Here is a 259,192-nt window from a genome sequence, read left to right as displayed (position 1 = left end):
CCAAAAACGCAATTAACAACTTCAAGATGTCCAACAAGACGAGTCAGAGTGTGCAGCATTTATCCCAGAAGGAGTTGAGGTCCCTCAAAACACACAGACTCATACTCAAAAGCACATGTGTGCCTGTCAGGCCATGGAGAGGAGCATCAGCCGCGTTTCTCTGCCCCCCTGGGGGAGCTGGTGCTGGCAAAAGCCCAGACTGGGAGGCAGAGGGGGGCTTTGGCATTCAAATGGTGCATAAATAACTTCCATCTGACGCTACATTGGAGGGTGACTTGGGGACTAGAGGTGTCTCAGAGCAATACCTCTTCTGCAGAGAAGTGCTGCATGCTCCAGGCATGGCAGCAGCCCTCTGAGGAAAGCAAGGCTTCGTACAAGCATGGATGCTACCCTATAGCTTATTTATCATTGAATTAGAAGTTGTAAATCACAGCTGCATTTGTCAGCACAGGTTTTAGACTCATGCTGTGATGGTGGCATAAAACAAAAATCTTTCCAGCACAGTATGAACCCTCTGGCAAAGCTTAAACCCAGTCGTTTTGTACAACTCTCCTCCTGATTTTCAGACCTGTCCTCAGATTTAAGTGGCATAATGAGAAGCTCAGTAAATCCCTTCGGCCACTGTATCTGACAACCTGCAAACTGCTGCATTAAGGGCACGGGCAGTTAATGCGGCAACTATGCAATAACAAAGCTCAACTGGACTTTATCGAAGTTTACCCTCAAAAGTAGTCAGTACAGACCTAAATCTGCTCCCAGAAAAGCCAGTTGCAGGACAGGAGCGTTCCCAGAGGACTCTCGGTGTACGTTAGAGATGTGGCCTGTGCCTGGCAGGCGTTTCTCAGCACCAGCTCTTCACAAATAGGTGCACGCTGGTGGGGCAGCAGGTCCCCCCATGCCCGTTCCCCGGGAGGGCCGAGCTGCCCGTGCTGCCTGGCTGCTGTGGCGCTCGCTGGTCTGGGGACCCAGGAAGGTCCCCTCTCCACCAGCGGTGGCACAGCTCTGGGTTGGCCTTCTAGCCAGAGGCCAGGAACTTGGCGCCTCCTTTCTGCGTCAGCAGTCTCTCCTCGGTGCTAAAGTCACCCAACCTATATTGAAATAAGTTAGTTAGTTTTTGAAAAGGGCTGCTTTTTAAAAGTCTTTTCAAGTCTGAAGTGGTAGGCACACCAGAAAGGCGGAGGTGATAAGTGATACTTTGCGTGTTTGGTTTTTTTTTTCCGCACATCTTTCCAGTGACAAGCTGGGACCACCACCCCACCACCCCCCCCCCCCCGTACCCGCACGGGGCTGCAGGGGCTGAGCCCTGTGAAGGACGTGTGGGAGCCTCTCTGCAACCGTGTGTCCCCCGTAGAGCAGGGACCAACCCGTGTGACAAAAATTATAGGTTAAGGCCAACTTCTCTGTCAGCTTTTCATTCAGAGGTCAGAAGGGATGAGAGCAGAGGCACTGTCCTGCTGGATCAGACTAAAGACCGTTTAGCTCAACGGTGTGACACTGATACTGTTCAATACCAGATTATTACAGGGGAAAAGATGTCTTGGTGAATGCTTATGAAATCACTTTGTAATTCATAGGTTTAGTTTTTGCTAAGCTCTGTTGTGTAGTGGCTGACAGATTTCTTGAGGAATAAAGCGTTGCTCTTACTTTTTACCTCCCTTACTGCGCATTTTAAATCTGATTTCCAGAAACAATAAATATATTTGGAAACCGCTCCAGATTGTGTTTTTGTGATGTCAGGAAATAAACCTGGCAATGGAAAAAGTGATAACATCTTCTAGGGTTTTAACCACCCTCCATCTACTGTTATGATTTTGTCATTTTAATCTCTATTTCAGTGAGCACTAAATCTGATTAAACCACTTTGCGCATTAATTTCAAATCCATTGGCCATTTACCCGAAAGCATGTAATAATGCGACTACCTGCCATACCCCAAAAGTAACGTGAGACTGGGGTGTAAGCTAGCTGATTAGTACTTTTTTCTTCTGTGTAGACACCGACACTGCAATGTCAAACAGATAGTCAGATTGCTCCTCTGTCCCAAGGGGTTTTTCACATGACTGTCTGATCCCTTTCAAACAAATAGTGCATGTGCATCACTCCAAAAGGCAATGTAAGGCTGCCCAGGGCCGTATTTCTGCAGGTTCCCTGAAAGGCACAGGCAGGAGATCTCTTCCCCTCTGAGGGTCAGAGATGCTGCAGGAGTTGATTGCCTTTAGGTCGCTGCTGCCGGCTTCCCGTCCATCAGCCCTAAGAATATTTTTTCCAGGAGGGGATGGTGGTGCAGAAGCAGAAATTCCCTGTGAGTAGGGCGGTGCTGGGAAAAGGATTCCTCTCTCTTGTACTCCCTCATCAGTGGCATTTTACATTGTCCTTGTGAGGCTTGGGAGCATCCGCACTCAGCTATGCCTTTTTGTGTGGCTTTTAGCTCTGGGAATTTTTATGGGTGGAAGCAGTGCCCTACCTTTTACAAGAACTGATAATTTTATGATACCAGAGAAGTTTAGTTAGCTCATAACTTTGTAGATAATACATCATGAAAGAGTAAATGCAAACCACTGACTGAGAGTTGCATGTGGTGGTTAACTATACATACAGAGTTAGTTAATGAGGATGTGATCTACAGCCCCAGTTGAACCATGGCCCTGCTTAAACCACGGAAGAATAGGAGTGGAAAAAATCGTATAAAATCATCGATCTTGCCTCTCTGGCCCAAGGGAGGATCAACTGTAACTGAGCTATTCTTGACTGCTGCTCATCCGTCCTGTGTCAAAGACCTCCAGTGACGGAAACATTTCAGCTTCCTAAAATAATCCCTGCCCGCCCCGCGGCGGAGCCTGGTGCCTGCGCAGCACCCGGTCCGCTTCTGTGGGAGGCCGGGGGTCTGCCCTGGAGCCTGCGGAGAGCTTTAGAGAAAGGGAGAAGAAAGGTCTCTGCCACTCTCAGGCTGTGCTTTGAAGCTGCTCTTCTCTGCAGCACCACTCTGGTGCGTAACATCCACTGTCCCCTTTCCCCGACTTCTTCTGCCTGTCCCCCGCATAATGGCTTGCTGCTTCCCCTCAGCTGGTGGAGCCGTCATGTGAAGTGGATCCCTGAGACCCTCTGCATTAGGAAAAAATGTGCAGTTCCCCTGGCCAGTGGCAAATAATACTGATGGGGTGGTGGACTGGAGCACAGGAGGGGAACTGTGTCCAGGCCAGGGAAGGTCAGGGTGCTTTCACTGGGTTTGCTGCCAGAGAAAGTGGTCATGGAAGGGGTCTCTAACCAGTTAACTAACAGCAATTGGTCTTAATATTCCAGAGATACTGTTACGCTTAATCCCAGTCTTCCAAAAAGCACCCTGCACTTAAGCTTCATGGACTTCTTTCTCAAGCACGTGTACGAAGACCAGGCTGAGCCCCAGCCTCAATAGAACCATTTCAGATGCTTTTTACAAAAGATGCTGGTCCATGTCGCGAAGCTACCCATTATTAAACAGACCTTAAATTAACTTTGATCATAACAACTCAAAATCATTGAAGTATTTTTGAGTACCTGAATTTGCTATTCCCCCCCCCCTTTCTATTGTACTTTGCATAACCTTAAAAAGAGCTGAACTGACTTAAACAGCTTTCAGAAAGAGAGGAGTACCGCCCTCAAGCCCTGCCTGTGGTGCTTGTTGGTGACGTTTTGTTCTGCAGCAGCGTTTCACAGCAGAGATCTGATCCTCAGCATCAGTGTTTACAGTGAAAGAGTTGCCAGACCCATAAATACGGAAATTAACAAGTACAGCTATGCTCAAAATGTTTCTTTGTGAATCACACACGCTTTTCTTATCTGAACTGAGAGAACATCGTGTTGCTAATGTGCTACACAAGGTCACATCAAATGGTGAAGTAAAAATTATTTTCTCTTTGCTGGTTTTATTTTCAATGCCATCATGTCCCGGGTCCAAACATTGTTCTGCAATGTCTCCCTTGCCAGTTTTCCAGGTATCCCGTATCGGAGACTTTTGTCTGTCCTTAGCCAGAAAGAAATGGGTTTAGGAGGAGATTTTCGAAAAAATAAAGCTTCTTTGATTTTATTTTTTTTAATACCACAATATTTTCTGTTTGAAAGCGAATACTCCAAGAACCTAACTGTTAGGCATGTCCCTGCTCTTCTGACTAACCACTGCAGTATAGCTAGAGAAATTGCTCAGGTGAGAGAAGCTAATGGATGGGTTAATGTTAACGTTTATTTTTGTATCCCTTCATTCTTCAGCCACTGGATTATATGAGATGGAAAGCAGGGTGGATTCAGCAAATGTTTACTGAGTTTGCGCCAGTTTTCCAGCACGTCTAGACTCAATAGGAGAATCCATGGCTCTGCACTTGAGCACACGAAGCAGATGAATAATTTAGTTATTGGTTATTGAAACTTGATGCAAGATGCAAGTAAAATGGAGAAAGACTAAATGGCTAAGTACCCTGTTTTTCACAGGGCATCCTTAGTTACAGCGTAAAGTCCCAGTGTAATGTCCCGTGGTATCTATTCAGGGAGGAAATACTTTGGAGCATTCCATTAGATAAAAATATGCAGCCAAGAAGAATTCCGGCAAATGATAATGCTCTGCTACAAATATGTAATGTGAGTAAAAGGCATTGTTCAGTAGGGTCTCTGCAAAAGCAATCTTAATCCTCTTAAATTGTCAGGCTCTTGATATTTATTCTCCCTGGTCATTATAAACACCATCTTTTTTTTTTTTTAAGTATTTGCAGTGATGTGGGATGAGATCTCTGGAGACAGTAGAGACATGAGATAATGTGGGGTTACTACAGATGCAGTTAGTCTTCAATGCAAGGATCTGTTTAGTGTCTGGAAGAGCTCTGATTTTATAATGCCACACGCTTTTCAGAGAAAAAGCCTTTCAGGAGCTCTGATCCAATTGTTACAGAAGCCAAAGTGAAAAATTAAACTCTGAATGCAGGGCACAAATATTGCTCTGAATAATTTTTCTTGAGTGACCGTCTGTTTCTGGGGACTTTCATATTAATCGTGCTGTCTTGTGTAAGCAAACGTGGTAAAGAAGTGCTACATAAAATTTAGTGTCAGTATAAGCTTTTGAAAAAAAATATGTGGAAATGTATTTCTTTCCCCCCTTTTTTTGGGCTTGTATTTAATTCTGCTTGTTTAAGTTTTAACAGAATTTGTTGTGCTTGCAAATGCTCACACTGAAATATTGTGTTGGGGCAAGGGAGCCAGAATGGGTAGTGACTGAAAAAAGTTCAGCTACAAATAAAAATTAACCTGATGTCTGTTTACATAACCTAGGCAAAATACAAAAAGTAAACACAAAGTATTACAAAATAGCAATTAAACTATTGGATTCATTCACTTTTAATAGTCCGATATATAAAGTGGTTTTGAAAAGGGACTTTCTAATCTGTCACCTTCTCTACTCAGGAATGTTCTGCTGCAATCCAGAAATGCAGAAAAGCGTTATGTGTGTCAATAGCTTAACCGAAGCAGGGGAGATGGTTGAAGATATCTGAAATATGAATTACATGAGATAAACCTGGCATTCCAGGCAAAGCATGATCATCTTGTGAAGCTGGAAATGTTAAGCTTTATGTCTTGGTTTGAGAGAGTTACCTTTTACACAAACATCAATATAATAATCTGTAGCTAACTAAGAAAAAAATATTAATTCTCTTCAGAAGAGATGAACAGAGTTTGCCTGAAACAGTATGAGAGACCTGGGAGGAAAAAAAAAGACTCCTTTTTAATGCCCGAATCTTGCAGGGAATAGAAATCTGGTACACCGGGACAAAGGGTAAATTGTTTTGTCTGTGTTAGGGTATGCATAATTCAGATCACCAGCACTTAATGACAGTTTTTAACAGCAGGATTTCGCCACTTTTAAAACACGCTCTGAAAGCAAGAAGTTCAGGATGACCTTTCCAAATTAAATGCTGGAAGAATTTTTTCCTCTGAGAAGATCCTCTGGGCTTCCCACCTTCTTCAGGATGTTTGGACCTTCTTGAAAAGCTTGCCTGGTTTTAGGGGGGTGAGGGGTGAGAAAGAGGCCGTCGGGTGGCAAAGCTGATGAGAAAATGTCCCATGGAGGGGCAGCTACAGGGGGAGAAGGGAACATGAGGGTTTCTACAGCTACTTTCAGGCAACACTTTGAGACGTATGAGGAGGATTATCATGTTTTTGAAGATATCCTTCAGCCCTGTCTTTCCAGGTCATAAATATCTGTCTACGGGTCAGTTTAATTTTATTAGCTTGTCCAGATAAATATTAACTCTTATATTATTATTCCACGTACTTTGTTATACTCTCGTGTGCTTTGTAGTAGTTGTTATGCTATAGCCATGACAGTCTTAAGAATGTAAGCAAACCGTGGGTTGTAGGGAGAAAGTACATTTTCATTAGACTAACAAACGTTACTGGAGAAAAAATAAGAAAGTTTTTCATCGTACAAGTTCCTCTTCAGAGCTACATGATTTTTAAATTAAAATACTATTTTCAATGAAATGTTTCTAATAATTATTATACTTTGATAATTCTGTGATTCTGTGATTCTGTGATTTGTAATATAGGTTATCACATGGCCCATTTTATCTAGCTAAAATATTTACTTGTTTCTCACATGTATATGATTATAATATTCTCATGCCTACCTGACATCTTGCGCTGATTTAGCTGTCAGCTTGACCCGAAACCACTTAATTAAACTAGTGCAAAATCATTGTGACCACTCATTTGAACCAGACTTTTTTGATTTGAGCAGATTCAGGCAGGCGTTGGTTTAAGCTGAACTGAAATAGGTCATTCATTGAGGTTCAACAAGGCCAAGTGTCGGGTCCTGCACTTGGGTCACAACAACCCCATGCAGTGCTACAGACTGGGGGCAGAGTGGCTCGAAAGCTGCCTGGCAGAAAAGGACCTGGGGGTGTTGGTGGACAGCTGGCTGAGCATGAGCCAGCAGTGTGCCCAGGCAGCCAAGAAGGCCAACACCATCCTGGCCTGCATCAGGAATAGTGTGGTGAGCCGGACTAGGGAAGTAATCATCCCCCTGTACTCGGCACTGGTGAGGCCTCACCTCGAGTACTGTGTTCAGTTTTGGGCCCCTCACTACAAGAAGGACATTGAGGTGTTGGAGCGTGTCCAGAGAAGGGCTACAAAGCTGGTGAAGGGTCTGGAGGACAAACCTTATGAGGAACGACTGAGGGATCTGGGGTTGTTTAGCCTGGAGAAGAGGAGGCTGAGGGGAGACCTTATCACCCTCTACAACTACCTGAAAGGAGGTTTTAGAGAGATGGGAGCTGACCTCTTCTCCCTGGCGACAAGTGATAGGACGAGAGGAAATGGGTTCAAGTTATGTCAGGGCAGGTTTAGATTGGATATTAGGAAGCATTTTTTCACTGAAAGGGTTATTAAACATTGGAATAAGCTGCCCAGGGAGGTGGTGGATTCACCATCCATGGAGGTGTTTAAGAAAAGGGTAGATGAGGTGCTTAGGGACATGGTTTAGGAGTGGTGGTGTTTTTATCAGGGTAGGTTAATGGTTGGACTTGATGATCTTAAAGGTCCCTTCCAACCTCACTGATTCTATGATTTTATGATTCTATGATTCTCGGCTGATTTCACGTGGCCTTCGTAACAATATAACTGCTTTGGTTAGTTAGGCTTGGAGCTTGATTTCGCTTTTGCTAAAACACCTGTTTTAATACAAGCTTTCTTGCAGCCCTAAGCATACCCATCACGGTACGCTTGTGGTGGTGGCTGTACTAATGAAACCCTCCTCCGCACCTGCAAACTCTGTCCCTGGCGGAGGCATTGCCCCACTCTGGCAGTGCTGGTACAGTGGCCACATCCAAATTTACTGAAGCAAGAAGGGAAGGCTGAGGGAGGTGAGGGATGCGCAGTGCCCTGCCGCTGCCCCCAGCCCTCTTACCACGTGTTGTGTCCCTGTCAAACTGATAAAGGAGCCGTCTCATCCCCAGCGTTGGCATTCAGCTGCGTCTGGCCCTGCGAAAGCTCCGTCTGCCCTCCAGACTTCGAGGGCGATGGCTGTGGCGGCCCGGGCTGTGAGGAGCTGTGAACCCACATCGACGTTGCTGTGTCAGCAGAAGCCTCTCAGATAGGCAAGCCACACTCCCAGTGTTTACCGGGGTAGTTTCTTCACCTTAGGGAGGGGGCGGTTGTTTTACCCACAATGTACTGTATGATTTTAAATAAAAAAAAAAAAAAAAAAAAAAAAAAAACAACAAACCAAAACCAAAGCAGCTTTGGTAGTGAGGCTGCCAAGGATTTAAAATTTTCCTGTGCTGGCAAAGCACTCCTACTGGAAGCATGTCAGTATATAGAGAAGTCCTATGCGTGTGCTTACACAAGTTAGCATCGATCTACTTAGATCGATTTAGTGTACGATTTTAGCTCACTCATAGCTGTGTCACGGCTGAGACACAAGTCCCGCAGTCACTCCCCTCTTAAAAGCATTATTGGCAGCGTGAGCTCTTGGCGAGGAGGAGCCTGATCTCTCTAGGTTGCATGAGGTTCATGCCCAAAGTGGGACGTATTCACGTGTGTTACCCTGTGCCACTATGCATAGCTGCTCCTGTTATTTGCGTGCTGCTTTTGAAACCGTCGCAGGATTGCCCGCAGTGATGCCCAGGAGAAAAGGTGGCCAGAGCTCAGAGGAGCAGTATCTCTCCCAGCAGCAGTAACTGCTTTCCTAGGAGCTTCCCGCTACATTAAAGAAATGAAGTCTCACTGTTTATCCAGCAAATAAGCAAAGTTAATTCTCTACCACAGGCAAAACGTGGAATTCCCGTGTGACATCCCTTTCCCTCCTCCCTTCACACTGCAACCAAGTGATGGAAAAGGACAGTCCGTTTGGTACAGCACTTGAGAGGAGGGGGGAAGGCAGGCGTACCCCTCCTCTCCCATGGTAGCTTTCCCGGGGGCCTGCCCCACTCCCGGCAGCGTCCCAGAGACCCGCAGGAGACCCGGGTGATGCAGCTCAGAGCATCTGCCTTTGATCTCTCCGTCTTGACCTCCGAGCAACCCTGCTGCCACGCCAGCCAATACTCCCCACTGGAAATAAGAAAAAGAAGGAGAAGCTTTATAAAATATTTCTTCAGCTGAATTTTTTTTTCATCCAGAGAAGGGGCGGTGTGGCGTGTCTGCCTCTATGGCCTCTTCAGTCTCCTCTTGTCAGCAGAGCAGGTTCCTGGATCACAGGATAGCGAGACGAGGCGGTAACAGCAAAGTGCCAGAGTCAGCACTCTCCCTAGTAGAGGATGTGGGGATCCCCCCGATTCAGGGATGAAAGTCCAATCTCATGACACAACTCTGTTTTTTACAATTGAAATAGCAGTAACATCCGATTTAAACATAAATCTGCAGTTCAGTAACGAAGGAAGAATTTCAAAATTTCTGAATTCAGAAGGTGATACTCTCATAATGGAGTCACTGTGATCACAACTGTATGAGAATATGGCCCTGGGGAATGCCATCGTTTTCATTATTCATGTAGCCTGGCCTATTTTCTCCTCTGTTCTGGAAAGACAGCCTTTGTGTGTATGTGTGAGTGCATACACACATGTGTGCATGTGCATGTGTGTGAGAGAGACGATATAGATAAGTTACATTTTTCAAATAAAGTAGCTGGGAAATATCGTTCTCCAAAACGTAATTAACTCCATATGTATTTTGCTAGTGCCACTGTGGCCGCCAACATCCCCCAGCAGAGTTACAGCTACGTGACCACCCCCATACACCGCTGAGGCATGAATTTCTGGCAGCTCCGTGATGTCCATGCAGGGATGCCCTTGCCGCCGCGGAGCTGCTGCTGGTGGGAGGATGGCAGATTCCTCCACTGACAGGACAGGAGGGCCACATCTGTGGGTCTCGTGACATTCAGGGACTTCCAGTGACGAAGGCCTGAATCCAGACACCGGTGGGAGCAGCTTCTGGGGCTGGCTGGGCTTGCCTGGGTGGACGCATGGTCCTCTGGCAGGGGGTCCATGCTACCCAAGTAAGTGTGAGGGAGGGCCACCTTTTTTTGGGGGGGGGGCGGGCATGTCGGGGCCCTTGTCAGGACAGCAGTGCTATCACAGCAGGGATCGGCTGCTCAGCGGTGCCATGTGAGAGTGACAAAGCCTGTAAGCAAATAAGTTATTGTATCCTGAGGGAGCGGTGCTAATAAACCTATTTAGCATCTTGTTCACGTCTTCGAAAGGAAAGGTTTCACAAGTGTTAGCTACGCTGAAACATTTTTACCTGCTATGCTATGGGAGACAAGGTGATGTCCTAATCCAAATATCTCCATTTTTTTTTCTCATTTTACGTTCATAAATGGGGCTAAATTAGTACAGATAAATCAGTGTCAAATGCTCCTCTCCTGCCCCCACCCACGCTGTGGCTGTGGCTGGGTGCCAGCAGTCCAGATCACTCATCCCTCCTGACATTTCCAATTTCTCTCTCTTGGCTAAACCATCCGCATGTGCATGAAATGGTGGCACTTAATGTTTTTCCGCACAACCTGCTCGGCTTTGACACGATAGTGCTTTTTAATGTGTGTAGTGAAGATGTCTAACATTTCTACATAAAAGCGCTACACTTCTATAGCATTTTTAAAGTGTCACGTATTTTTGTATTACAAAAAAAAAATCCACATAACTATAGTTCTGAAGGAAAACAATTTAAATTCAAGCCTTAATCACTGTTGTCAGAGGTGGCTTTTGATCCTCAGGGGCAGTGGGCAGGCAGCTGCGGGCTGGTGGCAATGCCAGCGGCTGCGGTGGTTCCGGGGTGCAGCCATCCCTAGGCAGATCCAGAGGGTCAGCCTGTGCTGGCAGCCCCAGTACTAAGGCATGCGTGTGTGAGAAACAGACTGGTAACCGATGTGGGGAGTCACCTTTCTGTTCCTGAATAACGCCTTAACCCTTTGGAGAAAGTAATCATTAGACTAGTTGCAAAGATAGGGGGCACTTAGCATGATGGTGAAACACAAAGCTGGAAAGATAAGAGGTTAAAGATAGCGCTCGCTCATCATTCAGGCCATCTGGATTTGGTTTATGGTACACATTCCTCAGCATCTGTACGGGAGACCAGAGGATTTCCTTGTTTTCCTCGGCTTTCTTTCCCTCAGCCTGTGTCACAGCCACCCACTGCTGTGGACGCAGCATGCTGCGGAAAAACTCTCTTTAAACTCTGTCAAGGGGAGCTACGAGCTCACACCCACTTCCAAAAGCTGGTGGCTGAGAGGTCACCTAAGGGCTGAACATCATCCTGCCTTCGTCCCTGCTGTTACAGTGCCCTTTCTGCCTTTATTCACATGCACATATAGGGGGAATAAAAAGCTAAAATAGAGGATAGGCATCACCCAGCCCATGTCTCCCTCAGCTCCCTCCCGGTGGTGGGAGGCTTCCCGCCTCTGGGCACCCCTCTGGCTGCTTCTGTCAAACCACGCTGGGGTGGCAGAAACCTAATGCCAGGTCAGGTGGCGTTAATGGCTTTGCCAGGTGTCTAATCAAGTTTTAGGACACCTGGTGCCGGGCCAAAAACCCGGCAGGCTCGTGGCGCAGAGCACTGAAGCGGTGCCTGTCAGTGCCGCCAGCGCAGCTTTCTCCAAAAGCTTTCTCCGAGGGGCGGCGGGCGGGCTTTGTGCTGGGTAGCACATCGCCTCCAGAAGCTGACGGAGAGCCAAACCCAGCATAAACACAGTCTGCTCTGACTAATGTGACAGAAACATGATACGAATAAAGTCTGCACTTCCAGGTGACCCGATGGTGCAGGGAGGTAATGACTGAATGACTGCAGATCCATGTTCTGCTTGGCTTCACAAACCCAGGGCATGGATGTCCCTGGTTAGGGACCACACCAAAATCCTGGGGCAGGGAAGAGGAGATCATTTCTTCCTTCACTCAGCTATTGGCGAAGGAGGAATGCGTCCACAGTCTCTTTGGCAACGTTTACCCTGGGTCTGCAATATGCAGATTAAAGAGATGATAGCCATTATACTGAGTCCTTCAGCCCTTGCGAATAGTCTGAAGCGGTGACTGACATACCCACTCCCTCTTACAGCCCGGGGTACTATAGGTCAGCAGCACTCTTACCAGCCGGATCCACGGCTTCTGTCGTTTACAACAATTGGAGGTTTGAAATTGCCCTGTTAAATGAAGTACAAAGCCAAGCTGAGAAAATACTAAATAGATTCCTGTCTTGTAATTGGCTGCATTTCTGTGGAAATATGGATCATTATCCAAACCAAAATCTTTTCAATAACGAGATTAAAAAACATGTTTATTTTGATTTTTTTTTGCATTTAAAAGCAAGCACAAATTAATGTTAAAAGCTATACAAAAAGGATACGAAAGAACATATCTGTATCTCTGGCCAGAGATGAATGGAGGGAAGGCATCACAAAAGGGGCTTTACCACTCCTGCAGTCCTAAGGGCACTGTTACTGTGACCCACATGGACCTACAACACTTCTGCTCATCTTTGTGTCTCCAGCTGCAGCCCTGCCTGCATAAGGGGGGTCAAACTTAAGGAGTCTGAGTGGAGGGAGGCTCTCTAGGAGCTGTAGGCACCAAGCGTGGGGGTGGTTTGTCCCCGTGGAATAGCACAAGGTGCTTAGAATATGGCTCAGGACGAGCAGGTTAAGTGATAATCACATCTACGCTCACTTAAAAATAGCAGCAAAGTCTGAGGTCACTGCAGAAAACGGTGTTAGAAATGCCACAAAGAATAATAAAGAGCTGTGAGACTGGTTATAAAAAGAGCAGTGGGAGGAAAGAAGGCAGCAGAAAGGTGGAGATTTATGAGAACTTTTTGTAAGGCATGACGGAGAGAGCAGGGAGAAGAAATGGAAATATATGTAGAGACACCAGGTGACAGGTTCTAATCTCACATCTGAAGATGCATGTGCGTATAGAGACAAGTGATTACTCCAGTGTATCAGTAAAGGCATATGCAAGCAGGTATATACATATGCAAGCATCCATTTGCATTCACTGGTATGAATTATGCACATACATTTTCTTGTAAATGCAGTGTCCTGTGGCTTTTGTTGGTACAAATCAAGATTCCTGCATTTTGAAAATATGGTCCTTTGTGTCTACTTACACCTATGTATGCCTGTGTTTTATTAGGCTATCGTGTATTTTACAGAGGCTATGTTGCAGAGATCTATACCCCTAACAGCAGTAGATGGGGATGCTGTCAATCTGTACAGATGGCACAGCTACCGCAGGTAACGGAGCACTAACGTAACTGTCTTTTTCATGTCCTGAGATGATGTAGAACAGGCTCATCGCTTCACACGATTCAACAAGCAAGCAAGCACTGCTGGCTTGGGAAGGAAGAAAAGAGCTGACACGGTTGCAGCTTTGCTTTCACTGAAGTGAGTGAGATGGTCACCGAGCTTTGCTGCGTTGAGGCAGGAGATTTGGTTATAAAGCTGAATAAGATGTGGTGATTGATTCCCAGCTGGTGATGGACTTGCCGCACAGCCAAAAGCAAAGCACTCAGCCTTTTGTTCTTGCTTGCTGCCACAGCAAAAAAAAAGGAATATGGGGATATTTTTGGTACTGTTATACAAAACGCTGTTTGTCAGGTGCTCTGTGAGGATAAGATTTAAACTGCTTCAGAAATGCCAGTGTTGTTATAGGATTGCCTAAGGTCAGTGTCCTCCCAGGTAGGAGGATTCAAAACTTGATTGTGAAGGCTTCAGTGGAAATTAAATGCCGTCCCAGCATTTGGGGTTTGCCTCTCTGCTTGCAGGGTGAGTGTGGTCCTGTGGATGTGTAGAGCATCGAAGCTCACTGGGGTTGGCACTGAACGCCCAAACATAGCTGGAGATGGAGCTACTGCCTACTGACAGATCCCGTCCTGCCATTCCTCCTGATGCCAGGGCAAAGTGAAACAGGCGCTCAGTTTGATAGCAAACCCCAGTGGGCTTGGGGAGAAACGGGTGGGGGGGAAACTCTACCCGTTTCTCTCTGATTTGAGACAGGGTGTGAGAGTGCTGCCCTATGCTTTGTTCCCCTCCCGTGACCATGCATCCTCACATGAAATCCCGGTGATCAATACTGATTAACTGCGTTCAGAAGAAAGGTCCTTCCTTCCTTTGTTTCTTGCGAGATAAGAAGGGATCCTGCCAGCCTGCTCTGTGGGAAATGTTAGCTACTTTGCAGCCTGTAAAGCCACATGATAGCTTTTGCCCCGGACAGTGCGTAGCTGAGGTGCCTCAGTCAGGAGCCAGGTTTGTTTTTCCGGCTGATACAGCTGAGGAAGAGGCCAAATTACTGGGCTGAGAATCCTTTTATTTCCAGGTGTTGCAGCTGATCCGGTAAAAAGATACCTGCCCTGCAAGCCTGGCTTTTCTTGTGACTTTAGACTTTGTGTTAAGAACCAGTAGCATCCCTAGGATTAGATAGCAGTATTTAATTTAAGTGGAAAGAGAAATAAAAGGAGAGCCACAAAGAAAGATTTTAGGGCACAAATCTCATTCAATGCCACAGTAACTGTGTGAAAATGAAGCTGCTTACCCAGTCGGCACTGGTTAAAAGGTAAGGGATGGCGCTGGATGAAAATGGATGTATTCCAAACCTTCTTAGGGCAAGAGTTCACTACGGGGCTGAGATTTATCTCACCATCCCACAGAAAGCTAGCCTTGAGGGAAAAAAACCCCAATAAATACTTTTTCTTTCTTCTGGCTGACTGAGTAGCACTGGCTTATGCCAAGTGCAGCAGAAAGACTGCAGCCAGAGATGAAGTGAGGGAAGAGGGGAGACACTGTGTGATGAGGAGCAGGGAAGGAGGAGGAGACAGGACCACCTTTCCCAGCGGCAGCGTGCTGTCGGCTCGGCTCAGCCACCTCGCCCCTGAACAAAATGCCTCCCCTAAAAAAACATGTCTATTCACCCCTTCCCCTACCCCGGTTTATTTGGCTTGTGCGGGAGGGACAAGTCAGTCTGTGCTTCCAGGCGTGGAGCTGGTGGGCAGCCCCGGCACCAGCGCTGCCCGGTGGCCCCTGCCTGCTCTGCCCCTTCCTCCACCTGCGGTCCCGAGTGGGTACCTGTGTTCCTGCGGCTGGGGAAGAACATGGTTTAGGTTAAACACTGCAAAAACATTGCTTCTGTTTGGAGGGCTGCGGGGAAGTAGAGCTGGAATGGGTGATAATTGCCTCCCCATCTCTTCTGCGTGCTGCTGCTCTTACATCCACACAGCTATCGGCACCAGCAAGGTGTTAATCTTCAGCAATTTGATTTGGGAACCCAAATTCTTCCCTATGGACTGTAATAATTTTTCATATGGGCATGTACTTTGTTTTATCTTTAAATGCTGGGTTTATTTGGTTGACCGTAATGGGTCCTCAAGTCAGATTGTTATTTCATATGTTAGTTGTGTTTTTTTTTTTTTTAACATTACGCACACACTGAGTAGCTATAATGGGACCCTTGTGAATCTCATGGACGATGCACGGAAGTGTTCTTTCCCAGTTTAAATGATACTGTAGCATCTGGGCACGTTTGGAGGTCAGGCAGTGTGGCAATTCAGTGAAAACTCCTGTGAAATGAATTGTTTGTCCCTTCGCAGTTGGGCTGCTTGGCACGTCTTGCCGGGGAAGTGAGTGATTTCAGCCCTGCAGAACTCAAGTCTGCAACATTCACTCAAATGTCAAATTAGTACCAGTGCAAAAGGGGAACGAGCATTTGTGATACTAATTCCCTTCTGTCTAGAGAGTCAACTGAGACATCTTTCCTTTTATATGCATTTTTCCTTCCCCTGCAGCAATGTGCTTTCTGTTACCTGAGCAGGGCAGAATGAATGGGTAATAAATCCTAAATCATTACCAAACCTTGCAAAAAAGCTCAAAACACTAAACTGTCTTAATTTATTTGTGAGTCTGTGCACTTTGGAAATTTGGCCCAGATTTAAGGGGACACAATGTGAGAGGTCGCTCAAATGATACTTCTGGCATAAAGAAAAACTAGAAAGTGCTTAGAGCCCTCTGCTTTCAGAAGAGGTTTGCATGGTTATCTAAAATTTCATATACTCAGCCAACTTTCTAGGCCTTTAGAAGCTTGCCAGCACTACAATATGGGCTATCACTCCGTTAGAGGAAATTAAGCTAAAACGTATGTTATTTTCAAAATAGAAATAACTCCATCCCCCAGGATATAACAAATTAAGCGGTGGCTCCATTAGCAACATGACAAGCTCTTTGGGTCTTGTGGAGGCTACGTGCCACCTCGGCTCCTAGGTCAACTCCAAAGGATGCTGTGGCCACAGGTCTCGTATAGCTGCCTCCTTCCTTACATTGTTCTGAACAATATTAAGTGGTAGTAAAAAATGGGCAGGGGAAAAAAGAGAGAGACAATAATTCAGAATGAGTGTTCAATTAGGATATTTACTGCGAGCAAGAATAATGGTCCAGTTACCTTTTTTCCTACTCAGTGATTGGAAAACCAAGTGGTATTTTGGTTGTATTATCAGATTTTTGGAGCCCCTTGCTCAGAAAGATTTCAAGGATTTTGTTTCGTATCATTGGGAACCTCTTAAGGAAATATTTTTGAAATATTAGGCAGGAACGAAAAGGTACCACTCGACATCAGCTAAGGTTTGGCTTACTTATTCATACTTCCATTAGGGTTTTTTTTAGTTACATATGAAAATGGTGACCTTTCTATTCTCTTACACATGACACTATAGCACCTTTCTCTTGCATTTTAGGAAGCCCCAGATTGATCTAAACCTTGGCTTTCATACTGTAGAAATGGCTCATACAGTGTTAGTGCAGCTCATTGGGTAAATAATTATGTGACCATTGTTTCAGACTACATTACAGTAAAGCCATAATTGCTTGTAATTCAATATCACAAAGGAAAGGAAACATCATAGTCAGCAAATTAGGCTTCATATGACGGCATTACTTACGAAATGTACAGTTAGTAAAGGACTTTGAAGGACTATAAATAGCGGAAACTTGTAGATTCAAAGAGTGGATTTTTTACTGACGGAAAGCAGAAGCATTGCAGCTCGCAGCTATTGGCATAACGAGGGAGAAAACCTTTCAGTGGCTGAAGAGCTGAAGAGCAGAATAGGTGGATCACATTCGTGAAACCTCCAAAGGAATGTTTTTTTTTTTTCAAAATTTTCTGTACTTCTGATCAGTGAAGTGCAATGCTTCAGGAGTCGCCGGGATATGCTCTTGAATTAAAGCTCATATAACATCTCTGGGTGAAATCCTGCCTCCCCTGAGAGCAGCGGGAGTTTCAGTATTGATTTGGCTGGGGGTAAGATCACAACATGCGTGGCAGGGGGAGGGAAGATCGACTTGATTCTTCTTTCTATAAACTTTGAGCATGTAGAGAAGACAGAACAGTTCTGCACCGGAACCCTTCCCCAGCCCGCAAAGCTCAGCAAAAAATGCTTTGCCTTCATTGGCGTTGCCCATGTCGAGGGCTCAATGGGTCTCTGGAGGTGGCAACACAGCAGAATTTAGAGTCACCTGGAGTCACCGTCCCGAGCCATGTCCCTCCGAAGAGCCACCCTTGCCCCCACGTCATGCTGTCCACAGCTGTTGATGGCAACCCCCGTCTCGCCTTTTCTGATGGAAAGGATTGGGTTTTGCTACACTCTGGAGTTTTAGTCCTCCCTGGTTCTGATGAAAAAATTAAAATCAAAGTGCTTAAGCCCTGACAGAATACTTGTCTTCATTGTGAATTTTAGTTTTTTCTCTATTTCATTCAATTATTTGTCCATTAATGTCAGGCAGTAAAATGTTTTTAAAGTATTCAAAAAGTGATAGAAATCCAACCATTTCCTATAATTTCCCAGTGGAAATCATAAAAATCAGAGAAAATATATCCTCCCCCGTTCTCAAATGAACATTTGAAGATCTGTTTATTTCCATTTTTCATCTGAAAACCAAATTTCTGAAAGGTTTTGTCTTCTCTGCCAGATGCTTTTGCTTGAGTCACACATTTTCTCTAAATCAAAACTCTTCAAACGTTCGATATTGCCTGTGTAAGCGCGAATGTTTCTTACGTGCCTCTGATAATGAAGACCTTGTACCTACCAGTGGTGACTGAGGTATCTCTTGGGAAGGGATCATTCCCATCTTTCAGCAACAATATCTTTTTATCTTATCCTAGAGCATTGGTTCAATAGGATAAAATCGACATAAGTCTCTTATCAAGTCTATACATTTTATCAAAGCGCTGATCAAGAACTCAAAAGGAGTTTGGGTCAAAACCTAAGCAGAGGGATGAAAGATGAAGAGCTGTTGCCATGTCGATCCCTGCCAACAATATGTTCAAACAAAAGACCTCATTCCGGGTAACCTTGCCTTTGATTTTATCTTTAAGCACCTCCTCTGTAGTCCCACCTTCCTTTCTTCCCCTGCTCCCAGTAGGGCTGGGCGGGTGTCAGGGGAAGGGCTCAAACTGGTCAATAGACTTTGAATCAGGCTATAGGTGATTCCCAAGCAGTAGTAAAAGATTTTAGATAGCATCTAGGGTGTATTCAAGTCAGCTTTTCTTACAGAGACTAGGCAAATAGGGAAAAGATCCACACAATTTACCCTTTAATATTTTTATTTCACTCTGAACATGTCAGCCAAAACTCCAGTTTACCTTCACTTTCCAGTATTTTTTTATGTTGAAATATGACTGTTTTCATCCAAGAGAGTTTTGAAATGCATTATTTTTTCTTTATTTTTTTTTTTTTAAAATGCTTCATTTGAAATTGTCAAGATTTACACACAGAGTCCTTAATTCACCAGAATATTTTAAAATATTTTAAGTGCGTTTGAACCAATCAGAAGTACGGCTTAATTGATTAATTTTTTTAACTGGAAAATCAGATGTGGAAACTTCTGTAATGCTGAATGTCTCTACTTCCATTGACGACAGCGCACATCCCACCGAATGTGTACCCGCTACCTCTTTCCCACTGTCCTCTAGCTGCGCAGTATTGGGTGCAAAACAAAACCCCCCATGTCTGCTGAAGAATTTTGCAAATTTTGTGTCATTATTTTAATTTTTCTCTCGTATCTTAAACCGTTGTCCAACAAACACCCACCAAACCACAAAAAGGTGATTTACAAATTTCTCTTACTCCCAGCAATTTCAACAGGCGAATTAAATAAGCCGTATCTCCACCTGGCGTTGCTTTGTATGCCACCGTACAGAGGGACACACACCTACCTGTGCTGCACCTCTCACTGCTCATAGGACAGAGAATGAAAGCTCCGGCCTCGTCCCCGGCTCCTCCCGAGTGGCTCCGCTGTCCACGGGGACAGACAGACCATTATAACTATATTTAAATTAAAGAAAAAAACCAACCCTGCCCTGCTGGCACCGCTGCTGTTCTGCAGGCAGAGGTGGGAGCGGTGGGAGCAAGTGCCAAGCAGCAAGACCATTGTCGGCAGATGAGGTGTTTGTCAAGCCCCAGCCTTGGCGTTATTAATCAGCTTTCTGGTCTAAAGGTGGGCATGCAGACTGAGCCCTACATGGCGCCAAAGGTCACGGCTAGTGTGAGGGAGCAACTCTCAGGGGTGAGGAAAAAAAAAAAGTCACACTTGAGCCAGTACAACAGTAAAAATATTAGGCCTTTTCACCACATAGAAATAGATGGGTTTTGTCTCCTCCAGCAAATCCCCGGGGCCTAATTCTTTGCTCTTCTGTCTCCTCAATCCCTCAGGCCAGTGAACAGTAAGTGGTTGGCAAGCTGGTTTTCACGGTGACTAAATGCTTCTGCAATAAAGTTCAGGACCGTAATGAAGAGGAAAATATTTTCACTCCCGTGTGTCCTCATTTTAACAGCTAGTAAACTAATGGCAATGCTCTAGCTCAACCTACAGCGACAGAGTACACCCGAAGCAACAACAAACAGTATTTTCCAAGCTTAAAGCTGTGTGATGGATCTGCCTTTTCCTACTCTTCTTTGTGTGTGGCTTGCATATCACAGCACATTTCTGTTGTTGTTGTTGTAGAAGTAGTAGCAGTAACACAGGTCAGGAATGGTTTAAATGAAAGACACGAGTATGCACTTAAGAGCTGGACACATTTGCACGCCCATGGGTGCAGAGGCGAATTGGCCTCTCTTTAAAGAATCAGCATCTGACCCTTTTACAAGAGGCAGGCAAGGCGTTTCTCTCCACTTCAGCTCTTGACATGCCGGGCAGTATTTACCCAGAGCACTAAGAAGCCACTGCATTATGCCCTAAGAGCATCCACGTATTGATCAGGGGCAGAAGATTTCTAATTGCACATACTTCCGTGATTAAAAGTCAGACTGAAATGCTGTTTATAAATTATTTTCTTACACATCAGCAGCCCTCTGCTGTCGTATCGGGCACAAGCGCTCCCCCCCCTAGACGGAGGGCTCCGTGGGTTCCCCCCGCAGCTGCCCCATTGCTTCAGGTGTGTGGGGAATGCCGGGGGAGGCACGTGGCCGGGGGACCAGCGAGCAAAACCACCAGCCTTGCTTTCCCAGACCCCACAGAGCGGATAAGCATGGATGGATCCTCTCCCACGTGCAAAGAGGTAATGTAATTATTAATCTCGTTTCCTCGGAGAGGACAAGGGGTGATTTATTTGGTATTTTACTACTATAATGCCTTCAGCGTGCGAGTTACCCCTTCGATTTCGCTCCTTCCTCACTATAGGTGCGTTGCACCACCTAAATGTCTATTTCTGGCCGTGAAGCAGAAGTGAGCAGTCAGGAGCGAGAGGCTGGGAACTGTTGATCAGCGCTGATTAGTAAAGCAGGTCCCAGGGGCTGGTGCTCCCGAGGTTGGGGAAGAAGCCGGGGCATGCGGGGGGAACGAGCCCCGGGGAAAGCAGAGGGGGTCTGCGGGTCTGGGAAGGCGAGGGGGTCACGTCTCTGCAGCTGGGCTTTGGCAGGCGCCTGCCGGGTGCAGGGAAAATACAGTAACTTGAAAAATGGTGCCAAGATTCGTTGTTCTTATTGGTCCATGAAACCATAGTTTCTTAGTGTCTCTCCAAAGTGTGATGATAAAAGTCCTCAGCTTCTTCTGCCAGTATGGGCAATGAATGGCTGGAAACCGGGACTTTTTCTGTATGATGTTTAAACTTTGACAGAGAACTTTACTTGTTATTGCATCCACTTTCTCAGAAATAAAGTTGATGGGATTTAAGTATCAGAGCGGCTTTGAGGTCCTTGAGCTTAAGCCTCTCCTCTGAACCAAATTTTTGCAGTCTCTCGGTCTGTACAGGCTGAAAAACGATCAATGAAGTCAGTTTGCCCTGTTTTGAGCATTATCTGTTGGTAAGATGCAATAAGGGCCAGCTGGATTATCTCCTGTTCATGGGTTGTGACCCATTTTCAGGGCTGAGTAAAGGCCCTTATATGTGGAATTGTAGCAACTTAGAATTTTAGGAACGTTACCTTGTCTTGCAACAAACTTAAATTGGTAAAATTCCTGGATCTAAAATATAAGAAATGAATTGCAAGCAGAAATACATGATAGTTAAAATATTCCACATAATAAAAGTGTAGCCCAGTGAGAAGCGGAGTTGGGAAGAGCTTGTCCCTTACAAATTTCTGTACCACCATGGAAAGGATCTTGTCTCTCCCCTCTGTCTCCATTTCATTCCTTCCTCTCCCACTGGCTCCCTGCTTTCACAAAATCGATAGTAATTTGCTTGTCTGCCAGTTTACTGTTTAGGGACGGGTTCTATATTAGGGGATGGACAAACATGCAAAAATATCATGGTCACATAAAATCAATTTTCTTGAGAAAGAACAAAAATAAGGCTAACGAGCTCCCTTCCCTTTACTACTTAGTAAGCCTTAGGATAACTTAATATATGCAAACGTCTGCAAAGGGCCATGGGGGGATATAAATTTTACTTAACATTATTTTGGAGGTGGTCTGTGCTGTCATATGTCTTTGGTTTGAGTACGATGGCCACTTCCAGTTCACGTTTATATACGTGAAAGGGGTGTGCGTGCGTGTAGAGATGCACATGCACACGTACGTACACAACCCCCTGGCAGCGACTGACACTCGTGAAGCCAGCCCCGTGCTGCAGCCCACATGTCAAAGGCCAACCAGAAGGTTTTTTTTGTAAACCTGGGGAAATCCTGCCTTGAACAACCAATGAATTGACCTTTGCCAGCTATTAGTCTAGTCGGTAGAAATTATCCAAAGGAGATTAAATTATGAGACTCTCAAGGAGAGGTGTTTTGCATAGTGAATAAGACCAGGGATTAATTGTGAATACTTTCTGAATGCCATGGGAGCTGGCGGTGCGGTAACGGCTTCAGAGGAAAAACGTGCACGACTGTGAGTAAATTGTGGTTTTCTTCCCCGCTCCTTCCTGCCGACCCTGAGCTTGCAAGCCTTGAGCATTCCTCATCACGGGCTGGTGGCCCGGCACCGCTGCCTTATGGATTGGGCTGCAAGTGACACCGAAATAACAGCACAGTGTTTGCACACCGGGCAGGCGGTGTGTACCTCCTGCTACGGGACCACCTTCGTAAACACCTGTATGCCAGGTGATGCTATTCTGAGGTTGGATGACAGATTTCTAAGGCCTGACACCTATTCCCAAAATGCCATCCTGGCTCCCGAGGTACCAGCCATCTCCTCAGGTGCCCGTGAGCCTTTTCCCCAGTGCCACAGCCGTCAGCCTCAGGATAAGCCCAGGCATGTGCGGTACTGTGACCTGTGGCACCACAGTGCTGGTCGGCACCAGTCGGGCTGGCACAGCGGGCAGAGCTGGCTGGAAGTCAGGATGCAGCCGTATCAGCTATTCCCACCAGCCTCCCATGCATCCTGTGCCACAGGACAGGCGATGGAGTGCTTCCCACAGCCGCTGTCCCACCTGCTCCAGGTGGGACCATCTGCATGGCCTGAAACATGCGGAGGTGGTGGCTTAAACTCACCCATCTGCTTTTGCTGGAGGAGGCTGTGGAGGTGCTGGGGCTTTGCTGCCTCCGCCCCAGTGAGGGTAACCAACACCCTAACCCTGACCAACACCTGGGAGACCAAAACCTCTGTCCCACCACCTACTGCTCATCTCACCATGCGGCCCTGCAGCTGGCAACCCACAAACCACATCTGGCCCCACTAAGCCAGCCTGGGGTCCCACCACCAGCCCTCCTCCTCCCACCTGGCCCCAGGCCAGTGGCTGTCGCATCACCCAGTCAGGGCTGCAGGACGCTTTGGTGACCACAGGCTGCTCCAGCACCAGTGTAGTAAGATCCTTCCATGGCTTCAGGTTGGTAATGGCTCCACTCCTCAGGAAGGGGAAGAGGGAAGCAGCAGCAGGCTGAGAAGATGCTGTGTGGTGGGAAGAAGGAAAACTGTGGGCCCAGCAGCCACGAGGATAAAGTAGTATTTCATATAAGAGGCTTGTTGCAAGTGTGACTTGAATCCTGGACTGGCTGGAAATTTGTGGGAGAGGGGAGCAAGCAAGGTAACTAGGTGGGTCCAAGGCCTATGGCAAAAAAAGGAAGAAAAAGAAAAGAAGAAAAACTCTCCGTGCAATGGGAAAGTTTGAGATATTTTAGAAAAAAAGGACAACGCAGAAATCTGTCAGTAAGACGTGTATTTTCAGACAGGAGCAATACTCAGGTAGTGTAAAAAGCTGGCACCGCCACCTTCCTCACCCCTGTGGGGAGCAGATGAGCTCGGGGCACCCCAGCGATTGCCCCCCTCCTTGTCTGGGGTGGGCTCTGCCTCCAGCCCTGTCCCCGGCTAACCCACGGGGGGAAGGGGATGCGGAAGGAGCAGGGACCCATGCCTCTGTCCCAGGCCGGCCACAGGCCCCAAACCGAGCGATTATTTGAACTGTCACAGGGGGACGAACTGCGGCCCGGCACATCACAAAGGGGGGATGCTGGTGTCCCGCTGGCTCTGACCGCCGGTGGGGACTGAAGTGTCAGCATTTGGGTAGATCAGTTGTGCGAGATTTACTGAGAGGCTTACAAAGAAGCAAATCAACCTTTCGTCAGCCCCCTGCAAACCCTCAGGAGCTGTGGGGAGGGCTGAGGACCTGTGTGGGGGTAGGAGGTACCTGCACCTGCCAGACCTGGGTTGTTCTAGAGAAACCTAAAACACCTGAGGGCTCAGGGGGTGGGGTGAGACCTGGCTCATCCAGGTGTTTAGGCTTTTTTCGAGTTGTTTTCCCCTCTGGTGGTTTGAAATAAGAGGCTAGGTCTGGGCTCTTAAAGTCTGCAGGACATTGCTTGGAGTGTAGCAACCCGTTCAAATGAACGAGCAGGTCAGTGGTCTTAATGTCGTCCCTTTGAGAGGCGGTAGGGAAATCGCTGTAATGCTTCTGTGGTCCAGGGGAGCGGCCGGGTCGTTTGCTTGTGTTGATTTTGGCCTTCAAATCTTTGCAGCAAGCCTTTGGTTTTTTGGCATGCCTTCACATGAATGAGCAAGCCCTCCCATTTACAGCTAGTAAGTGACCTTACAATGTGTGACCCAGCTCTGCCACATCTGTCCCTAAATGTGTACGTGAAAGTACAAGTTTACTGGAAGAACTTTTGCTTGCTAATAAGCACAACTTTGGGCATGTGGTGGGACTTGGGGACCTCCAGAGTTCTTTTCCATCCTGAGTGGTTCTGTGTTTAGTGGCAGCATCTATAACAGATCTGAATGAATGGTATATGGGAATATCTCAAATAATTCTAAAATAATTTTATAAGAACAAATACAGGCTTCTAACCTGTTGCCTCCATACTGGAATCCTCACCTATATGGAAAGTAAATTTTAAATGCTGTACATTTTTCTGGAGCTACCTTAATTCTTAACATACTAGAGGATAGATCTGCAGCGTTGCATAGGTGTTCAAAGAAGGAGATGGAGGGTATAGAAAATAACTGGGGTTTGTGTTGCAAGTTGTATTTACTTCAACAGGAACCATATACGGCACAAACATATCTCGGAAAAATGCCTTCTTTATATATATTTTGAAATTTTTTTGTCTATTTTGGGGAAAGTATAAGTGTGTTCAACTTAGTAGTTGTATAACATTTAATTAACTATAATATGGAAAACAATAGGCAAAATATAATGCTTGTTGAATTTATGTCTAGCTGAGGAAGAAAGCAACTAATTCTGTAGTAGTGAAATAGTTGATATTTAGCTTGCTAATGTCTCTTCATTGGGGTTTCCTTAATGCATTAAGTACATCGCGGGGATATGTGCAGTGGTTATACAAACCTTGACTTTATTTACAACTGGTCTATCAGGACACAAAGCCAGGTGGTCCTCGCTGACTGTTAGTGCACAAAGCACCTATGCTCAGGGATCCCCCTGCCCATCCTCCCCACCTGCCAGCTTAACCACTACAAGTTTCTGGCCCGACTTCACAGTTTCTACTCAGACGTGAAGAAAAACCCACGTGTAAATCTGATAATAGCTTGTCTGGGGCTTAACAAAACAAAGCTGCTGAGCTAATTCCTATTGGTACCTGTATGTTATAAATTCTGGTTGTCATCTACTTGCCTGTTGGGCACTGGCATTTAAAAAGCATGCAGAATTTAAAATATGTGCTTGACTTTTTTTTTTTTTTTGAGCTCAACATTATAGCTTATAAATCTTGGGAGAGTTTGGTGGTGGAGTGTTTTTTCGTTTACATGGGGTTTGTTTGTTTGTGGTTTGTTGTATGGGTTTTCTGTTGGTTTGTTGTTGTTTGTTTGTTTGTTTTTTTTTTTTTTTTTAATCTGCTATCTATGTCTTTCCACATACTGAGCATCCTATGTCTTCACCTGGTGGTGGGCCGTGGGGAGCAGGGTTTGCCCTGTTTGTAGGGTGGGATGCTGCAGGGTGGGTACCCTGGCCAGCCCTGGGGCTTGGCGGCACTGTAGCACGACAGTGGGATTCAGCGAACCTCTGCGGTGAGGGAGCTCCTGTCAAACTGGTACCAGTGCGATTGCATCTGAACGGTCCCCAGACATTGGTTACAAGATCCAGGCAAGGCTTTCTCTAATCTTGCTGCAGGGAATGGCTGTAAACATTTCTGTCGCTGTTCAGGCTCAAGTGGAGCTGGTTAAGGCAATGTGAAATTCAAGGTCAAAAGGTGAAATGCTGCTAAATTTAAGATTCGAGTTTATGCACACGAGTAAATGGTTACTTGGATCGTTTCCATTTCAGACGCACTAAGTAAGGTATGGCTCTTCCAGCATCCGTCTCCCCCTGCAGCTGGGTACCGCAGTCATTTCACAGGAGTTATGAACTGAAAAGGTCCTCCCCAAACATGTTTTCCCAAGTATGCAAGCCAAATTGCTCTTGTGCATCCAGGCTTGTATCTATAAATGTTTGGATGTGACTCTGTGGGTTCACTTCATCATCCCTTATACAGGATTAAACAGTGTATTGTCCTGTCAGTTTGTTCCTACCACTTGTCTTCAAACAGTGGAAAAACTTGAGCATTAGAGATGCTTAGGGTAAGAATCCATTCACAGATACACAAATGTATTTGATGGGATCTTCTCAGTGGGAGAGAGTGAGGTTTTGGGGTGTTTTCTTTTCTTTTTTTTTTTTTTTTTTTTTTGTTAGAGCTTAAAGGGACAAAACTAGAGTGCTAGCAGAGAAGTAGTACGTTAGGGAACCTTTTTCTACAAGGGTACTGTACTCTTCTCCCCAGCATGGTGTTGGGATGACAACATTATTGGTCCTTTCTGAAGGACTTGCAAAACAGACCATCTGTCTTTTGAACAGTTTGTGACATTCTGGGTTTGATAATTGCAGGTTGTCTATACAGCTCCCAGACGTGTTTAAATCATATGGTCATACCAGGTATAACTCTTCCATTTCTGCTTCCACGCTGGCGTGTGGTTTGTTTGTTGCTGAGTAAATGCAGTCATGGGATGGAGATGTCCGAATTTAGCAGAGAGTGAGGTTATCTGCTGCAGCAACCCACCGCAGAGGAGGCACGAATGAGGAGGGACTCTATAAATGCAGGAGTCTGAGACCGGTGCCACCTCCTCCCCAGCCCCACGGTAATTGTTGCCACCCTGTTGATAGCCTGCAGTTGCTATAGGTGACGCCAGGAGCAACCTCAACAGAAGATCTCCCTCCAGGCTCTGGGGATCTGGTAGCCTTACGGTGCATGAGGAAGAGTTGATGGGGGAAAAAACGCTGGCTGTGAATTAAAGCATTGGCTCTGGGTCTTCTCCAGTAGAGTTAACTTTCTCTCAGAAAATATTTTGATTGCTTTTTTTTTTTTTTTTTTTTTTTAAAATCTGTGACATCTGTCACTTGCTGCTCATCTCTCTTGGTGCTGTTTCTTAGCACCAGTTGATTACATTGTGCTGATCTAGTGTCTCTCTTTAAAACCAAATTAATATTATAAGTACTCTCACAGAAGCATGAAAGCTTATCTTCTCCCCTTTTCAGGATGAATTTGCAGATAAATGTACTTTTTTTTTTTAAATTGCTTTCTTCAAAATTGTTGGTGGTATGTTATATAGTGTGCAATTTAGAGGAATTTTTCAAGTGATTTAGTGAAATAACTTCTCAGACTCACCTTGATTTACATCTGCTGCTTTCATACAATTCTGTCCCAAAAGGGCAAATTTGACTCCTGTGCTTTGTTCCTTCATTTGCCATCTTCATTTTTTTTTCTCCTTTTATTTATTCTTTTACCGTTTTCCACTCACTGATAAGAATTAAATAACTTGCATACTTGGTTATTATAACAAACCGGGATCTAAAGTCTGTCTGACTTCCAGTAGTTCCAGAAGCGGAATCAGATGCAGGTTTCATCCTGGATGAACAGCAAGCTTTCACCAGGCACTAATATCTGCTACTGAATTACAGTGGTTGAACTTACTAAGTGCATGAAAAAAATAAACAACTGTATGGAACTGAAGCAAAGGCCTTGGCTCATTAAGCTGCTACCTTAGGCTAATGTCATTAAAGAGCAGACTGAAGTTACGAGATGTTGGTTTTGTTGCTCTCCCCCAAAACCTTCCTCGGGGGGGGAAGTTCGCTTACGCCAAACACCTGGAAAAACAGGTTGGCAAATAGACCCAATATTTTCTGCCTGCAATGGAGACCTGGAGGTGATATGTGCTCCAGCTGAGCTGGAGCTAGCTGGGAATACGTGAACCAGCAAATACAGGGATGTTGTCTCCCTGCGGAGACTCTGGCTCTCCCAAAGCTGTGCAGGAGCTGGTCTGCTTACCACAGGTCAGACATGAGGCTTTCTTCTCCCGTCTCAGATTTCCCCTTGAGCCTTTTGGCAAAAATGGAACTGAAAGGAAAACATCCTAGAATTCATACAGCGGCATAGCTACATGTCATGTATATAATGCATGTTTGGTACAAATGCAGCTGTAATTAAACTTTTCTGGAGAATAAATATAAACTGTGCATGTGATGGGAAGATGCAGGTGCTGTGTTATATGGGCAATGAACAGGCTGTGTCCTAAAAAGCTGAAAGTCTTCTCTGGCATTAGGAATCTAACTTTGACCAGATGTTGATGGTAATTGAGTTGCAATATCACGATGGGAATTGCCCAGTGGGAAACAACTTAGCTTTTAAAATGTCATAGCTTAAACCTTGATTTAGTGTATTGCATAAAAGTGAGCACGAGTTGTATCTGGTACATTCTCTTTTTATTTGGACCCTGCAAAGAAAAGTTCTTACGGTCCCTGTAACGTGTGTGTATTTCAGCTCTGTGTGCTTCCCCAGCACTAATTCTGTCCACTAGTGTCGCGGTTCATAGGTGGGCAGAACAGTTTACCTTGGAAGGGACCTGGAGATCACCTAACAGAGGGTTGACTTAAAAAGGTTCTCCAGGGTCTGGTCCAGCTGGGCTTATGCTGGCATGTAGCAGTCTAGCTCTTCCCAGTCATTACTCAAAGGTTTAAATTAAAGTTTACTTGGGAAGCAAATATTGAAGACTTTACATAAAAACTGCATGCACAAATACATACTCTTTTGTGCTTGTGTATATGTAATATATTACACTCAAGTGCATGGAGCAAGGAGCTCTTATTATGACCACGCTTGTGGAAATATTTGAATTCGGCTTACTTTACGTAAACACCCTGGCCTTAAAACCCCAGTGCCGGGTGATGTGTAGAGTGCAGCAGTCCTGTTCTCAGGCCAAACACTTGAAGGGCTTTTCAGTGTTTCCATTTCAACCCTCTCAAGCAGGGGGGTCCTAGCTTGGCCTTAATTTTTTTTTTTTTTTCTTCTGAAATAGGTTCTCAAAAAACAATTTTCCATGCAAAAAATTCATGTTAAAAAGGGGTGAAACTGGTTACCCACCCCAATAACGCAGGGGAGGAGAGTGAGCCTCCCCTGCCGCCAGTGCGCCCCGTGGCTGGTTGGGTGGCCGTCAGCAGGACAGACACAGGTACTGCTGCAGCGCAAACCTAGTACTTGAGATGTGTTACACGTGGGTGAGTTCCCTGCTGAAACGCTGTAGAGAGGCTGAAAAGCTGTTCGGAAATCTAGCCACGAGAAGCATGTTAAAACCCCAGTGCTAATCCAAATTGCATGGTTAAGACTTCGCTTAGTTATTCAGAAAATAGGAGTAATGTCCAGCATGTGCCTGAAATGCTCCATTTCTCCCTCCCTCCTGCTTCCACATTTTATTCATTCCTGCTCCTGGGATGCTGTCTACTGTGTCATGGTCCAGTTAGTGTAACACCCATAGTTCCTGAAGCTTTTGCGTTGCTTGTATTTAAAGCCCACCCCGAGAGGCTCACAGGTTCTTGTACCTGACACTGCTTCACACAAATCCAGCTGCCGACTGAGACGTGGAAAGTGTCCAGCTGACCCCTGTGTCTGATCCAGCCTTTCACGCCAAAGGCACTCGCAAGATATTTTGGGACAAGGACAGGATGTTAGTCTGGTGTGTCCTTCCCTCCACAGACCGACTTCAAAAGGACTGTACTGGTGGAGAAGGTCCTGTGCACGGCCCCTTATGGCAACAGGTAGGGACCAAATGCATCAAGTGGCTCAAGGGAAAAGAATGACCACTAAACAGACAAGATAGTAGAGAAAGAGAGAACAATATTAAATAATGGATGTACTTTATTAATGAAGTCAAACTTGAGACAGGCACTGCTTTTGCAAACTGAACATCAGTACACACGTACACTTTAATGTTCATGGCAACTGAAATTGTGGGATTTTGCATTTAAAAATACAAATGAAGAAACCTGTTGTACGTAGTCTGATGTTTTTCAATGTTACTAGTTTTCTGTAGTTCAGCAGTAGCAATAACAAAGCATTCAGTCACTACAAAACGCGGATCTTCTGATAATAAACAATAGTGTGGTTCTTCACACGCTTTAGCAAAGGCAGGGATGAGCGCTGCAAGCTGCCTTAGACAGCCTCTGCTCTGCCATATGACAAACCTGCTCAGAGCAGAGGCAAAGGCAGGAGTCCCTCACCTGCAGCCGCATCTGTGTAGCAACAAGCAACACACCGAGCAATAACACGTAACTTACAAAGATTTCATTTTAAACCCTTCTTGATGAAGGCGTTTGGCTTCGGAAGTAGGGGCAGCCCAAAGGAATGTACTGTGGCAGTCTCAGCAGCTCAGCTGATGACCAGTAACTCAGTCCATTCGGACCATGAGACAGAATCTGCATGCTAAGGTGAATTATTTTTAACAAGTCTTCTACTAAAAACGAACTGAAAGAACCAAAAATGCAAAATCCCTTGAACTATTGCAGATAGCTAACCAGATGGGAGGCGGGGAAGCTATGACAAAACAAGAGAGGGTCATTCCAGCTTTCCTTGAATTACTGAAGCTATCAAAACAATGTAACAGACCCTGTGCATGTGACGGTAGAAAAAAATTACAGGATGTTTGTCAACTCTCAACTAACTGAGCTGGAATGGTGTTTTGGGGAAAGACTGACGGGTCAGACAAACAGTCCCGGCACGTGTGGCTTGAAGTGACAATACAGAGACTACACCGTAGAAAGCGTGTGGGTATTGTGCAGTAGTTTGAAGTTACTTATAAAACCTGTTGCTCAGACATCCATATCCCATATGGAAGCTTCACCGGCAGACAGCAAGTGCCACATTTGTTATCCCACACTGCATGGAGATAGGTCCAATGCAACTGCATTGACCAAAAATAAGGCACGGTTATGGTATTCCAAATTTCTCCAGGTAAGATGGAGGGAAAACCCCATTTATTTTTCTTGAAAGAATGCTACTAGGAAAACTATGTCTGGAAACCGCACTTACTTCCTTCTGTAGGTCTTTGGGTTTTTCTAGGCTAGATAGCTTAGCGTGTGCTGGACTAAATTACAACACAGTTATGTATATGAATAAGATGGTTGAATTTTGGGGCACAGTTTAATAGAAAATATCAGAACCCTCTCTCCCCAGCAGCTGTGGAAGCCGCACTTGAATCTTGCTTTCTACTGATCATGTTTGTCCCGCCCAGTGTAATTAAAGCGTCCCCAGTCTAGGCCTTTATGAGCTCTATCGTCTAATCAGGCTAAAATATCAACTAGCTCTATTTTTTACGTTTATCTTTGCAGCAATCCTCGCAGTGCTGGAGGACCACACTATGAATAGAACAGTTCTGAAATGCAGTCAACAGACATTTCCGTGCTACTCCAGGGAAGGCACAGATAATTATTTTAATTGCCCCCAGTTTGCTCTTCTGTCCATAATTATAGTTTTGAGTTTATAAATAACAAAGCATGATTTTACAAACCAAAACAAACCCCTCAATTACAACACAGTTCCTGAGATAATTAAGTCTCCAAATGTGGCTGTGTAGAAGGGAACCAAAACTACATCGCAGAAGCCCATAACGTGCAGATGTGCGTAAGCGGAGCAAAGCGACAGGATGGAAAACGTCACCAGGAAAATAAACTCTCTCATCATTATTTCACTGCTTTTTACCTAAAAAAAACAATGGCCTATTGTTTCGATTCAACCTATTGTTCTGTTGCATTTTTTGCTATTGAAGGAACCAACAGTCAGTCAGTGAGAGCTTCCTGAGGAGCAGCAGCTTGAAAAGCTAAATGCAGTACCCTGTACCTAAGGCTTGTTTTGCTGCAGATTTAGGAAAAAATGGACAAGGTAAGTCACTGAGGTAAATTAAAGCACAAGTTTAGGATTCAACTGGTTTGAGTACCCTCTTCAAATAGAAAACACACTCCAGTTTTACCAGTATGGTGGTTAAAACCTGCAAAACGATGCAGAACAAAGCCCTGCCCTGTCACATCCTTGCTTGGTGGACATTCCTCTGTTGTTACCGGGCGTTGCGTATTGCCAGGGACAGGACAAGAAAAGCTCTGTGTCGGGAGCCAGCACAGCAGGAGGCTTCATTAGCCACGAACGGGAGCAAAACAGGGCTTCAGAAGGAACAGTGCCCTTGCCGAACAACCCGCTTCACCACAACAAGCACAAAATCAGCCGGACAGCCTGTAACATACGCTTTGGATAAACAGAGACCTATGGATGTGAGACAGCTATGGCTTAAGTATTTCAAAAGATCTTTGCTCAACAAGGAAACAAATTATATATTAAAAACCTTTTACAAAATACATGCTCTGTTCTTTCTCTGCTTAATATCTTCCTTGCTTGAAGCTTGGCTGTTGCCCAAACGCATCCAGAGCAACGCTTGATGATAACTCAAAAATGTGCAGTTAATCTGTGTGTAGTTTCAGCTCCTGAATGCCAGGAGCGAAAGCGTATTTTTCAGAGAGAAACAGGCTTGATCACACAGTATAATCATGTTAATGCAGGTTTTTAGATGGCCAAGATAAGGGAATTACTTCTGTAAACTCCTTTAAGAAAAGACGAAAACTCCAAGGTGAAAAATTTCTTTTTCAATGCTGTTTTATCCACAAACCAGTATAAGCCCCAGTAGAGAGCTTCCTGCACTACAGCAAGAAAAAACGTAGCTTGCTTCCCCCCCCCTTTTTTTTTTTTTTAAAAAAAAAACCTTACAGCTATATTTCATCATAAAAACTAGTTTGAAGAAAGAGTAAACTTTTGCTCTTTGGTCTGTCTTGACATTCCTCCAGAGACACATAACAGGAATATTTCAGATTCGTTTTTGTCTCCTCCTCGCAGGAAACAGGAAAGTTGCAGTTCTTAACTTCCAGGCTTCTGAAATGAGAAAGATAAAGAATTTATATGTTGAAATGAACCATATTTGCTTTATTCAAAGAAACTAAAAATAAAAATTGAAGTATCACAACCTAAAAGCAGTGTTTTACTGAAATTGGATATTTTTGCCTTAACCACAATAAACAAAAATGTTTAGTTATGCCACATGCACCTCCTATTTATTATCTGTGTAACCCTACTAGGTGAGAAACAAAAATCTGTACTCCTATTCCAGTATGATATGGGCTTTAGACTGCACATTATTGTAGTAACTGCTGCTGAGTGAAACCCACTACTGTGGAATGAGATTAAAAGAAGTCAGGCTTTTTTTTTCCTAAGGACCATTTTTGTGGATTCAAAGGAAAGGTCTTCAAACACCTTCTACCCATATCTGAATGAATTAAGATGAAAACATCTAACAAATAATTTGCAATTTTAGGACATCAGTTTTGGTGTCCTCTCCTCATGGGCTTCGTTACAGCTGTGAAGATGCTCAGTCAGAGCTCTGGGACTCCTCTCACATTCAGAAAAGCTCTGAGGGTGGCAAAATACCCATGCTGTGTATTACAATCATTCTGATGCTCAGCCAGTTTTGAAGAGGAGACGAGTGCAAGGATACATCTGCAACTGTGGACAGCCATGGCTTTACTAAGTCACAACCAACTGAGGAAAACAACCGCCAACCTGATACCCAAAGCCAAACTGGCACAGTAAGAGCAGGCACCTGCACCTGCTGCCGCTGATTAAATTAGAGGGATCCTTAGAGCTCACAAAGGTCCTTAACAGACTTTACTTTTGCAGTGTGGGTCAGGCTCATAAATTTCCCTCATCATGCAACTAATACTTTTTTTTTAATTTTTATTTCTTCCTACTGGCAGACTTGTCTTCATGTAAGTAATTTTTATTCTGACTGGTGCTATCTACAGACTGCTCCTAAGGAAACAATTTCAACTTTCTTAGTGCACAAGTTGCGCAGTATAATTTAAATAAGGTAGGGGCCAGTGATGAAGAACTAGCCAGATTCCTTCAGATTCATTTCCAGATATTAATATGTTTCAGTTTTTTTAATAGAGCACATTGCTCCTACGGAGAGACTGCAATATTGTGTGTTCCATGTCTCAGCTAGCTGTCAACACAAAAAACTAGAGCTGACTATTTGACAAAGTTTTTGCTTGTTTGGCTTTTTAGATTATATTCTAATGACTGGTATCCTGCAAACGTTTGTGAGAACTATCATCTGCTTTATTAATGCAGTGAAGGGGTGGAGAAAAATCAGAGAGGCTAATGACATCCAATGTCTCAGCTCAGTAAGAGCCTCATGCAGCTACCCGAGCGGCAACAACTTTTGCCGGTATCCATTTCACAAGTCTCATGATGCTATGCACTGCACAGGAGAATATCAACTGCAGACTAAAACAACGGCTCTCAGCTCTGCATGGCTCTGCCACAAATCTCTGAATATTTTTCAATTACCACATCTTAAAGATTTGAATCAGTCCTAATGAGTTGGCACAATATCATATTACTAGAAATTTTACATTGTACACTAAAACCCTAAGAAAAAAAGGGAAACCAAGTGGAAACAAAATAAAAATCCCTTGATCTGCCATCACAGAAACAAACCCACAAGTACCTCGTAGTGTAGTATCATCTACAGTGTGGGTTCACTTCAGTGAATGTGTGAAAGCAGAGAGTAATACTAAATTTCTCTACAGCAAGTTGGGAATAAAGATTATATGGGAATATTTTTTCTCTGTGTCCAAAATGAGAAATGTACAAACCTAGCACATGAACTGGATGAATTTTAGAGCTGCTGAATACTGACTACCTTGTGTGGTGCTCACTGGGTATTAAAATACTCTCAAGGCATTTACTTAGATCATTAATGGTAGGAACACAGGTGACTATGTGCCTATACTGACAAAAAATATATATGATCAAGCTGTTTTTTTCTTTAAAAGGCTTAAACTTACTGAATCAGTCATCTGTCTGATGCCACCAATACCTCCATAATGAAATTAAAATAATTTATTAACAGTTGGATATATATACTATTCCCGACTACTATATTTTTGCAACTTTGTTAGCATCTTTTTACATCTGAGAAAAACACCATCACTGACTTAAAGCTAAGTTTAACATTTTCATTTCGCGCACAACTTCAAATGAAAGACCTTCACAGTTGGAATAGAGTATTTAATCTGCTTATTTATCATTGTTCTTCAAAACTCACCAGTCCATGGTTTGGATGGATTTGTGTAAGACAAGGCAGTAAACACACGATTAATCAGGCTATGTGAATCTGCATATAGATTTTACATTAGGATTCTACAGTCATTTCAGATGGTTCAGAAGCAATTACATGACTGACACAGGATGAGTCGATATGTATGCATGAAGCCATCAGACATATAATGCATATCAGTAACAAAAATGGGATATACGCCAAGAAGCAGTACGCCCAACACTACCCAGCAACAGAACAGTCAGTGATGGTTTACATATAAGGTAGTAATTACCTGTGCACGCTGGTTAACTTTCAAGCTAACTGCTTGCTTTTTACTTGTCTTGACTGGTACGCGCGACATGGCAGAATCTGCTCTCACCAGATGTTTTGTGAATGCTGTGACATTCAAGTACGGGCAAGTGAACAGTTAATTTGGTCTGAACGGTAATCTCATTGGGTTGTGTCTCCCCTCCTCCAAACAATCCGTTGAAACACAGAAACAGAAAATGAAAGCCAGTTCTCTCAAAACAGAGTAGGCAAGGATTGCTAGAGCAGGGCTGGAGTGTGTGGGCACATCCACCTCAAAGCTGTGGCTGATCTGGGGTCCCATCACAGTCCTGTTAGCTCATAGTGATGTTGCTGTTCTGTGTAAAAGTAATTGATTTACTCTCCAGACCAATTTTCTGGGGGAAGGGAGAGAGTCTGCCACAGGCGCACGTGGTTTGTTTCAGTCAGGGTAACATCCTCTCTTACTCCACTTATTATGGTACAAGGTTAAAATGGAGTAGCATGGAAAATTTTCATAACAACTTGGATTTTTAGTGAGGAACATGTGCTACACAAAATTAAAACAGGACACCAAGAAGATTTAAGTGCTTAGAGAAGGGGAGAAGGTGGTGGGGGAACTGCAACCTTTGAGGAAAAGGGAGAGAAGCCAGCACAAAAACCAGAAAGGGTTAAGAGGACAGACGTGTGTTCCTGAAATGCTTATTACCACTTGAGAGAGATGACAGTGATCAGGAAAAACAAAACATGGAAAAACAAAGCAAAGCTCATGAACAAGCTGTGAAACATTTCCCCTGATATCTAGGTAATGACAGAAACCCAAGAGAGTAGTATCAAAGATGAACTAGATTATTTCTTTTGAGGTGACTAACATGACATAATTGCTTCAGACCGACTTTTTTCATAGCCAAGAGTGGTACAGTTGCAGAACCAGCTCCTCCTCATGCCAAACTGACAGAGCCAGGAAATCCAAAAGGCACCATCAATGCGCACCATCGGTGTACACCAGCAAAGTGCTGGCCACCATTCAGCTAACGAGAAACCCATGTGAGAAAGTATACATCATGAAATATTCTCCCAAATCCCCCCAAACTGTGGGAAGTCCTTAATGAAACTAGGGCCTAGATAAACTCCTGACAACCTTTTTTATGTATGTACTAGAGACAAACATCCTCCTCCAAGCTGGAACAGGAAAATAAAGGCTGTTGACTGACCTGAATTTGGACATCACTCTCAAAACAATCCTTTCACTTGCTCTGTGACGGGGTCAAGGTCAATGTCATAGAAGCACGGCCTCGTGGGCAGTCCTGGCATGGTGCTCATCTGTGGGAACAATAAAAAGAAGTTATACTCCTGCACCTGTAAGCAGATAATCACTCCACCCATGTAAACATTAGATTAAGAGAAACTCTGGATTGTTCATCATGGACTTAACCGCAGATATGATCTTCACCATATTTTTTGTTCCTGTTAAAAATATGAAGCTTGGTACTTTTTTGATTTTTGTTTTAAGTGTAGCTTCTAAAAGACAGGAGAGAGAAAATAAAAGCTAGAAAATACAGGCTAGAATAGCAACCTAAGAATAAACTCCTTAACAAAACTAAGACACTTTGGGACTTTTTTGTTCTTCAGCATATTTAGCCAGAACATTTATCCATTTATATCTGCTGGGAAAAATCACACAGCAAAGGCCAAGGACATAATTGCCCAAACTCACCTGGTGATATGAATGTGTTGAAGTCAGACCCCTCCCACAGAAAACCAGGATATAGGAGCAGAATTAATTGCAGCACTTTCATGGCTAATTACTTAATGTATGGAACAAATTGGAATAGTTCAAGTAAAGGTACATGGATTACAGTTGAATCCTAATTTAGTAGTTAGAATTAGAAGGTTGAGCTATGAAGCTAAAGCAACCCAATTATCTCAGACTGTGCATAATTAAGATCCTGATCTAGCATAAGACACCAGTATCTGCATACTTTTAAACATGTAAATAGTTTCATGGACTTAAATTACAGTTAACTACAGCTCTGCTCATGTTACTTATACTATTATTTACAATTGGCATTTTAGCAGCAATTAAAGACACATGGGTGATGTGGAAATCTTAAGGTGTTGGTCAATGATAGCTTAAGCTACTTTAAATCAGAGGTACCCCAGCTTCACACCTCCCCCACCTTAGGACTCCCCTATTCCCTCTTGCAAAGGAGATGTCTGCAGAGCAGGTTCAGCAGAATAATGCTATTTTTCGATCTGCTTCATCTTCTCCTGTTTCAGCAACTTGAGCCCGGAGGGGCTTCCCCCAGCACTGGCACAGGGTAAAGGCTGTGACTGTGGGGCAGTTTTAAGGCAGGACCAGTTTCGATCAACTCGAACCACTTTGGATTCACACCCTAAGTCTTCCTAAGATGACAGTTAGAAGCCCTGAATATATCACCATATTTCCACTAATGCAAGGCACTCTAAAAATAGCATTTGGGCTTAAGGACTCCATAAACCCTTTGGATATCTTAACCTCAGAGATGGAGGATGGCCTTGCTATATTAGGCCCTACATTAATACTCGAAGAGATGAAAGACATTACAATCTCTGAAAACAAACCTGGAGTTCAACTTTGCTCAACTAAGTTGAGCTCAACTAAGTTGGATAAGCACCTTTAAGCATTAAAACTTATTTAACAGATGCCAGATTTTGAGGAACAAAATTTTAGCTGATGTATGTTAAGCAGAGCTCATTAAAGTTGATGCTTAATCTGACCCCAGGACGTAACCTTCAAATATGGCTGTGTAGAAAAAAAAAAAAATCACACTGGCTTGAGTACTGGAAACACTACAACCACAATAACCTAAGGAACAGGTCAGATTAGGGTATGTTTTCATGATGTGAGCTGAAACCCATTGATAAAAGGGGACAGTTTCACCCTGCAAGCCCCTGGGATGATTTCCCCTTGGAGTCGGCTCTGGCACTCATCTTACTGCAACCAACCTTATTCAAGACACCGAACTGATGAAAATGCACGTTTTTGTGGTCAGGGTTGATTGGCTGATGAATTAAACCTGCTTACTGCATGACCAGGCCACCACCAGGCCACTGGCTGTGGGGCAGCAGGCCGTCACCTCCCAGCAGGGAGTGCAGGCCTGGGCGGCTTCCTCCCTCCATCTTCCCTAATTCCCCAAGAAGCACAGCTCAGCTACAGTGTTTTCTCTGGCCAAAGGCAAGCTCTAACAGGCTAATTGGCCTCAAAAGAGGAAAACTACATGACCACCATCCTAGCTCCTCCAGAGCGCAGATTTACAGGCCCCCCTCGGGCTGGAGCAGGCTCTATTCCTTTGTAAATCAACCTGTTCCGCTGCAGACTCAGTGACTGAGTTAGCATCTCCCCTATGCTTCAGCTTCGCTCCGAACGCTCGCGTAATGTTTCCATCGTGGGAATACAAGCAAACTGTAAGATGTCTCCACCGCAGTCCCATTTACTCCGGAGAGCTCTGCTGCCATTTCAGAGGTTAGTCCCACATTGGGAAAGGGGGACAGGAGCTCGGTGAGCTCCGCTGCAGCCATCATCTCACGTGAGACCCAGCTCTGGGAAAAAACAATGCCACGAGCTCTGCTAGGGGACTCAGTACATTTCCTCTGTTTTTAAATATAGTCCTTCCTGATCTTTTGTTATTGCACACAGTAGGATTAAAAGACAAACCCGTCAGTTTGCATCGACCAAACCCTGCCACCGATTGCACGACATCATTTTACTGCCTGACATTGTCTTGGCATCTTAGCTAAGTACTAAAACACCTTGTTACTGTTCTTTATCTGTTGGCCACACTAGTTGGACTACTACATCATTAGGGTTACTGAATTATTTTCTGTCTCAGATTCATCCCAGTTTATGAGTTAACGCTTGACAACAAACTGCCTTAATGAATTACATTTTGCTGGGAGGGGAATGAACAAAATTGCCAAAGACAACTTCCTGGTTACTTTGTGTATGGCAGTTCTACATCCGAAAGTAAACTCCCAAATACCAGGTTCACCCCACCCCCTTTTTTTTTTAATAATATATCTACAAGCTTGGCCAGACTTCATTTTCGCTGTATAATAAAAGTAAGAATCAGTTTAGGGGAGTTTTGCCTTATTTTCTTTAAAAGAAATGTTAAAAAGAAATCCTACATGTGTGGTTTGGGTTTGTTTTTTTTCACAGGCCCAGTTCTACACTGGTGTAACTCCGCTGTATTAACTAATGGAAATCTATTACATCTATAAAATGTGAATATCAAACCAATTTATTGCCAGTTCAGGGAATACAACTATTCTCATATTGAAAAATTAAGTCAACAAAAGGGAATGAGTTCATCTGAATTAAAATTACTGCTGCGTAAAATGAAGTATGAGGCAAAAACCCAGTGAGAAAACACTTTGGGACGAATACCTATGTGAATTACGGAGCGAAAATAAAATATGTCCTGTCACTTTCCCCATGGCCCAGACTTCCAAACAGGCAAAGCCATGTAGATTTACGATCATTTCTCTCCATGCTCATTATTCGGACACACAGAGGTAACATGCAGCAGAATCTATCCCTTTTTCATTACCTCAAGGTCAATAGGAGGAGACGGCTGGCTGGCTGAGGAGATTACTACCGATTATTCCATCGCCAGCCCTCCATTTCTTTCCTGCAGCCAAAACCACAGGAGAGAAAAGAGGGCTCAGTTGCTGCGAGGCTGAACTGAGGCTTCAGCTGACTGGCTTTCCACAGGGAAAAGCCAGGGTTCAGAATGATCCTCTTCCCTCTTGCTGTTTTCCACCATGCTGAATGAAGGCATTAACGAGCGAGTTCACAGGCTGGCCTTAACTGCAGCAGGCACGACCCAGAAGCATCCCTTTCTCTGCCCCAAGTAACCAGAGCCCAGATGTTTGCACAGGCGGGGAGGGATGCTAACCTGCCCCCCGGCTGCAGCACAAACCGTACTTGCCCGGTGGCTGGCAGACTACCTCCGCCTCTCCAAGGCTTTCTGAGATAACTGCTTACTAAAATTACTTCATTTCTAAAACTTGAAAAAAACAGGATGAGCAGTGAAAGAGAAAATATGCCTAAAACATAAATCACTTTGGTAATTAGCAGGTAGGTACGGCATGAAAAAAACCCCACAGAAATTTACAGTCATACAGCAACTTGCTAGGCATCTCATACGATATACACCCTCTATATATTGAGTGGAGATCAGAACAATTCTCCACTCTAATATAACAATATTTAGATTATAGACTGGTAGCTACACAACATCACACAGCCTGGCTGTGAGAAAAGAGCAGGGTAAGAAGCAGTGCATGACAACACGTTATCCACTTAAGACCACAAACTGAATTTAGGTAGCTGAAATAATCACTACTTAATTTGACCTAAACTGTTACTATCACATTTCCCCTGGGAGAAGGAATATATAAGGCATAAACTTTGCACCTTAAAACTTAATGCAATTCATATGAATGCTTTGGGGGGGGGGGGGTAGTTTTTACGAAAAATTCATCCAGCTGCTGCCCAAAATATACAATTTAGGAATTAGTAGCAACTAGTTTTGTAGGAACTCATTGGAACGAACCATTTCCTTTGCAAACTGGGCAACTGTCTACACAGCCACGACAGCAAAGCAACTGCAGAAAGACAATGTGAAAAATACAATGCCTGTTTATTGCTATGGCACTCATGTTTAGGAGGCAAAAGCAGCAAGTCTTACAGTCAACTATCCTGAAGATCATTTACGCTCCTGGAAATGCAGAACTGGTAGAAGATAAAATATGATTTTAGCTAAGAAAGCCTGAAGGCTACTGTTATTTATACTAGACATTTATGATCTTCCAGAAGTTGACTTACATGTCTAAACAAAAAAAACCATAACGAGCTTCCTTACAAAAGGAGGATGCTAGTTATTTTTAAGGAAGCCATATAAAAGTGCTGTTCCACACCCTCTCCAAGAACCCATCCACTGTCACTGGAAGAGTGACTAAGGTGAGCGTCCCTGGAGTTTTATTTAAATTACAGTTACGTGTTCACTTGTAATCTTAGCTGGCCGTAAGGTCTACGTAACAGTTGGACAGTCAAGCACTAAGACTCTGCTAGCCACGTTTGTTACAGTCCCAAGAGGAACTATGCTGCTTAGCTTCCTTTTTTATCATACAAATGCCTACCAGTGGTTGACATATCCTGCCTTTTACTTCAAGTGTGTATAAATACATATTTTTTTTTCTCGTTTATCTATATGAAAAATCCTAATAGGACCTGAGATCACCTTAACTGGGTTAGCACAATGGCATGATGTGTAAAACAGACGGTCCTGAGGACTACATCCAACTCATGTTTAGTGTCTTGTTCACCTATAAGACAAGACGTGTCTGTTTTACAGGCATAGCATGGTTTCTAGATAGAAAAAGAAAACCAGAGGAATCCATACTTACACAAAGTAGGGGAAACAGATGATTAGAAGATACCAAAAAAAATCAGCAAACAGCTTATTGAGGAAACCTCCCTATTCTGTGGCTTATGAAGTTAATGTTGCATTTGACAAGAAGTGCAAGTAATTCTCATTATCCAATTGTATCCTTTTGTTAATTAAACAACTTAAGACAACCCACAACCATTTCAAACTTGAAATACAGCAGAAAACAGATGTTGTTTCTCAAGAGAATCTAGCATACACACGACTGCGGAGAACTCCTCAATAAAATCTGATGGGGTGAACTGCACATCCCATACTCCCTCAGCAAGAAACAATACAAGAGGAAACTCAAGAATAGCGCTATAAACCTGCACGCATTATGTTCAACGTGCCAGAATACGTTGGAATCCTGAGGCGCAGCACAAAGGAGCTACGCTTCAGGGTTTCAATAACATTTCCTAGCGTGAGTTAGAGCTCTGAAAGACAGATCCACTACCAGAAATCTGCTCTCCTGCAGTGCATCTGTCAGTCTCAGCACATGCGAAGCTGAAAGGAAAAGCTTTCCTCCCTTCTTCTGAAGAAATCCCACCAGGTGTCCAACTTTGCCTGCCTTTAGGCACTCTTTATCTGCAGTGTCAGATGACTCCCACTGACACCTGTGGTGCCGGCCATGCACTGGAAGCTGGCACCAGGGAAATTGCAATCCATGGGGCGGGAGAGATTAACAGTGCCCTCGCTGCACTGCATGACTGGAGGAGTAAGTGCAGATCTTATGACTGGATGCCTTAAGGTCCCTGCACTCTCCATTTTAAACCTATACCTGGAAATTTTCCATGAGACCATCCATGGAATGAGGGTAGTGAGTAGGACTCCAGCACTCTGAAGCATGCGACTGCAAACATTTCCACTGAGTGGTCACTTATTTCATCTTCAAACTGGCCTGTCCCACACCACGCAGAGGCACTCAGTGTACACTGAAGAGGTAAGCTAGTGCACAAAAATTAGGCAGCATGTCCTAAGCACCTCAAGCATCAGCTTGTAGTTTGTTCCACAGAACCAGCAAATTCCCCCACTCTGTAGAGCTGCAGAGCTCCGTCACTTCAGAGTAGCTCATGTTTTGAACGACAGATGAAAAAATCATTTACATGAAAATGACAGAAAAGAATAATTAAGAGATCAATATTGTTTGTCTTCATGAAAAGAAATACAAGAGAATGAAATGGCAAGAACAAAATATGCACAGTTTAGTCTACACATATCCAACTCCCCCCCAGATATTAGAGAGAACAACACCATGCCAAAGGCTGAACTGATGCTCAAGTGACCTTTCACCACCTCTTAAAAGCAAACAAACCTCATATACTCTCACATTAGGAAAAGCAGATGCACAATGGAGGCAAGTTGGGGCTGCCTTGGAAAAGTATCAACCTTTAAAAACAAACTAATAAATTCAACCTTGGAAATGGCAATAACTTCTAAAAATCTACTATAATAACTACATAATGCTTAAGAAAATATTATCTCATTATTTTTCATTGCCTGAAAATTACAAGGATTTCTAAAAGCAGCTAAGCAATGATCTTTAGTCAGTGTTTAAATAACGGTTTACTTAAAAGTTTTAATGAAAATTTGCCAAACTTGATGCTAGCCAGGGGAGGTAGGGAGAGTAAAGATCGTATTCTCCTTCTCAGTAAATCTTTAACAAAAAAGGATCTTGTTGCAATGTATAAGAATAATCACAGTAAGAAACTCAACACATTAACATCTTTCAAAATGATCAAAATCGTGTTTGAAAAGATGCTGATGCTACCCTGACATACGCTGTAGTATTTCTTGCAATAAATGGCTCCGTTTCACTGGCATGCTGACTGATATCAGGTGCAGAAGTCCATCTGGCATCAATTATTCTATTATCATTGTCTCTTACTTTAATGTTTCCACATTCTTTGGCAATTGTTCGATTTTGTGAAAGGATTCACAACAACACAATGCATGGACATTGCTCGTCTGCTATCAGCACCTGGATGAAATTACAAAAGTACTGAATACCGCTTATACAATCCTAATTGACCTCCCTGCCAGATGCTCCAGTGAGGCAGAAGCAGCTTGTGCCCTGTTACGTTCTCTGAGGGATTTCCAGGACCCTACAATTTACTCATCTTGAGCGGAAATAGTCTGAATCCGAAAGTGATCTCCTGGGCACCTGAAGGAAAAAACCAAAACCCACACAACAGTCCACATCTGTCCAGTGCAGCTTTTGGAGAGATCTGTGGGTGCATATCTCCCAAAGGAAGCAGAGGACGAGAGGAATTGGTCAATGCTTGGTTAGCCAAGTTCTTGCTGAACGTGTCAGCGTAATACCACTGGAACTCAAATGTTGCTGCTACCGATGGGCTGAAGCACTGAAGACCCAGAACCGGCATTTTGCTAGTTATTAAATAAAATATTTAGGCATAGAAGTAATCTGTAATAGAATGAGCAATTTCCCTGATTAAGTAAAACATTTGTGACTTGCATATATGAGTGCAGTCCCTCTCAGCAGAGTTGTCTCAACTCATTTTCATCTTAGAATTTATAAAATCATACTCGAAGCAGAAGAAAACAATCCCCCTAATAACAGCACAATGGGATCAATATTTTAAGTTTTACTTGAAAAATACGTCTCTCTCTCTGAGGTAGCACGTCAGATGGTGACAGTTCAGTATATTATTTTTTCATACCATCCACAACACAGCATGATGTTTCACAGGGTATTCCAAACTGGTTTCTGCCCTAAATAAATTCATTGATAAACAAAATACTACAAAAACGAAAGCTACAAAAACCAAACCCCCCAAATCAAATGCCCCCGCCCCAAAAAAAACCCCAAACAACCAACCAAGGAGGAGATAAAGGGGGAGAGAAAAAACAGGGCTACAAATTCCAGGTGACTTGTTCCAAAACACCTCCCTCCATCCCAGCCCACTCAAATCCATTTCCAGGAGTAATTGCTCCCTTGGCCAGGGCTTACATCCTGATTTTCCTTTCCCCCTTGGGCTTTCAACAGAATCCCTGGCAGAGGATTCTCGCTTGCTGCCTCTTGTACAAAATCACCTCCTCAGCCAGAAAAAATCTTTCCCTCCAGCTCACTCCTGATGTCAGAGGCTCCCAGCGCCGTTCCCATTCTTGATGAGTGTCCAATATATCAGACAGTGCTGGAAACGCGCCTCTGAGGAGAGGATAAAGGCTTTCCTCCCATGTGCTGTTTCAGCAACAGGAATATCTGAAGTATCTGATATTCATGGGTACATAATCCTCCTGCTTTGTCCAGTGCTCAGGTCTCCCGGTGAGCTGGAGGTGTCTAAGCTGCTCCAGCAGCTCAGGTTCTGCTGAAAGCAGAGCAGGTTTTGTGGTATTTGGGGAGGAGAGGTCTTGGGTGGAACCATCCCAACTGCCTTGCATTTGCTAAGGGACTAGGCACGCTTCATTTCCTCTGAAATCTGTTTATTTTTAACTAATTTTTACCCTAGAAGGGCAATTACTCAAGAACTGGGAGCAAGTCCCACTTTGTGCTCTTGGTCTTCACTATGCCTTTTTGTTTGAAAGCTTCATAACTTTCATATAAGACTTGCCTTTCTGGTCAGACGGCCTGAGACGTTAACACAGAGCCTCAATTACAGCCCAGAAACTGGAGATGGTGGCAGCAGCAGACTGTAAAGCAAATATGTGCGCTCAACATGCAACAAACTTTATCCTTCCCAGTAAACCATGCTAGGAAAAGCATCAGGAGCATCATCCAGTCATTACAATGACAAATTACAACGTGGAGAAATTCCAAAAGATTGCATAACAATGGTGAATAAAAACACATTTAACTGCTGCCATACCAGCCTTCTTGGTTACAATTAACTACCTCCACTGACATCTGAGTAAGTAAAGTTCCCCAAGAAACACCATTATCAGGCAAAGATGATGTATATATATGGAAGGAATCACTTCTAGACAAAGTCAAGGCATTAGAGCAGAGGACCACTTAAAATTAGTTCTTTTTAACTGTTAAACCACCAAACTGGCTTGGCCTCATTACATGACTTAATTTAAGTGCCAGTGGTGAGTTTTATAATACCAAAGGGTGTGAGAATTTTGGAAAACACCTGAAACAACAGGAGTTGATAAAAGTAGAAGAAGACGTGACTATACTTGGCTAATCCCATCTGAGTAGATACAATCGGTACTGGGAAACAATAAAATCTAGGATATACATTATACAGGTGCAGTTCAACTTTCCGGTCTGTAGTTATCATGAAAGATGGCAGAAAGAAGAGCCTAGGGGCTTGTCTCCAAAGAATGATTAACTGTGGTGGGCATCAAAAGCATAAATTACTATCACTGTACCATCATCCATGTGTCAACCTTGACCTGTGAGCATCTCTAATCTCGTTAGTTCAAGTTTCTATATCTGCTTTCTCAAGTCACTTGTTGCTTGGATAAACAATTTAAATGATTTGCTCTTTGTAGCCCTTAACACAGGTTATTTTGTGACAAACTGAAGCAAACAGGAAATAGACAATTGCAAACAAGCATCATACATTATCATTCTGGATGCAGCTGCTTTCTAACTATATGCAATTTTGCCCCATCTCTCTCCAGGCAAATTGCTCTTTTGATATGCTAGGTCCATGCTATCTTAGCTTTCCTTTCTATTTGTTCCTAACCCAGAAGATCCAGCATGGATCCAGTTTGGCTAATCATGAGGACATCAAATTGTTGAGCTGTCTCTGTAAATCAGATATTCTCAGTCACAAGTCCATTGCAGACCTCTAGCAGTACATATGTACTGCTAGCATACAATACAGTGTGTCCTCTAAAAGTATATCAGAATGTACTGTGGTTCCTTTTGGCAAGGAAGCAAATAAAAAATGAAGGGTGTTACTTAGATCAGCAATCTTCACCCTATAGTCTATCAACCCACTTTTTTAAGGGCTCTCCAAAAGGCTGCTAAGAAAAGTGAGCCTTGAATAAACTATGCTGGATCTCACACTTTCCCTGGAAGATGGAGGAGCATAGAAATGCTCTGAAAAAGGCCAGAAGCCACTGACTTACGATGCACTAGTGCCTTCAGAAGAGCCACCTTCTTTGCAAGTTGCCTGAACCGCACTAAGAGCTGTAAGGCAAAAGGAAAAAATTCTAGCTATGAATGTAGGACTTCACTCTCTTACAGCAATACTGATTTTCAAAATTTCCCTAAGGAGATATTAAACCCCTAATTTCTGTTCACTGAGAGATACCCATGAGTTAACAAGCTGACAGATAGATTTAGTTGTCAAAAGAAACCAGACAAAATTTTGTTAATTGACAGAGGGCACAGTCTTTATCCTACAAACGTGTATCTTTACATAATATAATAAAGATTTATATTTTTATATTTATAAATAAAGTTCTTTTCAAAGTCCTTGAAAATATGAATTAAATACATTAAATACGTCTGGGAAATACATGAAATAAGATCTCCTTTTTAAAAGGTGAGTGCGATATAAGGCAGAAAAGGTTAAATGATTTGCCAAAAGTTACAAAAGGAGCTGAGGCGATGCCAGGAGAATGGAACTTGAAATTGGTAACTCGGATTCTCATCTTAGTCTCATATAACTGAAACTCAAAAATAACTATGCTAAACAGTTACTTTGCATGAAACATCTTTTTCTATTCCATGATGAGGCCTTTGTATCACTATTTTTAAATAAAATACAGCTTTTTCTATTTCTCACACTTTGCTCAGTATGAACTTGCAGTAAGTCACTTTTATAACCACAGTTTCTGCAATATAACAAAGGATAACAATATATTCATATAAGCAACAAAAATGTTGTTAAACTGCCCAATCAAAATCAACCATATCTGGAAACACTTTTTTTTCAGTCCGAAAAACAAACCAACAGGTGTTTTGGGGGTGGCATTCAGTATTTTTCCCAAACAAAGCATATGAAAGGACACAAAAAGTGGAAGGCAATAACGAATTTCTGCATCCCAACACAAAACAAGTTAACATAACTCTTTTTTGTACTTTGACAAACACCTAGTACAGGAACGATCTATGGGAACTTCTTCTGAACCATTAAAAAATGTGTAAAAAATGCCATAGAAAGTTTATTTGTGCACATACAGGGTAAATAATAAAAAGACTAAAGTAAAATTATAACAGAGAAATTAAAAACCACTTAGACTATAATCTCTTCAATGCCGAAGTGAACAAACTAGCAGACAAAGCCATAAGCTTTATTTATTCTTATGGTACAGCCCTCAGGCTCCTCCTAATCAAAACAAGGCCAGTCTGTAATGAGCTTTCATTTTTGGCAAACAAACAATTTACAACTCCACTGCTCAGCCAAAGGCATAACAAACACAACTCACAACACATCCGCTAATGTTCAGCCTGCCTCCTTCCCTCCCGGTGACCCCAAGAACGAAGACCCCCCATGATGGCACACAGCCCTGCCTGAAGTGCTGCAATGGCCCAGTAGCATGTCACTACCCACCTGCCTGAGCATCTTCCTTGAAGAGAGGCTGCTGGTGAGCAAGAGTGCTCTCCCTTGGACGCAGCCACAGACTGTGCTGCCTCCTCATCACCAGCATCCCGCCCAGGGACTCCGGTAGTTATTCTCATATGAAAATTGCTTGTTGTTTATTTGTGGGAAAACTCTGCTTTATCTTTGCTTCCACATTACATTTCTCCTTTGTCAGACTGCTTAAATACTGACTGTGAAGTTATTTTTAATTTGATTTTTTATGAAAGTTATTAAGAAAATTCGTTTTTTTTCTTTTTCCCAAAGAAAAGTAAAGAGACAAAGACGTTCACAAACTCCGAGGGAGCTTATTCACGCTGTCACAAACATGCTTTCATCCCATTCTGGTCAGATTACCTGCAGAGCACTTGGTTTCCATGTCTACTCACTGCATCACATCTTTACTACAGATGCCAAATACAATGGCATTGATGCTCTTTATTATAAACCAGATCAGAGGTCTACAATCAGCACAGCTCATTCAGGCTCCCAGGCACAAAAGCAAATCTGACATATGCAGTGCCAGCAGCACGATGCTGTTTCTCTCTGGTGCATACGAAAAAGGCTTTACCCTACTCCCTGCGTGCCATTGCCCGTTATCTCTCCCCTGTGGTCCTGCTGCTTTGTTGCAGCTGTCCCTGAGCCTGCAGGACAGTGCAGGGCACGTGCCTGGCCACAACCAAGAAATACAGGAGTGGGAAAAAGTCATCAAAGGCTGAGGAAGGCGGGAATTACCTGTACCTACTTTGTTGCATGTGTTTGTGGAACATCTTCTTTCAGCTTCATTTGATTTAGTCAAGTAACAAAAGCTCCTGGTGCCTTGCTTTCTATATGTATCGAGCAGCAGGGCGTTGTGTACACACGGAAAACTGGTGCAGTGTGATCAATTAATACAAAAGTTATACACTTTAAATCAGGTAGAAGGCAGGCAGGGAGCGTGCCGTATCACATCAAAGCAAATGTGCGCTTTTGTCTCTGACAGTGGCTGGTGCCAGATGCTTCACGGAGAAAAGCTAACACTATGGAGGCTGACAAAGCAATCTCTGTCCGACACTGAGAGCTGATAACTGAAGACTGACCGAACCCTTGAACACCATGCTTAGCACTTTTTCCAAATTACTTACTCATACTAATTACAACCCTGCATATTGTTGATGGGCATAACCTTTTATAAATCTTATAAATCTTGGCCTCAGTGGCTTTCCTGTGTTAATGACTTCCACATTTTAATCACACATGAGAAAGTATTTCCTTCTTTTATAGAGGTATTAATATGGATGCCTGGCAACATCTCTTCACGGACCAAAGAAATATTTCAAAGAAAAACTGGTTTCCAGGCAATCAGGAGACAGCTTCAGATAACCTCTAAATTCTGCATAACAGCACATGGATATAATACAGGTATAACTACGAGTCTATGAAATTCACAAGACTTCAGATGTTACAGATACAAAATTTATATGACTACAGCAACTTGAAAATTCTTGGCTTTCTCAGTATTTCAAGTATTAGAAACACATTAACCAGTCAAGTCCTAAAACTGTTTCTGTGTTAAAAAGAAACTCAGAATCATCCAATAAGCTTTAATTAAACAGAGAGAAACAAAATGGTAAAACTGCTAAAGAATATGAACCTATTACCAAATTGATTTGGTGATAACAGCAGAGCTCTGGTAACAGCAATTAGCTTTGAGCACCCATTTTAAATCAGCAAGCATATAGAAACATATCATATTGTGTGCAAGCTGATGTTTAAAACCAACTTCAGTACTCTCTTTTCAGAGGGGAATGCCTAAACATTAATGTGTGGCTGTTGTACAGACTTTGTAACATTCTTCTGCTTTTTAAGATTCCTCTCTAGTTACTTACCCACTAATTCAAATTTTAGCTGACAAAGATACTTTACATGAATTTTCATTTCTGTGGGATCCAGGTTACAATGCAAAGGTAACCTGGATTGTGTGTGCCTAACAAATGCAATAACCTTCACAACTGAAAACATTTCTTTTTCTTGTGAATAGTATGGCATTACTCCTCCAGTTATGACTTCTGAGTTTCAACAAGCCAGCTGAAGTGGCTACAATGTCACATGAATAAGGATCTTTACTTTTTTGTGGATCTGCTGGGATTACTGGGAAGAGTGATGAGAAGCCTGGCAGAATGCTGAAAAAAAAATAGCACAGGTCAGGAAGTCATTTCTGGCAGCAGATGTGTGTTCTAATTGCATTTACAGACGGATGCCATACAGGGGGAAGCTGGCATTTAACAGGTACTGTACTCAGATCCATTTCACTGTCATTAAGGCTACTACTACTAAAAAAACCCCCAAAAAACTCAGTGAGAGAAAAGGGAAAATAATGACATATCCAGGGCACAACTCCAAATAACCTAGGAGATGCTCTGTGACATTCTTATTACTCATTTCCTCTCATTAGATTTTGACCCTTGCTTAGCTCATTCTGGTATTTAAGGCTTACGGTCTCTTTGCTAGTGAAGACCCCTTAAAAAGCCACAGCAAGCAAAAGGTAGCCCTTCGCACCACTCTCCCCTCAGAGAGGGCTGTGGCAGGCAGGGCATAGGAGCCCGGGCTCCTCCCCAAGGCAGCACAGAGTTACAGCTTCCAGAGCACAGGCACCTGCACCCAAATTGCTGCATGGTTGCAACCCTGCCTGTCTGCCCATGCTCCAATTCACCGAGGGGCTGCATGAGATTTAGGATTCTGATTAACCAGCAAGAACAGTGGGGCTTGGAGCAAGAGACAAGACAGGGACTCCTGCCATCCCTCTCCCTCGGCTCTTGCTGCCCAAATATTTCAGTCGCTGCTCAAGCAGTTTCTGGACCACTACTTTTGTTCTGGAGTGATAAAAGGCCAACCAAAAATAACAGAGGCTTATCTACAAATACTAAATAGTAAACTATAACCCCTGTGGAGCTGATTCACAAGCAAATCAGACATCCCTGCATGCAGGGCACCACCATCCCTCAGAAAGGCAGGGGTTGATATGGCTTCAGCAATATGATTTTCGTTTGCAGACACATGTCTGTCAGAACCCTAAATCTCATACCATATTACCTTTGTGACTGATATTAAACACGTGTCTGGAAAGAATTAAAGGGCAGTCAGTTGTCCTGAATCTGGGAAAATTTAAGAATTTTTCTTACTCATGTGTCAAAAAATATTAATGTAACTTTGTACTTTATAAAGAGGAAAGACTCCAAAACCAGGCAGTGTTCCATGTACCTGCAGTGATAATTAGAAGAATGGTTAGCTATAATATAGCCGTTTAAAAAAAAAAAAAATCCCCTGTAAATTTCTTTCCCATCTGGGAGAATACTGCATTTCCTCATGAAGAATGCCAGCAGCAAACTGTCATGCCAAATTTTCCTCTACAGTATGCATTTGGTTCTGAATCAATCCCAGAGGAGACACCAGACAACATCAAAACAGAAGCCTTTAATTGCCCCATAAAACGAAGATGACTTTATCCCCTTAAAGCTGAACTTTTATGAATATATCCCTGGAAAATGGTACCCCACAAAACTATTACACATAGCACTGTAGTTATCTGGGATTCATCTTGTATACCATTTTTTTTTTTTTTTTAACTGTACTGGAAATAATGTTGAAAGGTCTACAAGAAAGCATATTTTTGGATTATCATGGCTTTAGTACCCGGGAAACAGAATTCAGACCACATCCTTAATGAAATGGTCCATTTGGCCCAAACAACCCAAGGAAAGAAAAAAGTTGCTATCCCTTTAGAAAATGTCATTTTAAAGCGTATCAAATGTTTTCCAGTTGCAAGTTATACATGCGCTTGGCTAACATTTCAGAGCGGTTTACCCAGAAAAAAACACTTTTATCCTGGAATAAGAATGCTCACAGCCAGATGTACTAGAATAGCCATTCTGCTTAAATTTTAACAGCACCTCATTCCAGCATGACACGTGTGCGTGTGTGTGGTGGCCATTTGTGTATACATTCACCAATTTTCCCATCCCAGTTTCTCTCTTTTTGACTGGGGAGTAAAGCGAGTCTCCCAATAGTGCCCATTTTGTAAAGTACACGTAAAGCATTAAGAAAAGGCATTTAAACTATTTGAAATTATTGCTGACATATCCTTTAGAAAATGGTGAAAGAATGCATTCTTACTACAAATTTCTGCAGCAGCATATTTTTCAGCAATAAGGAAGCGTGGTCATTGACTATCACAGCTTGCTACCCGTGTTTCTTGTGCAGATGGCCTTTCTGTATTTAATTCAGGACACCTTGCTGGTAAAATACATTCATATAACACCATTAAAGCTTATCTTTCTGTGAATGGGGTCTGTCTTCAAGAGTTCCCACCCCTTGGCTTATTAGCTCATTCGTTCAAACTGGCAACTCAGGAACAGACACAAAGCTCCAGCTCAGAGGAAATAGAGTTATGGGACTTGATGATCCTTATGCAACATGCGTGTTTTGCATGACTGACCAACCTAAGCTATTAGGAAGCCTTATTTGCTTGTGTGGACTTGTGGTGTGCACGTTTTTATGCCTTGCCACATAGGAAAAACAAACAAGTGCTTCAAAATGAGCTACCTAGGGCTTTTAATCACAGCTTCTCCTTCTACTCCTGAGTGACTTCAATTCAGCTGGTAAAGTGTAGAGCTGGTTGCACAGTGCTTGCGCTTCCGTTCAGCCTCAGCGGTGGAAGGCAAACCTTCACCACCTCTGGGATGCCAGCTTGTGGGCTGTAATGCCACCTTGGCTCCTTCTCCTGAAATGATGGCCAGAGCACAGGCATTAGGATAACTTTTATTTCCCTTTTCACAGTATCACAGTATGCTAGGGATTGGAAGGGACCTCAAAAGATCATCTAGTCCAATCCCCCTGTTGGAGCAGGAACACCTAGATGAGGTTGCACAGGAAGGCGTCCAGGCGAGTTTTGAATGTCTCCAGAGAAGGAGACTCCACAACCTCCCTGGGCAGCCTGTTCCAGTGCTCTGTCACCCTCACTGAGAAGAAGTTTCTTCTCAGATTTAAGTGGAACCTCTTGTGTTCCAGCTTGAATCCATTACCCCTTGTCCTATCATTGGTTGCTACTGAGAAGAGCCTGGCTCCATCCTCATGACATTCCCCCTTTATATATTTATAAACGCTAATAAGATCACCCCTCAGTCTCCTCTTCTCCAAACTAAAGAGACCCAGCTCCCTCAGTCTTTCCTCATAAGGGAGATGCTCCACTCCCTTAATCATCTTAGTTGCCCTACGCTGGACTCTCTCCAGCAGCTCTCTGTCCCTCTTGAACTGAGGGGCCCAGAACTGGACACAATATTCCAGATGCGGTCTCACCAGGGCAGAGTAGAGGGGAAGGAGGACCTCTCTCGATCTACTAACCACCCCCCCTTCTAATACAGCCCAGGATGCCATTGGCCTTCTTCGCCACAAGGGCACAGTGCTGGCTCATGGTCATCCTGCTGTCCACCAGGACCCCCAGGTCCCTTTCCTCTACACTGCTCTCTAACAGGTAGCTCCCCATCCTATACTGGAACCTGGGGTTGTTTCTGCCCAGATGTAGGACCCTACACTTTCCCTTGTTGTATTTCATTAAGTTATTCCCTGCCCGAATCTCCAGCCTGTCCAAGTCTCTCTGGATGGCAGCACAGCCCTCTGGCGTGTCAGCCACTCCTCCTAGCTTAGTGTCATCAGCAAACTTGCTGATAGTACACTCAATTCCCTCATCTAAATCATTGATGAATATATTGAATAATATGGGCCCCAGTACCGACCCTTGAGGCACTCCACTGGTTACCGGCCTCCAACTGGACTCTGCCCCATTGACTACGACTCTCTGGCTTCTCTCCTTCAGCCAGTTCGCAGTCCACCTAATTATCCGATCATCCAGTCCACACTTCCTCAGTTTAGCCATGAGGATGCTGTGGGAGACCGTGTCAAATGCTTTACTGAAGTCAAGGTAGACCACATCTACCGCTCTGCCATCATCCATCCACCTCGTTATTTCCTCATAAAAGGCTATGAGGTTGGTCAAGCATGACTTCCCCTTGGAAAAGCCATGCTGACTGCCCCTAATAACCCTCTTATCCTTGATATGCCTTGAGAGGGCACCAAGGATAAGCTCTTCCATCAGTTTCCCAGGGATGGAGGTGAGGCTGACCGGTCTATAGTTACCCGGGTCCTCCTTCTTGCCCTTTTTGATTGAGTGGCTGGGAGAGGGAAGCCTAGCCACTGCACTTTGGAGGCACTTGTGATTTTACATCTCAGACTTCTTTTTTTTCTCTTTTCTTTTATACTGGCTTTGACCCTTTCAGTAAGTTCCAGCATCTTTTTCCCTTTACATATAATCCTTTACAGATTACATCTCCTGTTCACCAGCAGGGGAATATTTAAAGTAATATATCTATTTTTATAGCTGTGCCAGACATTCCTCCTATGCTCTTCCTGTGCTGTGTTTGTAATTGTATCTGTCTTTCAAAAATTCAATTAAGGGACAGTTAATGAAAATTAATTAATTTAGTCCTCTGACAACACAGAGCAGCCCCACACAGATGACATATTACAAGTTCATGACAGAGCAATGAGAAAGAAGCAGGAAAGTACTGGTAAGACTTCTGCATCCCTCAAAATACTGAGGAAAGATGCTCTCAAGTTACTTGGTAGAAAAGATGGAATGGGATGCGATATACAATGTGAAAGAGCTGCCGATTTCTCAATGAGACAGGAGGAAAGCCGAAAGGAGGAGTGTCGTGGTTTGGCCTCAGCCAGCAACAAAGACCCACGCAGCCGCTCGCTCGACTCCCACAGCCGTGGGAAAAAAAAAATCGGCAGAAAAAGGCAAAACTCGTGGGTTGAAATAGCGTAATTTAACAGACCAGCCAAAGGGAAGAAGAAAGAAAAACAGTGACACCGATAAAGGAGTATAAGGACGCGATTAGAGTACCGCCGCGCAGCGCGCCGACCGGACCCGCACCACCGCAGCCCGCCCCCGAGTGGCGACTGCCCCCCCCCATCCCGGCTAGCGCCTCTTATAGCGGGGCATGGGTCACGTGGTATGGAGTACCTGCCTCCCCTGCCGGCTCCTTGAGGAAATTAACCCCATCCTCGCTGGAACCAGGACATTATCTACCCCTTATTCCATACCATCTATGTCATGCCCAGATCTTTCAGTTCCCATAGTCTATGGGCCATCCCTCCAAAATGTCCACTGAGCTCACTTAGTCCATGACGGTAGGCTCCATCAGTGAGAACAGTCTCTCAGGGCACATAAGATGGTGTGTGGAGCTGGACTTCAAATACGTACTGTATTTGAAGCTCGTGACTGGTGTACCCAGTGCAGTCCATGCCCACGGTCCACAGGTTGAAGATGTCGATCTCAAGGAAATTGCTGGGTGCCAGCTGCTGAGATCAGTTCTTATTACATCATCACTGCACTTTACTCAGTCTCATCAAAAGTCCATCTGTCATTGATTTGGGTGATTGGTGATTCTTCTGTAGTACCATTGATAGCAATAATAATGATAACATATACCAGTAAGGTTATTTAACATTTAACATTATAAAATTTATTCATTGGCTATTCTCACCCAAAATCAAATCCCCATGAGGTACTCATTGGACCTCCCCATCCTCTCACATCACCCACCAAGTGGACCTGGGTCCTTGTGCAAAAGCAATCCCATGGATGGGTTTGCCTTTGCCTGAGGCAGGGCTAACCCAGACTGTCTTCCCTAATTCCCTAACATATTCTTCATATGCACTACAGGGACTTTATCTCCTTCTACTGTACGTGGAAGTTTTGACTGGGAAGGGCCAGCTCGATTGGCAGATCCCCTGGTATTAACTAACCAGGTGGCTTTTGCTAAATGGGCATCCCAATGTTTGAAAGTCTGACCCCTCATGGCTCTCAGCGTAATCTTTAGCAGTCCATTGTATTGTTCTATCTTACCCGAGGCTGGTGCGTGATAGGGGATGTGATATACCCACTCAATGCCATGCTCTTTGGCCCAGGTGTCTATGAGGCTGTTTCGGAAATGAGTCCCATTGTCTGACTCAATTCTTTCTGGGGTGCCATGTTGCCATAAGACTTGCTTTTCAAGGCCCAGGATAGTGTTATGGGCGGTGGCATGGGGCACAGGGTATGTCTCCAGCCACTCAGTGCTTGCTTCCACCATTGTGAGCACGTGGCGCTTGCCTTGGCGAGTTTGTGGGAGTGTGATATAATCAATCTGCCAGGCCTCCCCATATTTATATTTTAGCCATCGTCCTCCATACCAAAGAGGCTTTAACCGCTTGGCTTGCTTAATTGCAGCATACGTTTCACATTCATGAATAATCTGTGCAATAGTGTCCATGGTCAAGTCCACTCCTCGGTCACGAGCCCATCTATATGTCGCATCTCTTCCTTGATGGCCTGAGGCATCGTGGGCCCACCGAGCTATGAATAGTTCACCCTTATGTTGCCAGTCCAGATCCACCTCAGCCACTTCAATTTTAGCAGCCTGATCTACCTGCTGGTTGTTTTGATGTTCCTCAGTGGCCCGATTCTTGGGGACGTGGGCATCTACATGACGTACTTTCACAACCAGATTCTCTATCCGGGCAGCAATCTCTTGCCACAGCTCAGCAGCCCAGATGGGCTTACCTCTGCGCTGCCAGTTGTTCTGCTTCCACTGCTGTAACCACCCCCACAGAGCATTTGCCACCATCCATGAATCAGTATAGAGGTAAAGTACCGGCCATTTCTCTCGCTCAGCAATGTCCAAAACCAGCTGGATGGCTTTTACCTCTGCAAACTGGCTTGACTCACCTTGTCCTTCAGTGGCTTCTGCAACTCGTCGTGTCGGACTCCACACAGCAGCCTTCCACTTTCGATGCTTTCCCACAATACGGCAGGACCCATCAGTGAACAGGGCACGTTTCTTCTCATTTTCTGGCAGTTTATTATATGGTGGGGCCTCTTCCGCATGCGTCACCTCTTCCTCTAGTGATATTCCGAAATCTTTGCCTTCTGGCCAGTCCATGATTACTTCCAGTACTCCTGGGTGACGGGGGTTTCCCATTCGAGTTCGTGTGGCAGGGACCCTTTCTTTGAACATCCGACCCAGCACCGGCAGTCGAGGTGCTAAGAGGAGCTGTGCTTCAGCGCCAACCACTTCCAAAGCAGCTTGAACCCCCTCGTATGCTGCCAATATCTCCTTTTCCGTTGGGGTATAGCAGGCTTCGGATCCTCTGTATCCCCGACTCCAGAACCCCAGGGGTCGACCTCGAGTCTCCCCTGGTGCTTTTTGCCAGAGGCTCCAGGTAGGGCCATTCTCCCCAGCTGCAGTGTAGAGCACATTTTTAACATCTTGTCCCGCCCAGACTGGCCCCAGAGCTACTGCATGAACTATTTCCTGCTTAATTTGTTCGAAAGCTTGTCGTTGCTCAGGACCCCACTTAAAATCATTTTTTTCCACGTCACGATATAGAGGGCTCACAATCAAACTGTAATTTGGAATATGCATCCTCCAAAACCCCACAACACCTAAGAAAGCCTGTGTTTCCTTTTTACTAGTCAGTGGGGACATAGCTGCTATTTTGTTGATCACATCCATTGGGATCTGATGGCGTCCATCTTGCCATTTTATTCCTAAAAATTGGATCTGCTGTGCATGTCCCTTGACCTTACCTTCTGAAAGCAGAAAGGTAAAATGCATCTAAGGGTTGAATTCTGAATGTCTTCTCTGTATTCCTAATGAAAATAACATCTCAGCATTTTTTTTGAGGAAAAAGAGTGTAAAATATGTAATAATTCTACAAATGAGGTTTAAAAAAGACTATGTTCTTTGGATGAAGACAGGCAAGAGAGGGTTCAAATAAATAAATAAATCCATCTGCAACATTTTATCAGAGAAATAATACTCCTACTGTCCAAACTGCTTTGTTTTCCAGCAAAGATGCAAAAATCCTCAAGCACATCACACTGTATATCGGTGCAACATTTGTATTTGATTGTATTCCAGCACATCCACTATATTGGGGTGGGGGAAAAGAGAAGAAAGAAGGAGGTAGGATGAAAGATAGCCTAATGATCAGGAAGGCGGCCACTATGAAGTATGACTAACTTATTTGCCAGTCAAAATGATTGTGTGAATATGCACAGGAATTTTATCCCCTTGAACGCTTACTAGTTGCTTCTTACTGTAGTCAAGCCATACATATTCTTGACAATGTAATCTAGTTGTGAATGTTTCTGAAATCGGATTTAAATGACTTAATTTATCCTGACAATACAAATCTAGAACTGGAAGCATCCTTAATTGTATCTTGCCACTTAGGGTTTGTAGGTGTGCAGGTAGGTAGGTATGCCCACACGTGTGGGTAGGTATTCCTGCTATTCTGAGTGCCTATGAAGGGAATGTTTTCTTGTCAAAAGTAAACTATTTAAAAGTAACTGTCTTGCAGTTTTTATTCAAAATCTCCTGCAAAGTTTTCCCCTCTTGTGCACATAAGCTCTTAGTTTATGATTTGAATTTATATGAGACTTTTACTTTTTTTTTTTTTTCTCTTTCTTTATGGTACCAGCTAGCCCAAAGCCAAATGATGAGTGACAGGCTGAGTTGACAAGGTCGACTGTGTTGAAACACTCCCACCATTTCTGGCTTGCTGTACCTGTGGTTCACAGCACATTAGTCACAGTGTGTGCCGTGGAGTCCATGCATGCCCCACCTCTAGGTTCCAGCGCTATAAATTGAATTTGGGGAAGCAGCCAAGCCGCTTAGAGCTTTCCCTCTAATATACAATGCAGCACTTTGTCTTGCTAGAACAGAAAGCTTGGGTAAGCTTGCTCAGGCACTCTGTACAGAGAGTTAGCACTGAGAACAGAGCACTTGGGCTGAGTTTGCCCCAGCTTGCCTTCCTGAGACTTACAGCACGGCTATTTCAGCAGCCACATTTCCCTTTATGGCAGGGCCTTTCAGAGCATCCAACTGCAGTAATTTAACCTGCCTGCAAAGCATGGCTGTGTCAAACACAGCCTTTCAGGGAAGCTGGGCTGCCCCTCTGGCACTCATCCTCTCAAGAGCTGAAAATGACTGCATTTTACAGAATCAAATCCACACTGCTCTTCATACGTTCTAAACAAACAAGAGGAAATTAATACAAAATATAAATGTGCCAAACGAATTACAGCTGATCACGCTTTCCAGACAAGCTCCATTTAGCATTACCTGCCACCTGAACTGTCAGCCAAGACGGACATGTTCCTGCTTAGCTAGAGAAGAGGGCTGTGCCCAGCACAGCACCCGTTCACACCTAACCCCAAGGGATGTAAAGGTCTGGAAGCAACACTATGCTTTGAGCTAATGCTCTTAAAATGCTTCAGAGCAAGAGGAGCTATGAATATTGGGGGTGGAGAGTGAAAATCTCCTAAGTGGATATTTCAAGGAAATGAGAATCAAATGACGCATTTAAACACGGTCCATTACAGTTATGTTGTAAGCAACCAATTAACTTTCTTTCAAGTATCATAGGATCTAAGGATTCATTAAATCCATTAATAATATGATACTTTATGCTATTTCATCAGGTGCTATTAGTAGCACACTGTGTTCTACCACAGTAACTCTTTTCTCAATTCACTATAAAGCAATGTTGACTACCAACATTTTTGCTGTTTGGGTTAAAAACACTAAGTGAAGTCGTAACTTAAATGTTACTAAAAACGACTAAAATTTACTGAAAGTAATAACTACCAAAAAATTATAAAACTATTATAAACAAAGCAATTGTTACTAAAACTAACTTTTTACAGCTGTTTTTTCCATGAACAGCTTTGGATATAAGCAGGTAAGTTAATCTGAGCTCTAGTTGCACAGTTGCAGCTTGTTGGTTCACTGTGGGTAACCAACAATAAATTTATACGGTCAACCCCACTGAGGCACTACTGAGATCGTTTGGATCCTGTCACCTCCTTCTCTGGTGATATTCCAAAATCTTAGCCTTCTGGCCAGTCCATGATTACTTCCAGAATTCCTGAGCAATAGGGGTTTCCCATTCGAGCTCACTGTGTGATCAGTGCAATCCACTTAATCCACATCGCATCAGTTGCATGATGTGTGTGGCAGGGACCCCTTCTTTGAACATGCAGCCCAGCACCGGCCGGCGAGGTGCTAAGAGGAGCTGTGCTTCCATACCAACCACTTCCAAAGCAGCTTGAACCCCTTCGTATGCTGCCAATATCTTTTTTTTTCAGTTGGAGTATAGCGGGCTTCAGATCCTCTGTATCCCCGACTCCAGAACCCCAGGGGTCGACTTCGAGTCTCCCCTGGTGCTTTCTGGCAGAGGTTGCCATCTTGCCATTTTATTCCTAAAACCTGGATCTCCTGTGCAGGTCCCTTGACTTTACTTTGTTTTATGGCAAAACCAGCTTTCAGAAGGATTCGAACTATTTTATTCCCTTTCTCAAAAACTTCTGATGTGTTGCCCTATGCGATGATGTTGTCAATGTACTGCAAATGTTCCGGAGCTTCACCCTGTTCCAGTGCAGTCTGGATCAGTCCGTGGTGAATGGTGGGGCTGTTTCCACCCCAGGGGCAGTCGATTCCAAGGGTACTGGATGTCCCTTCAAGAGAAAGCAAACTGTGGCCTGCACTCTGTTGCCAAAGGGATTGAGAAGAATGCATTGGCGATACCAATTGTTGCATACCACTTGGCTGCCTTTGACTCTAGTTCGTATTGAAGTCCTAGCATGTCCAGCACGACAACTCTCAGCAGTGGCGTGACTTCATTCAGGCCATGATAGTCCACTGTTAGCCTCCACTCTCCACTAGATTTTCACACTGGCCATATGTGACTATTAAAGGGTGAGTCTTGCTGATCACTCCTTGAGTCTCCAGTTGACGAATCAGCTTATGGATGGGAATCAGAGAGTCTTGGTTGGTGCGATATTGCTGCCAATGCACTGTTGTGGTAGCAATTGGCACCTTTTGTTCTTCAACCCTCAGCAATTGCACAACAGAAGGGTCGTCTGAGAGACCAGGCAAGGTAGACAGCTGTTTAATTTCCTCCATCTCCAAGGCAGCTATGCCAAAAGCCCACTGGTACCCTTTTGGGTCCTTGAAATACCCTCTCCTGAGATAGTCTATGGCAAGGATGCACAGAGCCTCTAGGCCAGTCACAATGGGATGCTTTTGCCACTCATTCCCAGTTAGGCTCACTTCAGCTTCCAATACAGCCTGGGATCACCCTGTCACTTCAGAAATACAGGTGGATTTTGCTCCTTTATAGCTTGATGGTATTAGGGTACACCGCACACCAGTGTCCACTAGAGCCTTATACTCCTGTGGGTCTGATGTGGCAGGCCATCAAATCCACACAGTCCAATAAACCCAGCTGTCCCTTTCTTCCACCTGGCTGGAGGCAGGGGCCCTCTAATCCTAGTCATACTATCCATTACTTACGTCTTGCAAAAATGACGTAAAAGTCCCTTCAAGAGGATCAGAAGTAAGATCAGGCCTTCTACTCTGTCTGGGGAACTGCCCGCTGGAAACTGGAGCAGCGCTTTTCCTGGAGGGATCCCCTTTTGTGATTGTTCTTCCTTGCAACTCATGTACTGCCTGTAGGATCGGGGTAGGTTGTCCATCCCACTTCCTCATGTCCTCTCCATGGTCATGCAGGTAAAACCACAAGGTGCCTCATGGTGCGGACCCTCTATATCCTCTCTCTTGAGTAGAGAAATGCCTACTCCAAATAGCTGAGAGATGCTGGCCTGTACAGGTGGGGAGTAGGACATACTCTCTTTAAGTTGCTGGACCTTGCAGGACAGTTTCTTTGCAGCCGAGACGAGGGAGGAAGAGAGACTTTCTTCAAATCGCCAGAGTTGGCCAGCCCCCCATCCATTGTTGGTCCCTCTTTGCCTTTCCATTCCATCACTGCCAATGAGCTGGCATACGACGATGGTGCAGTCCATACAAACTTTTGCCACATGGACTGTGTGCACTGGACTTCATTGGGATCTGTGGGTAAATGTGTGTTGTCTGGGTCATAATAAACCATCTCCTGCACAGCTAATTCCCTCAGGTACTGGATACCTCTCTCCATGGTGGTCCACTTATTTGGATGACATCATCTTCACTGAAGGGGTACCTTTCCCTCATGCCTGACAGGAGTCACCTCCAGAGGCTGAGGGCTTGCGTCCTTTTCCCAATTGCCTTGTCAATGCCCCCTTCCCTAGACAGGGATCCCAGCTGCTTGGCTTCCCTACCCTCTAATTCCAAGCTACTGGCCCCATTATTCCAGCATCGGAGCAGCCAGGTGACAATGTGCTCACCTGGATGTCTGCTGAAATCTTTTCACATATCTTGCAGCTCACTCAGGGACAGGGATCGGGTGATTATCTCTGGTTCTGCCCCTTCCTCCTGTTCTTGTGATGGCCCTGGTTCATCATCATCCCTTACTAAGCAAACTCATTTCTTAATGTATTTCTTCTTCTGTATAGGGGTGACCGATACTGTCACGGTTTGGTTTTCTGGTTCAGCTGCAGTGCCTGCCTCCAGGGTTTGAGTAGCCACAGTGCCTGTCGCAGGGGTTGGAGTAACTGCAGTGCCTGCTGCAGGGGTTGGGGTAGCCACAGTACCTGTCGTAGGAGTTGGGGTAGCTGCGGTGCTTGTTAGTCTGGTTTCCTTCTCTTTCCCCTGACAGTGCTGCATAGTATCGAGCACTGTTTGGTAGATACTGGCCATGGCCCAGCACAGTGCAATAAGTTGTGCCTCTCTGGAACAGCCACAGCATTTTCCTTACAAATATTGTATCACTTTATCAGGGTCCTGTAGTTGTTTGGGGGTGAAGTCCCAAACCATTGGAGGTGAGAAGTTCTCTAGATACCTGCCTGTATTCTCCCACATTCCATGCCACCCATGACTGTTCAGCCTTAGGGCAGATCTCTGGGTGGTATTCTTAAATAGTTGTTTAACCCTAAACAAGAACTGAAACACATAGCAATAAGAACATGCTGGTTTGAACATCCCGAAGATATTCAAAATTCTCAAAAGCTGTTGTACCTGGCCCGAAGGAGAAAAGGGAGGCGAAAGACCTGGGGAAAGTATCCCCTGCTGTTTCCCCCACAGATTGTGTGTGATTATTAATAAATTCTGAGAGATGGTACAGGGAGGACAGCAAAGCCACATAAGCATACCAACATAACTGCATGAACAGTGATGTTATCATATCGTAAGTTGCTACTACACAGGACAACAAAATGATAATCCCGTTCCCTCTCCCAGAGGTGCTAAACAGAGTTGAGGGGAGTATATAGTGCATATAAGAATTTACATAACACAGCAAAGTGAACAAACAAAGCAACATTGTGATCAGTGACTATCTGACTAATATAATAAATGCATATAACAAATGTGTTTTAACACATAGTGGTCAGATCTGTTGTTATCTCAACCCTTTGTGCCCTACGTTGGGCACCAAAAAGGACTGTCTTGGTTTAGCCCCAGCTGGCAATGAAGAACCACACGGTTGTCACTCCCCACCCCAGCGGCGGGAGCAGGGGAGAATCAGAAGAAAAAAGGCAAAACTCATGGGTTGAGATAAAGGCAGTTTAACAGATCAGCAAAGAAAAGAGGAAAACAACAACAATACTGATATGTATACAAAATACGATTAATGTACCACCGCTCACCAATTGGACCCAGGAAGCCTGCAGCCCGCTCCAAGCAGCTATTCCTGCCCCTTCTGCTTGCCAGTTCCCCACCTACATAAGGAGCATTGCATCACATGGTATTGAATACCTGTTTGGATAGTTTGGGTCAGCCTACCGGGCTGTGTCCCATCCCAGCTCCTTGTGCAAATGAACCCAATCCCTGTTGGAACCAGGACAGTTTCACAGACCAGTCATATGAAACTAATAACTGATGATGAGACTGTTTATTAGGGAAGACCCTTGCCAAAGCAAAGGAAGATCTGGAAGATCTACTAGCTCAAAAAACAATCATGGGGAAAACCCTTCCACTAAATAGCCTGAGAAATAAATAAACTTCATGTTCACATCATGTGTGATGTGAAAGCAGAAATAGCCATTCAGTAATCAGAGTGTGTTAGCTGACTTCTCAGCACCACGGCTAATATTCCCCAAACCAGAGGGAAGACTTGTCCTGGGCTGTATGTGGGTCCAGGACTGCTGTCCTCCATGCTTATTGATTATGTCCCCTCATAAGATACCCACAGTATCTTTGGAAGCAAAAGCTAGCTATATATTCAGATGAATGGGCCATTGAGCCAAAGGGTATTCATTCAAGCACAGTGTTCTGCTATTGGCCATCTTATCAACTTTGAGACCATAGGCAGTCCTTCCCATGTCCACTGTGCCATATGATGTACCATCACAGACCTCCATGCTGCACTGCACAGCGTGTGATGGGCACCTCCCACTCATGCTCCATAGCCTAGAAAAGTGCTACCTTCAATGCTTCTCAAAAGCACCATGGGTGAAAAGAGTTAAGTAAGCATAAACACAGAGCTTTGGAAAAGCTTTTGTTTTAGTGGGAAGATTTTGGCTATCTCCATTCAAAACATTAACATTTTTCACACTGAGTTATCATGATGCTAATTTGACATAATTTTCCTTTAATTCTGCATTTCAAAATCAAGTTAGCTCATAGTGGTGGCTCTAAATCTCTTTTCCACATCATATGCTTGCAGCCTCATTCCATGGGCTGGAAAGCCAAGTAAGAAACAAAACAGAAAACACTGCTTCCTTTCCAGATTGGGAGGTCACTAGTAAAAAAATTCCTGAAACCACCACCTTAAAAACAAATTTTCAAAAGCCTTAAAAGCCTTGGGTCAGTGACTAGACTATAGATGCTAATCCAAAAATTTGAGTTGCCGTCTGAGGCAAGCAAAATATCTCTATCCCGATGCAGACCTGCAGGACCACACTCCTTTCCCCGTTCTCCCCATAAAGACACACATGCCTGCCCACTTTCATGTCTGATACCTTGGCCCCCTTCCCAGATCAGTGTGATATCCCCCCCTTCCTCTCTTTAAAGACACGACACAGAATCCAGCTGCAACTACACTGAGATTTGGCTAGGAATACCATGTGCATCATATCAGTTCCTGGAACTTCCATTTTGACATACAAAGCAGTGTGTTATTATTGCTGAATAAATAAAAGATTACATGATAGCAAAAACAACCCAAGCTTCAAATCAATGCTGCAAAGTATTTTGTAAAGGAGAATGATCGTAGGAGTCGTAAGGAAAGAAAATGGACTGGGGTTGCTGTGATAGGATCGTTTCCTTTGTCAAACTGTCCACAGTTTTAAGAAAGAAGAAATAAAAAGGTCTGTTTTGGGGCAGTGGGGGGAAGTTCAATAATGATAAGATTTTCAAAGCTTTGTGACATTAAGATACCCAGCTGCCCTTCAAAATAATACTACTTTTTCAGTCCTTAATTCCTACCTAGCTTTGTAAAACCTCCCTCTATGCAGCTCATTACTCAAATCAGTTCACCCATATGTTACCAAATCAAACTTCAGCAATTTCTACTTTAACTTTATTAGACATTGAGGCTCCGTGGAAAATATTTTAGCTATGAAGAAGCCAGAAGAAATCTTCCTAACTCTCAATGTCAGTGATATGCCCAAACAAGATGCTAAAAGATCTGCTTCTTGATTGTGCTATGCAATTCCTTCCACTGGCAGCTCTGCCTCCTCCACCGTCATTTCAGCCCAAGAGAAAAATTCCTACTTTTCCTGAATCAATTGTCCCATGGTACTCACTATAGGTTCAGCAGCAGCAGTTTGTGCACAGCTGTAAAACATCTGGTATACAGGTGTATGAAACTGCATTTGCTTGCTGTCTGGCTAGTCACCACACATTTTTTGGAAGGATAACAAACAGTTATCATGTAGAAAGACAGTACTGTTGTGCTCGCTGTTGTAAGTTACATTTATCTTCAAGGCTGTAATCTCCAGAGTGAGGTAGAAGAGTAAATGTTATAACTCATTTATTAAGAAAGAAAACTTTTATGGAAGACAAGCACGGTCCTTCACTTTGATACCAATAGTCTAGCTCAGATCCTGGTTTATTTCCGAGGATGAAGTGGGTGGGGCTGCAAGGCACACTTTAAATAAATCCTCCTACACGCTCTGAAATGGAATGGGAGCAAATACTTTCATTCACCAGCTTGAACTTAAAAGTTAATGCCAGCAACATTACAAACACTAATCTTAAATATAGTACCAAAGACAAAACTCTACAGAAGAAGTATAAAAGCAAAGTTGACATTTAAAAGGCAGCTTACACAGAGCACTGAAGAAAACGTTGCTTTCAGCATAAGACATTCGATATTAGGAAAAAATAAGTAAAAAAATTAAATCAGTATTATATCTGCCAAAGGCTTTGATTAGGCAAAATTGCTAATTCCAAAGCCATACTTAAAATAGTACAAGTCAGACCTACACGGCAAAAAGTATACCTCATGCCCGATGCTCACTTATGGGCAAGTGTAACTCACGCCCAACGCCTACCACGTGCGCGGCAGCCATACCTCTGTGAGCTTTACCACAACAGGTGCAACAGTAGCCATGAAGACTTCAGCATGGACTTGTAAGCCACACACACGTTCAGAGTCCCTCAAGAGCTTGTACTGCAACTGCTAGCTGCATCTGCATCACCACCACCACCACCCGGCTATGCAGTTGCTTACTCACAGTACGAACATCTTAGACTTCTGCACGTGTATCAGCAACGGGCATCGGGTGGCTTGTGTTGTAGGTGAATGGTTCATCCCCAGTAACTCATAGAAGACACTTGATGAGACGCTGGTGGCACTGTGACTCTTGCTACCCAAGCCAAGTTCTCAAAGAGCAGTTTAAGAAACAGATTTTCTGATTTACAGCCCATTAAATATACGTGACTTTGTCCATGTGACAAGCCAACACGACACTTCAGCTTGCAAACTCGACATGCATACCATTGCAAAACTCTGGATTTTCCCCTGTTCTCCCCCTCCTCATTCTGTTGAGAAAGAGCATACTCTACAGCAATACAACACCAAACTCAAAACGTGGGCAGTATACAGGAAAAACAACAACTGTGCAATCCAGTCAAATTATCCAAGCAATGCTGAAACCAGGAAACACTGACTGGTCTTCTCCAGTCACTGATGTACCCAACAAAACGTTTGCTTTTTCTTTCTAAGTTAACTTTCTTCAGAAGGCTTTCTCCCAGAAAGAAATGGCTCGTCATTTTACAGCTCTCAAAAGCCTCCTGTTACTGAAATGAAACTGAACAAGAATGAATGCTAAATAGGTAGTCATGAAGATAGCAAACATGAGACAGGGATTTTAGAAGGAAGAGCAAGTCTTTGCTATACAGCAAAGCTTTCTAAATGTTTCCAGCACTGAAATGGATTGGCAGCATGAGGTGACAGGTGCTTTGGCAGAGAGAAAACTGACAAAATAAAATGAAATACGGGTAGGTTATTAAAACGGCAAGCTTCGCTGGCACCTGCAGTTTGCTGAAATTCTAATCAAGTTTCTAAACAGAATTCCTACTTGGAATTAAAAAGGAATGTCTCACCTTTCGTCAGAGGCTTTAAGGCTCATTCAATTTGTCCTCAAAACAAACGGGAGCAATATTTTCTTTAACTGATTTTATGCAAACACACACATGTTTCAGTTTACCTGCGTTTCTATAGACTTCATACTTCTCTATCTTTGTTGTTAAGGCAGCTGGAGTCAGTTAGCAGATGTCTCTCATTTTGAACTCTTCATACAGGCTCTGTTCTCCATTGAGTCGTCAGTACGGGACCAAGCCCTCTAAGCGTGTTACTCGCAGCTTTTTGATTCAAAAGTAAATGCTAGGAAGGTTTACCAAAAGAAGTGAGTCTACTTCACCTCCTGCAAATACTCTGTAGCTAGTTTGGGAAAGGCGCCACCCCAAACACTCCGAAAACAGATGAAAAATAACAAAAACCTTTCCTTTTGCTCAAGGGATAAGAACAGTAGTCAGAGACATTACATCCATTGCTGAATCAGCAGCTACCTCTACCTTGTGCTCATCCATGAAGAACAATTTCCAAAAGATGAAGTAAAGATCTGATAAAGAGCTAGTTTTCACTAAATGAGTGACGAGGAGTCAGAGGTGATATTCCACCTAAAGTAGCGAGCATCATTATGCCCTAATGCACCATCTTTGCCGTGGTGGTGTTTTATAAATTATAGCAAAAACAGGCTTTGCAGCTGCTTGGCCTGAAGGATGTATCATGGGATCAGTACTGAAAAACAAAAGCAAAACAAATACCTCAGATGCTATTGAAATTTTCTGCCTGGAAATAAAGAGATTTTGCTTTCAGTTTTGTTAAAAGACTGGCAGATCCCTGCAAGGAGTCCCAGAAAAGTAGCTAAACTGCAAATTACAAACAATTTAAGTTTTTTTTGTTTTTTAAGGTTATGGGGTTGCTTGATTCTAGTTATCAGAATTTTTTTATTATTTTATTAAAAATAAGTAAAACAAATAAACAAAAACACCTTACACCATTCCCAGCACTTCAAAATTTAAGACCACGTGAACAGCAGAGAGCAGGGAGGGTTGACCCATGTGTATTAACGTAAACAGGTTGGAAACCAGTATTAAAGAATAGGTATTTGGTGCAAAAATTAACACAACTCTGCATTCCATGCTTTGCTCTCTTTCCTACCCTGTACTTAACTCTCTACTCTGCCCAGGGGCTCCAGGTCCTGTCTCCGCTCTGGAAGGAGAGGACTGCAGCCTGAAGGGGCCGGGCTGCCGCTAGGCGAAGGTACAGGTGCTCACATGCAGTCTGAAGCACCACCATGGAGGCAGCATTTCTCATCCACCGCCCAGCAGCTGGTCCTGCAGGACTGCAGGAGCCTTGTGTTAGCTCTGTGTGAGATCAGCGTAAGCTAACTAGGGACTGGCAAATCTTTCTCTGATGCAATAAGCTTGAATTTGCACACACATTCAGGTCAGTAGCTTTCTAATATCTTCACGTTCACAGCATCTGCCGGTTAACACGCAGGACACTAAGTGGAAGGGATGTGCTAATCTGGCACTATGCTTAAGGAAATGTTTTTGAATAAATACAACAAGCTTCAACATCTGAAACGGATTTCAAGACTCAGGTTGTACTATCATTCAAACCATGCCCCAAGCGGCACATACTGCACATACATCAGTACCAGCCTGATTTCCAGGGAACTCAGCTAATTTCCCAATTCTCTTGCTTATGATGGACAATTTCCTTCTCATCTGAGTACACAGATTGCACCTCACTTGTGACTCCTTTGTGCGACTTCAGAAAGTTACTGATAAAAACTGTTGTGTAAGACATGGTGTGTTACTGCAAATATATTATGTGATATCCTATCAAATGGAAAGAATGGCACTGCAAATTGATTTTGAATAGTACGTTTGGGAGTTGCTAAGTATGACCACAGTGCAGTAAACATCTACTGCCTGCCACCTTGTTTGTCTGCCCACTGACAGCAGATTTTACATCAATTAACGAGTAGCTTCTACAATATACTTTTCACACACTTTATCTAAGGCCATGTGAAGTAACTTATGATACAAGTTAAATAAACTACTCAAAATATGCAAACCTCCCCAATCCAGTCTTCTTTCTGTAAGGTTATTTACAACATACCTTATTTATATTTCATGAATGCCCCAAGGCATAAATAGGCACACTAAGAAATCAACAAGCGCTTTTACAATTAGGTAATTGAGTCTGCAAATTGCAGTAAATATCCACAGTTTCTGGTTATCAGCTAAAGGCATTATTCAGAGGAGACTCTTAATCCAAAGGGAATGCATGAGAAAGACTGAAAAATGGCTAAGTATGTCTGTGCCATTTGAATGAATACAAAAATTTATTTCAGGAGAGAAGTAAGATATTACTTGGAAAACCATATTGATTTAGGGAGACGTAAAGCAACATTATTAAACAGAAGAACCAAAACATTTAACGTCTAGCAGCTGGAAGAAAAAAAAAAAAAGGCATTGAGAAGAATATGGCTTTGAAGACAGGACAGAAAATAATATGCCATATATGAAATGATACACAAAATGGGTAAGTAAGTAAGAGCACCTTCACAGCAAGAGAAAAAACTAGAAGTTGTGAATCCCAGTGATTCTCAGATGCCAGCAGGATGAAGAGGCAAAAGACTATTTGCTGTCAGCTGCCAAACGGTATAAAACAGCACATCCAAAACCAACACATGGTGCCAACTAATGAAAGAGGTGATGAGATTTGTCACTGCAAGGAGGCCCCACCAGATCACTGAACACTCTTGTCTGGATACCTGAACGCTGGAGGCAACCTGCACAGGTGTGTCTTGGTGCTTGGGAGTACGTGGCGTTGACAGCCAATGTGACTGAAAATGATTTTTGTTTCCCTTCCTGATTTTGCGTTAAGATTTACGACGTTGTTGCAACATTACTCCCTAAATATATAAAACCTGTTTCTTCTCTGAAGGACAGACAGGAGAATAAACAAGGGAGAATGAGAGGGACTGGCAAGCTAAGGGGAAAACACAGACAGTATCAAAGCCACTTTTAAAAAAGTAGCTAGCATGAGCAGAGGAAGGACGAGCTGAGCTAACAGAAAAAAGGCAAAAGATTTCATCAGCAAAATGCAAAGAACAGAGGGACATAACTTCAAAAGACAACTGCTAAAAGATGGAAATAATGAAGCAGCAGTAATGATATTACGCAGCACTTATAATCATAGAATCATAGGGTTGGAAGGGACCTCTGGAGATCATCTAGTCCAACCCCCCTGCCAGAGCAGGGTCACCTACAGCAAGTTGCACAGGGCGGCGTCTGGGCGGGTTTTGAATGTCTCCAGAGATGGAGACTCCACCACCTCCCTGGGCAGATAATCACACCTTTCCGAGGCCTGAGAACACGTTTCATCTCTAATGTGGTACAAGCAACATCCATCCCAGTAGCCTTAACTTCAGGGACAATTCTGCCATGGTGCCTCTGAATTAGGTAGCATTTCAATTTTGAAGACCTCGAAGTCTAAATAAAGCAAACAAGGAAACAAGAGAATAGAATAGACTATTGCGTTTGGAAGGGGCCTACAACGATCATCTAGTCCAACTGCCTGACCAATTCAGGACTAAGTTAAAGTATGCTATTAAAGGCATCGTCTAAATGTCTCTTAAACACTGACAGGCTTGGGGTATTGACCACCCCTCTAGGAAGCTTGTTCCAGTTTTTGACCCCCCTCTTGGTAAAGAAATACTTCCTAATGTCCAGTCTAAACCTCCTCTGGTGCAGCTTTGAACCATTCCCATGCGTCCCATCACTGGATCCCAGGAGAAATCAGCTCCTCCCTCTCCACTTCCCCTCCTCAGGAAGCTGTAAAAAACAATGAGGTCATCCCTCAGCCTCCTCTTCTCCAAACTAGAGAAGTCCAAAGTCCTTAGCTGCTCCTCATAGGACATTCCTTCCAGCCCTTTCACCAGCTTTGTTGCCCTCCGCTGGACACATTCCAGGACCTTCACATCCTTCTTTAAATTGTGGGTACCAGAACTGCACACAGAACTAGAGGTGAAGCCACACTAATGCTGAATACAGGGGGATAATCACCTCTTTTGACGGGCTGGTGATGCTGTGTTTGATGCACCCCAGGATGTGGTGTTTGCCCTCTTGGCTGCCAGGGCACACTGCTGACCGGCACCCCCAGATCCCTTTCCGCAGGGCTGCTCTCCAGCCACTCCTCTCCCAATTTATACCTGTGCCTGGCATCACTTCATCTTAGATACAGAATCCGGCATTTAACAATACAACAACTATTAAGATGTTGAGGTCTTCTGAAAAATACATGTTTAAAACAGCACTGTGGAACTACTTATTAAGAATTTGTCATATGCATCTTAAAAACCATTTTCCATGGAATTACAAATCAATATGCCATTGCATAAAAAGCCAGATAATTTAAAAAGTAATTAATCTTTTATTCCATGGATATTATATAAAGCCATTAAAATGGTGCAATGAAAGTAACACTCTTCAGAGGCAGTAAAACAGCAGAAATATTTACACCCAATTTCTTTTTTGCCTTTTTAGGAAATATTTTTTTCCATTATTTCTACAGATTTTAATAACAATTCAGCAGCTGGTTTCCTCTATAAATCTAGTACTACTACAGTTTCTTCTATAGTTGGGCTGAAGTACATAATGAGATGATACACAAACCAGAAAAAGATGGGTCCAAGATGAATTTACATTAAATGAGCATATTCCTCCCCATTTTATCTTTAAACAACAAAAAAGTCAATTAGGTCTTTACTTGTTTTCCATAAAACTACAACAACCATTTGACTTCTGTTATTTTTCTGTTGGATTATAACAGCTCCTGCAATTGCATTCATCATTTCTAAGAAAACTACCCTCCTATATGACCTGCTTTTAATCCCTTCTCAGTAGATTTGTCTTCTGAAATTCTCACTGCAATAAGTTGCATCAGACTTACTTAATACATGGAACGAAGCTAATGCAGAGTACCTGGCAAGGCTTCCCCATGACTTGCATTAGTGCTGAACACATCAACTCATCTATTTAGAAAAGCAGACCTAATCACACCACCGAATGAGAGCCGACTTAGACCGCCTCTCTCTGAATGCCGGGTGTTTTCTCCTCACTTTACAAATCAGTATTCCAGTTTCAGTTTAATATAATCCCGTAGGTAATTTTACCTCACATAAAATGGCATGCTAATTGAACACAACCAACAGGTCACTCACAGCATTGGCCCATATAAGATCTCTGCGCTTCAGTTAGAATGTTTTTAGGTGAAGTTTTGAATGAAGACATTCATTCTACAATTACAGTGAATGTGCTTTATGCACTTGTCAACTTTTTCTCCAAGTTTACCCTTAATTTGTCAACTTTTTCTGTGAATTTACCCATAATAAATTCCTTGAGGGTCCACATGAATTTCCCTCCTTGTTGTTTTTCACAAAACTACAGAATAAAGGAAAAGTACATTTTATAAAAAAAAAAAAAAAAAAAAATTAACAAGTGGAAGCTCATTCTGTGGCAAGGGATAAATTAGGTTTTGCAGGGATCTTGTTTGGCAGGAGTCTAATACTGCAGACTGACATGGTTTCTAGAGATTACGCCCAAAGTTAATACAGAGTCAGCAACGCCAGCCCATAAACAGTAGTACACGATGGGAAGGAGAGCTAGGGCAGAGAGCTGAAGATCAAGAAGAGTTCAGTGATTTTTGAGATCAGATGTAGGATGTCAGAGCTGCTTACTGCTCAAGCAAGTAGCCTTACAAACACACCTTTCATTCAGTACATTCCCTGGCTCGCTCCCTGCTTGGAAGAAGCCAGAAGCCCTCTAATTGACACCCCTCCCCACCCTCTGTCCTTTTTGGCAAGCCTGGAAGAACAAAACACGGTGACCCTAATGCAAAAGGATGTAACACTTCATAGTCAGAAAGTAAAAAGTGGGTTTGAGTGACACAGTGGTGGGGCCAGCGAGTCTCCCCTCTACAACTGCACAGGCACAAGAAAGGAGGCAACTACACGCGTGCTTTGGGGGTATGCGTACTCCTGCGCTTCTGCACGAGCATTGCAGGCACGTGGGAACACCTACATACTTTGAATGAGCTCAGGACAATTCATTGGCATGCTCATTTTGAAATTTTGACCACACAGAAAAAAAAACACATTTGGATGCATATGCCTTTCAGTCCTGGAGTGACTCCCATAAGAGCATATATGTGGTTATTGTTTTTTTTAATATATAACTTCCTCTTGGCTGGATCCCCAAACTTATAAGTTACACATGCTATTTTAAATATACGCCATAATCTGGTTTTCCATTTTGTTTCCATAAAATGTTAAGTTTTATGGTGCCAACAACATAGCTAAATTCTCTCCCTTTAAATAAAAAAAAAAGCCCTTAAATTGCAATTTATTCTGGTGTATATCCTGAGCTGAAACCAAAAACTGTTTCTCCTTGATGGACCAGAAAGCACACTCTTGATGTCTATAATACAATGATGGATTTTTTTTTTTTCCTCCACCAGCTTTTCTGCTTCCCAAACTGGACACATTCCATCCTTTATGTCAAACCTATCAAAATAAAAACTGCCTCCAGCTGCCAAAACAGCTCTGAGGAGGAAAAAGGAGGGGAAAAAAAGGAGGGAGAAAAAAAGGAGGAAAGAGGTTAGTGTTTTGACTGCTATCATGAAGGGCTGATGGTCTTCCATGCAATTATATCAATTTGTTGCAATAAGGTGTAATAAAATTGAACACAACTAAGACAAACAATGCATGCTTTAATGCCATGGGTAAATAAATGCGTGTGTTTTCAATGCAGTTCATAATCCAAACAAAATGGGGATAAGCAACAGCATGATGATTCTTAATACTCTCAACAGTCGGCAGAAATCTCTCTTGTTCAGTTATATTGAAATTTTCCACGAACGCCTGATGATCAAACTAAATGCATCCTTCTATCAATGAACTCATTCTCACAATTTACATTTCTCTGTACTTACAAGGAAATTCTTCTTACATCAAATGATGACTGCTCCATTCATTGCACTCCGCCTCCAGTAATAACATTATGAATTGAGTCAAACATGTACAAACTGATGGGTGGAAAACTGCTCTTTCAACAAAAATACACAGAAATTCTTTAAAACAGCTTCAAAAAGAAAGAGATACCAGTCAGAGTGCTGGTCAGTGGCAAAGCTGAATAGAAACTGAACTGTATAGCACATACATTTCCTCTGGATACCGATATAGTGCATACAAGACCCTGAATACTCTGCAGTAGGGCTGGATTTGCGTGGGCAGTTGCAAAATAGTAAAAAGATAGGAGAGCAGAAGCACTACGAAAGCTCTGCTTTCAAACAGGCACGCATCCCGCAGAGTAGTAACACTCTTGGAAAACAGAAATTGGACCCGGGCCAGAAGCATGGCGAGAAAAATCGGCAGGACAGCCCTCTGAACAGGCACGGGCTGCCCGAAGCCTGGAGCTGCTTGCAAGGGAGCTTCTCTGTGACCAGGGAAACTGGGCATTCAGAATCTTGTAATATGAACAGTACTGCGCTTTTTTTCCAGCACAGTCACTACAGACACCTGTATTTTGGCTTATTTCACGGATCAGAGATGTAAAAGTCACAGCTTTTGTCGTACGGCTTTCTTGAGAAACTCCCAGATTAACACTTCATTTCTGAGGACTGGCAGTTTTGGACAGTAGTGCAAATATAGTAACTTCTGAGGCAAGTGTTACAAATGGAATTGCGGAAAAACAACTCAGTCGTACCACCTATGTGATGTTACTACTTCTTTTATGGTATGTTTGGGAGTGCATTTGCCACATTGTGATATGTATTGTATAGTATTGCCTAAAAGAAAAAAGAACAATATAAGATTTTCTTACACCATTTCTCAAAAATTCTCATAAATTAACACCACTGAGACTCAACACTGTACTTCTGTGAAGCACCTTTTAGGTTACAGTTTGAGTGCAACCATCTCAGTGATGTCCCCGAGGACGGTCCTCCAGCAGCACCCTTGCTTCTGGCGGCAGACTGAAAATAAGGAGCCAAGCATGAGCTTTAAGTGGTGTTGAATTTCATGCGGTTTTGTGGAAAAGATAAATGAAGAGTACAATGAAGTCAGGAGATTTATTTTCACCTATCTAAGAGAGGCTTAAAGAATACCAGAAACAGTACAAGAGGTTTCTATAGGTGACAAACTGTCACTGTTCTTCTGGCCTCAGTCTACTGATTGGTTTTATTAAGTGAAAAAGTAACAAAACCAGATCATCTAAGCATTAGAGTTTACTGATGATTTACTAAAAGGCAAACACATTATCCACATTCTTCTGCTGCTTTCATTCACAGTATGCTGATTTGATTGCAACACTGAAACCAGAAGGCTATCTCAAAACACACCTAATATTCAGTATTGCGGGGTGGTAGCCTGCTGCGTGGCTTACTACCTGAAAAAGGCTTGCCACCTTTGTAAGAGTTGTTGCTGAATATGTTCCCTTCACACGCATCGGTGCAGCTTTCTCATCAACACATATTCAATGCTCCTTTTGATTAGAAAACCAGAATTTAAGGAGAATCAGAAAAAGATTTTCTGAAGATTGCAAGGGATAGGAATGATATTTTTGTGACTACCACAAGCCTGCATACATTTAATAATTGATGTGTTGGTTGCTAAATGGTGATTAAAACAGTATCTTTATGCTATTTTGTATATTTGTGGAAACAAAGAACCAATTGATTTGGACTCAACCGACTTTTTTAAATTGCTGATACAGACACATGGTCTCCAATTAAAAAAAGTTAAGTAAAAGCCTGTAAAAGTGACATAAAGAATAGCCCCTCACGGATTCAGGGCAGCTGTGCAGAAAAGGAAACCATGACCTGATTAACTAATTCTCACTAATTTTCATGAAAGCATACACTCTGAGGTTAAGTTTAGACTCAAAGTCTTCAGAGCATTGCTAAGCTTTAAGTAGGACAGCATGTGCAGATCTTTAACATTTTAAAAATATTTTCTCTCCAATTCTAACATTCCTGTACATGATTGAAGGGTTCATTCTGAAGTTCTTCATGTCTCTAGCTTTTCTCATTAAGCTCAAACCTCAGCTCCTTATGCTGCCTAAAGAAACACGGTTATTAAAGAAAGATGCTGTGGTCAGGTACTCCAGCCTAAAATATCATGCAATTATAGGATTTTATCTTCAGAAAATTCCACGTCCCTGGAGAGAAACTGTTTAACCTACAACTAGCTCCAAACTTTGACATGTTATTAAGAGAACATTATTAAAAATGTGAATCTGGTTAAAGAGGATGTTCCATTTATATTAGGCATTTTTATATGACTTCAAGCAAAAGGCGAATGTCCAGCTGCCAGGCACTAACCTGTAAAGTATCAAGCACTGGTATAGCTAGCACGGTATCATCATCCACTGGATAGTTACAGAGGTAAGAGTTTAAAATATTTAAAATGTGCCAAACTTTGCTGTAAAAGCAAACACCCACGCATCTTGTGCCGCATCTCACTCAGATTTCTTGTGGCTGTGCCAGACTGCACCGCTACCCAGCGCGCCGCGTTTCAGCCCTGGGAACACTCAAATGAAAGGACGGGTCTCACACACAGCCCTGCACATGGCAAACCCAAGATTTCAGCACTGCATCAGATACTGACTTTTAGAGAGTCACCACAGCCAAGCCTGACTTCAAACAGCCCCTCATACTTCAGTTGGGGAATATCTAACTAACATACACCTTCCAAACACAGGAAAAATAGGCAGACTGTGGCTTGGGCTCCCCATCAGCCCAAGCCTTTCCATGCTGAGGGGCTTGCAGCTGCTGTTGAGTTCTGGGAGCAAAATAATGTTGACATCATTTTTCTCTATGACAAAAATACGCCATAATGCAGCTGCTGCATCACAGTTAGCACTCAAGAAGTTTTACTGGTGTTGGTCAGATACCTAATACTGATACATTTTTGCATGTAATTGCAGTAACAAAATGGTGAGGAGAGAGAAAGTTATTTCTTGCCTTACCTGTCCAACTGTTACCTCAGAACTGATCATATTTCTTCTTCACAGGCCTACGGAAAGCTCTGGTTTTAGAAGTCCAGCTCCAGGCCAAGAAATAATGTTCTTGGCTTTTACAACGTAAAAGAGAAGGAAGCATTGAACAGAATTTTCCCCACAGCTGTGTGGAATAGGCATCGAACTGGAGAGGCTTAATCTTGGTGTAAAACTAAATACACTCTTATCCCAAAACATGAGAAGAAAATGGTAGGCAGAAAAGATGGGTCAAGCCGGCAGACATACCCACCACGGAGAAACGGGTGTGAGAGAGGGAAGTCACCATTCTGGACCAGCTGACAGGGTGTCCATAGCAGGGTTTTAGTCCCAGACATAGGAAATGCTGTCAACTACTGCAACACTATTTCTGCTGAGAAATAGAATTTCCTCAAGCATGCAAAGATACACACCTTATTCTTTCTTTCCTTGTATTAAGGAAAAAACAGAACAAAATCCTCTTTTGACAAGTGATGTTCACCAGTGTGCAGGAAGAGCAGACGGGAAGACAGATAACAGTCACAGGTCAGCATCAAGTAGTATCGCCAAGAACCAAAACCGCTGCATCTGTAGAAGGCTGTGGGTCCCTGCTGTACCATGCTGAGAATACTTTTTTTAATGGACTTCTCCACATGGGAGATGTCTCTTGGTCTATAGGCCATCAAGGTGGTTTTATGCAACCCTCTCCTCAGTTATGGTCAAAAGGTAATGCTCCAGACATGACATCTGACAGTTTTAGAAGTGAAGAAAGTTTGGTCTTTTCAAAATAAACGCATCAACACTTACCAACAGCAAAATACAGTATGTCAGCATTTGTACCCTCTTTTTTCTTAAATAAGGACACATGAGGAATACCTCAGGACGTACTTTAGGATTTTTGAGTGGGAGGGTGGCGTAGGGGAGGAGTAGCAGCATAACTTTCTTTCAGTGTTGTCCACAGAAAGTAGGTCAGCCTATTCTGATGGAAACACCCCAATCCGATTCTTCACATTCTTAGACATACACATTTCATGATTTTGCAGGCCAGGAAATCGTGAATTTTATTTGTGGTCCTGCCCTTTATTTGTCAGGGGACCTTACTGTTTGCATCTCTGGATTCTTTATTTTAAAAACTGTGCCAAAATTTTGCTTGTCTTGCAAACTAGTAATACAAAGTGATATTATACAAGCACCGAGTACTGTAATTTCTATAAAGCCTGTGTCACAATGTAATAAATTAGAGAAGCTTAGTTTCTAATTTCTTGATAAATGCTATTTTATGTGCAGGATGTATTTATTTCAATATAAAACAATTTGGAAAACGTTCTTCCTTCCATATATAAGCTATTTTAAAACTAAGACTAGAGGCATACTTTACTATGTAAAAGTATAACCTATTTTTAACCTCACGTTTTCAAGCAAAGCTTATGAAGAAAATACTTTAAAACAGGAAATCAGAGTCCATTTCCTGTTTTAACAAGGATAATCCCTTGACCAGTAGGCACAAATATTCATTCCTCTTTAATGTTAATTAGTGCACCATTTGTCCTATATTTCACAATTTAATGAAAGCAAGCAAGTTGCTGGGGACATTATTAAGTTCAAAACATCTTTCACCTTATTTATCCGGAATTTAATAAAACTGTTCAGTCACAGACTTACAGCCTCCAGCTAGGTTCCTGCTATTAGCCTTAAATCACTTTTAGGGTTGCAATAACAGTAAGTTGCCAAACTCAAATATATAGCTATCTACATCTGCTAGATAGTTTGACTTACCGGACAGTCTGTAAGAATTTCAGTTATTTGACCCAAACTGTAAAGTTTTTTGCTGCTTACTAAGGAATCAACGCTTTTAAAATCTCCAAATTTGCATTTGAAAAACATGTCTGGAAGAATGTTGAAGGGCCAATTCTTTTACTTTAAGTGATCATAAGATAGCCTCTCAGAAAACATTGCACGTAGGCAGGAGTTTTAAAAGAATTTTAAAACCTATGCTTGTAAACGGCCGAATCCCTAGATTTCCAATCTGAACCACGAGGCACCTTTTCAGAAACTGTGATTTCTTCAACTGAAGCAGCTTATTAGGCTGAACAAACAAAAATAGGGAGCATGAAACATCATTTCATTTCATCCCTATATGGAGGAACAGCAGAAAGCTGGAAGTGACAGAGCACGGTGGCTGCTACCAACCTGAACCAAGACAGGCAGCAGCGATAGCCACCCCCCCCAAAAGCCATCAGACTCAGTGACCCCTGGGTCGGGCAGCATCAGCCTCTTCATGCAACAAGTCATCCAAAATATCATGAATGGGAGAAGTAAATACCCGGCTGCCCTCTCTAATGCTCAGGTCTATACATACTTGTTCCATATCGATAGCATAACCAAAATACAAACCCTTAACACCGCTGTTGCAAGAGGTTCCATAGACTGATTTTTGAGCTCTCTGCATTTGATCAAAGTGCACACAGATGAGGCTGATTAATTGAACGAGGTCTTAATCGAGCCCTTTTACTTGCTCGGAACTGGCACAAGCACACAACAGGCACGCTAACCGGCACAGTCAGAGCTGCAGGGGAGGATCAAGGTGGGCAGGCAGCACTGCTGCACCATGGAGAAACTGCCACGAGCTGCACAACTCAGCCACCCGCTTCCCTCTTCGCACCAGGGAACGCCCGGCACGGCATTCGCTAAGTGCTCAAACTCGCACGTGCCTATGGTTCCACTGCAGAGTCCGTATTTCACGTCTGAAGTCATGCGTGAAATCTAAGGGCAGTGGTCCAAAATTGCTGCTGGCTTCTGTCCGAGTTGCACTTCCCACTGTTAACGGGTATGCCGGTCTTTATAGCAAGCCCCATGCAAACAGGCTAATGTACATCATTCAACGAGCCCTTATCTCCACATGGAGTATCAGTCTCCTGATTTTTTCCTTTCTTAACTGATGCAGTTACCCTCATTCTCGCCTGGGATCACAGACCGTAAATCAGAGACAAGGGAACGGAACAGACAGAAAGCATAACCATGCTCATGGTTAGGTCTTACTGGAACGGACAGCGAGGATCTTAATGACTCCCAGGCTCTCTGCAGGCCTTGAGCAAACTACGCTTTCACAGAGGCGCCTCCTTTGGCTACGTGCACGCTACAGGTGATTCTCATTTCATTTGCCTACGCTAACAGCACTTGCAACCCTAAGACAGCTGCACTGAGTTAATTACACACAACTTCACAGGTATGATGAGGGCGAGGCATTAACAACTACACCGAAGAAAACTGTTTCAAAGCATAACGAGTTATCTTTGTTCCAGCATTGCTTAAACTTGTCCACACTGGCCAGGCACTACCCTCGATCAATGAATGTGCCAAGTCAGCTAATCTTAACTGAAAACACGTGCTAAAGCACGCGTGATCTAGGCATGCCAGCTGAAGAAATTCCTCTGCAGCAGCTCTGACCTACCATACCTTCCACAGAGACAGCACGGCCAACCACGTCTTCTGCCCCTTCGCATGCAAAGCAAAGGAGGCTGGGTAAAATTCCCGCTACAAGGGATGGGAGGCTATCCAAATGCATGTTCAGGGTGGCATCGCTTACTGACTAAAGTGAAACACGAAAGTCACTTTTTACACTTGTAAATAAGTATCTGTTTTAAGGGTCCTATTCAGATAAACTATTTGAAGTTAACAGTGGCACATGTTTATTACTGAAGTCTAAGAGCTTGAACATAATGTTATTTTTCTATGGATGTATTTAATAAAATATCTTTGCAAAAGACAACCAAGGAAACCTGACTGATACAAATAATACACTAGGTTAATTTTTGTCATTAAAAGGTTCATTTTCAAGCGTTTAGAGCCACATATAAACATGGGCATAAAAGAACTTTTTCTCTGACAAGGCTTAAATTATGGTAAGATGGGAAAATATATAATATGGACACTGACTACAAAGAACTAATTTTACAATAGTCATACTGAAATTGATTGTAATGGAGGTTGTATTGAGAAAAATCTCACCTAATCTAAACATTAAATAGCTTATCAAACCACAGGGTCTATGTTCTTCTGTGATATGTTGTATAATGGTTTCATCCTGTCCCAAAACAAGTCCTCCTCCAACTATTCAGTTTGCTGAAATAACACACATGCCTACACAACGTCTTTTTTTTCTTCTCAATTGAAAACAAAGCAAAATCATTTCTTTAGTTTTGCTAACCACAAGTGCTGGCCCTTGAAACATAAGGCTAGGTCGAAGGAAGCTGTAATAAACAGCAAATTAATTTTGCCGATATGGCCAGCAACAGGACCTGGTTTTTCATTCAGAAAAGGCAATACGTTATGCCTATAATATAATATTATAATGTAGGTTAAATAATCCTTACTAGCAAACAAACAGAACAGTCAAGAGACACAGCATGAACTACACAGAATTTAAGTGCCTTGCCTCCATTATCTGTCAAGATATTTCTAAATGCTCAAGGAGAAAGAGAGGCTGTTTGGGGTTCATTTTGTTGTTTTTTTTTTTTTTTTTGAGGTTGTAAGAGGACATTTTACCATATGTCTGTATCACTGTTATGGCAGGGAGGTGTGATGATCTGAAGCAAAGTATATTTACTCCAAACCCCAGTTTAAAATAGTTGAAGTAAACAGCAAATGCTCAGAGCATATGGAAATTTCTGAACTATCATTTAAATACATTCTTTTCTATGTACTTTAAAAAGTTACAGAGATAATAATAATTTTTTCAAGCCAACTAAACTCTACTCTTTTTCTCTCCAATTTAAAAAAAATCCTTAGTCATCAGCAAGGCATGTTCTGCTCTCCTGTAACTACATTCATCAGTTACTCCCATGACTACTTCTTGGCCAGACCTTAGATCATGTCATTGTTTCAACTAACGCTTTTGGAACATCTTCAAATCTCTTTTACCCTTGTAGCTTTTAATTCAGTGCCCTCTTCCAGTTCTCCATGTGCATCTTGGATGTGTCTTGGATGTGTCTTCAAATCATTTCACCAGTATCTCTTCCCATTGGCATAACTCTCAATTTAACTTCTTTTCCTTTCCAGCCAACCCCATCTTTCCAATCCTCCCCTCAAACTTCTATTCCCGTCTTCTCACCAAAAATGGCCGTAATCGTGCTTGAATCGTAACTGCCTCATAGTCCACACACCTGAGATGTTTCCAAAGGCTATCGCATACCCCTTTCCATTACAATCTACTTTTTCCTCATCCCTTCAGCTAAATCATTCACTTGTGCCTATTTCTGCCTCATCCACAGTTGGCCTCTCTGGCCAACCCAATGCCACCACAGCCACATCATGCCATCCACCAAAGAACACGGGTGGATTTGCTGTTATTACACTAACCACCCCTCAGCTTCTAGCTTTTAAACACAATGAACTAAAGATGACTGTCCTCACCTTCACTTCCAGCCACTGATCTTACCAGCAGTGCTCACCCCCTGCCCCGACAACCCTACCCTGAATGATTCATCAGCCTTCCACCAAGTGCAACATCATTCAGCATTTCTGCATGTGCACGCCTGGTCACTGTTCAGATACGATGTGCCCTCTGTAATTCAAAAAATTAAAAAAAAAAACCCTCTCCCTCCTCTCTGAGAGGAATTACACCTGCTGCAATAAATGCAAAGGCACATCATCTAACAGAGGAGAGCGTGGGCTTTTCTTTTCCTGTTCGCATTCTTCAATTCAGAACTACACAATTGCTAACCTACATTTCCCATGTGAGTTTAACTTCATAGCTTTCATTTTCTGTTACTTTTTCCACACTTACTGCAGTTATCTCAAAAGCAGCCTGTGGAGTCTATGAGCACCCAGTATTTTTACAGCTAGCTGTTTGCAGACTTCTGAGCACTGCTACGACACAGCAACTATACAACACCAGCGGCAGGCGCCGAATGCCACATCACCGGGGACATTTTTTGGACTGAGAGAGGTCAGAATACTTAGCATAGCACTACTCCTTTGTAAAGGATATAAAATTGCATTGTAAGCTAAATGCTTTGCAAGGCAGATATAAATCACCCTGTGTTACACAGATTGTCAGGATGAGTTGGGCAATCCACCAATAATTATTCAACTGTCCCATAACAGAGCCTGAGAGAAGTGACAAAATGACAGTTTGGAGACAACCTGGGCCTCGTGCACCACCGGGAAACGGCAATTTCATTCCAGGTGGGCCTGGACTCCGGCTTATATTCAAAGGACACCCTCAAAACTCAAACCTTAACCACTATGAATGAAGAAATTCATTCAACAGGGAGCAATATTTTTCTTCCAGAAGTATTCATAAAAATATTTACTTTCAGGGTCTTTTCTCCCTTACATTATTCGGGTAATATTTTAGCAGGACAGCCCTGGCTCTCACCTACAAGTGAATTAGGGCTTTATCGTTTTCATAAACTGGTTTCAAACCACACTGGGTCACCCCAAGAGTTCCTTCCCAGGGGATATAGTTTCAGAACTAGTTCCAGAGACTTGAACTCTGGACTTGACTTTCTCTATGGGGAGAAAAATGATATTGCTGCAATGGACCGACCTTTTTTCAGATATGTCGATACCTGAAGGATGCTGGTTCATTGTGAGAACTTGGGAGCTGGCATGGCTCCAAAGGCTCCATGTATTTTCAAAGGGACCTTGCCTGTAATTTTAACCCATTAAAACAAAAGCGCGTGGCTGGGAAGGGGTAGTACATGTGTAAAAAGCTCACTGTGATTCAAACACAGCGACATTACTTGCACCAGTGATTTGGTAGCATCACTTCACAAAGGCAAGATAACAGGTTTTACCTCTATGAGCAGCCTGCGTTCTTGCACATCACATGAAAGAGAAAGAGTAACGGAAACGTGGCTGAATGTAAGAAAGCACCAAACTGCAATGGCTTTTTGGGTGGGGGTGGAGAGAAACATGCACACTACAAAAATCTAATAATTCTCCACCCAAGCATTGCTAGTGAATGACCTCACTGGTTTCCTACATATACTCCAGCAGCCTTCCTGCCATCACTCTGTTGAGCCAAGCAATGATGTCAACAGTCCACCTGTGTGAGTGATGTAGCCCTCTGGGTCATGGTCGCAGAGAACTTGGATAAAAGCTGTGCCAGTGTTAATTAAATGCACCTCTTGTTTCACTGCTGATTTCCTCCGATAAGGCTCAACTCATTTTTCCTGGAAAGACTTCCATGCTGTAAGGGAACCAGAGCCAACCATAACACAAAACAAATACTGCTTCGAGAATATGAAGACATGTTTAACATTTAGTTGAAAAAAAAAAAAATAATGATTGCCTATCAGTGCTGGTGTAAATACAAATCTCCTTAATTTACATGGGCTAATGACAAGGTTAAACTATAAATGCTATTTACTGCAGATAGTTTATTATCTTTCAGCAGTACTTATCTCTTTCATTTGTAATGCTCTTCCCGATTAAATTGGAGCAGACTTCTAACAACCTGCTTTACTACTGATAAGTTCTGCCAGGTTAGAGCGAGAGGAGCTCATCCAGTAAAAAATATGCTTTGAGAATGAAGTTTGGCATTTAATTAGCATCAAAATTACCACTACAACTTTAATGAATGTGTTGTCCAATAGCATTTATTCTGCCATCACAAAGGTCTTAGCTGTAAGAAGGCTCTAAGCAGCTTAGGTATTAAGGATCCTCTTCCATTAACACAATTAACCAGCAAGTAATGAAAGGAAAAAATATATACTATTCCTTCTTTTTTCTGATATAAAGAAATCTAATCCACCGTCGTGACTGGATGCTTTCACCACATGCTGTCATCAGGATTTCTGTAATCCCTCTACTCACAGCATCTGACCTCCAGCCACTTTAAGCCTTCAGGACATGCCCTTTTATACTTGCTTTGTTCTTGTAGACATTTTCAGATAGCTTTATTAGTAAGAGAACTGTCAAAAGAAGACTCCCAGTTTTGGAACCTGATATCAAATGTATTCCTTCTTGCACAACTTAAAAAGTCCCACTAGCCCTAAGATTTAATTGCTGACAGCAGCGCCCACTAAAAATCTGAAGGTGGCAAAATAGAAAAGTGATCTCAAAAGTAGCGGTCCAACTCTATTATGAGAGTTTGTTTCCTGATGATCACAACTCTCAATTCTGAAAGGCAGCAAGTTGGACCTCGTGCCATAAATTTAGCTCTAGAGAAAGAATCGTGTATGGTAAGGATGTTAGGAATACATTTATATTCATTCATTCATTTTGATTCGTAGCAATTGTGATAGTTCCAAGGAGTGTTCTGTCCCACATTCCTGAGCATTAGCAATATTTTCCAAACAACCAATGATCAATGTCTGTCTATTTAGATTTTTAGCTCTTGGGGATCTTATGTTTATACAGTACTTTGGCCTACAACTCTTTTGGAATACATAACACTAAGAGTATAGTGCCTACCCAGTTCCTGATATGGGAAAAGTTCCATGGCTATACTGCCTCTCACTAAAGCCAGGGTAACTAACTTGGACGTATTTTTACACTCTCCCCCAATAAGAAATGCCATATATAAGATGTCCTTCATAAGAACCATATTTTTTGGTTCTGGGCAGAAACCAAAAATGAGAGGTAATACTTGAACTTGTTTGGTCTATACTGCTCCTATGGACAGTTCCTATAGATTTATGAGGCTGAACTGCAGCTAGTTTGTGTTGAAGCGTGCAGAGTGTGACTCATTCAGAAAGCTCAACCCAAGAACATTTCACTCTGACATCCTACAGGATAGCTCCCTTGTGGATTTGAAGTAGTTGCTGCCCATTCTTCACATTCAGTCCTTCTCACAACTTTATGACACACAACTTCCAGTGTAAACTTGAAGCCAGGCCATGAAGGCAACACTAGAACTTCTGACAAATTTTATTCTGTCACCAGTAATCGGAATTTGGTCTTACACAATTTAAATACACAGCTGTGTTCCACTTCTGGTGGATGAGCATAACGTGGCCATGAGAAGGAAAGCATATCCTCAAGTCCACTGAGTTGAAGTGACATAGTTTCCTGAACTCCAGGAACTCTCCTGGTCAGAAAGTACTTCCTTCCTTGTTTCAAACACTTGATTGTTTCAGAGGGAATTCAAAACAATAGATTAGAAACTTTCAACCTTTCCTAAGTGTACCGCTACACAAGGAAATCAGGCCGTGCTCTGGGAAGATGAGATAACATTGGGAGAGTACTCTTTCCGGAAATGCAATGGCTTTTGCATCCCTTCTCTAGCATCATTCCATGAATCAGCTACATACAAGTAATAATTCATGCTATGAGATGTCAGAGGCAGTTCAACTACTGTTCGGAATAAGATGTGCGTGTTTGGCAAAAGGCATGAGCTAACTAGCTTCTCAGCTACTTTAATGAAGCATGCCAGGGAAGAAAATACCAGGAGCTTCCTAATCTAAGCCTGCACTTTTAAAGACAGGTAGGAAGAAAGGATGACAATTGCCTCTTTTTAGCACCTCATTGTCTAAATCTCTAAAAAGGAGAATGGATGTGCTACTACTTCTGCAGTCAGAAATCCATCCTTTCCCACCATAAGTTAGTTTTACAGAACCAGCAGAGATGTTCACAAGGACTGGGAGTAGATCAGGCTCATCAGCTGAAAAGCAATAATTTTAATCATACAATTTTTCCTAACACAATTCCTTTCATCTAAATACGTTACAGAATGCTTTGTAATGACGGACGAAGGATTTAACATTTAGAATATAATAATGTAACTACAGTTATTTACAGGCTGCAATTTGAATAAGGAAAGGCAACGGACATGTAAATTCATTTTTCTGCAGCATTAGGGTGCCAAAGTATCCTAGACTAACTGAAAAACATCAGAAACCGAACCAGTGCCAAGCGTCATTCTCTCAGATACTGTAGTCAAAGCTCTTATATGATATTACATGTTCCTAATTCTCTTTTCCTATCAACGCACAGCTACAAAAAGTGTGAGGATAAAATTTTTATAAAAAACCAAGAACTCACCTGGTTCTACACATTATTTTTAGAGGCAAACAGGAAATGCACTTCCCTGTCGAGCTGGGTCAAAGGAAGGGGAGTGATCAAGTTGAATACTCTGCACTCACCGTTCCTACCAAAGGGTAGATGAATCCAGCTCCAATACTGGCTCGCACATCACTAATCGGCAAAATGAAACCAGTGGGAACGCCCTTCCTCTCAGGCTGATGGGAGAGGGATAGGTGAGTTTTTGCCATACAAATGGGAAGATTTCCAAACCCCTAACAGAAAAGGGAAAGCAAATAAAAGAAAAATGTTTTTAAGATTACAGTAAAGACAGAATATAATTTCACTTTGCTATCAGTATCTTCTAGAAATCTTAAAATCCATATAGCAATAGTTAACCTCAGTTTCTTAACAGCTAATATTTCAGAAATGGACAGAATACTGTATTATAAAGGCTATTCTCCTGCAGCTCAGGCCTGTATCTTGAGAGACTTGGCTGTAGCAATATGCACTTCTAGAGTGGGTTCTCAATCTAGAGTTTTGTGCAAAAGTTGCCTTTACAATGGCTAAAGCGTGCTATTTTCAGAAAGGTTGCACAATGGGTACCACACTGAACAAGAAACCTACATCAACTCAAACTCCAGTACAGCGCTTCCCTCTGGGCTCTAATGACTGAGTTAGATACCTACTTGAGACCAGGATTCATAGTACAAAACTCTCTAAGGGCACTAATGTCTTTTTTTGGGTAAACACAAATGGTTTACGATACTATGATACTTTGCTTTGTTTTTAAACAAGACAAAAACTGTGTGAGGTGATGGCACCCATTTCACTAATGACAGTGCAGTAGTTACTTAAAAAGTGGGAGAAAATCAGGGAAAGGCCCTCAGCAGCTCCCCACACACTATTTGTCTTCCAGGTTATTGATTAACCTTGAGTCAGGCACCTTCCACTCTTCTGTTCAATTACTTGACAAACTGGGATGCAATCCACAAGGCCAGGAAGAGAGGCGGCACTGCAGGGAATTGCCTCTCCAGCCCAGCACGGACAACAATCCTTTAATGACACTATGAAAATATTTCATAATACTGCTAACGTTTAGACTAAAAAATGGATTAGAGAATCACAGCAGGAAAGGAGAAAGACACGGATTATTTTGCTTCAAGTACACTAAGTAAGCTTCTTTTCCATCTAGAAAATCAAATTAATTCTCAGGAGATTTGCATTATAGAGAAGATGGCTATACTTCTGCCTGTCTGACCAGGCTGCTGAAGTATACTCAGGAATTTTTCCATGGCCATTGTCCACAGTTTCTATTTTCTGACAGAAAGGCTCCAGCCATGTTTATGTGCAGAAGCTGTTCCATTATATAAAATACAGTCACCTCTCTACATGGTTTCAAAACTGTTTTCAAAACGTAACCAAGCCCATTCTTACACGCTTTAGGAATGGTGATCTATTTTACCTTGAAGCATTTATAACGCCTTGAAAATAACATGAACAACAGGAAAATGAAAGATTTTACGAGTATTGGGAGCTTTGTTATTATATAGCTGCACATACATCTTTTTGTGCTTGAAAACATGTTTTTTGCAGGTACGACTGAACACTCATATGCTAAAATCAGGCACATTCACTAGCTGCTACTTTTGCAGATGTGCAATTGTCACATTTAAGGCAGCAAGCCAAAATTACCACTCTGCACAGAAAGTACAGAGTTTCATCAACAATCTCAGAATGATTCCAAACACCATACATATCTTAGGGGAGATAGCTTTCAAGGTTAAAACCATTCTGTACTATCTAATCTAATCCAATCCATACTGACCTCCACAGGTTAGCACCATGGGTAAACTCACATCTCTTAGCAAAGCTTGACTAAACACTCCAATCTGAGAAACTTTTACAACCCAAGGTTTCCTAAGACTCTCATCCAGCAGGTACTTGACGGCGTAATTCACTGTTGTTCTTACCTGCCGGGTGTAGCGATCAACTTGTGACTGCGCAGCAGGAGACAACTCTATATCCTGAGCTCCATACACCTTCTGAGCAATGATCCTTATTTTTTCAACAATAGGAAGCTGCAGAGACAAGCAAACAATAGAAGGATGAACATTAGCCAAAAGAAACCAGCATCTTGGTTGCCGAGTGAGAAATTTGAATCTGTCATTTAAATTCATCCTTGTTAAACAGGCTTGCTAAAGCATTAAACCAGGTATAGGGCACTGGTGACAGATATATTATTCAGCTACAGGTACACAGATTACAACCATGATTTCAGCTACTCCATCATTTAGGAGCTGCACAATTTGTGCATCACAAAGTTGATAACATGAGCTTACCCTCTTGCCTAAAAGTGGGAGAAGAAAATTACTGCCATGTAGTTTTCAGAATCAAGAGCTAATGCACACTGCAGGTACATGGAAGCAAGCTCCACTGGGTTAACAGGGATCACTAGACAAATAAATTTCATTTCACAATAAAGTTAACCTATACAATGAGTGGACAAAGCAAGGTAGCAGGCAGGCGGGAAAGACTCCTCTGAGAAGCAAGGAATTGTAGCAGAAAATCTCTGAGCCATTACTTCTCCTTTGACTGTAATTTTTTAATTTTTTTTTTTATTCTCACCTCCTATCATATGTATTTTGAATTGTAGCACTGATATTGTAAAGCACTGTGGACACTTGAAAAAAAAAAAAAAGAATATGAAAGCATTCTAGGATACACTTTGAAATCACAAGTCACTAAGTTCAACCTCAGTCTCCGTAAGTATCTGCATCTCATTATTCAGCTCACACGGAAGGTGTGTTCTGCCTTTACGGCTTCTATTTGAAGGCAGATGCAGACTCTCACATTCAGACTGTTAGAAATTCCTTCACAGATTTTCAGCAGACAGTTTTTTGTGGTCAAACCAGGCCTTTACTTTTTGTGCCATCATTTCTGTTCATTTAGAGTAAATGACTATTTCCTCTTTCTCTCTCCTTTTGTTTTGAATGACCTTGGAGAAAGCAATTATGACCCCAATAGCCTATTTTAAACAAGCCAGCTTCTTCTACTTCTTTGAATAGGAACAGGATGATGGGTGAAGGATCATAACACCAGTTCAGCTACTTCAGTGCTGACCACAGATGGCCAGAGATGTGTACAGTACTCCAGGGAACACCCCACCAGTAATTCGTAGTCTAGCATATTTAATTAACAACGTATGTGGAAGAAGTGTTGAACAAAATCTAAAGAGATACCACTTGGGGAAGAAAACTTGGTAATCCCAAGCAATAAAAAAAGCACCAGAATACATAACAGAACTATTTCATTTTATTCCAACAAAGGCAAGAAATTGGTTTGTGAGTAACAAACTATCTGTTGCATTTACAGGAATTTTCATAGTTAATCACATTTTTGCAATGCCTGTCTAGAAGCAATGGTTTTGCTGCAAAACCATTCAGTTGAAGAGTTTGTGTCAGACTAACCTTTTTTCTATTTGTGATTGAATTTTAGAAAAATTGAAGTAGTCTGCCTTTACATCAATAAAGAACTCCAGTAACAAAGACATCACAAGAAAAGAAGCTTGCCAGACTTTCAAATAGCTTAAATGTAAGGCAGTTAAAAGCTACTAAGGCTCAAATAAAACCCCTCCCTCAAATACAAAATTTCAAACTAATGTTCCACAAGACATCTTCTGAACACGCTGACCACCTAAATTGCACCTAATTGCACCTAAATTGGGTAGAATGACGTCACGTTCCTGACTTTAGGCTTTTTACAGGTATCCAAGGAGTTAAAAAAGAACTTATGAGGATTGGAGATAACACATTGCAAATACGCTGGATATAATTCCTGGCAGCATTAAGCTGAATAGAATACTTCAGTAACACGGATGGCCACCACGAGATGAAACTTCTTCCAGGTTGATTATTAAGTACATTCATACCCATGGCAGTTTTGAAGACAACAGAAGAAATGCAGAATGTGTTGGTTACCTTGCCTTTTGGGTGCTGTTTGCTTGCAGTCAAGGACTAACAGCAACAGCAAAAGCAAACGGAATTCCACTCCCTGTTGTCAGCAGGCCAAGAGCAAAACTAGCAGCTTTCTCCTTAAACCTCAGTAAATTCATTGAGATGGAGATGTTCGTTTAGGTTCAACTTGCATTTGCGTCAAAATGTTTCAAACTAATTCGACAGCAGCATAATTACTAGGCCCTCAGCCCCCTTACAGGAACCATGGCTGTAGTTTCCAAACGAACCCAAGCGGGGCTCTGGCTAACATCAGAGCAGGCTGCTTTAATGACAGCGGTGGCATTCTGCTCCTCCTGGGATGTGCTCAGTATTTTGCATGCCTGAGTCTGAGCTGGACAATCAAACTGTATCCCTATGGATTTATGTTTAGGGTTTTTTAACCACAATTTCAGATACTTTTCAGGCCAGTACCCACTCCTCAAATTTTGCAAATCTAACCACAAAAGAATCACCAGCGGGGAAGCAGTTGCAGGAGTGTGAATGGCAAACAAAAGTGTTTTTCTGAGACCGTCACTTGTTTTCGCAAGGCATGCGCATAGGAACGGGTGAGGCAATGCACATGGTATCAGAGGAGAGTTTGAGCCTATCTAACCTCACGACACAGGCAGATGAGTCCTGGCTGAGCCCAATTCAGACAGAAACCAGCAGGGAGGCACAGATGCTCTATACACATTAACAAAGCCCATGCGTGTGCACACTCTCAGACCTGCTTCCTTCCTGAAGCTTCAGGAGTAGGGAAAGGAGTACATTACCCCGTGCTAAGGATCCACCTGTTTCCTAGTATTTAGCAGGATTTTTAAGAGATTATCTATTTAGAATCACTGTGTAACAGCATTTCAAGCTAAAAAGTTTCCCGTGTTTCAGTTGTCAAGTAACACTGCTAGGAAAATTCCTTTTAATTTAACTTACAGAAGTATTTTCCAAAGAAAAGCCACCTAGTACCTTACATGAGAAGTAAAAATTTGTTTTGCTTGAAAATAACTTAATGGTATTTATCAGAAAAGAGGCTTTAGTAATTCAAGAGACTTTTTACATATATGACATAGCAGAAGCCTGGATGTTCACAAGACGCTTATAGGAACAATTTGGGCTTTTTCTTATCTGGTCTTTAAGGGAAAGTTTAGCTTTAGGTTTTCAACAAAACTGTTGATTATTCAGCACTTCACTATGGAAATACTCTCACTGATGGGTACAGGCATCTACCATATATAATAAGACTTCACAGTGCTAATTCATATAGAAAAGTATTTAGCTGATTCAAATGGGCCAAAAAAAAGAGGCATATTGCACAAGTAACTAAATCATTAAGGGATTTTAAGCCGGATTTTTGCTCCAGCTGATACCAGACTCTTCTAAAAAAATCACGTGAGCTACCTATTTGTACTTTAAACACCTTGGTCAAATATCTGCCAGCAGAAACCACAGATCTCAGAACCCTTATAAAAAATAAGTACTTTCACATCTCTCACTTTTTTTGCCTGAGAATTTTCTACAATAGCCTAGCATATTCCTGAACCAGTTGTTCATTCCAACTCACAAAGTACAATGCGGCACCCTCAGCTACACTGATGCAACTATTTGTAGGTCATCGTTAAAAAAGTTTCAATGAAAGGAGGATGAAAAGTCTCACCCAGACGGTGAGAGCTGATACACCTGTATGAATAAGAAAGGCAAAAAGGAGGATCCAGGTAACTATAGACCTGTCAGTCTAACCTCGATACCAGGGAAGGTCATGGAGCAGGTCATCTTGAGTGCCATCAAAACCCACATAATGGGCAACCAGGGGATCAGGCCTAGTCAGCATGGGTTTATGGAAGGCAGGTCCTGCCAGCCGAACCTGATCTCCTTCTATGACAAGATTACCAGAATATTGGATGAGGGAAAGGCTGTTGATATTGTATATCTGGAGTTTTGAAAAGCATTCGATACTGTCCCCCATACAATTCTCATGGAAAAACTGGCTTTGCACAGCCTGAATGAGCATACGATCCACTGGATCAAGCACTGGCTGACTGGAAGGTCCCAAAGATTGGTGCTCAATGGATTTAAATCCAGCTGGCAGCCGGTCACAAGTGGTGTGCCTCAGGGCTCAGTGTTGGGACCATTTCTGTTCAACGTCTTTATTGATGACCTTGATAAGGACATAGGGTGTATCATCAGCAAGTTTGCAGATGACACCAAGTTAAGCAGGAGTGTTGATTCCCAGGAGGATAGGGAAGCTCTACAGAGAGACTTGGATAGATTGGATCATTGGGTCAACATCAATGGTATGAGTTTCAACAAGGGCAAGTGCCAGGTCCTGCACTTGGGCCACAATAACCCCATGCAGCGCTACAGGCTTGGGGAGGTGTGGCTGGGAAGCTACCTGGCAGAAAGAGACCTGGGGGTTCTAATTGACAAGTGGCTGAATATGAGCCGGCAGTGTGCCCAGGTGGCCAAGAAAGCTAATGGCATCCTGGCTTGTATTAGAAATAGCGTGGCCAGCAGAAGTAGGGAGGTGATTGTGCCCCTGTACTCAGCACCGGTGAGGCCACACCTCGAGTATTGTGTCCCATTTTGGACACCTCAATACAAGAGAGATGTCGAGGTGCTGGAGCGAGTGCAGAGGAGGGCAACGAAGCTGGTGAAGGGCCTAGCAGACAAATCATGTGAAGAATGGTTGAAGGAGCTGGGACTGTTTAGTTTGAGGAGGAGGAGGCTGAGAGGAGACCTCATCACTCTCTACAACTATTTGAAAGGACATGTAGAGAGGTTGGTGCTGGTCTCTTCTCACAGGTAATTAATGACAGAACAAGAGGGAATGGCTTCAAGCTCCAACAGGGTAGGTTTAGACTGAACATTAGGAAAGAATTTTTCACAGAAAGGGTGGTCGGGCATTGGAATAGACTGCCCAGGGAGGTGGTTGAGTCACCATCCCTGGATGTGTTTAAGAGACGTTTAGATGTGGTGTTGGGGGATATGGTGTAGGGGAGAACTTAGTAGAGTAGGGTAGATGGTTGGACTCCATGATCCCAAGGGTCTCTTCCAACCTAGACAATTCTATGATTCTATGATTCTACGATTCTATGAATAGCAACTGGGCTCCACAGCAATTCTGCCATCTGGACAACTATGGTGATAAAGATATTTATAAAATGTGCAGAGCATCAAAAGCACAAAAGATTTAGGATCAGCAATAAAAGCTGTTCCTCTTCTTATTTCCCTTACATAAGGTTGTGAATGTTACACAACTAAGTACATTTAGGTGGAGAACAGGTGACAGATACACAATAGACAGTACGGATTTAGACAAAACCTGACTTTTATGGATATTCAACTACATAATAGTACTAACGCTGAAGTAATTAGGGCAGCTTCAGAGAATTCATTCCAAATTCAGTTTTAGCTTTTTGAGAAAATGATAGCATGAAATACTCAATGTAAAATTATACTGAACATGAGAAGGTGCTAGAGGGCCACATGGTATGAATATCTGCTGACGGTTAAGTAGCTTTGGTGTTTCTCTCAGAAACAACTGATCTCCCCAGCCCTGCCAGAGACAATGTGCATTTCTGAAATCTCAAACATTCAAAGCTACCAAAGCCATATGCTTCTTCTGAGGCAAGCACAAACACACGTGCTTGCTGAGGCTGCCAAGCACCCGCACCATAAACAGGATTATCTCCTTGGCTAAAGCATAACAAGTGCTACAGCAAAAGCGCACAAACTGCTTTCACAAAAACAGTATCGGTGTAGCTGTACATTTCATTACTTTATAGAAAACGATTAAACCAAGAAATCAGCACTGATGAAGACGAGAGTCTGTCATTTCCAAGACTGAACAGATTATCGAAAATAAAATCACACCACTGTTGTCATCCAGCCATACTGCTACTTCCAGGCCATTCCCATTGCAAGACATGATGTTAGTGCAAATTGGTGCTGTTTATTTCACGATCTTCTTTCTTCCTATACTATCAACAGCAAGGTTTTAAACAAAATGTAATTTAATAGTGTTTCATTTCTGCTAGCCTTTCCTCACATCTCCTTCATTTTTCATCTCTTCCTTCAGCTGTAACAGCAGACTGTGGTTTATCATTTTCCCACATGAGGCTCAATGAGCATTTCCATGGATAGTAAACCAGCTTCAACAGACCTTCACCGTGCACACGGGTTGGGGCAACTCCTGGTATCAATACAGGCTGGGGGATGAAGGGATTGAAAGCAGCCCTGAGGAGAAGGACTTGGGTGTGCTGGTGGATGAGAAGCTGGACATGAGCCAGCTCACATGTGCTCACAGCCCAAAAGGCCGACCATATCCTGGGCTGCATCAAAAGAAGCATGGCCAGCAGGTCAAGGGAGGTGATTCTGCCCCTCTACTTTGCTCTGGTGAGACCCTACCTGGAGTTCTGCATCCTGCTCTGGAGTCCTCAGCACAGGAGAGACATGGACCTGTTGGACCAAGTCCAGAGGAGGGCCACAAAGATCATCAGAGGGATGGAGTACCTCTCCTATGAGGACAGACTGACAGAGTTGGGGTTGTTCAGCCTGGAGAAGAGAAGGCTCCAGGGAGACCTTATAGCAGCCTTCCAGTACTTAAAGGGGGCTTATCAGAAAGATGGGGATAAGCTTTTTAGCGGGGCCTGTTGCAATAGGACAAGGGGTAATGGTTTTAAACTAAGAAAGGGTAGAATCAGACTAGATATAAGGAAGAAAATATTTTACAATGAGGGTGGTGAAACACTGGAACAGGTTGCCCAAAGAAGTGGTTGATGCCCCTGGAAACATTCAAAGTCAGGTTGGACGGGGCCCTGAGCAACCTCACCCAGTTGAAGATGTCCCTGCTCATTGCGGGGGGGTGGGACTAGATGACCTTTAAAGGTCCCTTCCAACCCAAACTGTTCTATGATTCTATGATCCTCCCTACCTCTGCTGCTCACACTCACCCATGTGCCAGTGCAACTGAGAGGGCAGTACCGCTGTTTGTGCAGCTGCACATACCAGAGAAAGTGATCCAGGCTAAAACATAACCCAGGGGAAAAAAAGCTATTATAACCCAGATCCGTTCACACATCCAGTTTACCATAAAGGCAAAGTCAATATAAAGCAGAGAGACAGAGATGGCTTAAATGCCATCTCTACAGAAAGAATTGCTCAACCTGTTCAAATCTGATCACTGAAATGTACTGGCAGAAACAGTGAGTTGGGGTAGGGACACGCAGCTTGGACTGCGATTCCCGAAATCAGTCTTGTTGCCAAAAGTCAGTATCACATGAAATGAAACATACAGATTACCATGGACCCGGCTTGGGACTGTGCTTGGGATTCCCACTTTTTGCATCCTAATGTGGACAGCTGACTTTAAGCTCTTTGGCTACTCCCTGTGACTGCTGAAAACAACCCTTGTTCCTTTCCGTCTTCCTTCTGCTTTTAAACATTCCCCCTGCCTTCCTCACCAAAACAGAGTCCAACAGAAAACGTCTCCAAAAAGCCAGAGTCAACAGCAGTAAGTCCGTAGCCATACTTCATTCCACTAGGTTGCAGCTAAACCACACTACTATGAGAAGCCCTGGTGTTATCTAGCTTAAACTGAATATATTAAGTGAATGCCTGTCAGTGCAGCACTGTCTGAAAGAATATCTTCACAGTTATAGATTTATTCTGTTATATACCTTATTCTCTGAGGAAACTTAAGATTCTTCTGAAAAACATGCGCTTAACCAAAGAATATACAAAAGCACTATTCGCGTGTAACTTACATATTTAATATTTCTAGTTCTTTAAACATTCACTTTAGTCTTATTGCCTATTTTTAATTACAAGATCACCAGTTTAATCATGAGGTCACTAACCTCTGGGTTTATTGTTCCTAACCTGCTTGTGTTTTAACAGAAATTCTTAAAATAGTTTAAAATTCAAGGCAGTGGCACTTTTTTTTTTTTTTAAATTTTAACTTATGCATTCACTGAAAGCAGTAATAAAAAATTGCTGGTTGGCTAAGTGAAACAGTATGCAGACATCACTCATTCCTCTTCTTGGGAAGGTTGCCAAATGAAAACATATGATGGGAGTATGGCTGAAGGTGCTGTGTGGGGTGACAGAGTGCAGTGCTAAAACAATAGCTGACTCCGCACATTCAAACTCCTACTTCTAGCTTTTCCCCAGATAAAATAAAAACACATTTATTAAAGTATCTTTATATTCTGGTTCCAGAAGAGCTGTGGCTGACAAAAGGATTCCCAAGTCTTCGGCACTCCTCTTCCTTTGCTGGCACAGGACAAGAGTTTGTTTTTTAATTTGCAGAAAAGCATATCCAGTCAAGTTAAACAGTTTGTGAATCAACACCTAAGCCTGTGGCCTTAGAGATTTATTTTCCATTTCCCCAACTTTGAAACCCCAGCTGTGCCTAAGAAAATTGTTTCATGCGAAGAATAGGAAAATAATGAAAACAAACATAAAAGTGCAGTGCCTTCAAGAGCCTACCATCCACAAAGAGAGACTGAGTGGAAGAAAGATAGCTTCCAACCCTTGAACACCCAATTCAGTGAAATAAGTGTCCAGACTCCACCAAAATCTCTTTGATGGGAGTAGGAGGAGAGGCTGGTACAGCCCTGTGTGGAATTCCTCTTTAATGTGGCTTCACTGCTAGATGACTTACCAGCAGTAGGGTGGGGGGAAAAGCTTTAAAGACTAGCATACCCTGGAGGGCAGCATAGCCTGCATTTCAAGGTGAGAAATGATTTTCATCATTTATTAGAAGTTTCAGTAAGGAGCATATATAATTTTATTTATTCCTACTCCAGTGGTGCTTAAGGACCTTCCATTGGGTCCATACATGACTGAACCCTACGCTGTATAAAGAAGACAGAAGTTTGTTGCCTCCTGGGCAAAAGAACAGAGATATGTTCATGATCGTGTACTCGATGATCTTCAAGGTCCCTTCCAACCTAAACCATTCTATGATTCTACGATTCTACGTTGGGTTGATGTGACAGTAGGCACATGATGGATGGCTTTCATGGCTTAGTGGCTTCATGGTATTAGTGGAGGAAACAAAACACCTCGACATCTTCGTCCTCCCCCAGTTCAATCACACTAGGATTGAAGAGATGACCAGTTTACAATTGAAGAGAAACACTCTGCTTTAGGTCATTCCCCTGGAGGTCAGCATCCTCAAACCCAGGCCCCATGACTTGGGCCCCTTGACTCTGCCTTCCTCTTCGAGCCACTCCCCTTTTCATAGTACATGCACCAAGGAGCCTTCTCCTCCACTGACCAGTCTTTTCCCTCCTTCATTACTCATTCTTGTTACTGGAGACCGTGGCCAGCGAATGGAAGAGAAGTTAAGACACAGAGAACTGCTGCCAGCAGGCTTTTCCCTGTTTTGATGCTACCCTCAGACCCCTCTGAGCGACCCGCCGTCTCTGACAGTTGGAGCTAAGACTGGAAGAAATGAGTCAAGTAGCAGCCCATACCATACTGCCATAGCACAACAGAGGCAGAGGCAGCCAAAACTGTGGGCTCAGATGCTCCAGATTAGCCCAAGTTGTTATTTATGCTCTCATCAGGGGAAGAAAAATACCAGTGCTGAGGTTGCTACCTGCTTGAATGTCTCCCTCAGAAGTGCTGGTACTCAACCTCATTCCCAGTGGATGGGAAGCTCTCCTTTGTTCTGCAGGTTGGCCAGGCAATTCACTGCACTCAGCCAAAATATTTGTGCAATTAACTTCCACAGTACAACCTGGAAATTTTTTCATTTGTCGTGATATCACCTAAAGGCAGACCACTGGCAAAAATAGGTGTCATCTGACAAACTTGGAAAACTGGAACAACCCCTTCTCTTCCCTCCCTTTTGCAACCTTCACACTCTTCAATTTATTTTTCCAATGCAGCGTAAATCAGGTGATTTGAGGCTCTTCAATCATATCTGTCAGGTTACCATGTCAGTTTTTTAAGGGGACAATGCTTACTCACTGACTGGCCAGATATGCTGGGTAACTATAGACCGGTCAGCCTCACCTCCATCCCTGGGAAACTGATGGAACAGCTTATCCTTGGTGCCCTCTCAAGGCATATCAAGGATAAGAGGGTTATTAGGGGCAGTCAGCATGGCTTTTCCAAGGGGAAGTCATGCTTGACCAACCTCATAGCCTTTTATGAGGAAATAACGAGGTGGATGGATGATGGCAGAGCGGTAGATGTGGTCTACCTTGACTTCAGTAAAGCATTTGACACGGTCTCCCACAGCATCCTCATGGCTAAACTGAGGAAGTGTGGACTGGATGACCGGATAATTATGTGGACTGCGAACTGGCTGAAGGAGAGAAGCCAGAGAGTCATAGTCAATGGGGCAGAGTCCAATTGGAGGCCGGTAACCAGCGGAGTGCCTCAAGGGTCGGTACTGGGGCCCATATTATTCAATATATTCATCAATGATTTAGATGAGGGAATTGAGTGTACTATCAGCAAGTTTGCTGATGACACTAAGCTAGGAGGAGTGGCTGACACGCCAGAGGGCTGTGCTGCTATCCAGAGAGACTTGGACAGGCTGGAGATTTGGGCAGGGAATAACTTCATGAAATACAACAAGGGAAAGTGTAGGGTCCTACATCTGGGCAGAAACAACCCCAGGTTCCAGTATAGGATGGGGAGCTACCTGTTAGAGAGCAGTGTAGAGGAAAGGGACCTGGGGGTCCTGGTGGACAGCAGGATGACCATGAGCCAGCACTGTGCCCTTGTGGCCAAGAAGGCCAATGGCATCCTGGGCTGTATTAGAAGGGGGGTGGTTAGCAGATCGAGAGAGGTCCTCCTTCCCCTCTACTCTGCCCTGGTGAGACCGCATCTGGAATATTGTGTCCAGTTCTGGGCCCCTCAGTTCAAGAGGGACAGAGAGCTTCTGGAAAGAGTCCAGCGTAGGGCAACTAAGATGATTAAGGGAGTGGAGCATCTCCCTTATGAGGAAAGACTGAGGGAGCTGGGTCTCTTTAGTTTGGAGAAGAGGAGACTGAGGGGTGATCTTATTAGCGTTTATAAATATATAAAGGGGGAATGTCATGAGGATGGAGCCAGGCTCTTCTCAGTAGCAACCAATGATAGGACAAGGGGTAATGGATTCAAGCTGGAACACAAGAGGTTCCACTTAAATTTGAGAAGAAACTTCTTCTCAGTGAGGGTGACAGAGCACTGGAACAGGCTGCTCAGGGAGGTTGTGGAGTCTCCTTCTCTGGAGACATTCAAAACTCGCCTGGACGCCTTCCTGTGCAACCTCATCTAGGTGTTCCTGCTCCAACAGGGGGATTGGACTAGATGATCTTTTGAGGTCCCTTCCAATCCCTAGCATACTGTGATACTGTGATACTGTGATATGCTGGTCCTGCCTCGTGCCATCTGCCTGTCTTTCTTCTCTCTTCTGTCTCCTGGAGTGTTAGCCCACTGCGCTCCAGCTGCCTTGCAGGAAGGGGCAATGCACCTCTTAAAAAACTAATGCCTGCCTTCATTCAGACCTGTGTTTCCTCCCTTAGGTTGAGGAGGGCTGCTGTAAGTCAAGGGAGAGTTCACCACAGAAGAGAGGAGACCAGGATGGTGAAAGAAGGCAGGTTACTCAACAGGCATGCATTAGTGGGGAATATAGCCAAGAACTGGCACTGAAGCCAGAGAAATTTGGGAATGGGATGCATGTGTTTCCATCCTCTCCTATCCTCCCCCTAGTTATCTAAACTCACTTTTAATGGGTCAGTCAACTTTATTTTGAGTAATAGCTTTCTGCTGCAACTTAAAGACCCATACTTCAAAAAAAGTGAACCCAGAAAGGAAGTCAACAGTGATAAGAGAGTTGATATTTTGATATTTTCCATATGTAGCAAGAATATATATTAAAAGAAAAAAAGGACAGATCATTTCATAGAGAGTTCAGGAGGCGTTTAAAACAAACCCATCCTCCAAACACTAAAGAAAAATACTCAGCAAGAAACCAATTCAACAGTTAAATAAAAGAGGTTAGTGTGCAGTGGGGGCAAAAATCCATATTAAAACCACACACTACTATAGTATTTATTACGACTACTGCCAATAATCTTCTAAAATCTGGAGCCTATCATATAAAAACTCATCCTTGCTCCTGATGACCACCCCTGCCCCCCGCAATTCCCAAAACTGTAAGCATTTCATGGTACACTGTATCTGTTTATGTCACAGAATCACAGAATGGTCAGGGTTGGAAGGGACCTCTGGAGATCATCTAGTCCAACCCCCACTGCCAGAGCAGGGTCACCTACAGCAAGTTGCACAGGATGGCGTCCAGGCGGGTTTTGAATGTCTCCAGAGTGGGAGACTCCACCACCTCTCTGGGCAGCCTGTTCCAGTGCTCTGCCACCCTCAAAGTAAAGAAGTGCCTCCGCATGTTAAGATGGAACTTCTTATGTTCAAGTTTGTGCCCATTACCTCTTGTCCTGTCACTGGGCACCACTGAAAAAAGACTGGTCCCATCCCCCTGGCACCCTCCCTTTAAGTATTTATAAGTATTAATAAGATCCCCCCTCAATCTTCTTTTCTCTAGACTAAAAAGACCCAAGTCCCTCAGCCTTTCCTCATTGGAGAGATGTTCAAATCCCCTAATCATCTTTGTAGCCCTTTGCTGGACCCTCTACAGCAGATCCCTGTCTTTCTTGAACTGGGGAGCCCAGAACTGGACACAGTACTCCAGATGTGGACTCACCAGGGCAGAGTAGAGAGGGAGGATGACCTCCCTCGACCTGCTGGCCACACTCTTCTTGATGCACCCCAGGATGCCATTGGCCTTCTTGGCCACCAGGGCACATTGCTGGCTCATGGTCATCCTGTTGTCCACCAGGACTCCCAGGTCCCTTTCCACAGAGCTGCTCTTACACTTTTCTTACACTTTCAAAGTGACAACAGTGCTGGGGTTACCTGTCACAGGGTCGCTTCTTGTACTTGATCCATGAAAAGACACTGGCACACATATACACTCCCAAAATCATACATGCAGCTATTCTTCGCACTGTCCTCAAAATACAATTGAAGCGTATTCTCTTCTCATTTTAACTCTTGAAAAATATTTGTTCATCTAATACCAAATGTCAAACAAACCCTTGCTAGAATCAGAAGTATTAAAAAAAAAAAGTACTAGCATCAGCTACTAGGATAAAACCAAAAGCTTGCCTGCTTAAAGAAATAAATAAAGAGAATCTGATAAGCAATCTAAAAGTGGGACTACAGAACACTGTGTCATGTAAAGACACCTGAGAAAGTTTAAACAACAGACTGAATTAGATGCTTCAAGGAATATAACCACGTTAGCACAGTCCTCTAATTAGACTAGCTTGCTATGACACTCAACAGGACCACTTAGCTGAGCCAGAGTCCTGAACTGAAACAACTGTGTTGTGTCCATCGTCTACAATCGCTCTTTCTTTCTGCACATGCTTCGGTGTCACTGGACAAGATGGTATAAAAGTATAAACATATCTCAGGATTCAGAAGAAAAATCACTGATCCTCAACTTTTAACCAGTATTTGACAGATCTAGAAAAGACTCTTGTTCTTCTCACATTATACACATTTGTAAACACCTTTCAAGGAAGCCTTTGTTTCCAGGTATACATTTGGAATTACATAAAGCACTGCAGAGATGCACGACTTTTGGAAAAACCTCAAAGAGAGCCCAGTTGACCTGGACTATCCTGTAATTAGATGCCTGATTGTATACTAATAGTATGGTATGCTGAAAACTTTGGCCTAAGTAGTTAAAAAGGATCTAAAACAGTTTTACATATACGGGTTTGGGGTTTTGTTTTTAAAGCCCCAGGGTAATGCTTTCTAACAAAACATCAAAATGAATCTATTATGGCTACAGTGGTCTGTACTGCTGGAAGCTGTTCTAATTATAGCCAGTTTTGGAAATAAATTCTGACGAAGTTTTACAGGCTGAGGAAAGCAAGATCCATAGAAATCAAAGGACTAAATGGAGACATGGAGTAAAGTAAAGAGTAGGATAATATCATAAAGACAGAGATATGAATGAAGTGGTAGTGGTTTTATGCAGAATATTTCCCCCTTCGATGTTTCACAGGGGGAAAAAAAAAACCAAAACCACAACACCACAGCAAACACTGTCAAACTTCAGGCAACCAGGACTTAATAGCATTCAAGTAACTGGACAAATCTGGCAGTCACTGGAAAGACAAGGGATGGAACTACATCCTTTTACTTCCATCCCCTTTAGGCACAATGATGGAGGGAAATCATGTGTCTAAATCCCATCTTACTACCTCTTCTCTTTCTTAATTTTCTGTCATAGTTACCCCTTAGAACAGTAGAATTCAGTCCTCAAAACAGCTACATCAAAAAATTCGATTACAACCTTAATTAATACCTAGGCAGGCTCATTTGGAAGAGGTGGCTTTCCTTCACATCCCTATGAGCCCAGTGACCAAATGACCGACCCACTGTACTGTACAAGTGACAGCACTGCTGTTTCACTCTCCTACTTCCAGCTCCTTCAGTCCCCATCCTTTGCACAGTAAGAATGAAACAGAAGCCTGAACTTTACACTTTACCGTTTTTGTTGGCCTGAACTTACTTTTTAACAGTATTTTAAAATCTTTATATGTTTTTATAAAATCCCTTCAACATATTTTTGAGGCTTATAATACTTGTGTTAAGTTAGGGGATATTAAGTTCATGTAAAGATGTGATTCATTCCCTTTGTGCTTACGATCATGCTGCTTATGCGACACAGCACAAAAAGATGTGTCTGGGAAAGACATTAAAGTAGAAATCGATCTCGTTTTCTGCCTTCATAAAGGCAAAGTCCACCCCTACCAATCCTTTCTATCCGTCCATACCACAAGATTGTAAGCTACATAGAATGTAGTAACATCAGAGCTTAAATATGGGACTTGTCAAATGCTAATGTGCTATCTCTGTAACACAAGTGTCCTACGGGGAAAACTATTATACGTATTTCTGAAGGAATTTTTTTTCCATTTTGTTATGCAAACCCCATAAAATGATATCCTCAATTTCCAGAGCATCTCATTAGAGACGAACTTAGAAAGGCAGATACATTGTCCGTTGTTTGGCTGTAAAAATGTTCCATGGGCAAAATGCCCTGAATAGATGCTGCAGCACTTACATTCCCAAGGTATTTCCATCTATTCTGTGAAGGCAGTGGTTAATACTAATAGGAGTTGGCTGGATTACTGACATTTGGGAAAACAGTTGGGGTGGTGGAAAGAAGAAATAAAATGGGTGCAACAGATATGAGGTACATATCAGGGAGGAGAGAAAATGAAAGACAACAGTAGGGCATATCTACCTCAGGTTGAACTTTTTCCTGGCGAGAAGAATCAAAACAGGAACTTTCAGCCATTTGAAAGAATGAAGCTGAGGTTCTGCTGTTAAAAAATAGCATTCCAACTTTTTCTAAAGCAACTTAAGTAGCACTGGGGCACAGGATCTGAAATTTGACAAGGGCTTCCTTGGTGCCAGAGAAGCCTATTTTGCTGCCCAAATTTTAACCCACCCACATTTGGATAATCAGGGAGGTCCTGAGAAATCATTTGTATAACCTTCTCAGCAATACATCCCTCCAAATGTTCTGCCTGCATGGTGGTAGTCCAGCATAGTGCTTTCAGGGGCCCAAGCAACCCTTCCTTGCAAGCTGCTCCTCTTGACAGCTCACAATGCTGCCATGTTACCTTGCAGACAACTTCAATAACAACGTCTCCAAGGCTTTGCAAAAAGAGCCACCATCTCTGACAGACATAGGATTGAAACTTGGACCACACTATCCTAGGTTATCTCACTAACTAAAAGCTAGGCAAATTAAACACAAGGCCCAAGCAAGGATCAGGGGAACAATGATAGGTGGAGAAACCCTAGTAATATAATCAGTGGAAAAACCTAATCAGTGAAAACTAGAGCATACTGAATTGCCTGTTTCCTAAGACCATCCAAGGGGAAGGATGGGACCATCGTCCTTGGTGTGAAATGCACCAAGGTGAGTCAGTGGGGAAACTCTTTCATCAGAAAACTTTGCAAACAAAAGGGGGTGATTGCCTACAGCAGTGCAGAGACTCCTTATAAGATGTAGGAAGAGCAGCATTGTGGGTCTGTGTAAAACTTATGAGGGGATTTTTGAAGGGGATTGTGGGAATGTGTAAAGATTGTTAGGGAATGTTTAGTGGAAGGACTGAAGATGGGGAAAGGGAGAAAACAAGGTGGATTGGAGAGGAAGAAGTGTGGGGAAAAAAGAGGGGGAAGGGGGAAGAAGGGGATGGTTGAGTGTAAAGGTGGCTGGCCAGCAGCTTGTCTGACTGAGGTCTGTGCATGAGCACCAGTCTGTCCTCGATCGTCACTAAATCTGACTTCTGCCTGCCTTCTGCATGGGTGTGCTCTCTGCTCTAGATGTGTATGTATGAAGACTAGAGAGCAGGAGCAGACGTATGAGGGCCAGCAGCTGGAGTGAGCCATGAACCTCAGGGGCCCGTGGACCCTGGTGTGAGCAACTGGAGCAGGGCAGGGGGACCGAGGGCTGCTCATGGAGAGACTGAGGATCCAAGGCCAACAGCAGCAGTTACCCATATATTGTGAGTGCCATATTGTACTAGCAGACCCCAATCCCGATCAGCAGGAGGGAAGGAACAGGTCTGGGCCACCTTCATGTTCATCTAGGGGCTATGGGTTTGTAAGTGTGTGCTGGTAAAGGCAGTGCTTTCTCTCTGCGTTGACCTGTCTGGGTGCGCAGGCATGTAGCATGAGTGTGCACACGCTACCTCTAACATCCTTCTCACTGCATCCAGCTCTGGAGTCCCCAACATAAGAAGGAACTGGACCTGCTGGAGCGTGTCCAGAGGAGGGCGACGAGGATGATCCGAGGGCTGGAGCACCTCTCCTATGAGGAGAGGCTGAAAGAGTTGGGGCTGTTCAGCCTGGAGAAGAGAAGGCTCCGGGGAGATCTTATCGCGGCCTTCCAGTACCTAAAGGGGGCCTACAGGAGAGCTGGGGAGGGACTTTTTACTAGGGCATGTAGTGATAGGACGAGGGGGAATGGCTTTAAACTGGAAGAGGGCAGGTTCAGATTGAACATTAGGAAGAAGTTTTTCACTTTGAGGGTGATGAGACACTGGAACAGGTTGCCCAGAGAGGTGTTCAAGGCCAGGCTGGAAGTGGCCTTGGGCAACCTGGTCTAGTGGGAGGTGTCCCTGCCTATGTCAGGGGGGTTGGAACTCGATGATCTTCAAGGTCCTTTCCAACCTAAATCGTTCTATGATTCTATGATACAGAGCGAATGCTTCAGCGAGCCACAACTTGGTGCAATACCCTTGACTGTAAGACAGTAACTATATTTCATTTAAGCTGATTGTCAGGACAAATATGACTGAGAGACCTTTGTGGAGAAGTCTCCCACAATAACTTGTGAATGTTCCATCTACAAACATACTTTTATGTTAAAGAAGAAAGTAGCAGAAACATCATTCAATGTACTAAACAAGCATTACCAGCAAGAATCCTGCTCCTCTGATTAGACAAGCCACAGATTGTTTGTTCTTTCCAGCTTTTGTGATTTTAAGCCAAGTCAAGCCCCCTTCCAAGTATGTTAGATAGCTTTGTTGCAATGTTCTTGTTTTAAATCCAACACTGATGCAGCATGCTTTCATTAAAAAAAAATAAAAAGCATCTTACCTCCAAGCTGTAGAGAAATTTGAAACTGTTTTTCCGATTGGCTGCTTTTTCCACAGCTTGAGCTAATTTTACTGCTCCTCTACCACCAGCTGACCAGTGATCGCAGGGTACAGCATCAAATGCTCCAGATTGCTTTGCAATCTCACACACCAGATCAACCTCAGCAGGAGAGTCAGTTCTGCCAACCAAACAGTTCCATCTCATTATTTTGTTTAATTAGTTCTCTTTCATAACCTTATAGACTTAGCCTTTTTCTACCATCAGCAGTTGTAAAGCAAGTCTATGTAGAAATTGTGCCATATACACAATGCATTTATATGCAGCATATGTATTCACATGTTTCAAGAACACTTCTTGTAATTGTTATAGCTAATTAACACGGAAGATTAGTATTTCCATAACAGTATATACTTTTTTGGTGGTTTTAAAACCTTAAGAACGAGCTAAGGATTTAAAGGTCTTTATATTTACCATGAAAAAAGGCAATTCTTTAATAGTTTCTTTTCTTCTTGCCAAAACTGATTAATTTAAAACCCAAGAAAAGTGTGAAATTTGAACTGTGGATTTACTCACACGAGTAATGAAAGAATAGACTTACCTGAAGACGTTTAGAGCAACCACAACAGGAACTCCAAAGAGCTGAGTAATTTGAATCTGTTTCTGTAGATTACAGCAGCCATCAGCTACCAGCTGGAGGTTCTGTGCAATTAAATAAAAATTAATGGAATTGATAAGACACATCAAGTCTTCCCCAGCCAAAATTTCTTCCGTAAATGAAACTGAACATAAACAGTGCTGATCATGACAGCTGTAAACGAATAAAATGCTTCCAGACAAAAATATTTTGGCACTTAGCTTATTAATTCTTATTTCAATTAATAAGCATCAGACATGTTTAAGCAATGAAGCAGTGTCCAAAATTTGTACATTAATGTATTGCTCTTTTCTGGGACACAAGACAACAGTGCAGCTGATGACTGGTTGCCTGTCATAACTGTGAAAGGGCAGTTAGTTTCTTGTTTGCAAAGTTTATAAACAAACTACAGTAGTGGGGTGGGGTTTGACATACAGATGTGTTAGATGCATAGTCCTGTCTCTATATACATACATATCCCAGATAAAAGAACATTACTGGATTTCCTTATTTACTCTTTTACCTCATGCTTTGTAGGCCTTGTCCTAATTGCAACAACATGCACATCCTTAGCCTGACAAAACCATAAGCCCAGAATTTGTCTACAGCAAAGAGACAAAGAAAACAAACCTGTAGAATCCATTCTTGTTTGAAAAGTGACATCCAACACCAGATGTGAAGCACAAACAGATTAAACCTGTTGTTTAATGAACAGCTTAAGCTATCGTTAATTTCAGGGAGTGTCTTTGACCCCCGCACCACTCTGCTCTTGTGCTGCCATAAATGCCTGTATGATGGACTGGAATGAAGAGCTGGTCAGTCTAAAAACTTAGTGGTCCTGGAAAAACTACTGAAAAAAAGTTATTTTTCAGTTAGCTCAATTCCCCAGTACAATCTACCATGCAGTCACACCCATAGCACACACAAGAGGGATAACACCAAGTGGCTGGGGGAAGATGAGATGGCTTTACTTGTTGGCAACGCCTGTTAAAGGTGTTCGCTGAATGTCAGCATTAGAGCATGCTATTGTTAAACCTGAGGCTGCACACTATCCAGCCAGAGGAACGAGAAGTTCTGATTCTCCATATACCACGTTATTTTATCCCTTTAAACAAAAACTTGTCCTAAAGTTTTATAATAGTTCCTCTTACCTCTTCTGTGTATTCTTTCTTCAAGGGGGCGCCAGCAGTTACCTGGAATAAACAACAACTGAAGTCACCACAGATTGACATTTGTCATAATCCTTAGTGGTCAGAAGTGCACTTTTGCTTACTTTCTATACCACCAGTCAGCCCACACATTGCACACAACATCATACTTGACTGCAGCTTCTGGTTTATTCCAAGTTACACCAGTACATGGAGAATAACAACACCACCTATTGTATCTGGGTAGCAAGATACAGGTAGTGACTCGGCAACTAGTTGTAAAAGACTTATTTGAGAGGAATTAATTGCATCCTATTCTACATGCTTAAAAATGCCCCAGCAGTGCAAAAGCAACGGACAGCAACCTCCAACAGCTGGCTGAAGGAATAAACAGTAACCTCCCAGTAAAACTATCTGGTACTCTACATGTCTCTATGATGCATTATGTAAACAAATGAAAGCTTTATACTTCTAAAGACACAGATCAGACAGAAATAGAGACAGTTATTAAGACATATTTAAATCCTATTTTTGCCAGATTGAATGATAACCCACATGGTAATACACTCGCCATGACACGCATGGAGGAATATCATCAAAAATAAAGAAAACCTGCATTAGAAGTGGACTAAAATTACAGAAAGTTATATAATTACATCAACCTGAAAGACTGAAAAAGGACAGCTCAGCTTTAGCTCTAAGAGATGATTAGCTGTAAGGGAGACTGCGCATTCCAAAATTTTGTGGCTGTGGAAACAGCTCTGGTATTTTCACCCAGTGAGACTGTTTCCCTGGCAGCATCGCTCACTTGCATGCTGCTGGGAAGATGAAAGTGTTTCTAGAAGTAAAGTGTCTGTCTATTTGGCTAGCAGAGTCCAATCTGATTGTATAACTGAGGAGTACTTCTACAATCAGTAATGTGTACAAGCCTCTTCGTGGCTTGAATAGCAAAAAAATGATACACTGGTGACTTTTAGTAGACTGGGAAACACTTGTACAATTTTATCAGTTACCTTAGCATTCCTGAGGGAATTAACCTGAGCAGATTAAAAGGACGGAAGGGGTTCCCATTATTGCAGTGAAAGAAATCTCAAAACCTTCACTAATTATGTTCCCTACTTCCACTCACACACTGCAACACAATCGCTTCTCATTCCTCCTCGGCTGCCAACTTTCCCAGCCTGCGACTACTTCAGTGCACTTATAATCACTATTTCAAAAGGCAGGGGAAAGAATATCTATATATATTATAGCATTTTTTTTTCATGCAAACAAACTTCCCTCCCTCAGCAAGATATCGTACTTCTTCGGAGCTCCTTCATCCCTCTTCTTTCATTTATGCCTCTCCATTCCTGCATTACCTCTGGAGGCAACAGCTACATAATGAGGTAGCTCAGGAGGGATATCTAAACACTGCTCCATAAGCTACCGCAATATTTATTACACCAAGATCTTTTACTTCTTTCAAATATTAGCAACAATTTGATTTTCCACAAAAGGTGCGAAATCTTACATTTGGCCCACCTCCATGCATCTTCAAAGCCCTCACTGTAGCAACAAGTACAACCACACTGGGAACCAAGCCAGAGGCTCTGCATTTGATGTTGAAGAATTTCTCCATCCCAATGTCAGCACCAAAGCCAGCTTCAGTTACTGTTAAACATTAAAAAAACAAAACAAAACCACACATAAAACATGCTTTTGGTTAAACACTGGGGGATAGCTCTACTTCAGCATACAGTGCACTTAAATATACACCAGTACTCAGTTTTGAATGAACTTTCAAATAGAGGTCTATTTACATTACTGAGTCTGATTAAAAAACTATTCCCAACTCAGAAATAAATTATCTTATTCTTGATATGTACAATAGGTCATCAAAAGTAGTCACATGGGAAAAAAAACACCCCAAGCAATCCAAATTAGTTGGAATCAGTCTTTTAAAAACATGTAGTCCTCTAAAATAGTTATTTCTGTGTAATTATATATACGTAAAATGTTTAAAAGTCTTACATATCTAGGACTTCCCTACATTATTGCTCTTCCCTTTTATTTCACTGTGCTTTCATCATAATTAATGGACCTAAATTTTCCTAGGTTTGCAGAACTCCTGGTCATCTCTTGCTTTTGTGAAGCAGATGTTTAATTATAAACACAAACCAGCATTTACAGTCACGTCTCAGTATTGAAGATACTGTAAACCGTGAATTCTGAAAGGGAAATTAGCACCAAGTAGTCAGACATTAATGTAACATGACTCAGGAAGAAAATCTGTGCAGAATTAGGATGTGCCAGGAAAAGTATTTTTAGCAGAGCTACAAATAAAAGAGAAGATAGTCTGTATTAAATGATGTCAGTCTCTTCAGAGCCAGTTTGCTCTGATTTGTCAATTATTATCAATTATTTCAATTGCCTCTTTTAAAATCCAAATAATTTTGTTTTATTAGACAAACACAAGCACACAGCAATTCAAAAATTCAAGGGCTTAAGTCTCCTGTTGGTTGAAAATTTGCCGATGTAACTGTTTCCCACCAGAACACACTGGACAGTTGGGATCAAAGTGTGCCTCTGGAAGATGGGAAGGGACAAGCCAGGGTGGGAGAACAGCTTGCTCCAGAGGCTCCTGGACCTGACTCCAAGCAGGGCTGGTAATGCATCCCCATAACCCAAATCAGCTTGCAAAAAACTTGCCAGCAGTTTTGACCCGCACACTTAGAAGGGGACCACAAACAGCTGATTGAACGTTTCAGGGCTGGAAAACTTCAGCAGGGTCAAGGAGGAGGAGGTGCAGATCAGCTCTGCCGCTGTGGGAGAAAGTGCCTTTCTGCTGGCAGCCTGTGCACTTTAGGAAGTCCCAGCCTTTGTGCATTTGTCCTCACCCCACCGATCCTTTTCCACCCCTTCGTTTTCCACAGGCTGAAACAATTGCCTGTGTGGCTCTGCTCAGAGGGAGGAAATGGCTGCTGGGGCTGGCGGAGGAAGCAAGAGCTAGCAAGCAAGGGGGGTGGGCACGGGGTGGGGGGAGCAGGGACCTCTTGAAATAGTAACATGGCAAGTGTCATGATGAACATTCTCCAAAATCATTGTAATAAGTATATCTTTTTCTGAACAGCCCTGAGAAAAACAGACATACCAAACATGGAAACACACACCCCCACCCCCACCCCCCAAATAAAAGAGGTTTACGCAAACACAATAATTCACAGGAACAAAGCTAATGTTAGGATAAGTCATGTTAAAAGCAGAGCCAGGGATCACATGCCTACTTTCCAGTAAGCCCCATTCTTCTTCTCCAGTCTCTTATGTGGCACAGGGTGATTAATGAGAACTCTGAGTCAGGAATATATAACCACAATCAATCTTTAATATAAACAACAGATAAACTACCAAGTACTTGAGAGGGTGGGAAAATAATTTGTCTCTTATGGAGATTGCCAGCGTATACGCATAGCAGTCTCCTAACATTTCCAAACAAAGTTTCCAGGGAGTTAATCCTCGTCATGCCAAGCCTTTTCAAGGGTCAGTTTTCCTCGGAGAAAAGGGGATTGCAAGTCTACCTTTCCGTGAGAGAAAAGCAGAGATTTCAGCCTCCCAGCAAGCACAGTAACAGCACACACAGCACTTCAGGGCTCTGCGGGAGGTGCTTGACACGCTTCAGGCAGTCTAAGCAGCCAGGGCAAACGCCCAGGAAAGCTGTGCAGGGACACTTATCTGGGTAGCTGTGCATATTCCTCTATTCTTTGTAACGATTTCCTTTGATATGGAGGGCAAAACGCACATGTGCCTAAACAACCCAAATCCTATATCGACATTTGAAAAGCTAACAGAACACCAGCGTTCCCCGAGAATGAGCGCTACAACACGGAGAATGGGGTTTCTTCATTTGAAGGAGAGGAAAGGGAGAGGAATGTCGGCGCTTTCTCCAGTGTGCGGAAGGAAACAGGATGTAGTAGAAAAGCTGCCTGGATGAAAGTTTCCAACTCCATTTTATTTGCTCCGAGGAATAGTGAGGAGATGGAGCAATATGCCAAGCTATTATATTTTAAAATCTTTGTGCTGAAATACTTAATACAATTACTTTCAGATTGTTTCCTGCTTTCAAATGAAACCGTCAACGAAAAACAAATACAGACTTTAAACGGGAAGTTTCAACCTAGTCTACATTCAGAGATTATGAGATAAAACAGCTAATCACTTTAAATGTAACAACAGAAATATAAAGGATTACATAGGTTCATTTATTTTGGTTAGCATTTCTCATACGTGGTTTGTCAACAGAAAGTAATTACAGATTACATGTGAACTGATGAAGATTTTGGGAACAAACATCTACCTCAGCAGATGTGGCCTGCTGTACCTCAACTGAAGGAAAGTTGATGATGCAACCACTTCTACCCGCCTACGCAGAGTCCTTACCCAGCTTCAGCTCCCCTCCCCGAAAGCCTCTTCATCCTGCCCCGTCGCCAAGCGGCCATTTCCCAGCCCCCTGAATCCCTGCTACCTGCAAGCAGGTAGGGGGTTTGTAAGACACGTGATGATGCTGGCATGATGTTAACGGCTTGCTTTGATTTCCTGGCCACAAACACAGCACTTCTAATGGAAGTAAAGAGGTAAATGATTTGCTTTCAGCAAGCTCATAGAAAACATAGAGGTATTTGCACTTCCAGCCTGAGAACACAACCCCATACACCAACCCAGATCAGGGATTTTAGAGCCCCAGGCCTTGCTTTGCATTCTGGATCCCCTTCGTGCACTGACAAGACTGGACAATGATCTAGACAACTACTAAAAGTTTATTTGCTGGGTGTAACCTTCAGCGAGTACAGCTCTCTGGACTCTCACCACATGGTCATATAAAGTACGAAACCTAATTCTACAAATACTCTGTTGTTTGATCTTATGCTTCACTTTTATAGCCCAAGTACCATAAGGAACATTAGAATGAAGGTTAAAAATTAAAATTTCATATACCAGAAGTGCCCTACCATTACATTGCTTTTAATAGTGGGTCATAGGTCAGAGCTAGCAATTAATATACACATATATCAGAAGTAAACGGCATCAAAATGGTCCAATAAGTTCAAATAATTTCTTCTCATAAAAGATCCGTGTGAGGGTGACCGAAAGCTAGGCTCATTCTAACACATCAGGGTAACTGGGGAATCTTGCTTTAAAACAACAGTAGGCAAAACACAACACACCATTACCATAGGTCTTTCTACAGGTCATTTACATCACATCTATTTCACTCAGTTCAGCTACCAAAATAACAACAAACCATGGTTTTCATTCAGAGCAAGAACCCAAAATATCCAAATCAGGTACAAAAGGGGAAGGAAAAGCTCATAAATGGAATTAGGCAATCGTGATGACGATAAGTCTGTTAGATGGTGTAAAGTCAGAACAATTGATTCTCTTCACTGAAGTCTCTGATTCTACTTCAGCGTTCAGGCAAATGAACAAACCCCTCCGATGGTTTTGTTTCTTGTTTATAATTACCATAACCTCTTCATGGAATTATTGCCTTGCCAAGCACATATGGGAATATTTTATCACCTATGCACGACAACAGCTTAAATAGTCAGTGTCATGGTTTAAGCAGCTAATCAGATTTCATCGTCATACTTAATACAAAATTTAATTTTTCTCCGCCTAAAAGTACGTCTATCATGCTATAGCTGCAGAAAGTGGTTCCACATTAGCTTAACATTTACATACTGCTTAAAAGCCTTCCAGAAAGCGATGTTTAGAATTTTAGAATTTTTTTTAAAAGATACTTCACCCACAGTTGAACTTCATGTAAACTGAGGGTAATTTCTAGTGAAAGTAGCTTCTCCCTGCTCAGCCCTTTCTATCAACAAAACAACGTCAAAATAAAACATTTGTACTATAAAGGGACAAGTCAGATGCATACACACGAAGCAAAGCTTTAGGACACAAACTGTGAGCCTGAATTCCTGAACAATGTAAAAGGAAATGGAAACTCTGAGCTGCTAGCTGCCATTTACTCCCCACGTGTAAACATATCTGTTCTGGTGCAGCTGTCTGCTGGTAAACTCAGGAAAAGAAGAGTTCAAAGTCACAGAAGCACATGAACTGTGAACCTGGAGCTGGAGGCATGCTAGCTGTAAAGCACTGATACGTTCTTGTTTAAGTGAAAATACCAAGGTGCACACCGCCAAGATAAACTGGGACGATCAGTGATTTATCTAACAGGATATCATATTTTTTGTTAGTATAGCTAGGGATGAATAAACCAGATGTTTGTGCATTCTGACTCTAGCAATTTATCTGATGTGAACTTCCATTATTATGACTGATTTTGGAATGTAACAGATACTTGTTTTTCTTTTTCTTTCTTTTTTTTTTTTTCCTCTCTCCTAACAGAGGGAGTTTTCCTATTCATTTTTTTTTTCTGATGCATTCTCAGATGGCATGAAACACAGGCACTCGCTGGTACCACCAATGGACCAAAGTCCAGCAGAAAACTACACGTGCATATATTAAGGCTGAACATATTTCATCCCATGAAGAAAATAGTTTGCATCAGTTATCGAAGTTTTTACCTTCTCATTGGAGGTAACAGGTACTTTTCACTCGTTGCTAAAGAAAGATGCCAGGGCAGTATGGCAGAGGTACGGGCACTGGAGGTTTCTGACTGTTGGCCACCAATCCATGCTTTTGACTAAACCAGCAGATATGGAAGTCTTGGCTTCTTAAGCCAAAAGGATCACACTTCTAACAGCTATTAGTGAGTTTTCTTCCACAAGAAGTCCTGATCAAAATAAACTTTATTCTCAGAAAGCAGATTATATGAAGTTATGTTCAACAGTAGATTACTGTTTACTCGAGACTCTCTGCGTGGAAGTCTCTCCAAATGTAGACAGAGAGCAGCCCACCTGCATGAGCATCCCCAGGGAGACATGCTATAAACGCCTGGTTTCTGGTTCCACCAGCGTACCCTCCAAGCCCCAGTACTCTAGCACTTGAGATCTCTCGTAATATAAACTTTGGAGGAAAAAAAAAAAAATCTCTACACAAACAAAATACATCGGCTGAAAACAAAGATTTACCCTGCCATCCTACCCCATGACAGCAGAAGCTCCATTCATGCTGCCTTCCTCCAAGGGAGACTTGTCTCCAGGGGCCGAGAGTCTCAGGCCTCAGCCGACTGTCACTGCCTCCTGGCAGCAAGGGCTTCACGGGGAGCTCGGCTCCCAGGAATACACTTCATCTAAGTGCTGATTCCCTTGGGACCCCATAACAAGCTATTTCAACCTTTTGCTCAGAAGCATTTTTCCATAAGAGATGAATTTTACCATTGAAATGCAGAGCAGGTTTAAATGAGAAACTAAAGGTTACAGCATAACCTCTCACAGTTATTCACTTTAAATACCAACTGCCGTTAGCTTTCCAAGAGCATCCCATGCATTAAACAAACGAATAGGCACAATGATTCATCCCAGACTATAGACACAAAAACTAGCAGAAAGTTCACTTTATTTACTACAAGCCAGACAGCTGAAGAGAACTCTTAAATCTTGAATTTCTCACAATTAAGGATACACTTCCTCTTCGCGGGTTTTACAGCCCTGCTTATATATGTATGCTGCATATGCTGGATTTGAAATTCAGGGGGGGAATCAAACTGAAAACTCCAGGAGCTGACAGGAGTGGCACTGTGTGAGGGAAAGCATGCTCTGCTCATCTCCGCAGTTCTGCTTGCCTCCCCCTCTTGAAAACACACAGAAGAACAGCTCGCAGTAATTCCTGCCTACGAAGCACCGATTTAGGGCATGGTTTTACACTCTGCCCTGCTGAAAGAGCGATTCCTGTTGCCTCTTAATTCTTCCACCTTTCTCCCCTGCTCCCTCCCTGCTGCCCGGGCTTCCCGCAGGTTTTGGCACTCATCTAATTGGAAGGTAAACTGTTGGAATTTGCTAACCAGAAAACAAACAAACAGGAAAACGCAGAACAGGAAAAAAAGTTATTTTTTTCCACTAGGTCAGATTTGAATCATCTGAAGTGAGACCAGACAAGTGTCTGAACACGCTCAAACAAGCAGCAAAAGCAGATAAGCAGAAGCAGGGGAAGGAAGGGGATGCATTTCAACAGTGGCAAACTCTTAATTTATCCCTAGCCACCCTGTCAAACCATACTCTGATATTTCAAATGTAAAATTTGACATTTTCTTGCAGCTCACTAGTAATGAGCTCATTATTTAGATTTATTACTAAAGATTAAAACCCTGAAGACGTCTTACAAACCACAAACAACTCATTCTAATCGAAATAAAGAGAGCTGTATGTGGCTTCACGGGCTACACGTTTCTCCGAATCCCTCTGCTAAGCCTGCTAGGTTTTACAGCCACTTCTTAACTCCTGGGTCCAGTACTCATGTAAAGACTCATAACTCATAGGCTAAGTGTTGGCCCCTGACATGAATTGTAATGCCTAGCTGAATACACTAACCAAATATACACAGTTCCCACTTTTCTAACCTCCTTCGGTTACAATATTAACTAGAAAAATTCAAACAAAAGAACTGTGAATTTTAGCTCGCGTCCTTTTACCATTCATAGCACGTTTCCTTTGAGGTAACAGAGTAACATTTGCTCATAAGACAGATGACCACATTTTTAAAACGCAGCACAATTAATGGCACAGGAATAAGGCAATTACGTTATCTCATACTTAAAAGATCATCATGGCCTTTGGCAAAGAATTATTAGCTTTCTGGTAATTACAAAATTAAAACCTCACTTCTTTTTTATTTGGAGATGCATGGAAGGAATAATTAACAGCAGCACCGATGGATCTTCATTTAAGGCCGTTCTTCTACAATTCCCCAACTGCGAGGAGTATATTAACTTAGGGTACCCACAGTATTACTCTAAGCGCTTAAAATAAATTTCATCACACCTAAACCGTGTTTCTCTCTGGGTATCTCACTACCAGACTTTCCTTTACTTTCAGTTTTAAAAGATCCAATTGGCTGAAGCTCCTGCCACAAATACACCTTCCATCAAACTGAACCTGCTGTCTGTTGAGCTCTCAGATTTTGGCTCCTCCTGCTCCCCTTGGAAAAGCTACAGAAAATAGACTTTGAACATGCTTTGAGAAGTCATGTTACAAGCACCTGGAAAACGTTGACTTCAAGAGGCAGGGAGATAGCCTGAAGAACTTCCCTGGAAAAGTTCAACCCGTTTCATCAAATGGCCAACACTTGTCTTAGCACCAATATTGCACTGACTCATGAAAAAGAAGACAGAGGATGTAAAGGATCTTATTCTTGAGAAGAACACCACTTCAGCATGCGCCCTGGAAGATGACCTACTTTCTAAAGAGCGGCAGAAATACAATTAGGCAATGAGTGATGATACAGGTAGTGCACAATGAATAATTTTTTGCAGCCATACAAGGTGTCCTCAGAAACTATCACAACTCAGAGACAAAAAAAAAATTAACCAACTATCACCACACACCGGGCTGTAGGTGTTCACGCATTCCCGCGTACCTTCACAGGTGGGCACGGCTGTGAGAGGCGTCGAGGCCAGGAAATCACCTTGCCCGCCACATGCGCTCCTCCTTGTTGTCATCACAGAACAAAAGCGCCTGTGCATGGACAGTGGAAGAGCGGTGCAGGCTGAGGCTATGGCAGATGCCACACAACAAAGAGCTGCCACTGAATCAGGATGATCAATGCTCCTGTCACTTGGTGCAATCACCCGAGGCATGCCAGGCACCGAGTCATCAATCACTGCAGTGTAAGCCTACTCCATAATGCATGCAACTATTTGCCTTGGGCTGCCGCCTTGTTAAAACTCCCCCAGACCCTTTAGCAAGGCACACGTTTTGAGAAATATTCTCCACTCTGCCCTTCTAAAATCCCGGGGAGTGCTTGCTTATTATGATAATGATTTTGCCCACGATTTAGGCACTGTCTTTTCAGTGTACACATGTAGTGAATACTTCTTCTAGGAGGAGGTACAGGTTCTGGTTTTATTTCATTCCACTTACTTAGTCTTTGCTGGGAGACAGAATACCTTGCCTTCGTGACTGGCCTGGGAGGGGACGCCAACACCACTATTCTTGACAAAACTACTGAGCCATGTTTTAGAAGTTCACGGAAAAAGGCATCTCCTGTTATGTATCCCCAGAAAGAAGAGTATTGCACTGCACTAGCAGTTTGTCTTGATGAAAAAGTGGCCCAGTGAAACATTTGATGCAAAGGCTGTAAATTACTTTACAAGATCATCCCGAGAGTTTAGCTGGAGAGCTCCGCGCTGGTGGAAATTCTACAAAAGAGTGCAATACACGTTTCAAACACATACAGAATTTAATATATCAACACAGAGAATGACTTTCCACAGAGAGAGAAAGCACCAGATACTATTAGTAGGAATTTAGGACATGAGGAAAAATGCCTAGCAGTGAAAACGTGCAGCTTAAGCCACAGAAGGGCAGATGAGGATAAAAGAAGCAGGCAGGTAAAGCCCCCTGTGCTCCACAGACTTCATGTAATAGCCACATGCATGGAGAAATACAGCAGGAGCATCCTTGGAAATCATGGGAGCTTTTCAGATGTAAGCCCTCCAAAACCTTTTGCAGACAGGCATTAGCTTGGTTGCAATCACCTGTATTTTTAAAAAAAAACTCTACAAAGCCAGCATTTGAACTGTCTCAAAGCCTAAGATTGATGGCTGTGTCAAACTTATTAATATGTATTTACTGTTTTCCCTATAATTTTTGGATGAGGAAAAAGGACTCAGCTGGTTAAAACTGCCGTGGAAAATAACTGTGTCTGCTGTACCATATGTGTGTGCATATGTGTAATCTATCTTATAGAAAGAATTACAAACTGAGGAGAGTGAAGGTACTAAGGTCACACACCAACAAATCCCACATGGAGAAGGATTTTCCTACATGGATTTCCCAATTAAGAACACAACCAAAACCAAAATCAAAACAAACCATAATTATGCTAGTTTAAAAGCCAAATCCTTTCAACTGTTCATTGGCTAAGCCAATTCTTTAATGCCTATTGCGAATTTATCCACTTAACCACAATTCATGTAATTAAGGCAACAGAATTGCCATTGCAAACTACCCGTTACCATTTCTGAAATATCTGAACATTATTAGCGCATCCCCCTTTACTACAGAATATAAATTATTAATTTTTTTTTTTTCAGTTCCTCTTCGTAATTGCCCATCATCTTGTCATCTCAGCTACTCTTTCATCCTTGGCTCCCCCCCCCCATTTTTGTGCTTTCTCACTCCTTGTGCAGCGAAGGACGCCAAACCATACCCTGAATTCCTAATTGGCTGCAGGAAAAGCTGAACCTGCAACCCGTGATTTATGAAGCTGTTACTCTGCCTCTTGGGAGCTCTGCTTGAGATGCAGTAGATGGAGGCAGCACATAGATGCAGCGTCCTCATGCGTGTAAAGCATCTGCTTCATCCCCCCTCGGAGCTTGCAGCTGCAGCTAAGTTTAAGATACATGACAAGCCTGTGCCTTATTACTGAAGGAAGCAAAGTTGAAGAGCTTGAGATTGTCAGCTTCAATAAAGCTGTCAGCATAGCAAATCAAGGATAAGGGGATGAACAAAAAGACCCACCATATATAGAAGACAGATTGGCCACCCAAAATTTAAAAATAGTTGTAACCCACATTTTTTCTTACTGTATTTGGATCTAATCTGTTTTCTCAATCAAATCACATTAATTACACAGCAGTTACATAAAACTGCAAAAATGGCAAAGAGCCAAACATTCAGAGCAGCAAACTGACCCCGATACACCATTTAGGATATTAATCTTTTCTTTAAATGTATTATTTTATATAATCAGAGAACAGTCTCCGAACACTTTCAAATACTGTCAACATCTGACCTTCAAAAGCACTTTGGCTAATTGCCAAAGCGACACTCTTCCCACTAACAAATCATACTGGTCATATATAACAGTATTATTTGCAATCTAATTAACATGTTTAGAAATGGTTTAGAAACATATTTATATCCTTAGTCATGAATTCTTGATATTTTTCATTAAAGCTAATCCCACTGGTCATAAGATCAGATATGTAAGCAAACCTATTTTCAAAGAGAAGTGACTATTTTCTGTTAAAATTATGTAGAAGTTCCCAGCATAGAACAACGCATATGGTTCATTGTTTGAAAACTTAAAAAGCCCAACAATTTGAAGTCAGCATACATGCTGAGAAATCACCATATGTATCTTTTGCATTGTTTTATCATGGAGTACTTCATAAAATTTATGAGGCAAAACAAAACACCTGCAAAGAAAAATCTTAGGAACTCTGCGTGTGCATTTTTCTTCCAAGAACATCTAAAGACATACCTTAACCTTTTCCCCAAACCATATTTCAAATTGGGCTGGTAGAGAGGGTAGCACAGGACGAGAAAAAAAAAACATTTTGGAGTTCTGATCCCAAAGAAGACAACGTTGCTTTGAACATTTCTCCCTGAAATGCCTATTAACCGAACTTTCAGTGTGCATGTGTTTATGGAATACCAGTGGAAAACAGAAAATCAACTCTGTTAAATATAAACTTCTAGTAGATTATATTAAAACTCTGCCAACTATAACTACCATAATAAAAAATGGAACTACATGTGTTTATGTTCTTAACACATTTCGCATTTGTATTGACTTCTCTGGAGCCTTGAAGATTTAAGTCAGCAGTTCAAAAAGTAAACACACATATAAGCAAACATTTCCCCCTCCATACTTGTACATTATTAACAAATGTAATTATAAAAGCTCTCAGAAAACAAAGCGCTCCTGCCTGCAGATTCAGAACTCTGACTCAGAAAATAAAAAGCAAAAACTGGTTTCTCCAACATGACGGAAATGTCTGAACAAACCTAATTCTTATGCAAGTAGTTCATAAAAAGAACATTAGATTTCAGTATCAAAAAGCCAGTAAAACAAACAAACAAAAAATCTAATAAAGAGCTTTCATTTTCAAATGATATTAAAAATAAACCATCCACTAAAATTAAAATTCAGCCTTTAAAATGGGACTTGAACTCTTTATGCGTACTCTACCCTGCTGACCCTTGCTAAAGGCTGCAAGTCAATACGAAATACTCACAAATGGAGAAAGGATGATGGATTTTCTGCCAAATAACCCTAAGCAAAAGTAACGCTGTTAGCTAGGGAGTCTGCTTTTATTTCCTTTGCCAAGTGATGAATTAAGAGAACTCCTAGCGTATATGTTTTACTGTTTGCATTTTGTTTTTAACCTCTGGTTATTTTCTTCTTATAAATAAAAGCAATACAAGCAGTAGGTAACAAAAGAACAAAAGGAACTGCTTACTTGCTTCTTATGAGTTGAGAGTTTTAAAACTAGGTAAGACTGCTAACTTGAGGAGGGAAGGGAAAACAAATAGGGCAGAAGTTGCAAAGTCATCAGTTTCTACTCAATAGAATGGTATTTTATTTATCAGGAACTGGGCAGTGCCTCTACTTTCTGAATGAATGACAGATCCTTCCTATCTATTTTTACCTCTGGATAACTGTCCTGAGACCGGGAATAATGGATACCCCTTAACAGTTGTAGAGTCCATACTTTTAATTTATGAATGCCACTGACAGAGGAAAGAGTTGTGTTAAGCTCGAACATGTTGCAGAAGAGGTCAGCTTACAGAGCATTAAAATACCATGTCAGCTTGTCAGTGAATTCCTGATGCATGTTTAAGCACTGGCAGCTGCCATGGCTCTATAGAAGCCCCGTTACCTTAAAGTTCCTAGTACTGGAGTGTTTGGCATCTCCCCATTTGCTATGGCGAGACAGTTCTTACCCCCATGAAAGTTTATAAACTGAATAAACAAGCCGGGAAGAATGAGGTGACATATGCAGACATGGAGGCTGAAATTACTTGCTTAAGGCCGCAAAGCTAGTCAAGGGTGGCGGTGGAAACAAGATGTATGCCTCCTGACATGCACTGCAGTGCCTCAGCCACCAGACCAGGAGTTCTCAGAGAACACGCGCTGTTGGTGACAAAGGGCGGACTCAGCAGCTCTGCCTCCTTATCTTTTATTGGGCAAGAAAGAGAAGGGACAGGGGTCCTCAAGGCACCAGCTCCCCAGGAGCCAGCCAGCAGGAACGTTCACGTTGCCCTTCCTTCCTCCCTCCCCGTCATCATCACGGCAAATCCCCCAGGCATACAATCCCAACCCAAACACTACATCTCCCTTCTACTCTGACAACCCACGTGAAGAAAACAAAAGCACTGCTTTCTCAAATACGGTGTGCATGCCCAGTTCTCCGCGTGCTTCTGATGCAGCCAGTTCAGTTAGAGTGTGACGCTTCATTCAGCGCACGACGGACACACACGTGTGACACTTCACAGCTTAGTCTGTGAGAAAACCGTGTAATTCCTTTGCCAGTGAGGCACGCAGCAGCACCCATCCACCTGCTTAGAGTCAGAAAAACTTGAAAACAACCGTGACGGGCCACGCTATCTCTTCATTACGTTCTATCGTGTCATTGTTATGTTGTAAATTGCTTTCCTCCCAGTGAAATCACTTCACCCAAGAATTCAAACTCTTCTAAATGTACTAATTAAAATGCCTGGCCGCTCACATGACATCTGGCCTGAGAACAGTGGTAACTCTTGGTCACTAGGAGGAAAGGCAGTCAGATACATAGCTTTGTAATCCTGCAGGGCGCCCTTTCGGAGCAGATGATACGTAACTATTAATTACAGAAGCTCTAAAAGAAAGGAAAAGACAGACAGAGTTGCTACACTAGACAATGAGTGTCAGAGCCTGCAAAGGAAATTAAAACAAATTGCAAGAGTCTTCAGCCACTCAAATTAAAAAAGTAGAGCTAATAAAATGAGGTCACCAAAATATATTAAAGATGGAATTAAAAAACCAATATACACAAGAGCTGAATGCACTACTGTTAACAAAGAGTGAATCTGGAATTTCAAAATTCTGGAACAAAAAGAAACCCGTAAAGCTTGTATAAGCATTTTAAAAAGTTCCTTTTCTCCTGGTGCCTTGTATCTGAGAAGTATCAAAACCTGTATTTAAGTAATTTTAGAGGAATGGGGTAAATCTGAGTGACTAGAGGCTTAATGGTTTTCAAGCACAGTTTTAAGAAAAGAATAATTTAAAAAAATTTGATATAAGTAAGGACTATGACCTTTGTCTACCAGAGGTGGGCTGTGCCAGATACATACCTTTGTCCGGTAACGAAAATGTGACAACATCTCAGCAATGTGGCCTTCAGGAAAATAAACTGCTACAGCAGTACATAAGAATGTGTTAGCAAGGCTAGAAAAAAATATGATTACGTGATTAAGAGAGAGGAGAACAGGCAGCCATCGTAGGAGAACTGTGGGACAGGAGAGGGGAGCAGCCTGAGGGCTCTCATTTACTATTTGCTAAACAACCTCAGCAGAACGACTGAGGAACACTGATGGAGTTTATTGGCGATGCCAAAGTTTGAAAGCATCGCAAACGTGGAGAGGAACTAGGATATCACACAGGAAAAAGCTGCTGTGATGTTTAGGAAGAAATGAAGAGAAACAGAATGAAAGGTTTTAGTAAACAACCATTGCTATTGGAGATTAATGACCAAAATCTGACCTACAATTTGGGAAATTCACACTTGCAAACATCAGACAAGAGTCTGGACATCTAGCAGTATTAGGTCAATCACAGAATGAGTGATGTATGGAAAATGGGGAAAAAAAAAAAAAAGGTGATTGATCTGAGGATAAACACCAGCAAGGTAAGAGTGACATTGCAAAGCTCTGCGCATGCACTTATGTTGAAGAAAGTGAATACTATAACAGATGCAGAAACTAAAAAAGCTGATAGGCTGTTCTATAGGAATGGCAAGCCTAGCACTAATCGTAAAAGCTGTGCTCGTTTAGTTAGACAGACAGTGTAAAAATTATCACCTGAGAGAAGACTAAGCTGGAACACAGTATTACAGAACAAGAGCAAATGAGTCCAAATAGGCCACGGAGACCCAGCTAGCTTACCAGCAGTAGAGCAAGAGTTAAAAATCCCAGCTAGTTTCAAGCTGGAGCTCAGTTGGTTTATGAAGATCATCTGATATGCTTGTCAAATAAAGCAGAGAACTCAGCTAATTGGCTGATGATTTATAATCACATGTTCTTTTATTCCTGTAAATCGCCCCTTATCATTCTGGATATCAACAACAGACTTGGGAACGTACATTGACAAATATATCTTGTAGCAAGGGAATACCAAGTGAATTTCTGACACTTTGTAGATTTATTTTTTTTTAAATGGAAGAAGGTAAAATCTCACTACAAGACAGTACATAATTTGTGAGCTTTTCTCTTCAAAATAGCATCACCTCTCCTTATTGGGCAAAACACCACTTTTTTATGACAAGTTTAATATTAGTTAGACATAATTCCAATAGTTCACAATCAATACCAACTTTCAGTTTTGAGTTTAGCTTTGTATAATTTACAAGCTCCCAAATTAATTCAACTCTGAAATACAGTGACATACGATACCGAGGTCAACATTAGAATGCCTCCCGACACACCAAAACATTCAGAACAGCCCTCTTCCACTCAAACTTCCTTTTGAAAAGCTGTAGTTTGCAATGTATCCTAAAGATCGGAACTGTCAGAAGAAAAAGTTTCAAGAGCGCTGCAGTGAAAACGAGAACATTCTGTGTGACTCCACAAGGACTCTGAATGCACAAAGATATAAAAAAGTTTTGATTCTCATTTGGCAGAATAATTCATGAATTATTTCAAGACTCCTTTAAGCATTTTCTGCAATAGAAAGTCATTTAAATCATTGTCACCTGTCTTCCAGCTGCAGCGATCCATAAGCAAGGGATGCATGATTTGCACCCAGATTATTTATGACAAGGCAGTAAGTAAGCTCGGCTTTCGGGAGCTTTGACTTCCTGTCAGTGAAGGAAAATGTGTTGCACGACATCTCATCTCTGAAGACTTTCCAGCTTACTGGTAAGAAAATTTGCTAAGATTTTAAAAGCAAAGGGGAACAGGAGGTTTTTTGTCTCCACTCTACAACACCTGAAAGAAATGGAGTTTACTTTTACCTTGACAAATGTGAAGAAAGAAATAAAAAGGGCACCTGGGATGTAAATGGCATCACCATTCACAAGTGAATGGCAAAGATTCACAGACCTTCTAGCAGTAATGGTACCTTATCTTGCAGTTTGTGGTACCACTGTGCCTTGTACTATTAGACCTTGATTTTAAGAGCCTTGCAGCAATACTGACTAACACAGTATCGCCTTCCTCCTCAACACCCCACTGCCACAGTTGTGCTAAGCACAGCTGCTTGAGCAGCTGCACTATGAATGGGATCACAGAAAGCACTGTAAAGTTTTGAACACCCTTTATCTGGTTTGTAGCACACATGTTGCAGAGTAGGCAGGTTACACCTAGGCTAACAATGCTGTCAACCACCTTGTACCATGAAACCTTAGCTTTGCTTTAGCACTTAAGGCAAGAAAAAAATACAGTGGTTCAAAGAGCAAAATATTGGAACGTAATCGCATTACATTTTGTTTCTTGTGAAAATAAGGAGTGAAGAAGTCAGAGATGAAATAACACAAGGTAGAAAGAGGCTGGACAGAATCTTAAAAAGTAAAGCTCTCTGGAGGGTCACCACATGGAACCCTTTTCTAGTGGTAATGAGCAACAACAAAAAAAAATTAAAAAGAAGTCCTTGAACTGAACATTTAAATGTAACAATATCCCACGTACTACTGGTGCCAAAAGAAGTTTAGCCAAAGTATTTGGGCTTTATTTCCTTTTCTGGAAAAAGACTACTACTAAGAACATAGTTTGAAGTGTCTTACGATATTAAAAAAATCTACTGAAGATTATTCACTTAGTGTGTTAAACACACAATTTTCATAGGTGGTTTATAAACTTGCTATACAATGTCTGCTCTGAGAGTATGTAAACCAGATAACCTTTGAAATACAATTTTGTATGTACTAAACAGATAGAGCAGCTAGCATCATTAGTTTATTCTAACAAGAGTACCAGAACAATAAAAAGAGTCAATTACTTAGCTTATAAAAATGTACTGCTTCTACTTGAGTTTATACCATTAAAATTGTGTGACAAAGTCTTTCCAATCACACCAAGTGGACCACCTAAAGAAAGAAACAGAAGTGAACCTTTCTTAAGAAAGACACCAACACCTTGCAATAATCCCCCTCTTGTCACCTGGTACGACACCGGGAAAGAAAAAGTCACACTCAACCTTGTCTAGCGCAGTGTGCTCTCAGCGTTGAATAGGACATGCTTATTAGGAGTAGGAAAGAAAGCAAGTGCCAAACATATAGTCCAAGCCTGAAAAACAAACATCAGAAGGACTTTGGTTTAGGATTACAAAAGCATATTCATGCTTCACTTTTCTTCTGATTTACAACAATCCCTTTCCTCAGCTGAAACACCTTCAAGGGATTAAAGAGATGGATGGGGCAATCTGCGGAGTTGTTTATTGCAATAACTTCTGACACGCTGACAAATATGACCCAGGAAAGCTCATTCCTCTTCCTCTTTCGTCCTTTAAGTCTTCAACACACCTCTTGGGCAGCCTGCATTCACTGACTAAAAAACCTAATAGTTCATCCTTTCTATTCACCTTAACAGAGTATTAAGAAACAATCTGACTGATGCAGAAAAGGAACTTGGATTTTTAGAAAGTATTTGGTTGCTTTAAGCTAACACAGGAGGAGGAATGAGCAGCAAAGAGATGTGACATAAGAAGCTGTGACCATGTTAAATCAGTTAAGCATCAGAAATGATTACCTCTTCCTGAGCCAAGCATCAGACTCATCACAAGGAGTGACTAGCTGTATTCTGTGTTGATAAAGTTACCAACATTTCCCTGTCCTTTTTTTTGTTTATTGATATCTCCTTTCCCTTCTTAGCAAGGCTGCCTGCATACATGTCCACAGGAGTAAAGAAGGATCGCAAAATACTTTGCCTTCGTGGTATGCCTGAAAGGTGACAAGTTGGTATGGGTTCTGTAGTCTAGTCCCCTCCATTTCTGGGTGCAATTCAAGGCACCTCTCTAAACAAACCTTTGTCCCTAGTGAGGCATTTGAGACATCAGCAACCAGAATAAATTCCATCTCATTGATGCTTCTTTGCACTCCTTCTTCTGCTCTCCCTGACAGGAGACATGCCTCCTGAAACCTACAGAACCTCTTACCATTTGTCTACTTGCAAACTACACCAAGATTTTTTTTTTCCCCCTTGGAAACTATTACAAAAAAGAAAACTGCCGGGTGAGCAGGATGGCAATACTACTGTGATAGAAACAGATTTTCCTGTGCTTTGCCAGCTGCCTATCAGTAGGCACTTGTCACCTCTTGCCCTTTGAGTAACTAGCAAGTCTTTCTAGGACAAGGACTCTATTTTTGGTTCTGCATAGACGCAGTACTTATGACTGGGACTATTACCTGGCAGCAGTTACAGCGTGGTTGAAGCCATACACTATTTCCCAAATCCTTGAGAAGCGTGTGTGTTTAAGACCACCCAAAACTGTTTTGTGAAATGTTCCTTTCCTATACTGCAGCATCTTATCTGGCAAAATATTATCAAGAACACTTGCCTCCTTAAACAGTGTAATCTTTGGAGTCAAAGGCAAGCATTTTACATATACATCATACATTGTGTTGGTCCAGACATGCAACTTCTGCTGTCGGAGAAACAAATACAACAATTTTTTGTTCACTTAAGGCAATCACTCTAACCTACACATCCAGAAAGCCGGTTAATGTTCTCGTTCGCAAAGATTGCTGTGAAACTTCTGAAACAATGAAAATCTTCCTCAAAGTAATGGTGGGAAACTACGGAGGAAAGAAGGACAAAGCACAGAGGTCATTTCAGAAGAGGACGTCCAGCAAATCAAAATTCACTGCCCTGAACCATGAAATAAGAACACAAACACAAGGAGAAATTTGTGTAACACTGAAGCTTTACCAAAGTGGCAAATTTATCCTCAGGGCTGCCAGTAAAAACTTCAGTTACAACTTACACTAGGTGTGGCCTTCCGTATTAACCAGCTTCTGTGGATCAGCCATGAGTTTGACGCTCCTCGATCAGAGGAGAGCGATGAAGAACAAAAGGGGAATGAAAGAGGTTAACACCACAAAACAAACCAAAAAATCCCCAAAGAAGTAATTGCCTAAATACAGATAAAGATGCATTTCCCCACTCGATCATAGCACAGGACTCAGCCTAAATGCCAAGCTCCTTTCCTTGCCACTGCTGAGATGTCAGCTGTCTTTGCTGCTTATCAATTAAGGTGAACCAAAAGCAAGCAACGCAGAATTGGTTAGCAGGACAGTCTAGGCAACCTTTCGTACGAGAGAAATGTCAGAAACAGACTTCAGGCTGCTGCCAGAGAGGATAGAGAGATGCGTGAGAGACCACAAAGCTCTGAGAGCAACTGTGAAGATTGGCACGTTCCATGTGCCGCAGAGCAACACGTCCCAGGCCACGGGCACGGCTGCCCCGCGGGGCACATGCGGGAGCTGCCTGCGCCGCGCAGCCGTCCTCAACGGGCCACACTTGTTCACAGGAGGATGGGGGGAATTGGCAGGGAAACAGGCCCGAAGCAGTAAAAGGCTGGGAAGACAAACAAGTGGAAGCCACCCAGTGCTAGCCGAGACGTTGCCCTAAAAGTTCGGTGGCAAAACTCGTACCGAGAGAACGCATAACCAGAGCAAAAAGACTGAGCTGTGAGTACGTAGCAACAAGGCTCGGAGAAGAGGGAACGGACGAGCTGAGCTAAAAGGCTTAGGCTATCTCAAACTTAACGAGGGCCTGCGATTCACTCGGATACCTGAAACTGAAGCAGGGAATGCCTTCAATTAGTCACAGTTCACAACAGGGCTCAACGGTTAAACTTTGTTTAGATTTTTTTTTAAACCAGACTGTCTACATCATTGTTAAGTGACGCTACTCAAAAGGCACAGCACGTTGCAATTCCAGCTGCAGAGCAAGCAGAGAAATAGGCAATGCAGACCGGAGAAAGAAAGTAAGGTTTAAAAATAAATTTAAAAAGAACGTTTTGGGAGGTTTTGTTTTGGTTTGGTTTGTGGGTTTTTTTTGCCTTGGCTGCGGCACACGGTCACACAAACAGTGGGATCTAGACAACAGATTGGGGTTTTTTGCTGCTGGCTGTCCCAATTCACCCTCCCCTGCACCAGCTCCGGTGTTTTTATGACTCTGGGCTGAACTGCTTCTGTGTTAAGTCAGCAGAAAACTAAGCCAACAAAAAGTGCAATAGGTTTCTGCCGGGATGTCGTGCAAAAACAGTCGAGCACAGGCTGACAAAGGAGACAGCCTTCAGGCTTAGCTGCTCTGGCAATGCAGGCTCAGCCTGATTAGCTAGTGCATCAACAGTAGCTTTACTGGCACTTTAAAGCTCCAAATGAGGTTATAATATTATAAATATTTATTTCAGCAAAAGCGCCATCTTATGTGGCATTAGTTCATCTTCCCCCTGCCACACATGTAACCGTTTGGCCCGCCACTGTCTTTGAGGGGAAGGAAGGGATTTTTTTGTTGTAGTTGTTTTCAATCAAGACCAACTCTCCAGTTTAGTTTATCACGTGGCTCTATAAACAGGTGTGCTGGCAAGTGAGGGGTTGCACAGGACTGAAAACAAGCAACTGGAGGAAGGAGGCTGCTGAAGTCAGGACAGAAAATAAAAAATATCTGCATTTGTGAAACTGTGGTGCAAGTTCAGGCCATGCTATTCTCCTTAGTACTGTCTACACACTTAAGAGGAGGTTCTGCTCCACAATAACTACGTCTTAAGTAAAAAATAAAATAGTAAATATATATATATAAATAAAATAAACATATAAACCAAGTAATTATATCACAGAATCACAGAATTTCCAGAGTTGGAAGGGACCTCTAGAGATCATCTAGTCCAACTCCCCTACCAAAGCAGGATTGCCCAGAGCACATTACTCAGGACTGCATCCAGGCGGGTCTTGAAAATCTCCAGAGAAGGGGACTCCACAACCTCCCTGGGCAGCCTGTGCCAGTGCTCTGTCACCCTCACCGTAAAGAAGTTTTTCCGTGTATTTGAACGGAACTTCCTGTGTTCTAACTTGTGCCCATAAAATAATACATATGTTTTTTACATATATCACCACCCCATCTCACAGTGAGTAAGATAGCATACACACATTAAGCTATTTATTCCACTATACAGGAAATTAATTTAATTACAGATCCTGCCACAGATTTCTCATGTTCTGGCTTTGGATGCAGCTGGACAAGGCCAATCTCATAGCTCGTGGTCCCTAAAACGCCTCTCCCGGCCACACAGTTCTGCCACTTACCTTACGCTATGTCCAGCACCCCTTAGGCTCTTTCATGACCTTACGCAACTAACCTACATGGCAAAACATGAACTCTAAGTGCTCATACAAGGATCTAATGAATGACAGGTCCAATGCAAAGAAAGGATGAATTGCAAGAGAACAGCGGCAAGAGAAACATGGAGCAGTTAAACTTTTTCCTTTTAAGCCAGAGTGAGTAACTGAACTTGTTCAGCTCGTTACAAACTGCAGCGTAGCTGTCCTGCCTTCCTACCGTCTGAATTAACTACAGCATCAGCTTTCCTCACCGAGTTTCTGTGGCCGTAAGGGGGTTTAGGCACACACCACGCCGAGCAGAATGCGGCAGGGTTTTTTTGCGAACTGCTTTGCTGTGGAGCTTCGCAAGGCACCCGGCTCATCCTGCATGGACGTGCCCTCAGTGCGGACTGGTGCACGTTTTGTAGCTGTCACTTCAGACTTCAGTTGTGTAGGGTAGGATAGGCCGGTATTTAATAAACCGGCAAGTGCAACATGTAGTCTCTGCCCACGTGCTCTGACTAGTTACCAGAAACAACATATTTTTTTAAAACATAAAGCTTACAGTAATTACAACCATTAGAACAACCAATTACACTCGTGACTACCTGCAAAGTTTATTTAAATAGTCTACTCTAGAAACTATTGCTTTTAATAATCTAACAAGGATCAAAAAATCACGCTGAAGTTCTTTGCTCAGCGCAGCAAAGGAAGTCTCATTTTGAAGCCGGTTTCACGGGGATTTGTGTTCCGTAGACTAAAACCTGAACAAGAGCCTTTAGCTGGCAACACACAAAGGTTTTCCTCTGTTGCAGCTACACTGCTTTGTCTCCCAACTGAGAAACTGGGGCCAAAGACGAACAAAGCAAAAAAGACTGTTAAAGACAAACAGGTGGATAAGACCAAAAAAAAAGCATGAAATTCAAGGATATGCTGTCAGTGCCTGGGGGAAGCACTGAATGGAGGGGAATCCAAATCCAAAGCGATATTCTTCAGGCTGCAAAACCTGGATCAAGACTCAAGACTGCCACCAACCTACTTCCATTCAGATGATACAAACCAGACTTCCCACTTGAAAAGATTGCTCACTGCAGAAACAAAGTCCCTTCACCCAGCCCATGAAAAATGTTAGCTACCCTAAATGCTTTTGCTCTTCATTCCACAAAGCCGTATAACAACAAACACAGCTTAATGAAATACTAACTCTATTATAATTGAAGAAGTGTATTTGGAATGCAAAATGTTCTTACTTTGAATGGAATTTTGACTGTTAGAGGGAAATGAACAGACCCTTTAGCTGTACAACAGTAACACTGGAGAAAACAACCCTTTTCCTTGACAATGATCATACATTTTAAAAAGGAAACACAAATGCACAACACATGCCCAGACTACCTTGAAAACATCATGTTTCACCACCTTAACTGCAATGCTTTATTTTCTTACGCAGGTCAGCATTGCCCTAGTTACTCCTACCTAGACATAAGAAATGAGAGCAGAATACTGAATCAAATTTTTCCAAGAATGCTCTTGCTAACAAAACATTACATGCAAATGTCCCACAATCTTTGCAAATTATATTGAATCAGAAGGGCAGAGGTTAGCAAAACTGACTTTAGGAACTAATGTTGTTAATAATATCCTAACAAGGATCTAAAAATCATCATGGGCACTTTGCTGCTCCATTTCAAAAAAAAGGATGAAGAACATCAGAAACTTAATTCTATAGAGATGAACAAGCAAAAATGAGAAAATAGAAAATCAATAAATATGCTTTAAAAAGAAGAAAGCCCTCAAAATAACTGAATACACATAAACAGAATTTCTACCTGTTCAACCTTTTCATTGTTCTTCAGAGAATATCAGTGACATATTTCTTTAGGTTTTTTTTTTAAAGTCAGTATAATGTACAACAGGTTTCAATCCTTTATTTTTTATTGGTATGAGTTCGTTACTTTTAAGATTTCTGTAAGAAGCTATCCCTCTATCTTCCCGTTCACTGGTCAACAACTTTGTATAAGAAATCTTTTTATTCTCTATCTGTAAATATATAGGTTGATTCATAATAAAAAGTATATACATTCTATAACAATGCAAAAAAACCTCCCCCACCCTTTCTACGATCACCAATGAATTTAAATAGAAACAGTACTTTCAATGAATTTGGTTTCCTTTATGTAATTTACAGCTATATGTAGGTATGACATAAACATACGTACACGTCTCTCTGCTAGCCTAAGGGCGCTAGCATAAGAAACCTCATGTTTCGCATCACTGCACCTCTTCAAGAGCATTGTTCCACAGGTACTCAAAAGTTCAACTTTAGAATTACCGTAAACCAACCTGGGCGTTCAGGACGCAGAAGAGAATGACTGCAGCAGTGCAAAGGCATTACCACTGCAAAGTAGCAACACCTCTTGATTTTACTCTAAAGTTTAAACGCACACAACAATTTTTATAAAAACTAGTTCACCGCTCAGCCACAAGTTTATTTTGCCTGCGCCCATAACAGTAAGTTCTACGTGTCTATTGTTGCTTGTGCAGGCGTAAAAAGAGTCCGCCCACCCACATGCTTTCGCGGGAACATGAGGGCCTCATGGTGCGGTGTTACAATGCAGCTGGACCAATCTAATGGCTCACTGCCACCAAAATAAGGCAGTCTAACTCTTTCTTCTACCATGTTTCCTCTGCTGTTCCTCTGCACTGGCTTAGGGACATCTGAACACTGATTTGTCCGAGTTCGCTGAATTGGCAGAGAAATAATTCAGCAAGAAAAGGGAATGGTTTCTGTCAATTTCTCAAGAGAGGTCAGATGAATACTAATACAAGTAACTACAGGACACTTATTTCAATGCAATCCAGTCATTTAAGTGGCTCAGCCATCTTGTGGAATCTCAAAACATGGTAACAGGAACACTTGAGACAAAGGGCAGGGCGAGGGAAGAAGTGCTTTGAGTTTTTTACACCTTCACTTTAAGATTATTTATGTCCTGGTTTGAGGTAAAACAGAACCAATCTTGTTCAGTAACTTCGCTTCTTAGCTGGGCCTCTTCTAACAACTGAAATTAACTGCATATTGTGCAGAAAATGTTCACTCTCTCAGAGGGATAAGGCCAATTGTTTATAGCTGATGCCCAGGCATGGTATGCAGAGAGGCTCTTGCTTATACTTATTGCTATAACCCCCAAGGCCAACCAACTTTGTTATTTGCCCCGTTGGAGGGTCGGAAGCGGAAAAGCATAGTGGGGTCCCACCTGTGGGGAGGAGCGGACAGGACAGGTGACCCAAAACTGCCCAACAGAGTATTCCATCCCATCTGCCTCATGCTCAGTATAAAAGCTGAGGGATCAAAGGGTCAGGGGCTCTTCCTTCAATGGCCGACGTCTGAGGAGGACTCTGTTTGTCTGCCTGTGATCCCGATCCCGATCCTGAATCCAGATCTGGAATCCAGTTCCCGTCCGTCACTGAGTCCAGCCTGGGACTGCCCCAGTGCCAGCCGGTGACGTGATTGTCATCTCGGGAGCTTGATACGGTTTTGTATATATTTTTCATTATCTCTTTTTATTTTATTATTAATATTTCATTAAAGTAGTTTAGTTTCTTCTAAACTCATAAGTCTCTTTTTCCTCCTCTGCCTCTCTCTTTGTAGAGGGGTAGAGGGGAGCATCTGTCGGTCCCGTCTGGGGTCCCTCGGGTCCCCAGTGGTGGATTTGGCCTAAACCACAACAATTTATTATTAATATTAGCATAAAATGAAGTTGCATTCTTACCTTTCATTGTGATTTTATCCGTCTGCTTATATCACTGTTTCCAACTTACCAACAAACCATAATATAATAAACAAAATAATTACTTACCTACAAATCCTTTCTCTCCAACTAATTTAAGGGCAATTTTATCTGCCAAAACAGAAGAATTTCCGTGTGCAATGTTAGCAAAAGGTCCAGCGTGAACAAATACTGGCGTTCCCTGAATGATAAAAAATATATATCATTAATTTAATGGACAGGTAAGAACACAAGCTCACTACTCTTGCAGACTAATCAAGATTACATATAAATCAAAAGCACATATAATGAGTAAGCACTGTTAGATCATTCAGGAGGGTTAGGTACATCTCGGGTGCTTGAGGCCCCTATTCACTGACCGGCCTAGATGTCAGAATTGGCTTCATTCACAGAAAGGTAATTGACAGCAGTGCAACCTGGAGGTAACTTACTCAACTTCTCGCCCAGTCTTCTACTAATGTTTCCTATTTCCAATGCCCTAATGCTGTGGCGTGCTATTGTTCAACAATCAACGCTAAGCGCATCGCTGCAGACGGTACACAAATAGAGCCTGGCTCCCACCCTACTCCATCCCTTGCTGCTCCTGTTTTCCTCATCGGCCGTAACTGCCATTGCTGTGCAGGCAAAGTACCCATCGGAAGCAAAGAGGGACTGGAGTGAACGGTTAGAGAGCTGGAGAGGGAGAAGGGAAGGGACATGGCTACGGTGCACTGGGGATGCTCGTATACAATGGAAAAAACATTCACTGCTGCCGGCGGAGCACCTGGGAGCCCTGGGTACAGAGCTGAATTCCCCTAAAATAGACACTGTACAAATACACGAGGAAAGTAGATTCTGTAGTAGGGCGCAATCTAAACCAGCAAAAGGATAGGCAAGGAGTTAACAAAGTAATGGCATAGGGAAATGTGTCAGACAGCAAGCAAATCTCAGCTTCCCTGTTACTATTTTGGCATCACAAGGAAAGGAGAAATTAGAAAATTAGTATCTACAGAAAAGGATTAGGATTAGGTGAGACATATTAACTGCTACCTTTTCTCCAAGTCAGAATACACAATCAGAGGGAAGGGTGTCACTTCAGCTGTCTTAGTACAAAATACTTAAGCAAACAAATCCCCGTTGTTGTGTTAATGTTTTTAAAAATCCCCAGCTGGTTAAAGAAAAGGTAAGCAGATAACTTCAGATTATCTCCATCAATGTTCTTCGCACATTCTGTATACGGAGCTACTGCCAACCCTCAAAATTTCAGGCAACCTACTAGGCAATCTTCCTCAATTTTTGACCAGAAATACCAATTAAGGAAGATAGTGTTCCTCGGATCAGCTGCAGGCCACATCCAACAGTCCCATGAACCACAACTTGGAAACTATTAACCATTTAATAAAAGCTGGTTGTTTCCCCTCAAAGGGTCTTAAGAGAACAACCTACATAGACAAAAATTTTCATGTTTTCTTTAAAACACCAGAACAATTGGATTACAGTAGTGAAATACTATAGAAAACAGGTTTTCATATTTCAGTAATACTGAACACAAATCATTTAAAATATATCAACAACAAGCATCTGGTTTTGTTGCTTCTTCTAGAAGTAATTATACATAATTATTTTGTTCAGAGCAAAGACAAGTAACTTCATCCACTGGCACGTCAAACTTCATGTTTGTTCTAATGAAATGGATTTATTTTCTTTTTTGTAATCAAGAGTGGAAAAAGGAAAAGATGCATACAGATGGGCAGGGGATATTCTCCAAAACAATGGACAATTAAGCTACTATCCAAAGACAATTCTGCCTCATACTTGTTAGAGAAGAAACAGTGGAACAGGAGCAGAAAAAGTAAATAAACCAGAAATCATGCCCTGTAACAAAAGGAATGATGCAGATTATTATCATCATAACGCACTGACTTAATAGTGTTTACTTACTATTTTTTTCCCCGTTTTCTATTTGCTAATGATGACATACTGTAATATCAATTGAGGTTTTGCATATTTATGTAAAAAAATTAACTTGAACTATGTACATCTTTAAAGCTTCTTATAGTATTTAGGTATCAATCTAACAGGAGGCACTGTGCGAAATAAAAGATTAACCCTATCCCAAAGAGCTTATATCTTAAAATGCAAGCCACTTCCATCAATGTTTAAGTTTTACTTCCTTAAGTTTTACTTTTACTTTAACCCAGTATTTACTTCTTTGGCATTCAAATAAATAGGACTGCAGTTTCAGCTACCAGGTTGAAATCCACAGGATTTATGCCGATTTATGTTTTATTACTCACTAAGTTAAATTTTACTCTCCCAAGCCCTTAATTTCTTGTAGCAAGCAACTACAGGGCCGCTCTCATCAGAGCCCAGCACACGCATGGGCAGATGCCATGCATGGAGGCACAAACATGGATGATGAGAGCAGCTCAGCCCATACTGTGGCAACTGTGCAGAGGGGGGGCCAGAAGGGTCTCCCACAACATTCCCTGTGCAATTGTGGTCCCCAGAGTTCATCCGCACAACATGGATGGGAAAGAAATTTGGATTGTGGGGTCCGACATCCAGAATATCAGTAGCCAAGAGGCCCTCAGCCACTAACTTGAAATTCAAACACGCTACTAAACCACTGGCAAGGACAAATGCTACCATGGAGCTCTGAAATCCACCAGAAGAAAAGGAGGAGTTATTTCACAGAATCATGGAATTTTCAGAGTTGGAAGGGACCTCTAGAGATCATCTAGTCCAACTCCCCTGCTACAGCAGGATTGCCCAGAGCACATTACTCAGGACTGCATCCAGGCGGGTCTTGAAAACCTCCAGAGAAGGGGACTCCACAACCTCCCTGGGCAGCCTGTGCCAGTGCTCTGTCACCCCCACCGTAAAGAAGTTTTTCCATGTATTTGAATGGAACTTCCTATGTTCCAACTTGTGCCCATTACCCCTTGCCCTGTCACTGGGAACCATTGAAAAGAGCCTGGCTCCATCCTCCTTCAACCCACCCTTTAGATACTTGTACGCCATAATAGGGTCTCCCCTCAGCCTTCTCTTCTCCAGGCTAAAGAGTCCCAGCTCTCTCAGCCTTTCCTCATAAGGGAGATGCTCCAATCCCTTAATCATCTTAGTTGCTCTTTGCTGGACTCGCTCCAGCAGTTCCCTGCCCCTCTTGAACTGGGGAGCCCAAAACTGGACACAGTATTCCAGTTGTGGCCTCACCAGTGCCAAGTAGAGGGGGAGAATGACCTCCTTCGACCTACTGGCCACACTCTTCCCTATGCAGCCCAGGATTCCATTGGCAATTTGAATGGTCTTTTTACAAGGGCAATCCTGGAAGAAAAATACAGTCTAGGCACTGAAGAGACTGAGCTCCAGCAGGATCTCAGGAGCCTCAGGCACACCCTGGAACAGGGACAACGATGTCTTCTCAGGCCAGCTTCAGTAACTCTGTGTCAGCCCACTCATCCCACTCGGCAGACTGCCACTTATTTTCATTACGCTCTTAATAAACTATATGGAGAAACAGACAGTGGCACAGGGATGCATTCCGCTAACTGTTTTCAGTCCAGGAAATTTTATTACCCAAGTTTTAATAAAAGAAAATAAAACCTGAATGTCAATAAACATCTGAAGCTATCTGGCTGCTAGAAGGATGTTTGTAGGACTTATTACCATCCTCCCCTCATCTTTCCTGTGAGGGGCACTTTAAATGTATTACGAGCAGACCGTCCCAGAGCAGCCCGCCTGCAACTACAGAGCTGTCCCGTAGAGCAGCTGCTCTGTTATGTGTGGTCTAAATAAATACTAAACAGAAGGGAACAAATCTGTCATGACAAACATGGATAAACACTATGAAATCATGATGTACATTTCAAAGTCATCTCAATTCTACAGCATTGGATATAAGTTCTACCGAAGCCTACATTTATCGTAGGTGGGGTGCCCCACGTTTCCCATTTTGAGATTTTACTGCCATTCCTGCATATAAAACACTGTCAATCACTAACACCTTGAGACGGTATTTCTGGTGATAGAGTAGCAGGGTCGCGATGGAAATCAAGCCACCAAGAAACCTCTTTAAAAACCAGCAAATTAAAACACACATCAATTCACATATGACAAAAAGCACTGACACAAGTTGCCAGTTCAGATCCATGCAGGAGTGGCATTCGGTCATTTCTGATTTATGATCTTCTGAACCTCATCTCCAGTGCACGCAGACTGTCATATAAAGCTGGTGCAAATCTACCGCGTAGGTCATTCTTCTCCCCTGTCATAAGTCCTTAGAAGCAAGCCCTCAGACCTCCACAGCTTAACACAATACCCATCTACAGGCTCTTTGCCAGATCACAGAGGAGTGCGGCTATCTCTGCAATGGCTACTTTCAGCCACTGCGACCCACAGACACTATCACTTACAAATTATGCCAAATTAACTGTCGGTATCAGCTGGAAGTCATCCAGAAGACCTTCTGCTCCCCCTCCTCAGAGAGTCTTTTTGCCATTCCCCAGTACCAAAGTGATCTGGAAGACCTGCTTTGGTGAACAGTTTCATCCCTACTTGCAGGACAGGTCCATGGCACGGTCTGAGCTGCATTTGTGTTCTCTGTAATCATATTATTCTGTTTTTACACCACCTGCGTGCCGTAGGATCATTTCTGATGTTACTGTCGTCAAGTCAAGGTGCTGTTGCTAAAGGTTTTTACACTTGTTTTGAGAACTTATTCTCCCTGAAAGGATTAGGGTTATGTTGCCCAATTACTATTGGTAGCCTCTTTGGAAACTTAAGAGGTCCCTCTTCTTTTGTAAGTTACTTACTAGGATTTTTTCAAGTGTAATTTAGTTCTCCTCATTTCTGGTTTTCCAGAAGAAGGACTTGCAATTCACATACTCATCAGAAATATGTCATTTGCTATAGCAGAAAAGACTTTATTACATTAACCACCTCAGGATTAGCTTGTCTTAAAATCTGTCTTGCTAGAAGGCTCTAAACTCACAGGTGGATCACTGCACTACATTCAAGTGTGTAGGGCAAAATATCTTCCTTGTACCTCTCCCTCCCTTTTTTTTTTTTGAAAAAACCCCCTGAAGTTATTCAAATTAGCACCTCCTAAAGCTATTAATGTGAATACTTAAAAATAATGAAAGGTATTCATTCACAAAATGGGATATGACACAAGCTTGAGGCTCAAGAACAGCAACAGCATGGGCATTAACAGAGTAGGCCATTGCATCTCTACACAAGATCAAGTGACATAGTGCAAGAGGCACACATCAGCCAAACCACAGCGCTATCTTGGAAAAAATGTAGATAAGCTGGAGATTTCCATTCCTGGATAGGTGACTCATATTAGCCTGCAAGCCAACAGGTATTCAAAGGGCAACAAAAGTTCATCTTTGAGGCTCAAATGGCAGGAGTGGAGCACGAAGCAGTCGTCTGAGCTGTTTTAGTTTTAAAAATAACTTTGTAAGAAGAATTGTGGGGAAAAATATCCTTGGGTACTGCAGTCAGGGTCCTCCTAACAAGCAATCGTGTTTGATGAAAGTTGGCAGATGTTTCAGCCATAGCATAGATTAGACTGGAAAAGAATACCACATGAAAGGCAGAAATTTTATTGCATAGAAGTGTGAATATAAAGAAATGCAGTGGAAAAAAAAAAGCATGCAAGTCCCAGAACCAAATGCCTATCGATCAAAAGAAACTCTTCTGACATTTTTAACTGTCTTCTAGAACACTACAACAAACCCACATTATTTTTATAACAGATTTGTAAAGTGCAAATAGAGTGATGCAGACTAAACTCTCAGAATCAAAGCTACCTTGTCACTGATGCTTAATGCACACAATGTTATCCAAGTGGTGATTTAATACACAGTTCTGGCCGTGACATTCTTGATTCTACATGACCTCTGGTTTCTGCTGTTGGATATTAAATTCTGACACACACATATATTCTTTACATAGCCACATGAAAGAATGGGTATCTTCGCAAGAGAAGGTAATTAATATGGCTATAGTAAAATAACATAGATTTAAATTCTATTTTTTTAATATTCCCCAAGAGTAGGAAGTCGTCCCCACCCAAACACAAAAGCAAAAAGGCAGTTATCACTCTGACATGCTGTAGAAAATGAGACATTTTTACCTACTGGGGATTGCACTGGTACGTTTCTACATTCTTCGTCTTTTCACCCTACCAGGAATTGTGAAGTATTCCAGCTATGTAATTTTGATGGTTAAACTTTCAATAATATCCTTCTTTTTTTTTCACAAATGCATTTGTTTCCAAAACTGCTTCATTATTTCTCCAATTTTCTTCCTCCCTCTCCACACGGATATTGCTTATTATTCAGCTTACTATTGAAAAGGCAATACTAGACTGCCCAGACACCAAATTAGGTTGTACTAATTCTGCATTCTTCGAGCTGTTGGAAGAAAGCTCACTAGAGTAAGTGTAAAACATTCCTCTCACAAACCAGCAAAGCTTAATTTAGTCCCTGAAGGCACCATGGCAAGGCAGCATGGTTGGGACCCATCTTTTGAAAAAGCATAAACAGGCAAAAGGACCCTCCTGTGTTTCTGAACAGCACAAACTATAATACAGAATAGAATGGCCTCAGCCACTTTCCACTCAAAATGTTGGGCTGTGGGAATCATCACGGGCGTATACAAATAAAGGAAATACGTAATAAGGAAACTGTCCTAGAAGAGCGAGATGGGAAACAGAAGGAGGTCTGTTACTTAGAAGCCCAACCTGCCTTCCAGCGTGCTTAGAAGCAGTTCAGCCCTGCAGCTTGTTTGCAACACTAGGCAAAATTATGACTAAAGCCGGAGTCTCAAAGAAAGGAGGAAGAAAAACACCAAAAACGTATAAATGCAGATAAAATTGATTAGTTAACATACACAAATGAACATTTGCTAAAATGCCTTTATGGATTTGACCCAGCTTGAACCTTGAAAGTTAAGCGCAGTGGCTGGAGAAGCACGACAAGCACAATATGGAATTTGAAAGCTGGAGAAGGGCAGGCATCATAAGCCATACTCACCTCTAATGTCTGCATTAGCGTGGGCTTAATTGCATCTTTCATCAAAACTGCCAAAGCACCTGTTACTCCCTAAAAAACAAAAGAGTCCACATTTTACGGAAGTCAATTCTAAGGTGAAAGATTTCTGAGTTACACTTAAGCTTACAGTTAAAACAGGGTTACTTTGAAGGAGAAAAAGAAAGTATGCTCATAACCGTAATGGATATGCAGTGTTACAGTGTTGCATAAAGATTTTATTTAGATGTTTTCTCAAGACTTCCAACATATTGTATTTAAAGTGTGCCAGAAATAGTAACGATTTTTCTCAGAATACGCTTAAAAGGTAGTATGTAAACGGTCATCCTATTTCATGGAGTGAACAGAAACAGAGTTATTAAGCGGTCAGCATGTGGATGTTCATGGGAACAAAAGATGAAGTGGAAGAAAAGGCCACCGAGACGTGAGAAAGCCAGAAGGCAATAACTTGCTTAAACTGCCTAAAGAAATAACAAATGTATTTCTTTCATGACAGAATCAATAGCATGGATCGATAGCTAGCAACTACCAGAAAGGGTATTTTTCAAGATTTGTACATATATATATGTAATAGACACAGGATGAAAGCAGACAGAGAGCTGACTAGAGGGAGACACTGAATACATCACAAGATTAAGAGTTAGAGGTGCCTTACTGGGATGATGAGAGGACAAAATGAGCTGTGTGAATTGCTGCATTTTAGTTGTAAAAAAAAATATCTTACTCCTCCCTAAAAATTTTGCTGGATATTAAGTATAAATTTCACAGTGACTGATTTTAAAATAAAAGAAAGTTACGACATCCCTCTACACTAAAATCCAATGCCCATTTTTGAAAAAACTGGCTATAGAGTGTGCCCAGCACTATCAAACTATATGCAGAGTGCTACCTAGAAGCCACAAGCATGTATTTCAATTTATTCCTAAATTACTTTGATTTTGAGAAGAAAATGTGTTTTGTTTTGAACAAACTAGATCACGGATGGAAAAAAATGCAGTAGTATATAAGCACTAGCTCATTTAATTGTTTGAACAATCAAACTCTGTGTGAAAATCGGAATGACAGACAAACGAGAGACATAAAAGTATGCGGTCATTACGTAAGTACAGTATTTTATACAAATTCAGGTTTCCCCTTTCTAAGCATCACATCTGAACACAGACTTCAGAGGAAAATGAGGCAGAATATTTGGTCTCGGATAAAAATGGACTAAAAGCAAGATAGTAAAACTGGTTGCTACTAAAGCATAAGCAAGTGTTTCCTTGGGGGAGAGTGAAAGGAAAGGTGTTTCTTTGTTCTTGGCATTTTGTAAACCTCCACCATCTACAAGCCCCAACAGACCCACAAAGAGGTAATAAGAGAAACTGGTAGCAAAACAATATAGTAAAGAATACACTTCTGTTTCTTAATGTGCTAACTTTAGAAGTTAGGATCAAAACACAAGGAAAGAGCAGTGTGCCAGCTCTCTCTCGGAACGGCTGAAGGTCCATCACTTCCATAGAAGCAGCCTGGTGCTATGTTTCACCTATACCCAACTACTCTCATTTGAATCCAAAGCTGACAGCCTCAATACAAGAAAAAAGGAAAATATGTTAAAGAAGAAATGAAATTATTGCTTTTCACTTCCCCAGGCTTCTTTATAGCTACAGATTGGTTTTATTGGTAAGATTATAAACTACTTAGTTTAGCTAAAGAAATTAAAAATGCAGAACAAATCTCAACAAACAATATTTCAGAAAGGTTCATTTAACCAGTACCCCATAAAATTTTCTGCTTTTAGAATAAAGTGTAACGTCAATATTTTTTCCATAAATGAGTTTACTTTTTAGGACCATGTAAAAATAATTGCCACTTTTACTGTGTTTGATTTCTCGTATTTTAGTAATTTGTAAAAGTCTTTCTGAAGTGGGTGTATTTCTTAGAATATCAGATTTTAAATCTGTTCAATATAACAATTTGCTTTATAAAACTAATTTGATTCACTTCCAAATCTGAAGCACTAACAAAACAAAATAGTGAATACCCAGTCCCAACTCTAACAATTTAACACGAAACGGAACAAATTTCAATCCTAGCAATCTCTTCATTATACCCCAGTTTTTAATCCTACTAATTTATCAAAACAAACATATTCTTTTTCCTGTTGATCATAGTGCAGAATTTGAATTCATTAAAAAAAAAAAACCCAAACATCAGAGTTTGCAATATAGTTATTGAATAGATCTATAAACCTGTTTTTTTTCCTGCTGTTTGATCAATTCAGCAGCCAGCTAGGACAGAATTTCTCTGACCAGATGCACAGTTCTTCCCCTTCAACCCGCAGCAGCTGAAGGAAATGATGCTCGTCACTAGTTGCTAGCAACACAAAACTGTAAGAGCATGTACACACACTAGTGAAGAGGCAATAGGTAATAGAAATATCTGAAGGAAAAGTTGGTTAATTTTTCTTTTTCTTCCTGTTTCTCAGTTTTTCCATCATCACATAGCATAAGCTATTCATCATTACGCTAAAAGCGAAACAGCTGCTGATAATTTTGAGCACACGAACGCTGAGATAGTTTACAATGTTACCACGTAAAAGGCAATTGTAATAGCTATTCAACTTTCTGGAGAAAAAAAGCCAAGTGGAAAACTTTACATCAGACCTTCCAACCGGTCAATGGTAAGGTTAACTACCTGCGCAGCCATGGATCAGCCCTAACGCTCTTCTTGGGAAACCTGCCCAAGGACTGACACGGGTTAACTCAGCTGTAGCTATCTGATTAGGGGGTTCTGGTGTCTACTTCATGCTGGATGAGACCAGCAGCTCATTCAAAGCAAGCACGCAAACAGCTATTTGCTGACTCAAGCCCTGCTGACTGGAAAGAAGGCTTTGGGGGAGAAGAAAAAAAATAACACAAAATCAGGACACCTTTCTCTCCCCTCCCCCTCCTAGACAATAATCTGTCAAATCCTGTCTTCTTTGCTTTCTGATAGTTCTTCATCAATCTGATAAAAATTGTGAAGCAAAAAATACTTCCTATGCATTTTAACTTTTTGGGAAACTTCATCCATATTAGATATGCATTCTGGACACAACAACTCATTGTATCTGAAGCTGAAAGCAAAGAAAAAAAGATGTAACGAATCCAATTAGCACACATCGTGTCTATCACCTGCCTTCCACGGTTCTTAAACAGGTTTGGTTTTCATATCTATCTGACATGACCGTCAGAATAAAGTTTTCATTCCTTCACATCCCCAATCCTCCAAGTGGCTAGCAAACCATTCCCACAGCTCACTCTAAGTCCTGGATCTGATTCTCAAAGCTATTTAAGGAATCAGGTTCCCATTTCCAATTCAGAGAAGGTAGATAAATTTTTTATAAAAGAATTAGAGGCTTAGACATTTACACACCAATTAAGCATGTGAGAGACCAAGGATCATTAGCTGTCCACTAACTCACTGTCAGAAGAAAGAAGTAGGACTCCGAATCAAATGTATAGGGACACCCAACTCTCCTGGGTTCCCTCCTGGAACTAATCCCAAGTACTTCTGAAAATAATACCCCTTCCATCTCTCCACCAGCTGTTGGGGCAGTTATGCTCCCCAGGACAGCAAAGACCATAAAACACAAAATAAATTACATACGTGACACAGGAAAGGCAAACTTAAATGAAAACCCAAAATACTTTCAAAGCAACCTCCAGTGGAGCAGTCTCTGAAGTCTATCAAGAGTGGAAATGAAAGCCAGCATTAGATGACGAGGAAGGTGATTGAGAATAACTACTGTGAAATGAATAAGGGTTACACAGACTGAAGGGCAGAGAAAAACCCTTTTCTTTACAAGAAAAATAATGAAGTACTTGTAACTTCCCTTCATTTGAAACTATAGTCTCTAACAAAAGGATAATATTTTTCTGCAATATCAGTTCTGTGAAAAACTAAACCCTAAACCGTAAGCTGAGAACTACAATGACTTGTGTTTAAAGTGAAGCATGTACACAATGTTTCTGATGAACCAAAGAACAAAATATATTCAGCCGACAGTTCATTTATAAAAGTAAATATGAAGCTATTTTTTTTGGTCCTGGTATTACTGAAATCTAACAGCATGGCACAGAAAGTAAGCTGAGAAGAAGTCTTATTTAAAAAAAATAGTGACATATTTATTTAGTATTTTTCATAGCCCCTGAAATACTGATCAAGGGCATACATACCCATTTCATTTCACAAAAAGATATGGCATGTGTCCATCAAACTTCTAGCACACTGTAAAAGCCAAAAAGCAATTCAGCCTTCAAAATACTGTACAATGAGCATCACATTTTGGCAAAGACTTCTGTATGTTCCATTACAGAGGATAGATATTTAATCCATTACTCTTGTGGAAGAAGTCTTCTCAATTCATGAAATATGCAATTTATCTTTTTTCTATTACTCCTAGCCTGCCTCTGCATCTGGTTTATATCTGCCAATGTGTATTTTAGGTTTTACTATTGTATTATTATAAATATATTGCATATAAAGTCAAAATTAAAAGCAATTGTATTTTTATGAAGTATATTGTGTGTACATCTGGAAACAAATCACAGAGAAGGGTTTAGTGGTTTTGGTTCACATATGAACTAAATGAACTAAAGACTACTGTCAAACATTTAAAGTTGCATAAATTCAATCTGGGTAGTATATATACAACATGAAGCCCAGAACTTCTTAAAGAGACAGGTAGGACTGACCACCACCCATTATTCAGGTTGTGTGGTATGATAAAGTTGCCTTTAAAATTTGTTAAAACTACATGCAATTGCAGTTCTTTAGGCAAAAATGCTCCATGTCAAGTGGCTATGAGCTATTAAGCTTTTAAACTTGATTTTGTTTTATGAAAATTTAATTCAAAATGATTGAACTGTTCTTAGATTGAGAACACGTGAAAACCATGTACGTTGTTTTTCCTACGTTCACGTCTCTTGAGATCTTTCCTTTTCGAGCTATAAAGCTTTACCTTCTCTCTGACCCTAACTCGAAAGAAGGATGAAAATTCAGGAGGAAAACAGCTTCCCACCAAACCTCTTATCACATCTGAAAATGTGCTCAAGATATAAACCTTGGGAAAACAAAAATTACAGTTCACAGATACTCATTAGTGAATGCTTGGCCTTGCCCCATCCTGCCCAAAAAGCTTTAGCTGCAACGAGCAGTGTGCTTACAGCCGAGGCTGTAACACCTGTATCGACAGTCTGCACCAGGCTGGACCAGCTCTGGGTCTGGACACCTGGACCACAAGCCAATATCTCTTCTCCTGCATCCTAAAGGAATCCTTTTCTAACACCCACAAGGAAGAGATACGATTTGCATAGTCCAAACGAAGAGGGGTCAAAAGCTGTGTTTTCAGAAGAATAGTAACAACATAGGCAGCACAAGCAGCAGAGGGAAGAGTAGATACAGCATTTAAAGTCTAGAAACAGTAGGTTTAGCTGCAAGCTGTTCAAACAGACTGACCACCTGTGGGAAGAAACTATGACCAGAGATGATATGCTACCCAACAGAACTGAAATTTATCTTCTTTCTAAACACAAATTATGACATGGTACGGTCTTTGATTATACATCTCCTGCTATTGTTTCCAAAGGATTCAACTTCATACAGTACACTTTCACAAGTGCGGTACAGTTCTTTATAAGCTCTCTCCCCTTGTACAAAGTAACCAGTCTTTAATTTGATTAAGAAATCTTACTAAGGAAACCCACTACTAATTTCCTTTTTGACGTTTCTTAAATCCCAACCACGACAACTGACATCTTCACCAATATGAATACATGTGGAAATGAACAATTGTTCTTCACGGAATCACAGAATCACGGAGTTTCAGAGTTGGAAGGGACCTCTAGAGATCATCTAGTCTAACTCCCCTGCTAAAGCAGGATTGCAGGATTCTTGTTCAATTTTGAAGAGAAACGGGCATGCACAAGGATCAAACTCAAAAGTATTCACCAATTTTCAGTGCTCAACCTGAGAAAACATAAAATAATTTGTCCTGGTTCAAAGTTCTTAATGGTGTTTCACTCTTTCCATAGGTTTCAGCCGATTAGCTCCTGGCTATCGAGCCAGACTGAGTAACGTACAACTCCTCTTGTACTGTAAGAATCACTTTGTACAGATACAGCATCACACGTAAGCTTTGCGAAAAACACAGGAATAGAATTCAACTCTCCAAAACAGCACTTTTCTGCCTTAACCATGAAATCACCGTCCTATTCTTCCCATAGTTCTCATCCTCATTAGTAACACGCTCCACAACAAAGGAGATGATAGGAGTTTTTGCACTTCACAATCATCATATGCACCCAAGTCCACCCTGTGCACGGTATGAAGAAGAGAAACTGAAGAAGAAAAAGAATGCGGCAGCATAGCTGCAGATGGTCATAATATATATCCTTGACACTGTGATGAATTTTTTTTTTCTGGGCAATTCTTGTATTGTATAACATAGAACAATGCTTTAAAGAAGAACTAGAAACATATGTTCAGCACAAGTGACACTATCAAATGATTGAGACGCTAAGCATAGGAAGTTTGTTAAGAAAAAAAGGCCAAAGAAAACTGAATTAGTAACAGCCATTTTGCTGAGCACTACTTTCATTTGAGGGACATAGTGGAAAAAATTTAAAGTTCTTTGTGTGCTGTTCATAATTTCAGCCTTAACATTATATTTCCACAGAGCAACTACAGATGAAACAGACTACAGAAAAGCAACGGCTTTCATTCATCAAGCTGATTAGCATTAAGTGGTTGAAGACAGGTTAAATATTTTGCAATATTAATACATTTAAGTACCTTCATACAAAAGTAGCAACAAGATTAAAATCATGCATTTCAAGTCTAGTTTTAGTTCTGACACTGAATTATTCTAAAGCTTTTGCATATGCATTATAAGGTAACTCATTCCCCATCCCCCTCCATTTGGTGAAGACGAAGTTATGCAATTGAAAAGGAAAATCAAAATTTCAACAGCTAGAATATGAAATGCAGTTCTTCGTGTCTCCTGCGTAACTGGGGGTAGTTGATTTGCTTTGAATTTTAATGATGACCGTACTTAGAAATTTTGGTACCCTTATCTTAATTTCAATCTTGAATCCAGGCAAGCTAGATATTATGTTTTCATTTCCTTATTAAACTGGAATCCATTAACGCTGCGAAGGTATTCCTGGCTTGTGGATTTGCTATCTTTGCTGACGAGGCAGGATACTGGTTCCTTTGCTCATTCTAAAAATGCAGTAAGTTTGTGCAGATGTCCACATAAAAGGAACAAACAGGAAAAAACACAGATAGTCTGTGTGATACAGGCAGTCATTGCCAGCAGGGTGGCGTGAAAGCGTGGCTCCAAGACTTATCACAGATGCTATAAGGATATATTTAGATGATAAAAAAAGCATAAAAGCAAAGCATTATCATATTTATTGTATTTAGGGTATGCTTTCAATCTGCAAAATACGAACTTAATGATAGCAATTAGGCGTCAGAATTCAAGTAATGTAATGTTACAGTAAACACGTGCCAATCACAGTGAGCCTACCCCTGGCATACAGTTGGATTGCAAGGGTTAACCTGTAGCTTCGGGCTGCACCAGAAACTGCACAAACACGTGTGAGCTTCCAACCACTATTTACTGACTCACAGCCTGGCTATAAGGGCTAGAATTTGCTATAAAGGAAGAACATATTGACTTCTTTCGGAAGCTGAAGTAGGGAATGAGGAAACAGTAACTAACAAAGGTAAGGAAGAAAAAGTCTTAATGATGTGGAAGAGATAACCCTGTCCCAAGCACTATCAGCAACTCTAGGAATTAAGAATAGTTTGTTTCCATTCTGATTTAGTGGTGTAAGCGTTCAAGTGGTAACAATCATTGTAACATCTGAGCTCACTTCACATGTACAGTAGCAAACATTACCAGCCCTCTCAAACAGGAGCCCGCACTCTGACTCCCTCCAGCACCAAATTTATTTGCCTCAAGAATTGCAGAAAACTATCCAAGTAGGTTATGGAGACTAGAGACTTCCTGAGCCAGATGTTACCAGAGAGCTGGAGAAATTAGTTCTACATCTTGTTCTCATTGCAGGGAAGTTTTGGCCCAGAAGATTTTTCTTCAATATCTGACTGTGCTGTTCAAAGCAAAATCCTTGGCATGCACCTGCCTTTCTAACACTTCAAGAGGCAAAACAAAGGCGTCAGAGGTTATTCACAGGTCTACAGACCAAATATACATACCAAATCCTCTGCTGTTATTGGGTCTCCTTTCTTGTCATTAGCCACCACCATTTTTCCCAGCCTCTCCTTCATGTCTTGCAGGCTGGTGGTAAGTGCCAGGATGGCCATAATTTCACTTGCAACAGCAATATCAAACTGAGCCTGTAAAATAGAAATGAGAATCATGAACAAAATCAGGTCAAATACTCACAGGGAATTGTCAGGAATAGACTCAGGAAAGACAGATTTCACACTGGAATTCAAACAAGTTCTAAATTGTAACCCACAGCTTTTGAGATTACTCAGACTAGAGTAACTTCAAACACTTTGTTTATAGTCCCTCATTAATGTTCTCCGTTACACTTCATTTACTTAGGGATTAGTCTTGCAGAGTGCTTAGCCCCTTGGCTCACATTATCCTTAGCAGAAGCTCCCTGAAGGACCAAGATTTTTTTTTTCTGCGGCAAAAAAGAAAATCGCCAGATGTATTTTGAGCTTTATTGGCATGAGTGCAGCATTGTGGTGTTTTTTTTCTGTAATGGTCTCAAAAAGTTTTTTATTCTGGTTTCAAAAACATTCTTGTTACATCTGATCATTCTTTTTCTACATAAACTCAAAATTTAGAGTCTATGCTGCTAGGTCTTGTGCTCGACTGATGATAATGTAAAATATATCTTTGTCCCCCCTTTTTTTTTTGTTTTAAATGAACAAATATATAAGTTAAAAAGAACCCCAAGAACTATATCTGGCATCAGTTCTATTGCTCTTGCAGAAATACGTCCATACTGTGCAGTATTTCAGCACGACATAAGCTGTGGCCCTTACTTTTCTTTAAGAGCTTGCAGTATACATGAGCATTATTTGTACTAATTTACTGTTTGCAAAGCCCAGGCCACCTGCTGTCAGAACATAAACAGAAAAGAAAAGCAAAGTCACTAATGTATTATGTGATAGGAATGCAACGTTGGGGTGAACAAGAAGTACAGCTTCTTTAGTAATCTCTCCACCTCCAGCAATTAAAGTTTATACCAAAAATGTAATAATTGACATCCTACTGCTATCTATGTAAAGAAAGCCCCCAGGACTCTTTCTATGTCAGACCTCTACCAGGTGTATCCCCTACTGACTAATACCGAAGGAATCTGTTCTAATTGAGGGCTTTGCCTGTTTGTAAGCAGCATCTACACAGAGAATTGTTCAACATATACCTTACCGTTCCTATCCAATTGCCTAGTACTTTAACAGCTTCTGCCTTTTTTCAACCTGTGTTCCTGGTTTTAGGTTCTGTCTTGACAGCTACAGCCCAGAGCAGCACTATTCAGGCTGACCTCTATGTACCTGCATGGTAGTCAAAACTCGTGAAGACACTCGAGCACTTTTCTGCATTGGACACAGACAGGGAGAGATGTATACCACAGAAAACGAAAAATAATCCTGTAACTGAGATTTTCAGCACAGGGGTTCAAATGAAATGCTGAAGTTATAAAGAAGATTTTCTGTATTCCCTGGAAGTAGTTCCATACCTAACAGAATAGCTGGGTACACAACGAACACTGTTAGCGTTGCGATGACATGGATGCTACTATCTTTTTTCTGAAGTTAGGAATGCCCCCAGTAAGTCATTGCAGCAGATGTAAGACAGCAAATAAGGCTGAGAAATCTACGCCCAACCCGTATATTGAAATGTTATCAAACTTTATCAGGACATTTATCAGGAGACCGAAAAAAAAAAAGTTTTTTACTATAATTGCTTCTATATAAACCCAAAAAGACAGGAAAACCAATCCCAGGTAGATGCTCAAAGAGTGACATAATATTTAATTTAAAAAACAGGCACAAAAGGCTGTGGTAGCAGGTGCTATTTTAACTCTAATAACCTTTATACACCTATGAAGTGCTGACAGAAGCCTTAGCTGTAAAGTCAGTTCTCTATTGATGAAAGGATCCACCCACATGGATTCAATTGCAGGATCAAGGGCATCAGTCATGTAATACTCTTTAGAAACCACAGCATCCCTGTTCATTAAAATGCAGGGTTTTGTGCCTGCTGTGCTCTGCCATTTTACACAGGTGTCATTGATTTTAAGAGTGCTAGAACATCACTCTAAATATTTATAAAATGCATCTGTTAACTATGAAGTCCTGTTTTCTCTTGATCTCTGGCTAGGCTCCGAAATGAGTTTTCCTAACTGTTCTCTATTTCTCGAGTCACTAAGTCCATGTTAAAATGTAAATGGATATGCATCAGTCCAACACATCAAAATTGAATACATCAAGGTCATTTTAGCCAAAACAGTATAAAAGCAACATTTGACAGCCATATGTCAACTCGTACTCCATAATAATACAAGCCATATTTAACTCAGCAGTATAATTACAGTGGTAAAATGCCGCACAATAAGGCTGGCAGAACTTGGCTCAAGGCTAATAATCACATTGAGTCACTGAAACAAATCTAAACATAGGAAAACATGTCAAGTGTTGAGGGAACTTATACCAAGTATAATATTTTGTAGTTCCAGCCCATTATCAAAGATGAGTATTAGCTAATACTGAGTTTTCTGTAATTATAGACAGAAAAGCCTCTACCCCATGTGTTCCAAACAAGTGAGCATTTCTAGTGGCAGGTGCCCCTGCCCATGGTAGGGGGAGTGGAACTACATGATCTTTAAGATCCCTTCCAACCTAAACCATTCTATGACTATGAGGGCATAGGGGCACCTTTTAGACTCACAGGACGACAATCTTGAACCTCTAACATATGCGATTTTTTGAAGTGCTTTCAACACTCTGCAATATGCATTGGTTTCTCTTTCTGAAACTTCAGACTCAGTTACTCATTAACACAATCAGTTTCACTGCAAGAACATGATACAACAGCAACAGATGTTAGCATTGCAATTCAACCTATGCTGAAAGAACTGCAGAAACATCTCTCGGCGTCTAAACCAAAGTCTGTCCAGAATGAGATATATTAACTGCCTTTACGTACCTGACGGACAAATCCTTTCTCTGTATTTGCCTGCCCAACTGTTATTTTGCGCAGGAATCTGTCATTTGTATCCACCACTGAAATAAGGGAATAGCAAAAGCAAAACATGTTACCAAGGACTCGTGGATCTGGATGTTTTTCCAGGCATACCTGTTGTTATACATGTAAGATTCAGCCACTTGAACAGTGTAACCAGACAACCACACTCCTGCATGTTAGCATTAGCACTGACTTGGTGTCTCCCTTCTAGTTGATGCCATTAGACGACAGGTTGAAGTAACTCAAATACAACTTCTCTGAACAGTACTTGAAGCTAACAGATTCTTAATATTTTAACATACAAATGAGTATTTTACCTACATAAGAAAGATCTGCCTTAGTAGGTACAATGCACCTCAGACCTACCTCAAATCATTTGCTTCATCATTGACTTGTTAAGAATTGATTTTAAGACTGCATCATGTAGTTTAAACTTGGTCTGTTTCTCTTTTAAAGGACGGTCACGTTGTCAGATTGGTTCTTCCAGACAAGTCACTTTCTCAGACATCACAGTAACTAACTCCACATTCAGCTGCACAGCATTCAAAGGAAGTTTTTTCCAACTGCCAAGACCAACCATCTGCTATTTAACACAACTTCAATTTCAGACAATTGTATTTCTAACCTGGAAACACTTTTGGTATTGCAAGGGCATGTCCAAACCATCCTGTGGAATTGCTAACTTCACTAACAATTATCACAAGCCAAATTCTCCGATTCTGCACTGACTACGCTCAACTTCAAATGTGCTTTTGTATGAACCAAAAGGCAATACTGAGAGTAACTGAAGAGCTCTCTCATCTGCTGAGAACTGATCAAGAAGTTTCTTAGGAAGAAACATTAGGAGGATGTTTCTGTTTGTTACAAAATGAGACCAAACTTCAAAACCTCTCCATCCCAGGAATGGCAATCCCTACAGAATGCAAAAATAAGCTCCCTGTTTCTTACAGGCTCTTTAGCCCTAAAAATGTTTCCATTTGTACCAACCCTAAAAGAAAGGGTGGAAGGTACTTTTGATCAGTTCAGCCTGTAGCTTGGCAGTCAAGTCTATCTTCTGGTAGATGTATATATCTGAGTCCTGTTCATTTAGAGGCAGAGAATCAAGGAACATCCAGAGAAGTTGTCTGTACCAAAGGCCAGTGAAATCACCTCCTCCCACTTTTCCTGCTGCTTTTGGAGATTAACAAATTTGTCTGTACAGAAAAGGACAACATAATTACCCAAGAGCAAGAGGGACTTTGAATCTCCGTCCTACACAAGCCCAGTTCAGGGTTGCAAGTGAGCTGGGAGAAAAGCAAGATTTAAACCCCTTCCCCTTCTTGGGCATTTCTCATGGGGCTGTTGTAAATACCATACGTGCCTTCTTCCCACTACACGGTATTTAGGACCCTAATTTCCTCAGGAATTCCATTTAAGGGGTGGTGCAACACGGATTTGGTTAACTCATTCTTGTTTCTATTTACATAGAGTCATATTCTACAATACTACAGTACTGGCAGAAATCAGAGCGCAGAGCCCGGTACAGGGAAGCAGCAGCCTCATACCAAGCTGTGGTACCATATGCCACTGCGAAGCCATATGCCAAGCTGATTTCTCAAGTACAAACCGACCCCTTCTCCTCTTAGGAAGCTCAGTCTCATGAGCAGCCTTAAGCAGACCTGAATGTCTTTCCTGCCTACCCAGGCACTGCTGAGAGCAGGAATCGGCCTTCCTACCAGCCTGAACAGCCGGTGGGCTGCTTTTTATCTGGCCCTTCCTAGTGAAATCACGTAGCGTGAACACCCTTACCATGAAATTAGAAGTACTGCAACTCTGTCTGGTCACTGGGACACATTGGCTTTCTCCCCATGGTCAGAATTTGTTCCCCAGGAAGGTTCCAATAGCTGCACTTCGAAGTAGTAAAATAAGACAGAATTGGTTTGCCACAAAAGCAATTTTTTGTTCTCCATATTTTCCCTCTTCCTTACCCAAAGTAAACGTTTCAGGAAAGTTCAGGTTCAACCAAGTGTTAGGTTTAATGTATCTACTTCCTTATCCTCTAGAAATATAAACAGGATCTGAATACCAGGGGAAGGGTAAGGAGGGGGAAGCTTTCCTTTTTTTCAGTATGTTGTACCTGTCCAAACTAGTATAAGATGACAATGAACTTTAAGCTTGCGACATTTCTAAGGAAACAGGTCCTGGCTAAAATTAATTTTCAGACAATCTGATAGCTTTCTCTTCAGCCCTGCAAATTCCCTGGTATGTAACAAGCTTCACAGACATATGGATTGCAGAAAATAAATGGATTGCAGAAAATAAAACATTTTTCAAGTTATCTGAAACAGCCCTAAACCCATTTTTTTTCTGAAATGTTTAAGATATGTATATCATACAGATTTGTGTGGAATAAAAATCTCACTAACATTGTTTGAGATGAATTAAATAACTCACTTGCAGTTAACAGCATTTGAGTAGTATTGCCTCCTCCCAAACCCGTGCTGATAAAAAACGATGAGTCATATTACCCGAAATAGTTATATTATTCCTTCATCTTAATACAGGTCTTTTCCATGCAGACACACTGCATGACTCATGAAAAACATTTTATGCCACATACCCCAGTATTACCTTGAGAAAAATATCCTAATTCTGAGACGACATGCACACAAAGGCCACAGTAAAGGCCACGGCCAAGACTCCTCACTTCTCAATAAATTCACCTTATTTCTCTGAGCATTACAATACATTCCATTTAACAATGATTTGAACTAATAACTTTGGTGCTTGAGAACTTAGGAAGAAAATAAAATCCGACGAAATTTAGCTCAAAATTTTATGCAGAGTTTACTTGCTTAAAAAAAGAGACACAGACGTTGAGGTAAATACTGAAATTGAACCCTGCACTAGAAATGGAAAATGCAGAGGGGAGTTGTCGAAGGGTGTGAGAGTGGATATCGGTTTGCTTGGCATACATATTTGAAACCGTACCACATCTTTCACTTCTTCCTAACAAAGCAAACAGCTCAAGACACTTAAAAAAACCACATAATCCCTGAGGTGTATTTAGTCTCTGGGCTACCCAGGCTGCTGAGCTGGGGAGGATGAGGGACCAAAATTGAGTAGGTATAAATAATCTAAAACCATAATAGACACAGTTAAGAAAAGAATGGATAAGATTTGTAAGATGCACAGAAAAGCCACTTTAACATGTTTCAAGATGTATTACCTAATGTGAGAGAGACAGAAGGGTTGTGCTTGTCAGAGCAACCTGTCCTTCAGAATAACTGAAGGATTGTCAGAGCAACCTGTCCTTCAGAATAACAGCAAAGTCTCTTGAGTTACTGCAGATATTTAACCAAGTTTAGAGCAACATACTGCACCCAAATTTGTTATTCACCCCCTTTTCCCACTTGCGGATCGGTCATTCTTACAGTTAGAGAGCAGAAACAGCTCTGATTCAGGTAAAATTAAGCAAATTAGGCAATAAGTTGTGATTAAATCCAAGCTGAAGTGAGGCTTTCCGACTACACACCTCTTTGCCATGTTATGGTTGATGGGTCAATATCAAGGCGCACAAATTTGCTGATCTCCTCTTCTGTTAACGTCCCAGGATCAGTCTTGTTTATTCCCAGCCTCTACACAAAAACAAGTTAAAGAAATGCAATGAAGTGGCTTTTTGGTTTCAAAAGGTATAGCTGCTCTGACTTATCACCCCCACTTCCAGCAAGCATCTTGGAAAGAAACATGTCAGGACCAAAACTATTTAAAAAACCCCAACACATAGGAAATCACCTGTGACTAAGATAGGGGCAAATGCAGACGAAGAAATTAAACAAAAAAGGAGAAATAGTCATAGGCCATTAAATTAACAATCTCTTTCTAACACAGAAGAAACTCTTAAAGTAAACCAAAGAAAATTCAACGTTATCAGTTACTAATAAAAAGATAATTAATTGCTTGCTCTAGTTTGTGGAAATCTTTGAAAGACTCATGTATTGTCTTGTGTGAATCATCTCTGAAAGAAATAAAAACTTTGGCTTTTAGAGCCCATCATCCATAAACTCAGTCCCTTACAACGAATGAGCCAATACCTCCTGGTTTTTACAGATTCACTATTTCAGCAACACCAATACTTTTTTTTTTGGTGAATCTACATAAACACGGATCAGAAAACTGTGTTTAAGAACTGTAGTCTTAAAAAAAAAAATCTTAATTTTCTCTGGCATTAGAAAGCATTCCTCAGTGAATTAACCAACATGTTTACACTTCAGGACTGAAAATAAAGCAAATCTAAAAGTATAAAAATACTCAATTTTAAAGAGCTGCCACAGCTACTTCTGTATTTAAACGAACAGTTCTTTCTAGAAAGCTTGGGACACCCTTTTGAGAGTATTAAAACGGTTTTCACAACACTCCTTTTTGAGGATTGGTCCCTCAGACTGTGAGCAATGCTTTCAAATCCTGATGCGGGCACTGGGGCATTTCCCACTGTATTGAGAAGGGCAAAAAGCTGTCGAGAACAGCTTGCAGGTTTTGACACTTGGTGCCCTAAGATTTCTCACCGCAGTTTTAATGAAGAAAGGCTTATATCCTTAACTGCCAGTCCTGTATTAATATTTTTCTAATACGTTGGCCAATTTTACCAATTTGACATAGTTAGGAGATAGTTAGTTTCTTAGAAATTCTATGAAAATAGGCAGATTGAGAAAAGAGCAATATCCCACTAGCAAATCTACTGGGGGATGGCCGTCGGAGTTCAGTGCTCACCCCTCCTGCTCGGTGTATCAGACATTTGTCTAGATATACTTTTTCCAGAACACTTTTCCATAGAGGGTTGACAGCAAGATTTTCAGTCATTTTGTTGACTTTCAATTGCTGCGAGGAGGGCTGGGGACTGGGACTCCACAGGAAGCAGCCTATCGCTCCCAAGGTCTCAACAACGTCTGTACTGCATCTAAGCAGCAAGAAAAAAGCTGACTGATTTGGATGCAGATGAGAGGAAGTAAGAGACAGTGCTGCGATAGAATCATAGAATCATAGAATCAGTGAGGTTGGAAGGGACCTTTAAGATCATCAAGTCCAACCAAAAACCTACCCTGATAAAAACACCACCACTCCTAAACCATGTCCCTAAGCAGCTCATCTACCCTTTTCTTAAACACCTCCAGGGATGGTGAATCCACCACCTCTCTGGGCAGCTTATTCCGATGTTTAATAACCCTTTCAGTGAAAAAATGCTTCCTAATATCCAATCTAAACCTGCCCTGACATAACTTGAACCCGTTTCCTCTCATCCTATCACTTGTCGCCAGGGAGAAGAGGTCAGCTCCCATCTCTCTAAAACCTCCTTTCAGGTAGTTGTAGAGGGTGATAAGGTCTCCCCTCAGCCTCCTCTTCTCCAGGCTAAACAACCCCAGATCCCTCAGTCGTTCCTCATAAGGTTTGTCCTCCAGACCCTTCACCAGCTTTGTAGCCCTTCTCTGGACACGCTCCAACACCTCAATGTCCTTCTTGTAGTGAGGGGCCCAAAACTGAACACAGTACTAGAGGTGGGGCCTCACCAGTGCCGAGTACAGGGGGATGATTACTTCCCTAGTCCGGCTCACCACACTATTCCTGATACAAGAAGAAGTTAAAGAGAGGAGGTAAAGTAAGGAGGTCTTAGGCTAATAATTACTGGAAAAAAAAAGAGAGAAAAGCTGAAGACCAGGGGAATGAGAAAGGTAGCTCCTGATGTTAGACAAGGAAAAAAATATAAAAATTGCATTCTGTAATTACAAGTCCAAACCCCACATGTAAGGGAGGAGTTTAAATCTTAATAACCCTCTTTTAAAAAAAAAAAGTAACCCCGTCCCATAAAGATATTTTTCTACATTTGATTTTTTTTAAGTATAAGGAATTATATTATACTAAGAATAATTCACAGCAAATTATTTCAGTTATATTGGAAATTATGATGCATGTATTTGAATGTTATAAAGCCAAACATTTTTCTACTGAGTTGCAGCTCACGTGAAGAGAGAGAAATCCATTTCAACTGCAGAGATAGTTGGTATGTCATGAATAACCAAAATGCTCCCCCTCCTCCCCTACCTGTTACCCTACACACAGTGTAAACAAGGACAAAATGAAAATAGTCCAAAATTCTGATGGGAAATTCTGTGAGATCTACTCTGCCGCAGAGTCAAGCAGGTATCGTCCACATTTTAGTTTACTGGCACTCAAATGAGCAGCACAAAAGCTTCAAATGCTATGAGATTTTTTTTGGTTTATTTTTGAACAGAAGCTGGTATTACCTCTATCCTCCTTTCTACCCCCCACTTCCAAGTGCACGCTTGGCAGCTATCCATTGTCATCCATTGGCTCTGAAACACCACCGGTCAGGACTCAAAAGCCAACAACAAACGTGGAACTGGAGGCAGAAGACTGAAGCTGTCCTTACAGGTCATATTCAAGGGGTTCATATTCTCCTTCCCCTATGCTAGTGGACTGTGCTGCTGTCTCGTTACTTATCAAAACAGCAGCCTCAATTCCAGATATGTTATTCATACATTAATCGCATAGGAAGCTCTTCTGGAAGCACTCAGGAAGCAAGATGGGATGCAAAAACATATGATGCACACAAATGTACTTCTGCCCCTCAAAGGAAGAACACTGTCAAATTGACATCAATAAAACCCCAAAAGTATATGCTATAAGGAACTTTCAAACCCAGAAAATATTGCACAACCGAAGAATGTGAGCTTCCAAACGTGACTTTACCATAATAGGAAAAGTATTTTAAAAACTCTAACTTTAATATTTCATCAGGAAAGACACAGCATTTAAAAACATTATTGGTTTATTTCAAGAGAAAAGAATAGCAAAAATGTTAGTTATGAAAATAATATCAGACCCAGATCCTATTACTTCAAGGATGATGCTTTCAGAAAAAAGTCTGGACTTGATAAATTCACAAGCGAGGTTTATACAAACTCAGTCCCATACATCAAAGAATTTCAAACAAAACATAATGTCTTGAGCAACTTATGAAGAGGTACTATAGTTGAGAAGAGGCTACATTAACAACTTACTCTCAGACGGGCAAGCTGAATAGCAGAAAATCCTCTCACGCCATTAACTATTGGAACAAGTCTATTGTACAAAGCCTAGAAAAAACACACAAAAAGTTAATGAAAGAAAAAGTTACAACCAGGATCTAGTTAAATAAAAAGCCATTGTTTTTATTTTATTCAGACTAATTTCAGTAAGAATTTCCCAACCGCATAAATTGTGGACTTCTGTTTCACGACTTAAAAAACAGTTCCAAGGAGGTGGTAGGCTTTCAAGCAATGCCTATAATTTAACAGTCTAAATCCAATTACCAAAATTACTGTGTTTTTATGTTTCACCAAAAAATATGTATTAGTTTTGAAATTGGGAGCCGTTTAAAACTTTAACCAAGGTCCAAATTATTCAAACTATAACTACCATTTTTAAACTGGCCTACATGCACATTTGTGTCGTACCAAGTAACGGGGATACGACAACCCTGTTCAGTTTTAACACTGTAGCCAAAAAAAGGAGGCTCCTTCCTTTACTTTCTCCCTTTCCTTTAAAGACTCAGGTCAATATTTGTGTTAAGATCGCAACAGATTTAGTGGAGGGAAGAGGATCTAGTTTATTTCCCCACAACCCCTTCTTCTTAAGGTACATCATACCCAACTATACATCAGAAGTGTAGTTTTTCACTTTAAAAGGAGTACAGAAAATATTAACAATAATAAGACTATATACAGAAAGAAAATCTTTTATTAGACTATTTAGTACAGTCTGAAACAGTTGACAATGTACTGGGCATAAAATCCTTATCTTAAAGACTACTTTACGGTAGCTGTTTGCCAGAAAAATATATTCTATAAGGAAAATTTCCCAGCAGAATATAGAATGGCTTCAGCAATATTTGCTTTTCACACGGTGAAAATATAAAAAGATAATCAACTTATTTTGCTCTGAAATGCAGGGTATTGAGAAATGGAAAAGAAACAATGTCATGTGGATATCAGAAAATAATTCTCACCTTATCAGATTGCGTGTTCTCATGCAAGATCCTAGCATCAATAGCAGCAGCCAGCAAATTATTTGCAGCAGTAATAGCATGAATATCTCCAGTCAAATGAAGATTGAACTAGAAGATGAACAGAACAAAATCTTTTTCTGAGAAACCATTTAACTCAGTTTATTAATCTCAGACAGATTAGCAGCAACAATTATTGCTGTCTCCTTGAGGCTGCAGCTCTGATTAGTCACCTATCAGTGCAGATGAAATATTATCAGGTTGAAAATAGGCTGAGCTATATGAAGGAATTGTTTTCACCTCAGTACGTGGTAAACTACCCTTAGTGTAGCCAAACAAAGCCATGAATGTCTTTATTCTTTGCTAAATGATCCAAGAATGAAAAGCCCAGGGCTACGGTTCCACATCATTAATACTAAATTGGTTTAATGTCAGTATTTACTAATTGACCTGGCCCAGAGGTGCAGATTTCTGTTGAATCCCCTGGAGCACCCCGTGTGTGCTGGCTTGAGGGGTGTATGCCAACTTTCTGCTGGCAACGGGAGAACAGCCTGTAGCTGATCAGGCATGAACTTTCCTGACACAAAGTGCGTCCAACAAAGTTTTTTTAGAAAAAAACTGAAATCAGCAGTTTAGATTAGACTAGGACTTGTGTTACGTAGGAACTGTATTTTTTATGTATTTCTGACAGCAGGAGGTGGAAGGTCAGTTTTGATTGCACCGCAGCACTGACAACAACCGACAGGAGCCCTTCCCTGTGCTCACACTCCACTTTCAAGGTGGTACTTCACCAGTTTGGGCCATGGAATGGTTTCTGTTGAGCTCTAAGTTAGACTCTTTGGGGTGAAACCATCATGCCTGTCCAAAAAAAGCACTGTGAATATACACAGCAGCTTAGACATGCTATCCTTACATGCCCCATTGCCCAGAGAATCTGCTTGCGTTTTACACTCTGGAAAGCAACACAAAACTCTGCTGTCCCCTCTGAAGGGGACTTCCCATGCTGAAGCCCCATGGCACACGGCTAAGCCTACTGAGGACAAGGGAGGGAGGTGGAGGAAGGCACCCAGCTCGGATGGCAGCAGCCAACCGACAAGCAACACTACACACGGTGGTCTATATTTAGCCTCTGTCCTTGACCCAGCCTGTCCATAAACACGTGGATCACCTAGCTCTACACCGTGAATGTTGTGCTAGGCAAGGGTGCACACTTCAGAGTATCACTATTTTCACAGTGAGAGTATTCTGAAGGCACGCACAAGGCTGGCTCGTTCCAAAGCCGGCACGTGATTTTCAGAAGCCCTCGAAGAGAGCTAAGGATGATGCCATCTTCAACAGAAATCCATTTACTGGTGGGTAGAGGAAAGATTCATTTAGAGGCAAGAAAACAATTCTTTCACTTTGACAGTGCCGGGGCCCCAGGGGCCCCACCAGCCCCGACTGTCCCTGCCTGGCCCCCTGGGGGTCCTCCACAGCCCAGGACCCCACGTCAGCCCCCGGGGCCGTCAGCCCCTGCCCCAGCGACACCATAGCAGGGCGGGTCTCCAGCTCCCTCCAGCCCTGCCCAGCCATGGGCCCCACCAAGCTGGGTCCACCTGTGTGCTCACGTCCTGGCCTGGCCTCAGCCCATCCCCATGGAGGTGCCCGATGCCCAGGCTGGAGCTGTCCCTGAGCTCCTGGCTGCCTGCTCCTGGCTGGGGATGGGACAGGCAGCAGCTGCCAGGCCCTGCCTGGCTGCCCCCCTGCGGAGCCCCAGCCCTTGCAGCTCCCCAACAGCCTGCACCTATGAAAAACAATTTTTCACAGGAGACTTCTCTGTTTCATCACTGCTGTTGAGCCAAATCATCAAAAAGTTGTGGTATTCGCCCCTCCGCAGTATTCTGGGCACATCTCATGCTACCACAGGAGGACCAGCCTGGCTAAAAACAAAGTCCATTTTGTCATATTCAGTGACTTCGGCTAAAAAGAAATATTAAATCTACATTTGAAAAAGAAATCTCCTCAACCCACCAGCCCTGGGCCTCCCTGCCTTTTTTTACTCCACCAGAAAAGCAATGCTTTCTCATTCTCTTTTGCAATAGACGTGGATACAAAATTCATACAAAAAATAGCCGTAGCCAGCTCTGTCTTGTATGTTACGCATGGATAGTGGGCTTTCTTCTCAGGAAGCATCTGAAGGGTAGTGAGATGTTACAAAACATGTACAGTATCTGCGCAACGTTTTTGCATCCCGACTCCCCAGCCTCTCCACATCACACAGGAGGCACGTGGAGATGGCAAGGACTATTCCAATTCTCCAGGCAGACCACCGCCACCAGCCAAGCGCTGCAGTGGCCACCTGGGCCTGGCCACCCCTCCCAGAAGGACGGGGACTTGCTGCATCCCCTGCTGTCTCACCTCCTCCATGGGAATCACTTGAGCATATCCACCACCAGCTGCTCCACCTGCACGGGAAAGCATATGGTCACATCAGACTAGCATCGGTTTTGGAAAAAACCAACCACACAAAGTGAAACATACAGTGTTGATGACACATTTCTCAGAATTTTGATTTCTATTAGGGGATCAATGGTGCACCCAAATAAACAGGATTTCCATAAACCTTGCTGGCTTTTTCAGCAGGCAGTAAAAAGGGAATTCTTGATCTGAAATGAAAGCCTACATATGATGGCTGGCCCAGACATTGGCTACATAAGCCCTCTGCTCCTGCCCAGATTTAGAACACAGTCATGCACATGCAGCTGTTGGATGGAAAGACGTAGCAGTCACGAGCAAGCAGGGCTTCTGAACGAAACCTTCACACCCTTGCCTGAGCGCTCCTTTCCCACTGCCTCTCAGGGTACAGGCAAAGGAGTTTGCTGTAGCCTACCCACAAGTTGAGTGGAGGGATTAAAGCACTCACATGCACCAGTCTTGGCTGAGAAGCACCAAGCACCAGGAGCCTTCCAGCTGAAATCAAACTTGTTAACTTAAACTTCAGCAAAGCAAAGTAGAGCAGATGGAGAGTGCTTGCCCAGTTAGGCACCAATCTCAGCTAAGAAATGGCAAAAAAAAGATTGCATTACTTCCTATCAGCATTGAAGACAGTCTTGAACTCTGGCTAGCTCTTACCTGGCCCTCAGGCTCTTAAAAGGTTTCTAGGCAAAAAGGCAGCAGCCCATGATTAGAGGCAACAACTCAGAAGAACAGAAAGAAGAGGTTCAGACCTAGCCAAAGGTGATGCAGGCACAGGCAAACCATATGCATAACTGCCAACTTCCTTAGCTTGGATATTTCCAATCAATACGAGGTGATTTAGGACTCGTTCTCAAGGAAGAATTAAACAGTAACATTCAGAGACGTCTTTAGAGAGTCTCCAAACAGAGGAGTGGCTGGAAGGGTGTGTACTCACACAAAACTCCTCCTGGCTAACACATGCCTTTCATTATGTTTGGGCTTTATCTGCATTATCAATATGCATTAAGTACATGAACATAGATATGAACCTTGCATGAGAAGACATGTACAAGAAACCTTTATCTATTAGTGATATACTCATAAAAATATCCAATATGCTACCATTCAGACAACCCACCGAGTTAGTGAAATAACTAAGGAATTAAAAAGAAAAAAAAAAAAAAAAAACAACCCAAAAAAACCCACATTTCCTTTTAATCTGAAAGAGGTCATAGAGTCTGCAAATATTACATACCTTTAACTCCAAAAGTAGGTCCTTGGGAGGGTTGTCTGAGACAAGCAAAGGAATTAATGTTAAGGTGTGCAGTAAGCGCTTGAACAAGACCAATTGTGACTGTGCTTTTCCCCTCTCCAAGGGGTGTAGGGGTTATTCTAGCAAAACAAGAAAAAACATTAATCAAATTCTTTCCTGATGTCAGTCTCACTAAGGATATCAGAACTTACAGCTTTTGATTTCAATGAAGAATATTTATACAGCAAATTTCCATAAGATTACTTTATCTCCACAAAAATACTGCCCCTAGCTCAAGCTGGAATGCTAATATACATGTGTCTTCTATTTAAGCAATTTACTATGATAGCAGAAAAAGAGAAGATTATTTTGGCAAAAGTTCTAAAAAGAATATATTGAATTTAGACATTTTTATTACAGCACAAAAGTCTCACCAGTTTCATTAACAAACCATCCATCAAGATACTCTGAGCATGTATTAATACTTTCTGTAATAATACATCAGATGTTTTATTCCCACTGCTCAAACTTTGAATGAAATAATAGAATATTTTAAATTAAATAACCAACACTTTTTGTTTGTAGAGCTCAACTCCATCTCCAGCTTCCATGTCATCATAACCCTCAACAATGATAGATCAACTGCTTTTTAAATAAAACAGGACAGAAAAGTCACTCTATTCAACTGAATATGATTTATTTTACACTTATGTTTCGTGATATTTTTGCAGATTTAAGGGTGATGAGGGACAATTACAATCACAGTCCAACCTCCCATACAAAAGCTCAAAAACCTCATGCTACAACTCCCACACCTAGACCATGATTGAGCCAAGACTCTAACCTCCACTCAAAGGCTCTATTCTTGTCCCTTTAATGAAGGGACAATGACAGCTGATTTTGCAAGTAAAAAACTTCATCAGCCTTCTGTGAATGAGACAACCCTCAGTTTAAGTGATGTCCTCCCTACTTTCAAAGTCAACACATTTGCTTATGATGCATGTTAAAAGTTGGGGGCGGGAGGGGGGGTCTTGAGGGGTTTTTTTCTTTATTCTTTCTTAAAGTATGAACACATCTCATGTCTCCAAAATGCATTCAAACGATTCATCCAAGGCATAGCATTTCTCTTTCTGACTGGCAAAAGAAGAAAGCCTCAGTCCCTTTTCCACCCACACTACTCTCACACAAGTCCTACTTTTTGGCAAAGTGTAACCATTCATATCTTTGCTGCCTTCACTAACTGCAGAGAAGTAAGTACCTTAGTGAAGTTGATGTTAAGAACTAAAGTTCATTCCCAAGGAAATATAAGCATGCACACGCATCCTAGTCAAAGAGGAACCCTCATCCTATGACCTCTTCAAAACTTGAGTTAAAACGTCTAGCTCTAATTAGAAACACTTCCTTTCCCAACTAGTAATTTTTCCAAGATATTGCTATCCTCAGAGCACAATTCAAATGGCATAAAAACATTAGTAAAATTGTCAAATGCAAGGAGACATCTGTGTTGTCTCCTTGCCTTTAAGATTCAGCTTAGTTTAGTTAGTTCACAGACTCACAGAAGCCCTTCTTTGTCCCAAAAATGTAAACACATGTAATACATTAACTTGCCACAAATCTATCTTTTGCGTAATAATTGGATCCTGGGCTTTTTGTTAAAAAAAGAAGACTGGTTAGATATGTCAGGAAAACTTTGGGCAATAGGAGGCAAGGCAAATTAACATCTTCTATACTGTTCTAGGAAAGAATTTTCCTATTCAGACAAGTAATGTTTCAACTCAAGTTCCACTGAAATCAATGGGTTTTAGTAAATCGGTAACAGATTCCCTGAATCGAGACTTTTCAGAAATAGTATTTTGTCTACTGACAGCTTTGAACTACTCTTGTATGACCATGTAGTACCTGAGTTATTTAATTTGGGCATTTTTTTTTCCCACATTTACAACACCATGTTTGCCAACCATCAGATTCTAAAGCATCATCAATAACTAACTATCCAGACTATTTTGTCATCCAGCCTTCCTAGAACGTACTCCCTTGACTTAAAGGGGAATTGACAAATTTTTAGCAAAATATCTATGTAGAGCCCAAAAAAGGTGAGTGTCGTGGTTTAGGCCACGAGATTTAGAGCGTATCCTGAGAAGAATCCATTTCATCTACTCTCAAAAGTGGTTTTGGTCCCTGTTGTCTTTTTATCCATACTATGCCTTCTTATTTCCTTCTTATCTACTGAAGGAGCACAGACTCCTACTTGGTTTTACTGTTGCTACAATGACAGCTTCCATTTTTCTGACCACTATTTCTGCCATCTCCATCTTGTCCCAGGATCCTTACTTTTGTACAAAGATGCATCTTTCAGAGCACCACAGTCAGGTTAACTCACTTTCACTGACAGTTTCATCCTCCTCACTACGGTTCTAACACTGCCTGCCCAAAACCCATTCAAATATCAGCATGGTTTCTCCTTGCCCCTTGTTCTCCTACACCCCTTGTTCTCCTTCCATCTCATTCACTTTCATCTATTGCCCTAATCTCATTTACTTGATCCTTTTATTCCCGTGCATTGAAGCCAGATATAAAGAATATACGAGTAATCTTGAAGCATTACTGCACTCATTCAAAGACTTAACAAGATAATAAGTCTTTAAGCTACTAGTTATTTAAAAAACAACAACAAAACAAAGAAAAAAAACCCACACCAAAAAGCAAAGTATGCCACTATGAAAAAGACACCTATAACTGTTTACTGGAAGTTACCAGTACAGGACTGCCCACAAACCCCCAAAACTCAGTGCACACAACAGTTGCACTGCTAACAGAACAACTTGTATTTGCAGTGCTTCCTGTTGGTGGTTAACTCTCTTTTTGAACATCGGACACACGAAGTTCGCATTTGAGAGAATTCAGAGACACCATCACTAGGTTATTTACTCAAGCGCAGGTCAAAGCACGGCAGAAGGCTGACCCGGCACGCACAGCAGCACAGGGACTCTTTACAACTCTTTATGAAACAAGCCCAAACAAAGATGCAGCGTGCTGGTAGTTGCATGAAGAATAGTATCTACACACAATCAAGCACCACATAACTAAAACGTTCTGGTAACCCAGAGCTTAATCTAAAATGCCTATGCAAAACGAGCCAGAAAGCACTCAGAATTTTCTATGAGAGAGACCTTTTTCCAGAGGACAAAAAGATAAACACACCATTTTTCACCGATCAACCTAGGAGGAGCAGATCTTGCCTTTGCTGAATTTCCAGTGCATTGATACTCTGCACCAGCCACATCCCTACTGAGAATGTAGCACTGTGGGAGAACCAGCCTCCGCCAAAACGGGGGTAAAAATGAACTGGAACAAGCTTATTTTCACCAGTGTACTCATGCAAGCACACAATGGTTGCAGCAGTAAACAGACATGTCTTTGCAGAGGAGACCTTGACTTCATCAAATCTGGTTGGCTTTAACAGCCTGCACTTTCAATGTCTTCCTCAGATTCGTTTGTTCATTTTAATCTGTTCTCTCTCTTCTGAGAAGACCCTGTGATCCTTAGTTTTCCTGGAACTAGAGTTACTCAGATGAATATCTAAAGGCTCAAAATGTCTAAAGGCAGCTGTGATGAAGAAAACCAGCAACCGGACTTCCCTAAACAGTCTAAAGCACTTGGGTGACACTCTCCCAAGAAACCTCATCCACCGTAGCAGATAGGAATAGGCACAAACCCCTGAGAAGTCAAAACCAGGAACCCGACCCTTCAGTGTCTTTCCACCTAATAGAATTAGCAAAGCATAAGGACTCTGCAAATCACACTGTTCAAGCGAAGCCAGATGATTGGTCTGAACAATTCACTCACCTATCCTCAATCTTACATGAGATATACGCTGGCAGAACACTTTTGATTCTCAGAGGAACAGTAGCAGCCTGGAGACTAGAGGATAAATCTTAAGAGCTAAAGAGTTCTTTAATAGTTTCACAGAATCACAGAATGATCAGGGTTGGAAGGGACCTCTGGAGATCATCTACTCCAACCCCCCCGCCAGAGCAGGGTCACCTACAGCTATTTTGAATGTCTCCAGAGTGGGAGACTTCAATAGTTACCAGAACCTCATCTTTAAACATTAGTTAAAAAGAAAAAGCCCCCCCAAAAAGAGAAAAGCCTGAAATTAAAAGAAATTTTTATTCCAACAACTTCATCAGAAAGCTTATTTTAAATATCTTCCCTTTTGTACCTGGCCTACTTTGATCAGTTTTTATAAATAAAATAATCCACTTAAGCTGTTTTGTGGACATTGAGATGTTTTTGCTGGCTACACTACTGAGCCTACACTCTTGCAACTTAGGTCACTCGCTCGCATGAGTATAAAATTACAACTGCCAATGGCTAACTTTAGCTCAATTGTGCAATGCTGTGCTTTGACCTTATGCAAATCTAGAAAAAAAAAATCTTCCTTTAAAATACAGTAAATTTTAATGAACTTCAAGAGACTTTTATACCCATTTGCATTATTCTTCAAATTTCTTTAATATGTTTTCAATCTAAACACAGAAATCCCACAATTATTTTCCTCCTTAAAACTTCTTATTTTGCCACCTACCAAGCGGTCACCAGCTCCTTGGCACAGTAAGTTTTCCATAACATTGGAAAACCTTCTCTCTTTATGTATATAAAAACAAAGATAAGAATATGCAGACTTTTTGTTTGTTTGTTATACATCGCATTAGCTTACAGTGGAGCTGTTTCTGTGGGAAAGCTACATGAGGTCTCCCAAAGAGAAAATAAACAAACAGTGAGATGATACACTGCACCAGCTGTAACCTCCTCACAGCCACCCCAGCCGCTGTGACTCCAGCAAGAACTTTACTGGATATGTGACAATTCTCCTCTTTCAAATTTCCTATCTTCAAATCACCAGTATCAGCAATTCCAAAGATTTTAATGAGTTCACCGTTCCCATGTTTCACATGGAAACCTGTGAAGCCTACTATGGAGGGCATGGGCAATCGAGTTCTCATAAATGACAGCCTCATCTATATACATCTCCCATCCAAGATTACCACTGTCAGAAATTTATTTATGAGCACAGAATTGCAACTCCTGTCACTTCAGCGAGGTGAGATTATGACACCATTGCAGTGGCATCCTCAAAATGGGACTGATGTGTGCTTCCAGATACGAAAGCACAGTGATCACTATGAACCTAAAATGACTGAACAAAGCCAGGAACAGACTGAGGAAATCACAACTACAAACTCTCAAAAGCTGATGAAGGCCCATCCAAGACAATCCCAACCGGGAGCTGCGCAGTGACATGACGAATACATGACAAACTGCCTCAGCCATGACTTGGCTTTGGACGGTCAGATGTTTCAGTGCATCAACACAGTGGTATTTTCCACACCTACCCTTCCCCGTGCTTTTCCCTCTTTTTTATGTCTACCATTTTTCTTTTCTTTTAAGCACCTCGTGTCCCAAGAAATACAGCGAGCAGAAATACAATCCGATACGTACCCATTAGAAGTAAACTGCAATTCTAAATCTGAAGATTCTGTCCCTAAGATATTTACCATCATACAACTTGTACAAGCATTAAGTTAGTATTTATTTCCCTCCATTTTATCTTTCTGAAAAGGTAGTTCGTCACAAAGCAATCTATTAATGTTAGGTGAGAAGTACTGATTTTAAATTTTCCAGCATTCAAAATCCAACACACTTCTTACTAAAAGCAGCACTATATTTCATAATTTTTCCACGTTCTATTATTCCTCGGCTTGCACTTTTGAAGTGAACGAGTTTCCAGAATGAACTGGTAAAACCCACAGCACTGGGGCATTTAAAAACAAAATGCTGGAACACACACAGTGTAAGAAGTTTTAGATGTAGTTTCCTCTTGTGTTTACGAATATTCTACCTACACGCTTGAATGCACGAATCAAGTTACACTGGGCACTAAACTTAGTTACTGGGTCATGCACAAGATTCGTTCATTTGCATGCTCTCAGCTTGCGGTGAATGGGAGGCAGTTTGAATTAACATATCCTGCAACATAGGGGTTTTTAGCACACTGTAAGCCTGTATATATGCAGTTCATGCTCAGGAGCTAATTACTCCGTGATAACTCGTGGCTCTGTCCCCAAGGCGTCTTAGCATGAGCCCTACCAGTCACACACACACACAAAAAAGTGAGGATGAAAGAAAGCGAAAAGAATGCTCTCCACGCAGAAAAAAATGGAAGTTATGAAGAAATTAAGTCTTCATCCTATTTTTGGGCGACACGCTCTGTAAATCAAACTGCAATTTTTCAGCATATCAAGTATGTATTGGATGAGGTTTTTCGGTGTACTTGTGTCAATTCAGAAAGAGCAAAGAAGACTTTCCAGTTAGTAGCCAATTTTTTAAAAAGTCATACATACAGCTATCCTTAGAGATAAAAAGGTACATTTGGTTGCATTTTGCTATTCAGAAAAACAAGTTTGAGCTCTAGCACATCAGGAATAAATTCCTAGACTTGGTGAAGCATTTAAACCCGACTGTGGAATTACAGGCACAAATGTCACTGGCTGCCTCATGGATAGAGGTTGGAGATTTTGCAGCTAGTGGAATACATACTTTTCACTCCCTTCACAGATGAAAAGCTCACACCATACATAACAAATATTTCCATCAGACCAAATACCCTGGAGTTATTATACGCAAGTATCTTAAATGCTTCCTCTGAACCACCAAAAACTTATCCTGAAGATCTATACTGCATCATTCTAAAAGAATTTCTAAGTATCTTTGGTTACTGTGAATAAACATAGTAATTCAAATGGTAGGTTTTGGTTGACGTTGCCTCAGCAGGGAGAGGATGAAGAAAGCAACTGAGGATATATGTCACTCCCCAATTTCCACACTTGATTGGTATTCAGTTTTCATTGTACTGAACATTTCCGTACCAGACGCAGTTCCCCTCTTTTCTTAAAATCTTTGTCTGCTACAGTCATTTCAGCAAATGAGGACACAGAAACACAAGTTATATATATTTTATATGTACCATATTTCAAAGTCAAACTTTGAACTCTCTCAGAAGAGAACGTTCCCGCTATTGGAGCCACCTTGCCCAAGCACTCCTTGTGCAGCAGATGTGGCTTTGTACTCCCCCTACCAGATGCAGTAACTTCAGAGAAATCACAAATCGCAACATATTGCATAAGGAAGTTGTGTAGGTACCAAACCCAGCCATTTCTTTGTGAAACAACTCAGTCTTTATACATGTTACATAACCCTAAGAAGATATAATTTTCTATTTGTTGCCAGCTTTTCATCTTGCTAGTCAAAACTTCCCCATTTCTTCCACACGTGTATACACTTCTGTCTGTGCCAACAAAACAACATTCAGAGAATTGCTTGAGATACCTTCCTTGAAGAAGACTGGGAGCAAAAGTGGAGTGAAGAAACATAAGCACTGGTGCATACAGTCTGACACAGCTAAAATCCACCCGAATGGGGCTTTGCATCATGCTATCTTCCACCTCGAGAGATTTTCAAATAACCTCCGCTTCTGTGAGACTCTGCTGCTAGAGAAGCCTGCAGTTGACAACATGAGCCTGAAAGTACACGGTAGCAACTTTCTTCAAACTCAGCCAAATGCTGAATCTGCTCTTCTTTTTCTCCAAAGCAGCAAAACGTAAAGTAAAACTCTACCAAGGGAAACCAGGCTCAACCAGCTATTATTTCGTTTTCTTAAACAACCGTTCCAACGTCCTCCAGGAACATCTTTATACATTGCAGTTCTATCACATAGCTTTGAAGACAGCTTCATGACTTGCCTGCCTCTGCTTTGTAACATCAGGTCTCTCAGTCTACAACAGCTCCATCTCAGAGAGCGCCAGAAATCCAGGCTGTCCCCACAGGAAGGCAGTAAAGCAAAAGGTTTGCAAAACACCACCCCGACTGAGGAACTGGTAGATCAAGGCAGTTAAGAACAGCCTTCTCCTTCTGGATCAGCCTAAGGCTGCATTTTAAACCTGATTGGTTTTCCTTACAAGGAAGCAACAATACAGATTAATTCAGAATATAAAGAACACATTGCAATCTAAATATTAATGAGAACCTTCACGTTTGTTCACAATTACAAGTTTCCACTTCGCAAACCAGGCAAATGAAAAAATGTTGTCTCACTGAATGTAGAAAAAACCTGTAGCTCTTCAGAAGAGAAGCGCATAATTCCTGCTGAGCAGAGCATTTGCTATAATCGTGGGAACAGAGAGCAGAATAAGCCTGCCTGGAGACATGTCTACATTTCAGAGGAAAAACATTGCTTTTCTAACTTTGTAATCTGTTCTTCAATAAAAAAAGTATTTGTTGTTAATATCAACAGATTAGCATGTAGCTTCTGTTAAAGTTTGTTTATAAACAGCCACAATACACGCAGACTATTCAAGTTAAACATTTAAAATTCGGATAAAACAGTAAGAAAAACTCCACGCACCGACAGACAACATTTAAGAAGCTTAGAACAAACTACCTTTTCTAAAATGTACTTCAGTAATAAGAGTTTGGAAGAAAAGTTGTGTTGCTTCAAAAACTGCTTGCTTTCAGAAGAGAGCAATATACAGCCGAAAACATTCAGGGTTCTTATTTGTGCAGTGTATCAAAGAAGATGTAAGCTGCATGTTTACATTAATATGAGTGGAAAGGGTGGACATTAATGACATTACTGTGCATTCTTACCCAGCAACTAGAACATATTTTCCATCTGGTTGATCCTTTAACCTTTCCAGCAGGGACAAACGTACTTTGGCTTTGGTTTGGCCATAGATCTCAATTTCATCTGTAAGCAATCCTATCTCCTTGGCAAGTACATCAACAGCTTTTGGACTCTGTGCTCGGGAAATCTCAATATCACTGGAAAAGAAAACAAATAGGAGCCAGGAGATTTCTCTCAGCTTAGGTGGTCGACGACAGGGCACAAAACAACAGCAAATACTCCAACAACGGGGTTATTGTATTCAGTTTTTCAATCCACTCTCACATTTTATTAAACAAACCTAAATATTAGCTAACACTGAATAGAATATAGAAAATCATGTGCAGTGTTTGTTAATTGTTACAGTTTCACAGAGCTTTCTCATTTAATCAGAATCCAAATATTATGTAATGCTTTCATATCAAGCTAGAGACGTGTCTGCTGGATGCTCAAGCATGTCCCACTGGAATGGATGTTTCTGGCTTTGTTTTTCTTTTCCTCCCTCCCAGTATATTTCAGCACATACACTTTACTAAAAAGCACATACATTCCTTGGCCAACGGTCACATAAACACATTAGCTAAACCTGACGCTTGTGCATGTGGCGCCTTTCATCAGAGGGTACCACCAGGCACGCTAAGCCTCACTACTCCCCCACGAGGGCACCAAAGGAAACAAGGCCTTGGAAGATCCAACCCACGCACTTCTAAAACACAGCTACACCAAAAATGGCCACATAGCAGGAGTTTAATGCACAGGGTTCAGGCCACAAGTCCAGTGAGCATATAAACTATTTCCAGCAAGGACTGCGAGTGGCAGCTGAGGCAAGAGAACAAGCACGCAGCAAGCACACATGGTAGAAGGGCCTGAGAGGAGGTGGCTGTAGGCTGGGGGACGCTATTGTATCTGCAATTCCTGACCCAGCCCACCTAGGGTCTTTGGATTTAATACTCCTTCATGGATTTTTCGTTTGAGAGCTTGACCTAGTTGCCCCTTATGGCCACTTAACCGTTTAGCAGCTGCTAGCTCCCGCAGCAGTGAAGTCCAGGGCCCAGCACACAAGATGTGAGGAGTTGTCTCCTTTGGCTTTGAATTACTCACGTCACCACAAAAGCAAGTTAAAAAATTACCAAGAGATTAATTACTTTCAGCCCAGCCAGGCTAAATTCCTTCCTGCAGTTTCAGTTGATTACAATATTTTTAAGATAGAATCTGGCAATGGCATCAAAGCTAATGTCGTGAACTTTTAAACAGTCTGCAAGACCTCAAATATCCACAGATGGACACAAAACTACTGCCAGATCTCAACTCTACGTGTGGACTTCGGCTGTTCTGCATCCACCAGCAAACGATCAGTTTATGCCAACTTAATTGCTTGCAATTTTGTGAGGATATCCTACACTGGGACCATTATTCAATTCTAATTCTCAAGTATCCCACTTTTGCACCCTGCAGCAGCTAAGTGAAACCCAGAAATCATCCATCCAAGCACTGACGTAACCCAGTACTACAGGATAAGAAGCTACTCAATCACAGCACTCAGTGGTTGCGTTGCAGACCATCTCATACTAACCTGGAATCTGCTTTCTTTCAAAGACAGACTAAGCACATCCTCTTGCGTAGAAGCTTACACCTTTGGCTTTTTTACCTATTACTTCAAACACAACCATCCATAAAAATGTATCGAGAACACAAGATGGAGTGGCTTACAAACATCACATGAGAAAGAATATTTAAAGCTTTCATTCAGAACTCTCTATATAAAAACAACTTGAGTCCCAGAAGAATATTGGTAAATTGATGACAGTGTGGTACCTTAAATATTTAAGCAAGGAAAATTTGTAGGATGATTATTATTAAAGCAACTGATGTATTCGGCAAGCAGAGAAGGATGTAGACGAATATGACAGACAGTTAATCTGCCTATTTTTCTTCCTACTAAATTTATCAGGCTTTTTACTAAAAGATAGAAGCTACTATTTCAAATCTCAGGCCAGACTATCAAGACTCCCTGTAGCCATCTCAGCCCTTTCTATTTCCCTCATCTTTTGGGTCACAAACACTTCCCTTTCAGAGTGCCGAAAGAAACAATGAGGATTTTCCCACTGCTGGCAAAAAGTGGAAGAAGCAAAACTGACCAAACTGTACACTTATAAATAAATTAAAAGGTAAAGAATTTCTAGATAATTACAAATACTTTTAGAAGTTAAATTGACAGTGGATGCTAACATTGCTGTCATTGTTTTCCCATCTGATGTTCCCGCAAGAACCTTCAAGGCAGCCAGACTTTAAACAACTTAGAAACCCTTTAATGACAGATTGCACACTGATAAATGCAATACAGTGATAAAAGGTATATTTTCACAATGAATTGACATTTATGCCTTAACTACTACTGGGGCTAAACAACACATACAAAATGTTTATGTCTAGTCTATTATTTCTGGTAAAAGCATTTTCTAAATTTCTAAATTTCTAAATCTAAACAGGAAATTAAATACTTGATTATAAATGGCATTTAGAAGTCTACATTTGTAGCTAGCTCTTTCAGTTTGACAATATATTCCCTACATTTGAAAAAACAGAATTATTCAATAAATTAAATTACTCAATATTGCTGGAAATGTGCAACAGTGGTTCTTCTGCAAGAATGAGAATTGTTAAGCAAAAAGTTCACCATTGACAATGGTAAGTTGTAATTTACAAAATACAGGAAAATTTAAAAGTTGGGGGAAGGCTCTACCTCTACTCAGCCTGTATGCTGGATTTTTATTTTTTTTTTACTGTATATTTGTAAGAAAATCTTCCGTCCCATTTCCAGTATCTTTGGAAATACTTCAATTAACACCCAGATCTCACAGAAATCAAAAAGCAGATGTTCCTAGTTTTAGTGCTTAAGCAGCTTTGCCTCATTTTCAATGAAAAATACATGTGTTTCCACACAATGTGGTATATTACTGCAAGATTATATTTTATAGCAAGATACTTTCCATCTGATGAGTTATTTTACATTTAAAAGAAAAAAGACATAAAGCTATAGAGTTATGAAAGAAATAGAAGTCCTATTACTGGTTATGCCATGGATATGCCATTATATATGAATTATGTAAATATCACACTCATGACATCACATGCTTTAATCTACCTTTTAACTGTATTATTTAAGAATGGATTTTTCCTTTAATTCTAAGGCTTTAATTCTAGAAATGTGACATGCTGGCCCAGGAAACATTCAAGCATTTATCCCCCCTTGTGCCCCAGGGGACAACAGAAAACTCATTCTTTTGACATCTCTGTTTCAAATTACAATTGTGACCATTCCCATTAAACTTTTCTAAGTGACAGTGAAAACTGAATCAAAGTGCTTAGGAAAGAAAACATTTTCTTACAGCTTTCCAAAACCACAGCAGTAGGATTCAGAATTATAGAATCACAGAGTGGCTGAGTTTGGGAGGGGCCTCTGGAGGTCATCTGGTCCAACCTCCCTGTTCAAGCAGTGCCACCTAGAGCAAGCTGCCCAGGACCATGTCCAGACAGCTTTTGAGTATCTCCAAGGCGGAAGACTCCACAACCTCCCTGGGCAACCTGTGCCAGTCACCCTCACAGTAAAAAAAGTGTTTGCTGATGTTCAGATGGAGCCTCCTGTGTTCCAGTTTGTGCCCATTGCCTCTGGTCCTGTTACTAGGCACCACTGAGAAGAGCCAGTCTCCGTCTTCTTTGTACCTTTGTGTTTATATGCATTGTATTTATACACGTTTATAAGATCCCCCTGAGACTTCTCTTCTCCAGGTAGAGCAGTCCCAGCTCTCTCTGCCTGTCCTCCTGTGTGAGGTGCTCCAGTCCCTTTATCACCTGCGTGTCCCAGGAGCATGCATACAAATAAGCAGACGGCAGAACCTCACTTCAAGTCGTTGGTTCCTCTCTCCGTCACCCAACACAACCAACACACAGCAAAGCACTTCAGCACAGCAAAGGGCTCAGGCTGCTCTAAATGTCAGAGATGGCAACAACCCTGCCACGGCAGACCTAATATCCCTTTGGCCCAGACACCGGCCTTGGGAGGTGAACAACGGGAAGTGATTGAAAAGATTCTGGCTAGGAGAATAAATACACTTCCTGCTTTTCACATCTACACAGGAGTTTAAAAGTCTAATGCAGAAGAAAGTACTGCTACTGAGGGAAGAAAACGAACACAAGACCAAATGCCATTGAAACCACTGGGCCTTAACTAGATCCATAAACACCTTCCTACGTTAGGGTTTAGTGATCAGGAACTTCTTGTATTTTGTATTCCTGTTGACGTTACACAAGGCTTCACCTCCCTCCCTCCCTCTCTCCCTCCCTCCCTCCCTCAATGAAACCTTCCAGTTTTAGGTCTTCATTAAATAAATCTTGGCTCCAGTGCACATCATAAAAGTGAAAATTGATGGGAAACAGAAGGACATGGTCACAATGAGGCATAGAACAAAAAGGCCCAACGTGTAGTCCACATAAGCAGATTCAAAATAATGAGGCATGGACCATTTTTGGGTTCATTGTCATATTTAACACTTGCCTACTCTTTTTTTTTGTTGTTCGTTTTTAATTTAAAAAAACATTTATTACCTGGGCACTGGGGAGATAGGCTGCAGTTTCAAGCAGCGGAGGTCCCACTTCCTGTACTGCTGGGACTGGATCCATCGCTCTGTGTTTTTCACCATGTTCTGTTTTTAAACAAGAAAAGAGCACACACCAGCTGCATCATAAATGCTGAACACTAATTTCAAACGACCTCACTAGTATGTTGAAATAAATTTTATGGCAAAGGCTAACAAAAAACAAACTTAAAAATCTTTCCATTTCATGCATTTAGGGTGGAAAAAAACCCAATCACTGCACTATTACTGTCCTATTGTTTGTCCACACTTCAGAAAGAGACAAGACCATTAACATTTAAGTGACAGAGACAAGTCTCTAATTAGGCACTTGGAGATTTTATTCTGGTAAAATGGAGAATTAATTTTATTCTCTCACACCTCAGAAATAATGGAAGATATTATTTGTTCACTGGCTGACTCATGCTGCTTTGACATAAAACAACAAACTTTTGGACCCTCTATCCATCACGCCACAAAAATGTGCACAGATATAATTTATCTTCACTGTCTTATGAGAATAAGTAATGTTAGTCTACTGATACAAGTGCTTCTGCCAAGCTTTACTGTAATCATCAGAATTATGACATGTTAGATTTTGAATTTACTTTTCCCTAACTAAATGTAACAGGCATGACTCACCCTAACTAGCTGATTAAAAGTGGAAGGTGTTCAAATGAGCAAAACAAAAATTAAAATCTAAACTGTAGAAGCAATTTCTACAATTCACAGAAAGAGCAACAAATTTACAATGTTTGAAGTTACACTAACCTGCATTCGCATTGCTACTGCAAGAGAACCAACAGTGTTTTCAGCAGCATGGTTGTTTTGCTGATCATGGTTGTGTTTCTCTGTAAAATAAAAGTATTGCACTAATAAAACACAAAGCTGTTGTGAGTGGTGCATGTATATTTGAAAGCTATGTCCAAAGAAAAAAATTCTGAATGTTGACTTGAAATTTAACAATGTCACTGACAAAATTAGAGGTGGCTTCTTTAATACTTGAAATGAAATCACCCAGGAGGATGGATATAGTGTGAAAACCAGAGAACAACTGTATTCTCTGAAGCATATTACGCAAACGCACACACATATGACGAAGCATACACATACTTGGAAAAGAAAATTAGGAAACACAGAGATTAATTCCAGGTTCCAAATAATTGCTTTTGGACAAAAAAGACAACACCCAATAAACCAATAACAAAAAGCCAGACAGCTATGAGGATCTGAAAAGCTACGTATATTTTTAAACAAAACACCTAAATGAGCATGGTAAAGATTGTTTTTTTCCCACACACAGCAAGAGAGAATAATGAAACTATCACAAAACACTACCTAGGATTATTGTCCAATGGGATTTATAACTTGGAATCAGAATATGCAAAAATTATTGAGCAGCAAAAGTTATCTTCATCAATGTGACATTAAAAGTAGATATTCTGAAGAGCCTACACAATTTAGAGTGACTCCAACTTCAGAGTCAGTTATTATTGTTTCTAGTGGCAATATATCATATAATAATCATACATCAGCTACCCTAACTAAACACAATATTTTGTCTTTGTCCTGTAATCCTTCTTTTGGCTTGTTTTTCTGTTGTTGCTTACTGACTTCTATCTAGATGCAATTTCTCCAAAATTCACATCCCAGTCTCTGTGGGTGTATCAAGGCCCCAGTCACATTCTGAAGGGCGTAGACATAACTGTAATAAAAAATAACAACCGTACGCTGACAGCTTTAACCTTTCGCCCACAGGGGAAGCGAAGAGCAAACCCTGACCTGGTCAAGCTCACACTCTACTCATCCCATCTGAACCGACCATAAAATGCTCATGTTGCCTTGCACCATCACCCCTCGCGACCAGAGTCCCTGCGGTGGCAGGGCACAGAAGCCTCCGGCTGGAGCCAGAGGGGCAGGCAGCAGCACGCAGCGGAACCAGCACAGCACCCCACCACACGACGCCCAGCTCCAGCCCACTCGCTCGCACCCGTCACCGAGAGAGCCGGAGACCCTTTCTGCAGACACCCCCAGCCTCATTCAGTACGTTTTCTAACCCTTCCTCAAACTTCCTTGTCACTAGACATCTGTACGTCAGTGGCAAGGCTAACCAAGCAGAAGGTGACAGTCCAGACATTGAACTCTAATTAAGAAAGTGTCTGAAAAGTCCTTCTACTTGTATTAACTCTTGCCATTTAAAAGAAAAAAAAAATCTGGAGATGCTCGGTTAGATTCAGACAGAGGAGTTTTACTGGAACAGACTATCACAGTCCTAAGTTGACTGTTGTTGCTTTGAGACCAGGCTGGGAGAGCTGCCAAAGAGACAAATTAAGTCGGAAGAATGAAGTTTAAAACCCCCTTTCAGACAGCTGTGCTTTACAGAAACATTCTGACTTTTTATGTTATTTGGCTTAATATGACTTCTTTATCAGGGCAGAGCTAGCATGTGTGTAAATACATATCAGAATTAGACATTTCCCTTCAATAAACTACATCTCTCAGGCTGCCTATGCTACACGCTCACCCCACAAACGACTAACCGGGCTTTTAGAGGGGTGAAGGCGAAGCTAGAGGTGAAAGTCACACACACACGAGGAGCTAGCAAGACAATGACAGGATTGCAACAGCTCTCTTAGGATAAATTTTCCAGATGGGAGCCAGCATAGCAGTCTCTGCTTTGGATTTTGGCCAGAAGATCAGCTGAACATTGTGCTCCCTCCTCTGGCTCACCCCAACGAAGGCCCATCTGCCCATCTGTCATGCACTACCTGTCTGCTCAAGCAGTTTAGAATAGTGAAGAGGTGGGGAAATGGTTGAATTTCCCACTAACGTACTTAAACCATACGGGCTTCAGCTTCCAAGCCACCCCAAAGGAGCTGGACATCAAATCCCAAATAATTTTGGCATCCTTAAGTTTTGTTCAGAAACTTGATTTTCTTTTCTGTACTTTTACATATAAAGCGTTTTCCCGCAAGACACTACCAGCACTTACTTGATTCCAAAATCAATAGTGCAGCAGAGTAAGATGTTGCGCTGCTAGAAACTGTAGAACATTTTAGAATTGTTATCATCTAAAAGTCTTTTGATCAGATTGAAAACATACTTGAAAAAGAATTCTGTGACTTCAGAGCAAGCATTTTCAGCTCTACTCTCCTGGCGTATATCATTACAGCTGCCCAACGCAACTATGTCCTTGCAAATTTTGAGTGCTTTTAAAACATGTTAAACTACATGTATACCTACGCAAGATCGAAATCTAGCAAGAATAAAAGACATTTCACAGCCATTGTTACTTTCAGGCTTCGTGTAGCTCCTGTGACCCCACAGATCTTAAGTTGGACATTTCTAAGGCGAGAAAAAACCCAGAACAATTTCCAAGCACCTCAGCCAGATTCCACCACGCATTCAAAGTGAAGAGTCACTTGCTAACTCAGTTGTTTCTCCAAGGTCATGACTGCTCCACAATAGGCTTTTAATAAATATCTTGCAATTAAACTAAGTGCATTCTTCCTGTCAAACAGACACCTGTGTTTCATGTACCTCCCCAGTAAGTCTTGAGGCCAGCATTTTTTAAAGCTGCTAAAATGCATTTCTGCTATTCTTTCGGAGTTTCTCCAAGATTCTGACAATCTCAAAAGCACAAGCGTAAAGTCAAACGGGCATTTGGTAGATGAGTTCTATTTAAATTATCTTGCTAAAAATCTCATGCTGCCTGTCCAAATAAATGCTCTGCTTAGCACAGCCCACTGATACAACTTGAAAAATGCAAAGAAACCTTTATGCTTATGCCAAATCTTGCATTTCCTGCCTTATGAATGAATGTTGGTGTGGTACCAGAACACCACTCAGACACTTTAATGCAGTTTTCCTAACAGCGCTCTTTTAGGGAAGGGAAACGTTAATATTATCTATAGTTGTATATAGCAACTAAGGCACAAAGATACTTAAGTCTCAAGACATGGCATGGAGTTACACTGCATAACTTTTAGGTCTCTGAAGACCCAGACTCCCTCTGCAATGGAAGGAGAGAATTAGGTATCTGAAAGTGGGATTTGTACCAGGCAGCACACAGAGCCAGGAGAGTTCAGTCATCAGGGTTGCCCGCTCAGGCTACAAGGATTGGCTTACCCCCGTCCTGCCTTCATAGACCTGCACCTCTACCCTGCGTCCAACACTGAAGAGGTTTCTGCGTAGAAAGATTAAAATGAGGAAGGACCATTCCTTTTCATTTATTTATTTATAGGTCCTAGCGCTGTACCATCATTCCCTCTCTCCTCTGCCCTTTTCTCCCCCGTTCCGTCTTCATATGAGAGTATGTTATACCAGTAGGTTGGACATCTGCTGAAGAGACCTATGCTCCAAGCCCTGCCTCACAGATACTTAACAATTATATCCAGCAATCCCTATGCGAAATAAGCGGGCATTAAAGATGCAGAGAGTCGTCTAATCGCTAGGCTAAGAAAAAGAAAACATGAATTATTTTTGGACAATTTGTGCAGCGTCAGCAAGGGATAAGGCTTGGTACCCACCCCTGAGATCCTCATTAGGACCACAGCACCGTTCTGGGAGGTGGAAGATGAACGCCGAAATGCCTTCAGACAATTGAGTGCATAATAACCCAGATCTTCCATACCCACAGAGGGTGTTCAAGTAAAATGGATATCACAAAAGACAAGGAAAGGAATCTCTTGCTAAGCCCGTGCTTTGCATGGGAACAGCAGCTGCTTTATGATAAGCCCGATCTTGCATTAGCTCTGCATAGAGTGTCTGCTCCACTTGTCAATAAGGAATATACCTAGTTTAAGAACCTTACCATTAGCTTTCCTTATGCCCATTTCCCCAGTTTTGTATCAACAGATGTTAATAAGCACACTCGTGATAGATTTAGAAAAACACATTAACCAATCACACTACACATCTCCTTCCTTATTTTCCTCTTCATTCGCAGCATAATGCCACCTGGGCACTGAGCAGTCAAATTTATATACGTACAAAAAAACTAGAAAATATCTAGAGAACTTCACAGGACTTAAAGGAATTTTACAGGAAATGCAATTCTAGCAGTAGAATAGAATAACTTCTGGGAAGCTTGCTTAGTTTTATTCCTAATAAAGTTCAGTAGCATTTTTCAACTGAGAAATTAATGAACATATACCCCCTCCGCAATCAGTCAGGGGAGGAGGAGGGAGGGGAATCCAAACTCTTTCTTTTAATTACTGCAGGAGACATTGACGTTCTGCCTGTCCTAAGCTACACACGCTTTCTCTACTCCCTCCTGCACCATTCTCTGCACACAACTTCACAGCACTTTGCAGTTGGTATTTTTGCTTCTCTTCTCTTTTCCCCATGTTCCAGGTGAGTCCACAGAAGCCACAGGATAACAAAACAGTACTAAATAATAGCTCATCTGATGACTCAAAAGTCTTTCCTCTGAATTCTTTGAATCCATAGGATCATCACTTATTTAACAATCCTGGTAGGACGAATCTGTCCCAGCCTTTTGTCCCTCACCTGACATCTTTTTCTTATTTATACATCAGAGACACACATATACATCCCCTGTATGCAAACACGCACTTTTAGAGGCCCTCTCCTGAAGATGCAGCTTTTAACCACACAGTGTTGTCCCCAACAGGCCACATACTTATCTCAAAGACTCACTGTACATCACTTTCAAGAACTGCTATCTTTTAACGACTCTTACCTGTCAGCAAGTCACGAGCACAACTGATAATGGTGGTTCCAGGCTGTATCCAGCTCACAGGAACATCGTCGGGTTTTGTACTGCCAACTACCACCACATCCGCACGATGAAGCTAGGGACAGCCCAAAACAAAACACGCATTTAATGTTAGAAATACATTATTGAATACGCGTCTTATAATATTCAGGTTTATACAGCAATAGCCTTTTGAGCAAAGTATTTGCAAACAACAACAACAAAAAAATCCAAATTGATGGCTTCATTCTTACCCCGCATGAAATTTAAGAACAATAGCATTTAAAATGAAGTCAGGTAAACAAACTGTGAAATCAGGCAAGTGGAGTCAGAGTCAACACCAATAATATTTAATGGGGTTTACATACTTTCAAAGAAAAAGCCCTATCGTTGTCCAAAGTCCTGTCCAACAAGATAACTTGGAGAGACTTAAGAAAGAGAAGGGTTGAAGGACAGTAAATAGGCAATTATAAAGAGTACAGTCAGATTATCTGACCATGGAAAACCAGGCCAGCTGACAGGAATGCAAGATGACCTAATCTGCAAACATCAACGCCTTTGAAGAATACCAATTAAAGCATTTTTTTTCCATCTCAGTTCATGTTTGCTAATCAGTGCCTCTGATTTAGTTCAACCTGACAGATGTTGCAGCAAAAATGGTCACTATAAAAATTCTCATAATCAAAGACATAAGCGTCTTCCTTTCCTCCCTCCTCTGAAACAGGGTCCTGTACCACTTATCAGAATCACTATGAGATAAGGGACAGCACCAGAGACAGATGTATAAAGATCCACTAAAAAGCAAAATACAGACACAGCACTGCCTCAAGCCTGAACATAAAAAATATTTCAGAGACACAGTGATTTGGGGAATATTTTGAAAAATGTAAATTAATACCAAGTGTCACAAACTCAGCGAGCCTCTCTGTGAATTGATTTGTGACTGACAAGCATTCCAGCTTCTTTTTTGGCCAAAAGTGCTCTGACGCAACCCTCCCCAACGCTCCTGCCAAGAAAGAACAGCTACAAATCCTATCAGCATAGCAGGTTTTTGGCACTGCTGAGCATCCAGGAGGGGAGAAGAGCATAACTGTAGCGGAAAAGGCAGAAAGCTAAAAAAGCTCTATCTTCTCCTCAGAGGACACAAGGATGGCCTAACTCTCCTTAGAGATCCACGTACGGAAACAAAGCCAAAAGTGTGGGAGAAGATTTACTTGCTTGACAAATGACTAATGCAATGAGTTGATTCAGGCTTCAGTCAGAAGTTCTGCAACACTCCTATGACTGCCTGCAAACGTACAGTCTCAGCAGTCATTCAGCCTTATCCAAACTGCTTACGCTCTTGCATCTGGTGCGAATATCGACTTACATGCCACTCCTAGAAGGCCACATAAATCACAGTGCTTGACCAGCATCAAGTCAAACCGTACTGAGAAATCTGCAAGCAAATTTGGATAAAAAGATTCTCCAACCACTTGTCTACCAGGAATAGTATGCTGAAGACACACTTTCCCCTGCAAAAGAAGGCAGCCTCTGCCGTAAGTCAACATCATCAACAAGAGGAAAACAGTAATTATTCTCAGTTACATGAACCCAGCCTTTTTTTTGTAACAAAAAAAATTATTCATATTCTAGCAGTTATAACTCATATACTGAAAGTCAAGTATGTCATCCCATGCAAAGCCTCCGGGACGAGGACCAAGTGTTTTACACACCACTTAGCATCATGAAACTATGAACCAGTTGAGAGCTGTATGCAACAAGTAATAATTTTGACAAACGTTCAGCCAACATACTTATGACAGAATTGATCCAATGTAACTATAATGCCAGAAAACGACTGACCTGACCAAATATTCATCGCTATGACTACCGATCATAATGTTCAAAAATGTTCTTAACAGCTGGACACAATCATTTTTGTAGCCAGTGTTATCACTATTTCGGATGGCTAACATCACAGATACCCATAAATGTATCAGAAAACCAGCTGAACCTTTCATCTCATTGCCCTGCCCCACCTCCTCCATGAAAAAAGTTCTATCACATGGCAACAAACAGTTGTCCTACGGGTTGAAGACACACTGATCTCAGAGCCTTCCCCACCACTATTTCCTTTTCCTTATTTCAAAAATAAAGTAAATGTAAAGAGAAAAAAATCAGGTACAGATACAATTTAGCTCTCTTGCTATGAGTATTTTATGTGCAACTATTGAAAAAGTTCCGTCAGAGTCAATAAAGTATGTATCACAAAGATTTTATAGAACTTTTTTTCCCTTGTGAGTATTTTTAAAAAATTGTATCCAGAGACTTGTTTGACTGGGAGAGTGAGTCCACTGAAAGCGAAACAGTTGTTTATAGAATTTTGGGTGTCCTTGGATAAGATGTGTGTAATCTTCACTGGGGCATTTTGGTTTCACTTGCAAGAAGTCATGCCCATGCCTCCTCTGCTTTTTTTCCTCTCTTGCCATAACCTACTCTTTTGACTGCCTATAAATCACTAACGCAAGCCGCAAGCCTTGGGAAGCATGTGCAGGCTTATCTCCTACATCAGAAACAAATCACGGGCGTTAGAGATGGAAAAGACCTATGAAACCATCACATCCAACCTCCCTAGCAAATGCACCGCACAGTCCCCAGACAGAGGACGCATCTGACAGGAACCAGATGCTACAGGCAGCCGTGGCCAGAAGGCCGAGGAGATACCCACGAGGGATAACGTGCGGCCGGAGGGTGACTGACTGCCCGGTGCCCTGGGCAGCAGTGCTGCGTCCTACCAGGCAGGCTAGAGGAAGGAACGATGAGCATGATGCCAAACCACCCCTAATGCACTAGGCAATAGGTTGAAGACAAAGTAAGCTAATACTCCAGTACTATCCTGCCTCCTCACTGGTAAATATTTTTTCAGTTGGGAAGTGCTGTGCCAATAAATAATCTGAAACCTTACCTCATAACAAAATATGACTCTCTCCACCAAGATTTAAGTAGAAGCAGATTAAGAAGCACCACCCATTCCCAAGACAGAAAACCAAATGTTAAAACAACAATACAGACTTTCCAGCCAAGTATTTAATGATAACGGTACAAAGTAGCTGTATATTCCAGATTACTGAAAGCCCATTTTGCCGTGAAGCCTGCATAAAAGTTTCACTTCCCCATAGTTAAAACTGACTGCTACCAAAGCAATTTTTTAATACATGAGCAAAGAAAAAAATATTTGAAATTAATATTTGAAACATAAAAGCCCTCAGTTTCCTGGGTATGAAGTTAGGCCAGCTAAAATTTAAAAGATGGGATGAGGAATAGGAACCCGATTCAAAGTTTTTTCACAACTCTTGTTACGAAAAAATCATTTTCCACATGAGTTTACAGATCAGGTTCCATTTCCATCACAGCAATTCTAATTACTTTCTGCAATCTGAAATTTTTGTATGTCAATGACTAGTTTCAGGTACTTTTTCCACCCAGGCATGTTCTCCTTACACGGTTTCTTCCAGCTCCATCACTACTTTGGGAAGTTCAAGGTTTGCAAATCATTGGCAACCCAGTGGGACAACTATTCATGGTCTATTCATGGTCTGCTCCGATCCCGCTGCCCCAGCTGTAGCCCTCAGGGACAGGCGGTAGCAAGCAGCCACCGGCTCCCTTCTACCATCTCCTTGCCCAGACACCAACAGCCCCTTCCCTACCACATCAGCCCAAAGGCATTTGCCCTACACAGTGCATGTGAAAATTAGGTCTACATCTCTACTGCGGGCTCAAGCCTACCTCTGCGACGCATGCTTTAGCAACTGTTCCTCTAGCTCATAGGCAGGGAGATAAATTTCCAATTGCAAGGCACAGAGATGATGCACGTAAAATGTTGAAGCAGAAATACTTTGTCTGTAACACCCTCATTAGAAACTCTCATGCAGCATTCCTGTCGTCTCCTCTCCCTTTTATGGGATCCATATACCTGGTCTCACGTTCTTTCATGCTTACTTACACGCTTACAATATGAAATGCATTTTTCTGCTGGTACCAAAACTCTTGGTCTTATCAAGACAGCAAAAACACGACAGCAAATGACTAAGAGATGTCTAATAGTCTGAAGCTCAAGTGTTGGCTCTAAGGAAAAGCAGACAGTGGCCAAAAGAAGTTCTTATCCAACCTGAAAAGGAAGCTCCCAGTCATACACTCCAGCCCTACTTCTCAACCAGGCTTTTACGAACAAGTGTTCCATTCCTAATTATACTTAGAACAACTTTCAGTTCTTTCACAGCAAAATTGTAGCATAGCAGCTCTCTCTGGTGTGGTTCACATGCACACTATATGTGTAACATAATGTGCTGAAATCACAATTGACTGAATTGAGATGACCGAAATTCAATTTTCTCATAGGTACTAAGTACTATCCATGTTTTGGCAAGAAAATAATCTGTATTTTTTAATCTGAATCTATTTGATAACCTCCTTTCAAACTAGAAAATCTAATTCTAACACAGTAAAGGATTAAGAATGTCAGTTCCCATTCTTCACCTGTAACACTAAATTGACTTTTGAGTAGTCCCATTTTTAAATGACATCAAGTGAGGTGTTCCTCAAAGTATGTCACTAGGTCATCTGTCAGGCACTCTGCAGTGATTGTGCTTTGAAGAGTTATCTACACAAAAGCTTAACAGAATGATAACATCTTACCTATTTCCACCAAAATGCTCAAGTATTTATCTCTTACTTCATAATTTATTTTACATCCAACATATCAATGCAAAAAGAACAGTGTTTCTTCCTGGCAGCTATGCACAGCTGTGCCAGAACCTTCTGAAATGTACTGCTCTCTTTCATTTGTGGTTTTATTTGAAAACCCAGGAAGCTCAAGAGTGCTGAAGGACAGGCCTCAGCTATGCCATGACGATTGTTTTTAATAACTAAAGTCAAGCAAACCCAAAATGAAACAAAAAGAAACATTAATAATCTGTTCACCTTAAAATATGAAGCGGGGAGGGAAAAGAACACGCAAAGTGTGTCCGTTATTCATGCAGGTCAAAGCAAGGAAATTGAAGCGTACCATTATTTATTTTATTCCCTTTTCGTGCCATAGGACAGAAAAGACTTGCTATGAAGAAGCTCACTAAGTCGGATGGTAGATGGTGTTACGCCATTTGCCAGCAGAGCTACCTCTGCATCATTGGACTTTTCCTAAGGTGGACTAAAACTTACCTTCCCCATGATAATTTTCAAAATATTTTGCAAAAGTGTGTGAGTAAAAGAAGCAATAACAAGCCCATAGCAATACAAAACCTACAACCCTACTGTTGAAAAACCCTACGACCTTACTGTTGTGTCTCTCATTTAAATCGATAGTCTAAAGTCGGTGTATTTTTCAGTAAAACCAAAACGTGAATTAATTTTTCCAATACTTGGAAAAACCTCGACATCGACTAACACATTTTCTTACTAGAAATTTAAATAAATAAACCTCAAGAGAAGAAACCTAGTAAGCCTTTAAACCATTTTTACTTCATCAGTGCTCTGAATGAGTGAGAGAAATGAATTCATATCATCGGTTACAATCATGTTATCTAACAACGTTGAACGTCAAATGCAGGTTGCCACAAGACAGCAGTGCCTTGTTGTCCAGTAGGACATCTGTGCTCGGTTTCTGACTCTCCAGCTTCTGGGAATACGATACAAGACAATTTTCCCCGCATGCATTAGATTTTATCAAGGAGCTAGAGTTAACTATAACAGTGTTACATCCAGCCGGGTTCCGCGGCGCTTGGAGAGTTACTGGTGACACGCTGCTCCAGGCTTACAGACAAGGAAGAGGAAGGTAGGTTTCCCCCAAAGCTCTGCTGATTAGTCCTCCAGGCAAAGCAGAAACTCCTTTACTGCCAAAAGTTAAAATGAACTTGGGAAGGCCGATGTGCAAAGCCTCAAACCGCCTCCTGCTTAGGCCTCCTATTCTGTTTCCCATCAGTGACCTGCTGCGAGAGGTAAGCTATGGGGAATGCCAAAAAGCAAAGCACGATTATGGGAAAGCATCTGGATGGAAGGAAACAGATCTCTCTGCAGCATATCGACAGCACTGCACAGGCGGCTCTGGCCCGGGCCAAGTCTTTTGCTGTGAACCTGTGGAACCACCTCCAGCCGCCCCGTGACCCACCCCAACCGGCCCAAAGCACAACCCTAAGCCATGAGAAATATATGAGACGCGGATAGTATAAAGTTCGCGGTGCTCCCATCTCTGAGAGGGGCATATGTTTCCTAAGTGCCGTAAGTCACTTGAAGCACAGAGCTGAGACAAACCCGACAAAAACACCCGCAGCTGTGAAAACACAGGTTTGCCAGAGAACTTTCTAACTACCACAGCTGCTGAAACCGATTTCCTCCTCCAGTCCTTGCCTTCAAAACCCAGAGGTTTGATACTATCGTTTTGCGTTGGCTGCCACCTTGTGGCACGTGCTATCAAATGGAACACAAGAGCTGTCCCCTATACCTCACCCCTACAGCGACCTGCAAACAGCCCCTGGGCTACGGGGCACCTCTTCCACAGCCACTATCTGAACCCCTCTGCACGTGCCCAAAGGCCAGCGCATTCCCAGATGTACTATTCCATGACATTTGGGGGTACGGAACAAACCGGGAAGTTTGAGAGGAAGTCGGACCAAATTTTAAGGCGTTGCTAAAAGCTCTGCAAAAAGGCAACCAGGAAGACCACGTAAATTAAATCCTCCTGAATTGCTCTGCATCCTTTTACAGTTCTCTTCAAAGATAAAGACTGTGAGTCCCAAAAGAGGCAGAATTTGCAAACGTTTAAGACACAGATTCAATGAAACTAACTTCACACAGATGACTATCGCGGGACGCGAGGAGAGCGAGCATCTCTCTCTCGCACCGAAGGAAAGAAAAAGGGAGAACTAACACGCACATTTGCTTTACACTGTACCCCTGCATTCTTTCTCTCACAGCTACCGGTGTACAAGAATAAAGCTATAGCAGCTGCTGCTACACGTGTAACATTCTGGTAGAGGCCCCTGTTTGCCTGAGCACCGTTTCTGAGCAAGCAGGAGGAGAGCAGATCCTAACCCATGTCGCCTACCAGCGAGCACCAGTGCCCCAGTGCCGCCCGTGACAGCGACGAGGACTCACCCCCTGGGGAAGGATGGCGAGGGGAAGCAGTGCCTCGGGGGCAGCCGACAGGGACGCCCGGATGGTGGGGGATGCAGGAGGAGCCCCGGGCACGGGGCAGGCAGGAGAGCGCTCACCTTGCTCCGCAGCTGAGGGGCTTTCCACTGGCAGCTCATGGTCGCCGCTCCCTCCCTCTGCAGCAGGCACTGCAAGGCGGCCCCCACCGCTCCACTGGCTCCCACCAGCAGCACCGTCTTCCCACCTGCGTGACACAAGGCAAGTCATTCACAAGCCCCCGGCGGCCGAGGCGCTAGCATCAGGCTCCACCGGGGCGCAGAGCTGGGGTGCCCGCCTCACCTCCCCGCCTTCAGAAGGCCACCTGCTACCAAAGACCTCCAGAAGAGCCAGCAAAGCGGCTCAGGACAGGACAGGACAGGACAGGAGACCACTGTGTGCCCGCACAGCCACAGCAGCTGGGGCAGTACGGGCAACTCTTTTGGAGCCCGTGCAGTAACACAAACCGCAGGATTAAAGTTGTTTCCTGGTGACTCTCTAATTCGAGTAAGCAAACACCGCTCTTCTGGTTTTCTGGTATTTTATTTGCACAAATCCTTTCATTTGTATTTGTTACAAAGTACATTTGACCTCCCATTTACAGTTCTGCTACAGAAATCCTTCTCTCAACAATTATGAATGACTATAAGAGAGACTACTTCTGAAACGCTGCCTTAAACTAACAGTGTCTTCACACACTGTAAAGCCACTTGTTTAAATTTGCCATTTCAATGTCAGCATTGACACAATACAACCCAAACCAAAAGATTTGCTCGGCAGTTATTTACAGGCAGACCTGGATTTCTCCAACTGTTCACTCTAAGCAAAATTACCAAAGTGAAATCCCTAAGTCATGTTTGTATTTCTGGCTTTGAAGACCCAGATGTCTCAGGTGGCTTCAGTGAGATTAAATCTGCTAATGGCAGGTAAACCCTGCCTAATCTCCAAAATCTGTACGACTGAGACCCATTTCTGCAAATATCACAATCAGATCTCACTGAGGTTCCTCACTAGCAGGAGACAAATATATGCCAGGTTGGAAAAGAACACAAACCAGAAAACACAACAAGGAGAAATTATATTTGTCTCTTAGTCAGGACTAAAACTGAGAAAATCAATTAGGCTAAAATTAATGTAATAATTATGATAGAAGCTCTCACCTAAATCTTCAAGAAGCTCCATCACAGCACACACTGTAGGAGGAACTAGACAGTCATAGGCATCGCCACGTACCAAGCGCCCTAGGTTTACATCAGATAATCTGCAGTGGAAAAAGATGGCAATTTTTTTTAAAAAAAGGAGTTTGTGTATAACATAAATCCTCTGTAAAGCTTGTAACATGGCTAACAGCTAATCCCAAGAACAAAAACGTCTCAGAAAAGTAAATCCTTTGATAGTCATGTACTGTGGCTAGTGTGTATCATCCCACATCCCCGTTACACAAACACGGAGCCTCAAGAGAGGCCAGGAAAGGGATCTGTGAGTTTGAACAAGTGACGTGATCCCACGAGACACGGGCAGCTCTTTACTCGTTGTGGTGGGCCACCCACAGCACCTTTTGGGCCAAAACACCTCGGTGGGTGCAGTGGAGCCAGACCAGCGCTGGCAGAGCCAAGCTGAGCCGGAGGCAACACATCCTTCGGGGCTCAGGCTGGCTCGCTGCGGGGAGCTCCGGTGTTTCCACACTGCGCTGCATCCTCTCTCATACACAAGGACACTCTGAATTTTCCATTCGCTGTCAATCTCCAGTACTCCAGATAACGGAAAGGTAACTAATTTGCAAAGTTTTCAAATTTTTTTTTTCCTGACATGAAAAAAATAAAGGAAAGAGGGGGGAAAAAAAAGTAAAAATGCGTAACAGTCTGCAGTTGAGAGCAAGAAGGCTGCAAGAGCAGCAAAATGGTAACCCAGACACCTTGTCGTGGTTTAGACCAGGACACACCTAAATTAAGCCAGTGGTCTCTCCAGAGAGCAGCGCAACTCCAGACGGATTGAAAAGTTGTGCCAATGGGTCCAAACTATTATAGCCTGCTCTCCCATCGCGAGAGAGTGCTGTAAGGAAGTCAAATCTTCTTCTCTTCAACTTTTCCATCAATCCTTTCTGTGAAAATTTTGGGGTTTGTGTTCAGTACTTTGTGACTACCATTTGTATTACTGAAGTACTGAAATACCTTAAGTATCAACAGTAAATCAGAAATTTGGGTTTGATTTCTTTGAAAAGACCATGTCCTGAATAGATAGCATATAAAGATTAAAAAGATAATGATGAAAATGACTTCAGCAAGACTTCTCATTGATTCAGTAGCATCTTTTACCACTGCTCAATAGCACAGCTAGACACATGGACTGAGGAATCCATTAATGAAAAGCACAGGGGAAAATTGACTTTACAGAGCCATCAGCCTTACGTCTGCTCATATTATCTCTCAGTGCTTCACTTACCCATCCACATCCTTCTCTGGCTTCACAGCGTTTAATACCTTACTGCTATATAGGCTTTCTGGAAGGTCAAGGGCAAGGCCCTGCACGTTAGGATCCTCATTAAGTCTCAAGACTTCATTAATAACCTAGGAAGTTAATAAAAAGCATCAAAGATCAGACACAAGAAGAATCTAATTAGAAGGGGTAAAACCTGTATTTTAAAACTACCTTACGGCCACCTTTACTTCCCTCACATATTACTGCATCTTCTAAATGAAAAAGCAATAACTCCCTTTCCTTGGTTTATACTTCTACAGCTTACCAAATTAAGCCACCTTGACTTGATTCTAAACATTCTGCAAAGCCAACACATATTAGATGACATTACGCCGTCAAAAGCATTTGGTCTTTCACTGTTCCAAAACTCAGCAAAAGCTTGACACTGTAATGGATTTAGAGGATGCTTTTAGAAATAAGAAGCCTTGGTTAAAACATAGCTCAAAATAGGACCAGATCACTTCCCAGCACAGAACATGGGACAAAAAGTTGTAACACTGGAAAAACCAATTAAACAAGAGAAAATTCATTTTATTAAACCAGCATATATTGTTACCAATTGTCCTCCTCAAAACACCCTGATCCTAAGAGCTGACAGTCATCTTATGAAGAATTGTTATTTTGAAGAGGTACTGCACAAAAGTTTATGAATTTCAAGTACTGAACAAGATGCGAGTTCAAATGCTTTATAACTGGCCATATTTGACACCCGAGACTGTACTACCTACCCCTGATTGCTTCGTCTCTAAAGTGCAACACTGATCCAGAGGGACATACGCTATTCTGCTGTGACCATTAAGAATGCAATGGAATAAAAGATGCTGAATTTTTTTCATGTGACAAACGTCACGTGAACACGTCTTCCCACCATATAAATAAAATCAGCGTGCAATCACTACAAAGCTGTACAACTTAATTGGATTAATATCCAACAGAAAATGAATGTAAGGTTGTTTTTTTTTTCCCTTAGCTAATACCTTGCTTTCCTAAAATGCTTTTCATGTAAACTATTCAATATAATTGTGAACTTTATTGCTCAAACATTTGATATGCAATCAATATTAAGCTAGGGGAATTTGGCAGGGGTTAGACTGTCTGCAACTCTGAACCAAGAGAACATGCTGCTTTCATGTTAACGAAGATTATACAAGCATGTCACTGATACAGAAATGCCCCTTTAGTTTGCTGACTTCTGAGACAGAAACGGGCATGTATACATTAAGACCCTATGCCATTGGACAGCAATAGGACTGGTATACATTCTAACTGAAAATAAGGATGAGTGTATACATCAGAATATGGATGTGAAAACATCCACATTTTGCTTAAAAAATCCTGAGATGCTACAAAATGTTGGGGCCTACACAGCAATTAAAGGAAAGGTAGTCTTTTAAATTAAAGATTCAGGCTATTCAGAAATAGCCTGAATCTGATGAACTTCGAACTATATTCCTGCTGCCTGGGAAAATAATTCGGTTTTCCACTTTCGCTGCATTTTACTTTAATTCAGCTTTCCATCATCACAGCATTTAAAAGAGTTACAATCCTGTAGCAGTCTTGTATTAACCTGCCTTTACTGTGCACAGGCAGTTAGGGCAGAACAAAAAACGCACAGTATTGAAATCCATCCCACCTTCCCGAAGCAGGGAATGCGAGCTAGCATGTGGATTTTAACAGATGAAAAAGACCTTTGTCACAGTGAGCAAGCAGGAGAGCAAGCAAATCGTTATGAGCGTTATTGGAAGCAGCTTTCTTCAAGTAACAAAAATACCCCACTTTTCTCTTTACATACACAGCTCAGCCACTTCCAAAGATGTTATTTCAAAGTAACAGCAACTACTGCTACACACTCGCTATATTTTACCTATTTCCTACTGTGTGACTCAGCAGATTAAACACATTTACCAACAGCAAAGTGTATTTGATCTTCCTTTCAAAAGCCCACCCTTCTTAAATGGGTAGCTGACTGTTCATCATCCACAATATTGGACTCCTGAAGTTCTTCACAGTAAGTTCCACTCAATGCATCTGGACGCTGTTCTTGAGACTACAGTAACATTTTAAAAGCAAAGCGTACCGAATACAAAACAGTGCACAACACCCACAAGCCTGCAGGATTATCAGCCTCGCCGAGCACAAGCAGGTCAGCTGGGAACAGTGGCATCTTTTCCTACGCATTCCTTTGCCGTTTTTACTTTCAGATGCCTCACGACTGCGTTTATTAATACCGTTGGCTATATTTAAATCATACTTGATACTAGCGCTGCGCCTCCAACCTAACGCTCTTTAATTTCCCCCAATAACTTGGGCAAGAATCAAGTACAGTCACAAGAGCAACTGTGGGATATAGGATACCCGTGCTGGTATGAGGGGACGCTGCAGTTAAACACCAGACACGAAAAGAAAACATTACTCTGCTGATTCTGCCTCAGCTTGCCAGGGGACGGCAGACAAGCCTCTTAATTCTCTTTTTTTCCCACGCTTGCCAATGGTGGGATGATACTCGCTACTTGAACTAAGGCAATCCCAGCCCTAATTTGAGTTAATAGAGATCAGTTCAAAATGATAACGAATGTCAGCAATAACTTTAGGTTTATGATGAAAGCGAAAAAGGAAGAGTCCTTCAAGTGCTGCAGTTACCTCGTCCTTGCTGCTGCCTTCAGGGAGGCAGATGTGAATAACACGTAGACCAACCTGCCAAAAGAAAATACTTGTAATTACCAAAGGCGAGTAGCTCATGACTAATAACAAGCGCACCGGCTAAAGCTTACCTCTTTGGCAAAGTCCTTGTTTGTTTCTTGAATCAAGTGATCGTTATGTGCCTTGGGGAACAAAACAGAAACTAGGTTTTAAAATAATAAATTTACATTTAAAAATGTGAGTGTGCTAATACACAGGTCTATGCAAGAAACACAGTGAGGATGTTTGTGTGTACTAGTATTCAAACAAATAAAAAGCCCAGCAATTCTAAGAAAGAAGCAGAAGGCATCCGGCAAATTTATTTTGGCTTGATCAGTTTAAGTGTGTGCTGATATTAGCCCAGCTTTTAGACAAGAGTGGCGATTTCCTTAACATAAGTTTGCCGTTTAAGAAAGGGGCCAGTCTGTATCTGAAGATACCGTTCTCCATCCAACCATGTAACAAGGATGAAATAGGCAACACAGAATCACAGAATTTTCAGAGTTGGAAGGGACCTCTAGAGATCATCTAGTCCAACTCCCCTGCTAAAGCAAGATTGCCCAGAGCACATTACTCAGGACTGCATCCAGGCGGGTCTTGAAAACCTCCAGAGAAGGGGACTCCACAACCTCCCTGGGCAGCCTGTGCCAGTGCTCTGTCACCCTCACCGTAAAGAAGTGTTTCCGTGTATTTGAATGGAACTTCCTATGTTCTAACTTGTGCCCATTGCCCCTCGCCCTGTCACTGGGAACCATTGAAAAGAGCCTGGCTCCATCCTCCTTCAACCCACCCTTTAGATACTTGTACGCCATAATAGGGTCTCCCCTCAGCCTTCTCTTCTCCAAGCTAAAGAGTCCCAGCTCTCTCAGCCTTTCCTCATAAGGGAGATGCTCCAAGCCCTTAATCATCTTAGTTGCCCTTTGCTGGACTCTCTCCAGCAGTTCCCTGTCCCTCTTGAACTGGGGAGCCCAAAACTGGACACAGTATTCCAGTTGTGGCCTCACCAGTGCCGAGTAGAGGGGGAGAATGACCTCCCTCGACCTACTGGCCACACTCTTCCCTATGCAGCCCAGGATTCCATTGGCCTTTTTGGCAACAAGGGCACATTGCTGGGCCATGGATAATTTACTGTCTACTAGGACCCCCAGATCCTTCCCCTCAGAGCTACTTCCCAGCAGGTCCGCCCCTAACCTGTACTGGTGCCTAGCATTCTTCCTCCCCAGGTGCAGGACCTTGCACTTGCTTTTGTTGAACCTCATTAGGTTCTTCTCTGCCCAGCTCTCCAGCCTGTCCAGGTCACGCTGGATGGCAGCACGGCCCTCTGGGGTGTCAGCCACCCCACCCAGTTTGGTGTCATCAGCAAACTTGCTGAGGATACACTGTCCCCTCACCCAGGTCGGTAATGAATATATTAAACAAAATAAATAACTTATTAAACAAATTAAACAAATTAAACAAAATAATTAAACAGCAATATTAGTGTTTCCTGCGGTGTTTCCGTATCACCTCACAACACTGGTTTCCCTCACCATCAAAAATGAGGCAAATCATTATCATCACCTATTACAGTGAGTTCTGTCAATACAGAAGCAAGAGAAGTTATCAGTTCATCCCAATTGCCAGCAGGCATCTGAGCTAGGACAGAAGCACCTCCTGGGCAGATTTACCCTGGGAGACCATCTCACCCAGGAATCCTCCTCCCTGAGGTCTCTACACCAATATGCTCTGTATATATTACAATATTTAACTGTAATAACTACAATTCAATTGTACTCTTCAAGTTACTCTTGAATCTTAGGAGGCCTTACAAATATTTTCATATATTCTAACAATAAAACTGAGAATTCAATACCCAGAACTACAAACCTCCTACATATCAGTGAGGGTTCCACTCTCAGAAATGTTAGTGGCTTCATGTTAAAATGAATAAAACACTTCTCACAGCTATGATTATATATAAAACCTGCCTTCCAACCCAGACAACAGGACCGAAATAAATAAATTTGAAGGGGCTTGTTACAATTTCATGAACACATTCTACACAGCTTCTTCCACAAGACTCAGTGCCAGTGACTTCCCGTCGGAGTCGAGCCGCTCACGTCGTGGTTAGCTGCCAGAGCTGGCTTTGGCCGTCTCTAGCAACCCCCAAAATGATTTAGATTCAAGCCTGTAACAACTTACCAACCTGCCAATCCCAAATGGCTCAAGACTGCTGCCAACAAAAAAAAACCAACATCTCCCGGCTCCCTCCCCCAGCCCAGCCCTGCCTGCATCCCTGGTGCCACGCTACCAGCATCACACTCCCCAAATGTGGCAGTTGGGGGCGAGGGGCAGCACAGAGGCTGCTGCATTGAGAACATGCGTGAAGGTCACACTGGCGTGGGAATGAAGAGAGGGGACTAAGGACAGCTCAGCAGCCAGTACGTGGGCAACCGCATCCCCACACCGACACCATGCCAGGACTGCTCGAGAGGTTGAACTGGGAAGGAACCACCGGCAGTATCACGCTGTCCCCTGCTATGTCCCCGCTCCTGCGGCACCGGCTGGTGAACGCTCACCTCGTGTGGGTGCAGAAAGCCCCTGCCCTGAACCGGTCCCCATCACAACCCGCGGAGCGGCACCGGCCAGGCCAGAGCTGAGGATGTGGGCTGGCAGGGCGCAAGGGCAGCACAGGGGGGCGGGGGAGCCAGCAGTGCTTCGCTGAGATTTGCAGGGCAACAGCTCCACCGCTAAACAGGATCCTGCCACGATGTATTCGTTTTCAGCTTCAACACAATTTAAGCAACAAGCCACCAATCATTCTTTGCTGTTGTGTAGCTCCAACCGAAGTTCAACGCGGATAATAAGCAACACAGGTATCAATCGTGGTATCAATTCAGGTTCAGGTGGCTCGAGAGGAAAACAACACATCTAAAACCGTTCCAGAATGGGCTCAGCCTGCAATTCCTCATTCCCAGTACTGCTGCAGAGGAGCTGCCGCCTTACGCCAACCGCCATTACCCACGAGCGACTGGCAAAGGAGATGGCTTCATTGCCCGCCCGCCCTCTGCTCCTCCGGGTGCCGGGCAGCACCTGCAGAGCAGCACGAATCTTAAGGCTCTGCCCACATCACCCAGCAGAGCAGTACCCACCAGAGCATTTGTAGACTAAAACAAGCCTTCTTTGTACCAACAAATACATATTTAAGATGAGTTCCGCTTCAAGGCCTTACAACCAGACTAGAGCTAAGGTGACTGCCAGCTGGAGAACATCGTTTGGGTGAATCTCATCCAGAAGGATCTAGGCCACGTGTTCCTACAGCCACCTCACAATGCAATCCAAGTGGGGTAAACGAGAACAAGAGGGACGTTCATTTAAAGCACAACCGTGATCAAAACCAAAACACCGATGTAGATGCATCCCAATTGATATTAAAAGTGAGCAGGAACCTCCCCCTTCTCACACAATGCTCTCTCCCACCCTAACAATCTCCCTTCCCTCGTCCCAGCATAAAACGCTCACGTGGCCATGCAGAAAACAAGACTCAGGGACTAACGTGGCTGAAAGGAAACCTCCCCAGACCCCTCCAGGCCAGGGTGGATCATTGCCCCCATCCAGCTCACGGCGCAACTGGATGGAGACAAGACAGGAGTGAGAAACAACAGGTCACCGAGAAGACAGGTCACTGCTTTTCCAGCAGTCCTTAAACTTACAGCCTTAGAGGGCTGTTTGAAAACATTAACCGCAACTACCCAGGGAGGCTAAGAGATGGGCGAGCTTGTTCAGTCAGCCTCGCTAGAAGACCTACTGAAATAAAGTTGGTACTGCATTTCTGAGATTCAATATTAGTACTTAAAAAATATTTATAGTCAGGTTTTAAAATTAAAACCGACTGGGCCAGAGATTCAGCGTGCGCCCACCCAAAATCAACACCACCCAAAATCAACACCACCATCCTAGGAAACAGGACAAAGACATTTCTGTACGCATGGCTCTGGGTCCCACTCTGAATGACCAACATCCCTAGTTTCTTGGCGTTGAAACCTTAAGAAATCTAGAGAGGAACGTCTCTCAGCTTTGCAGGGATAGCAATCCTCATCTATGTGTTTGATCGCCTGCCTCAAAGATGGCAGCGCCAGCGGGATAGGAAAGCAAGCTCTTCACGGTGTTAGTAATACAACAGCCCCCAATCACCATGAGATTGCTTCACCTTAGAAAGTGCTGCTGCTTCTAAAGGATACCGACATTTTACACGGGGCATTTATTCCATAGAGGCCCTTTTGAGCTGACTGGGAGTTTTCAGTGTGGTTTTCCTCTCCTTAGGACAGCAGTAATGCAGCCATAAGCTCCGGCTGCCCAAAGGCAACAAGGCTGGCAGGAAGCAGCAGGGTTTTTCCTTAACCCTGCCGATGTTATTTCAGGGGTGGGAGGTGACGGGAGGCCCACATTTTCAGGCTCGTACACACTTTTTTCAGGACTGCAACAAAAGCTTCAAGCTAAATAAAGGTTGAGAACAACTGCTTTGACTTTAAATTAAGCACGTCAATCAACTTAAAACAACCTGTGAGAAAAGGCAATCTATACTTACAATGGGGAAGACTGTGTTAGCAAAGGGAGGAAGGGATAAAATTGTTCCCTTCCTTTGCAAACCTTTCCCACAGCGCTTCCCACAAGTTTGCTGTGGCTGTTCCAGGCCTGGAGAAGGGGCTTATGAGACTGAGCTTCCTCCCTCAACCTACAGTTTGGTGGGATTACCTCCTCCTACCGCTTTGCTTGAATAAAAGTTACTTTCTGCATCATGTGCTTCTGAAGTACCGAAGGGGATCCCTCGCAGCCAGCGATCACACAGACACACCGTACCTGAATAATGGCAAGCGTCGGCTCAAGCCGGGGGTTTTCTCTCTTAAGCGAGGCCAAGGATTTCTTTGCATTCGCAGTGATTTTGCTGCAACACAATAATAACAGGCAAATCTTTAGCAAACTAAACCCTTCTAACAGCAGTCAGCAGAAACCTATGTTAGTCAGCAATATGGAATAAATGCTTAGGTGCGTATACTTTTAACCACTAAAAATTACTTATGGATGTAAACTGTGAAGGCTGGCATTCAGCAGGATGGCACAGAAAACCTTAACCTTAACAAAACCTTAACAAAATACTTTTGGTTTACAGCTACATGCGTCATTGTTCTGACATGCCCAAAGCTTTATAGCTACCCTACGCCATTCCATGAGAAGGCTCGTCCAGCCCCACCGTGGGAAGCGCAGCGTGGATCCACCACCCCGAGCCCTCGGCTCAGGTGGGTCCTTCGTGTCCATACCATGTGGTGACAGAAGCGGAGGCCGCTACAGCTTAACATAGGCACCAGCAGCCCTAACTGCAGCAACCCCGCCACTTCTCACGGATGCCATTCAGCACTGCGGGCAGCCGGGAGACAGCGGAGCTCTGTTTGCCGCGACGCTTCTTGGAAAAACCAGCAGCAGCAGCAGCCAGGCACTGGAAAAATTTTCTGGCTAAGCGGCTGCTGGCTCTCCTCTGTTACCTTCTGCACATACAGATGACACTTACCCTGCACGGGGAGGAGGAGGGGGTGTGTGTGTGTCCCCCGGAAAGATGTCTGTCTGTCTATCTGTCTGTCCCCCCACCAGCAGGCGAGGCGACCGCAGGAAAACACAGCCCAGAGCCGGTTTTGCTACCTCATACCCTCCCCCTTGCAGAAGCCAATGACCCATTCAGGTCAATGCCGGCCGTGGCAGACGAACTGTCCCACCCGAGGTGGAATGGACCCGGCGGGGGGGGGAAGGGAGGCGGGAGGCGACGAGGGACGACACACACGACACGTTTTCCATGCACACGTCCGTGCGCAGCCTCACCTGAGCCATCCCCGCGTATCGCCCGCTCTGCTCCCCCTTCCCTCCTCCCTCCCTCTCCCCCGCCCCCCCCCCAAAACCGCCGTGACACAAACCCCACGGCACGCGCGGAGGCTGGTGGTGGCGGAGGGACGGGGACACATTTTAGCACGGGGTCACCTCCCCCCCCCGCTGGGGCATCACGTCCCCCCCAAAACCCAACCCGGCGCACCCACCGAGGAAACATCACCCCCCCCCCCCAAAATCCCCTTCCCCCTTCTTCCCCCCGCCCCCCCTCCCCCCCCCGATTGCATCAGCCGGCACCGCCTCCCGCCCCACGTGCGCCCCTTACCGCGCTGCCGCCGCCGCCGCGCCGCCGCCCCGCCCCTGCCCCTGCCGCCCGCAGAGCCCGCGGATCGGCGCCGGGGCCAGGACCGGGCCCAGGCAGCGCCGCAGCGCCGCCGTCCTCATCCCGCCGGCGAGCTCCGAGGCGGCGGCGGTGGTGCTGGTAGCAGCCCCGGCGAGGAAGCGGAGGAGGGCGAGGAAGCGGAGGGGGCGGGGCTTGCTCAGGCCCCGCCCACCAAGGCCCCGCCCCCACACTGGCCGCTCCGCCCCTTTCGCATCCGCTTGCCTGCAAGGGGGAAAAAAAAAAACCCAAACCACCCCAAATCACTCCCAAACATCATCTCCCCACTCCGACGCCCCCAATGAACGGATGACGAAGCTTTTGCATACTCAACGTTTATTAAAAATAGTATGAAATGGTCCCTGGGAGAAGTTACACGCTCGTAGAAGTCCCTTTTTCTGTTTGTTTGGGCTTGTTGTCCCCCTCCCCCCCCCCCCCCAACTCCATTGATTGCATGAGATGCGAGTTAAACAACATTCCCCTAAGCCGTTTAAAGAAATCTAGCCGTGCGCGGGTAAAGCACAGATTTAACTTCTATTCATATTTACAAAACTTTACAAGCTATATTAAATAAATACGGGCTCCGCTACGGCATCTTAAATATGTACAACATTATTTCTCAGTCGGGTGTTTTACTAAACAGATGCGGGTCCTATCACAGTGGACTGTAACAAGCATCCCTGGGGTACGAGCTAGTAAGTACCATGACCAACCAGCCCGCCAAATAACAATTCCTAGCCAATGCAAGATACATGCGGGAAATAATTTAATCCGGTCTAACAAATTCAAGTCCTTAACTCTTAGTCTACAACTAATTAGCTGTACACTGATAACTTCAGGTTTTCCTCACGGTAACCAATGTAGTAAATAGTCGGCTGTTCTGGAAGTACAGTGCTCTGTAACTGAGGGGAGTGATACGTGATTAGTAAAAATAGTATTTCGATTAAACTCCTTTAATTAGTGATATGTTTAACTCGGTACTGGCTTTATCCACATAATCTGAAGAATTTAAGCACCAAAAAAGAACAACAGTCACACAAGATGATCAGTGTAGACATATTTAGGCTTTCCTTTAGGTACAATGTTTTCAAGTAACAGAAACCAAAGCTGTGCAATGAAGACGATGAAGGGGAGTAAATGTGCATCGTATTGGAAAGCCTGTTCTTGTTATAAATGGCAGCATTTATTCTATACATTATCTGCAAAAGAATGGAATGTTTTCTCATTTTTAAGCTACTTTCATTGTACATAAATTGGATTCAATTCAGCCCTGGCTGGTTTAGAAAATATGTATTTTACCTCTCTCTCCCAGGGAAGATAATCTCCTACTACAGGAGATACAGTCCCCTGGGGAAAGCGGCTTCTCACTCAACCAGCAGTGTCGCTGAAACACCCTATGGGCCAAACGTGCCACATGATCGATATTTCACCCGAGCATCTGGCCAAGCCCCATTCTCTCTTGGGGTCACTGACTCGAATGAATACATTGCAGGCCACTGCATATAACACACAGCTACTGGACAAATTCCCACCCAGTGGCTTTCCACTGCGGGGCTCTGAGCTACAAGATACTCAAATTTTGCCTGCCTGTCACAAACACCACCATCGCTGCAGGTACCAAACTCAAGTCTAGTCATCTTCACAAGCAGCCAAGCTCCCCTTCTAGTGCCCAAATATCCTCCAGGCAAGGACTGTGTCACATCCACAGGTTCACATAAAAAGCTGTCACTGCCCATCCTCTGCCCACTCTGCAGTTACAGAAAGTAGAAGCAACTTCAGACACAGAGCTATCAGTCTGGCACCCCTCACAAGCACTAGGACTAGATTTTGTTTAAAACATAAGAAGCCTGTTCTGAAGTAACATAGCGTATGCATTGGTCCCGCACACTTGGAATCTGTCTGTCAAAAAGTAACGTGCAAGAAGTATGTGCAATTGCACACGTAGCACGTTGGTGTAATGACCAGAGCCCTGCTCAGAAGTCACAGGAGTGGCTGCTCAGCTAAATGCTCCCATTCGTAACCAGAGTAATCATGTGGGTATTTTGGACGCAGAACACTGGTCACCAACTCGAAAGTCCAAATACTCAGGCTTCCACATGATAAAATGGTTTAAGAAGTAAAGGGCATCACACCTGGTTCGATGGTAAGAATCAAAGGGTACGACAGGGGAAGAGATGCCAAGGTTAAAGAGGAGATGGGAAATCCACCTGCACTATGGAGTGAGACCCCAGCCACAGTGGCCTTTTTCACTTCCAGGATTCTAAACCATTTAAAAAAAGATACATTTCACATCTATTTACAATATTACTGTGATACAATGCCTGATTGTGTGATATTACAGAAATACATGATGCCAGTACTGATTGTCCTAGTATATACTCTGTCACGATAAGGCAGTACAGCTAGAAATTACTGAAAGCATCAAGCAAAGCTACTTGAACTGAGACACTGAAACTTCTCCCTTAAAGACTGGACGATATTCTGCTGATTAGGAGACGGTACCCTCCACAGGTAGTCGTTCAGTTTATCCGAATCACTATATGCAGTCAGATACGGGGTAAGCGCGTGTTTGCTGCTGGTGGGCTTTGCAGGAGTACAAGAGAGAGTTTTGCCGCAGAGCGTTTCAGAAGGAGCAGCGTCGGCATTATGCAGTTTGGGATCCAATTTCCTTGTTTGGTTCTGAGGGGTCTCCAAGTCGGATCCCTCATCTTCAGACTTTATTTCAACATAGTCATCATCATCCCCTTCTTCTTCAGTATCTTTGAAATTAGAAAAATAGTTCTGAGTGGCCATCTGTGCTGTCAGAGGGGAGGCCCTGTTCACTCTCAGGACCTTTTGAGAATCCTGCAGAATCATATCTGAACAGTTTTCAGGGATCTGCTTTCGTGTATCAGGCCCCGCACATCCCGAAGCAACACCTGGCGTTTGATGGCTGTTGAATCGGGAGTTCCTATTCGAATGGAACTTTTTCTTGTCCATTTCATTAGGATATACGATTGCTTCTCCAGACCTGTTGACCACAATTGAGGATGACGACTGCGACCTGCTGTACGCCTGTGGTTTTACATTGCTTACTCTTCTCCCAAGGGAGTTATAGATCTGATCTTGATGTAAATTTTCTTTGTTCGGTTGGCTTATAATGGCGCTCCACCTCTGCGCCGGGACATGCAAACGGTTAGAAATCTGAAGGGAAGGCACCGAGCCAGCTGACGGCAACTGCCTGGAAGTGCTTTTTGTACCAGCTTCTGTACACGAGCTCTTGGACTTTGGGTCTTGGGATTCAGGCCATGGAGAGAAGTCGGCCAGCTCACCGTTACTGTACGTAGAATGCAAAAGCCAATCTTCTGCTCTTGAGCATTCACTGGCAGCCTGGGAACGGGGAGGAGATGCAGCCACAGGCGTGGAATACCTCCCGGCTGATGGCTCCTGAGGGGTGGCCCAGGCTTCCTTCTGGACCTTGGGTGAACTTTCCCTAAAGACGATTTGGTCATAAAGCTGGGAATATTCAGCTATTCTGGCGCCTAGAAAGGAGAGAGAATTAACTTAGCAGAGGCAAGCAATCCATTCGAATGAGTCACGTGAAAATTTTAAAATCCCCAAATGCTTTGTATCGGTCAAAAGAAAAGTTTACAGCTGTGTCAGTATCTTCAGCCTCAACAAAGCAACATGGAACAATGGAGGCTGGAAGAGCCGTGCATTGCACTGCATTTTCAGTACACTGCATTGAAAAAAAGAACCATAAAATGTCTTGCAACAGTGAACAGTCATACAGGACACAGTACAGCACACGGTTCAAATAATGAGCTGCTTGTTTCATGTTAAAATGGAAAAGAACATTCTGAAAAGGGCCTGGTAAATATGATATTTAAGGACTTCTATAAATAACATAAGAAGGCAAGAACAATACTCTAGCACATGGAGTCCACTGGCTCCATGTCTCCAATTTTTTTCAATTGACTGCAGACAAAAATAGTTCCAAAGCTGTTGCATATCCACAACTTTGCACATGCATTAGAAAGAGCATGAAGACCAGGTCTTTCTTATCTGACCCCATTCCTTATGCTCATAAGTGTGATGTGGATGGTACCTGAGCAAACTTACATGACTTGTTAGAAGGTGAACATACCTGAAAATACACCTTTTTAGTCAAACTCTGAAGATCACACTATTAAAGGAAATAACTGCTTTTATGTAAAGAGGCCAATAGTGCTTCATGCATAAGTTCTATTTCCAGCCTAAGATGAACTGATCTTTCCTGACACTACCCTGCTATTTATTCCCAATTTTATCAAGTAACAACAAGAATTTATTGCGATATAAAGGACTATTCATGTTAGAAGCAGTCACCGAGAACTGATTTCAGTGGTAACACAAAAAATCAACACTGATACTCAACTCGTAAGGTGGGGAAAATTCATAATTTTTCATTTCAGTACAAAAATTTCATTGAAAGTTACTAAAGAAATGTATCTGTATAGAAATATTTTTGACATACCAATAGCAGGACCACCTTGCTTCTTCTCCTCCAGAATGGCAGCAAGATCTTTGTGTTTCAGTTTTTGTTGTCTGCTAGATGGCTGCTCCTGCTCTGGACTTTTAACTTTCAAAAGCTGGTTAGCCTTCTTAATTTTTTGACTGTACTGCCTTGCCATCATAAAAACTCTGTTCTTTGTTTTATCCACAACAGCCAAGTCATTTTCCATGCCCTCTGTATGCGCATTGGACAGAACACTATTAGCAGATTCGTATGGGCTATCTACAAAAGCCATCTCACTGGAGAAAGAAGCTCTGTTCAGGCTCATAAAAGAGTTCTCCTTGCACGGTGTAGGGTCTTCAAGCCTGAGATTAGCCTCGCTTAAGGTGGCAGCCCTGGGCTTCACAGTTTTAGGAAAAATAGGAGTTTCTGGCAGAGAGAGAGTAGACAGTGAGTACTCTACATCTTTACTCAGTTCAGGCGTACTACCAGCAAGCAATCTTTCCTGCATATCATCTTTACAAACAGGAAAGGCTGCAAGGAGACGGTCTCTTGTCTTTTCCTCATTCTTCTTGATATAGTTCTCCAGGTCATTCCAAATCTCATCTACTTCCTCCGAGAGTTTATCTGCTGCAGACTTATGGGAGAGCGAGTCTGAGTTGGAGGAGCTATCTACTAAGCTCAAATAGTCATTGTCAACAGGAACACGATGGTAAGGACTTTCATCTTCACTGAACTGGAGACTCTCCTCAGAAACAAACTGCCGTAGATTGTCGCAACATGCAAAGTCTTTCTCCAGGCCCAGAAAACTCCGCCTTTTAGAGCATTTTAAGGGGTCACATTTAAAATTCAATAGCGGTGCTTCTGGAAGCACTATGGTGTCATAGATGTTGTCTTCAACAATCCTGAGCTCATCCAAACTTGAAGTAGGTGCTTCTCTACTAAGTAGTATCTCATCCCTACTAGTACAAATAGAGGTCCTATTTTGATTTGCTGTCCTCTTTTTGGAGGGTGAATCTAAGCTGCTTTTGTTTTCGGCCTCGTAGAGAGAGTCTCTAGCAGACCTCTGGGGACCACGGTCGGTCTCCTCCCTTCTTGTCAGACCCATCAGCTTTAAGTCTTCATAGCTTATGTTATCATAAACATGTTCAATATCATCGATGGTCAGCTCCTCTGAAGATTCGGGATACGCATTCATACTGTTCACCTCTGCTCTCTTCACTTCCCTTCGAGAACTGCGCTCCCCAATTTTATACCTTCCGCTGGATGGACACATGTTACTTTCACCTGCGCTACTGGCCCGCCTAACAATTTTGTGACGGGTCGGGCTGGAAGTCTCATTTTGATGCGCTACCCCCAAGTGCCAGCTGCATGGACGCCCAGAAGAACCCCTCCTTTCTCCACCAACAGCTGAACTAGCATTGGATGTAGACATTGATGGTACAAACATCTGGTAATCATCTTCGTCATCTTCATTCTCATAAGGTGGACGCCGGCTGGGAAACAATGCCTGCCTGATCTGATGGTCAGTCCAGATGTTTCTGACAGAGGTACTTCCACCCAGAATGTTCATGATTAGTGAGTTGCTCTGGGGTGTGCTGAATTGTCTAGGCAACTGTGGTTGTCTAGCTGTGCAGGAAAATGGAAGATCGGTATTCAACTGGCTTGACTCTTCATCTGAAGGCTCCTTGGAGCTCTGTGGAGATTTGAAGTACGCAAGTAACATTAGCCTATACCCTGCAATAATACAACGATTCCTTCCATTCTCAGAACTGCCATAGCACCAGGGTGTCCCACAGCACGGAGTCAGGTGGAGATGGGCAGGGTGAGCAGGCTGCTCGCTAGAGAGCCAGGGAGCCAAGGTGGCAATGCCAGACTACTTTGTCTCCTAATCCTTACGGTGGCTCAGAGTTCCCTCTTGGCATTTAATAACATCTTACTTCAAATACAAAGCACTGGCTCATGCTAACACCTGAGTAATTAAAGGCAAATTTGTTTGGCAGGGGTTAGACTTAACCTTTTATGCTAACTTTGCAGTTTCACTATTGGATTAAGCTAATCTGACCCTGGGCTTGTGCCAAAAGTTTTGTTCTCCTCCCTTTCCCCTTGCCTATAACCCTAGCAGGAAGGTATGTTACGCTTTCTAGCACATGCCACTGAAAATTTCATTGTCTTTTTGGAGTAAGTTTTCATCCAGCTCAGCTAGCAGGTCTAATTTACAGCAAGGCCGCATACCTCCTAATGCTAACATGAAGAATCTTGCAGATGTTCCTGGCCAGAGGTTGGGAAAGAGAGGGAAGGATAATTCCTTTTGGCTTAAGGTAATGCCGATTGTTTTGGTTGGTTGGTTTCTTTCGCCAACCCCAAAAAGAATAGTTTTTCATCATACAGATGAATATTTCAATTATATGAATATTAATACATGACATAAACAGAAGATTACTTATCTGTCTACCTAGGAAAAATACAGATTTCTTTGACATATCTATGATGCATAGCAAAATAGAAGTTAAATATATATATATATATACCTGTGTTTCACACTTGTTGAGATTAACACTTCTCCGTTTTTCAACATTTTCAGCAGCTTGACTATTAAGTCTTTTTCTTCCCCCTTTTGATTTCTGCAGTGAGTTTTGCTGCACTCCCTGTAATTTAACGGAAAGAGTAAGGGAGGGGTAATAAAATCTACAGTTCTTTGTACAGCCTTGTTCAGATGAATTACTAGCAGCTAGAACAGGTATCTACACCGGGAGGACAAAATGCTCGTGAGTAGTTAGAGCACTGCCACAAGAATGATTCGATGCCTAGAAAACTTTCTTTACAATAACCAATCAAACGAAACCAATCCATACAGCTTGTCAAAAGGGTTGAAAGCAGAATCTGTGTATAAAAACATAGACGTAAAAAAATACATAGAAATTGGATGAGGGCAAGGGTTTAATCTGACAGCCACAGTTCTAACAGAAGAAGGTGGTCACAGAAAAATTCAATTTTCAAAGTTTTTTTTGGTTTTAAAATTGGGAGGGGATAGTCTTGCTGTTGCTTGTAGTCTTGAAAACCAGAAAGAGGTCTAAACTAAAAAATATGCTGTTATCCAACTTCCTAAAAAACCCCCAAACAACCAATAAACAGAAGGCCAGAATGTTATATGTTGAGCAGTGTCTAAATTAACTCAGACTGAAGGTCATGCATGATGGGAATGGGGGAAATCTGAGAAGGTATTGTTACCACACCTAGGATTAAACAGTAAGCTACTATTATACACTTTTATACTGATTCTTTTGCACTTACTCATTCTTTTGTACTTACTCGTGTCAGGAAGAAGGAGAATTACAAGACACTGCACTACACTGATATGAGATTTTATAAAGGTTTACAAAGCAAATACTGTAATTTCAAAGAGGAAATGCGCAGTAAACTTCAAAAAGAGTTTCAATAATAGGTTTTGGATAAATCACAAAATAAATGGACCACACAAGGATATGACCTCAGCATCAACTAAACCAAACAAACTGAGAATCTACAATCTTTAATACAGTCACATTTCAAAACTGGGGTCTTTCAGCAGTACTACGTGTGCGTAGAAACATCACGCAGAGTGGGGAAAACTACCACCTGTCGAATGACTGTGCAATAGTGAAAGATAAAGATTCTCATCTTCAGAAATCCTACTCATAACATCTCATATTAAAGTTCACATGTCCCTATCTACTGCCAGCAGCTCGCAGGTCAAGAAACACCACATCACATGTAGCAGTGCCTGAATCTTAACTTAATATTCAAGTCCCTGTATCGGACACCTGAAGGTACTGTCTCTGCATGTGGCCTAGAAAGGTTTCTGTCACGGCATCAGATGGAGAAGCCAGGAAAGGTCAGCTGTGTGCAACAGGTGAAAAGAACAGCTTTCTGTCAAAATTAGCTTTGAGGATTGTAAAGGGCTAAGTAAAATCTCTTTCAAGCAGCCGGGATTTAATCTTCTGTCTAGGGGCTAATTTTACACCTCTGTTAAAATGCAAGAGTGGTGCATGATGTCTAAATAAAAACATCTCTAAGGACTTACAAACACGTGTAGCACATTCCTGCCTCCTTGCAGTTTTACAGATAGTTTTAATCCCTCTTCCATCCTCCCCAGGAAAAAAGGATTATCCCCACCACCACCTTTTTCCTACCTGTTCAGACTCTTCTTCATCATCAGCATCAATCTGTTCTGTAGCAGAAGTCTGGAGATTTTCGTCCTGATCGCTGCTGTAGGCTGGCTCAATGGACTCGTGAAATTGGCTCTCCAGCCCAGTGGGTTCCAAGGAAACCTTTTTCCTAGAATTCAGCAGGGCTTCATTTGATCCTAGTTTGGTGGCTTGAGATAATAGGGCTCCTTCAATACTGATCCGCTTAGAAAAAGAAAAAAAAAAAGTAACACAAAACTTTGTTTAGAAGTTTACAGAGATTTTATATTTTAGTAAGACACTGCTTTACATCAGCCTTAAATGCAATGTTTAAGCTACATTGTTAGCTGCACTGAAATGAGATTTATAAAGAAATGAGTAAAACAAGCAGTATTTTTTCCATAGAATATTTAGAACTCAGAAAATATATGCAAAAGCCCCCATCCCTATCATGGGCTTCAGTATTATGGCATTTCAGTGAAGTCATATCTAATGTACCCTGTTTGCAAATCTTCCACAAACACCCAATTTAAATTACATCCCAAATAAAAGCCTAGGACCTGAACTCCAACATAAGACTTTCAAACTGCACTGGGAACTTCATTACAAATTCTTACAGAAAATGTAAAAATTAGAAATGCTCATTTGCACCTGCTTAAGCTGTATCGGCTTTGGTCATGTATCATGATTTAGATATACAATATATAGAATCATAGAATCGTCTAGGTTGGAAGGGACCTTTAAGATCGAGTCCAACCATATCAGAATAAGCTGAAACTTTCCAGTCTTATTTAATAAGTGCAAAGACATGCTTCAAAGAGTAAACTCCATCTTTATACACAGAACTTCCATGATTATAGTGGTATTTTTAACTACCCTATAGTATTATAAAGTACAACCGATACACAGACCAGTTGTTTTTCCTTTGTTAGATATTCCTGAAATAGTTAGCTGTATTTCTATTGCTTTCATTCCAATAATCTTATTGGAGACGCCAAACAACATTTATGGGTTTGTTTCCTTCCTTAAAACCAACACAACTAAGAAGATGCAGATTCTACAGTAAATACTGTGCTCTAAGTCATTTGAATGTGCTGAACCAAGAAATATAAGAAATGGCTTACCTTCTGCATATCTGGACTTATATCTGAAAACAGAAATACATACTTCATCATAAATGAATAATCAAACTGGTGTCAGTCTATATCTGGTTTACTGCTACACTGATATCCCAATTATGAATTCCCAAAAGGGGATTAAATGCAGCAGCAACTGAGCAAACAGACTATAGGGTCCCTGATGAAACAGCGACAGGATGAGCTGCACTTGAGGCCCTGATTTTGCAACACTTACATGATATGGGCAACTACTCATAATGGCCAAGACTTTGGGTGTTCAGTTGCCAGTTGCTAGGATGTTTACACGACCAGAACCAAAATGTGAAAAAACAGATGTTAGATTTAAACACTAATGTTCTGTTTTCTTTGCACACTTCCTCCCCACCCCACAATGTGTTTAGGAAAAGTTATAGGAGAAAAGGATCCATCTTGACTTGTTCTAGAAAGTACAGATGCACTGGATCAATTAAACAGTAGACAAAGTAGCTTACCATTTGACTTCAAAACTTTATGGACTCTAGATGAGGGTTCTGAAAAAAGACAACACCACATTTAAGCACTCCAGCATCCCAGAGAAAGTTACGGGCATCTTGGCCAACTTTTTATAACACGGATACCAAAGTTTAATTTTCTGAGCCCACGCAGGGAAGCCAGATTTTCATTTCTTAATCACCTAATTTCCTCACCAAAAAAGTATTTGTCGAAGTGTCAAACTTAAAGCTTAAACCAAAAAATATACATGTTTCTTAATGCAATAGCAGCTGCCCTCCACACAACAAGCCACACGTACATTTTCATCCCATGTTAAGATTCCTGCTTTCAAAAGACTTGGTCATCTCTGATACTGCTTTAAGTAGCTGAAGGTTTCCTATTAGAAATACATATGATGTACCAACAGCTTAGCAGGGCTTTAAAAGTACAAGCAGTTGAACGTTACATAGGAGGCCATTTGATCGGTGTTTTATATTACTTCTTTTACAGGCAAAGCAGCACCAATGCAATCCTTCACCTCAGAAACAAAGGAAACTGCCTGAAAAGTAATTAAAACAGGATTCTTTTTCAGACACCAATGCTGCTGTATGATACACCACTACATCAACACTCTCATGAACCTTACTTAAGTCATTCCCAATATATAATGTTACACAATCCAAATTGGAAAGGTCTTAAAGTAGCTGAAGAGTGGAACACAGTTACTGCAATATGAAGTCACCCAAATACACAGATGTTTGTAGTGGCTTCAGAAGGAAACTAAGGGTAATTATGGATGTATGTTTGAGCTAGAAGAAAAAAACAAACATCCACAAGTCAGCATAACCACCTCTGAAATCTCTATTATCCATAAGGCAGACGTTAGACTAAGTAAAGATAGTAATCATGTTTTGAAATAATAAGCCTATCACAATCAGGATGAAAACACTACTGAGACAGTAATTACTTGGGGTGGAGGGTAGAAATCAGATTTAAATAATATGACTGGCTTTCCTGCACATGCATTCTTCTATCCATTACAAAGTACCAACTGTTCTTTATGCGTACATCATTCGGAACGCATATCCATGAAATTAAGTGCAAACAGTGGATAAAAAAAAAAAATAATCCCAGAAACGACAAATAGTTAAGTAGATACTCCACCCATATCTGAGAGTTACTGTGCTACATTAAATCTGCATGGAGTACAGACTAAAGACCAATTCCAAGAGCCCAGCCTCACCCAACCCTCAACTGCCCCGTCTGATTTCCCTCTTGACGTCTTGGTGGTAAAGGAGTTTACTCACCCGATTTCCTTCTCACTCTGGGAGGAGCACTGCCTTCTTTAGGCTGGTACACCGATTTCATTTCTCCCTCGGGGCTATAGTGGAAGCCCGGGTGATCTGTGGAACAAGCAGAGGCACAAGGGATAAGAGAGTCACCAGGGTGTCGCTTCACGCGCCTCCGCAGCTCTGTTCGCTGGCAGTGCCATCATCCCTTTATGACTGACAAAGTGGCACTTCATCAGAGCCTGAAGCAACAGAAGCGAGGCGGTGTGCTGCTGCAGGGCAGCTGTTAACCACCCGGCCATGCAAACGCTTTGCCCATTTAGCTGTGCCTTGCTCCAGACGGCAAACCCAGCAACATTCATGCACCATCATCGTGTTTAATCGTTTGCCAGTTTCTCTGTCAGAGCCCTCCTGACCCATACAGCTACGTAAGTCAATAACAAGCCTGCTTTGCGCCAAGACTTCCTCAGCGTTTATATCATAGGACTATTGTTCTCATTTCCCTACACCGCCAGAGCTGACTGGCAACACGAGGAGCTGCCTTGCAGCTCGCACCAGCAAAGGCAGCGAGCAGAAGATGCTGCAGCAGCAGCAGCAGGGGCAGTGCAGATGGGACTGCGCTCAGAGCCCAGACAGCAGCATCACACGCGTTCTCCAGCCCCGGCCCCTGGGACACGCAGAGGTAAACTCTTCAGGCGCAAGCACGAGCCTGCTGGGTCCCAGCATGGAGTTTTCTGGGGGCTGTTCTCTGCCGCAGCCAGAAGAGCAGCTGCTGTGCTAAGCGGACTGCGGTGGGACGGAGGGCACCCGGCGCAGCCAGCCACGCTGCTGCCACCGCAGGGGCACTGGGCTCCCTCGGTTCCCTTCCAAAGAGGCCGTGCACGGCGTGGTGAGCAGCTGGCAGCTTCCCTCGCTCTCCTCCAGCTGCAGGTTTGCCAGCACAAATAAGTCATAACACTGCTACATACTTCCAAGCTGCATTTGCTAACCCCCCTTCAGTGGGTCCCAGCCAGGAGGCGCTTATGCGACAAAACAGGAAAGATCATACGTTTAGTCAGCATGGAATAAGCAAAAGAGAGCAGCCAGAGTTTACAGTTTAATCTGCCTCTTCCTTGCTCATCATGCGACGTAATTTCTTGGTTGCAGATCAGTCAGCCCAATGCCTACAGAGCTCCACAGGACCTGCTCCCATTTTTTTTTTTTTTTCCAGCAAGGAACGTAAGCCTGGCCTTCTTTCCTCTCAGATGAAACCCGCAGTTAAAGCCAAATTTCTGAAGATGGTTGTATTCATTTTTAAAAATAATGAAAGTGAAAAAGAACCAACTTACGTATGGCATCCATTTCCAGAATTGCCTGTTTGGCCTGAAAGAGAAAAAATAACAAATGAAAAAGTTAAACTTATAAGTAGAAGGACAAATTACATTGCATATTACACATAATCGTGAGTTCATATGTAAGCAAAACCAAGTTTAATTTTTAAACTAATAAATATGGTTAGCAGCGTTATTTTCTCTCTTTCTCTGTGTGCCGGACACCCGACAGATGTGAAGAAAAATTTTGCTGGCAGGAGCTTACCAGAGGTTATCTTCAGGGCTTCACACAAAACCCTGCTGTTCATTGCACCCGGCAGCTCCGCCGTGCGTGCCCCCCTCCCTGCCGGCAGCGCAAGGGCACGAGTGCATACCTACGGCACCACTGGTGGGAGATATTTCTGGGGGATGTAGTGATGGCACATCTGACCGCAAAAGCTACTTTGGCTTCAAAGATAGAGGCTGTGCTGCGCTGAGATCATGCTGCACATGCTGTGTCTCCTCCATGGGGACACAAACCTCCAGAGATCTCTCTCTGAGTCCCAGAATTTAGAGCCATCGATACACCTCTCCATCTTGCTGGGATTGGCAGAAAACTGGCCCTAGTACCTGGGAATCACAAGTTTTTTGTGATTCACAGAACATTTCCTCCCTAAAAATCAAATAATTTAACTCCTTAATTATTTTTCGATTCTGAAGTTGTTGGCACTGAAAACACTATCAACCCCGCTTCCTTTAAGGGTTTCTTTGAGGAACAAGTATTAAAAAAAATAATCATCGTTTGGTTTAAGTAAGATTGGACCAGGATAAAAAGTGTCTCATGATTGCTTAAAATTTGTCAATTTATTTTTAATAGGAAAAATAATCTGGATGCTTTATCAAGCACATCAGCTAATAAGAAAATAAACTAAAATAAAATATCCTACGTAACCTGCTTGCCCTACTACAGGTGCAGTTCAGTAATTTTCCACCAGGCGTCACATGTGGACTACTATTAAATCCTCCAAAATCCGTGCAGGGAGAAGTCTATGGTTTGTCAAAAAAAAATTTGCAGACAACCTCAGAGATTTATTTGGTTAGACTTTTCCTTTCTCAAGAGAAATTATTTCTCTGAGCAGAAAATGGAATTATACTTTTGGTTACACATTTTTTCCATAGATAAATAAAAAAATCCAATAAGAAGTAAGGAAAACATCTTGATACCAAAGCTGAGATCATGCTGTAGTATTTCTTTTTACAACCTAATAAACTGCAAGGAGTATTTACACTGTAAGCATGGATACTAGCATAAACATTATACCTTTGATAAACCCCGTCAACAAAAAGATAAGAGGAGAATGAGTAACAGCAACTGCTAGCGCTGCGTACATCAGTCGCAGGTAACATTTTTTAGCCATTACAGCATAAAACTCAGTGGAAAGAAAAGTCAAGGAAACTGTTCAGTGAAACTAATATTGAAAAAAAAAAAAGCAGTAAAACTCAGTGGGGAAAAAAAAAATCAGAAAAAAAAATCCTACTTCCACATGAGTCACTGGTTGCTGTGTCATGGCAAGAGTTAACCAGGGTTTACACCCTTGGAGAGGTGCAACATGTTACACTGGGAAACATCACCTGGAGCTCCAAGACGGGATTTCATAAATAAAAGGACCGAGTTTCCCTACTACAAGACATTACAGCTATGAATATGATATCAGCGCCCCATTTTCTCTGGCATGAAGCTTGCCAACTGTCTCACCAAAGAGGGCTCAGATGTCCCAGCTCAGGCTGCAGGGTTCACCATGGGTGTGTGTATTTGTGAAGTGTGTGCTGCCCATGGCTTCACTGCTATGATATCTAACGAAGACAGATTAAAATTAGCTTGGTAAGGTCTACGCATGCTGCAATTAGCACACCTCGGTGTTGTGCAGACAGGCAGTATCAAGCTAAGGTATGCTTTTATAGTCAAACTTTATGACACTGCATCTCTGTTACTCGCGTCTTAGCAGGCAAATCCTAATATGGACAGCGATGCTGCTAACCCAGTTAAATTCTACTCCTGTACCAAGCCCTGTAGATGCTGTTAGTGGAACTTTCCCATTATTTTTGAGGAACTTTTAAAGACATAAGGAAACAACATGTCAATCTCCTGGAGTCTGAACTTTCTGTAAATTGCCACGTACCTTGCAGCTAATAAGACTGCTCTAAGTTAAATGCATGTACAAGGAGGTGGTGGGTTTTTTTAATTTTTACCTTGGCAGGAATTTTAGCAGGATGATTTTCTAGAATTAATCTTTTCAGGTGAAGAATCCAAAGGCGCTTTTCTTGCTGAGACTTTGCCTGATAAAAAAAAAAAATTGTAGCACCATGAGAAAATGCATTACGGCACTACGCAGGCTCAGCAATAGCAATATGGTCACCAGTCAGGTTACCCAGTGGGCAGGGAGGCTTCTGTCATACCTGCACAGTGTGTTGCATCTTGGGATTTTTGTAGTGGAAGACGCTAAAGCTAAGTGGTTCCTTTGGTATTACTTCAACAAGCATGAGATTCCCACACTGTAACAAAGAGAGGCAACGATGTGAGTCATGGAGGAGTTTCAGGGAGACCCAGAGTCAGCGCATGACCACCTGCTCTCCAACATACCAGTATGTGAGCTTTGTACGCAAACATCTCATCTCTCTTTTTTGTAATTAGCAGCAGCTTGTCAAAGAGGAACAACGTGCGCTCGTTTTTGGCTCGCTGAATGCGAAACGTTCCTTCTAACACCAGCTCCCCATAACTCGTGAGGTCTGGCCCTTTCCAGTTAGTGAGCAAACTCTGTATCTCCTGCAACAGATCAAAGAAGACCAACCACATTCATTCCAGTGATCTTACTTAAATAAAGACTCAAACAAAAACTGCCGAGGCCATTCCCACTCTCCTATATGAAGTTCAGCATCCAACAGTGTAAAGTCACCATACCCTGGTACTGAGGTTGCCAGGCCATGGGCAACACTGCAGCCAGCTGTTTGGACACCTGGTGCTAAGCCCAGACTAAAACATGCCCTCCTGAGTACTGGTTACCTCTGTGTGGACCCAGTGAAAAGCCCTACGCTCCCTAGGGCAGCCTGCAGGAAAAGAGCACAACCCCATCTCCCTGGGCTCGCAGAGATGGAGAACAGTCTGTAATTCAGCCATCAGTCTCTCTCATGTCTCATCCCCTAATCCCTCTATGCCCCTAATCTTCCTAATCTTAACATTTCTTAACATTTCTCTCTCACACTGTGTATCCTCCTGAAGTTGTATGGTTGGATGTATGGTATGGATGAATTATAATGCCATCTTTATGCCCTGTAGGCCACCACAGAAGACACCTCTTTGAGGTGTCCAGATTGAAGAGATGCTTCTTAGAAGACTAGAGGACCAGAAGTGATTTGGTCAACTGATCATTTGAAGATGCCAAGATTTATTTGTATTTTTAATTAATTGTATACATACCATAGATGTTTCTCACCTTATTTATTACTCTAAAAAAAAAAAAAAGGCTGAAGGAAAGAACAGAACATCTAAGAACATCTTCACAAGTCTGTCGCTTCACTATGGCTATTTTTGCTTCCTTCAGTTGCTTCGTTTTTATGTCAGTGGCAACAACATAGCACTTACAGCAATTTGTAAGAGCAGACTAAACCTTAATTGGGGAAATCTTTAAAAGCTAAAAATGTCCACCGGACTTTAAACCTGGCAGCATTAGCAAAGCAGGGACAAATGTCCTCATCCTAGGCTGGCCTCTCTGGAACATTATACTTTAATACAGCATTCAGTTCGAAAACATCTCAGTACATTTGACACACAAATGCAACCTAGAACATTCACAGGAAGAAAACCCCAAAGTAGCATACTTTATAACAGTCTTGTGTAGAGTTCAAAAATAAATTTAAACATAAAAATGAATTTAAAAAAAAGGCTTTTTATCAGGTCTCTCTAGGAACTTGTAAATAAGTCAGGGTACAGCACAGGGATCATGTCCACCACTGTTGAAGGAGACTGCACAGGAACTGCTGTCGCAGTACTTGCAGCATTACAGACCGAATGACACTATCCTATCCTTACGGCTGCAGAAACAGATTTTACTTTTTAAAAGGGTAAGTATGCACATAAACATTTTTCACAACCCCATACATTTGCCAGCTGAGCTCAATAAATTGATAAAAAAAATCCCCAAAAAACAAAACCACAAAAACACACCACTTTCCCAAAAGCATTTAGCCCTTTTTATTGCCAAATATTACTGGTTATCATTAGCCAGATTTATAGAAGACTGTTGGTAAGTCATTAGCATGCATTTCCAGCAACACGTGGCAAAAGGTTACACTGCTGCAGGCAAGACATCATCAAATGTAACCCTATTCTCCCTACACAAACAACAACAACAAAGAAAACCCACAAAAATGAAGGCCAATAAGTATAATCTATGTTAAAAAGACAAAAAGGGACAAAGAATAATAGGACACAGATTTCTGGAATGGTATAGGCCTATTACTCCACCTTAGAAACTAAAAAATCCCCCTAATTTTCTTAAAGCAATATAAATACCGCTGATGAAAGTGTAATGTAAAATCATGATTCACTAGGAAGTTTGAAACAGAATGACCGTTCTGCAAAACAGTTTGCTCTTGATGCCAAAAGTTACTCGGGGGTAGCTTTTGTTCTCTCCTCAAAAATTCTTCATTCGAAGTGAAGTTAACTTTTTCTAACCATCATATTTCTAGGTTTATACTTTTCACAAAGCAACTGATAATGAGTCTTCAGAAGCCCAAGAGGAAAGTACTTAAACAAGAAGCACAAGAAACGCCTCAAAACAAAATTAATCTGCACAAAGGGAAGAAATCGGAAACCACAGGATTTCTGAACAAAGCCATGCCCTAGGGTTGTATCGCAGTGCCGTACAATTGAGGGAAAGGAAGAAAGAAAAGTTATCTAAAGTTCCATATTACTGCAAAATAAGTGTTTTACAGGATGCTGCTTGTAGGGCAGAGATGTCTGAGATTTTCCTGCAGCAGCTATGACCATGGTCTCTAAGATCAAACAGCCACAGGCATACTCAACAGGAGTCAAAACTATGACTGACGAAGATTAAAAGAAAAGATAAACTAAAAAATGTTAATGGCATACATATTGACAAAACCAGCTCACAAACGCCCATAAAATCTCTTTGGGAACTCACTTGGAGCCTGATGGCATGTTCATGTTTCCTCTTCATGTCATTTATATGCCACGCCACTCTCTGCATGGTATCTATGGCATCCAGCACCACATCGTAGCCCTCGGTGTCCTTGTCAAGGTGGTTTTCTATTTCCTAAGACAGGAGGGGGGGGGAAAAAAAGTACTGTTGTTTCGAAATTAATATTCCCAGCAAGACGCAATGCTGTGTTTTTATCTGTACTATTTTGTCTTTGCACTGCAATCACCCAGATGCAACGCTCCGGCCTTTGTTACTATTGCACGCTGTTATCAATTTGATTAACACAAGGTGACTAACAAAGCCAAGCCTTTACGGTCAGTTTGGCAGCGACAATACTTGCGGCAGCCCATGTGAGCGGAGAGGCACAGAAAGAGAGCGCGGTACGCTGACAGGAGAAGACTTTTTCAGACAGCATTTAACGGCTTTCTTAAAACGCGGAACATATCTACACACTTACAAAACCCTGATGGAATTACACCAGGCATTACTTTACAGTTGGAGAGAAGAAAAGCACCAGACATTTTAAATAAGGATCAGCGTCTTTACACTTCACTAGAACATGATTCTCTAATAGGAAACATATGTGGAAAACGTTAACAATAAAGCAAGAATTTCCGAAACTTGCTTAACTCAATTGACTGAATATGGAAAGAGTTCCCACTTCCTCAGTCATTCCTCTCCACAAAAATCTTACCAATCGGGGTGTTTATATGTATTTATTCCTTTTTTTCAACCACCCCCAGCATTGCGACATGCGGAAAAATGCTGCTTTTCATTGGAACAATAATTTCATGTACTAAAGTGTTTAATCATGACAAGAATCTTCCAAACAACTTCAGAATTCTAGACAGTTTTTAAAAATGCTCATTATTTGGATGCACAGACTGATTCAATGTGCCTAAAACAATTACAAACAATTACAAATTCCCCACACCAAATATATGCATATGCTGTGAAATGATGAAGACAGAAAGAGTCTCCATACATAGAAATCTAACACCCCCAAAAGAAAGAGCGTCTAAGGAAACCCAGAACCCTTCTAAACTTCAAGTCTTGTACCAGAAGCAAGAACTTCGACGTGCAGCAGCCCTACACAAAATACGTTTCTAATGGGTGCTTACGTGCAAAAGCAGGTGGTACTTGAGGATGCGCTGGACAGGTTTCAAGAGATAGGAGCCCAGGGGCAGAGAATGCTGAAGCGCTTCTTGCCGCTCTCTGAAGAACTTGGCCAGCGTCTTGTTCCTCATGCACTCTGTCAACACAGCCACCGACCTGGAAAGATCAATACGTAGCTTTAAGACACACTGCCTCTGTAACTCTGTAGGTAAAGTCAAGAGCTGTTTGTTCCTTTCCTTGTAAAAGGGGGCAGCAGGTTCCTAATCCAATCACTGCTGTTTGGGTTTTTGTTTTAAGTTATCTTACGCATTCAGTTATGTTTTCCTTTGACACGCAACCATTCTCTCTTACTGGGAATTATACATTGGGAGCACCACAGAATAAGACCATCGTTTTCTAAAGAAGGATAATAACAATGAATGACAAGAACGGTCACAATAAAACTTCAGATGAGCATCCTTCATTTTTTTGTTGGGCTTGGTTGTTTGGTGGGGTTTTTTATTATTATTATTTTAAGTTAAAAAAGTAAACTCCTTGCCCCTGCCTCCAGTTGTGGGGTGTGGGAGGCCATGATTTTTTTTAAATTATTTTTTATGGAGTGTAACTTACATTACATAAACAGACCAATGGACAAACAAAGAAAAGGAACCCAGCATTCCTACCTTGGGTAGTTGGTGCAGTACTGTGTATATATGTGGAAATCTTCACTCTGCATGGGGAGGAAAGGTTTAGATATATTCAGATTTTGTCAAACTAGCATCTAACCCATGTGCATGATAAAGATGATGACGTTAAGACAACACCTTCTCCAGTTCCTGATCAATGAATTCACTGTGATAGTCCTAACACTACCATAGACCTACTAACTGAATTTCATTTTTCCTTTTTTTTGGAGATTTTTCCTTTACTTGCAGGAAAAAAAACAGAAAACCTGCACAAAGATAAAGCAAGTAGCTTTGCAACAGAGCCTCCAAGGTCCTTTATGACAATCTATGCATCTTAAAAAACCAACAAAATAACCCACAAAAAACACAAACAAACACACCCCTTCAAACAACTGACTTGCACATGCCTCATTTTGTGTGTGCTAAAGCACACGTGTGCTTCCTGGGAGAAGTTAGTTTTGCAGTTTATGTTCGGCGAGTGATTTTAAATGCACTATAAATACTTTCACATTTGAGCACAGTCTAAGCATGAAAATTAGAAGCCACAAAAGTGATGTTTTTTTTTTTAATTAAAAAAAAAAAAAAAGGTAAATTATGACTCTGTGAAAGCAGAGTTATTACCCAAACAAGTCGTAACTAGACTTCGGTGGGTTTCCACACTTGCCTGTCACAGTGAAATTACCCACACTTAGAGCTGACAAGCTTCTCAGAGCAAAAGCCTGAGTTTCATTTCTTTCCTCCTTGGCCTAAGATTTTTTCTTAATTAACATTGTTTAACCTTATGCAAGAACAGGTTCCTATGTGCTTTAAATCCTAACGACTGCAGAACTGCGAAAGGGGTCCTAAAATAAATTACTTTTTCTTTCCTTGAGCCCTAGATCGACAAAAAGCAATGCTCTGGTGGTAAACAAGACCCCTGCTTCCACTCAAAGCATCTTCCGAACGGACTCTGGCATTCTGCAGCACAATAGCTGTGCTCTGCGAGGGGTAGTCTTCTCCCGGCGGCAGTCGCTGGTGAATGAACAGCGAGACCAACAGAAGGCAACAGTGCTCTGAGGAGCACCACCACGTGGGGAGAGGGCTGACACAGGCTGTGGCTTATGTTTCTCGTTGTTGGGTTGGGGTTTTTTTTGGCCATTCATCAGAAAGAGCCAGCTGAGGCAGTACCCTGCCCCATTTCTAACAGCACTGCTCCCTTCCCTCGCAGGGGTAAAGTGGGTTGTGCCATTTGTTTTTCCAGTGAGCGGCGATTCATAAGGACCCCGTATAAAGCAAGGTGCTACTCCACAGAAGCACAAGTCACTGCAATTCATTTCAGTATTTTTTACTGGATTTCAAAATTAACTGTTCTGAAAAAATAAGTAACTCCAGGAAACTTCTAATAAATCTTTCTCTAAGGGACTGAGATCCTCAATTTACTCAGTAGTAGGCTGTAAGCTTATTAAACTGCTCTTCAGTTAGAAACCAACCAACTGAATGTAGTCTTGATACAAATACAGTGAAACGATCCAGCTTGTTTTTCACGCTCGGGCTCATTTTGCTGGCACAGCTAGTTTTTACGGTGGCGTACATACGCCCTATGCCTGCACCCAGAAACAGTGAGCTTGTGTCATAGCCTGTCCATGTCCAAAACCCTCTCTGCTCGAAACGAAGAATTAGTAAACTTCAGAGCGCTGCAGACATTACACTGTGTAATTTTCTAGAGTGGTCACTACCAAACTAGCTAGCACTTGTAACAAGTCAGAGTGGTTAAGAGAAAGCATTAGGAAGAAATTCAGTATGATGTAAAAAGGTGATTTATTTTCTATATGCATATATTAATACAGGTTTTCGTTTAGGGGCTTTTGGTATACATTGTAATATATTCCCATGGTTGCAATCACAGAATGATGCATTTATAGAACTACTTCATGAGCAAAGTGCAGACCATGTTGTGCCAATTTATTTTTCATATATATATTCTGCTTATAAATATCATCATGGGATTGTTCTGCTTTTCAAACACAAAGGAAAAGAATATCTGTTGTGAAATTTTAGCAAATGAAAGCATTATCTGTAAAACAAACAAGGCCAAACACTTGTGAATTGGGTTTCAGAGTGAACTGAGTGCACATTCCCCACAAAATCAAAAGCAAGTCTGAAATCCCTAGGAGCCTTTTCGCACTCTCCCTCTTGGTTCTGTTTGGTCTTTTTTTTTTGGTTTGGTTTTTACACAAGGTCAAAACTACTTTCAATAGGATTATTGGTTTTAAAAGAATTTTAGTCTAGCTATTAAATGGAACAAACTTGTATTAAAAAAAAGAAGGTAGTTTTCTCATGCCCTCAGCACCTCTAAAATCTTTAAGAATGGTTTCACAATCATCCCTGCTTTCTGAACAGACATGACGCCAAATTTCATGCTGCACTTACATCTGTACTCTCTTCATTGCGCCACAGCTCATTTCATCACATGAAATCATCAGAGAGCATTTACTTTTACTGAGAGCATTTGCTTTTACCGAGCTATGCGAGCTTAATGCCAGTAGAAAGTCAATTACACATATTTTGTTTGTATTCTCCAGAATGAGATTGTTGATTCAGACTTAGGAAGCTGGTGTGAGTCAACGTCATGCACCTTGCCTAGGCATCAGCAGGATTCACGTGAACACGTTGGCCAAGAGAGCCGCTTCCAAGACAGGCTCTTCCTCAGCCTGAGGAAGCCGCACTACTCAGGACGGCCGTTGTCCCGCTGCCCGCCTGGTCAGCCAGCACCTCCGCATGGTCAACAAGGGGACTTCTAGTTCATACACCCAGCTGGTCGTCTCTGCTTCACAGCATTGCAAGCACTGCATTTCTGGGAGCGTATCAGGGCACAAGCCGTGCAGGGTAAAGCCAATGCTGTGAACTATGTTCAGAAGCAACAGAAAAAACAGGACTAAGATGGACTTAATACATCCCTATCAATACTTTCACACTGTAAGCGAAGCGCCAACTATGCTCATCCGTATTTCTTTGGACATTCTTAAACTTACTCAGCTTGAAAGCTGTTTTGTTGACCTCAACTGTCTTCAAACCGGATGAAAAATGATCTCTGCAGGGAGACTGGAATCACTCTAGAGAGCATTTTTATTCTGGGGGCCCAAAGCTGTTGTAGTAGAGGGTGCAAAAACTGAGACCCAGGGCGAGAGTTCATCCGCACTGACTACGAGTCACCCTCACGAGCAAAGCCAAGCGTGAGCAGATCCCAGCTACGCTTAGCTTGTCCCTTGCTGCCGAATCAGTTCACTGCGCGTCTCCTCCACATGAAGAGCCAAGCATGTGGCTGCATCCCCAGTCTTCTCTCAACCCTTGGTGCTCTGAGCTTTTTTATAGCCATAAAAGGCACTTTAAAGGAAAATGGAGACTGAGAAACTGAGCTGAGTCAGAGCGTAAGCTGAAGCCAATTGCCTGGATCTCCTCTTCATTAATGAGATGCTAGATTAGAGTAATTCTGCCTTTCCCCTTGGTTAAGCCATCGGTGTGTCTTTCAGAAAACATATGTTCTGAATTTCTGGGGCGCTGAGTGAGAAAAGCAATGTGCCAGAATTATTCTCTCCTTTACAACAACTCACTTAAATGTAAACGTGTAGAATTCTGAAGTCAATCTTCTAATTAACATTGGCATCATTACTATGAAAATGAAAGACTAAGTTGGCATGAAAACTTATAAACAATCTTTTATGCGAATAATTAAGCTATAGCTAAGCTTGCACTGGAACCCTTTTATCAGCCTCCGATTACAGTTACCAGCAAAATGTCTCCAAGACATTTAACGTACCAGAGTTAACACAGTTCTTCTAGACGAAGATGCAGGACCAGAGCTGGTAGAAACTAAACCAGTACACCACTGCCCTCAGTGGCAGGTTATTTCTGTGCAGCAGCCATCCCACAGTGTTTAAACAAATACCCATCCACACCATCTGCAGCTTGGGGCAGAAAGGTAAAGGCAGCAATTCATGACCGGAAAGCAGGTTTTAAAAAAAACGTGCTTTTCTGCATTTGTGTCCATTCACCTGTGAGTTATTAATGAATTAAAACATGTGGAGGCAGAGGGATTGAATACAAGGTTGTAAGTTGCTATTCAATATTTATATAAAGTCATAGCTTTGCGTGGTTATTTTATCTGTTAGCGAGTTTTATGTTACTGGCTAGTTTACACTACAGACATCTTGCTGAATTCTGTTAACAAATAAAAGATGCCATTTTAGGAGCTAATTACGTTGGGCACTCAGCACAACAAATGTTAAGATAAAGATTCAACTCCACAATTATGAGTTTTTGTTCAAAGTGCGCTAATGTGATTTGATAATCCTTACTCTATTTCCCTTAAAAGTAAAAGTTGCAAGGCATGAAGTTATACACAGGAAACAGTGATGTGTGATTGTGCGAGGGAAGTATAATACGCTGTACAACAAATTTTATTGAGCAAAACCAAATAACAAAGTCAAGTTCAAAGAAACAGTCTATCAAATATGGTCCAAAACTAGATTTTAAAAAATTAAGCTCCCTAGATGTTCCACAAATATCAAACATTTTAGCTCCCACAAGTTTACTTTAACCGTAACTGTTCTACACGGAAACCAACTTTGTGTCATTTCACGTGAATCCTGAAGAAAGAAATGGCTACTACTTTATGCAGTTACTGAGCTTCATGAAATGCAAAAACTAAACACAGTACCTACAGTGAAAACTTCATCGTATGTTTGAATTCCCCAGAACTACGGTAGTCACAGCTGAACTGGTAGGGTGAAAACAATGTCACTAGGGCCAGAGCTCGTGTGACCCAAGCCCAGTTCCACTGGAAGCATTAAAGAAGCTCCAGCGGAGCTACATCCACCAGCTAAGGCTGTGAGCTGTGACTTCAGCATGACATTATCCCTGTGCTTAAGTCACAGTGAAGATGTAGCACACTTGAAGCAAACAATAAATGGCCAAAGTCCCGTAAGATTTAAAGGGCTGCATACTGCCAAAAAAGGCAGTTTTATTTCCACTACTCAATGCTGGGAAGATACAAGCAACCAAGAATGGAAAACTGGAGTCTGTTAAGACAGTCAGCAGTTGCTGTAATGACATCTTCATGGCAAAAACCAGAACTGTGGGGTGTTTTGGTATTGTTTGATTTTGCTTTTAAGTGTTTGCACTTGTCTGGATGAAGCTAAAAAGTGCTTGTTAGGACTGCAATCTAGCAATTTCTGAGCCATCAGGCAGTTGCCAGCCAATATACAAACGCTAAAAGCATTTGACAAGGGAACAAAAAGCACAAGCAATGATATGCAGATGGATTTTGGGACTAATGGCCAGAAAGTCTACCACAAAACTACTTTCAGCTGGCCAATATGAATGAGAGCACAACTTTTTCCTGGACTTGCTACTATCACTTGCGCCACCTCTGTTTCGTGTCCCAGCCAGCAGTCCCACCAGTCCCAGCTATAAGCAAGCAATACACCAGAAAGGTATAGCAGCTCCTGTGCTATCTGTAAATCTCCTGAAGGCCTCACAGTTGGCCTTCACCGCACGGGTGCTCTGCTGACTTAGGCTCAACTTCTTGTCTGCCAGGACCCCAGGTCCTTTTTTGCTAAGCTGTTTCCTAGTCAGCTGGACCCAGAGGGCACATAGGGTTATTCCGCTCCAGAAGCAGGACTTTGTGCTTGCCCTTATCCCATTCTCTCTCCTTTAATTCAAGATTGGCTATTTGGAGCAATAACAATATGCCATAAACCCCGTTGCGACGGGGCAAAATTACATCCTGCATTTGTATTAGTGGTGCCAACACTAAGATCTCTCAGTGCTTACAAAAGATCAATTACTAGATAAATAACAGAACAGCCTTCTCAAACTCAACTGAAGCAAGTGATCTGGTGGAAGAGCAGGACTAAGCTCGTATCATTGCTCCCCTTTACAATAAAATCCCTTATGTCACAATAGTGCCAAACAAATTACTGGACCACCATGAGAGGTCTCACCTTGTGTTAGACCTATTACATTGACTGCTTGGTACTGGCAATACTGAGTTCAGGACAAAGTATAAAACATGACAGGGTTTGGCTTTTTTGGTTTTGTTGGTTTTGGTTTGGTTTGTTTGGTTGTTTGGTTTTGGGTTTGTTTGTTTTTTTTTTTTTTTTAATGGAAAAAGGCAAACACACCTACAGACAGATTTAAATTTAAATTTAAATTTAAACACCTACACGCCCCCTCTTCCACTCCTCTTCCCCCAGAAATTCCATGGAGATGGCATTATTTCTTAACACATTTAGGTTCTACAGATTCACAGCATATGTAGGTTCTCTGATGAACTCTGCAGTGAACTAAAGTCACCTGTAGGCCAAATTACTTCATCTCTTGTTGTCCTACCCATTATAGCCATTCCCCTTCCCCTTCATTGGCTCTCTGGGTTTCCTACAATGAAGGACACCAACTTTGGTTCCCTGTATTTCTCCTGCACTTAACAACCTCTCCTTCTCCATATTTTTTGGCTTCAGAATTGCCCAACAGAGTAAAGATGCAGATCAATGCTGAGAGAACTCAAAGTATTTCAGAGAATGAGATTTGAATCTTAAGGCTAGACTTTGGTCGATCCCCTTTAAAAAAAAAAAAAAAAATTAAAGATATGGCTGCTGTCATCTCAGAGAACAATATGGCCACAAGTAGGTTAAGGTTATTTCCTTTCCTAAAAATGCAGCCAAGTTGTATTGTCTAGTTGTTTTTAAGCTGACAAGGCATAACTGGAGTACCGCTTGCTCACCTGTATTAAAAGAGGAGGGGGGAAAAAAAGAATCCCTGTAATAAACCACAAAAAAAAAAAATCTAAAAAGAAACTCTAGATCAACAGCTCCACCAGTTCAGATACACCTACTGAAGAAAATAACACTTTTTTTCTTCATTCTTTTAAATGCAAATCAGAGGCACTATCATCTACTATCACCACCTATTACCTACTAAGAGAAATTCCTTCCCTTTCTATAGATTTGCTAACTTTTCTTGGTTGAAGTCACACAAGCTGTCAGAATCAGGTCTCAAAAGCTAACAAATTAATGTCATTCCCCCGTACCTGTCTACAACTAGTGTTGTGCTGCAGACTCCAGCAGCAGCCACTTACCTTGGAAACAAAACAGTCTGCTATAGCCACAGGATCATTTTCACAGTTTTCCAAATCTTGCAAAAGTTCACTAGAACAAAGAACAGGAAAACAAAAGACAATTATGGCACACCTTGGAATAGACATACCTGTATATTTGGTGCCAGACAGTGCTTCATCATTCGTGGCAGTGATAACAACAAGCAGTCCTAAAAAGGGAACAAGAACCCCCCTTTGACGCGCCTCTTCCCCCTAAAATGTATAGCTGCTGGGGTTTTTTGTTTGGAGGCAGAGGAGCACTCTAAGGAAACGGTATTCCCACATACTTAAAAATTCAAGTCATCATGACAACCAGGGATTGCTCCTAAGCAAAGCTGAGCCCCTTCCTTCAGATTGCAGCTCTTCTACAATACTTATAGTGGTGTAGTCAGATAGTTGTGTAGCTTGTGTATCAACTAACACAATTTAAAACTAACAAAATTTAAAAGATATTGAAGCACATGCCCTGTCCTATAAAGACTTCATATGTTCTAGGAGCTTTACTTGACTGAGGGAGGTGAGGAGCTAGTCCGAAAAACACAGATGAGAACAGGGGATGTATTACACATACAAGAAGAATGGCAATAAGCTCACTCAGGAAAATTTGTCTACCTTTAGTGGGTCTCTTCACTGAAGAAAAATGGTTAGCCTGGAAAAAAGTTTTCTTTAAGGGAATATATAAACTCTACATGCATAAAAATAAAACCTTACTGAGGGGATTTTATAATTTTGACATGCCAAGCAGGAAATGAATTCATTGTAACAGGAGCAAAGCAGTAAGGGAGCATGTTCGCTGTTGTATGAAACTCAGCTCTCAAAAGCCAATTCAGTGAAAGAAAGAGTTCAACCAGAAGAAGAAAACCTCAAAGGTCTCTCCTTGATCCAAATAGGCTTTAGTCTTACTGAAAGATGTACTTAGGAAAACAAGAGAAGAAACTGAGTTTTCTGCCAAATTGCACTCTGATAGACACACCCCACCCTCCCCACCCCCTCTTCCCTCTCATCAGATGATTTTCCGTTTAGGGCTACTTTTCTCCCAGATCACAGCTGGTTCCCTGAACAAGTTTTTGCATAAGAGTCGCTAAGCCTATATGTAGGGAACTACCCTTTTCCCCTCTAAGCAGACACAATTTCCCTCTGTAAGTAAGAAAAGGAGTAAACCAGAAATGTTTCCTGACTCATTCTTTGCTTCTCTAATTACTGGAGGAAGGAAAGGGAGAAATCAGCAATCAGTCACAAGGAACAAAGACAGACAAAGACCTTAGGTTCAGTGGTCACTTAAGCCACTCTATACAGCAACAATTTAACCTCCGCACCTCAATTTCTCCTGTCATTAAAATGGGAATAAAAATATGACCCTTGCCTGATACCCCACACTCACAAAGCTCCTTTACATCAGCAAAAGCAAGAAGCTGTAGCAATGGTGACCATAATCATTAGTTATAATGGCTGACTGTGTTCCACACATGAGTTTTGGAAAGAATATCAAACACAATGAACAGGCTCAGAGGATTCCTGCTGTCTGGCAAGAAGTTGTTCTCCTGATGCCTTAGAGTACGTAGCACCTCGATTGCCATTTTATTCCTACTGGTCTCCTATAATACCATGTTATTTCTCCTACAGGATACAGTAATGCAACACTTATTCATGCAATGAGTCCAAGTTTATGCAGAAAATATGCTAGTGGCTTGTACCTTCAGCACAAGCCCATAGTGGAAGGGCTGTGCTTTGAAAGATTTTGTTACCTATACTGCACTCCCTTCTGTCTCACCTGGCTGGTAAGAGCAGCCTGCCACTGTAAAAATAACAAATCTGTCATGCTCAGGATTCCGGAAAATCTTAAATAAATTCCTCTAGTACCAAGTTGACATGTGAAAAAGTAGGGCTAGTATTATAGGCTACATCTAAGTAGCTGCAAGGAGGCAGAAGAAACAATAGAGAAGAGCATTAGTTCCCTTCACCTGAATATCCAGAGGTTTTACGGTGTTCACAGACAGTACCACAGCACTCAGCATCCGCAACTCGCCAACTGCCCATGCAGGAAGGGAGCACGAGGGAGCACCACTAGAGGAACTCCATGCTCTTGCAGCTGAATCACTAACAAGATTCAGATTGAAGTATGCTGCAAGTGCCAGTGCTATTTAAGACCATGTACTGAGTTATACAGCTTGGGTTATCAGGGGCTGGAAAAACCTGAACCCGTACAATCATCATCAAAAGCTAATGCTAACACCTTTGGGATGAGAGAGGTAAGCATGAAGAGACTGACAAGTTTTCATGCAGTGCATTCATTATCTTTTCAACTCAAATGAATAAAAGCCTCATTGCAATGTCTTTTAGGATGCGTCAATTTTTTGGAGTACAAATTCTTTTCAAGACAATACACTTATCTTCCCCCTGTGTGTGAAGACTTTCAATAGGACAAAGATCAGGTTAGTATCAAGCTGTTGACTGCAAGAGGTCAAGAGGAGCGAGATAAGGTATATATATATAGGTCCGCAAATAGTCACTATATTTGCTTATAAAATTCAGGCGAGGCACTTTTTAAAATTTTATTCATTTTATATCATCACCAGACCATTTTAAAGCAAGACACAAGTATTCTCCGTTTTGATCCAAATTGGAGCGAGCAAGACATGGTAATGACAGGGACATCAGACAGGCAATTTGGATGGAATGGAAGGAGTGGAAAGATGCAGGAAGGAAACAGCATGGTTTGACCTGAACCCATGACAAAAAAAAACCCAAACAGTTGATGACCAAGTACCGTTCAGCCTAGCCATAAATGCTAATGTAACAGTATCTCCAAAAAACTTAATTCTCTCAATGCCTGACAGAGCACAGCGTTCAAAACAAAAATGGACGTAGCAGGCACTATCTGGTCTTCACGGTAGAATATTTTCACCATATAGAGCTCTGGAAAATCAATCCGAAAAGTTCAGACTTTCAGTAAAAAGAAAAAAACAATCAAGAGAAATTTAGCCTTGATACAACTTCACTGTTGCAAAAATCCTGTGGCCAAGACTAATTTCTTTCCACTTAGAAAAAAAACCCACCCTCTTCCAATTAAGGTGAACTCTTACAGGTTTTATGAAGGCTCCTCCTGACAACAAGCCAGCCCTTACCACGGTGAAGCTCAGAGCACTGGAACTGCTGAACACGGCAGTTGTAGAAAATGGCCCTGAACTGTATTTGTGTGCTTCAGTAGTCACCGATGGACAAGGACCATGCAGGATGATCAGTGTCAGCAGGTTGCAGCTTGGCCTCTCCAGAGATCGTCTGAGTGTTGGTAGAAATACTGAACTTGAGCATGTTTCCTGCAGGGTTCCCATTTCAGAATCGAGTCACGGTAACAGGTAGAGAATTTATCCTAACCTGACACTGGGAAGAATTTCAACAGGAGAGGCCAGGGAAGAAAGGCAGCAAATGCTGACTTAGAGAACACTCCCCCCTTCCGAATAAATAAATTAGTAGTGGGGGAGCTTTCCCCAAGAGATGGAGCAGGACCCGGGGACCAGTATGTAGCCAGTGATTCTGCTTTAATAAGTAGCTTTCCAAAAAGAGACCATAGTCACAGGACTAGCAGCTACCATCTTGACCATTGTTTCTGCCATTCAACACAACACCTAAAAATTGGCTGAGAGAAATTCCCATTTACTGAAATGAAATTTCTCAGATGTACTCAAAGTCCAAAAAACCTGATCGAATGGTTTGAGAAAAACAAGGTAATTCTGAAACTGTAAAATCATGCTTACAAAAAGCATCTGAAACTACTAAGACAGAACTGCCAAATGGACCTTTTTCAAAGGTAAAAATAAATAAAAAGGCTCTAGATTATGTTTAGGACCCAGAAGCTACATGCCAAGTTTCACACAGGAGGGAACTTAATCCTGGAAGCTATACTGGGATCTACAATTCCAGTTCAGTCTTAAAAGCTCACAATTTCCAAATAGAATTTTAAATTATAAGGCCTGAAATGCATTAGCAATTTACTAGAGGTTTTGGACAACTTTCCAGTGAGTTTTAACTATTGTAATGTATCTATGTCTAAAATTGCCCCAAACTGCTTTGCTTCTTTTCTTTTTTCTTTTTAACATCTGCAAATATTTTTTGTACGTCAATTATTCCATATAATGACTGATCATACTTGAAGGTATTTTTGTTAGGTAATATTTGCAATGATGCTGGTATAAATGTGTCCGAACTACCAAGTCTGCCATTCCTTTAGCTTTTGAAAGATCAGAAAATGTAATGGCCAGGAGTGTTTTTTTCCATCCTGTGACCGCTGGGAAGATGTAAGCTTACAAGCTTTGTCTCATGGCTCTAAAACACATGATCAGTCTACCACTATGTATTTTCCATCGTATTAGACATTCAGTCAAGTCAGTTGCAGCTGAAACAGGACACAGCAGCTTGCTAGTTCAGTGTATTTCCATCACTCTGCAGTAACTGTTTTAATTTTGAGGAAAAGATTTTAGGTTTCATCTTTGTCTGTAAGTTCTGAATAGATCCGTCCCCACTCTTCCCTTTGATACTGAACAGCAATCCCAGGAGCTGAAGCACTTTAAAGTAGCTTCCCATGATGATGGAAAAACATTGAAGATGCTCTTTGACACTACTCCTCCCCTTTTGATTTAATTAAATTATCTGTTCCTCAAAAAAACCCGTAGTCTGGGAGATGTTTTGTCAACTAGCAAAGCTATGAGAGTTTTTACAGGAATAACGGGATATAAAAGACGTGGGAGCTTTATGCCAATGTCTTTCTTGCATCGATCGAATATTCAGATTTCCCTTAAATGCTGAACAAGTTAATTATTTTTATAGTAACAGAGACGCAGACAAAAGTAGCAGCAGCATGCTCCTAAAAGTGCAGATACTGCAGGTCCCACACAATGCGGCACTAGCTATACAACCAAGAAATTTTACTTGAGGCTTCCAATATACACTAGAATCACATCTGTGGAGTTTTAGAGAAGGCTGTAAAGATACTGAACAGAAGCCTTCAATATATGGAAAGGTACTTGAACACAGATTTGAGAAATTAATTCAAGGAGTCCCTAATAGTATAAAACACTACAAAAGCCAGATCTGGGTGATGTATGTAGGTACACAAAAGGACCCAATATAGGAGGAATAAAACAACGTCTCTGGTAAGGCAAGAATTTCACTCACAGCGGTCTTGCATTAGGCTCAGTCAGGGCACAGAGCAGGTTAGGCTTAGATGCATGGAAATAGCCAGCATGAAGAAAGTAAATAGAGACCACTTTTGAATTATACAATAAACAGCTAAAAAACATCCAATCTCAGGAAACCAACCCTGCTGAGAATCAAAGATAGAGCATTTCTTGATTTATATATCTTGGCTGATAAAAGAGTATTTGCTTGGCTTGCTCCCTCCACATTAACACAGGCTACTGAACTGTTTTCGTTTAGTTAAATATGAATTTACCTGTTGAAACGGTAGATATCCCGTATGTTTCCAAACAGGGCTGATCGCTCTTCTGTCCCCAGGGAGAGCTTGGTCTGGTCAGTGATACAGTCGAGGTAATCCTACAAGAGAAATGAGAAGCGGGCCCTCAGACATTTCCTCCTTTTCTAGATCAGTAAACGGAGCTATGTTTTATTGTACAAGATGAGTCTCTTCAGATCAGTTTCACCTTATTATTACAGTAAAGCCTTCAGTAGCCCCTCTGTGAACAGTCACTCTGTTATGCAAGGTAACAGTACTTATCTGTTCATTGAAACCAAGAAGATAACAAAAGACTGAATGCTAAGTTATAGCCTTTAGACAGGACGACCAACATTTCTCTTGCTACTGATACACAAATGTACTCAGATTTCATTCACAATGACAGTTTAATTGATCATTTAACTGGCTCAAAGACAAAAAAAAAAGTAAAAAGAAGAGATGAAGAATGTCACTTAATGCAGTCTTAGTAACAGAAAACCTATATAATGAAGAGCAGAAAGCACACAAGTAGCACAGGCTCAGAAAAGCAACCACCGCAAAAATTATTTTTTTCTTAAAAAAACATAGTTAAGAAAACAATCAGAGTTTGCAGAGGACGTATCTCAATGTATATACGTGCACGCAATTTAACCACACATAACAGTTACATTGCAAATCACACTGCTATATGCTCTACCAAAGATTCCCTTTTGCATTTACAAGAGCGATAGTGTCTCATCCAGGGACTTCAATTGAATGAGAACAAGACAGCTAGAAAAACCTCAGATCAGCGGTGTTCTGGGAGAACAACTTCTCCATCTCTTCCCTCACTTTGATAAGAGCTCACCTCCCAAAGTGTCACCTTTCATTCTGTTGCTGCTACAGTATTAAAATTTCTCAGATAAGGGCAAACAAATCCATCAGGCTATTAACTAACTACAACTCATAAACCAACAAACCCAATGTGCTGCCACATTCATGAAGAAAATCTGCTGGAGGATGGAAATAAAGTAAAAGTGAAAACAGCTGAAACAATGTGAAACAAAAATAAATAAAATCCCTTAGCCTGGGGCTAGGCAACGTGGTGTGGCAACCTCCCAAAAGCAACACAGCATTCCATGGTGCTGCAAGGAAGGAGCCCTGCAAAAGGTCAATGGGACCATGAAAACTTCTAAAACATAACTGTGTTCCAGAGTCATAAAGAAAAAAGTATTATAGAAGACATACATTGGCCAAGATTTATTCTCTGTGCAAATCCCATGAAGACAAAGGGTTTGGATCAACTGTAGATCTGACTTTGGGATTTCAGATGCCTTCATGAGGAAGGTTGAGAACTGCAGCGCTCCAGCCTCTGTTCCCTTATCCTTCTTTCCAACCGAAATAGTGTCAGCAGAGTCATGGGTGTAACCAAGAGTCAGGTTTAGGTACCAGTAGGCTTTCCTGTCCCCTCCCCCTCATGCTTAATAATCCATACTCATCACCTGCACTTAAAGGTATGCCTCATCACCCTCAAAAACCTCAGTATTTTTTGCCAAGGGAAAGCAAAGCCTATTCCAAGGCCACCTCATCTCTTCTGCATTGGCATCTAACCTGTACTCTACCTTCTCCACTAGCTGACAGCAGCCTCATAGTCCAAGCCTGTCCCTGAAATATATTTGTGCAGTAAGTCATTGCAACCACATCCCTGGAACTCCCTGAACTTGTCCTTGGCTTCTTATTTGTACTCAGAAGCTGCAGAAGAATAAAAGGCTCAGGACGATGAGGCAGGCAGGACTGCAGCCAGCAATACACTAGGTCAAAGGCAGAAGTAGATGATAAATTCTGCGCTACTCCAGTGATGGCAGTAACTAAATAACCTTTTTTGCCCACTAGTGCAAATCTGCATATAAAAAGCAAAGAATAGAAATGCTCCGGTAGAATTGTAATCCCCTGAAAACATTTTTAGCACTGCAGGAACACTGCAGCATCTCGAGCCGGTATGACAGGGTGAAAATCTTACAGTAAGTAACTCCATACAGCGTATTTGTTGAATAAAGAGGAGTTCCTTTCAGATTCATTCATCTCAGCATAGCTGGAGCTTGGGTTTCTTCAAAATAACAAACAGTCCACAGTTATTTCCAGTATCGTAGTCAGTATTATAAGCATGTCCTGGTTTGTGCTCCTTTTTTATCCCGGTTTTCTTCCACACTCTTCTCAGTCTTTTACAGACTCTTAGTAAGAAAAAGCGACCCAAGTACTTTGTAATGTTCCTGCCAAGCAGCAGCCTGCAGGTGCTTTGGCAGTTTTCCAGCATCCACATAGCATACGCCAGGATCAGGTTATACCACACACCCACAGCTTGTCCTCTCTTTTGCTAAAAGTTCCTTCAGACAGCGCTTCAGGCCCCCTTCTCCTCCCGGCATCCGATCAGAAACAAATCAGAAACCAATGGTTGGATCTGTGCTTACCTAGAGCAAAGGGAGACGGTCATTCGCTCAAAACGCTCGGGATTCAGAGGTACCTTGTATCTCACCTCATACTGCTGGGAATCACACAGGATTTGGGGACTGCATTCATGTTTTAGCTTTCTATTATCGCTAATATTGCTGACTTGAGGCTTGTGCGCGTCTGACAGCCAGGGACGTGTTTATGTTGCTGTCACACGCGTAAGCGGATACCTGGGGGTAGTCACAGCAGCAAAAAAGCTTCAGATACACATGTTTGTGTGAAAGAGGTGGACATTGGATGGTCTTGACACAGTGGTCTGACCAAGTCCAGGAGGAGCGCAGCAGCACATCGCTCGCACTGACACCGCAAGCGGGGCCCTTCTGGTTATACTGCTTTATGGAGCACGTGTGCTCTCATAAAAGGCTTCATGAGCTCATCCAGGAAACAGATGCAGTATTGGCATATAATGTCCTCTGCAAGGACACCACCACAGGCAGATCAAAGCTGCCCAGCCACGGGTTTTCTTCCTAATTATTTCTTAGCAAATGGTACTTTACCCCCATGGCAGTCACTGCAACCTCCTGCCGTGTATCAACAGCTGTTATCTTCTGAAGCCATAATGAAAGGTTTGGAGCTGCAAGATAACAGGGCAGGCTGCAACCATAATGACATGGTGCAGAAATCAATGAAGTTTATCAGAACAGAGTACCGGCTTTATTCACTTTATTTGTTTCTTGTCAGCATCTCTGCACCCTCTGTCGGCACTGAATGATTTGTTTATAACCTTTGCCTTCGATAGCCTTTTATTGCTTCTCTGCAGTTATGGCAAAAACATTTAGCTTACTTTATAGGGGAAAAAGAACCCCACAAACGCCAGTCTCCTTAGATTGATTTATGGAGCAAGGTTTGCTCTAATGATATTGCACAATTTTTTCATCCTATTTCCTGAAACTCTCCAAAAACTAGAAGAGTCTTGCCAGACTGCCTGCCTTCCTTACTGGGTTTGACGTTCTCCCCATTTGTCTTTCATCACGCCAAACCCATCACGAGAATGTCTGTTCAAAGCTGCATAGCTGACTACCGTCTCCTCCTCCATAATCACACGAGAAAGATCTCTGGAAGAACCAAAATGATGACAGTACCAACCTCAGAGGCTAGAAAATAATTATATGAATTGGAAGTGAGAGAAAACTGTCAAGAAAAGGACGAAATGAGCACAAATATCTTCATGCATTGATTAAACTATTTTTTTTTCCATGACCACACGTTAGAAGCTTAACGCAAATTACTGGGATATTTTCATCTAGCCACCCAGGTTTTCCTTTGAAAACAGACACAGACTTAGCTTTAAAAACAGACAACAGGCTGAACAATAACAAATAAGTCAGCCATTAATGTGGCAGTGTTAAAATGAGTAATGGTAATGTTAACATGGTAACGCTCAAAAAATGGGTAAAAGCCACATTGCCTCATAAAACAAGAATCGTTTTTTATCCTGCCCTGCAAGAAACATGTATACTACAGAATTCCTTCGCAATCCCTTTACAGAGCAGGACTGTGCACATATGAATATCACCAAAGATAAGGAAATTTTTTGAAAGAGCATTGCATATAGAATCATAGAATAGTTTGGGTTGGAAGGGATCTTTAAAGGTCATCTAGTGCAACCCCCCTGCATGTACACCTTTACCAAGAGACAGGCAGGCTAAACACTGAATATTTGATTAGATATCAACACACACACAAAAAAAGAATTAAAAATGAAGGATTCTGCCCACCAGGAAACTTTGCTTTCCAATGCCTAAACACAGGCTGCAGGAGAAAGCAAAGCTGCTCTATGTCTCTGGACTTCAGCAACACCCACTTCGGCTCAAGAGCCAAGGACTTACATCAAGAAAACTCGGTCTCTGACACAAAAAACGCTTAAAACCAGGTACTTATCAAAACTCCAATGACTTCTAGTGTTGCAGCATGAGGAGGAATATGTAATACTAAGTCAAGCAGGACCTAAATCCAGGCAGTGCCACAGCGTCACTCAGACCCACGTTTTCTGATGTTCCCTAGACCTGTGCTTCTGATAAGGCCGCTTTTACTTCTAGATGCTATACTATACTCAGAGGCATATTTTTGCCTGACTCCCCTCTACCCAGCACAGATGCACGTGGCCCAAAGAAGAGGAACCGCTCAAACGGTTCAGCAGCCTGGGGCACCTAAGCACTATTTCCACTCTGCTTTGAGAAAAAGGCTGCAGGACAGAAAGAAAACATGCCACAAACTGGATCCTGTTTGCAGTCTGCTTGCTAGACCCATGCTGACCAAACCATCTACATACTTGTAACCAGCGAAGGCTGGGCAACCAGTTGTTGTACAACAGAATAACCACTATAATATGCTCCCCATTGCTAATTCTGCTGATTATAGAGGTAATTGTAATCTGTGCTAGTTCCCCTTTTGCCTGATTTTATTTCTACTCTCTTTTCTTATTATTTATGGATTTATCTGGCATGTACAGCAACATACTCTGAATGCCTGGTGGGTCAAAAAATAGCATACTCTCCACAACAGGTGGCCAAGGATGCTGAATATTGGCCAGAGCAGCCCAATGCAGGTCTTTTTAACTATTCAAAGTACAGCTGTACCCTGCAAAGCAAAGGTGCACTTATAAACCATATATACTTTGCTTTTTTGCTCTGCTTCCTTTGGGTATATCAGTCCAAGAACGGACCAAGATCTAAATGAAATCCACCTCCTTCCCATATAAAACCAGGTTTTGTCAGGTTTTCTCCTTAAAACATATAATTATTTTTATTACCATCACCTTTTATATTGGAAGAAGACAAGCCCGCTATTTTAGTGCGGGTCTCCTGTAATCTGCACAGTGGTTTACTTGGAGATACCTGTAGTAAAACATTTCACGCAGCCAGACTTCAACTTAACACATTTCTGACTGCTTTTCACCCCTCATCTTCTGTCTTCCATTTTCTTCCTCTGCAGTCTCTGTAACCAGTCAAAACTAGTCACGTTACCTATAGGCAGCCTCATTTTGACTGAAACCATCCGTCCCTTCTGAAAGTGAAAGTGGTCTCCCGATTGCTCTAACAACCATTTCCCACCTCCCATCCCGGTCAAAACCCTTGGCCCTTTCCAGCCCTCCAGAGACAGCCTGGCGTGTTCCTACGTGGCAGGCAGAAATCCATGCCCGTCAAGACAATTAGCACCTATAACCTCCCAGTTCTGAAACTCCTCAGTAGGAGAAGCAGAAGTGGCAGCAGCTCTGCTTCAGTGTCTTACTTGTACGGATCCAACAGGCAGAGGAGGAACTTTTCAAACGCTCTTTCCTGTGACGGTGAGGATTTGCTACCTAGCAGCAAGCATCTCTTGCTCCCACGAGAGTAACACTACCACTAACCCAGGCTGCAAGTAACACAATCACATTGTCATACAGTAGGCTAATACAGCTTAATACTTATTTAACTAATAGGCATATTTTTAACTGTAGATGCAGCTTGAACGCCATAAAAATCAGAGCAATATTTTATTTCTGCTACAGCCATTGCACATTAATGATGCCAGTAAATCAAGCCTCAAAAAATGCTTGTGCTGTCCACCATACAGCTTCTCTATATGTAAAACCAGAAACTTAAATAAAGAAATAAATTTTTCCAAGCATGTCTTTCCACCTTCTACTTTTTGTGGAAAATGAGGGTGGGGGGCCGTATTTGGTGGGGTTTTTTTTTAAAGACATCTGAAGGAGGAAAACCCTCACATCAGCCAAAGCACGGACAGGTCCGAAAGATCAGCACCTGTCTGGGGCTGTGCACGGCACCGCCACCAACTGCCAGCCAAAGCCAGGGTCTTTCTGAGGACAACACAGACGTGGAGACGCGGCCTTCTCTGCTCACTTCAGCAATGGGAGCAGAAAGCTCCTGGGCTCCATGTGCTTCCTATCCCCCTTTTCCATTTGCTTTACATCCCTCGGTACCTCATACATAAGACTGCCACTTGTCAGTGCAAGCAAAGCTCTGCGGGAAACAGCTCCGTCGGTCCTCGCAGGCGGGCTCCAAAGCACCCACCTACGTGCTGCCCTCAAGGGTGAAGGGTGAGGAGAATACCTCCCACCGCTGACAGCCGGCCAAGTGGGAACAGCCAAAGTAATCCGCATGCTTTATACAATCTGTTACTAGATACGGTTTGTGATTGATTTCTTTCCTCTCTGATGTCCAGGCAGAAGAGTGGAGCCTCTGAACTGGCAGGAGGCGATCTCACTGGCATCGGTCCCCTCCCCAAGCCCCGGGAGGAGGTGGTGGAGGAAGCCATATCGCAGTCACCTGTGTTAATGACCAGCTTCCTCAGAACCACCCAATTTACACGTGCAGGCGGCTCACACACAGCCTGTGGATAACAGCAATAAAGCAGCCGTGATACAGTAAGACGATACTTCACTGACTGCATGTAGAAAGGGCAAATACTAATGGTTAGAGCACTTGTGAGAACATGGTATGAAGAAAGACTAAAAATAGAGAAGCATGTTTAAATTTTCTTTCCACTGTTTAACATTGCAGAGTAAGGTGATCGTTTCCACAGTTAGGGTTCTGCAAAAAAGTAAAGTTAAAGTTAAGTTAAAGTTAACAGTATTAACTTAAGTTTTACCTACAGAAGAGAAGGGGAAGAAATATATATTATTTTTTTTTTCAGGTAGCTATTCCCGAGTGACAGATTTTCTGTAATCAACGTGATTTCCTACCTATATTATAGATGTTAAAACACTGCCCCATTACAGATACTAAAGACCCCTAGTAAGTCCCTTTGGCTTCATCCGCATGCATGGAAAGCCACAGGGGGAGTAGATGTCAGCCAAAATTAGCAGTGAGGAATTCCCGAGTCCCAACACTATGCCTCGCACCTCTAAAACGCACGCTTTCTTTGGTTGAGGCTGCCTTTGAGCAGTTGTGCCCGTGTAGAACACGAGCACTGGTGGGGTTGCATACAAATTTCTAGGGCACGTCAATGTCAACAACATAACAGTCGGGAGATCTTGTTGCAGGACTTCAAGTTGTCAGAGCACAGCTAGTCCCAGGAACTGAACTGAACTGAAGCATTTGCTTTGGAAAACTTTGTGAGTGAGAGGTCCCTCGACACTGCCTATATGCTGTTGCACCGAGTTTGTCCACAGGGTCCCTGGCTAGGACAACAGCCTCGCCACTAAGCATGGCTGGGAGGTAGCAGCATCACTTTCTGCAGCTGTGGGTTCCCCCTCACCACTTGCGAGCCTGGGCCTCTAAAGCAGGCTCTGCACGCCTGCTCGCCCCTACCCCGGTGTCAGAGGATGCCCCTGTCGGCCTCCAGCACTGCCCCACAGCTCCCTCCTAGGACTGGGGTAGAAGGAGGCACATGTCCTGCGATGCCTGCTCCACCGGTGTAGAGTTCTATGTCCTTTCCTTTTGCCCAAGGCCTGCATTCTTCTTGTGTCATCTTTGTCCCATGAGCCATTTTAGAAGGAATGCTGCATCTATGAAGCTCTCTGGAGGGTGAAAACCTGCCACCAGCTGAGCCGGCGTTGGAACTGCCAGCCTGCTTGGATGGACTGCTTTCGTGGATTTTGCTTTCTTTGCTGAAGTGAATTTTTCCTCTAATGAAATACAATCAAAGTTCAATAATATTCCCCTCTTCAACTGCAGAAACTTCATGCTAAAATCTTCCATCTTAAAAAGACACCTTGGAAGGCAGGCTGTCAATCAAATAAAATTCTAATTTGATCAAGATGCACTAAAAGCACTCATAAGCTGAAACTGGGATTCATGGATTGAACACAGAAAAGTCCCCTAAATTGTCCATCAGCTGTAAAGACGATATGGATAAATCCCTGGGAACAGAAACTCACGTGTAACCCCACTTAGACACTTCAGCGCACTAACTTACTGAAGTTGTAACCCACTGATTAAAGCCCCGTCCCACATTTATCTTCAGATATCAGCCAGCACCCACTGCTAAATCACAGCTACAGGAATTTTCCCAGGAGCTGGCACTCAGAATCACTGCTCGGAGGATCATTAGACAATAACAAATGCTATCAATAGTTTACTGACATTTCATTGAAGAGCTATGTGAGGCCCCCACGTAACTGACTTCCTAAAGTTAAGAGGAAACACAGAAGGAATAAGCTACAGTAATGAGGACAGCCAAATGAAAACATTAAACAGTAATTAGGATGTCAAATAGTCTGAGGTTGCTAGGCAGATGAAGTAAGTGCTCTAAAGATTTCTAAAACTAAGGCTGCAACTGAGGCTTGACATCATCAGTGACAATCATCATCATTATCATCATTCAATAACCTAGAGCTTTTTAAAAAAGTACCAGCTGAAAACGTTTAATAATTATAAATTAGAAAAAATAATCTCAAAGTTCATCAGGACATGTATAATTTAATTCTCACAACACTGCCTCGTTGGTCTGATTATAACCTTACTGAACGATAGTCAAGCAAAGCACAGAGAATTACTAAGGCATATTTATCCTTTGACTGTGTGAATCACCCAGGAGAGGAACCTGTGTCTTGTGCGGTAGACCCTTCCCCTGTTAAATAAACTTTCCCCAATTTGTAAGGCAAATGAATGTTAACATTTCTTAAAGGAAATCTTGATACGCATACAAGTCAAATGAGACATTCCAGAAGAGAAACGTTTATTTTAAAACACAAGAAGGGAAACTGAAAGAGCCTGTTTTCCAAAGAATAAAAAAGTAAACTCAGCATAATGGAGAAAATCTGCACACATCCTAAACACACATTTATCTTAACCTTAGGAACCACATGATTCCCAGAGACTTATGGATGGCTTTTATTAGTAATATATGAACAGCAATGAAATGGAAGCTTATAATAGTGGGTGGCTTGCAAGTAAAAACTTTTTAAAAGTGTTTTATTTGCAAAATGGTCTTCTCGTGAAACCACAAAAAATAGCAGCTACCTCCACACCTTAATCCGTGGGAGCGGTGAGAGCGGAAAAGAGAGAGACTGCTATGCGGTTTGTTAAGCCTTCAGGTTTAAAGGTCATGGATTACTAGAAGAACACTGTTCACTGACAAGTAATATTTAATAACAATGATATAACAAATTTAAAAGTGGTCAAATATTTCCATGGACCAAAATGGAAAATGGCCATAATAAGCAAATAAAATTCCAGAAACTATGGTCTGACTGGAAACACAGAAATGTGTTTGGCTTTAAGATATCGCTTCCAAATTTTGAAGTTTCTTTACAGAAATCCCAATCATTCTGCAAAAAAAATTATCACCTTAGCAAAACATTTAAATATTTACCAAAAATTTTGCACCATAAGCTGCACTTCCTCTCTCCTGCCTCTCGGCCCTATTCCTCACAATTTTGCTGTCCACCCTCTCAAAACCTGCCGCTTTCCCAGCGCTGCTGCTCTGCTGCGTTGAGCTCCTTACCCACTGCCAGTGAGCAAGAGCACGCCAGAGGGCAGAGGTGAAGTGATCTCTCTTTTTGTTACTTTCTGAATTCCAGAAGGCTCTATCCATCCCACTAACCAGAGACACAACCTCCTGCTCCAGCAGTCCCAGGAGCAGTTTCCCTCCCGGAGCCCCCTGCCCACCACCAGCACTCTTAAATGGCGCACTCTGTATGTAACTAAATGGTCCCCTTGCCTCCCCCCTCCCCAAAAGAATAAAGCTTTCTGGAACAGAAGATTAAATTTCACCCTTTTATCTGTATTTATTCGCATTTGGAAAGCGGATAGGAGGTTGCAAACAGCACGGTTGAGCGATTTACGCCCTGTTGCAAGAAAAGGGAGGACAAGAGCAGTGGCAGCCAGGCTTTTCGGCAATTCTGCAGCTCCCTGGAAGAGCAGCTTCTCTCCCACCCAGAGCTCGAGAAAGGCTCACTGTACATTTATAGACAGCTCATTTATTACTGCAGTATAACTCACTCCTTTGTGCTGTCCAAACACGGAGCTGACCTTAAAACAAACACAAAATTCTGGCTATATATTTGTGCTGTCTTAATGTATGCAGTCCCAGCCATACGGCGAAGCTCGGCAATCACCTGACAAAGGCAGTCCCTGTCCCAACAAGTTTCTACAATGTCTCTGTAAGATAAGAACTGGATGCAAAGTAAAGGTAGAGGAAACACAAGGCAGCGATGACATTTTATTCAGTGTCTTTCAAATACTCGGGAACGTGCTGAAAGACGTTTATCAATGTTACCAGCAGAAATAAGACCGAGTAGTGATGATGCAAATGATAAAAAACACGCATCGGTATATTTAACCCTGGCTTTGCATATTTCCTATGAGGTTAGCTTACAAACAGCGCTCTGTTCATGCCACAAAATAAACCGTTGTTTTTACCACATAAGTGGTTTGCTGGGTTACTTCTGGTTGTTCACAACACAACATATTCCTACTGTACAGCTATAAAACATCTTTTTCCAAAGCCCAGAATCCTTCTCATAGGCCCAGAAAAAGAAGGTTCGGGTTTTGTTTCTGCTTTTGTTTTGGTTTCATTTAAGGGTACAGATGATGAGAAGCTTAAAGCATATATAGCTGGCAAAATGTTTTTGGTCAAGATCTTGGAGTTTCAGAAATAACCTCATCTAAAACTACTTAAGACACAAACATGAACAATAGTTTGCATAAACTTCCATCACTTTAGGTTGCTTTAGGATGTTTAATCTGGCTCACATCCAGGAAGCAAGAAGTCTGCAGGGAAAACTGAATAGTCCTACTGCCTCAGAAGAAAGACGTCTGGTATTTCGGTAAGGGTAGCCAGAACATCTGTTTACACCTGTTTGGTAACATACCTTGTGGTGTGTTCTTAGATACCTCACCTCTCAACAGTCTCCACTGTCGATTATGGTCCTAAGTTTTAAACAGCAGTTCCAGAAACAAAATAAAACATTAACATTCTCCAATACAGCTGCTTCCAAATTTATTACAGACTTTTGTAAGTGGAACATTTTTCTGCTCCAATTCATAGTGCTGTAACTCTGTTTAAACTTCACGAACTTCAAGAAGACCTCTTAGATATGTACTGAGATCCTCAGGCACAATTTCATTTCAGCTATTGTATCTCAATACTACTGGAGAAAATTTTCCTTGTTTTTAAGCCATGCTTTCCCTGAGGAGGTCGCTCAGAATTTGACATGGCTCTTCCCTCATGGATGAAAAAAACAAGCAGTGAGAAAGTTCATCAGCTCAAAAGTATACCAAATATTAATCACAGTTAAACTTATCACTGTCGTGATCATAATCTTTGTTTTGCAGGTAATTTGAATTGCTTATCCAAATTTTCTAAATGTGTAAGGATCGATCCCTAGTCAGAAAGAACAGCATGTGTGCTAACTGGCATTTAACTGCTTTTTAATGTCACAGCAAGACAAATTTTGAAGGAAGAATCTCACTCTGAATATCACTGTTTTACTTTAAATCTAAACTAAATGTCTTCTGTCTCTGTATGGAACAGGCTCTGCAGCTGGCCCCAAACAGGAGAGACTGTTTCTAAATCATCACTCTGTTCATAAGGAAATTAAAAGTAAACTGCCTAAAAATCCCACACTCATCACCTGCGTTCTCTCTTTTGTGCTGAAGATTTAAGACAAATAAATGAAGTACGTCAGCAATCTTTGTCAGACAGACTAGACTTGCAAACCTGCAGCACCTATACCCGAAGCTGAGGTATTGCTCCATGGCTTTACAGTCACTGATATGGTACCCATACTTCTGGCCTTAATGCACTGAAAAAAAATACTAATTGTGAGACCACACAGCACTGCTCCCTATACTGAGTGAAATAAAAGTGATGAAAAACCTCAGAAGAATGCCATCATTACAGTCTGATGATTGCAGAACTGCCATAAAATTCAGGATGCTTATACAGGAGGGACTGGTACCTCCTCTCACATTGCAGTTATCTTCTCAATACCATTCAATAAACTTTCCATTGAAGAACCCTGCGAAATTTTTCATCTACAAAATGCTCAAGGAGGGCAGCTTTGCTAATCAAACCCTTTCTTTTTGGTGGGTGCCGGAATTCGGTACTGTGAAACAGAGGTACTCTTCCAGAGTAACATCTTCACATGCAACTTATGTCAGCAATCTAAAGGCACCTTCCTCTGGCACGCAGGTTAGCAGCCACAGAAAAAGAGGTTGCAAATGGAAATTAAGTATAATGCGGGAACAAACATTCTGGGATGTCTTAGCTATATTGCCATTCCCATCTTTTGCACCTAGGAGGAATTAACTTTATTTTAGAGTTACGCTATCCGAAAACCCAATGCACAAGCAGCTATGCTTTTGCTAACACACCGCAAGAAGTGACAATGCGCACATGCAGTCTTCAGAGTTGCCTTTCTAACTAATTGCCTAAATGCAGAAAGAGACATCCTCTAACCACAGCACCAGGAAGCAGGAAACTGGGAACAATAAAACTCCGATACTGACTTCCCCTCAGAAGGGATTCCCTTAATCATTGGTGCCCCAACACATATCTACTGCAAAAGTCCAATATTTCCCCTTACAAGGCGTCCCCCTGCCCCTCCAAGGCATATATAACTTCAACAGACATGTTCACCTCAAATGAAGATTTCCATGCCAGAAACCTGCCTCCCTGCTGAGTTGTTTTAGGAGATTTCAGCAAAAGCATTCCCCCCGGGCCTTTTCGAGAAAGAATGCCCCATTTTGCTCATGTTGAAAAATTCTGGTGACCTTTCCCCCCAAGAAGACAAGCACCCCCAGGCTGACTAGCAGGGACATGAACCATACCCTCACATCTCAAGGAGGGGCAGTAGCAGACTGGAGCATAATGGAGACTTTGTTTCTGAAACTATGCCTTTTGCTGTCTTTGTGCAAATCTCCCCATATTTGACCATACTGGGGGGGAGGAGAAACCCCTCAAATTCGCATATCCCCAACAGGAGCTTTTAGCAATGGTCCTTGGCATGTTTCAGCTCAGGCTTCACAAGGTCTTAAGCCACAATTGCCGTTCTCAGATGCTGCCAGTCACATCTGGTTCAGATCTGCTCCTCTGAAGCAAGGGCAGGGAAAAAAGATTGTTCCTGTGTCTCAATGATCCTCTGCAAACCTTATGTAATGTGGAGAAGCGTGCTGTGCAGTTCCAGGGCAGAGGAGACACAAAGGAGTCCTACAGAAAGATGGGAAGGAGAAAATGGGACCAAAGCTTGATGGACGCCTGAAGATGGAGACTGAATGTTAGCAGAACTTAAGAGAGCAGAAAAATTAGGAACGGTGATGAAAATGTCGTCAGAGGAAAAGAAAGACTGAACAAAAAGCTGGTGTATAGAGGGAGAACTGACAAAAAGACTGTCACAAGTTTTTGAAAACAGTGTCTTCAGACCCACCACGAGAACTATGGAGAGAGATCTGGAGTCAGCTGCCACTACAAACATGGGAAAGAGAAAGACTAAAAAGCAATAAACCACATGAGGAAATGAGACAATATGGACTGACAGGGCATGAGGATGGGATTTACTGAAAGAAGACTTAGGACAGATGGGCGGGGAGACCTTAGGCAGGAAGACTGTGCAGAGGAGATGGGACTTTCTAGGTAAAAAGGCTTAAGTATAAAAAAGAGAGGCGGGCGACAAAAGGTCTGGAGAGCAGACAGAAAAGAGACTTCAACTAGTTCAGTACAGATGGTTTAAAAAATGTCACGTTTGGAGTGAAAGAGTGGAGGAAATCCTTCACATAGAAGAAATCTCCCAGATTTCAGATGGAGTTCAAGATTCCTGAAGCTCAACATCCATTTGCTGATGCAAATATTTGATAATATTTCACAATATTTGATAATATTTATGAAACGCACTGACAACACATGCTCCACTCCCCTCTAGTTACTATATAGATGCCAATGACCTTTTACTGACCTGGCCAGCAGGTCAAGGGAGGTGATTCTGCCCCTCTACTCCACTCTCGTGAGACCCCACCTGGAGTACAGCATCCAGCTCTGGGGTCTCTAACACAGGAAGGACATGGACCTGTTGGACCAAGTCCAGAGGAGGGCCACAAAGATGATCAGAGGGCTGGAGCAGCTCTCCTATGAAGACAGGCTGAGAGAGTCGGGGTTGTTCAGCCTGGAGAAGAGAAGGCTCCAGGGAGACCTTATAGCAGCCTTCCAGTACCTAAAAACAGACTACAGGAAAGATGGGGAGAGACTCGATCAGGGAGTGTAGTGATAGGACTAGGGGTAATGGTTTTAAATTGAAAGAGGGTAGATTTAGATTAGATACGAGGAAGAAATTTTTTACTCTGCGGGTGGTGAGACACTGGGACAGGTTGCCCAGAGAAGTTGTGGAAGTGTTCAAGGTCAGGTTGGATGGTGCTTTGAGTAACCTGATCTGGTGAAAGGTGTCCTTACCCATGGCAGGGGGATTGGAACTAGATGATCTTGAAGGTCCCTTCCAACTCTACCCATTCTACGATTTTATGATCTAGATGTTCTCAAAGGGCTGATATCAGTGTGAGAGTGTATTTAATCTAACGTGACAGATACATGCACTATAACAGTACATTTGCATTATTCCTTCATTTTGCAAAGGTGAAACACAAATGTGAATGTCTTTTTCTACAGTTACAAGCATTTGTACAAAATATGAACATGGGCTTCTGACTCCCATGAATCACAAGAGCTAAACATATTTTTATTAGAAACTCAGGGACAACAGTTTTACTCAGGAAAAAAATAGTTACTTCAGTAACTTACTCTAACTGAAGTTTAGTAATTTAGTTAAAATAGACATACTTAAAAAGTCATGCTGTGTCCTGAAGAGGAGAAGGTCTGCAGGTTCTGCCCTGGCCAGTACACCTGTCAGTATGACACAAGCAGGAAGCAGAGGTATCCGATTTCTCATCACAAACTTGCCCAAAACATGCTTCAAGCTGTACTAATTCAAAATTTTAATTATACTCAACAGATCGCTTGATAAAACATACCAAACAATGGAAAAGTTTGCTCTATCTTTGTTACAATGCTTGCCTGAGCAAGAATCACAGCAGCATGACTCAAAACAATCATAATTCAATGGTTCTTTCAGGTCAGCAGTTGTTTTTAAAGTATATCTTGGGGCAAAGGGGGCCAAAGAGTGCCTGTATGGCCTCCTCTCACTCATCCTAAGGCCATGAAATACTTTTTATCATCAATTTAAAAGAAATCTGGAGAACCTCAGCAGGTCTACAGTATCATTTAAAGATCACATTAGCCATGTCCTAGGATGTCAGTTTCTACATCTGTCTAGCACCCAGACACCCAAAAGCCAATAGAAGTTATACCTTTTATAGTTTATTTTTATTTATTTACTTATTAATGACCTAACAGCATTAGGTCAATAAAGGCATCAAGAAGGGTGAAATTCTGTTTTCCCCTATTCACTCCATAGTCTTTTATGTCAAGCATAATAACTCTGCATGTTCTAAGGATAACATAGGCTGAAAGGACACTGCCCAAAATACTATGCTAGGCTAATTCTTATTGAGCTAACTTTATCTAAAACAGATAGTACCAGGATCCTACATGCAATTTCACACCATCCATGTTAATGGCTCATTTGTGTACAGCTGCGTATGTTCTTTACATTTGTGTACAACTAATCTTGGAAACCAGTTCCAGGCACATGAAGGACAAGAAGGTAATCAAGAATAGTCAGCATGGATTCACCGAGTGGAAGTTGACTACCCTGATAAACTTCTGCAATCAAATGACTGGCCTGGTAAATGAGTGGATACTGTCTACCTTGACTTCAGAAAGCATTTTGACACTGTCCCCCATAAGATCCTCATAGACATGCTGATGAAGTACGGGTTGGATAAGTAGACAGTGAGGTTGGTTGAAAACTGGCTGAATCGACAGACCCTGAGAGTGGCAATCAAAGGCACAAGATTTAGTTGGAGGCCAGTAACTAGTGGCATACCCCAGGGTTTAACATTGGGTCCAGTCCTGCTTAAGATATTCATTAATGATGTGGAGGACAGGAAAGAGTGTGGATGTATTAAAAACCAAACCAACAAAACCACACCACCAACTACCCTCCCCAATAAAAAAAAAAAAAAACAAAACAACACAACCAAACAAAAAACAAAACAAACAAACAAAAATATCCCAACACACAACCCCCTCCAAATCTAAACCCAAACAAACAAACAAAAAACCACAAAACCCAACCACCCCCAAAAAGTTTGTATCCATTGTCTACAGAGAAGATAGCATCAGCAAATCCCCACTACCAGGGGGAAAAAAAGCAACAGACAGATATGTACTGACAGTTGTCAGCTAGGGGTAGAGGGTGATTAAAGTAGTACCTATTAATTCCTCCCTTTTTGTTCTTATGCCATCCTCAGCTTGACATCTCTTCAGGTTGTCTTGCTTCTCTCCTCTTTCCCTCCCTCTGCCAAAAAACCCCACCCCAACACACAAAACAACTTTCTTACTATTTTTAGTCTGTGTACATAAGCTGCTATATTGCAGTCAGCTGCAAAATTGGCTAGAAAGCTCAAGTTCCAACCAAGTTCATCCTCCCCTCAACATTCCGCATCCTGGGTTTTCTCTCGTTTCCTCATATTGTTTACCCTCTAATGATTTTCTCTCTCCACTTAGCGCTGGTTCATCTGCTTATGCTTTCTGCCACCAGCTCCCACCTCCATGTATCTCTTCAGTTCCCGCACACTTCTTGGGCAGCAGTTGTCCTTTGACCCTTCCCCAGCTCCCCTTTTCCCATTCTCATCCGATTTCCTAAGAAGCTGCCAAAATCTGGTCCATGTTTATCTGGAAAACAAGACAGATCAAGCTGCTTGCCTTCATCTTATTCTGGCTCAGCACCAGTCAGCCAAACTAAATGGCATCAAGTGACAGAGGCCTGGATAATCAAATCCTGTAAGACTGCGACACTCTTGCAGATGTCTGTGGAGCCTTCCCATCCTTCTCACATCCACCACCCTTGATTAGGTAAATCAAGTTACCATTCTAAGGTAACTTGTGGAGAAAAGAATCCTGAGAAACATATAAAATGGGCTCCTCTGTAACTTGCTTCCAGTCACAACTCCCTCCCCTAACACCAACCAAAGCTGGTTCCACACCGTCATCACCATTTGGGAAGGAGCTCGGTTGAAGCCCTCAGATCCTCAACACCTATCTAAGAAAAGTCCCACTGCCAGCAACTCCATCTCTCAAATAGGCTGTCTAGTGCCACACAAAACTTCATTATTTATTAGTTGCCGTAGGAAATATGCTTAGGTATTTCACAGGTAAATTCCTCCAGTTCTTTCATAACTTCAAGAGTATTTGCCACATTTACTCTACATCTACCCTATGACGCTTAAAGTATTTCTAGCAGGCATTTGTTAGCCTTCCTACTTGTAAATGGAAAATCTGTTTCAAGATTTTAACGATAGTTTGCAGTTTTTCAAGTTGTACGGTTTACTGCATAGGAGGATGAGCGAGAGCTAAGGTTTGCAAAACCATGGAGGTCATGCCTAGTGAACGGTGACTATGCGCAGAAGCTGGCTCGCTTCTGCAGCATATGACAACCTTAAACACTCCAAAATGAAACTTCGGCAACAGCTGAATGTAGAGAAACAGCAGCAGCTACAGAAACAGAAATAAAGTCTTGCAGAAAAAAGCCTTCTCTGTGAGAAGTCTGGGGGGTGGGGGTGTTTAATCACGACTTGCATTTGTTCTATCAAAGCCTCAGAGTTGTTTTCCCCCCAGCTCATTGCTTGGGGGGACCAAAGGGGTTGGAACTGCAGGTGGGGAGAGTGTCTCCAGCTGACTGATACTTCCTTTTGCAGATGACCCCATACAGCTACCTAAAACTATATAGTCTATAAACAGAACATTAAGCATGCACCTCACAAGAAATCCTTCTTTGTGGGTAGTCATACACACATAGGTTAAGTACGTAGGCTACAAACAACAGCCAAGGGACTTAACTGTCATCTTCAAAAACACAAAAGAACACGACTCCAATGGCACAGTTACAGGTACACAGAGTGGGCAGAACAATCCACAGAGGGACTCATCCACATTTTTCCCTGTACTAGAAAGGGGAAATGAAAAATACCATTCATTTGGGGATTGGACAAAAACCTCACTGCTGCTAATAAATGCTACACCCATTTATTAGCATCACCCATTCAGAATTAGTATTAAAGAAAATATAATTCCTTCATGTAACAGCCAAACAACAGGGTTTTCCAGCAAATACAGATGCCACATTAAGTACTACAGGCCAAGGACACGGAGCAAACAGACCGCAGCTGTGAGCTGCATGAAGGGGAAAGAGAAAGAGGCAGAAAAGAACTTGCAGGACTAGGATTTGGGGGGGAGGGAGGAGGAAAGAATCAATAAGCAAGACCCTTGAGATAAAGCATTTCAAGGGGCAAACAAGCTGTCTGCTGTTTGCTTCTTGATACACATTCTAGGAAACAGAGCACTGTACTTTTTTTTTTTTTTTTTCCCTAAATATTACTGCAGGGTTACACTCTTTGGTCACTACTGATGTCAAATATATAATGTTTTTTTCTGTTATTTCTTCATGAACACGTAGTAACAGCTTAGATTTATCTAATCAAATAAAAACTAGAAACACACAATAACAATGACGTTACACTAATTTATAAAGACCAGAAAATGCCAATTCCATTGTCACGTCCATCTATCCTGCTGTGAAACCAAACAATGTAAAAAATAGCATTATGGAACAGTTAGCACCATCCTAAGAATCCTACCTTCACAATGCTTTTTAGATCCTGCACATACATCCTCTCTGTCTCCAGAATCTCTTGGACGACTCTGTCTACATAGAGGAGCTTGGGACTGGTGGGCTCTGTGACCAGGGACACTGCACAGTTTTTGCTCGCTCCTTTTGGTTCCACTTTCCTTGGCACGCTCAGCCTTTTTTCAAGGCCTTCCTCAGGATCCTCTTGCTCCGCAGGGGAGTTTTTGCGTGGCTTGTTGCTGGAAAATCGCCTGGCTGGGACCAGTTCTAGCTTGATAGCACCCGTTTCTTTATCCTGGTTGAACAAGCCCAGGTGGCTGTTTGAAACCAAGGTCATTCTGCTTCCAAAGGAGCAGTGGCTGTCCCTGGAGGAAGCAGAGGAGGAAGTGGAGCTAAAGCTGACGGGACGGTCACTGTCTGACAGGTCCATGGTTTTGTTCTCGCAGTAGCGGAAAGGTCTGCTCTCCTTATGCAGATCTTCCCCTTTCGTCTTGGAGTCAAGGGCCTCCGTCACAGCTGGTAAAACGTCAAGAGGTAAGTGGAAGTCATCTGAAAAAAACAAACAGAAGTGGGTTTACTGTTGCTGCTGCTCCACATAACACAAAAGTTGACAACAGATACTTCTAAAGCTTTGTCCATAGAAACCAACTACAACTCTATTTTAACTAAAAGACAACCCGAACAACGTGGTTTGAGGGTCACTGCGGCTCTAATGCCAGGTGGTGGGCAACCCCCACAGAGGGCTACTACACAGGCACACATACCTCCTGCTCACATCTATGTCTCTTCTGTCCTTGCGCCAGTGTTTTGGGCTTGGTGCTAGCGCATGCACCACCCAGGCTCAGCACAGGAGAGGAATAAGACTCAAACATTTTCCCTGAAGTTAAAAAAAAACCCACCTCTGTTGGTAGCAGTCCCTGCTATCTTCAAGCTGAGCACTGACCCTGGTTTGGAGGCTTTGGAAAACTCAAGAATCACACAGTGATACCAGACAGTATCTTTCATTTTGAATACTGTAACGCTAACAAACAAAACTCAAACAAAAACTAAAAGCAGTTATCAAGTACCAGCTCTGTGGCTTGTACAAAACCACTAAACCCGGAATGATTTCCCAATGAAAATAATGTAGCTTCTGAAAAGAAGAGTTCCTGCAGGAAAGAGTGCTGCCAAATAATTCAGTTTTCTACTGGGAAAATAAGTCATTCTACAACTGTTCAGCTCAAACCAGAATATTACCCCCTGCTGAACTGACCCAAAGCTGTTTTTCAAGTCAGTGCAACAACAAAATAAGACTCCGTCTTCCTGTCGGCATCTCAATTCTACTTTCTTTTTATTGCCGAAATGCCCTGCAGGACATTGTCCGTGATGCAATGCAGATTTCTCTCTGGCCAAGTTGTGCAAGATGCACCATGATAATCTGCAAAAGCAGCTGCAGGTATACTCAATACTTCAAGGTTTCGTTTCAGTAAGAAGCATCCACCCAAAAAGTCTTGCCTCAAACTCAAAGAATTTCAGAATGTCTGTCCTGTGAAAAAGGGAAACTTGTGACATTTTAGGAAGAAAAGCAATACTGAAGCTACCCACACAGTGGTAGCTTAGTCCTTATTTTACTCCAGCAACAACCTCATTTTACTGGCAATTACAGCTCTAGACAGCAGTTTCAGTAAAGAAACCATAAAACCAGTAAACTGCAAATTAAACCCGCCCAACCTTTAAGGTGGCCCTTCTTAAACTGAGGCAAACTTGCTAGGCAATTACAAGCAGAAACCTCCGGACACAGCTCCTGCTGCAGTTGGCCTGGGGGGTGAGGGGGGAGGAGGGGGAGAGAGAATTTCATTCAAAGCAGAAAGCAACTCTCTCATTTTTTCAAAATCAAATACCACTATTTATTTAAAAATAAAAAACACCAATCCAAAGAAAAAAAAAAAAACAACACACAAAAAAATAGCCCAGAGAAGAATGTTTGATTTATGTGGCCTATCAGGAATGCATAAGATTTTATTTGTACATGAGTAATTAATCCTGCCATTTCAGTGATGATGGTATTAGCTTTCTGTTAAGGAGAAGTATTGCCCTCAAGGTAACACATGGAATGAACACTAAGAATAATTCGCTCATTACATGGATCAGAAATTGGCCATTAGATTAAAAACCTTAATCTGGCACCTCTGTACCCCAGGTTTTACCTTGAAGTCTGAAAATCTAGAGCCTTTCTTTGTGCCAGGTTCTTCTGGTTTTGCACCATGGAAGCATATTTTCTTACCCTTCTTGAATAAACCACATCAAGTAAAAACTCCAAAATAAAATATAAAGCAATAAACCAGGAAAATATTTAAAACTGAAGAATGCAGTGAAGTTCTCTTGTTTCTGAACGGGTATGGACAAAGATGTTTGCCTTCCTATTGCTTGTGATAAGAAAGTATGCATTTTTTGATAAGGAAGAATGTATTTTTGTTATCAGCTTTGGATCATTTTTCACATTCAGTTAGAAAGCACAATGTTGCTGTGCAGATGTAAACCCCCTTGAAAAATGCACAGGATAAACAAGATAACAGGGATACCCTTCCGCTAAGTTACTCCAAGATATTTTACTAAAATTACATGACAAAGAAACACCTGATTAGCCACATTTAGGAGGAAAATGAAGGGTTCCTGTGACATTCCATTACTCAATGCTCTTTTCTTCTGATATTCAGTCTGCTTCTCATATAACCCGAAGGCATTAATATGTAATATTTGCTTCACAAACACTGTCAGGCTCGTTAATATAAAAAACAAACGAAACACAGTTCAGGTCAATGAAATTGGAGTCAGAATAAATGTTAAAAGTAGTTTTTCATAAGACATACTGTCCCAAACCACAACACATACTTGTAGCCAGAAGCATTGGGAGATCTTAACATATCTTAGAAAAACAAAACAAACAAAATCCCTTATGCTCTTGTTTAATCACAATGTCATTGCTCATTAAAAAACCAACAAGGATTAGTTGTAATAGTTAAAATGGGCTTGCTCTTTAACACCTGTATTCCCATTGACCTTGGCGAACCCCAGGCACCTGCTAGGCATGGCTAATTAATTGCATGCAACAGGGTTGACTCAAGTTCCTCCCATATTTTATAAAATGACTATTCCTGCATGTTTCTACATAAACGATACCAAGCAAACTATTTGCTACTCAAAACTCTTGGTCTGTTTTGTCCTCAAAGCCTCACCCTGACTGCTAGCCTCAAAAGTTACTTTTTACTTTGTTCTCACTCCTTTCCCAGCCAGGTGTAAATTGGTCATTTGACTTCTCTGTGGAGAGTTTTTGCTAAAACTTTGCCCATTACGTCACCGACCAGCGCAACACGTTTCTCGGGGTCCAGGCAGGCGGCACCGGAGCCCAGTGCTCCTGCCGGGCGGCAGCCAAGCACCCAGGCAGCTGGTGAACCCAGCAGAAAGGCAGGACAGACGGGACCCGGGATTTCAGCGTGGCACAAGCCCAGGAAGCAGCTTTCTTTCCTCAGCTGGACAGTCCCGTACCAACTGCTCTGCACCCTACCTGGGGAGGTCGGGGCTTGGGGACAAGCCCTGGCTCTGCCCAGCCCTCAAGTTCTGCCTCAGCTACAGGTAGGTGCTACAAACCCATAGCCCTCCCCAGTAACACAGGATCTTTAAGTCTTGCAAGGCTTCACAGGCTTATCTTCAGAATTTCCTTTGAGACTGGGCAGGATTACCCCCGCTGTTAAAATCAGAAACAGGTACTTTAGATGATTTCTGCAGTCACAAGTGCATCAGGAAAGGCAGTGGCCTAATCCGGTTCATCGCCACAACCACGCACCAATCCTCTTTTCTCTTGCCAGGGTCTGCGTTTGGCTTTTGAGAGCTCTGGTACAGTTTTACTGCAGGCTATCCTCACTCTTGCACCAGCTGCCTAAGGTCTGTGCCAACTGCCCCGTGAAAAATTCATCTGTGAATTAACGAGAGGGAGGGGAGAGGGGAAACAGCCTCCCCCAAGACTGCTCTCTAGGTGTCATAACAGAGCCGGTGCCTTTGGAAACCCTGCAACCTCTTACAAATTTCTGTCTTTGATACACACTTCCTTTAAAAAAAAATAAAGTTAATTTTGCCCGTACCCCAGCGGGACTGGTTTACAAGCCCCCTCCTGCCTAGCCACCAGTTTCAGCAGCAGCACCCCCCCGCAGGCAGGGGCAGCCACCGCAGCTC

At 42.3% G+C, this 259,192-nt stretch overlaps 2 protein-coding genes across 3 annotated transcripts; both read right to left on the bottom strand.

Annotated features, from left to right (window-relative positions):
* Positions 1-31,760: 31,760 nt before the first annotated feature.
* MTHFD1L (methylenetetrahydrofolate dehydrogenase (NADP+ dependent) 1 like) lies at positions 31,761-203,054 on the bottom strand (the record flags this gene model as incomplete). The annotated part of the gene is made up of 28 exons (XM_082480716.1): positions 31,761-33,074; positions 36,801-36,909; positions 88,227-88,379; positions 90,078-90,185; positions 107,805-107,982; positions 108,403-108,503; positions 109,590-109,631; positions 111,100-111,239; positions 135,849-135,960; positions 142,802-142,870; positions 151,064-151,204; positions 154,035-154,111; positions 157,588-157,690; positions 161,129-161,203; positions 162,115-162,222; positions 164,509-164,555; positions 165,803-165,939; positions 174,506-174,679; positions 179,127-179,224; positions 179,927-180,006; positions 184,860-184,971; positions 192,122-192,246; positions 193,199-193,299; positions 194,481-194,605; positions 197,157-197,210; positions 197,288-197,338; positions 202,035-202,165; positions 202,943-203,054. 27 exons carry the CDS (start codon positions 203,052-203,054, stop codon positions 36,820-36,822), a joined length of 2,844 nt encoding a protein of 947 aa, XP_082336842.1. The 3' UTR covers positions 31,761-33,074; positions 36,801-36,819.
* Positions 203,055-203,860: 806 nt separating this feature from the next.
* PLEKHG1 (pleckstrin homology and RhoGEF domain containing G1) lies at positions 203,861-255,532 on the bottom strand. Of its 2 annotated transcripts, none has more exons than XM_082480425.1 (17): positions 254,994-255,532; positions 235,816-235,916; positions 230,349-230,418; positions 223,232-223,278; positions 222,575-222,725; positions 221,436-221,567; positions 218,876-219,058; positions 218,692-218,787; positions 218,485-218,571; positions 216,274-216,307; positions 214,964-215,059; positions 213,677-213,715; positions 213,192-213,214; positions 212,074-212,292; positions 210,433-210,549; positions 207,923-209,597; positions 203,861-206,948 (listed from the first exon to the last, which is right to left on the bottom strand). In XM_082480425.1, exons 1-17 carry the CDS (start codon positions 255,411-255,413, stop codon positions 205,849-205,851), a joined length of 4,590 nt encoding a protein of 1,529 aa, XP_082336551.1. In that variant the 5' UTR covers positions 255,414-255,532; the 3' UTR covers positions 203,861-205,848. The 2 variants fall into 2 exon arrangements, with proteins under 2 accessions (XP_082336551.1, XP_082336552.1); XM_082480426.1 differs by having other exon boundaries at positions 210,433-210,540.
* Between the last annotated feature and the right edge of the window lie 3,660 nt (positions 255,533-259,192).

Source organism: Vanellus vanellus (assembly GCF_965231255.1).
Source record: "Vanellus vanellus genome assembly, chromosome: 3".
NCBI classification, from domain to species: domain Eukaryota; kingdom Metazoa; phylum Chordata; class Aves; order Charadriiformes; family Charadriidae; genus Vanellus; species Vanellus vanellus.
This window is presented reverse-complemented; position numbering and strand designations above follow the sequence as displayed.

Coding starts and splice junctions, on each gene's coding strand:
- PLEKHG1 (XM_082480425.1), bottom strand. CDS start 255,413: ATGGACCTGTCAGACAGTGACCGTCCCGTCAGCTTTAGCTCCACTTCC. Junction 218,788..218,875: donor CGTACAAAGCTCACATACTG/GTATGTTGGAGA, acceptor TCTTTGTTACAG/TGTGGGAATCTCATGCTTGT. Junction 213,215..213,676: donor TAAAGTTTTGAAGTCAAATG/GTAAGCTACTTT, acceptor TTCTGTTTTCAG/ATATAAGTCCAGATATGCAG.